Source organism: Cervus canadensis, chromosome 3 (assembly GCF_019320065.1).
Source record: "Cervus canadensis isolate Bull #8, Minnesota chromosome 3, ASM1932006v1, whole genome shotgun sequence".
Taxonomy (NCBI): domain Eukaryota; kingdom Metazoa; phylum Chordata; class Mammalia; order Artiodactyla; family Cervidae; genus Cervus; species Cervus canadensis.
In genome coordinates, this window is record NC_057388.1 from 57,425,561 (window position 1) to 57,713,918 (window position 288,358).

Genomic DNA, 288,358 nt, shown 5'->3' on the forward strand with positions numbered 1-288,358 from the left:
CTTGTAAATTTACCGCGGAGTTAAACCCTCTATAACAGCTCACAAACGTCTACAGAGACGAGGAGTCAAAATGCGTGTATCCCAGCAGGCGGGGACACGAGCCTCTCCCAAGGCCCAGCCCACGAGCCCCCCGAGGCGTGGGCGAGCGCTGTGCACGCGGGGAGTTGTAGTTCCTCCTCTCCTCTGCGAGTCGGGCCACCGTAGCTCGAGCGCCTCCTACGGCGCGCAGGCTCTGAGACGCTTGGCGCACGCGGACAGCGAGAAGCGTTTCCTAGCAACGGGGGAGCGGCAACGTCACGGCAGCGGGTACTCAGAGCTGCTGCCTACCGTTGGGCGGCCTTGAGTACCTTCCAGCTACCTGCGGGCTGGAAGGAACGCTGTGCGCAGCTCTCTGTCCGCACGTCTTTGCTTGTCCTTTCCCACCTTATCGTACCCCAGGTCGCCGAGAGCAACCTCCCGCTGCGACCCCGCGTGCGAGGCACGGCCGGAGGCTAGAGGCGGCTCGCCAGGTTCCTATCTGGCCCTCGCCCCCAGCGCCCGCGGAGCCCACCGCCCGCGGCCTCAGCGGGACGATGCTGGAGTCTATTCGAGTGACAGGTGAGTGCTGGGAAGCTTGGTGGTCCCTGCGCTGGCGGGAGCGGCCAGCGTCCTCCCGGCCGCTTGCGGCGAGTATGGGGTTGGTCCCCCCGGAGGCCGAGGTAACGGTAGGGTTTGGGCTCCGGTGCCCAGCGCGACGCCCAGAACAGTGCGGAGTCCACGGAAGGTGCTCAGGCAAAAGGTGCGCAGGAAAGAGAAAACGGTACCGATACGTTGTCAGTTATCAATAAGCGCGTGCTGTGGTTTGTGATGGGGTAAATTATACTGGCTTACCGGCCCTACAATCTAAATATTGTTAAATTCTATTTCAAAGCTTATTAAATGTGTAATCAGGCATTATAGTGCACTGGAATCTAGTTTTCTAGAATGTTCAGAAAAATAAGAGCTAAGCAAATGAGCACGTCTCTGTATGTCAGTAATTGTACTGGTTTGTATGTATGCTTTTATTCTTAAGTCAGAACGTTTTGAGTTGATACTAATAGGTCACTGTATAATATGTGTTATACCAAGCACAAAAAATGGATGTTTAGACCCCAGGTCAGAAAGTTATTTGCTTTTTGTTATTAAAAAAAATTGTGGATACTATTTAAAAATGATCTTGCATAACATTAGAATAATTTCCTAGGCCATTTTCCTGTCATTTGATTCTGTTTAACATTACTGCAAGACAGAGTTCTTGACGGTCTAATATCATGACCAAAAACATCTAAGAACAGCAAAGGAAATTCTCTAAACTTGAAACTAACATCAGAATAAGGCCAGGTTTTTTGTTTTTTGTTTTTACTTTAAGGCATTGTAATACCTAATAGACCATTTTTCTGCAAAATCTTTAATTGTGTAACGAAATCAAGTTTTAATGAAAATATTTATGGTCTTAATTATTCTATATTTCATGTTCCATGTTATAAAATAGGGAACTGATTTTGTGCAGTCCTGACATTGCTATGATTTGTCTCATCGTTGTTTATGTTGATAGGAAGCATCGACAATTACAAGATTTAAGATTTCAGAGGCATTAGATTTTTTTAAAAAGTGATTTGATGTTGGTGCTGTTCTTTCATCTAAAATATAATGAAAATGTTGAAAGTTACTTTAAAATACTGTACCTTCTTTTTGCCTTGGAGCAGCAGGGTCTCTTAACCTTGGCACTGTTAACACTGAATTAGTGGATAATTTTTTGTTGTGGGGGGCTGTCCTGTGCATTGTAGAATCTTTAGCAGATCCCCAGCCTCTCCTGCTAGATGTTAGTAATTCTCTCACCCCCAACTCCCCCACGCACACACACAGTTGTGACAACCAAAATTATCTCCAGACCTTATCAAATGTCTCCTGGAGGGCAAAATTACCACCTCCCCTGCTCCATTTGAGAACCACTGCCCTGGAGAAAAATATTCTAGTTAGATTTTGTAAAAGGAGGGTTATTAGATAACAATTTATAAATAATATCAAACAAAATTATTTTCCCAAAGCACAAAAATAATGGTAGAGAGAATATAATTATGATAGTTTTAGAAAGTGAGTATTCTGACCAGTCAGCTATACAACGTGGACCTTCCTGTTTTTCAATATACACAGTTGGAAGCTTTAGGAGAAATACTTTATGAAATAGTAGACCTACTTCTCTTGTCTGAATCCCCATTCCATAATTTAGTGGTAATACACTTATCAGTCCAACTCTGTTTGCTATCCCAAGATAAGATAATTTGGCAGTGGATTACTGTAGTTCAATAAAAATGAATAGTCATTTCAGACAATTCAAGCCCCAAATTAAAACAACTGATCATTTTTCAGATTAGTTTCTCCATTTCTTTTGTAAGTTTCTTGACTAGTTAAAAGGAACCCCCCATGTTCTAGAACCCCACACCTAGCATTTTGCTGACATATTAGAAAACCCACTTTCAATGGCCAGAAACCTTACGAAGAGAGTTTAGCCAAAAGTATACCCTCCTTTCCCCTCACTATCCCTGTCTATCCCCTCACTATTCATTGGTATCTTAGAAGCCCATGTTCTTCTGATTAGCATTAAGATTGCGCTTGTTTGTGGTGAGAGTACTGATGGAAGTACTCTGTTCATTTCTTTTCAGCTTTAAGATAGCTATAAATGTAGAGCTAACTTCTTTTTAATTTCAGGACTGAAGCACAGTTACTTGTTTCTGAAATTACTTCCTATATAATATCTCACTTTTGACGTATTAGTCATGATTTAATATCTAAATATGACATCCCAGTGAACTGCCAGTTGAAAGAGCAAAATAAGATTTGATTCCAAATACTGGAGTATTTACAGTGTTGCATGGAGTATTTCTATAGGAGCTGAATATAATATTGATACTGATAGTTAACACCCACTTCTTAGTACAAGCCGGCATTGTTCTCAGCACTACATGTATATTAACTTTTTTGATCCTCCCACTAATACTGTGAGGTATGTAGTATTTTTATTCCATTTTCCAGATAAGGAAGCTTCGGCATAAAGATGTCAAGTAGTTTGATCAAGATTACACACAGCTGCTAATAAATAGCCAAGATTCAAATCGGAGAAACTCCCTTCCAAAGCCCATTTTCTCAACCACTAGGGAAGTCAAACACTTGTTAAAAGATATGCTGGGTTAAGCCACAAAATTCAACATGAAAATCTCATTTAACATCAGTGCTATCTTAGCTGATAGTTTACTCCAGGTGTTTTTAAGTTTTATCACAGGCAAGTCTATTATAATTTTTGCCTGGAAAGATGACATTTTACCTGACTATAAAATTGTTTTTGAAATAGAGAAGACGACATCTATCTCATTAGGTGAGTAACAAAATGCTGTCAGAAGCCATATAAGATTATGTTCATTTGTGAATTCCTGCTGCCTGTATTTTGTATGTGATGAGAAGTGATTAATTAATCACCTGGAAATGAAGCTCCTTTGTAACAAAAGTGAATGTTTAAAAATACATTTTTAAACAGACATTTTTAATACATTTTAAATGGACAGAAGTCCTAAGAGCAGTGTCTGGCCGTTTGGAATGAATACACTTAGGCATATAGCTCCTGTTTGTTCTACAGCAGTAGGCACCTGCCATTAAAACTTATCTTCAACATCACTCATTGTTTCATTTTTTATGCATCCAAATATGACTTTTTCCTCAACTTTCAGGCATTTAAATCCTATGTCCTTTTTCTCCTCTCAAATATTCTTTCCTTGGTTATCTCTCAGCAGTGAGTGAGCAAAAACAAACATAGGTTTATGCCATAATGGAACTTAAAATTTCAGTGATGGGGAAGGCTATCATACAAGCAAATGTAAAACTGCAACAATGACAAGTGAGTCAAAAGAACATTCTAGGGAAGTTTTCCTGAACAAGTTTGAACTGAAGGATGAATAGGGATTAATCTAACAGAGGAGAGCTCTTCATATATAGGGAATGGAATATGAAGTGTTGTGTCTGGAGAGAGGTGAGTGTGAGAGATTGACAAAATGAAGAGAGGCTAGAATGGACTGATTAAGGGGCGGGGTGTGTGTCTGTGTGTGGACATTGTGCACCATGAGTCCAGAGAGGCAGAGCAATGATCGTCAGAGACTTCATGTGCCGTAATTAGGAATTTTGTCTTCACCCTATGTGGAATACCTGGGGAAGTTTGTTTTCTTGCATGTTCATTGTTGTTTTAGATAGTTTAATGTGTTTACTTTTACCACAACCATCATTCCTGACATTATAGAATACTCTTCGTGCTTGTAAATGCATATAGAACTCAGCAGTTTCTGGCCAAAAAACAATAGTATCACATTATAAGAATCCTTGCTATTAATAGAGTAACACTGAAATGCTCTTAACTGGGAATCGGTGACATGTTTAAGAATCCTGAAATACAGTTGGGTTTCTCAGTTCTTAAATTATACTACCTTTTCATCTCTTCTTACAGTTGAGAAACTATATTGGATAATGTTGAATTCAGATTGTAATTAAAAGATTATTATAATGCAGACAAATCGGGCAATAAATGTTTTCAAAAATACTGATTTTTAACATACCATGTAAAAAATTATGGTCTAACTTATGAGTTCACAAGTCTTAAAGGAGCAGCCTGTTGAATCTGTACATATGTAACCACTGTCCAGAACAAAATACAGAGCATTTTTAGCCCCTAAAACTTTAGTACCTCCTCCCAAATTATAACCCCTCCCCCAAAGGTGTAATCACTGTTCTGTCTTCTAATACCATAAATTAGTTTTGTCTGTTTTTGAGCCATATACAAATGAAATTATACAGTATAAACTCTCGTGATCTGGCTCTGTTTGCTCAGTATTGTCTGAGAGTCATCTGTACTGTTGTAACCTAATTGGTTGTTTTTCATTGCAATATAATAGTATATAAATATATCACAATTTATTCATCCTTTCTACTATTGACAAGTAATGAATAACAACTTGGTGAAATTAAAGTGTTTATCTTGTTTGGGGATCATTTTGTTTTGTCTTCTGTTTGTAACTAAACAGCCTATTGTTTTGTGGTATAAAATTATCCCAGCTTCTCAGGTTTCATAAGTATTAGTGAAATATGTGAGATTGTCATTTTATGGGTCAAAATTAGTTGAATGGTGTTTTCCACCAGGCTGTGTTTCTGACCATCTGATCTTTCCTTCGGCCAGAGACCTTATAATTACTGTGAAAGCTCACCTGTTCAGTTGTGAAACACTTTCAAGAGTTGAGTGAACAGTGTTCCTCCCCTCTTCTCTTTCTTTAGATGAGGAACAGGAGGCACCGATGAGTTTAGTGATTAGGCTGCTATTACAGAGAGGTTATTGAAAGAGTTGGGAATGGAAACCAGGAATCCTGGTATTCTTTTCCCCTGTTCTAGATACAAATTCAGCTTTCATTGTGTTGGTAATTTCAGTATATATGTGACTATACTGACCACCGATTTTAATGTAATATTATTTAGCAATTTTCCCTCAGTACGGGTAATCAGTTTGGGGTGAATGGCTTCTTTGATCAACAAGTTTTCATTTCCTCCAAGGCTATAGTGAAGCAAATTGCTGGTGGCTAAAACGTTACATTAAATAGTGACTTAATATGAGAGTATGAGTTTTATTACTTTTAGGAGAGGAAGTGAGTTGCACTTTCCTCCAAAGCCTGCTTATGCTTTAAGAAGTCCCAATTTTTCGGTAAAAATTGAGTCAGGCGAATGAAAAAGATTTCATTGAAATCTTTTTGTCCTTTTATGTTCTTAAGCCTGTTTTAAAAGTCATTTTTTCTTAAAGTAAGCAATAGTATTTAAAATTACAAAAACAATCTTTTAGGTTCTCTACTGCTTAATACAACTAAAATAAGATTTGTTTGAGCATTCCTTGGACAGCAAGATCAAACCAGTCAATTGTAAAGGAAATCAACCCTAAATATTCTTGGAAGGATTGATGCTGAAGCTCCAGTACTTTGGCCACATGATGCAAAGAACTGACTCACTGGAAAAGACCCTGAGGAAAAACTGAGGGCAGGAGGAAAAGGGGGCAATAGAGAGTGAGATGGTTGGATGGCATCATTGACTCAATGGACATGAGTTTGAGCAAACTCCTAGAGATAGTGAAGAACGAGGAAGCCTGGTGTGCTGCAGTTCGTGAGGTCACAAAGGGTTGGACACAACTGAGCGACTAAACAGTGACAACAAAATAAGATTAGTATGATTCTTGAAATTAATTTATATCTATCTTGTAAGAATTCTTTGAAGGCCCACCTGCCCTGCTTTTATGAACTTCATGGGATATCAGCATTTGGCAGGATTCACATTTATTGAAATAGATACACCGTTGGTACTCCCAGCTTACTTAATAGCAGGTGGAGCTTAAAAAGGACTAATGCTAAATCTCTCAGGTAGATAATTCACAAGTGAACTGAAACTCCTGGGAGGGAGTGTTTTAGCAGATAGTTTAGAACTTAACTATCTTGAAGTTTATAGCTTGTTTGCAACGGGACAAAAGTATGAATTTTGGTCACTGATGCTTTATGACAAAACAACAGAAAACTCTATGAGCACAGCTCTTTAATCAATATTTGGTTCCTAAGTTTTAGGAACCAAATCACTTTTACATTGAATATTCATTTAAAAAAACCTGTAATAAACCACCCAAGTTAGGAATTCTTCAGAGCAGTTTATTCAGTGATTTTAATTTGAGGTAACTCCCCTCCTTTTTATTATGAAGAGCAAATGAAAAAAACCTGATTACCTCGCTTTACCTTCCTGGCTGTGCTTAGTCCTTATCTGACTTTTCTAGGTTTATGACACTCTTGTTCTTATCTCAGTTCTCTCTTTTCCCTTCCAGTGTCCATTTCAGTCTTTGTTTGATTATCACCTCTTCTAACTTTGTCTTATTAGGGAAACGACACTGTTCATGGGCATTTGGACTGCAGCTTGTGTTCCTTAGCCCATGTTTGCCCAGCCTACCCAGTTTTGACTATCAGTTGGCAACACTTAAGTATTAAACCTTTGAGGATCTGGGACCTACCAGCCATTGATGAAAGTTTTATTTGTTCTGTTTACTTGGCACTGTTTTTTTATGTTACTGAACAGCCCCTTTGTATAGTCAGCCTTCAGCGTGTCCTTGTGCAATCTAGTTCCTACCTCTCAGCTTGTCCATGTAGTAGACATTTTATTTAGCTCCTACTAGTTTAGAGACGTGGGTTCGATCCCTGGGTTGGGATGATCCCCTGGAGGAGGTCATGGCAATCACTCCAGTATTCTTGCCTGGAGAATCCCATGGACAGAGGAGCCTGGAGGGCTATAGTCCATGGGGTCACAAAGAGTTGGACACCACTGAAGTGACTTCACACACACACAATTTATACTTTCATGTTCTCTTTAGACAGTAGAATTCAGATTTCATATGTTGGCCTAGAAAATGTTAACTAGAAGGACTTCTGAGTACCTTACGTATTTGGATTGTTTATCATCCACTTTTAACCTCATACTGTTTCTTTACCTTAAATCCTATGATTTCTGGGTTTTAAAGCTTAACATTTAGTGCACAGTTTCTCTACCTTAGCACTATTTTAGGATGAATACTTTTATTGAAGAGGTTGTCATATGCATTGAAGGATATTTAGCCTCATCCCTGGCCTCTTAACAATAAGATGCTGGTAGCATCACTCCCTGGTTGTGATAGCCAAATGTGCCCTAGAGGGCACAGTTGCTCTCAGTTGAGAACCACTGGTTCAAGGTCTTCCAGGTTATTTTTCCACTTCTGCAATGATCTCCTCATAGATATATAGAATGGTTCTAGAATTACAAATACATGTTTATCTACAGTGGTTAGAGAGTGGCAGCTTAAGGATCATGCCATTCATTAATTTATTCAGTGTACATTTATTGAATGTCTACCAGATACGTTGCTAGATGTTGGAAAGAGAAAGATGAATAGAACATGGTTGTGGTACCTATCTTGGTACATCAGTGATTCAGATTACTATGTCTTAATAGGGTGCTGTGTCTTGTGCAGAGGAAGAAAGGTGTAGTGCTGTGTGTGTAGCAGATTTAATACTGAATGTCTGTTGATAATTGAATGACTGTCCTTATATAATAGAATGAGCACGGACTCTGTAATCCGACACATTTGGATCATAATTTGTTCTTTACTACTTTGTCATATAACCTTGAGCAAATTATTTAACATTTCTGAAGGTTAAATGATAAAACATTATAGTCTTTGGTGAAATCCCAAACTCACACGAAATGTGTCAACAAATAGTGGATGCTATTATTATTTATTCAGTTCAGTTCAGTTGCTTAGTTATGTCTGACTCTTTGCGACCCCGTGGACTGCAGCACGCCAGGCTTCCCTGTCCATCACCAACTCCCAAAGCTTGCTCAAACTCAAATCCATCAAGTCAGTGATGCCATCCAGCCATCTCATCCTCTGTCGTCCCCCTCTCCTCCCGCTTTCAATCTTTCCCAGCATCAGGGTCTTTTCCAGTGAGTCACTTCTTCACATCAGGTGGCCAAAATATTGGAACTTCAGCTTCAACATCAGTCCTTCCAATGAATATTCAGGACTGATCTCCTTTAGAATTGAAAGGTTTGATCTCCTTGCAGTCCAAGGGACTCTCAAGAGTCTTCTCCAACACCACAGTTCAAAAGCATCAATTCTTCAGTGCTCAGTTTTTTTTATGAGAGAAAAGCTCTCGCATCCATACATGACTACTGGAAAAACCATAGCTTTGACTAGATGGACCTTTGTCAGAAAAGTAATGTCTCTGCTTTTTAATATTCTGTCTAGGTTGCTGATAGCTTTTCTCCCAAGGAGTAAGTGCCTTTTAATTTCATGGCTGTAGTCACCACCTGCAGTGATTTTGGAGCTCAAGAAAATAGTCAGTCACTATTTCCATTGTTTCCCCATCTATTTGCCATGAAGTAATGGGACCAGATGCCACGATCTTAGTTTTTTGAATGTTTTAATGAGTTTTAAGCCAGCTTTTTCACTCTCCTCTTTCACTTTCATCAAGAGGCCCTTCAGTTCCTCTTTGTTCTGCCATAAGGGTAGTGTCATCTGCATATCTGAGGTTATTGATATTTCTCCCAGCAGTCTTGATTCCAACTGTGCTTCAGCCAGCCCGGCATTTCGCATAATGTACTCTGCATAGAAGTTAAATAAGCAGGGTGACAATATACAGCCTTGACGTACTCCTTTCCCAATTTGGAACCAGTCTGTTGTTCCATGTCTGGTTCTGTTGCTTCCTGACCTGCATACAGATTTCTCAGGGGGCCGGTAAGGAGGTTTGGTATTCCCATCTCTTTCAGAATTTTCCACAGTTTGTTGTGATCCACACAGTCAAAGGCTTTGGTGTAGTCAAAGTAGAAGTAGATGTTTTTCTGGAACTCTCTTTTTCTGTGATCCAGAGGATGTTGGCAATTTGATCTCTGGTTCCTCTCCCTTTTCTAAATTATTACTACTTATTATAGAAAGGATCCCTGAATGTCTAATCTTGAATGAATGAGTGACAGATTGATGTAGATAAAGTTTTTTTAAAAAATGGAATTAATGGATTGTCTTTCTTGGCAAGGAAGGCAGCTGTCCAAGTCAGCTAGTATTGAAATTGCCTCCATACTAGGAGCCAGAGAGTTGAGGACTAGAGGTGTAAGGATCCATGAGACTTGCAAAAGAGCTGGTTGAGAGAATCATGTATCACATTTGCAGAAAGGATTTAGAAAAGGTTTTATAGGCAGACGTGGTCAGATAGGAATTCAAATAAGAGAATTTAAGACAAACTGGAACACTTGGTCAGTTAATTGAATGTGAAAGCTCTTAAAGGGTTCAGCTGAATTCTCCTCGTGTTTCTCTTCACATTGGTCTCTTCCTTCTCTGAATTCTAGATTATTGTCTGTATCTTTTGTTTTTCATATTTAAGCTTATACTACCTCGTATTAGTACTCAAATCTTCATAGAACTGCCTTACCTTCAGAGCCATATTAGAGGCTAGGTGAAGACAAGAATGTGAAGTCTTTATACAGATGTTTTTCAGATTCATGTACCTGTTAGCAGTACTCCTGTATTTGTGGAATGAAAGAGTGCACTCTGCTCTCCTCTTTCACCTTCCTCAGAAAGTGAAAGTGAAGTGAAGTCGACTATTAGCGACCCTGTGGACTGTAGCCTACCAGGCTCCTCTGACCATGGGATTCTCCAGACAGGAGTACTGGAGTGGGTTGCCATTTCCTTCTCCACCTTCATCAACAGGCTCTTTAATTCCTCTTTGCTTTCTGCCATTAGGATGGTGTAATCTGCATATCTGAGGTTGTTGATATTTCTCCCTGCAGTCTATATTCCAGCCTGTGATTCATCCAGCCCACCATTTTGCATGATATACTTTGCATACAAGTTAAATAAGCAGGGAGACAATACATAGCCTTATTGTACTCCTTTCCCATATTGGAACCAGTCAGTTGGTCCATGTAAGATTCTAACTGTTGTTTCTTGACCCCCATATAGGTTTCTCAGGAAACAGGTAAGGTTGTCTGGTATTCCAGTCTCTGGAATTTTCCTGTTTGTTGTGATCTACGCAGTCAAAGGTTTTAGTGTAGTCAGTGAAGGAGATGTTTTTCTGGAATTCCCTTGGTTTCTCCATGATCCAACGAATGATGGCAATTTGATCTCTCGTTCCTCTGCCTCTTTGAAACCCAGCATGTACATCTGGAAGCTTTTGGTATAAGTACTGCTTAAGGCTTCCCTAGTGACTCAGTCGGTAAAGAATCCTCCTGCAATGTGGGAGACCTGGGTTTGATCCCTGGGTTGGGAAGATCCCCTGGAGAAGGGCATGGCAACCCACTCCAGTATTCTTGCCTGGAGAATCCCCATGGACAGAGGTGCCTGGTGGGCTGCAGTCTGGGGGTCACAAAGAGTCAGATACAATTGACTAAGCACACAACACAAGCCTAGCTTGAAGGATTTTGAGCATAACCTTACTAGTATGTGAAATGAGTGCAATTGTATGGTAGTTTGAACATTCTTTGGCATTGCCCTTCTTTGGGATTGGAATGAAAACTGACCTTTTCCAGTCCTGTGGCCACTACTGAGTTTTTTGAATTTGCTGATATATTGAGTATAGCACTTTAACATCATCATCTTTTAGGGTTTAAATAACTCAGCTGAAATTCTATCATCTTTGGTAGTAGTAATGCTTCCTAAAGCTCACTTGACTTCATACTCCAGGATGTCTGGCTCTAGGTGAGTGACCATAACCTTGTGGTTATCTGGGTCATTAAAACCCTATAGTTCTTCCATGTATTCTTGCTGCCTCTTCTTAAGCTCTAATGATAGGGGCTCACTGTTTATGTCCTTTATCATGCCTGTCCTTGATTGAAACATTCCCTTGATATCACCAATTTTCTTCAGGTTTCTAGTCTTTTCCATTCTATTGTTTTCCTCTATTTCTTTGCATTTTTCATTTAAGAAGTCCTTCTTATCACACCTTGCTATTCTCTGGAACTCCACATTGAGTTGGATATATCTTTTCCTTTCTCCCTTGCCTTTCACGTCCCTTTTCTCCTCAGCTGTTTGTAAAGCCTCTTCAGACAGTCACCTTGCCTTCTTTCATCACTTTGTCTTCAGGATGGTTTTGGTCACCACCTCCTGTCCAGTGTTAACGAACCTCCGGCCATAGTTCCTCAGGCACTCTGTCCACCACATCTAATCCCTTGAATCTATTTGTCATATCCACTGCTTAATCATAAGGGATTTGATTAGGTCATAACCTGAATGGCCTAGTGGGTTTCCTTACTTTCTTCAATATAAGCCTGAATTTTGCAATAAGGAGCTCATGATCTGAGCCACAGTCAGCTTGTTTTTGCTGACTGTGTAGAGCATCTCCATCTTTGGCTGCAAAGAATATAATCAGTCTGATTTCAGTATTTCCCATTTGGTGATTTCCATGTGTAGAGTCATCTCTTGGGTTGTTGGAAAAGAATATTTGCTATGACCAGTGTGTTCTCTTGACAAAACTGTTAGCCTTTGCCCTGTTTCATTTTGTACTCCCAAGTCCAATAATTTGCCTGTTATTCCAAATATCTTTTGACGTCCTACTTTTGCATTCCAATCCCCTGTGGTGAAAATGATACCGTTTTTGGTGTTAACTCTATAAGGTTTGTAGGTCTTCATAGAAGTAGTCAACTTCAGCTTCTTTGGCATTAGTGGTTGGGGCATAGACTTGGATTACTGTGATGTTGAATGGTTTGCCTAGGAAATGAACTGAGATCATGCTGTCATTTTTGAGATTGCACCCAAGTACTACATTTTGAACTCTTATTGACTTTGAGAGCTACTCCATTTCTTCTAAGGGATTCTTGCCCACAGTAGTAAATATAATAGTCACCTGAATTAAATTCTCCCATCATCCATTTTAGTTCTCTGATTCCTAAGATGTCAGTGTTCAGTCTTGCCATCTCCTGCTTGATCATGTCCAATTTACCTTAATTCAGGGATGTAACATTTCATATTCCTATGCAGTATTATTTATAGTGTTGGACATTATTTTCACCATGAGACACAACTACAGCTGAGTATTGTTCCTGCTTTGGCCCAGCCACTACATCCTTACTGGAGCTATTAGTAATTGCCTTCAGCTCTTCCCTAGTAGCATATTGAACACCTTCCAACCTGGGGTGCTCATCTTCCAGTATTATAATCTTTTTGCCTTTTTGTACTGTCCATGAAGTTCTCCAGGCAAAAATCCTGGCGTGGGTTGCCGTTTTCCCCTCCAGTGGACCACATTTCGTCAAAACTCTTCACTGTGACTTGTCTGTCCTAGGTGGCCCTGCCCAGCATGGCTCATAGCTTCAGTGAGCCGTGATCCTGGGAGGAGAAAGGCAAAACTGACCTCTCATCATACAATGTATCGTACATAGTGGGCTTCCCTGGTGGCGCTAGTGATAAAGAATCCTCTGCCAATACAGGTGAGACGTAAGCGACATGGGTTCAATTCCTGGGTCGGGAAGGTCCCCTGAAGGAGGGCGTGGCCACCCACTCCAGGATTCTTGCCTGGAAAATCCCTGGACAGAGGAGCCTGGCGGGCTGCAGTCCAGGTGGCTCCACAGAGTCGGACATGACTGAGCGACTTACCTTGTATGCACGTCCTATGTAGTCATTATGTTTTTAAAAGACGTGGCAAGAAAAAGCTTGATTTTCTTTAACGTTAACCTGTGGTGTTTAGTTGCTAAGTCATGTCCATCTCTTTGCAACCCCATGGATTGTAGCCTGCCAGACTTCTCTGTGCATGGGATTTCCCAGGCAAGAGCACTGGAGTGGATTGCCATTTCCTTCTTCTGGGGTTCTTCCAGATGGCAGGGATCGAACCCACGCCTCCTGCATTGCAGATGGATTCTTTACTGCTGAGCCACAAGGGAAGTCCTATCTTAACCTATAGCCTAAAATTAAGAAAATCAACTAATTAATATTCAGTGATATTACTAAAACGTGCTTGAATGTATACTTATCATTTAATTTAAAATGTTTTTGATATAGATAAGAGTGTTGTCCTTCTTTTACTGTGGCTATCTTTATATATAGTGTCAGATTTCAGGAATCTGTTGGCTTTGAAAGTGTCTTGGATTTTGCTTTGATATTGATAATACCATTAAAGTATATCCTTTCTATGAAATCTACATGCTTTGGTAGAGTTGAATATTCAGATTATTTGTATATTATTTGTATATTGTATTTTATTGTATATGCAATAATACATATATTACAATTATTATATTGCATTACAATATATACAATTACAATATATATACATTATTATATATATGTATATTGTATATTATTTCTCATATCTGTAATAAACTTTGATCATCTAAATGATTTGAAGCTAAGGATTTTTACAGCTAATTTGGTGTATATACATTCTTATAGAAGTGACTATGTCTAGCCTGACCAAAATTTAATAATATTTTAATATTTAAAATGTGTTTTCCAAAGATTGTTGCAAAATTATAAAAGTTTAAAGACTCTTCAGAATGCTTTTTATATTATAAGCAATTTGCTTCATCTGGCATCTTTGTTATTTCTTTTGTTTTGATTTTATTAACACAGAAAAGCTTCACTGGCCTGAGCAAGAGCTTGCTAAGAAGTCCGTTCTAAATGCAGAAGCGTCCTTGATCATTGACAGCAAAAGAAGCATTTCACATTTATCTCCTGGAATACTGAAGGACATTTTCACAACTGGAACCAGTAGTTACAATGTCCTACTACAGAGCAAAGAGGAGAAAAAGCATCATTCACAAAAACAGCCTTCCTCTGCTGGCTCCAAAAGATGTAGAAAACCCAGCAAATCTCCTAGCTCTTCACGTAGTAAAGATCTTCGCAAGATGAAAGCCCCAGTGCCTGTGATGAGCAGTAGTACTTGGTACTGCCTAGAAAGGCAGCCTGCTGTGTTTGTCACTAGTTCAGTGTCAAGTCCTGTAAAGTTTACACATGATATCTCTGTTACAGGAAGCACCATAGTACTGCCACCTAAACCCAAAAATGAAAGAAAGGTGAAGCGACACCTTTTCTCCACACTTCCAAAGCCAAAGTCAAAGCCTGTGCTGTCGAGAAGTTTTGAAAAAGGAGATGATTTTTCTGGAAAGAAATTTTGTATACTGACTGCTATAAAGCCCACCAACTTGGAGAAAGAAAAACTGAGGTTCTTCAAGTCCGACTACACGTACAATCCTCAGTTTGAGTACGCTAATCCCTCTCTGCCAAGCGTATTGGCCAAGCACAGCAATGCATCTGACCGATTTCTTAAGCAGGTAAAATGCTACTTGGGTTGTGTGATTTCACTTTATGTAGTGAAAACAATTATTTGCCATCTTATAGAAAGCCAAAAGAGTTCTAAAATACTCCAATTATTTATAGTTATCTCCCATCTAGGATACATAAATATGTGACAAGAAATCTCTAGGTGAGTGTCAACCCATATTTAAATTACTTTGCTCTAATCAAAATAAAGAATCTACTATGTAAACATTGTGTCAGGAAGCAACTATATTAGGAAAAAGCTTCAGATTCTGGCTCAAAGGTTTCATTTGGGATTTAGACTTGTGGCCCTTTCATAAATCCACATACAAGTGTTTGTGTTTTCTTTTTGATTTTGAATGCATTAAATGGAGCATGCATATCTCTGGTTCTCCCTGTTGTATTAAATTCACAGCTTGCCTAGGCCCTAAACAGCATTTTGGGGACTGAGGCTTGAAACTTGCCAAAGAACTTTTTAATGCTTTACTGACATTTTTAACAATCATCAAATAACTGTTTCAGTATTCACTTACAGAAGAAAATAATGGAATTTTTAAAATTACCTTCAGGGTTTGCAAATCATGATGCAGATGATAAAAGCATCTCTTTCCAATTGCTCAATTTAGATATTTAGCACATAGTTTTGTGTGTTAAGGTCTTATGAACTTCAAAATCTGCTTAAGTTTTTGAGGAGAAATTGGCTGATATTTACCTTCAGGGCATAGAGCTAAGATCTTAAAAACAGACTACATTTAGCTAAATTAACTTTGTGTAGGGTTTTTGTAATGCATTAGGTTCAACTTGGCTTCATCACTGGTTGAAAATCTGTAGGCTCCATGAAGCCGCATGATTCCATTTGTCTTTAGCAGATACCCTGTTTTTGTGGACAGCAAATTTTTTTTATTGTTTGTTATAGATTATATGAAATCTGACCAGTCTTTTAAAGCCTTTTCTTTCTTTCTTTTAGTCGCTCAGGCAAAGTGCATCCCCCTCCCCCCCCCGTTTTTAATTAGAGTATAGTTGATTTACAGTATTGTTTCAGGTGTACGGAAAAGTATATCTGTTATACATGAATCCACTCTCTTTTAGATTCTTTTCCCATATAGGTTATTATAGAGTATTGAGCAGAGATCCCTGTGCTATCCATAGGTCTTTATTATCTGTTTTATATACAGTAGTGTGTATTACATTCCCTTAAAATTGACAGTATTATAAAAACACTATTTGTGTTTTTCCCCCTTAATGCTAAAAGAGGTGACTGAGATTTCTTTATCAGTATTCTTTAATTTGGAGTCTTACTACAAGCCCTACCAGTTGGTAAAGGGATTTCCCACCATTAGGTCAAAATGAATGCTCTTTCATGTCCTTGGATGGGAGTTAGGAAGCATCAGCAGCTCCAGAGATTGAGAATTGACAGTGCTTGGTTTCTGGCCCTACAATCTTTATTTTAGCCCAATTCCAACTTCTTATGCTTGGGTCTTTTGAGACTTCTAAATAGGACCAGCAATCCTAGCTGGCTGTTATTAAATACTTCAAATGCCACCATTTGGGAGAATGATCGCAACAAAAGCCAAATGTACTTCAAACCACTTTAATCAAATAAAGGAGATTCATCAGAACAGGGCCCCCATAAAATACACTTAAGTTCCTACTTAGCATCTGAATGAATTCTGACATGATACATCCTTCCTCTTCCCAGCTGTGAAGTTAAAGCGGCAGCTTCGGGGCTAGTTTCAGGACTTAGAATTGTGCTCCTCAGAGGGGTCAGGATGGCCAACTAGCCCACTGGTCTCTGGCCTCCACTCTTGAGGCCTTGCCAAGCCCTTTCTGGTAGTCTTGTAAGTTTCATGATCTGGATCTTTCTAAGGCAGGCAATCTGTATTGTTGTTGGACAGTGAGTGTGATCCTCTTTAGTGCACAGATTGGCAGAACAATGGTAAATCCAGGCCAGATAAGTCTACCATAGTGGAACCAAGGTAGTGCCCAGGTTCTGTTCATTCCTAATTGGTTGCGCTATCAATGCCAAGGAGTTCCAGGACTCAGTTTTTTCCCAGTCTCGGCAGTAGTTTCCTCAGGAGATACCTGGGCCCTTTAGGTGGTTCAGAGCATCTGGCATGGGCTGCAGGACTTGAAAATAACTCCACGTGGAGCCTGCTGAACCCTGCTTAGCCTCTTGCTAGCAGCCATTGTGAGTCTCAGCTCCTCTCAGCTCCTCAACCCTTGAGGGTCAGAAACAGGATGTCTGTTTTCTGAGGTTGTGGACCTTTGCAGGAAAGAGCACAGTACTTCCTGGTGCTGAAGAAGGGATCTGGGATGAGAAAATGCTGAAAGCTGTGCAGGGTCAGGTGCCTCCTCACCAATGAGTCAGAAGTAAAGCCTTAGTGGCACATTTGAGCAGTGACCTGGCAGCCAGTACATTCTACCTTACTTCTTTGTGGCTGACCATCCTGGAAAACCTAGGTATCAAATCCATAATGGCTTCAGACCCAGCACGTTGTTGAACAAGATGGGAAGTGAGAGATGAGAAGGGTCTTCGGGGCAGTGATAAGAATCTTTGGCAGTATTTCCAGCAGTCAAATGAAAATTATATGTTTATATGATAAAGCCACTGGGTAGCTTACGTCACTGATTTTCCGCTCTAACTGGAATCCTATCTCATTGTAGATCATGGCTAGTATCCTGCTAGCTGGAAGCCCTGATTGGTCGAGTGATAGTTAATAACATAGGCAAAATAAGTTAACTTTTACTTGGCTTATAAATTAAAGTTTGAATGATGTTCTTGTTAGTAAAGCTGGAGCAGTGGGGATCATCAGTGATTGGAAAATGGGAGAAGGAAGGCCTTTGGGGTGTTGGGTAAAGACCCTGGGCTGAGGCTACCCCGCTGGCTGTCAAGGAAGAAATGGTAAAGATATGTAAGAGGAGTTAAGAGACCAGGCCTGAGACTACCATCCTTAGAAAGCCTTGGTTGCAAGATTAACTGGAGCCTAGTTTCTGGGAACTTCACTGTTGAACAGTTTCCTACACTGAAATAAACTTTCCCTAAGTGATAAGAGGAGCTTGCCATGCTCATTGTACAAACAGTATGTTTTATTGAATACCTCTTTTCCTTTCGGGAGCCTGGAATTTTAGATTTGCTAGGCATAGGGGTGCTTATGTGACTAGCCTATGATAAAAAATCTTGGGCATTGCTTGTGTAATCAGTTTCATTAGTAGATCAGTCTTTACACGTTCTTTACAACTCAGTTGCTGGAGAAGTTAATTGCATCCTGTGACTTCATTGTGGAAAGATTCTTTTGAGGCTACCTCTGGTTTCCTGCAGACTTTACAGGATATAAGAAATGGGGAATAGTGAGCTTAGGTTATTTTTTTTTTTTTTTAGGGCATTTACATTCAGATTTTAGAAAAAATACAAAACTCAAAAAAAAATATTGTATTGCTCAAGTAAAACATCTCTGTGGGCTATAGTCATTATCAGTTTGAGACTCCTGGTGAGTTATAAGGTCTGACTTCTTACAGCTTTGTAAAGGACCATTGTGTGGCACAATTTAGGGGGATGCTATTTACAAACTAAGCTTGGGCCAACCTGTGAAAGAGTGATTATTAGTTGCTGAGTTTTGGAAGCCTTAAGATGAGTGTTTACCTTCTGCTGTTTCGGCACCCATCCCCATCTTCCAGCTACAACTGCAGTCTCAACTCCATAATATATTATCATTTAGTGCCTTGGAAAGAATAGCAAGGTTAGACCTGGGTGCCTAGACTGTAAACTGAGTAAATTGAAAGAAGCAAGTGCAGAGTGCCCCAGAGGCTGTCATCACACTGTAGATGACTGACTTCTCTCCCCATGCCCCTTTGACTCTGCCAGGGAAAAAGGAGAAACATCCATTACATCTCCCACATGTGTGCGTGCTAAGTCGCTTCAGTTGTGTCTGGCTCTTCGTGTCCCTAAGGACTGTAGCCCGCCAGGCTCCTCTCTCCACGGGATTCTGCAGCTCCCACAATGTATACCTTTTCTCTGTTAACCACTGTCCTCATTGCATTTCTTCTGTTTCCTTTCTATTTCATGTGAAGTATACACAACTGAGAATTGACAAGAGGGTTAAAATAAAATTTGTTATTTTTAACTGAAACAAAATAATTGAACTTTCAAAATGTCTTCAGTGAAGTAGTATATCCATTGTTTTCCTATTCCTAAGGCATTACATTTTTCAAAATAATTGTTATTTGCAAATACAATCAGTTTTTGATTATCCATATTAATGGAAGGAAACATTGGTATGGATTGGCTAAAATGACAAGATTATTCCCTGCTCCCTCCTTCTCGAATAGTTTTCATGAAGGCAGTCATCTTAGCTTTCCTGCTGTGATGGTACTACACTAGCCATAGTAAGTAGAAAACACAGCAACAGAAAAAGCCACAAACAGTTGCATGAAGTGGAGGTTGTAGAAGGAAGTGATGTTTAACATCCACCATCTAAGTGAAAAAAATCCACTGAAGTGATTTATAAAGAAGAAAACTTTTTGAAACCTTCGATTTGGTTCCAGGCATCTTATATTTTAACCTCTGGAGGAGAAGATGCAGTTAGGAAAGATGGGATGGGGGATTAAGTATTGAAGAATGTTAGTATGAATGAAGAACAGAGATGATAAGGACTTGTAATTACTAGAAGAAATGTGTAGATATATTTGCAAAAAAATGATGTAAAAAACATATAGTAAAATGTCTTTTTCATCTTTACATCTTAGCATATCAGAGCACTCCATAAAAAATGTTAATCTTTTCAGTATTTTGAAACATAACCCTCTTAGCCAATAGTGAAATGGATCTTATAGCTATTTATAAGAATTACCGTCTTAAGAGGTTTGTTAGACATATAAATGTAATTAAGAAATGGAAGAATTGCCTTCTTTAAAAAAATATTCTTTGACTTATGATTTTTTAGGACTCTTGCTTTATAGGAGAGAGGTAGACCTGATTCTGAAGTTTTTCTTGTACACTGTGGTGTAGAATGTTTCTGTTTTTAATTTTTGCACCGTACTATATACTCATGTAAACATTGCAGTGTCTGCTTCATTTTCCTCAGATGTATATTGAGGGGAATAGACTCAATGATCCTTGAGAGCCTTTTCTAGGACCACACACCTAAGTTCCAGCCCACAAAATACTATGGCTAATCACTTAAAGATTCCATTTCATGTCATTATGTATTCAGTTGTGTCATGTGTTTTGTTAAAATGTTTAGCTATTTTTCCACATCATGTGTTAATCACAGAAAAGCTCAGAGTTTCTGCCAGCTGTGTTAACTGAAAATCCTTTTACTTCAGATATCAGTGCTTTATTAACTCAACCCATAATTGGCAACTATTTTGGTTTGTTAAAGTTAACTTGACAAGCAAGTGAGATTTGTTTCTCTAAGCACAAAGCCTAGTGGAAAAAACCGTTTCAATGCAGTTCTTTCTACAATGTGTGCTCAATTTGACAATTCAAAAGAATGCTTTTTAAACTAAGGTTACTGAGAAGGTAGCCTAACAGCAGAAATAGGAAGAGAATAACCAAGGAAATCAGGGTGTGTGCAAATCTACATTTTATATTAAGTTCGTGTGAATTTTACATTAAACTTCACAATGTATCTTTAATATAGGAAAATGTAAATTCCTTGCTGACTCTCTGGCAACCATATTTACATGAGTATGTAGTATGGGGCAAAAATTTAAAATGTGAGAACCCGAACCTTAGTACGAAGGTATTACACTTAACATTATTGGGTTGTAAAGTTAGCTCCTGCCACCAGAAGTCCAGCGGCATCTTGCGGGGAAAGCACAGGCCAGGCGCCTTCTGGGAAGGAGAGTAGTCATCGGGAAGGGCAGTGTATACCTCAGAGCGGACAGGGGTTCCAGCAGCTTGGAGACCGAGTACAAAGTCAGTGTTATCAAGCACAGGCATATTGTCTTAGTAGTAATAAAACATTAAGAGTGACATAAACTTGACTTATAAAAAGCTATGTCCGTGAGTGAAACAGTACCAGTTGAGAAAGCAAACTGCAAGAAACAGTTGATTTTTTAAAGGTATTTGATGTCTCTCAAAAAGATCACTTCCATCATAACAATATTTAAGAGTTAGAGTATTACTTGGTATTAATATATTCTACATCTGCCTAACGGTGGGGGCGGGGGGGGGGGGCTGGTGGAACTGTTCTGCTTATGTAATTAGAGTATCCTAAATGTATTTCTTGAAGTAAATGGAAGTTTATGGTCCATGCTATCAAAGGTAGCTTGATAGAGTTCATACAATCTCAGAGGTATTTAGAGAAAAGAATTCTGACTAACTTTTTTCCTGAATTGGAATAACATAATGCTTAACATTCTGTGGCATAGCATTGTATTTTCATTTATAGAGTTCAAATATTCAAAGTAAGTATCTCGATGGACCAACTTCATTATGAAGTGAAGTGAAAGTTGCTCAGTCGTGTCCAACTCTTTGCGACCCACCCCATGGACTATACAGTCCATGGAATTCTCTAGGCCAGAATACTGGAGTGGGTAGCCTTTCCCTTCTCCGGGGGATCTTCCCAACCCAGAGAGCAAACCAAGGTCTCCTGCATTGCAGGCAGATTCTTTGCCAGCTGAGCCACAAGGGAAGCCCAAGAATACTGGGGTAGGTAGCCTATCCATTCTCCAGCGGATCTTCCCAACCCAGAAATCGAACTGGAGTCTCCTGCATTGCAGGCAGATCCTTTACCAACTGAGCTATCAGTGAAGCCCAACTTCACTATGCTGGGAAATAAATTCCGATTTTTTTTTTCTTCCTGGTTAGCAGACTTTGTACAGTTAGGGTCACATGCCTGTAAGATCTGAGCAGGGATCATAAATGATTGCAGGGAGTTGTCTGGGCACTGTAGGAACCTGGAAACCAGATAGCAGTTGGGCTGCAGTTTGCATCTAGTGTATCATATCCTCAGAAATTGTAAGAGAAGATAGATAACTTGAATTTTAGACAAAGTCTTCTAATTTATAAAAGTTGACAACTAACTCAAAGAAAAAAAAAGGTTGTTCAAACCAATGAAAGCGTGTTTGTGGGCCACAGTCATCCCTTGGGTTGCCAGTTTGCCACCTCTGATTGACCAGATCTATTACACGTAAGCTCTGTTTTGAGGCCAGTGATAGTGTAACATAAAGATTTTTAAATATGGTCCTCAGAAAATGTCTTGCTTTTGGAGTTTATAGTGAAAATGGGATAGGTAATTTATTGTTAGATTAAAATGCATGCATAATAAATACATAAAATCACGTTGTGTTCTAAAACAAGACAAGTGTTCATTTTCCTTTTTTGGTAGAAATAACACCATTGGAAATTAAATACCTTCACTGATAATAATATGTCTTGATATAAAATTTCTTTGAGGCCATGTTTTAATTGTACTAGTATTAAGGTATTTTGTGTTAGTAGACCTCAAGTTGTCCAGACAATAAAGGGGGAGGGAAAAGCAAGTCTTCTTTAAACTATACTTCTCCTTAGGTGACATAATTTTTTGTTGAGCAAATCACAAGCCTTTTTCCAGATTCATTAGTTATAAGATTATTTTGAGTTTAGTAACTCTCATAGTAGTTTTGTGTATTAGATTGGAGACGTAAGGTCATTTCTTAACCTAATATCAAGGAAGATTTTCTTACAGAGATGGAAACACCCCAGTCAGATTGTGTGTCCTTGGAAGAAGGTATGACCTTGATGACTCATTGAAACACTTCATTGATGTGCCTTTGAAAACTTGCCTAACCTGCAATCTCAGGTTCTTATCTTAACAAATTCTTTTCTCCAAAACAGCTTGAATATCTACTTCTTCCTTGTAGGTAGTGAAGAGTTTGCAGTACTAGTATGTACTGTTTACAAAGATCTTCTCTTCGTAGCATATACCCTCTCACTCTCCCACTTAACATTGTACACATCCAAACCACCCCAGCCCTGATGAGAGGGGGCAGAAGGGGACTGAGGGGACGGCTGTAGGTGACGATTTTCTTTGTCCTGCTGTGTTCTTTCACTTGTCCTTCATTGAAGGCAGACTCAGTGTCTTGGATCTGTTTCCTGGGTTCTGCATATGTAGAATATAATTTATTGAAGCATTTTTCTTTTTATTACAATCTGGTCACAGTTTAACAGTCTATCTTACAGAAAACTGAATTATAGGCAAATGCAGTTTCTCCTGCTCTCCACACTACTGCCAGTGTCTAAGGTACAAATCTGATTATGTCACTTTCCTTCCTGCAAAACTTTAGAGCTCCTCATAATTCAGGATAAAGTCCAAAATTTTTATCATGGCCTACAGGTCTTTCACGTTTCCTGATCTAGCGCATGCTAAGGTTTCCGAAGTCAACTCTGTACTCCCACAGCATCTTGGGCAGATTATCTGTCGTGACATGTATCACTCTGTTATCATCCTTAAGTTTCTTTTTTTGCCTTTACCACAAGACTAACCTTGTTTATAAAAGTGTATTTTATTTATTTCAACTGTTCCCAGAATCTCACGGGGTTCCTAGCACTAAATAACTTAGTTCCTGGTGCCTGTCTACGCTAAAAGCTCTGTATTTCACTTTCTTTGCTTTGTGTATGCTTTTGACAATATTATCCCCCTTTACCTGGAATATCATCTGTTTCCTCTAGAGCCCCACTTTAGTTTACCTTTCTGTGTTTTCACAACATTTTATTCATACATCCAACCGAGTATTATTAAACTATGTAAATTTCAGTGTAATCTCTGTCAGTCTAATGGCCAGGTTTGGAATTAGATTCTAAAAGATTCTAAAATAGAAACGTAAAAGCAGGGATTGGCAGAAAGAAAGTAACCATAAAGATGAATGAATGAAAGATGTTATTAATGGTATGCTAGAAATTCAATGAAATACTCTACAGACAGTAGATCCAAATTTGTGACTCAGGGTCAAGTTCATTGGGCATGTATGTTTCTTTGGGGGACAGCTCAGTGTTTTTAAAAACATTGGTATATAAGGATGCTCTTCTATTTCCTCTGTTGTTTAGTCTCTAAGCTGTGTCCTATTCTTTTGGGACCTCATTGATTGTAGCTTGCCAGGCCCTTCTGTCCATGGAATTTCCCAGGCAAGAACACTGGAGTGGGTTGCCGTTTCCTCCTCCAGGAAGTCTTCTAGACCCAGGGATCAAACCCCTGCCGGCAGACAGATTCTTGACCACTTAACCACCTGGGAACCCCACAGTCATTTGGGGAATAGACTACAAAACAAATTCTCTTTCTCTTTCTCTCCCTCCCCTCTTTTACTCTCGGTGTCTATCTCTAATTTCATCCTCACACCAACCCTATTAGCTAAGTAGGGCAAAGATTTTCATCTCCATTTTGCTATTGAAGAAACTAAACCTGAAAGGTAAAATGACAGACCTAAGGTCACACAGTCAGTAAAAGGTAGGGCACCAACATAAAACCAGATCTTTTGACTTCTAGTCTTTCCACAGTGTCATCAAGGCTTATATTGTATCAGTGTCCCTATTGTATGTAGTTTTTCATTGAATGAAAGCTGCATTTGAAGAGGGAAATAGGTTTTTAGCACATGACTGTTCAAGTGGCTTTTGACTGATGGTGAGATTTCCAAGTTGCTAAACAGCAAACAGAATCAGCAAGTAAACCAAAATTAGATCATTCAACAGTGTTGAAATTTTTCAGAAAGTTTGCTATATCATACAAGATAGTGCTGTAAGTTTTCTACAGAGATTTTTTGTTTTCTGAATTAGTGGTTTAAATATTATACTGTGCTGTTTGATTACTATTCATTTTTTAAATGATGGCTATATGAGGATATAATTCACATGCCATGTAGTTAATCTATCTAAAGTGTGCAGTTAAGTGATTGTCAATATGCTTAGGATTATGTAGTGATTATCACTATCAAATTTGAGAACATTTTATCACCTGAAAAAGGAAACCCTGTACTCATTAGAAGTGACTCACCATTTCTCACCAGCACTCCCACCCCAACCCAGCCTTAGACAACCATCAATTTATTTTTCTTTTTATGGATTTAACTGTTCCAGACCTTTCAGATAAATGGAGTCATACAATATGTGGTTCATTGTGGGCTTCATTTACTTAGCATGTTTTCAAGATTAATCCATATCATAGCATGTTTCAGTACTTTTTATTATTGGATAATATTCCATATATATATTGCATTGTATTAGTCCATTCATCAGTTGATAGCTATTTAGATTGTTTCCACTTTTTGGCTGTTACGAACAACGCTGCTATGAACATTTGTGTCCAGACTTTTGTGTGAACATGTTCTTGGTTATCTTGGGTATATACCTAGTATTAATAGTAGATTATATGGTAGTTGGTCATATGGTAGGAGATCAGAGATTGTATATAATGGGTCATATGGGAACTGTGTAATCTTTTAAGGAAAACTTTTCCAAAATGACTGCATCATTTTACATTCCCACCAACAGTGTATGAGTTTCAGTTTCTCCACATCATTGTCAACTCTCTTCTTCTTTTTTTGTCAACTCGTTTTTGTTTTTATAGCTATTCTACTGGGTATGAACTGATATATCATTGTGGTTTTAATTTGTATTTCTCTGATGACTAATGATATTGAGCATCTTCTTATGAGATTATTGGTCATTTGTATATCTTCTTTGGAGAACTGTGTTTGGATCTTTTGCCCATTTTTTAATTGGATTATTTGTATTTTTATTATTGAGTTATAGGAATTCTTAATATATTTTAGATATGTCACTTTTCCGATACGAAATTTGTAAACTTTTCTCCCATTCTGTGGGTTGTCTTTCTGCTTTCTTGATGGTGACCTTTGAAGCATAAAAGCTTTTAATTTGAATGAAGTCCAACTTACCTATTTTGTTATTTGATGTTTTGGTGTCATATCTAAGAAACCAGTGCCTAATACAGGGTCATGAAACGTGTGCCTATGCTTTCTTCTAAGAGTTTTGTGTGTAGCTCTAACATTTATGTGTTTGATACATTTTGAGTTAATTTTTGTATATGATATGTGGTAGGGGTCTGATTTTCTTTTATTTATATCTAATTATCCCAGCACCATTTCTTTTTGTTTGTTTGTTTGTTTATTTTTATTAGTTGGAGGCTAATTACTTTACAATATTGTAGTGGATTTTGTCATACATTGACATGAATCAGCCATGGATTTACATGTATTCCCCATCCCGATCCCCCCTCCCGCCTCCCTCTCTACCCAATCCCTCTGGGTCTTCCCAGTGCACCAGGCCCGAGCACTTGTCTCATGCATCCAACCTGGGCTGGTGATCTGTTTCACTATAGATAATATACATGTTTCGATGCTGTTCTCTCGAAACATCCCACCCTCGCCTTCTCCCACAGAGTCCAAAAGTCTGTTCTGTACATCTGTGTCTCTTTTTTCCGTTTTGCATATAGGGTTATCATTACCATCTTTCTAAATTCCATATATATGTGTTAGTATGCTGTAATGTTCTTTATCTTTCTGGCTTACTTCACTCTGTATAATGGGCTCCAGTTTCATCCATCTCACTAGAACTGATTCAAATGAATTCTTTTTAATGGCTGAGTAATATTCCATGGTGTATATGTACCACAGCTTCCTTATCCATTCGTCTCCAGCACCATTTCTTGAAACTCTTGGTCCTTCCCTCTTTCTCCCCTCTTTCCCCTTGGCAAGCCCAAGTCTGTTCTCTGTGAGTCTGTTTCTGTTTTATGGATAGGTTCATTTATGCTACATTTTAGATTCCACATATAAGTGATATCATATGCTATATGGGGCTTTCCACATGGCTCAGTGCTAAAGAACCTGTGACTGCCTGCAGTGCAGGAGACGTGGGTTCAGTCTCTGGGTCAGGAAGATCCCCTGGAAAAGGAAATGGCAACCCACTCCAGTATTCTTGCCTGAGAAATCCCATGGACAGAGGAGCCTGGCGGGCTATACCATGGGGCCACAGAGAGTCAGACATGACTTAGCGACTAAACCACTACCACCATATGCTATTTGTCTTTCTCTTTCTGACTTACTTCACTTAGTATGATAATTTCTAGTTGTTTCCGTGTTGCTACAAATGACATTATTCTTTGTTATGCCTCAGTAGTATTCCATCGTATATATGTACCACACCGTCTTTATCCACTCATCTGTTGATGGACATTTAGGCTGTTTCCATAGTTTGGCTATTGTGAGCCATGCTGCTGTGAACATAGGGGGGTGTGTATCTTTTTGTATTATAGTTTTGTCCAGTTATATTCCCAGGAGTGGGATTGCTGGGTCATGTGGTAATTCTGTTTCTAGTTTTCTGAGGAGCCTCCATACTTCTTTCCTTGGTGGCTGAACCAACATACATTCCCACCAACAGCATAGGAGGGTTCCCTCACACCCTCTCCAACATTTGTTGTTTGTAGACTTTTAAATGATGACCATTCTGACCAGTGTGAGGTGGTACCTCATTGTAGTTTTTATTTTACTTTTCTCTAATAATTAGTGATGTTGAGCATCTTTTTATGTGCCTGCTGGCCATCTGTATGTCTTCTCTGGAGAAATGTCTATTAAGGTCACCTGCCCATTTTTCGATTGGGTTTTTTGTTATTGAGTTGTATGAGATATTTATATATTTTAAGATTACAACCTTGTCTGTTGCATCATTTGCAAATTTTCTTTCATAAGTTATCTTTTCAGTTTTAAAAAAATGGTTTTCTTTACTGTGCAAAAGCTAAAGTTTGACTATGTCCCATTTGTTTATTTTTGCTTTTGTTTCAATTTCCTTGGGAGACTAACCTAAGAAAATATCAGTATGATTTATGTCAGTATGATTTATGTTTTGCCTAGCTTTTGTGTAATTAAAAGACGCTTACTCCTTGGAAAGAAAGTTATGACCAACCTAGACAGCATATTAAAAAGCAGAGACATTACTTTGTCAACAAGGTCCGTCTAGTCAAGGCTATGGTTTTTCCAGTGGTCATGTAGGGTTGTGAGAGTTGGATTATAAAGAAGGCTGAGCGCCGAAGAATTGATGCTTTTGAACTGTGGTGTTGGAGAAGACTCTTGAGAGTCCCTTGGAGTGCAAGGAGATCCAACCAATCCATCCTAAAGGAGATCAGTCCTGGGTGTTCATTGGAAGGACTGATGCTAAAGCTGAAACTCCAATACTTTGGCCACCTGATGCGAAGAGCTGACTCCTTTGAAAAGACCTGAAGGCAGGAGGAGAAGGGGATGACAGAGGATGAGATGGTTGGATGGCATCACCGACTTAGTGGACATGGGTTTGGGTGGACTCCGGGAGTTGGTGATGGACAGAGAGGCCTGGCGTGATGTGGTTCATGGGGTCACAAAGAGTCAGACACGACTGAGCAACTGAACTGAACTGTGTGAAGTCCTTTCTATTTATGGTATCATATCATCTGCATATAGTGACAATTTTATCTTTTCCTTTCCAATTTGGATACCTTTCCTTCATTTTCTTGTCTGATTGTTGCTAGGACCTCCAATACAATGTTGAAGAGAAGTGGTGAGAGTGAGCATCCTTAACTTGTTCCAGATTTTAGTGAGAAGGCTTCTAACTTTTCACTGTTGAGTATTATATTATCTGTGGGTTTGTCATAAATGTCTTTTATTATGTTGAGATATGTTCCCTCTGTTCCTGCTTTGGTAAGAGTTTTTATTTTTATCATGGATGGATGTTGAATTTTGTTAAGTGCTTTTTCTACATCTGTTGAGATAGATGTGGTTTTTGACTTTTGTTAATGTGTGTAATGTGGTTGATTTTGTGTATGCTGAACCGTCCTTGTGAATTGAGGATGAATCTCACTTGGTCATGGTGTGTGATCTTTTCTTATATGTTGTTCGGATTTGGTTTGCTAATATTTTGTAGAGAAGTTTTGCATCTATATTCATTGAAGATACTGGCTTGTAATTTTCTTTTATGATGGTGTCTTTGTCTGGTCTTGGTTCAGGGTGATGGTAGCCTCATAGAACATCTTTGGGAATGTTCCCTCCACTTCATTCTTTTAAGAGTTTGAGAAGAACTGGTATTAGTTCTTCTTTGTATGATTGGTGGACTTCACCTGTGAAGTCATCGGGTCCTGGACTTTGATTTGTAGGAAGTTTTCTTTATGATTACAGATTCTATTTCACTTCTAGTGATCCATCTCTTCAAATTATCTTTTTCTTGATTCAGTTTTGGCAGGCTGTATGTTTCTGGAAAGTTGTCCATTTCTTCTAGGTTGTCAAATTTGTTGACATGTAATTGTTCATAGTATTCTTTTATGTTTTTTTTTTCTATTTCTGTAGTATCACTCAAGATTTCTCCTTTTTCATTTCTTATTTTGTTTGGGTACTCTCTCATTTCTTTTTGGTGAACCTGGCTAGAGGTTAATTTTGTCTACCTTTTTAAAGAACCAGCTCTTGTTTCTGTTGATTTTTTCTGTTGTTTTTAATATCTATTTTATTTCCTCCCTAATCTTTATTTTTTTTAATTTTATGTATTTTGGCTGTGCTGGGTCTTCATTGGCACTCAGGCTTTTCTCTGGTTATGGCAAGTGGGGCCTGCACTGTGCGTGGGCTTCTCGCTGTGGCTTCTTTTGTTGCAGAGCGCAGGCTTTGCAGACTATGGGCTTCAGGGGTTGAGGCGTGTGGGCTCAGCAGTTGCAGCTCCCAGGTTCTGGAGCACAGGCTCAATAGTTCTGATGCATGGGCTTAGCTCCAAGGCATGTGGGATCTTCTCAGACTAGGCATTGAACTCGCATCTCCTACACTGGCAGGAAGACTCTTCACCACTGAGCCACCAGGGAGTGTGAAGAAAGTGAAAGTGTCAGTTGCTCAGTCCTGTCAAGTTGCCCTGGTTTTCCAGTGCAAGGGCTATCTGAATGATAAGGATTTTCTAGGAAGGAGGGATTATCATCATCATCATTGTTATTAAAAGCTCATTATCCCCTCCCTTTAGAATTTTGAAAGAATGTGTTAGTCACTCAGTCGTGTCCAACTCTTTGTGACCTCATGGACTGTAGCCCACCAGGCTCCTCTGTCCATGAGATTCTCCAGGCAAGAATACTGGAGTGGGTTGCCATTCCTTTCTCCAGGGGATCTTCCTGACCCAGGGGACGAGCTGGGTATCCCGCATTGCAGACAGATTCTTTACTATCTGAGCCACCAGGGAAGCCCTCCCTAATCTTTATTATTTCCTTCCTTCTGCTGAATTTACGTTTTGTATGTTTGTCTTTTTCTTTTACGTGCCAGGTTAGGTTGTTTCCTTGAGAATTTTTCTTGTTTTTTGATGAAGGTCGGTTGTGCTTTTAAATTTTGTAAAAGTTGTTTTGATGGTGGTCCGCTTCAGGGGGGCTTCTTGCATAGATTCTGTTGGAAGGAGGTTGGTCAGTGAGCTGTGCAGTGGAGGCACCTTCTGTAAGAGGCCTGCAATAGCATTCCAGTCAAGGGAGAAGGACCGCAGCGGAACCGGTTACACAGGGATTGTTCACTCCTCCTTCCTATAGTGAGTATACTGAGTACACAGACGAGAAACACAGTCACTCAGTCATGTCCGACTCTCTGTGACCCCACGGACTGTAGTCCACCAGGCTCCTCTGTCCAGGGCACTTTCCAGGCAAGAATACTGGAGTGGGTTGCCATTTCCTACTTCAGGGGGATCTTCCCAACCCAGGGATCAAACCCACATCTCCAGTGTCACCTACATTTGCAGGCAGATTCTTTACCTGCTGAGCCACAGAATATATTAAAAGTACTGAATATTCAATATACTGAAGGGAAATGGGGGAGAAATGAGGAGGACTCAAATCACTGATTATGCCTTCCTTTCCCAGTGTAAGTTCTTTAGGCCCCAGACCAGGCCCTGCCTAGGGGAGGTGAAAGATCTTTAATTAGATATGTGATTTATGTTTTAAATTGGTTAAATTAACTTGAACCTTTTTTCTTTTAATACTTGAATGTTATTGGAAGTTAAAGAAATGGTGGAGATATATTTGAAGATAGGAAAGGGATATTCTGAATGGCAAATTGAAAGTGATGATTGGGGAATTCCCTGATGCTTGTTAGAATCTCCCACCAAATAATATTGGGAGATGTAGTTTTCTGATTGACTTAAATGATATTAATGGAGAAGAGAGATTTGACATGAAATTTATTGCCTCTTAAACGTATTAACCATGTGAAGGTGTGTGAAAGTTTGATTCTCAAAGTGGTATAGATATTGATTCTCTGAGCTCTAGGGGGAAAGGATGAACATTGTTTTTCCTGTTTTAAAAAATAAAAACTTGTGGTGAGGTGTGGATCAGAGGGTACCAAAATTCAGTTATAAACTTGGAATAAATCCTGGGTGTCTAAAATACAGCATAATAATTATAGGTAATAATAATATATTTTATACTTGAAATTTGCTAAGATCTTAGATGTTCCCACTGCATATGGGAGGTGATGGATTTGTAAATTAATTTGATTGTAGTATTCATTCCACAGTGTATGTGTGTGTATATATATATATTGTCATCACATTATATACCTTAAATACATCATCGTGCAATTTTTATTTGTCACTCATACCTCAGGGAAGCTAGAAGAAATGATTTTTTCCTTTGCATATTGTAAACAATTTAAAAAAACTCCTGTAAAGTGCAAATAAACATCAGTGTAGCACATTACCCTTTCCCAAAGATGAACATCATATCAAGTAGCATTTGGGTGTATCCTTCCAGGCTTCTTTGTGCCTTTTAAAATTGCTTATTGCCTTTTCTTTTTTCCAAAGTTATCATACTTGTAAAATCTCTGTGGCCTGTAGGAGGTTGCATAATGAAGCAAAAGTTGTTGTCACACAAAAATACTCACTGATGAAGTAACTGATGAACACTGCTGACTTGTCTCTTAAAACTTGAATTTATTCACCTGTCCAACCACTGTCTCTCTATGTTGGAGTCTAATGCAAATGGATTGAGAAGCCAGTGAAGGATATTAGAAATCTGTGTGATCACTGACAAATGTGTCTAGGTTGGACCAGTTGAAAACTAATTAAAAAAAAAACTAGAGATGACAACAGGATGGGCACTTCAGTGAAGAAGGATTGAATATGACATATTAAGCTAAGCTTTTGGGACCATCTGTGTAGCTCCCGTGTAGGGTTGGTGCCATGCTGGTGCATGTAAGTCATGCAGCGAAAGAAATGATGTGCTGTTGTATGTCATTTTGATAGAAAAAGTACATCCCTTCTCCAAAAAAGCTCCCACTATTTTTATTCTTTCTTTGATGTATGTAATAGTTGATAGGAATAAGGTTTCCCCAGTGTTGTTAAACTGCCAATGTAATTTTTAAATCTTATATTTGTTAGGGTACTTTTTCAGGATAAATTTTCAATCAAATCTTTGTTCCCTATTATGAATATAAATGCATACTTACTATGAATGTGAATTCTTAGTAGCCTTCTATTAAGTTCCGTTTGTTGGTGATAACTAGGATCACCAGTATTTAAGTTTTTCTAAATTCTCTAGACTGGTTTATATCTGCTATAATAGTAACCAGATAATAACATTTTCCTACTGAGTAAGCATATGCTAGAAAAGCTAGTTTTTCCTAAATTAAGTAGATACTTTTTAAAACTTATAAGCACAAGTTATAATAAAAAATTTCTTTAGCTTTTTTTAGGTCTAAATGTAAGTCCAAAATAGAAGTACCACTTCTGTCTCTTATGGAATAAGGCAAAATTTCTCACTTTCTTCTAACTCTGGTATATTGATGACTAGTGACCTTTAGACCACTGTATGCAAATACCTTAGCTAATCTGCTAAAATGGGCTTTTAATTATGTGCTAATTTGTTCTTTTAATTATCCTGGTTATCAGATAAGTAAATTAGCCTCTGGGTTATTTGCTGTGTTCCCATTCTCTGAGACCCTTCTAGCTTTCTACTGTGCTCTTGAATCACCTGGGGAATGTTGTTGAAACGCAGATTCTGATTCAGTATGCGTGCATCTTGGAGGCAGGCAAAATTCTGAAGTTGAAACCAGTTTCCAGGACAATTCCAATGCTTCTGGCTTTTGGACCAAGGTTTTACCAGGTGGCACAGTGGTAAAGAATTCTGCCTGCTAGTGCAGGAGAAGTGGGTTCAATCCCTGGGTCTGGAAGATCCCCTGGAGTAGGAAATGGCAAGCCACTCTAGTATTCTTGCCTAGAAAATTCCAGGGACAGATGAGTTTGGCGGGCTTCAGTCCATGAGTTGCAAAGAGTCTGACACTACTGAGCATGCATGCTATAATATGAAATGCAAGGCTTTTCATAATAACAACTCTGGGAATAGAAGCCAGGCAGACCTGTTGAAGCCATTTCTTGTTATGATAACTTGATGATTCATGCCTAGTTTATTAGTAATATGTATTTTCCAGTGGGGATATATATGTTTACTTATAACTTGTAGTGCCTGAACTTTACTGTAGTTTTTGTGTTAAGCCTGTCATCTACAGTGGTGATATTTATAAAGAATGATGATATACTGGTGATGATTACAATGATGATGTAATAATTGACATGTATTGACTACTTGTATCTGCCACTGTGCTTTACAGAGGTTGATAGTTTTTCTCAACAGGACCATGAAGTAGACATTATTGTAGTTATCCTCATTTACTAATGAGGAGGCTTAGGAATAAGTAACTTGCTCAGGGTCACACAGCCAGAAGGTGGCAGAGCCAGGATGTCAGCTCAGGTAGTGTGACTCTAGAGGCTGTACTTTTCATCTCTTTACTAGTCTGATGACAGCTAGAAATTTTAGACTTAATATAACAGATACCTGAATTTTCTAGCTTCTGTCACCATCCATATAAGATATATATGTGAATTTTCTAGATGTTTTTTCCAGAAGATCTTTCAATAGCATTTTCCATTCTTATGTTTACTTTTTTGGTGGCTTTCCCGTAGATGCTGATCATCTGTGATTTTTTACCAGTTTTCTTAGTTTTAGTCTGTCTTTCTGTATATTTCTGTTTAGAGAAAAAGATCTCAACATTCATATTCTTTTCATGTGAAAGTTTATGAAGAATGAAAAGTAGATAGTACCCTGCCCTGAATGAAAGATAAAAAGTATTTTTAGTAATGCTGAGAATGTGTTTTCTGCCAAAGGAAAACATCAAGTTCTATAGGATCATCACAGAAGAATGGTTGATTCTTTTGTATGTTCTTAAAAATTGGAAATATTTTTTTTCTATCCAAGTGGTAATTACATACTAGCAATTAGTCTGGAGACATACCTTCTGAGTTCTGCAAAACCACCAGATGGTCTTAGAGAAGCCTAAGAGAAACGGAGAACTCAGCCTGTTAGATGTTGACATGTGCAGTGCTTGAGCCCCTTTATCCCATGCTAAGAAGTATGTACATAAGTGTTTTGTAAAAACGTGTGAATATGAGTGAAAATTCTTTAGGATTACAAAAATGTGTTACCTTAGCTACAATTTAATTTGTAAATCAGTAAACACAGAACAGGTCATGACAAGCATATAGCTCATTACTCACATCAGAGTAATTAGAGACAATTTACTTTCTTTATCTCTGTTTCTTTTATAGTCCATCAATATTATGGAACTGACTTTACAAAAGTATGGAAGTTATGAAAAATTTGAACAGGCCACTGGTGGTAGCCTGCTATCTAAAACGCGAATCTGGAGTCATGTTAGGAAGTACATGGTGAAAGAAGGCTGCATGGGTGAGGTATGAAATCATGAGTGAATATGATGAGTTGACTGAACATTGTGACTTTCAGTGAGTGCTACGTGGTTTTTTTTTTCTGCGGGTTTTGTTTTCCCAACATTATTTTACTCATTAAATAAGTCATCCAGATTTCTACTTAAATACAAGTTTAAGTTTTTGTTGCATTGAATTGTGTGTTCAGTTTTTTCTATTTTTCCTCTTATTACCATTTTTGTGTAGCTTGTGGGAGTATATGAATTGGTTTATGAAACTTATTAAGGAAGATATTTGCCACAGTGGCTTTTCTTATTAATGGCCAGTCCCTAGTGTTCAGTCTCAAAATAAGCTTTGACCTAGCAGTGACAAGGACTCTGGCTCCTGCACCTTCCTTTGCATCATTTCATCCCAGGGACTATATTTAAGAGCAGAGCAGAGGCACAATTTCAATTCTCTGTGCCTTCCTCTGCATAGCTGTCTACTTTTCTTTCAATCTAGTAAAGGTTCTTGAGTTCCCAAAAGCTCAAAATTCAAGGGTCAAAGTGATTGATTCTGCATTTCAGCTTCTTGGTTTCTTGGTATAAACAAAAGAAAAAGGTCTTAATTTATGGGTCTGTTATTGTCTGTGAAAACTTTCTCCCCCTGCCTTCTTTGTTTCGTCTTTGTGTGTGTGTGTATTTTAACTTGTGCTTCTTAGATTGTAGTTCATCTCACTGAGGACCTGCTTTCCCGAGCTTCCATGACAGTAGTAAATGGATGTCCGACGCTGACCATCAATGTTTCCACTGCACGAGAGCACTGGCTGGAAGGAATGCTGAGGCATGAAATAGGTAGGTGACCGCCCTTCTCCATTTATTCAGCTGTAATAACAAATTACCTCAAGCACCTGTTTTTTTATAAATTTTTTTTCTTACTAATATTTGGCAACAAGTGATGAAATTGTTAGGTGTCACTTGAACTGAAAGTGAAAATATTAGTGTCTCATTTCAAATTAAATTTTTTAGGGTATTATGTAAATGGAGAGTCATTTAACTCCTCTGGATTTCAGTTCAGGCTTCCCTGGTGGCTCAGACGGTAACGCATCTGCCAGTTCACCCACCTTCAACTGAGGGAATGGAATTAAGTGACCTCTGAGATTCTTTAAAATATCAAGTCTATAATTCTTCTCTTAGAAAGAAAATAAATTGCCTTAAAAGTTATACCTCTTCTAATGAGAAATACAATCCTTCTGAAGGCAGTATACTCGGTTAAACCCAAAGGCATTAGGGTCAGGCCATTTTCTGCTTTGATTTGTTAGGTACACATCAATTTGGTTTTAGAACTGTTGGTAGAATTTTTTCTTGGAGACAAATTAAAATGAGAATGCACTTCTTGCTTTTCATGTGCCTTTTCTTCTCCATAGGCACACATTATTTTCGAGGTATTAACAACCTTCAGCAGCCATGGAACAGTTGGACTGGCCGTAAAAAGCTTGAACTAAAGCCAAACAACCCCACAGAGGAAGGATTGGCAAGTATTCACAGTGTCCTGTTTAGAAAAGACCCCTTTTTATGGAGGGCTGCCCTCCTCTACTACACTGTTTATCGCGCCAGCCAGATGTCTTTTTGTGAACTATTCAGAGATATTGGAAAGTTTGTCAAGGACCCCAATACGAGATGGGATTATTGTGTACGAGCAAAGAGGGGATGGACTGATACCTCTCAACCAGGTGAGTTTGCCTTAACTGTAGATTTTGTGATTTATTGGGTAACTGTCTATTAATTTTGGTCACATCCTGCTCTTCCCATCATTGAATCCACTCACCTTTGAAAAATTAAACCTTTGTTACTTGAGGTCAGTGCTGATTTTCCCAAACCACATTTTGTTAGCATTATTTTGCTCATCTCTTAAGAAAAATTTCAAACCTACAGAAATTGGGAAATAATGATGGACTGAACACTTACAATACCCTTCCTCTGGATTCACTAGTTGTTAACGTTTTTCCATTTTTGCTTTTTAGTATTATTGAGATACATAGTTTATCCATTTTAAATATACAGTTCAGTGGTGTTTGTAATGTTCATAGAGTTGTGCAGACAATACCACTGTCTAATTCCAGAACATTTCATCACCCCAAAAGAAACTTACCCTATTAGCAGGCATTCCCTATTCTCTTTCCCCATTGTTCCCAGTGATAAATAACCATTAATCTACTTCTATTAGTTTTGCCTGTTTTGGATGTTTCATGTAAGTGGAATCACATGTGATCCTTTGTGGCTGGTTTCTTTCACTTCGCGTATTTTTAAAGTTCATTCATATTGTAGCATGTATCACCAGTCCTTTTTATTGCTGAATAATGTCCCAGTGCATGCATATGCTGCATTTTATTTATTCTTTCACCAGTTAATGGGCATTTTGGTTGTTTCCACTTTTTGACTATTATGAATATTTGTGTACAAGCTTATATTGCTAATTCTCCTGAGTGTATACTTAGGAGTGGAATTTGGGGCTTATAGGTAGCTCTGTGCCCAACCTTTTGAGGAACTGCCGGTGTTTCCAAAGTGCACCATTTTACTGTCCCACCACAGTGCATGAGGATTTCTATTACATCATGTCCTCCAAAATACCTACCATCTTCATGTTTTAATTACTATTATAGCCATCCTAGTGGGTATAAAGTGGTTAACTCGTGGTTTTTCTGGTGGCTAATGATACTCAGTATTTTGTCATGTGATTATCAACTATTCGTGTATTTTCTTTGGAGAACTGTTTAGATCATTTGCCCAGTTTTAATTGCTTTGTTTGTCTTTATTATTGAGGTAAGAGGTTTTTTGTATAGTATAGATACAAATCTCTTACCAAATAATGAAATATTTTCTCCTGTAGTATGTCTTTTCACTTTCTTGATGCTATTCTCTCTGACTTTGTTTTTAAAGTTGTTTTATTTTTTTAATGTGGGCCATTTTTTAAGTCTTTATTTAATTTGTTACAATATTGCATCTGTTTTTTTGTTTTTGGAGTTTTGGCAAGAGACACATGAGGGGTCTTAGCTACCTGCCCACGGATTGGGCCCACACTCCCTTCATTGAAAGATGAAGTCTTAACCACTGGACAAAAAGGGAAGTCCCCTCTTTGTGACTTTTTAAAAAATTATTTATTCATTGGTTTGTTTTGGCTACAACACCGGGTCATCCTTGTGGCTTTTCTCTAGTTGCAGCGAGTGAGGGCCCCTCTCTAGTTGTGGTGTGTGGGCTTCTCACTGGGGTGGCCTCTCTTGTTGTGGCACACAGGCTCTATGCACACTGGCTTCAGTAGTTGTGGCTCATGGGGATAGTTGTTCCATGGCATGTGGGATCTCCCCTGGACCAAGGATCGAATCCATGTTCTCTGCATTGGCAGGAAAATTCTTAACCACTGGACCACCAAGAGAAGTCCTCTCTATAAATTTTTAAAAGCAGATTGTACACTTGACATTTCATTCCTTAAGAACTTAAGTATGCATCTCCTGAGACTAAAAACATTCTCTTCTACTTAAAACAGTATCATTATCACACTTAAGAAAGTGAATTTTAATTCAGCAGTATCAACTCTTCCATATACCGTATTTAAATATTCCCAACTCTTCCAAAAATGTCTTTACAGGTGTTGAAAAAAATCTAGATCTAATCACTGTTCATGCATTACGTTTGGCAGCAGTGTCTCTTTAACCTCTTATAATAGGGAGACATCTTGGACACTTTGCTTTTTGTTTCTTGTCATACTAATGTTTTTGGTTTTTTCTAATTTATTTTTTAAGATTTATTTTATATTGGAGTATACAGAGGAGCCTGGTGGGCTACAGCGCATTAGGGTCACAAAGAGCTGGATGTGACTGAATACCTGAGCACATACACGCACACAGTTGATGAACAGTGTTGTGATGAACAGTGTTGTGTTAGTTGAATGTGTACAGTGAAGTTGTTCAGTTACACATATACATATATTTATTCTTTTCCAAGTGCATCACCCATTTAGGTTACTACAGAATTTTACCACAGTTCCCTTTTCTATACAGCAGGTCCTTACTGGTTATCTGTTTCAAATATAGCAGTGTGGACATGTTAATCCCAAACAACCAGTTTTTCCTTGCCCTCTACCGTTCTCCTTTGGTGACCATAAGTTTGTATCCTAAGTCTGTGATTGTTTCTGTTTTGCAAACAGATGCAAACTTGATTCGTATCATTTTTTTGATGTACTATATAAGCGATATCAGATCTTTGTCTTTCTCTGTCTTCACTAAGGATGATAATCTCCTGATCTATCCATATTGCTGCAGTTGGCTTCTTTTTAATGGCTGAGTGATATATACCATTGTATACATGTACATCTGCTTTATTCATTCCTCTGTCAGTAGACATATTGGTTTCTTCCATTATTATAAATAGCACTGCAGTGAACATTGGGGTACATGTATACTTTACCCATAGTTTCACCAGATATATGCCCCGGAGTGGCATTGCTGGATCATATGGTAGCTCTAGTTTTAATTTTTTTGAGGCATTTCCATAATGTCCTCCATAATTTACTTTTTGCTGTCAATTTACTTTTCTCAACATCCTCTTCAGTATTTATTGTTTATAGATTTTTTTAGTTCAGTTCAGCTCTTTTATTTTTTATATACGGGAAATCGCTCTAGATCCCATGTCTAGTAGATTTTTTATCATGACCATTTGCATTGGTGTGAGGTGATACCTGATGTAGTTTTGATTTGCATTTCTCTGATGATTAGCAGTATGGAGTGCCTTGTGGCCATCTGTGTGTTTTCTTTGGGGAAACGTCTGTTAAGGTCTTCTGCCCATTCTTAGATTGTGTTGTTTGTTTTGTTTTATATTGAACTGCGTGAACTCTTTGTATATTTTCAAGATTAATCTTCGCAAATATTTTCTCCTGTTGTGTGGGTTGTCTTTTGTTCATGGTTTCCTTACCTGTGCAAAAGCCTTTGAGAATAATTAGATCTTATTTGTTTCTTTCAATTTTCATTTTAATTTGGAGTAGATTTAACAATGTTCTGTTAGTTCAGATAGACAGTAAATTGATTCAGTTACATGTATCTCTTCTTTCTCAAATTCTCCCATTTCAGCTTTTAGAGACTATTGAGCGGAGTTCACAGTGCTATAGAGCAGGTCCTTCTTGGCTATCTGTTGTCAGTATCATAATGTATTATAAGTCTCTAACTCCCAATTTGTCCCTGCCCTCCATCTTTCCCCTTTGGTAATAACCCTAAGTTTGTTTTCTAAGTTTGTGAGTCTGTTTTTGTTTTGTAAATAATTTCATTTGTATCATTTTTTTTACAGTCTGCATGTTAGCAATTTCCGGTGATATTCGTCTTTCCCTGTTCGACTGACTTCACTTAGTATGAGAATCTCCAGGTCCATTCATATTGCTGCCAATGGCCTTCTTTCATTCTTTTCTATGGCTGAGTACTATTCCATTTGGCGTGTGTATCAGGTCTTCTTTACCCCTTATTCTATTGATGGAAAAATAGGTTTCTTCCATGTCAGTTACTGTAAACAGTGCTGAAAACACATTGGGCTGCCTGTATGTTCTGAACGGTGGCTTGAGGCAGACGTGCCAGGAGAGGGATTGCTGGAGCATGTGGTGTTTCCGGTTTTAGTTCTTAAGGAGCCTGCATGGTGTTCTCTTTTCTGGCTGTACCAGTTTACATGCCCAGCAATAGTTAGGGTTCAGTTTTTTCCATACCCACTCCAGCTTTTATTGTTCATAGATGTTTTGATGATAGCAGTTGTGACTGATGAGAGATGACATCTCATTGTAGTTTTGATTTGCATTCCTCTGGTAATTAGTGATGTTGAGCATATCCACATGCCTCTTAGTTCTGCATGTGTTCTCTGGAGAAATGTCTGTTGAGGTCTTCTGCCTGTGATTTGAATGCATTGTTTGCTTTTATTGATCCTGAACTGCACGAACTCTTTGTATATTTTAAAGATTAATCTCTTTTTGGTTGATCCTTTGCAGATCTTTTCTCCCATTGGGTAGGTGATCTTTCCTTTTGTTTTGGTTTCTTCAGGAGTGCAGAAGGTTTCATTTTATTTAGGTCCTATTTGTTTCTTTTAATTTTTATTTGAAGTATGGTTGATAAACAATGTTGTTAGTTCTAGATATGAAACAAAATGGTTCCTTTATACATATGCATGTATCCATAGTTTCTCAGGTTTTCTCCCCCAGATTATTAGAGAATATTGGCACAATCGCTGTGCTATACAGGAGGTCCATCTTGGTTATCTGTTTTTAATAATGTAGGTTATATATGTCAATCCCAAACTCCTAATTTATCCTTGCCCTCCACCTTTACAATTCAGTAACCATATGTGGGTTTTCTAAGTCTGTGAATCTCTTTCTACTTCAATGAATTATGTCATCTCTATCAATCTTACTTAGATTCTGCATGTAAGCAACTTCAGATGATAGTTCTCTTTCTCTGTTTGACTTACTTCACTTAGTATGACAATCTTCACGTCCATTCAAGTTGGTGCCAGTGGTATTATTTCATCCTTTTCAATGCCTGAATAAGATTCCTTTGGAAATATGTACAGCATCTTCCTTATACCTTCTCTGTCAGTGGATATTTAGGTTACTTCCATGTAAGGCATGGATCATAAGAGTTGGACACGACTTAGGAACTAAACAACAATGAAAACTTAACGCTTGTCATTGTAAAGAGCACTATGATCAACACTTGGCTACCATTATCATTTTAGACCAGGGTTTCTGCCAGATATTTGCCAAGGAGTGAGATTGATGGATCATAGGGTGCCCCTATTTTTAGTATTCAAGTAACCTCCATTTGTTTCTGCAGAGTGGCTGCTTCAGGATTCCATTGCTTTTAACAGGGTAGGAGGGTTCCTTTTTCTCAGTGTCCCTCTCCAGCTTTTATTCTTTGAAGACTCTATGGTGGTGGCCATTCTGAGTACTGCCAAGGGATATATCTAGTTGTCCTTTTGATCTACAATTCTCCAATAGCAACCCAAATAGAGCATATTATCTTCTGCCAATTTTGTGTTTAAAACTGCGAGATGAACATATACCTCTTGAAATTGGCTATGTAAGTCTGCTTTCTTATAAATTACATTTCTCAACTACCCCAGCACATGTGTTGAGGGCAGGTATCTTTCACCAGCTCCCAATCTTTCTGAATATGACGTGCTCTTTTGTGCCTTTTTAAAGGTGTAGTTATAAGAAACAGCCACATGGCGTCAGGCTTTATTGATGCCCAAGTCTGTGACTCAAGAAACTAGAGCCTTCTGAAACTTACTTTTCCTGGGTCATAAGTGAGAGTAGAGATACCCTGGAGAAGGGCAGTGTAACCCGCTCCAGTATGCTTGCCTGGAGAATCCCAAGGACAGAGGAGCTTAGCGGGCTAGAGTCCATGAGGTCGCAAGGACTCGGACGCTGCTGAGGCCACATAGAACCCAACCGAATGAGGATGCAGTGTGACGCCACACAGCCCAGGCGTCCTCTGCCTGCCTTCCCTTTAACTTCTTCAGCCGTAGCACATCCAAACTGCTCCAGGAGCTCTGCGCGCGATGCTGTGGTGCATACCTGGGGTGGCTCTAAGGAAGGAGGCTAGAGATAGAGAAGCCACCTCCAGGAGACGTGGGACAAGGGGACTTTTCAAAGCTTTTCCAGTCCACAGAGTCTACCTTGCTTGCGGCACTAGGCACCTTTGGCTGTGGGACGTGCCTGCTGGATCTGGAGATTGTGCTCCCATCCAAAGGGAACAGGCACTACACGTCCAAGGCAAGCTCACTTGCTGGCACAGCCTTCCCAGATCCTTCAGCCCTCTGCCAGCCCTGGCTTGGGACAAAGGCCTGCTCTCACCGTGTGGATGCCGTGGAAGAGGGCAGGCAGTGTCTTTTTAATCTTAAGTTTTTGTTGATACTGTAGTATAAATGATTCACAGTGTCGCACTGCTTTTAACTGTGCACACACGTGGCTCAGTATCAGAAAGATAGAGATCAGCTCTTCCTAGGCTTCTTATCCCCTCGAGTTGGCAGTGTTTTTCCATCCTGTTCCCTGTGCTGTACACAGGGTCCTTTGTATTGATCTGTTTCAAATGTGTAAACAGGTACCTGTTAATTCCAGTGACTTAATGGAATCCCTTGCTCCTGCACCTTCTCTTTTTGGGCATCACATGGGATTTTTTTCTTTGTGAGCCTCTTATGTACTCTCAAGCTCTTTTTTTTTTTTTTTTGGCTAAATCTTAGTTTTCACCTGTAAGTGTTATCATAGAATATGTCTTTCTCTGATTTGTTCACACAGTATATGTTCTGCAGGTCCAGCCATATGTCCCCAAATGGAATTATTCCATTGTTTTTTCAGGAGTAGTAGTATTCCTTTGTGTGTTTGTACCTAAGCTTCTATATCCCTGCCTCTAGTGATTAACATTTTTGTTGCTTTTCCATCCGGGCTGTTTTAAACTGTGCGGCAGTCAAGGGTGGGGCACATGTATCTTTATGCATGGTGGTTTTGTCCCTTACCATCCAGGAGTACAATTGCTCAATTATCAGGTGACTATATTTCTTTCCCTGAGAAACCTCCATCCTGTTCTGCTGATGTCTGTTAGCAGTCTCCATTTCCTGACACATTGTATGAGCGTTCTTTTTTGTGCAGGCCCCTCTCCATCACCTATCATATGTAGTCGTTCAGTGATGGGAATTTTGTTGACAGTAAGGGAATACACTTCTTTTGATTTGCAGTTTTCTGGTAAGGAGCAATATGGTGTGTGTTTTCCTGGGAAACTTTTTTTGTGTATAAGAGGGTGTGATGAAAATACACCTCTTGAAATTGGCTTCTTGGAAGCCTGCCCTCCTATGAATTCCGTTCTCATACCTGCGCCGGGACATTTCTGGATGGCAGGTGTGCTTTCCTGCCTCACGGTCCTTGCATACATGGTGTACTCCTCAGTGCCTGTTTTACGGGTGCAGTTATGAGAAGTGGCCACCGGGGCAGGCTTTCCTCAGACGCAGGCATCCAGAGTCATTCTGCAAGGTGTCACCCCGGGTTGTGAACGAGTGGAATATGGGGCAAAACGCAGAGCCCAGGGCTTCTCTTGTGTGTCTTTCTTCTCCCTTCTGCTGCCCCGGGTGAAGCCAAACCCGCGAAGATGCCCGAGCATGTTGGTGCGAGCCGCACTTGGGGCAGCTCTAAGGAAGGAGGCTAGAGATAGGGAAGCCGTCAGCAGAAGAGGAGGAGACCGGGCGGATTTTCAGAGCTCTTCCAGTCCGCGGAGTCCACCTGCCTTGGTGGGCACTGGGCAGAAATAAGCTGTGGGATGTGCCTGCTGGATCTGGAGATTGTGGTCCCATTCAAAGAGGACCAGGAACTACAGCTCCAAGCAAGGTCATTTGCTGGCACAGCCTTCCCATCTCCTTCAGCCCTCTGCCAGCCCTGCCTTCAGACACAAGCCTGTTCTGACCAAGTTGGCTGTGTATCCACCGGGACCATGAACATCCTGTGGAAGAGGGTAGGCATGGTTTTTTTATTATTTAATTTTTAGTTTATATTGAAGTATAGCTGATTTACAGTGTCATGTTTATTTTCTCTGTGCACCCACGTGATTCAGATAGATAGAGATCTACTCTTTTTAGGCTTCTTTTCCACAGATTTGTTAGGCTTTAGTTCCCTGTGCCGTGTACTAGGTCCTCTTTGAGGATATATTTCACATCTGTGACTGGGTACCTGTTAATCCCAATGACCTAATGGAATGCCCTGCTCCTGCATCTTCTCCTTTGGGGCACCATATGGTGTTTTTTTTCCTCTGTAGTATCTCTTGTTTTCAAAGCTGCTCTTGTCTTCATAAATCTGAATTTTCACCTGTAAGTGTTACCTTACAGTATCTTTTCCTCATCTGGTTGCGTTCACACAGTATAATGTTCTGCTGGTCCAGCCATGTGTCCCCAAATGGCATTATTCCATTTCTTATTTGGGAGGAGTAATATTCCTTTGTGTGTTTGTACCTAAGCTTCTATGTCCCTGCCTCTCATGATGGACATTTCTGTTGCTTTTCTGTTCTGGCTGCTGTAAACTGTGCCGCAGTCAAGAGTGTGGTGTGTGCGTCTTTATACACTGGGATTTTGTCCTTTTACTAGCCAGGGGTGCAGTTGATTGATTATCAGGTGACTCTATATTTCTTTCCCTGAGAAACCTCCGTCCTGTTCTGCTGATGTCTGTTAGCAGTATCCATTCCCCACCACATCGTAGGAGGGGCCTGTTTGTCCAGGTCCCTCTCTGGCATCAATCATGTGTAATCATCTGGTGACGGCCATTCTGTTGACTGCCAGGGGATCCAGGTCTTTGTCCTTTTGATTTGCAGTCCTCCACTAAGGAGTGACACGTGTGTATTTTGGTGGGACAGTTTTTATGTATAAGAGGGTGTGTTGAAAATTGACCTCTTGAAATTGGCTTCTGGGAAGTCTGCCCTTCTATGAATTCCATTTCTCATACCTTCGCCTGGACGTCTCTGGATTGCAGGTGTGCTTGCCCATCTCACAGTCCTTGTATGCATACATGGTGTACTCCTCAGTGCCTGTATTAATGGTGTAGTTACGAGAAACAGGCGGCAGGCTTTCTTCATGCCTGAGTCTGTGACCCAGTCTGTGACTCAGTCATTAAGAAACAGTCATTATGAAAGTTTGTGTTTTTTCCCCTGGGTTGTGAATGAGCGTGGAATGTGGCAGAACACACAACTCAGGGCTTGTGTTTCTTTCCTCTCCCTTCACCTACTGGCCCTAGTGAATGCCAAGTCCTCGAAGATCTCTGTGCAGGGTCGTGTTAACCATACTTGAGGCAACTCTAAGGAGGCTAGAGATAGGGAAGCCATCAGCAGAAGAGGAGGAGGACCGGGTGACTTTTCAGAGCTCTTCGGGTCTACAGGGTCCACCTGCCTTGGTGGGCACTGGGCAGAAATAGGCTATGGGATGTGCCTGCTGGATCTGGAGATTGTGGTCCCATTCAAAGAGGACCAGGCCCTACAGCTCCAAGCAAGTTCATTTTCTGGCACAGCCTTCGCATCTCCTACAGCCCTCTGCCAGCCCTGCCTTCGGATACAAGCCTGTTCTGACCATGTGGATGTGTATTCACCTGGACCCCGAGGATCCCATGGAAGAGGGTAGGCTCTTTTTTAAAAATTTTAGCTTATACTGAAGTATAGTTAATTTACAGTGTCATGTTTATCTCCCTGTGCACCCACATGGTTCAGTTTCAGGTAAAGATCTACCCTTTAAAGGCTTCTTTTCCACAGATTTGTTAGGGTTTGGAGTCTGGTTCCCTGTGCCATGCACTAGGTCCTCTTTGAGGATATATTTCAAATCTGTAACTGGGAACCTGTTCATCCTAATAACCTGATGGAATTCCCTGCTCCTGCACCTTCTCTTTTGGGGCATCATATGTTTTTTTTTTTCCTCTGTAAGTCTCTTTTGTATGGTAAAGCTGCTCTTGATAAATCTGAATTTTCACCTCTTAAGTGTTATCATACATTATTATTATTGTTTTCATCTGGTTGTGTTCACGCAGTATAATGTTCTGCTGGTCCAGCCATGTGTCCCCCAAATGGCATTATTCTGTTTCTTTCTTGGGAGGAGTAATACTCCCTTGTGTGTTTGTACCTGAGCTTCTATATCCCAGCTGCTCGTGACGGACATTTCTGTTGCTTTTCTGTCCTGGCTGCCATAAACGGTGCCGTAGTCAAGGGTGGGGCATGCGGGTCTTCACGCATCGCGCTTTTGTCCCTTTCCCAACCAGGAGTGCAGCTGCTCCATTATCAGGTGACTCTGTATTTCTTTCCCTAAGAAGCCTCCATTCTGTTCTGCTGATGTCTGTTAGCAGTGTCCATTCCCCGCCACATCGTAGGAGGGGCCTGTTTGTCAGGGTCCCTTTCCGGCATCAATCGTGTGTAATCATCCAGTGATGGCCATCCTGTTGACCTCCAGAGGATCCGGGTCTTTGTTCTTTATATGTGCAGTTCTCCACTAAGGAGTGACACATGTGTATTTTGGTGGGACAGTTTTTATGTATAAGAGGGTGTGATGAAAATTGACCTTGAAATTGGCTTCTGGGAAGTCTGCCCTCCTATGAATTCCGTCTCTCATACCTTTGCTGGGACGTCTCTGGATGGCAGGTGTGCTTGCCCGTCTCACAGTCCTTGCATGCATACATGGTGTACTCCTCAGCGCCTGTATTAACGGTGTAGTTACGAGAAACAGCCACCAGGCAGCAGGCTTTCTTCATGTCTGAGTCTCGGCATCCAGTCATTCTGCAAGTCTGTTTCCGCCCTGGGTTGTGAATGTGGAATGTGGCCAAATACACAGCCCGGGGCTTGTGTGTGTGTCCTTCCTCTCCCTTCTCCTTTTGGCCCAGGGGCAAGCCAAGCCCTCGAAGGTCTCTGTGCAGGGTGGGGTGTCCATACTTTGGGCATCTCTAATGAAGGAGGCTAGAGATAGGGAAGCCATCAGCAGAGGCGGCGGCCAGGTGCCTCTCAGTGCTCATCTGGCCCACAGAGTCCACCTCTCTCGGTGGGCATAGCCAACAGTTGGCTGTGGGATGTGCCCACTGGATCTGGAGATGGTGGTCTCATCTCAGCAGGATCAGGCACTGCAGCTCCAAGCAAGGTCATTTTCTGGCACAGCCTTCGCCTCTCCTTCAGCCCTCTGCCAGCCCTGGCACACAGGCCTGCTCTGACCTTGGGGATGTGTAATCACCAGACTGCAAGGAACCCCTGGACGAGGGTAGGCCTTTTAAGTTTTAGTTGATACTGAAATACAGCTTATTTACAGTGGTGTTTTATTTTACTGTGCACCCACATGGTTCAGTTTCAGATAGATAGAGATCTACTCTTTTTAGGCTTCTTTCCCCATAGTTAAGATTTTGGGTCTAGTTTTCTGTGCTATACACTGCTTACTCGCTCAGTCTTGCCCGACTCTTTGTGACCCCATGGATTGTAGCCCGCCAGGTTCCTCTATCCATGGGATTCTCCAGGCAAGAATACTGGAGTGGGTTGCCATGTCCTCCTCCAGGGGATCTTCCTGAACCAGGCATCGAACCCAGGTCTCCTGCATTTCAGGCAGATTCTTTACTGTCTGAGCCACCAAGAAAGCCTGTGCTATACACTAGGTCCTTTTTGATGATCTATTCAAATGTATAAATGGGTCCCTGTTAAATCCTAATGACCTAATGAAATTCCCTGCTCATGTACCTTCTCTCGGGGGCACTATATGGTTTTGTTTTTTCTCTGAGTCTCTTCTGTGAATCTCTCAAACTGGTTTTTTGTTTTGTTTTTTTTTTGCTAAATTTTAGTTTCCACCTCTAAGTGTTATCATAGAACATGTGTCTTTCTCTGATTTTGGTCATGCAGTATAATGTTCTGCAGGTCCAGTCGTGTGGTCTTATTCCATTTCTTGTTCATGAGAAGTATACGCTTGTATGTTTGTACCTAAGCTTCTATATGCCTGCCTCTTTTGCTGGACAGTTTTGTGGCTTTTCTGTCCTGGCTGCTGTAAGCCGTGCGGCAGTCAGGGGTGGGCTGCGTGCGCCTTTAAGCTTTGCGAAGCACGGGGTTTTGTCCCTGTACTGGCCAGGAGTGCTGCTGCTTGACTATCAGGTGACTCTGTCTTTCCCTGAGATAACCTCATCCTGTTCTGCAGTGTCTGTTACCAGTTTCCATTCCCTGCCACTCCAAGGATGCCCCTCTCTAGCATTTATCCTGTGCAGATATTTGGTGATGTCCATTCTGCTACTGCTAGGGGGACACACTTTGTCGTTTCGATTTGCAGTTCTCCAGTAAGGAGCGTTATCGTCTGCATTTTCTGGAACACGTTGTTGTGTATAAGAAGGTGTGATGAAAATTGACCCCTTGATCCTGGCTTCTGGGAAATCTCCCCTGTTCTGTATTCCATTTCTCATACCTACTCTGGGACACTTGTGGACACCAGGTATCCTTTAACTCCTAAGTGCTTGTGAATATAGTCAATTTACATTTCACTGTGCATCTACTTGTTTATTTATATGCAGATGTAAGTTTACTCCTTTTTGGTTTTTTCTAATTTAATGTGTGGCTAGTAGTATGCAGAATTGTTTATTTAGTTCCTGGAATTTCTGAGCTTTGTCAGATTGCTGAGCCAGCAATGTGGGTGGGTTCCTGACACAGTTGGGTATGATGTTGGAGCTGAAACTCCCAGTGGGTTCACTGGTCTTTGACACAGTTGGGAGTTGGTCTGTTGCGTGTCCTGACGCTTTTGTGGGCTCGCTGGTAAGTGGGACCTGATCTGCAAAGCTGGCTAAGATGCCCAAAGTGTCTCAGGCTGCTGTTGTCCTGCTGGTGGCTGAGGTCCAGCAGGTGTTAGGACTAGTCTCACCTGCTGCTGGCTGGGCTGAGTCTTGGTATAGGAAAATGCCATTGTCCTGGGGCTTGTATATGTCTGCCTGTGACTGGGATTTATTTCTACCTGGCTTGTCGCTTGGTCCGAGATGACCCAGCATTGGTGCCTTCAGGCTGGTGAGTGGGGTGGGCCAGACCTGGTCACAAGGCTATAAGCTGCAGGGAGGATTCCAAACCCGTGCTTCACAGCACCAGTTCTGAGATGGTAGAACCAACTCCCCAAAGTGGCCGTACCAGTGTCTGGGTCCCTAGGCTGACCTCTGCCTTTCTGGGAGATTTTTTAGGATTGACAGTAGTTCTGACCAGGCTCCTTTCAAATTATTGCTCCTTCTCTAGCTCTCAGAGCATGTGAAATTTTGTGGGCACCTTTTCATTTAAGAGTGGAGTCTTTCTTTTCCACAGTGTCTGGATCTCTCCAGAGTAAGTCCCCTCTGACCTTCAAAGCCAAACATTCTGGGGCCTTGTCTTCCCCACACAGGACGCCGGGGCTGGGGAGGGTGATGTCTGGCTTATTCTCCTGCTCCTTGTAAAGGGTCTCTATACCTGCCATTAGTCTTCCATTCTTAGGTCTCCCACCTGTACTGTGATTTCTCTCCGCCTGCCCATCTAGCTGTGGTTCCTCATTGTATCTTTTGTTGTAGAAATATTTTCTGGTAGGTTGGTCTCTCTCATTGATACTTGGTCTGTAAATTGTGTAATTTTGGTATGCCTCTGAGAGGAGGTCTGCTTAGGGTCTTCCTAGTCCATCATCTTGGGAACTCTTGAACAATAATTTCCTAATATATGATTCTCCATTTGGTAGAATTCTAGTTCCTTCTAGTCCATTTAAACCTAGAGCAAAATTTTTAAAAATTTATACAAGTTATGTCATGATGGGAGAAAGGTTTTCCTTGTAAGTAGAATACCACTTTTTATCTAGGCTCAGATCTCATTCCTGATTTTCATATTACCTATTTCATATTCTCGACAAATTCAGTTCTAGTTTTTTGTTTCATTGGGGGGAGGAGTAGTATCAAAATCATCTACAGTTAATTTTAACAGAGTAAAGGGTACTATTTTTTTTTTAAAAAACAAAGGGATTTCTGAAATCCCATGTCTCCAGAGTGTCTCCTTGAGACTTAACTGTTCTACAGCTTACCTTACCCAGCCTTCCCCACCCAGATGCCTTCAGTGTATCATGGGAGTTAAGTTTATGATCAGATGGTGGGTGGCGTAATTATGAATCGTGTATTTTAAATTACTAGTGTTTCTTTAGGGGAAAATGCTGTTTTGATGATGGGGAGTCAGGGAAAAGGAATTCTTAAAGGGAAGCTACTCAGCTGCACTTAATTGTGGTAGTTCTCAAGACCTTACACAGGACTGATTCCTCTAGTAAAGTGAGTGGGCTGGTATCTAGTTACTTAACTTCTTTAAACAGCAGAAAGTGAACACTGCTTTGGTTCCTCCAGGGTGTTTCAGTAAAGACCAGGTGTACTTGGACGGCATCCTGCAGATCCTCCGCTACAGAGAGACCATTGACTTCCATCTCCTGACCACCCTGGGGAAGGTGAGAGAGCAGCGGCACACAGCTCCCGGACACGCCAGATCGGCATTTCCTCCAGCTCAGTTCATGAGGAACCAGGTCTCAGGCTGAAACTCCTTAGCAATAAAATCATATTCCTTATGTGATAACAAGAAGGAAGAAATGGGGTTCTGTCACAGAACCAAGATACAATATTTCTTTGTGGACAGTAAGAAAAAGAAGGAAATTTGGAACCATTAATTTTTATATGCATATTTTTCTAAAATATTTTAAAGTGAGCTGCAGGTATAACTCTACTCCCCTTCATGCGTTGGCATGATCCCCCAAGAACAAGGATATTCTCTGACATGACCATATGGTTTTCTAAAGAAATTTATCATTGATTCCATATAATGCCTGAAGAAAGTCCACTTCATATTCTCCAGATCATCTCCAAAATGCCCCTTGTAGCTTTTTCATGACCCCAAATCCAGTCAAAATTTATGTCTTGCATTTAGTTGTTCTCTTTAAACTGTTAATTTATAAAGTCCCCCTCACCCTAGTCTTTTTTATGACATTTTTAAGAATTTAGGACAGTTTCCTTGAGAATTCCTAGAATCTGGACTATCAGATTGTTCTCTTGTAACTAGCTTCAGGTTACACATTTTCGCCAGGAAATACTGCTGAAACGAATCACGTGTCTGTCTCTCACTGTGTCACACTAGACAGCAGGTAGATTAGTCCCGTTATTAGTGACGCTGTGCTTAGTCACCAGGGTAAGTTAGTTACTGCCAGATCTCTCCACTGCAAAGGTACCTTTTCACCACTGCATTAATAAGTGATTTGTGGGATGATACCTTTAAATGTACTATTCTCTAACCTTTCTAGAAATGGTTTTAACATCTCTTGATGATTTTTTGCCCAAATTAGTTTACACTGGTAGTAGCAGTAGCAAAATAGAGATCTTTGAATTCTGTTATATTTCGCTCTTCCAATGACTGCTCCTGTGTTTTTAAAAACTTGTCTACATGTTTCCCAGCAAAGTAAAATATTCTGGGCTCACCTTGGATATTTCTTCAAGGAAGTCTTGATTCCTCTTAGTGGGAAATGGTATTTAGGAAACAACATCCTAGCACAAGGTGTGTACATCACTTCTGGGGTGCTGATACTTCTGGATCTTTTCAATGAGCAAACTGTATATTTGTTTTAAATCATAAGGACATTCTAATTCAAATCAGACACCACAAGGTGCTTTTACAACCCTTTCCATTCCATGTGTGTATCTCCTTTTTCTTAAAATGAGAACCTTATTTCCCAGCATTAGTCTCATTAAACTCAGAATGGTTGAAGATAAAACTACCTCAGTATCAACACCAAACCTATTTCCTATCACCTACTACACTTAGTGACATAAATATTCAGTAAAATAATTGAGTGCTGATCAGAGGATAATAGTACTTAAAATTTTCACCCCTAAGCTTAATATAGTACCTGTGAAAGACTGGCTTCAAAGAGATGTGAAATTTTAAAAAATACTTAAAAATTTCAAAGCAAAAGAATTTAACAAAACACAAATTGTATTTCTCAAACTAAAAGAATTTAATATACAATTGTGCTGATTTTTCTAATGTATTAACACAGCATTTACATTCTATTTTCTCAATTCTTTTAGATTTAGGCAGGAGATTTGTTTAGTTGTTTAATTTCTAGACAAACTATAGCCACAAGAGATTGTTAAATCACATACTTTTTAAAATGTGGTGAGGGTATGCATTGAACACAGTAAAGTTTTATTTTCCAGGTATTAATTTGAAAAACAGGTTACCTACTTCAGACTTCATTAAGACCAAAGGAAGAAATTGCCCTTCAAAATCTAACTAGTAGTCACATTTAAAAATTAACCAATCTTCCTTTTTTCAGGTCTCTTATGAAGATGTGGATCGCTTAAAAGGATTGGCAGTTACTGAAAACATGAGGATTCCTCACTTTTTGCAGGACCATAGCCGATATATGGAGCACTTGGAGAAGATCATGGAAGTGAATGAACTGACTGACAGGGAGCTGAAAGACCTTATATGTTAAATAGTATCTTTGCGAACATAGCTAGGTTATGCCTCCATGTACATTACCAGTTAGGTGCAGTTGGCACCAGCAGCTTTATAAAAGAAGAATGGCTATTTACATGAGTTTTCTGAAGAACGATCTGCAGTATTCAGCTAAATATTTAAGTTGAGAACAAATGTTAAACTGTTTCCCTAAAATGTTTCTGTAGGCTCCAGGGGACAGTTACTCCTGTTCTTACCTGAATCTCGGAGTCACATGAAAATACTGCCGACAGGTGTCTTTGAGGAATCCTGGTCAAACGGAGTGGTCAGTGTCTTCCTGAGCCGTAAGCGCTGGTCTCAGTGCCCCTGTCTGAGCACCAGGGCCGGCTCTGCCTAGAGATCGAAGTCCAGTGTGGTTCAGACTCCAGGGGTCTGTCTAATGTAATAAAGGACAGTAATTCTTCTCTGTATTATAGCCCCAAAAGCTAGAAAAGAAGAAATTTAAGACTTATTTTCTTACATGTTAAGTAATGTTAAAGGGAAGGGAAAAGCAATTTTTAAAGTTATTAGTTCATTTTTGTCCAGTTATCCCTTAGCTAAACTTGGTTTTCATTTGCTGAAATATAGTGTACCTCTTCAAAATTTTAATCAAGTTTTAGGGTCTTTTCTCCCCATTCCTCTCTATTCCTTTATGTAAATGAAAATACAAGTCTCAGAGAGGTTTTTCTACCTAAATAGTTGGGCAAGAGAGAAGCCACTTAACATTTTTTTTTTTTTTAATTAAATGGAGCAAGGAGTGGATGTTGACTGGGTAGTATCTACAGTAAGCTTAACTATACTCTGAGAAACAATTTCTGGGCATTCCATTTGATAAACCAGCTCTGTGATATTGGTTCAGAGTATTTAATCAAAATCTTTGACTTCATCAAGCCAAAAATGATATAGTTTGAATTTCAAAAATGAGTTGTTTCACTACACTTATACCTAGCTTTGTCATTTATCAATTTCAGTATATACTTGTGTGTGTTTTATATATATATATATATACACACACACACACACACATACTTGGGATCAAGTGGTTTTTCAAACAGCTTTTTTAGTAATCAGAAAGAATACTGCTGTAAATACCCCATTGAAAATTGCTGTTGTAATTTCTACCCAGAGTGTGTGAGTGTATCTTTACCTCAATTCAGGCTTAACTATGGTGCTAACACTGGGAGATGTACTCTGCAAAGCCTGGTTCACATTCATGCTAGGAAAGGATTTTAGAAACTCTCTTGCAGACTAGGTTATGTGATTTCTAGAAGGGCTCACCTCAGAGAATGATACGCTTCAAACCGGCACCTGGCAGTTCTTGCAAAGCCGTTTCACCTAATTAAGCAGGCCAGGCCCTTTGGAGCACTGAAGGCGTCGGACCTGTGTCATGGGGGCTGGAGTGCGCCCTGCCCGTCTCTGCGGGGCTGGGGGCACAGTGCAGCAGTACCAGCCAGACACCAGAATACCACTCTTGTCCCTTCAGGCATTGTTTACCTGTAGCACAGTCACCCAGTTTCAGCTTTTGTGTAGTGTTTTTCTGACTTCATCTTCAAACTTATCAAAGGTAATTGTGAAAACAATGTTTTATTAACTGAAATTGAAACACAGAAATGGCAATATTGATGTCCTGTGACTTAAGCCTAAATGCTAAATTCAACATTTGTAGGCAATAACACTGCTAATCTTATTTTATGGTTTAAATATAAAGGAAAACCATAGCAGCCTTAATTTTCTATTGGTAGGATTGTTTGTAGTGGTTTCGGTCCCTGAATTTTAAAATGGACAGATATTATATGATCTGAAAAAGGAAAACCTTTCTTGCCTTACTGCTTTGGTATAGAGACAAAAAACATGAGTACTATCTGGACAAAAAGAAAAAAAAGACCTTAAATCACACTGATGAAGATATTTCAAAAGTTAGCACTGAACCAAAAGTAGATTAGCAGAAATACTTAAAGAGCTCTAAGCTTTAAAAGTTGAGATTGAAGATTTAATGTTTATTCTCTTTCTCAAAATAGCATTAAGGTCAGTTTTGTTCTCCCAAAATAAAAGTTTTTAGAAATAGAAATTTGTAGCAGTGGTACTTAGACTAGTTGAAGGTCATACTAGTTTTAATTAGAGTAATCAGTTGCTATAGGCTACTGATTAGGATTTCACCAATTTTGTCCACTGTAATTCTAACATAGCTGTGTCAAAGTCTGATAAACTGTTAGGTTTTCACAGATTTGAAGTAAAATTGTTTGCAAACATGAATCCATAGTCGCCTTTATATTTTCACCTTTGTAAAAGTGTTTAAAGTGTGTACCATTTGTTTTATATCTGAGCATTTGGTGTCTAGCTGCAATAGAAATAAATAGCACTGAGGTTCTCAAATGAATTATGTCGATATATATGCATGCAAACTTCTGTTCTTTTAAAACTTATGTTTTTATTGTTGTATTTCTGGGTATTTATTATGGTAAGTATTTCAATACCATCAGTAACATCTGTCTTCTAGTATTTTTATTTATAGAGAAATACTGCATTTGCCACACTCTGCCTTTCCTCTGATTAGCTCACTGTATCTCCCCCTGGGGCATAGGAAAAAGGAGAGAGGGAAAAAGTCTGTCTTAGTTTACTATCCTGTTTGTTTAGTTATGCATAACCTCCTGAGGAGCAGGCTCTGTGCTGGGCATTAGAGGTCCTCTGATGAGAAAGACAAGAAACTTCACACTCCAGTGAGGAAGAGGCACAGACCCAGGTTACAGCAGTGCCAGTACCATACCCAAAAGTATTCCCAAAAGAATGAAAACCAGAGTAAACAGGTCTGCTCATGTGTTTGAAGCATAGAGAGAAAGATCACTTGCAAAGTAGTAAGTATTCACAACATTTTACCACCATTCTTTGCAAGGCTTGTTTGGAGCCTGAACAACTTTAGCCTGGGGCTAAAGAATACAGCTGTTTGGGTCATCAGAGGCCCTGAGGCAATCCCCTGAGCAGGTGCCCAAGGGAGTCAACACATTGGCCTTGTCAGTTGGCTGTAATTACATTTTTGTTCACTCTAATTCCAGTGGCTAAAGAAATTAATATCTTGAAACTGCCAGGATAAGGAATACCAATGTTTTTAGCTAGCTTTAAGAATATGTGGAATTTCAAGTACTTGGAAAGCATATGGAGAGGAAGTGAGAGGGCAGCCATCTCTAAGTCAAAGAGAGAGGCCCAGAACAGAGCCTTCCCCTGTGGTTCTCAGGAAAAACCAAACTTTCCAACACCTTGATCTTGAACTTCTAGCCTTCAGAATGGAGAACTGTGCCTGAAGAACAGGGACAAAGCTGAGAGAGAGAAAATCTGACCACTGAGAAGAGACTACTGAAAACTCATTTCTTCTAGTTGCCTTCACAAAAGACAGCCAACTTCAGAAGTGATATCAACCTGGCTGAGTAAGTTTTCCCTTGTGTGTGTCACCCACCCCAGACAATTTGGCATCTGTCTGCAGACACAGCTGACTTCGTGAGAGCTTTGGGAGCCAGCACTACACGCCAGGCCACCTGGTAGGACTCTCTCCTGCCCATGCATTGGCTGATAGGCACGCAGACCTAGGTTCTGGCTTGGCCCCTGCAGTGGCTGTGAGCCCGCTGCAGTGTGGAAGCCCCTGGAAAGTACTGTCTTAGACAGTCACCCACAGACAAGAGCGCCTTTGTGGAAGTCTACGTTTCCAGTGGAGCATTTTCAGCACACTTTTGGAGCAGTGAGTGAGTATAGGTTTTGAAGAGGAAGAGTTTGATTTTAACCTCATTACGCTTCCCCCAAGGTGGCACAGTTCAGGGCCAAGAGAGACCTCCTCAGCCTGTGGTTTCTCCTGGATAGGAAAACGTGAGTGAGTTCGTTCCCAGCTTCTCCAACTGTGTGGGAAGCTGCCAAAAGGATCCATTTCTCTCCTGCCTCCTCCAGATGACAGATTCATGAGCTGCATGGCAGGGAAGTAAAAAGTTGGTTTGAGAACAGCAGAGAGGCTCTCTGACCCTTTAAAGCCCTCCAAGGGTCCTCCTGGGGCCTCCCAGGTAGCACAGTGGTAAAGAACCTGCCTGCCAATGCAGGAGTTGCAGGTTCAGTCCCTGGGTCAGGAAGATCCCCTGGGGTAGGAAATGGCAACTGCCTACCCCAGTATTCTTGCCTGGAAAATTCCATGAACAGAGGAGCCTGGCGGGCTGCAGTCCATGGGGTCGCAAAGAGTCAGACACGACAGCATGCATGCAAGCACACACACGAGTCCTAACTGATGGTCCCATCAAGAAGCTGGCCCACAGGGGACGCCTTACCCACAGATCTCCCGACTGGCCCATGGGAACCAGCAGTGCACCAGTGCCTCACACACACACCATCCTAGGGCCGGCTCCCTGTCTGCACTCCTGAGAGCAACAGACTGCTAGTGAACATGAAGAAAAAATGCCAGCCTGAATCTGCAGGCCAGAGACCACAAACATGAGCTTTAGCCCCACTCTTGGGAAAGCAGAAGGGAGTTGTCAGCATCTAGCCTTCTGCATTGCAGAATCAAGAGAAGACGTACAAGCTTAAGAATTCTGCCATAAGAGAGCAAAGACTGTGGAGCAGACTTACCCATGGCTAATCAGAGGAAGCCTCAGAATCTCTAGCAGGGATGACTAAAGTTATTTCTCTCCTGAAGCAGTTTGTGAAGACTAAAGGAAGTGACTGCTTCTTCAACTACAAAGACAACAAAGCAAAACTTGAAGAAAATATGACACTACTAAAGGATTATGATAATCTTCAATTGATCCCAAAGACATGGAGATCTGTAATTTACATGAGAAAGAGTTAAAAATAACTGTTGTAAGGAGGCTCAGCGAGCTAAAAACAATGTTGATGAAACAAGAAAACATGAATAAAATGAGCACTTTAACAAAGAGATAGAAGTCATAAAGGACCAAATGAATTCTGAAGTAGAAAAATACAATGAATGAAATGAAAAATAGCATATCAGAATGTGTCAAGCAGAAGAAAGAATCTGTGAGATAGATGATGGGAACTTTGAGATTATTCAGAGGAAAACGAAGAAAGAGTGAAAAAGAATAGTGAAACCCTACATGATCTATGGGATAAAATCAGAAGAAAACATTTGTAAATTAATGATGTTCCAGAGGAAGAAAGGGGTATAAAGCTTATTAAGGAAATAATAGCTGGGAATTTCCCAAATCTGAGGGAAAATTTGGAAATTCATTGGTCAAACTCGGAGATCGTCTTCAAGACATGCCATAATAAAACTACAGGAGACAATCTTTAAAAAGGCAAGAGAAAAGAAGCTTGTAACTTACACGGGAACCTCCATACTATAATTAAGCAGATTTCTCAGTGAAAACCTTACAGGCCAAGAAAGAGTGGAATGATGTATTCAAAGTGCTGAGAGGAAACTGCCAACCAAGAACACTGTCTGTGGTAAAAAGTTGTTCATCAGAAATGGAGAGAGAAAGACTTTCTCAGGCAAACTAAAGTTGAAGAAGATCATTATCACTAGATATGCCTTCCAGGAAGTACTTCCAAGCACAATCTCAAGAGGATATTTTTTGATAAGTTGATTCTAGAGCTCTATTAGACAATACATAAAAATGCTAAGAACATGTATATCCTTAATGCAACAATTCCACAATAAGTACACACATACTATCACACGCTTATTCATCACAAATACATTGTATATACATGTGCAAAAATAATATATGTAATGTATCTTTGTGCAAAGATATGGGTCTTTGTACTGCAACAAAGAGAGTAGAAACAACCTTAAAATTCATTAGCAAGGAACTAGTTAGATGATACTTACAGGTTAAAACTATACAGCCTATTTAAAAACAAAGTAGACCTGTATGTATTGATGTAGATTCTACATCATTGTAGAACAATCTCCAAAATTTATTAAGTAGAAAAGCATATTTCAAAACAGTGTTTGAAGTCAGTTCATATTTGATTTTTAAAAAGGGATGGTATGTATATGTACATGTACACACACTTGTATAGCCACAGAACATCTCTGGTAAGCTACACAAGACACTGGTGATATTGAAGGACTAGAAGTCAGAAGTAAGAGACTCATTTTACTCCATACTATTTTTATTTGACTTTACTATATGCACATACTGTCTTTCAAATTTTCTTGCATTTTTGAGTCCATGTTTATTGCTTTACTCAGTATGGATGTGAGCCAAATTCTAGGTTTAATAACTGCATTTTGAAATTTAAAATTTCATATTAGAAAATGAGATGAAGTGTCCTTTCAACCTGTGACTCCCATTGCTGCAGCTCTCCCCCACCAGAGAGCATTATTTTCAGTTTCTTATAAAACTTACCACTTCTTATGTACACAAACATAATATATATATATATATAGGAGAAGGGAATGGCAACTCACTCCAGAATTTTTGCCTGGAGAGTCCCATGGACAGGGAGCCTGGCAGGTTATAGTCCGTGGGTTGCAAAGAGTCAGACACGACTGAACAACTAACATGTGTGCACACATACATATATAATACTTTTCATCCTTCATCCTTTTTTACAGAGAGATTACTATCATATAAATAATTCTGCATGTGTTGCTCTTTCCACTTAATTACATACCTTAGACCAAAGTCACAAGTCAAAAAAGAAAAATAGACTGGACATTTTTAAAGTTAAATATTCTTAGAGGAGGCAACAAGATGGCAGAGTAAAAGGAGCTCACCTTCTCTCACAAACACACCAAAATCACAACTAACTGATGAATAACCATCAGAAAGAGAGACTGGAACCTACCAGAGAAGATACTCTACTTCTGAAGACAAAGAAGCCACAGTGAGATGGTAGGAGGGGCACTTTCGTATCATAATCAAATCCCGTACCTGCCAGGGGCTCTTCCACATGACTCAGAGTTCTGAGTCCCATGTCAGGCTCCCCAGCCTGCGGGTCTGGCATTGGAAAGATGAGCTCCCAGAGCATTTGGCTTTTGAAGGCAAGTGGGGCTTGAGAGCAGGAATTCCACAGGACTAGGGGAAATAGAGACTCTGCTCTGGAGGATGCATACAAGGTTTCATAAGCACTGGGAACCAGGGCAAAGCAATGACTCCATGGGCACCTGGAACAGTTTGCCTGAAGGTCTCAGTGGTGTCTTCCTGGGGAGGTAGGAGTCAGCTGTAGCTCGCTGTGGGGGAAGGACACTGGTGGTAGAGGCCCAGGGCGTAATCATCAGTGTCAGCTCTCCTAGAGGTTGCTGTTTCAGCCCTGAGACCCGGCCCCACACAGCAGCGGTTAGGCTCCAGTGCTGGATTGCCCCAGGCCAGACCACCAACAGGGTGGGAACTCAGCACCACCTCTCACAGACAGCTTGCCTAAAGTCCCGAGCCCACAACCGCCTCTAAGCACATCCCTGCCCACCAGAGGTACATGACTTCGCTTCACCCACCAGGAACAGACACCAATCCCTCCCATCAAAGCCTGCGTGAGGCCATGGAACAGCCTCATCCACGAGGGGGCAGACACCAAAAGCAAGAGGAACTACAAAACTGCAGCCTGAGAAATGGAAACCATAAACAGAAAATTAGACAAAATGAGGCAGCAAGGAAATATGGTCCAGATGGAAAAAAACAAGATAAAATTCCCCAAAAAACTAAGTGAAGTAGAGACAGGAAATCTGTCTGAGTAAGAATCTGGAGTAATGATAGTAAAGATGATTCAAGATCTCAGAAAAAGAATTATTATAGCACAGGCTGAGAAGATACAGGAAATGGTTAACAAAGAGCCAGAGAATTAAAGAATAGAGATGAACAATACAATAACTGAAGTGAAAAATACACTAACTAGAAGGAGTCAACAGCAGAATAAATGAGGCAGAAGAATGAATAAGCAGGCGTTAAAACATTGATGGAAATCACAGCTATGGAACAGAATAAAGACAAAAGGAGAAAAAGACATCCTAAGAGACTACTGGGACAACATTAAACACCAACATTTGCATTATAAGGGGCCCAGAAAGAGAAAACAGAGAAAGGGCCTGAGAAAACATTTGAAGAGAGAATAGCTGAAAACGTCCCTAAAACTAGAAAGGAAATACTCAAGTCCAGGAAGTGCAGAGAGTCCCATATAGGATAAATCCAAGGAGGAATATATTAACCAGACTGACAAAAATTGATTGCAAATGGCAAAGAGAAAATATTAAAAGCAACAAGGAGGGAAAGCAACAAAAATATACAAGGGAATCCTCATATGGTTATCATCTGATTTTTCAGCAGAAACTTTGCACGTGAGAAGAGAATAGCAGGATATATTTAAAGTGATGAAAGGGGAAAACCTACAAGAATACTCAGCAAGGCTCTAGTTCAGATTTGATAGAGAAATCAAAAGCTTTACAAACAAACAAAAATTAAGAGAATTCAGCACCACCAAACCAGCTTTACAACACATGCTAAAAGCACTTCTCTGGGCAGAAAAGGCCACAACCAGAAAGAGGAAAATTAGGAATGGGAAAGCTCACTGATAAAGGCAAACATACATATTTGTCCACACACAAATATGGTATCAAAACCAGCAATCATGAGGATGAAAATGTAGGATATTGGAAGTGCATTTGAAATTAAAAGACTAGCAACTTAAAACAAATCTTGTGTGTGTGTATATATATATAGAGAGAGAGATGCATACACACACACACACACATATAGATTGTTATAGCAAAACCTTATGGTAACCACAAACCAAAAATCAACAATAGATACACACACACAAAAGAAAAAGCAGTCCAAACACAACAGTAAAAATAATCATCAAACCACACGGGAACAAGAGAGGAAGGGAAGAAAAAAAGACTTTGAAGAACAAATCCAAGACAATTTTTAAAATTGCAATTAAAGCATACATATCAATAATTACCTTAAATGTAAACAGATTAAATGCTCCAACCAAAACATATAAACTGGCTGAATGGATACATAAACAAGACTTGTATATATGCTGTCTATAATAGACCCACTTCAGATCTAGGAAAACACTGAGATAGAAGCAAAGGGATGGGTAAAATTATTCAAATGAAAATCAGAAGATCTGGAGTAGCAATATTCTTATTAGACAAAATAGACTTTAAAGACTTAAAAGAGACAAAGAAGGACACTACGTATCAAGGGGTCCATCCAAGGAGAAGATTTAACAATTGTAAATATATATGCAGGCAACACAGGAGCACCTCTGTACATAAGGGAAATGGTAACAGTTGGAAAAAATCAACAGTTAGACAAAAACAGTGAGGAACTTTATCACCCCACTAACATCAAGGGACAGATCATCCAGACAGAAAATCCATATGGAAACAAAGGCCTTAAATGAGTCTTTAGACCAGATGAGTGCAATTGTTATTTATAGAATGTTCCATCTGAAAGCAGAATATACATTCTTCACGAGTGCACATGGGCATTCTGTCGGATATCACATGCTGGGATCCAAAAAGCAAGCGTGGTCAATTTAAGAAAACTAAAGTCATATCACGCATCTTTTCTGACTACAACACTATGAGATTAGAAATCAAAAGATGAAATTAAAAAAATACTGACACACAAATGAAAGGTACAACAGTTCAAAACCTATGGGATGCAGCAAAAGCACTTTTAAGAAGTTTATAGCAATACAACCATAACTCACAAAACAAAAATCTAAAACAACAGAAACTTATGCCTAAAGCAACTAGAGAAAGAAAGAAAACCCAAAGTTAGAAGAAGGAAAGAAATCATAAATATCAGAGCAGAAATAAAGAGAAATGAAGAAAACAGAAAAGATGAAACAGAGCTGGCTCTTTGAGAAGATAAAATTGATAAACTCTTAATCATACTGATCAAAGGAGAGAGGGCTCAAATCAATTAAATATGAAATGAAAAAGAAGTTACAGTGGACACCACAGAAGTGTAAAGGATCATAAGAGATTACTGTATGCCAATAAAATGGACAACTAGAAGAAATCAAATTCTTAGAAAAGTAAAATCTTTTAAGACTGAACTAGAAATAGAATATATGAACAGAACATTCCAAGTACTGAAATTGAAACTGTGATTTTAAAACTCAACAAACAAATGTCCAGGACCAGATGGCCTCACAGGTAATTTCTATCAAACATTTAGAGAAGTGTTAACACCTGTCCTTCTGAAACTGTTCCAAAAAATTGCAGATGAAAGAATACTCCCAAATTCATTCCAGAGCCACCATCACGCTGATACCAAAACCAGAAAAAGATATGAGGAAAAAAAGACCAATATCACTGATGAACATAGATGTAAAAATCCTTGACCAAATACTAAGAGATTGAATCCAACAATACATTGAAAGGATCATACAACATGATCACCTGGGATTTATCTCAGGGTTGCAAGGATTTTTCAATATCTGCATCAATCAGTATGATATACCACATTGAGTAAAAAGCATATGATCATCTCAATTGAGGCAGAAATGCTTTTTGACAAAATTCAACACCCATTTATGACAAAATCTCTCCAGAGAGGGGGCATAGAGGGAATCTACCTCAACATGATAAAGGCCATATATGACAAACCCACAGTTAACATCATACATAATGGTGAAAAGCTGAAAGCATTTCCTCTAAGATCAGACACAAGACAAGGATGTCCACTCTTATGTTTTTTTCCCAACAATTTTGGAAGTCCTAGCCACAGCAATCAGAAAACAAAAAGGAATCAAAATTGGAAAGGAAGGGAAACTGTCACTGTTTGCAGATGACATACTATACATAAAAAGTCCTAAAGATGCTACCAGAAAACTACTTGAGTTGATCAATGAATTTGGTAAGGTTGCAGGATAAAAAAATTAATAAAGAAATCCCTCACATTTCTTTACACTAACCACAAAAGATCAGAAAGAGAAATTAAGGAAACAATCCCATTTATAATTGCATCACAAAGAACACAACATCTAGAAATACATCTAAGGAGGTAAAAGAAAACTATTGGAAAAGTATAAGACACTGATGAAAGAAATGGAAGATGACAAATGGGTTAGAAGAATTACTATTGTTAAAATGATTATACTACCCAAGTATACTAACCAATTCAGTGTAATCCTTATCAGAACACCAGTGACATTTTTCACAGAACTAGATCAAGTAATTCTAAATTTTGTATGGAAACACAAAGACCCCAAATAGTAAAACAATCTTGAGAAAGAAGAGCAAAACTGGAAACATCACACTCCCTGATTTCCAGTTATACTACAAAGCTATAGTAATAGCATGGTTCTGGCAGGAAAAATCACAGATCAGTGGAGCTGAGAAACAAACACGAGGTTACATGGCCAACTGATCTGTGACAAAGGAGGCAAGGATATACAATGGGGAAAAGCCTCTTCAATAAATGATGTTGGGAAAACTGGACATCTGCATGCAAAAGAATGAAACTGGACTATTCACACTATATAAAAAAAAAACTCAAAATAGATTAAAGAATATATGTAAGACCTGAAACCATAAAACTACTTGTAGAAAACACAGGCAGTAGGCTCTTTGACAACTGTCTTACCAATAATTTTTTTGGATCTGTCTCCATCAATAGAAACAAAAGCAAAAATAAATGAGACTACATCAAACTAAAAAGCTTTTGTACAGCATACTATCAATAAAACAAAAAGGCAACTTATTAACTGGGAGAAGATATTTGCAAACCAATATATCTGATAAATTAATATCCAAAATATACAAAGAAATCATACAACTCAACACAAAAAGACAACCCAATTAAAAAGCTGGATAGAGGAATAGATTTTTTCCCCAAAGACAACATGCTGATGGCCACAGACACATGAAAAAATGTTCAACGCCACTAATCAGGGAAATGCAAATCAAAACCACAATGAGATAACACCTCACACCTGTCAGAATGGCTATTATGAAAAAGACAACAAAGAACAGGCTATACAAAAGATGTACAGAAAAAGGAACCCTCATGTATTGTTGTGGGACTGAAATTGAGTCCACCATGGAAAATAGTATGGAGTTCTCAAAAAAATTAAAAACAGAACTGCCATATGATCCAGCAATATCACTTTTGGGTATTTACCCAAAGAAAATAAAAGTACTAATTTGAAAAGATACATGTACTCAATGTTCATTGCAGCATTACTTAAAATAGCCAAGATATGGAAGCAATGTATGTGTCCATTGATAAATGAATGGATGAAGAAATGTGGTAAATATATGCAATGGAATGTTGTTGTTGTTTAGTCCCTAAGTCCTGTCCAGCTCTTATGCGACCCCATGGACTGTAGCCTGCCAGGCTCTGCTGTCCATGGGACTTCCCAGGCAAGAATACTGGAGTGGGTTGCCATTTCCTTCTCCAGCGGATCTTCCCAACCCAGGGATTGAACGTATGGCTCCTACACTGGCAGGTGGATTCTTTACCACTGAGCCACCAGAGAAGCCCCACAATGGAATGTTATTCAGCCTTGAAAAAAGAAATTTTACCACTTACAGCAACATGGATGGAACTAGAGGGTATTCTGTTAAGTGATATAAGTCAGACAGACAAAGACAGATATACTGTATGATTTCACCAACAGGTAGAATCTAAAAAGCAAAGCAAATAAAATAGAATGAAAACAGACTCATATAGAGAAGAAATGGGTGGTGCCAGACGAGAGGACATTGTTGGGGTCGGGGGCGGTAAAATAAGTGTGGGGATTAAGAGGTACAAACCTCCAGTTAAAAATAAGCCATGGGGATATAATATGCAGCATAAGGAAAATGGTCAGTAATACTGTAATAACTTTGTATGGGGACAGAGGTACTAAACTTACTGAGGTGACCATTTCATAATGTATGCAAGTGTCAAATTGCTATGCAGCACATCTGAAATGCAGTAAACCTTGAGAATCCCATGAACAGTATGAAAAGGCAAGAAGATATGACACGGAAAGATGAACCTGCCAGGTTGGGAGGTGTCCAGTATGCTACTGGAGAAGAGCAGATAAATAGCTCCAGAAGGAATGAAGAGGCTGCGCCAAAGCAGGAATGATGCCCAGTTGTGGATGTGACTGGGGGTGAAAGTAATGTCCAATGCTGTAAAGAACAAGATTGCATAGGAACCTGGAATATTAGGCCCATGACTCAAGGTAAATTGGAAGTGGTCAAACAGGAGATGGCAAGAGTGAACATTGACATTTTAGCAATCAGTGAACGAAAAGGGGACGGGAATGGGTGAGAATTTAATTCAGATGACCATTATATCTATTGCTGTAGGCACGGATCCCTTAAAAGAAATGGAGTAGCCCTCATAGCCAACAAGACAGTGTTAAATGCAGAACTTAGGTGCAATCTCAAAAACAACAAATCTCTCTTCCTTTCCAAGGCAAATCATTCAATATCACAGTAATCCACATCTATACCCCAACCATTGATGCTGAAGAAGCTGAAGTTGAATGGTTCTGTGAAGACCTACAAGACTTTCTAGAACTAACACCAAAAAAAGTTTTCCTTTTCATCATAGGGGATTGGAATGCAAAAATAGGAAGTCAAGAGATACTTGAAGTAACAGGCAAGTTTGGCCTTGGAGTACAAAATGAAACAGGGCAAAGGCTAACAGAGTTTTGTCCAGAGAACACACTGGTCCCAGCAAACACCCTCTTCCAATAACAGAAGAAACAAGTCTACACATGGACATCACCAGAAAGTCAATACCAAAATACTGACTATATTCTTTGCAGCTGAAGATGGAGAAGCTGTATACAGCCAGTAAAAATAAGACTGGGAGCTGAGTGGGACTCAGATCATGAACTACTTATTGCAAAATTCAAACTTAAAGTGAAGAACGTAGGGAAAACCACCAGGCAATTCAGGTATGACCTAAATCAAATCCCTTATGATTATACAGTGGAAGTGACAAATAGATTCAAGGGATTAGATCTGATAGACAAAGCACCTGAAAAACTATGGACGGAGATTCATAACATTTTACAGGAGGCAGTGATCAAAACAATCCCCAAGAAAAAGAAATGCAAAGAGGCAAAATGGTTGTCAAGGAGGCCTTACAAATAGCTGAGAAAAGAAGAGAAATGAAAGACAAGAGATAAGAAAGCCTTCTTAAGTGAACAATGCAAAGAAATAGAGGAAAATAATAGAATGGGAAAGACTAGAAATCTCTTCAAGAAAATCAAAGACACCAAGGGAACATTTCCTGTAAAGAGGTTCACAATAAAGGACAGAAATGATATGGACCTAACAGAAGCAGAAGATATTAAGAAGAGGTGGCAAGAATACACAGAAGAACTATACCCAAAAAAGGTCTTAATGACCTGGACAACCACAATGGTATGATCACTCACCTAGAGCCAGACATGCTGGAGTCTGAAGTCAAGTGGGTCTTAGGAAACATTAATACAAACAAAGCTAGTGGAGGTGATGGAATTCCAGCTGAGCTATTTCAAATCCTTAAAGATGATGCTGTTAAAGTGCTATACTCAGTATGTCAGCAAATTTGGAAAACTCAGCAGTGGCCGGAGGACTGGAAGAGGTCAGTTTTCATTCCAGTCTCAAAGAAGGGCAATGCTAAAGAATGTTCAAACTACCACACAATTGAACTTATTTCACAGGCTAGCAAGGTAATGCTCAAAATCCTCCAAGTTGTAAAATCCAAAATCAAGCTCAAAATCCATTCACAAGTATATGAACCAAGAACTTCCAGTGGTACAAGCTGGATTTAGAAAAGGCAAAGGAACCAGAGATCAAATTGCCAGTATCCATTGGATCACAGAAAAAGCAAAGGAATTCCAGAAAAAACTTCTGCTTCACTGACTACACTAAAGCCTTTGACTATGTGGATTACAACAAACTGGAAAATTCTTAAAAATATGGGAGTACCAGACCACCTTACCTGCCTCCTGAAAAATCTGTATGCAGGTCAAGAAGCAACAGTGAGAACCAGACATGGAACAACAGACTGGTTCAAAATTGGGAAAGGAACATGTCAAAGCTGTATATTGTCTCCCTGCTTGTTTAATTTTATGCAGAGTACATCATGTGAAATGCTGGGCAGGATGAAGCACAAGCTGTAATCAAGATTGCTGGGAGAAATATCAATAACCTTAGATATGCAGATGACACCCACCTCAGTTATGACAGAAAGCAAAGAGGAACTAAAGAGCCTCTTGATGAAGGTAAGAGGAGAGTGAAAAATCTGGCTTAAAACTCAACATTAAAAAAACTAAGATCATGGCATCTGGTCCCATCACTCCATGGCAAATAAATGGGGAAATAATGGAAACAGTGACAGGCTTTATTTTCTTGGGTTCCAAGATCACTGCGGACAGTGACTGCAGCCACGAAACTAAAAGATGCTTCCTCCTTGGAAGGAAAGCTATGACAAACCTAGTCAGTGTATTCAAAAGCAGAGACATCACTTTGCCGACAAGGGCCCATACAGTCAAATTTATGGCCTTTCCAGGAGTCATGTACAGATGTGAGAGCTGGACTATAAAGAAGGATGAGTGCTGAGGAATTGATGCTTTCGAACTGTCATGCTGAAGAAGACTCAAGAGTCCCTTGGACACCTAGGAGATCAAACCGGTCAATCCTAAAGGATATCAACCCTGAATACTCATTGGAAGGACTGATGCTGAGGCTCCAATACTTTGGCTACCTGATGCAAGAAGCTGACTCACTGAAAATGACCCTGATTCCAGGAAAGATTGAGGGCAGGAGGAGAAGGGGGAAACACTGGATGAGATGGTTGGATGGCATCATTGACTCAATGGACATGAGTCTGAGCAAACTCTGGGAGATAGTGAAGGACATGAAAGGGTTAACAGCTAGGCAGGTGGCACCAGGGAGGGTAGAGGTCCCCAAGCCACAGGAGGAGACAAATGGCAAGCGGTGGATCTTTTTTTTCCCCTCCTGCATTCCTTTGCTCCTGCTTTAACCATGAAGGAGGCGCCTTTAATTCTGTGTTGCTATGACGACAATGGGTTCTGCCTGAAAGTTAACTTTTTTCCAACCTTGCTGCTGCTGCTAAGTCGCTTTAGTCGAGTCCTACTGTGCGACCCCATAGACTGCAGCCCACCAGGCTCCACCGTCCCTGGGATTCTCCAGGCAAGAACACTGGAGTGGGTTTCCATTTCCTTCTCCAATGCATGAAAGTGAAAAGTCCCCCTTGAGCTGCTGCTAATTCCCCAACAAAACAATACATTTTACTCACAGAAATGTTTTTCTTAAGCCACATTAATGAAACTATGTATCTTGTTTGGAAGTCTGTTTTCCTTCAAGACTTATACAATATATCTCTCCCAGAGAGGACTCCCCTTGTGCAGATAGTATGTTGTGGGAGAGTTGCACCTGATCCAAGTGTCTCAGCCTTGAGGTGTTTCTTATATCTATGATCAACAGCTTACTAAGGAGTATAAGATGCCTTGCAAAAACTGGCAAGGGGGATACTCTCCTGCCCCCTTCTAGTGCATATTGCTGAAAGCTTTCTCTATCTCTGTTGCTTTAATAAAATCCACACAAAGCTCTACGTGACTGAGACTGTCTTTGGTCCTGGAGTTAAATCTTCAGAGGCCACGAATCTGGCGGCACCAGTCACTGTAAGCTATCAGACAGGGGAGCCTGGCGTGCTGCAGTCCACGGGGTCACAAAGAGTTGGATACGACTGATCGACTGAACAACAACAGCAGCTGAAATAAACACAATATTTTATGTCAACTATATTTCACTTTTTTAAAAAGTGGAATTTCAGTACATGGCAACCATTAAGAAACTGGGAATGAGCTAAATGTGAAAAAAATCATAACACCATATATTTCAAAGTCCTTAAGAGCAACAAACATGTGATGACCTAAGGAGTAAACATCTAAAATTTAGATAAGCCAGGTATTTGGTTTTCTTGCCTTTTACAAATAACCTTTATCATAATTATAGTATTTTCCTAGTTTATCACTGTACTTTGTCGTTTAGATTTTACATGTAAACTGATCTTCTTGAGTTCAGTGGAACAGGAGCTCTTTTTTGTATTGGAAGATAGAGTTCTTTCAATGGTAAGCTATTTGAGCACTGGAGGTTCTATGAGCCCCCCAAGTCAGAAAGTGTCCAATACTGGGGAACAGTGGAGGGCAATTACTAATAGCTCCAGAAAGAATGAAGTGGCTGGGCCAAAGTGGAAATGACACGCAGTTGTTGGTGTGTCTGGTGGTGAAAATAATGTCCAATGCTGTAGAGAACAATATTGCACAATAACCTGGAATGTTAGGTCCATGAATCAAGGTAAATTGGATGTGGTCAAGCAGGAGATGGCAAGAGTGAACATCAACATCTTAGGAATCAGTGAACTAAAATGGACAGGAATGGGCAAATTCAATTCAGATGACCATTATATCTACTACTGTGGGCAAAAATCCCTTAGAAGAAATGGAGCAGCTCTCAGAGTCAACAAGAGAGTCTGAAGTGCAGTACTTGGGTGCAATCTCAAAAATGGCAGAATGATCTAGATTTGTTTCCAAGGCAAATCATTCAATATCACAGTAATCCACATCTATACCCCAACCATTGATGCTGAAGAAGCTGAAGTTGAATGGTTCTGTGAAGACCTACAAGACCTCCTAGAACTAACACCGAAAAAAAAGTTGTCCTTTTATTCACAGGGGATTGGAATGCAAAAGTAGGAAGTCAAGAGATACGTGGAATAACAGGCAAGTTTGGCCTTAAATACAAAATGAAGCAAGGCAAAGGCTAACAGAGTTTTGTCCAGAGAACACACTGCTCATAGCAAACACCCTCTTCCAACAACACAAGAGACAACTCTACACAGGGACTTCACCAAATGGTCAATACCAAAATCAGACTGATTATATTCTTTGCAGCCAAAAATAGAGAGGCTCTATACATTCATCAAAACAAGACTGGGAGCTGGATGTGGCTCAGATCATGAACTCCTTATTGCAAAATTCAGGCTTAAATTGAAGAAAGTAAGGAAAAGCACTAGGCCATTCAGGTATGACCTAAATAAAATCCCTTGTGATTATGCAGTGGCAGTGGCAAATAGATTCAAGGGATTAGATCTAGTAAACTATGAACTATGCATGGAGATTTGTAACACTGTACAGGAGGCAGTGACCAAAACCATTCCAAAGAAAAAGAAATGCAAGAAGGCAAACTGGTTGTCTGAGAAGGCTTTACAAATAGCTAAAGAAAGAAGAGAAGTAAAAAGCAAGGGAGAAAAGGCAAGATACACAGAACTGAATGCAGAGCTCCAGAGAATAACAAAGAGAGATAAGAAGGCTTCTTTAATGAACAGTGCAAAGAAATAGAGTAAAACAATAGAATGGGAAAAACTAGAGATCTCTTCGAGAAAATTGGAGATATCAAAGGAATATTTCATGCAAGGATGGGCATGATAAAGGACAGAAATGGTAAAGACATAACACAGGCAGAAGAGATTAAGAAGAGGTGGCAAGAATACACAAAAGAACTGTACAAGAAAGGTCTTGATGACCCAGATACCCAAAATGGTGTGGTCATTCACCTAGAACCAGACGTCCTGGAATGTGAAGTCAAGTGGACCTTAGGAAGTATTACTATGAACAAAGCTAGTAGACATGATGGAATTCCAGCTAAGCTATTTAAAAATCCTAGAAGATGTTGTCTTATCAAGCATCTTTTCTGATAACAATGCTATGAGATTGGAAATATACTAGAAGAAAAAACTCTAAGAAACACAAATATGTGGCAGCTAAGCAATATGCTACTAAACAGCCATTGGATCACTGAAAAAATCAAAGAGGAAATAAATACCTAAAGACAAATGAGAATGAAAACAATGTTCCAAAACTTATGGGATGCAGCAAAAGCTGTTCTAAGAGGGACGTTTATAGCAATACAATCTTACCTCAAGAAATAAGAAAAATCTCAAATAATCTAACCTTACACCTAAAACAGCTAGATAAAAAACAAAACCTTTTAAAGTTAGCAGAAGGAAGGAAATCATAAAGATCAGAGAATAAATAAATGAGATAGAGACAAAACAATCACAAAGATCAATGAAACTAAAAGCTAGTTCTTTGAAATGATAAAATTGATAAGTCTTTAGCTAGACTCAAAGAGAAAAAGTAGAGGACTCAAATCAGTAAAATTAGAAATGTAAAGAGTTACAACTGACTCCACAGAAATACCAAGGATCATAAGAGACTACTATGAACAACTGTATGCCAATAAAACGGACAACCTGGAGGAAATGGACAAATTCTTAGAAAGGTACAAGTCTCCCTAGAACCAGAAAAAAATATAAAACATGAACAGACCAATCACAAGCACTGAAATTGAAACTGTGATTAAAAACCCAACAAACAAAAGTCCAGGATCTGACAGCTTCACAGGTGAACTTAATCAAAATTTAGAAAAGCGTTAACACCTATCCTGAAACTGTTCTAAAAGATCACAAAGAAAATTTCCCAACTCATTTTATGAGGCTACCATCACCATGATACCAAAATCAGACAAAGATACCACACACACACACACACACACAAAACCTACAGTCCAATATCACTGATAAACATAGATGCAAAAATCCGCAACAAAATACTAGCAACCCATATCCAACAATATATTAAAAAGATCATATTCGATCAAGTTGGATTCACCCCAGGGATGCAAGGATTTTTCATCATCTGAAAATCAATGTGATACCATATCAGCAAATTGAAGAATAAAAACCATATGATCACCTCAATGGATGCAGAAAAAACCTTTATCAAAATTCAGAATACATTTATGATAAAAACTCTCCAGAAAGTGAGCATAGAGGGTACATATCTCAACATAATAGAGGCCATATATGACAAACCTACAGCTGGCATCATACTCAATGGTGAAAAGCTGAAAGCATTCCCTCTAACATCAGGAACAAGAAAAGGATGTCCACTCTCACCACTTTTATTCAACATAGTTTTGGAAGTCCCACCTACAGCAATCAAAGAAGAAAAAGAAGTAAAGGGAATTCAAATTGGAAAAGAAGAAGCTAGACTGTCACTGTTTGCAGATGATGTGGTACTATACATAGAATATCCTAAAGATGATGCCAGAATACTACCAGGACTAATCAATGAATTTGGTAAAGTTGCAGGTTACAAAATTAATACACAGAAGTCTGTTGCATATCTATACAATAACAATGAAAGATCAGAAAGCCAAGTTCAAGAAGCAGTTGCATTGCATCAAAAAGAATAAAATACCTAGGAATAAACCTACCTAAGACAAAAGACCTGTACACCAAAAACTATAAGATGCTGATTGGAAAAATATACCATGTTCGTGAATTGGGAGAATCAATATTGTCAAAATGAGTATACTGCCAAGGCAATCTACAGATTCTATGTAATCCCTATCAAATTACCAATGGCATTTCTCACAGAATGAGAACAAAAAATTTCAAAATTTGTGTGGAGACACAAAAGACCCTGAATAGCCAAAGCAGTCTTGAAAAAGAAAAATGGAGCTGGAGGAATCAAGCTCCTGACTTCAGACTATACTACAAAGCTACAGTCATCAAAACAGTATGGTATTGGCACAAAATAGAAATACAGATTCATGGAACAGGATGGAAAACCCAGAAATAAGCCCATGCACCTATGGCCAATTAATCTATGACAAAGGAGGCAGGATTACACAATGCAGGAAAGACAATTTCTTCAGCAAATGGTGCTGGGAAAACTGGACAGCCACATGTAAAAAAAAAAGAAAAGAAAAAGAAATAATATCATTCTTTAACTCCATAAACAAAAATAAGCTCAAAATGGATTAAAGACCTAAATGTGAGACTAGAAACTATAAAACTCCTAGAGGAAAACACAGGCAGAATGCTGTTTGACATAAATCACAGCAACATCTTTTTTGATCCATGTCCCAGAATAATGGAAATAAAAGCAAATATAAACAAATGGGACCTACTTAAACTCAAAAGCTTTTGCAAAGGAGAGGAAACAATAAACAAAATGGAAAGACAGCTCACAGATTGGGAGAAAACATTTGCAAATGATCTGACCAATAAGGGATTATTTTCCCAAATTTACAGTTTATGATTCTTAGTAGCAGCAAAAACAAACTCAAAAAGTAGGCAGAAGACCTGAATAGACTTTTCTCTAAAAAGTACATACAGAAGGCCAATAGGCACAGGAAAAGATGTTTAATATCATTAGTTATTAGAGAAATGCAAATCAAAATTACAATGAGACTATCATCTCACACAGTTCAGAATAGCTATCATCAAAAAATCCACAAACAATAAATGCTGGAAAGGGTGTGGAGAGAAGGGAATCCTCCTGCACTCCTGGTGGGAATGTAAATTGGTTCAGTCACTATGGAGAACAGCATGGAGGTTCCTTAAAAAACTAAAAATAGAGCTACCATGTGACCCTGCAGTCCCACTCCTGGGCATATATCCAGAGAAAAGCATGGCCTGAAAAGATACATGCACCCAGCGTTCATTGCAGCACTGTTTACAATAGCCAAGACATGGAAGCAACCTAAATGTCCATCGACAGAAAAACAAAGAAAATGTGGTGCATATATACAGTGGAATATTACTCAGCCATTAAAAAGGATGAAATAATGCCATTTGCAGCAACATGGATGGACCTAGAGAGTGTCATACTGAATGAAGCAAGTCAGACACAGGAGAAATATATGACATCCCTTATATGTGGAATCTAAAAAGAAATGATACAAATGAACTTACTTACAAAATAGAGACTCACAGACTTAAATAAATTTATAGTTGCCGGGGGAAGGGACAGTTAGGGACTTTGGGAAGTTCATGTACACACTGCTGTATTTAAAATGGATAACCAACAAAGACCGTATAGCACATGGAATTCTGCTCAATGTTATGTGCCAGCCTGTATTAGAGGGGGGCTTGGGGAAGAATGGATACGTGTGTATGTATGGGTATGGCTGAGTCCCTTTCCTGTTCACCTGAAATTACCACAACATTGTTAATTGGCTGTAACTCAATACAAAATGTTTTTGATGTTAAATACTAAAAGATGATGCCATTAAAGTGTTGCATTCAACATGTCAGCAAATTTGGAAAATTCAGCAGTGGTCACAGGACTAGAAAAGGTCAGTTTTCATTTCAGTCCCAAAGAAGGGCAATGCCAAAGAATGTTCAAATTACCACATAATTGCACTCATTTCACAAGCTAGCAAGATTATGCTCAAAATCCATCAAGCTAGGCTTCAGCAGTATGTGAACCAAGAACTTCCAGATGTACAAGTTGGGTTTAGAAAAGGCAGAGTAACCAGAGATCAAACTGCCAACATTTGTTGGATCATGGAGAAAGAAAGGGAATTCCAGAAAACATCTACTTCTGCTTCTTTGACCACATTAAAGCCTGTGACTGTGTGGATCACAACAAACTGTGGAAAATTCTTAAATAGATGGGAGTACTGTACCACCTTACCTGTCTCCTGGAAAGCTGTATACAGGTCAAGAAGCAACAGTCAAAATTGGACATGGAACAACTGATTGGTTCCAAACTGGGAAAGGAATATGACAAGGTTGTATATTGTCACCCTGCTTATTTAACTTATCTGCAGAGTACATCATGGGAAATGCTGAGCTGGATGAATCACAAGCGGCGATCAAGATTGCTGGAAGAAATATCAACAACCTCAGATATGCAGATGATACCACACTAATGGCAGATAGCACAGAGAAACTAAAGTGTCTCTTGATGAAAGTGAAATAGGGGAGTGAAGAAGCTGGCTTAAAACTCAACATTCAAAAAACAAAGATCATAACATCCGTTCCCATCACTTCATGGCAAATAGAAGGGGAAAAAGTGGAAGTGCTGACAGATTTTATTTTCCTGGGTTCTGGAAAGTCACTTCAAACAGTGACAGCAGCCATGAAATTAAAAGATGCTTGCTCCTTGGAAGGAAAGCTATGACAAACCTAGACAGCGTTTTCAAAAGCAGAGATATCAGTTTACCAACAAAGTCCATATAGTCAAAGCTATTGTTTTTCCAGTAGTTGTGTTCAGAAGTGAGAGTTGGACCGTAAAGATCATGTAGGAATGTGAGAGTTGGCCCATAAAGAAGACTGAGCACCAAAGAATCAATGCTTTTAAACTGTGGTGCTGGAGAAGATTCTTGAGGGTCTCTTGAACAGCAAGGAGATCAAACCAGCCAATTGTAAAGGAAATCAACCCTTAACATCCATTGAAAGGACTGATGCTGAAGCTCCAATACTTTGGCCACCTGATGCAAATAGCTGATTCTTTGGAAATGACCCTAATACTAGGAAAGACTGAAGGCAATAGAAGGGGGCAGCAGAGGACAAGATAGTTAGATAGCATCACTGACTCAATGGACATGAATCTGAGTAAACTCCAGGAGATGGTGAAGGAGAGATGAGCCTGGCATGCTGCAGCCCACGAGTTTGCAAAGAGTTGGACAGGACTTAGTGACTGAACAACAACAAAGAGGTCTTGAGTGAATTTCTGGCTGCCACTCCACAACTGTCCACTAGAGGGACCACAAACTCTTTGTTCCCACTCTCTTTTAGCTCTTTTTCCTTTTCAGTATTTTATGTCAGACCCAGGCCCGCTAGGGCTTCCCTGGTGGCTCAGATGGTAAAGAGTCTGCCTGCAGTGTGGGAGACCCAGGTTTGATCCCTGTGTTGGGAAGATCCCCTGGAGAAGGGAATGGCAACTCACTCCAGTATTCTTGGCTGAGAAATTCCACAGACAGAAGAGCCTGGCGAGCTACAGTCCATGGGGTTTGCAAAGAGTCAGACATGACTGAGCTACTAACACACACATACAGAGGCCCTCTGGGCTTCGCAGGTGGCACTAGGGGTAAAGAACCCTGCTGCCAATGCAGGAGACATAAGATACATGGGTTTGATCCCTGGGTCTGGAAGATCCCCTGGAGAAGGGAATGGCAACCCACTCCATTATTCTTGCCTGGAGAATCCCAGGGACAGAGGAGCCTGACCGGTTACAACTCACAGGGTTGCACAGAGTCTGACGTGACTGAAGCGACTTAGTACACACACCACGTTTCCAGGGAAGATTCGTGTACCACTTTAAAGAGCTCTGGAGGAGGAGTTACTGACGTGTCTGCAGGTCCTCCAAAATCTGTTTCCTCCCTTCAATTTAAACCTCTTCTTGGCCAGTTTGTCATAAAATTCCTTGAGATGATCTATACTGAAAAGCAATATATATACTCTGTATATAAATATACAGAGTCTAGTCTATGCTAAAGGATATACTATTTACAGTCTTGAGAGATATCTTTAATAACATTTTAATGTCTGTTTGAAATAGACAATACATGGAATGTGAGCAATTTGAGATTCAGATGGTATTTTATCTTAACACAGCTTCCTAACATACTTACCTAAGACATTTCTCAGGAAAACCAGTATTTTGCTTTTAGAGAAATGAGAGAGATGCTCTGACTGAAGAGATTTCTTAGCTCAGCAACTAACAGTGACCCACAACCTGGGGTCCCCCTTGTTTCTGGATCTCACACAGGTGAGCCTAGGAAGTGATGATTTCTCATCTTGTTTTGATATATTAATACAATAGCTCTGTGGTCTTTAGGTCTTATGTCACAAACCAGCTGCATGTCACAATGCAGCTGTCAGACTTTGTAAGCTGGGTTATATTAAAATACTGGGAACCACAGCAAGTTCAAGCCATCTCTCACCGCACTCCCCAAGTAAACAGATCTATAAATTGGGATTCCTGAGGGCCTTTGGGAAACACTGGAGGTGTCTTGGGGTTGGATGTGTGACTAGATTTGTCAGGGATAATTTCGGGCTTTGAGAACTGTATGCTGCAGATGAGAACTGAGGCCAGAAGTTGCCTGTGAAGGTGGATGCGTCTGATCCTGCCAGGCATCCATTGTACCCTGATGACCTCAGCACCGAAACCACTCAGTCTGACTGCTGCTTGCCAGCAAGCAGGCCCATAAACCCCTCTGTGAGTTAAATGTGAAAATACTGGACTTCTAAAAATTTCTCTGGTAATTTAAGACTTGGATAAATAAACGATGAAGAATATGTTCAGAAAAATTCAGAAGAAAAGTTCAAAAAAATTCCTAGAGCGCCAGTTGCTTAGCAGTTTTCTGAATATTAATAGTAAGGATTTACCCAACACAAATCTTTGAAAACTGGCCCTGTGTTTGGTTACTGAAGTAATGAAAGATCCTCTCTGCCAGTTGTACTGGGACAGCAAGCCAAGAACTCAGACTCTTAATAAAACACGTTTGTCACCTTTGACCCTTCATGTGTTGAGCACCTTGTTGATCTCCTTCACAGGTAGTTACTGCCCCTGGTGAAGGAATCCCTTACCTAGGCAGTGAGAGCCACACTACAATTCTTATAAACTCGTGCATGTCTTCATGTTTCAGTCACCTCATCTCTATCTTGGGTGGTATTTATAGTGGATTCAGCCAGTTGTCTCCACACTCTGTTTAAACGAATTCCCCTCAAGTCTCTCAATGTGTGTCTCAGGGTACCATCACTGACCCACCCAGACCACACGCAGACCTAACCAGCATCCTAGCATGGACGCTTGGGGTCAGGGCTGCAGGCCAGCGAGCTCCTAGGGAGACCCTTCAATGCACTGATGCGGGAGCCCCACTGCCTAGGAAAGAAACGCTCCTTGTTTGAAATCTCAGTCAGAGGTAACACTGTGGAGCAGGATGGAACCTGAGGGCCTGGGAAATGCTGGCCACAGGTGGCCCACCAGCTGGGCCTCATCCTGGCACTTCGTGACTCCCTGTCTTTAGGCTTTTAAAGTCAGTGAATGGGATTTCTACAGCCTAGAAAATTCATAGGATTCCTTGAAGCATAGAGCAGTGAGGGTGCCCCCTTAGCTGAGAGGTAAAACCATCTCAGTAGCCTCTTTTAAAAATGCCACTTTACAGTTTCAATGTGATTAAAGACCTAAATGTTAAGTAAGACCTGATACTATAAAATTCCTAGAGGAGACCATAGGCAGAACATTCTTTGGCATTAATCACAGGAATATAATTTTTAATCCATCTCCTAGAGTAATGAGAGTAAAAAAAAAAATAAACAAATGGGACCTACTTAAACTCAAAAGCTTTTACACAGCAAAGAAAAACCATAAACAAAACAAAAAGACAACCCACAGAATGGGAGAAAATATTTGCAAACAATGTCAATTTTGGAGATTAACCCCTTGTCAGTTGCAAACAGTTCATGAAGCTCAGTATCAAAAACAAATAACCCAATCCTCCAAAGAACACAGATGGCCAAAGGCACATGAAAAGATACTCAACATTGCTAATTACTAGAAAAATACAAAACTACCATGAGATTTCACTCTACACCAGTCAGAATGACCATCATCAAAAATTCTATAAACAAGCAAGGACCTACTATATAGCACATGGAACTCTGCTCAATGTTATGTGGCAGCCTGGATGGCAGAAGAGCTTGGGGGAGAATGGATACATGTATGGCTGAGTCCTTTACTGAAACTATCACAACATAGTTAATCTGCTATACCCTAATATAAAATAAGTTTTAGTTTTAAAAAAGTCTATAAACAATAAATGCTGGAGAGGATGTGGAACCTGTGTACACTGCTGGTGGAAATGTTAACTGATCCAGCCACTGTGGAGAACAGTATGGAGGTTCCTTGAAAAGCTAAACAATAGATCTACCACGCGATCCAGCAGTCCCACTCCTGGGGATGTTTCTGGAGAAAAACATGGTTCAAAATGATACATGCACCCTGATGTTCATGGCAGCACTGTATAAAACAGCTAGGACATGGAAGCAATTAAAATGTCCATTGACAGAAGAATGAATAAAAAGACGTGGTACACATATACAATGGAATATTACTCAACCATCAGAAAGAAAGAATGGCATTTGCAGCAACATGGATGAACCCAGAGATTATCATACTAAGTGTCAGAGAAAGACAAATGTCACATGACATCACTTGTATGTGAAATCTAAAAATATCATGCAAATGACCTTGTTTACAGAACAGAAACAGACTCACAGACTTTGAAAACAAACTTATGGTTACCAAGGGGAAAAGTATAGGGGGTGAAGGGCTGAATTAGGAGTTTGGGATTGACATACACACTACATGTATAAAGTAAATCAACAAGGACCTACTGTACAGCACAGGGAACACTACTCAATATTCTGTAATAACCTAAATGGAAAAAGAATTTGAAAAAAATATATGTATTGAATCACTTTGTTGTACACCTGAAATTGACGCAACATTGTAAAACAATTATAAAAATTTTGAATAGAAAACCAAATTAGTAAATAAAAATGCCCCTCAGGACATCTCTGAACTCAGAGGAAGACACCATCCCAGGATACAGAGTGGGCCTGGGTCTGGAGGCCTGACACGCTCCTCCAGCTTGCAGACTTGGGTTCAGCCCAAAGCAGGCAGTTCTGATGCAATCACACAGTGCCAGCCAATTGTCCTCATTCACCATCACAGTAAAACCTGAGTCCTTAAAGCTCCCCACCAGCAACAAATCACTGAATTATTATTTAATCACTGAGTTAAATAATCCATCATGACGGAGGCAGCAGGGCACTTAGGAGCACCCATCTTTCACCACAGACTACTGATGGGACCTCAGTTGCTCAGCACACACTAGGAGGCGCCCCAGAGCCACAGGCACCTACTACAGGCTGCCTTGTGCAGTTTGACCCCCAGATGCAGGAACACGCCGGCAGGTGGGACACCTCCTCTGGGGCCTTTTCTCTCTCCTGTCCCCCTCCCGCCCAGGCCCCCTGGCACCCACTGTGCACAAGGACCAGGCTCTTGGGGGACGGGGCAGTGCCCTCTTTCCTGCTCCTCTTCAGCCTGTGGGTGTCACTGCTCTCACTGGCCTGCGTTTCCTGTGTTACCAGGCCCAACCTGGCCCCCTGGGTACCCAGATCTGAGGAAAAAGAACGTCTCCCCTCCAGCCCCCAGCCCTGAGGTGAAGAGAGAATGGTGACGCCAGGGTGCCCCAGACCACACCTTGCCCCTGTCTTTGAAGCGCGAAGCTTGTCCTCCCTGCTCCAGGCTGCAAGTATCTGGGGCCTGGCCACCCCGGCCCTCTGCCACCTGCTTTTCTGTGTGCTGCTGCGGCAACCCCAGCTCAGCCTTGGCCACTCGGCCTCCCAGTTTCCGGAGGGCAGGAGACCACAGAAAGTGCACCTGGGCCTGTGGCCTTATTCCCCCCTCCCTCCTCCATGCCCCCTGCCTTTGTCACGGCCACTTGTTTTCCACAAGCCTCCTTATCTGCTTGACACGTTCCAGGCCAACTGCATTCCTTATCACAGCAAAACCTGAGTCCCCAGTGCTCCCCACCCACAACAAGAATCATTTAATTAAATAATTCATCACGATAGAGACAGCAGGGTGCTTAGGACAGCCCATCTCCCACCACTGACTATTGATGGGAGCTCGGCTTCTAAGCAGACACCCTTAAGTGTCTCAGAATCCAACGTGCCAAGTGAAACATGCATTGTGTGGTCTGACCCTGAAAGTGAGGGTCATCCCCCCATCCCCATGAGTGATCCGTTTCATGTTCAGCAGACTCCTCGCCAGTGCAGGGTCCTCCTGCCTCCACTTTCAGGCAGTGGCCTGCTTCTCAGTGGTGGTCAGGTCTCCCCGCACCCCCACTCTTAATCAGACCCCGGCATCTGATCTTGTGTCCCTCTTTATGGTGTTGTTCACACAAAGGAGCCTCATCGTGCTTGGCTGGGGGCCGTGTCTGGGCACAGAGCAGCAGTCTGGGGACTCCCCAAACACTTCCACCTCCCAGAAAGGCTTGGCCACCACAGAAACTGCTGGTGATGAGGAAGGGAATTGCCACACACACCCAATAGTTCATTTCTTATTACAAGGAGGTAGAAACATGTCCATTTTTCAGCTATGGAAACAGGCTTACAGAAGGTCAAGTAACTTGGCCAGAGTCACAATAAGTTCCAGGTGGGTTTAAACAGGAGTCTGGGTCTGTAACACTCACTACAGTTGAGTTCTCAGTACCTCCTAGAGCTGTCCCCCCTCCACCTTGCTGGGCCTCTAGCTCATCCTGTAAAAGTTCCAGGGCCTTGCTCCTCGGGGGTGAGGGGGACCACTGTCCTGGCCCCTCCATGCCCACCGCTGCTCTACTCCAGCCTCATCCCTTGCTCAGCACGTTTCTTGCCGGGCTCTGCAGAACTCCAACGCTGCAGCCTCTTTCTCTACTTTGCACAAGGCCTGCAGAGCAGCCTACCAGCTCCCAGGCCTGCTGCCTTTTAACTCTGGCCTTGGGTTCTGTTTAGTCTTCTCCCCACAACCCTTTATAAACTTGCCAGAGTGACTTAGACGGAGCCCTTCCCTCCTCCACACCCTTGTCCTCAGGAGCCCCTGCCCAGAATACCGTCTTCTGCCTGCCTGCACCACCCGCACCAGTCTTGCCCATTAAAGCCCCAGCTCAGAAAACTTTCCCAGGAAGACTACTCAGATTTGCCGCCAGGTGAAAACATACCCTCTTCCTCTGATTTGCACAGCACTTTATATCTCTGCTTGACAAGTTATTTTGTTTATTCTTAAGTATGAGCCTCCCCGCGCCCCCCCCACCCCCCCCAAGAACTTTAAAAACAAGGCCTTTGCATTCAGAGCTGAGTCAGGAATCCCAACTTTGTGACTTACCAAATAATGGGGGCGGTGGAGTCGGCCTCAAGTCCTCGGAGAATGTCCTCAGGTTAGCTATGTAAGTCACCTGGCCAGCCGTGGAACACTCAGGAGGCAGATAGTGCCCGCTCCACTCCAGACCCCTTCTTCCCAGTTTCAGCAAAGCTACCCACCTCCACTCCTCTGAGCCTGCCTGGCTTCAGCAGCAATCAGGCTAAGCAGGCACTCCTGCGGTGGGCGGGGCTCTCGCCGTGGAGGCAGACATCCCAGGGGGCCAATCAACCCGGAAAGGGTGCCTCAGATGGGCAGACCTCATGCTGCCACTCTCCTCACTCTGGACTTCCTGAAGGGAGTCCAGACCCACCCAAAAGTCCTCTCAAGGGGCAGGAGTTGCTGGCCTCCAGGTGGGGTTAGGCAGGGAGACTCCCGTCTGCCCCCACAAGCTGAAGATGAGGAAGCCCGTTCATGATTCCCTGGCTTGTTTCTTTGCCCCCTTGGGGAAAGTCGGTCAATTGTGTCTGACTCTTTGTGACCCCATAGACTGTAGCCCATGAGGCTCTTCTGTCCATGGAATTCTCCAGACCAGAATACTGGAGTGGGTAGCCATGGGTTCCCCTCTCCAGGGGATCTTCCCAACCCAGGGACTGAACCCAGGTCTCCTGCATTGCAGGCAGATTCTTTACCGACTGAGCCACCAGGGAAGCCCCTTTGCCCACTTAGGTCTGTACCAAAGCTCATCTGTGCTGTGGGTGGGGCATGCCAGCAGTGCCTTGAGGTCAGGGTCCACAGCATGGAGACCGGGCAGAGAGCTGGGCTGGAAGGAACTGGCCCTCCCCATGGAGCACCCACAGTCTGGGGGCTCAGGGTTCTGTTTTATGAAAGGGCCAATGGTTTTCTTATGAAATGGAAGATGCAGTAATGAATCACTTTGTCTGGCTCCTGCATGAGGATTCCCAGCTTCCTAAGGCCTAGCACTCAGATTCCTGCTGGCTGCTCCTTCAGGGGAAACCCCTCCACCTCTTCCAGGCTCACCAAGGGGAGAATGGAGAATACAGGGGATTCTGCGACCAGGCCCTTGCAGCAGCAGGAGCACCCTGCTGGAGACACGCACAGACCAACCTCATGGGTGCACCATGAGTGATGAATGAAAAGCAACCTAAGGCTTTTAAATATCCCTTTCTTCTCTTCATTCCAAATACCTATATTTTAATTTTACCTCCAAATATGTATATTTTATTTCACCATTCCAGAATTAACACTTGATCACTTGGGTGACTCCTTCCTAGCAAAATGCCCCTTCAGGGAGTGGCATAAGAAGAAAGAGTTATAATGCCCTCAACATGTTTCCACATCTGCTGTGAGGACTTCAGCCTACCTGGCCTACAGGAAAATGGAGTATTTTTCTGTTTAAAAAGTATAAAACTTTGAACATTGTCATTTTGGGGCATATTATGTATGTACGTATTTCATTGTGACTACGAAACATCTAAAAGAGACAAAAGTAGAAGATTGTCATGAATCCCTATGTTCCTATCACCCAGCTTCAACAACTATCCATAATTTGTAAATTTAAGTATCGTTTGGATTTTAAGCTCTACTCAATTCTCTCATACTTACTGTGCAGGGGGAGAGAGAAGAGATGAGCCATTTTATTATTAATTAATCTTAACACTTCTAGAAAACTTGAGCTTTGAATTCTGTAAGTTTTAATGAAAATCCTGCCTCTGGGCTAAAGGCTCGCAGGGCAGGGAGGAGCCTAGGGAGGCACTCTCTGCTGGGGGTAACCTCCATTATCCCACAGCCTGGCTGGGAACTGCGACTTTCAAAGGCTAAGTGTGCCCACCGTTAGACCAGCGACGATACCACTTGAGATTCCGCGTCTGAGTTCAGCTGCTACTCCTTCTGGGAGACAGTTGGCCATATCCTGTCAACTCAAGCAGAAAAAAGCATAGGTTCTGTTTCTGGATGATTTACTGGGTGTCCTACAAGGTTTCTTCGCCAGGGGGAGCTGTGAAGGGCAGTCTTGGACGCTTCCAGAGCCTTTGCGTCTTTCTCAGTGGAATGTGGGGCGGGATGATCAGTGACAGGCTCCACTGGGTGCGATCGATACTTTTGAGAGCTCAGTTGGACCAGTGGACAGTCCAGGATAGCATACTGTTGGGAAACCACGAAGCATCTGTTCCAGTTGAGGGTACCAGAAACTCCGGGGATAAAATGAAGACAGCAAAAAATAGAATTATTTTTAAATGCTGCTGCTTGTTGAGTTCTCACCATGTGCCAGGGGGAATGGCTGCCCCCCCTGGAGTTGAGCATGCTGGGAATTTTATAGATGTTATTTATTCTCTGCAGCCCTGAGGAGTTCTATCCTCACTTAATAGATAAGAAACCTGGGACTCAGCCAGACAAGCAGAACCTGCAGGGGCCACAGCTTGGACACAAAAGATCTGGGACTCGGCAGCCACGTCTGCTGCCTTCAAACCCTGGGCCTGTGGCTACCAAGCAATGCCTTCACTTCTGGGGTCCTCAGGTAACAAGCACCCCCCCCCCCGCCCCGCCATTCTGTGTCTGGGGTGCGAGGGTGCATCCAGCCAATGCTAAGAAGAGGCACTGAGCCAACTCCAGTGTATGAGCTACCATTCAGCTCCCCAGCCTCTGGGGAGAGGGACTTTCACAAAGGTCGTTTAACTGGATTTTTCTCCCCTCTTCTCACCTAAGAAGCCCTTTTCTTTCCACAGTTTTGTGCAAAAATCTGGCTAAAAGAACTTGGAGCATCTGAATGGTGAATGCAGGTGGAAGTTTTAACTGCAGATAAATTACCAAAAAAGGTCAGCTCAGCTGAGAAGCACCCCTTCCTACCCACCACAATTTTTCATTCTAATGCGACTGCTTTCAGTCAAGACAGCTATCACAGGCTCCAGGTCTCCAGGCGCTGCTCACCCACCCACTGGAGAGACAGCTCCTGGGAGCAGTGATGGGTGATAACCAGGTACCCAAAAAGCCCCCGGAAAGGGGCTTCCTTCCTGTGCTCACAACCAGTGGTGCTCCTGGGAGCCCGATGCCCCAGGTGTCCATCCTTTGATGGACAGGACCCCTCTCACTGCCCATCCAGTCCTGGGCCCAACAAGTCACTAGATTCCCACTGGTGGTGACGGTGGTCCACACATTCACTGCCATTGTTAACTCTCTCACACGTCAGTGTCAGCAGCTTAGGGCTGACACGTGTGCATGGGCTTTGGACTGAGTGTGGATCCTGTCTATGTACTTACTGGCTGTGTGACCTTCAGGAGGTGAAACTCTGTAAGCCTGTTTCTTTGGCTGTGAAATGGGCATTATAATCCCAGCCTCATGAGGACCCAGAGGAGACCCCAACCTGGGAAGGAAAGAGTACTTGGTGGCAGTTAACCCACACTTCCCCCCCCCCTCCGCCCCCAACTCCCACCCTCAAAGGCGGGCCCTCCCTCTCTTGATGCTCCCAGGCTTAGCTTCCTGGGGATCCAGAATCAACAGCTATTCCTCAGGGTCAGCAGATGGAGGCTCTGGGTGGGGAATGCCTGGGGAACTGAAAGTGAACTGAACTGAGCGGGGAAGGAGGAAAGATCATTCAAATGGTTCTTCAAAGTGATAGATGGTCCGGCAAAGGGGTCAGAGGATGAAGCACTGGATGGGAGGGAGGAGACAATCTAAAGATTGGACAGAGGTCTCCGGGGGTCAGTGAGGGTGTGACGGGTACCTCTGCATGATCTCAAGGTGAGGATGCAAAAGGAACTCCCAGGGTTAGGGGTGCCGTGTGCAGGACCCTGCAGGCCACAGCCTCTGCCCTTCCCCACCCCGCCCAAGACATCAGAACAGGCACGAAACCCACCCAGGACCGGGGACCGCCCCCAGGCTCTCACTGCAGCCAGGCAGGCTCATCTCTGTTTATTTTTTTCAAAACAAAACTAAAAATCATCACTCAAAATATTTGAGGAGAGTGCTCAAGTTAAAAGCTTTTCACAGGATTTGCAGTCAGAACATCGCAGACTGGTGGTCAGGAACGAGAGCTCGGCCTCCAGCCTCCACTGCTGTTCCCCGTGAGCTGCAGTCCAGGCACTGGGGTGATGACCCCCGGTGGCTGAGGCTGGCAGCATCCACAGATCAGAGACGTTCCAGTTCTGGTCAGACCATCCAGCACCTCGAGGGCCTGCTGGGCTCCCTCCCCCATGAGAGTCCAGAAACTCTGTGAGGAAGGCAGCCAGGTCACAGCCCAAGCACTGTCTGCTGTCAGGGCAGGCGGTTCCGGCTCTGCATCTTCACGGGGAAGGGCGAACTCCCCGGGGGCAAGGGGTGGAACGCCTATTCAGTGTCATCATCGCTCGTGTTTAATGATGGCTTCACTCCGCTCCAGGGTGAGCCCGTTGCCGTTCCGAGTGCCCTCCTTCCTGCTCCAGTCCTTCTCCGTGTAGAACTCCGCAAGCACGGGGCAGTGTTCAGAAGCCACTCCGCCCCAAGACCAGTTATCTGGAATCCAAGGGTTCGTGAGGCCTTCTCTCACTACAGCCCAGTGGCCTGGAGGCAGAGGGAAGACAGACCCAGAAGTCAGGATGGGGGGTGGGTGGAGGCCAACACTGTACATAGTCTGCAAGCCTGGGCTCCCTGAAGAGACCCCTCAGTCACCTGGCTTGCCTGTGCAAATCAGCTGTCTCAGCCCATTGGATTTCCCAGACAAGTGAGGGTTTGCCAAGGAGGCGCGGAAACTACCCTGGGTCCAGGTCTCCTGCCCATTCACACACCTCCTGGCCCCCACGCCGTCCTTACTTTGAAACACTTGCAATCTGACCAGCGAGGATAAGTGTTCAACACAGGGACACAGGTCCCACAAAGGTGTCCAAAGTGAAGGTCCTATTTCACAAAGCAAAGCTGCAAAGGCAGGTGGGAAAGGAGAAAGTTCTACAAAAAGGGTAAAGAAGAGAAAGTTACAGAAGTTTATGATAGTAAAGGTATTTTTAAAGTCAAGATTTAGAAACATGTGAAACTCAAGGTGTGTTTAAGAAACAGTGGAAGAGTCACAGAAGGAAGGATGGAGCAGTTAGAAGCATGGCCGTGGCCCTCAGGGAGAACTGTCCCAGATAATCAAACGGACCCAGGCCTGAACTCTGGTGGCTTCCCTAGTGGCTGAGAGGGTGAAGAATCTATCTGCCTGTAATCAGGAGACCTGGGTTCAATCCCTGGGTTGGGAAGATCCCCTGGAGAAGGGAATGGCAACCCACTCCAGTATTCTTGCCTAGAGAATTCCATGGACAGAGGAGTCTGGCAGGCTACAGTCCACGGGCTTGCAAAGAGTTGGACATGACTAAGCAACTAACTGTGGAAAATTCTTAAAGATGGGGGCATACCAGACCACCTGACCTGCCTCCTGAAAAATCTGTATGCAGGTCAGGAAGCAACAATTAGAACAGGACATGGAACAACAGACTGGTTCCAAACTCCCAGAGTTTACTCAAACTCATGCCCATCGAGTTGGTGATGCCATTCAGCCATCTCATCCTCTGTCGTCCCCTTCTCCTCCTGCCCCCAATCCCTCCCAGCATCAGGGTCTTTTCCAATGAGTCAACTCTTTGCATGAGGTGGCCAAAGTACTGGAGTTTCAGCTTCAGCATCAGTCCTTCCAGTGAATACCCAGGACTGATCTCCTTTAGGATGAACTGGTTGGATCTTCTTGCAGTCCAAGGGACTCTCAAGAGTCTTCTCCAACACCACAGTTCAAAAGCATCAATTTTTCAGCATTCAGCTTTCTTCACAGTCCAACTCTCACATCCACAGAGTACATCATGAGAAATGCTGGGCTGGAGGAAGCACAAGCTGGAATCAAGATTTCTGGGAGAAATATCAATAACCTCAGATATGCAGATGACACCACCCTTATGGCAGAAAGCTAAGAACAACTAAAGACCCTCTTGATGAAAGTGAAAGAGGAGAGTGAAAAAATTGACTTAAAAGTCAACATCCAGAAAACTAAGATCATGGCATCCAGTCCCATCACTTCATGGCAAATAGATGGGGAAGCAATGGAAACAGTGACAGACTTTATTTTTGGGGCTCCAAAATCACTGCAGATGGTGATTGCAGCCATGAAATTAAAAGATGCTTGCTCCTTGGAAGAAAAGTTATGACCAACCTAGACAGCATATTAAAAAGCAGAGAAATTACTTTGTCATCAAAGGTCTGTATAGTCAAACTATGGTTTTTCCAGTATTCATGTATGGATGTGAGAGTTGGACCATAAAGAATTGATGCTTTTGAAGTGTGGTGTTGGAGAAGACTCTTGAGAGCCCCTTGGACTGCAAGGAGATCCAACCAGTCCATCCTAAAGGAAATCAGTTCTGAATATTCATTGGAAGGACTGATGCTGAAGCTGAAACTCCAATACTTTGGCCACCTGATTCAAAGAACTGACTCATCTGAAAAGACCTCGATGCTGGGAAATATTAAAGGCAGGAGGAGAAGAGGATGACGGAGGATGAGATGGTTGGATGGCATTTCTGACTCAATGGACATGAGTTTGAGCAAACTCTGGGAGTTGGTGATGGGCAGGGAGGCCTGGCGTGCTGCGATTCATGGAGTCGCAAAGAGTCGGACATGACTGAGCAACTGAACTGACCTGAACTGAGCAACTAACACCTTCACTTTCAGGCCTGGGTTCTGTTGTGAGTTCTGCTGCCCAGGCAACAGTCCCACAATGGGGGCCACTGCTCCCTGCACCTCGCTTTCTACAGCTGAAGAGCAAGGGGCAGATGCAATGGTTTCTAACTTTCCTCCAGCCCCGTCTGCTCAAGCACTCCAGCACCACCTCCCACTGCCACCGACCTCTGTCTGGCCAGTGGTGCATTTCTGCAAACTGCGTCTTGCCCAGTCTCATGACTGACACTCCCTCTGAGACCCACTTTCTTCATCCTTTGGATTTTCCTATGACACAGTCCAACAGCACACTGGTGCCCAGGACTGGAAACTCTAGTCCTGAGGATCCAAGTCTTGGCTGCACGTCCTGGTCTCACAGTGGGACTCCACCATTGGTACTTAAATTTTTTTTTTTTTAACGTTTCTCTGAAGTATAATCTGCAACTATTTGTGTTTAGTAAGGGCTTCTCTGGTGACTCAGACGGTAAAGAATCTGCCTGCAGTGCAGGAGACAGGTTCGAACCCTGGGTCAGGAAGATTCCTTGGAGAAGGGAATGGCTACCCACTCCAGTATTCTTGCCTGGAAAATCACATGGACAGAGGAGCCTGGTGGGCTACAGTCCCTGGGGTCACAAAGATCGGACACGACTACAACTGATCAACTGACACTTTTCAAACTTATGGTGCTTATCTTACTCTTCTTATCTTACATCCAAAGACCCCACTGCCGCTTCTGTATTTTTATGAATGTTTCATGACCCAAGGTCTGCTCAGCAAGTGACTGGTTTTGGGGGAGTGCTTTTCAGTGCTGAGGTTACCCACCACACCCTGGCCTGGCAGAGTCCTGCCTAAAGCCCTTCCACATCCTAGAGTGATGCCAGGTGACATGTCAGCTCACCCCCAGCTCCTGCTCTTCGGGGTGCTGATGGCATTGGTAAATCTCAGGCCACAACACACTGCCTGAGCATGACAGGGCTCGAGAAGTGTTTGCTGAAGGACTAAGTATCCTTAAAATGAGGCTAAGTTGGGGCTTCCCGGGTGGCCAGTGGATAAGAATCCACCTGCCAATGCAAGTGACATGGGTTTGAATTCCTGTCAAGTCATGGGGCAGCTAAGCCCATGCACTACAACTATCGAGCCCACGCTCTAGCACCCGTGAACCGCACCACTGAAGCCCACGTGCCCTGGAACCCGTGCTCTACAAGAGAAATCACTACAATGAGAAGCCCACGCACCACAACTAGAGAGTGGCCCCGGCTCAGTGCAACTAGAGAAAGTTCGCAGCAAGGACCCAGTGCTGCCAGTCGATAACCAGGTCTGGCCGGGACGCATTTGCTTTGTCCCTGATGTAGGTCAGTGAATGCCTTTTAATTAGTTTTCAGAACCCCTTCACTCTCAAAAGTGGCTCTGTGTGAATGATAATTATACAGCCACCTGAATGGTAACCTGGTAAATGCCCGCAGAGGAGGGAGGGTCACTCCTGCCTCTCGCTCAAACCAGACAATCGTGAACTGCCAGCTCAGACAGGTGACTCGCTCTCTGTTTCTGAACAGCACACGTGCTTTACCTGTGAAAACCTTCTTTAAGCTTTTACTGATCCAGATGTTGTCCAGAGTCTTCGAGCCTTGAGGATTCTTGGTGCTGATGTTGGTAAAGGTGTGTGCGGGGATCAGGTGGTGGAATTTTTCTTTCCTCAAGATATCATAGTCACTGCTGTCCGGCCCCTGGCCAAAATCCCCTAAAACTATCACGTCTTTTTCTCCTAGAAGTAGAAGAAAGAAATTCAGAAGTGTAAGAGGTGGTGGGGAGTTAGCCCAACACTGACCACCACTCATTTAAGTAGGATCGTGACTGTCTGATCTGACTCACCAGGGTTAGGACTGTGGCATGGTTCTTATTCTCCCAATTTTCCCAAGTGCTCTGTGCAATACCTCCTCACCGCACCCCCGGCCCCGCAAGCTTTCAGAGTAGTTCAGTGACACATTTGGTTGGTGTCATGTCAACATCACCTCTGTTCTGGATCATGGGTTCTGAATCTCATAGCACAAAAAGGCCCTAAGGGTCTTGCCCAGATTGTTAACAAAAGCTCAACAAACATTTATTGAGCACAGAAGGAAGCCCAAGTGAAGACACAGGAAGAAGACAGTCATCTACAAGCCGAGGAGAGGCCTCAGAAGAAACCGCCCCTGCCAACACCTTGATCATGGACTTTCCAGCCTTCAGGACAATAAGAAAACAAATGCCTGTTGTTTAAGCCATCCGGTCTGTGGTATTTTGTTATGGAACCCCAGCACACTAATATAGGGCAAAACACTTTAAAGTATTTTCAACATTTCTCTCAAACTCAAGTTCGATTTACAAGAGTAAGTGGGATAGTTATGAAGTATTTTCCAAAGTGAGGAGACATTCAGAAAGGACAGTGGGCCCCAGCTTGGCTCCCTGGGATTCCCGTCCACTGCCTGACCATCACTTCCTGTCTCGAAGTTCCCCTCAGGGGAGCCACGTTACCACAGGGAGAAACATTGCAAGAAAAGCTTTAAGGAAAGCAGTTCATAACCAAGGGCCAAATGCACCTGAGACACTCAGCAAATCTTCCAGGACACGAATATGCGTCAATAACAATGACTAGAGATGAAGAAATCTAAAGTGAAATGACACAAGCCACCAGCAGAGGGCACTCATGTTCTGCACATGACACCCTCTTCCGGGGGGTCCTGAGGGAGGGAAGGGGATGGAAGGAAGTCTTTCCTGCAGCCATTGTGTGACCAACAAGAGAGGCAACTGTGACCCTCATGCTAGATCCTAACAACCCTGGCACCCAAAGCGGGGCGAGCCCAACGAAGCTGGTCATGAGAAATCAGTGAGAACTTCCAACAGGAAAGTCAATTTATGAATAATACTAATAACAACTCCTACATGGCCAGTGTTAATGACCCTCCGCTGAGTCGTCACCGTGTGCCGGGGACCTCTTGCAGGTGAGAAGCTGAGGCTCTGACCAAAGCCACCAAACCAGCCCTCAAATCCAGGACTCTTTACACAGAGCTAGGATGGAAAAGCCCCACACGCTTGGAACAGAGTCTGCTGCCTGGCAGACGTAAGATAAACACGCCCGGAAGAAATGGTGAGCAAAGCACGAGGAAAACTGCAGAATTAAGGTGCAACGTATTTTTTTAAAAGGAATGAATAGAAAGATGCTACCTTTGTTAAATTTCAAGGAAAACAGGAAAGACTGAGACAGAAGGTTTCCATATAATGAGAGGTTTTCATTAGGATACAAACATGAAACATTTGAACCAGAAAAAGACAGCTCTGGGGGTTTTCCTGGCGGCTCAGTGGTAAAGAATCCACTGACCAATGCAAGAAACATGGGTTCAATCCCTGGTCTGGGATGATCCCACGTGCCACAGGACAACTAAGCCCGTGTACCACAGCCATTAAGCCTATGCTCTAGAGCCCAAAAGCCACAGCTGATGAAGACTGCACATCCTACAGCCTGTGCTCCACAACAAGAGAAGCCACCGCAAAGAGAAGCCTTTGTACTGCAACTAGAGAGTAGCCCCCGCTCACTGCAACTAGAGAAAGCCCATGTGCCACAATGAAGACTCAGCACTGAAAAAAAAATATATATATATATATATATTTTTTTTAAGAAAAGAAAATTCTAAACCCAGGAGAGATGCTGGTGTCAGGTGTCAATAAACCAAGCTCTGTGTAACTTCAGGAATGAAAATAATGGCTCATTTTGAATTGGACTGTCCAGGTTTCTTACAACTGAGCTACTTTGGTTAAAGCAGTTTGGTGATGACATGGAGACACTCCCTGCCTCTGACAACCCACAGACGTGCAGGGCCCTAAATTCTCCTAGGAAGCTGTCCACCAGGGTGGGCTCCACAGTTATCCTCTGAGTTTCTAGGAGTTAGGGCTTCCCAGGTGGCCCTAGTGGTAAATAACCTGCCTGCCAATGCAGGAGACCCAGAAGACGCGGGTTTGATCCCTGGGTCAGGAAGATCCCCTGGAGGAGGGCATGGCAATCCACTCCAGTATTCTTGCCTGGAGAATCCCATGGCCAGAGGAGCCGCCTGGCAGGCTACAGTCCCTGGGGCTGCAAAGAATCAGACACTACTGAGCACACACATTTTCCAGGAGTGAAGGGAGAATGTTTGGGGCTGACTTCCTCAGAGTCCTAGATTTATAAAATGCCGGTGACAACAGCAGGAGCCAGGCCCCACTGGGGGTGTCTTACTCTGATGCCAAGCATGACCCTGCCTTGTTTGACTCTTGCTGAGTTCACAGAGCAGGCCCTGGTGGGGGTGGGCAGTCTGAATGAAGAAAATTCTATCAGTGGATGGGCACCCCACCCTCAGCCCTCACTGACGTCAATCAATCTGGGTGCACATTCCAGACAAAGGTGGAAAGGCCCAGAGTTTGCTAATCAAATCGACTCTGTTTGCTCTGATAGAAAGAAGCCTGTGGAATAAAGATTCAGTCTTTGTTTGAGCCAAACCACCTCTGCTCATTGATTTACCCAAGCTGCCCCTTGGGCAGGTTGCAGCACTTCCTGATTCCTTGGCTCTGCCGTGTCACTAGTTAACAACAGGTTGGATGTTAGTTACACGCAGGGGGACACGGGGACATGAGTCACTGTCCTTACCTGGGCATGTCAAGGCTGAGCCAGGCTGTGGCTCAATAGTCCCTGGCAGCTTGAAACAATACCCTGCCCAGGTGTTCTGACAAATACCTGATCCCTACCTGAACATCAGAAAAGACAGCAAGGGCCTAAAAGACAGCAATGGTTATCAGAGAAGTAAGAGACTGGCATATTCCCTTCCTCCTCTGTATAAAGGAAAAGCTTGAAATCAAGAACAACAGAAATATCCACAGATTTAAAAGCTATCAAGTCATCCTTCATAATGGGTTAGAGACTAGCCGTGGGTGAACAATCTCCCACATAGTTGCCCCTTGGATGAAGTATCTTGACTTAAACATCTTTCTGACTTTTTTTTTTTTAGCCCAAAGGCTCATAATCTAAGGAAAACGCTGGTCACAGCACATCCTGGTTTGAAATGTAAGCTGTACATCAATGTTCATAAGAGCATTATCCATAACAGCCAAAAGATGAAAATAAGTGTCCAAGTGTCCGTTGACTGACAAATGGAATAGTATTTGGCCATAAAAATGAAAGGAAATTCTGATGTATACTACAAGCCATAAAGACATAATGTAAGTGAAATAAACTGGCCAAAAAGGGACAAATATTGTAAGGTTCCACTTAGATGAGATGCCTAGAGTGGCCAAGTTCATAGAAACAAAGTAGAAAGGTGACTGTCAGAGTCTGGAAGGGAAGGGAATTTGTGTTTAATGGGCACAGAGTTTTAGTTTGGGAAGATGAAAAAGTTCTAGAGATGGCTGGTGGTAATGGTTATAAAGTAATGTAAATACACTTAAAACCACTGACCTGTAACTTTAAAATGGTTAAGATGGTAAGTCTCATGTCATGATACAACTCTTCAACTCTTCAAAATGAACTATCTTTGAACTATCTTTGTAGCCAAATCTTCATAAGTCACCTTGTAGGGGGCCAATTTAACAAGGGAAAAAAGGCTTAGCAAGCTAGGAATATGGATTAAGACTCTAGAATACAGAAGAGAACTGCAGGCCTCCAGCTGTGAAACCTCACCTGGAGATGCTCAGTGCTCTGAAAAACCAAGCCAAGCTGAACACACCCCAGTCTTTATAGCTGTGTCAACTTTCAACTCTTCCTCCTTGAAAACCACACACGGAAAATGTTTGGTATTATTGGGGGCAGAGCTGGAAAGCACAGAGCCCACCTGTCTTCTGAAGTCCCGCTCTTTTCAGTGTTCTCTTCATCCCCCTGGCATGTTTTTGAGTCAATTCATGTCTGCTGAGCCCCTGCTATATGCTGGGTCCTTCATCAGATGTCCACCTAGCCCTGGGCACCCTGTGAGCCCCGGAAGAGTGGTGACCTCCCAGACATCCTACAGCCATTTGAAGGAGCTAAGATTCAAGTCCAAGGTTTCCGTCAGTGTCAGGGCTCTGCCAGCAAGATCTGCAATCCACCAGGAATGAAAGGACTCATCAGGACTCCCCCACTCCCCCAGTCACCAACTCTCTTTCACAAGAAAAGCAGGCGCACATCTTCAGGGGACACCATCACCGGAGCACACGGGGTCAGTGAAGCCCATGATGAGGGTCACAGGGGAGGGTATCATCACTCAGTTTCTCCTTCTCCCAATGCTGTCCATCCAAGACAGGCTGGAGAGCCAAAAAAACCCCACCGTGGAACCCACATGCCAGACCCACAGAGACAGCTGTGAGCATGCCCGGGGCACTGGGCTTCCCAGGATGCAGGCGGTATGGCCTGTTTCCTGTGCATTGCTCAGTATGCATCACTGCCCACGGGACAGCCAGCCTAAGGGAGGGGAGAGACGCCGGGAAGGGGCACCCCTCACCTATCCTGCAGAAGTGGGAGCTGCTAGCCCAGCCGCACAGAAAGATGGTTCCTACCTTTCAGGGTTTCCTGCAAGGTCTGTGTGAAGCTAGCCCAGCGATGGCTGTCACCGTGATTCTTGCTCAGGTTCTCACCCCCTGGGAGGGTCAGGGTCGCCAGGTGAAGGTTCACCAGCGTCAAGTCATGACTTCCTACCTGGGCAAGATGAAACAAGGCACCAGAGACAGGTTGAGATGCTCTCATTGTCTGCGTCCATTACCTCCAACCCCCAAGCAGCTTCGCAAACAACCCTGACGATAGGAAATGCACACGAGGCAGCTCACCCTGGTGGAAGGGGAGGCAGCTATCCTAAGAGCTTCCTGCGGCCCTTGCAGGACCGAGGCCTCTCTTGTCCTGTCACGGGGACCCCCTACATTGCACCCCTTTACTCCTCCTTAGGGCCTGGAAAATCAGGCACATCTAGAAATGTCAACTTTTTGTTGTTTTTTTTTCCTTCTGAGCAACTATAAAGGGGACATCATCTTTATATGATGTTAGCAGCTGGTTGTTAATGAAGACCTGGGGCTCTCCCTACAGGGCCAGCCTGTCACCCCCCACCCCTGCCAGGATTTGCAGCTGGGCCCCGCCTCCTTCCCCACTTCCCCACATCCCACCCACCCCTATGCGCTCCCTTCCGCCCTAGAGATCACGGTGCCTGATGCTCAGTGATTTCAAACATGAAGAATGAAAGCTGGCTGAGCCCTGGTAGCACAGGCTATGCCCCGCCTGCATCCCCAGAGCAGGGGCAGAATCGTGACATCAGAGTCAGTCTCCTGGGCACCAAAGCACTGCTCAGTGGCTCTGGGTTTGGCAACCCCACCCTTCTGTTTGTCATGGCAACAAACACTAACATCTGCCAGGAAGCGGGGGTGTGCAGAGGGCACCCCCAAGTGGGGGCTGCCAGTTTCCTCTGACAGAGGTGACCCCAGTTTGCCATCACCACCGCCCCGCCAGGAGAGCTCTCTCTGCAGCCGTGGCTCTGACCTCAAGGGAGACACCTTCTGGCCATGGGCAAGGAAACCCTGCCTGGGGAGAGGAGCCACGTCTCTGTCCCCACAACCTGCCTGGCCTAGGATGTGACACGAAGCACAGTGGCCTCATACCTGTCCAGGGGATCACTTCCTTCAAAGGATTTGAGCCAATAATTCACAATCTGAGAGCATTTCTTAATGATCTTTAAAACCAGCCCACCTCTGAGAGACACTAGCTGGTTCTGCCTGTTGCCTTGCTTGGCCAAAGCCAGTGCAGCCACTTCACATAGAAAAGGGACCTGGGGAGGAGGGTTCAGGGGTGATACCTGGCTGACTGACACATCAGTACCAAAGCACAACCCACAGACACCCCGGGTTGTGTGCATGCACATGGAACGCCAGCATCTCTGCAGCTTTGCGAGTGAGGAGAGGGGGAGTGTGGGCTAGACCCCCAACCACAGTCAGCACAGCCGCCAGCTCACAGGCAGCCCCAGCCCGGAGCTGCCAGAGAGAAACTGCTGAGGTCTGCGGCAACCCTCTGGCTCCAGAACTGCTCTGGAGCATATAGGAGGGGGTGTCCCAGACGCCCGGCAGCTAGCTTGCTGGGCTCTGGGACAAGGGACCACTCTCGCCCAACCCTGTGACTTCTGAGGGGAAAGGCCAACTGCTGACTTGGTGATCTGTTTTGGCTGCTGCCTTTTCCTCCTTCCTGATGCCCAGTTTCTGACTGTTTGCTGTGCATGAATATTTCCCAGGGCATCCAGGGGAATCGGAGAGACAGCTCAGGTCGGTCTGCTTGCTGCTCCCAAATTCTGGAGAGAGAGAGCTCATCTGGAGGTGTCAGTGGCCCCACCACCCAGAAGCTCCTTCTGGGCCCCTGCCAAGCCCCAATGACCCCTGGAGGGCTCCCTAGTAAGAGAATGGTGTCCTCAGAGCAGTTCAGCTGTCCTCTAATCCAGAGATTCCCAAACACCCGGCTTCCCCAGCGCTGTGAGCACTGATGAAGTGCAGGAGGTGATTCTGGAAACCAGGCATTGTGTGTGTCTGGAGCAGGGTCCAGGAAACCCTGATTTTAAGAAAATCTCTCTAGGTGATTCTGCTGCTTATCAGGTTTGGGAAGCGGCCATTTGACCTCCTTCCCGCCCAGAGGTCCAAGTTACCAGAGCTATGATCTCCCCCAAATTCCTCTCCTTCCTGCTATGGACAAGTTCCCAGTTGAGGGAACCCCGACTGTGTGTGCTGACCCAGCCCTGAGAGAGAATCAAACCCAGGCAAAAAGCTGAGCTCCTCTGGCTCACAGTTCAAAGTAGGCTTTTCTCCTTTTCAGAAGGAGTGGCCCCGCACAGCAATAGGAGCGATACCTTGAACCTCGCAAGGTACGGGCTGGGGCACGCCGGCTTTCCATGCCCGTTGCTGGGCGAACTCTCCTGCCAGGCGGCATCTCTCAGCTCCACCCCAGCCGCCGTGTCCCACAGGAACCCTGCAAACCCGGCACCCTGCGGGAGAAGACGAGGTGTTAGTGTGCAGAGAGGTCTGTCTGGTGGGGTGCTCAGCCCCGAGCTGGGAGCAGCAGGCAAGGCCAGGAGGAGACAGAGGGAAAGCTGCAGACTCTACACTGGGTCTGGGGGTGACCTGCGGGGTCACTGGGTGACCAGGGGCTGTTTCTGAGACAAAAGCATATCCCTAAACCACAGCATGGTCCTCCTTGTCCCCCGAACAAATTTCCTAGACCAGCACTTTCAGAGGAGTTCACACAGCTGGGGTGCCTGGGCTCTTCTTTAGAAGGGGCATGTTGCAGGGAAGATCCCAGATGAGGCACAGGATTATCTTTTTAATCATCACATCCCATAGGATGGCCACTCACATGCCCATCTGTCATGTGAAGACTCAGCTGCTCAGAGAGGTTAAGTAACTTCCCTGAAACCCAACAGTTGGTAAATGGCAATGCTGAGGATCAAATACAAGACTCCAAGAGGTGGCTTTGGTTACTGAGCAGCTGCCAGCTTCCAGCTCAGCACCGCCTGCTGCCTCATGGGTACCCTGCCAGGCACTGGCCCATGTCTGCTAAATAAGCATTCAATGCACAGTGGCCTTTAAAATTCTATAGCCACTCTGGGAGTTGAGGGAGGAGCTGTTGATCCCATTTTACAGATGAAGGAGTTGAGGCTGAGCAATTTGAGAGGCAGCCACACACTGTTACCCAGTGGCCTTGACACCCGACCTGGAGTAGGTTTACCTGACTTGAAAATCTCCAACAGGCTCCGTCAGGCTCAGTCAAGGTCCTGGGCTTGCAAAGAGTGAAAGAGGCCAGGTTTCTGGGTCTAGTTTTCTCACCATGAACATCTAGTATGTAGCACAGTGCCTGACACACAGTAACTTTTCTAATAATTTGCTGAACAGATAAACAGTGTTAAATGGACTGTAAGTGTCCTGTGAACCTATATATATACGTGTGTAAAGTGCCTTTTAAAAAAAGGTGTGAAAGTGTTAGTTGCTCAGTTGTGTTTGACTCTTTTTGACCCCAAGGACTATAACTCACCAGGCTCCTCTGTCCATGGAATTCTCCAGGCAAGAATACTGGAGTGGGTAGCCACGCCCTTCTCTAGGGGATCTTCCCGACCCAGGGATTGAACCTGGGTCTCCCGCATTGTAGGCAGATTCTTTACCATCTGAGCCATTAAAAACATTTTTTAAAATGACTTTTATATATTTATTTATGGCTCTGCTGGGTCTTCATTGCTACACCAGCTTTTCTCCAGTTGTGGCAAGTGGGGGCTAGTTGCAGTGCGTGCATTTCTCACTGCAGTGGCTTCTCTTGTTGCAGAGCAAGGGCTCTAGAGGGCTTCAGTCATTGCTGCATGTGGGATCAGTAGTTGTGTTTCCTGGGCTCTAGAGCACAGACTCAATAGTCATGGTGTGGGCTGAGTTGCTCCGCAGCATGTGGGATCTTATCGGACCAGGGATGGCACCCCTGTCTCCTGCCCTGGCAGGCAGATTCTTTACCAATGGGCCACCAGGGAAGCCCCCCAGCCCTGTTTTTTAAGTTTATTTTTATTTTACTTTTGGCTGCACCATGCAGCCTGTGGGAACACAGTTCTCTGACCAGGATTGAACCCGGGCTCCTGGCAGGGAGAGTGTAGAGTCCTAACCACTGGACCACTAGGGAAGTCCCCTGTTAGTATTATTTCTATGATGACTGAGAAGGGACAGTCATGGGCTGGAGTGGTAAAGGCCAGATACCTTCCAATTATCCTGTATTTCCAGCCTCCTGGCTACCACCTGCAGTAATCACTTACACCCCAAACCCGGAGAAATAAGATTTACAGCACACTTTAAAGTAGGAGCTAAAAAGAAAGCTTATTGTCAATAAGTGACTGGATACTTTTAATCCAGTAAACATTACAATTTTAAAGTCCCAGATCTCCAAATCACTCAGATAAGTATTTATATCATGTGTGTTTATAAGCATATTAGGTATACTGGAGATACAAACGGGCTTCTCACATGGCTCAGTGGTAAAGAATCTGCCTGCCAATGCAAAGCCACAGGAGATGTGGGTTTGATCCCTGGGTTGGGAAGATCCCTTGGAGAAGGGAATGGCAACCCACTCCACTATTCTTGCCAGGATGATCCCATGGACAGAGGAGCCTGGTGGGCTACAGTCCAAGGGTCACAAAGAGTCAGACAGAATTGACATGCACACAGCACCAACACCTAGAGATAAAAATATAACATCTGCATTTATAGGAAAATTTTGTAATCCACTCATAATCAACTATCAGGAGCCTTTTTTTAAAATCTAAAACTCTACCGATGTTGAATATTTCAAGTGAGTAAAAACTGGTCTTGAATATATGTAGGAGTGAAAATATATACATAGAGATATTTACCTAAACCTATATGGGCAATACTAGTGAGAGAAAATTCAAAATTAAAATCTGCTGAACGTTTCCACAGACCATTTCCATATGCACAATTCTTACCACTAAAGTGAATATTTCATGTATGAATTAAGTGAATCTGAAGTTCTCAGTCAATGAACAATGGGCTCTCTACAAACTTGGCAGAGGCTGGAACCGTGGAGAAGGGATTAGAACGACAAAGGACAGAAATACCCCGTTTGCTGCCTTGGCTCCAGACAGGATTTCTCCTCTCCTCCCAACACCCAAGTTCCCATTTCTGTCTGGGCAGCAGGCCATTCCTGATCCAAACAGGAAATAAGAACCAGGGCATTTTGCAACAAATGGCAAAGAGCTAAAAAATGGGCAGAAATACAACATTACATCAAGGATGTTGGCAAAGGAAAGGTTTTAAACGTCTGTGATTGGAAAAAAGAAAATGGAAAGAAAATTCCCGTTCTGCAGATGAGGGTACCTTTTGGAGCTGAGTCGAGGGTGCCTCTGAAACAACGGCCTTCCAGCATCCCCGGGGCCCTTTCCACTTGCGGATGTTGGGCAGGATTGGCTGGTTTAGCTCCGTACAGAACTGTGAAGACAGAGAACGCGTCGGTGTGTGTTCCTGCCTAAAGCAGTTCCTGCTGCAGGCAGCCTGAGAAGCCAGAAAATGCGGGATCCTGACTCCTCAGCCTGGTTCAGACACTTGTCAGACCTCGTCCTTGTGTTCTCAGAAGCCAGGGTTTATGAAGACCAGGATGACAAAACAAGTCTCGAAAATTAAAAAACAAACTGTCCACCGGTGAAATATACAATTATCACCTAGAGAATTTTAGCTTAGAGCAAACCATTCTCTTTGTAGCAATCTACCACAAATAGCTCAAAAGCAGTTGTCAGAATCTTTTTAATCCTTGAAAATATCAGTGGTTAAGGTCCCAGGAGAGTCTAGAACAGTATCAAGTGCAGAGGGAAGAACAGGGATACATGGTCCTTTTCCACCCCTGTTAGAGGCACAAAAATAGACCTCCAGAAAGTAGTCAATAATTGTGAAATAACTTTGAATAGTGACAGGTGGTCACTAGACTTAATGTCGCGGTCATTTCATAATGTATAAAATTACCAGATCACTATGTTGTACATCTGAGACTAATACAATATTGTAAATCAATTATACTTCAATTTAAAAAAAAGTACCAACTGACCCTCCCTTCACCATGCACCACCATATTGTTCACCTTGATTTTCCTCTGAGAAGAAAGACCCCTCATGGGTGGTTACTAAGCCTCATGTATGTTTTCAGGGTGAGCTCCTTTTCCTATATGTGTGTTTCACCAATATTTAACTGTAAGGTGACTTTATCATCAAGGCAAAATGAAATCATACAGACAAAGTATTAATAAAATGAGGAATTGAAAAAATTACAGGTTTCAGAATCCATGGGCCAGTTCCTCTAAGTCGTGCCTCAAACACAACCCCATCTCTTGGGGCTGGTTCTTTTAAGGGGTCTCTGGAATTTGTCAGATTTGGGCTGTTGGAGATGCTTTGATACCTGGTGCTGCCCCTTCCGGGTGATACCTCCGGTCCCTTCACTTCATGCACCTTGGGCACCTTACTCAGCCCTTCCTCTGCCCGGCCCTATCAGCCAGTCTCTGGGCTTCCTTTCGGAGGCATCATTGCCATCTCCTCAAAGAGCCACCCTTAAGTAACCTCAGCCCCGCAGCTTCAGCTTACACTTCTACCCCAAACGCCCCCAAATCTGTACCAGCAGCTCAGATTTCTCTCTTGAGTTTTGAATTGTATTTTTTACTTCCTTTTTAACATTTCCATCAGAAGATTTCCACAGAAGCACAAACCCAGCAGGTCCCAAAGGAACATGCCGTTCCCCTCCCCCAAGTGCATCTCAATTCCTGGCATAAGCATCCTTGCAGCTACTCTGACTCTGCCCTCTCCTCCCACGGCTAGCGCTCCCCAGACCACACGCAGCATCACGTCTGTCGGAAGCGCCCTCTTTCTATTCTCCAATCCCACTGTTATGGTCCATTTCAGAGCTCCATATTCTCCCACCTGGCTCACTGGCATAGCTTGTTAGAGGTCTCTCTGCCTCTTGTCATTCAATCCCCTCCCATCTGTCCACTGGGTAAGCTGTGATGGCTATACTGACACACCATCCCTGTGGTTCTCAAAGTGTGGTCCAGGGCCCAGGAACATCAGCATCCCCTGGGAACTTGTAGGAAACTCTCTGGCCCCACCCTAGACCTGCCAGATCAGAAACTCTAGGGTGAGGCCCAGTAAATGTGTTTTAACAAGCCCGTTGGTGATTTGGATGCCAGCTAAGATCTGAGAACCACGACAACCGACACTCTTCCCTAAGCATCCGCCTCAGATCCGGGTGGTGTTGCGGGCTGGCAGCAAGTGGTCTGCAGGCAGCCTCCTCCAGGGGTGCCTCGGCTGCAGAGAGTTGCTCTCATGCCCTTCCTGGGCCGTTCACATCCAGCGGCTGCGAGAGGCCAGGGCCTGATGGCCTGGTCTTTGCCCTCCTGTTGCTCGAGCTCTGAGAGAGAAGACGAATCATTTCTCTAGTGACAAGCACTGTGCAGGAAACAAATTCGGCCAAGGATGGAGCCTCCGGGGAGGGTCACCTGCTTTTACAGTTACATGATTATGTGTCTGCCTCTTCCCAGTAGTGGATGCCAAAAGAGCAGGGGCTCTCCCCAAGTCGACTTTAGAAAGCCCACCTGGCAGAGCATGGTGCCCAGTGAAGCTCTACAAGCATCAGCTGGTGAAGCAGGAAATTTCAGGGAAGATCACCATCCCCAAATCCAGGTATGAGAGACAAAAGGAGCAATTTCTTCTTGAGGCTATTTAAGTAACTGCTTCAATCTTAATCTGACTTTGAGTTTGCCTGGGAAGGGTTCTCTCTGGGATCTGGTCCTCGGTGACTTTTATCCATTCCCTTTTAAACACTGCCACGGATGGTGTTATTCCCAATGGGGGGACTTCGCCCCGGATGAATCCCCATAGCCAGATGGTCCTGGCTGGTAGCCACCCTTGGGTAGGAAATGAAGCACTCCAGAAAATGCATGCAGAATTTATCGACTCTAACTTTAGGAATCCAGCAAGGAAATGTACTTCCAGAGGGTCCAATTTCCTGCCGGGGAATCATTCACTTGTGGAGTGATCATTAGAGTTGAATCCAAGAGTCATTAAAAGGAGCATAGCTCTCCAGTGTCCATCTGGTGCCTCACTGCTCTCCACATAGGCAGGCCTGAACCTGGCTGCTTGCCTGCATCTCTGAGGATGCACCCCAGGAACCTCTGGCTTTTAAAAAGCCCCTGAGGTGATTAGCCAACCAGCTACACTGGAGAGCTCCAGCCTCTGAGGCCGTGCTGTGCTGGGAAGAGCAATCTGCAGGCAGCCAGAAAGCTCATCTCTCCTGACCTGTGGGTCAGGAGAGACACTGTTTTTCATGCACACCTCTCTCAAAGATGGGCTCTGGGGACAAAGCTTTGTGCTGGTTCAAGCGTGAGCATCAGTATCACCTGGGAACTTAAAATGCTATCAAAATTAGAGTGTCTGAGTGAGACCTGGCAAGCTGCATTTTAACATCCCTCCCAGGTGACTCTGATTCAAGTTTAAAGCTGGCATTATGGAATGAAGGAAATATATTTTCCTTTTCTTTGTTTTATATTTAAAAGTCTTTCCCTCACAGGTAAACTCTGGAAGACAAGGAACCATGATTCCTGAACCTTAAGGGTAGCCTGTAATTAGTAGATCTGAAGCTTTGCCCTTGATGCTTCTCTCAGCCCACGGAGTAGGTTATCCTCTCTGCCTCCTTTTTCAGTATTTCTTATGTTACTGGGGACAATTAATAATATAAGGGGGGCTTCCCTGGTGGCTCAGAGGTAAAGAAATCTGCCTGCAAGGCAGGAGATGCAGGAGACCTAGGTTAGATTCCTGGGTTGGGAAGATCCCCTACAGGAAGAAATGGCAACCCACTTCAGTATTCTTGACTAAAAAATTCCATGGACAGAGGCAGAGGAGCCTGGCAGGCTACAGTCCACCGGGCTGCAAAGAGTCGGACGTGACTGATCAACTGAACATGCATACACAATATAAGGGACCAAAGAGAACAGTGTTTATGGCTGAAAGCATTCTATGCCTTAATTTTCATGATCAGCATTAGGTAACAGGTATTTTCTCCTATTTCTAGAACTGAAAAAAGAATTGCCACAATTAAAAATGAAATTTAAAAAAAGAGCCAGAAAAAAATTGCCAGCTTGATAACTTAGCTGACCACTTGCACTAACAGTTCACAGCAAATCTAAGGAGGAGAGCACCTTTAAATCCTTGCTACTCAGTGTGTGGTCCACGGACCAGTAGCATCACCTGGGGGTCTGTTAGAAATGCAAGCTCTCCGGCCCACCCACACCAGTGCCCTGGAATCTGCACTGTCACAGGATCCCAGGGCACAAGTTCGGCAAGCTTTGAGAAGCCTACTCCAACAGCCCCCTTATTTGGTCCACACCATTCCTACTAACCACCAACAGATCACACTACCAGTTATTCAGGAGGAAAGTGCAGTTCAGAAATGTTAGACCCAAACATAAGTGAGTTGAATGCAAGATTCCACAGCAGACAGGGTTTAGAGGGAGGTGTGAACTGAGGTCTGTCTCCTAATGCACCACCTCCTGGCCAGAACAGGTGGACCACGTGGGGCTAGACACGCTGCCAGGGGTGGGGCCAGCCGGCCTTTACCAGTCCTCAGATTCTTTCTCCCAAACACTTCAAAGGGAAACAAAAGCATCCTCTGAGAGCCCTCAACCTGAACTCTGCCTGAAGTTGAATTTTTTTTTTTTAAAGAACAGCTGGTTCTCAAATTTTCTGCTTCACCCACACACCAGAAGGAAGAAAATATACTTTAAGCAAAAGTGGTTCCCAAGGGCAGAATGGGTGGAAATGGAAGGGGCAAGGTGGGTATGATTGGAAAAAAGCCTCCCAGGTAACTGTGATCTGCACAATCTCAACACAGGGCCCTTGCCTGTCACCTGTGTTTCTAAAGTCCCAGGGGCTAACCCATCACCTGTATTCAGCAGAATTACACCAGCTCTCATTTTAAACCACAGGTTTGCCCATCCCACCCTGACTGAGTCGGAATCTGAGGTTAGGGTCAAGCTGTGCACTCTCAAGTTCCCCAATTTTAGACTAAAGCTTGAGAAGTTCAGAGGAATATAGACAATAGTTGCTTTCAAACTTGGTCTTTGCATTTTTAATACCTGTAGTCAGGAAAGACAATTTGCATTGTTCAAAACAAATAAATACCATTTCAGCTCTCCCACTCTGCCCCGTGTAAGTATCTGACTGAGGTCCTTTGCAGATCACTCTGTGAGATAAAGGCATGGAGGGAGCCCAGCCACCGTATACACACAGGCCTCCAACCGACGTTTGTTGAATGAATGAGTAAAGGCATGTCTCCTGGGGATCCCACCTTAGGCTATTCTGTCCCAGGATAAATTACAAGAACCCCCCAAATGGGCTGGACTTGTTTCTTGAGCTTCAGACCAAGTAGGGGGTAATATCAGTCTTTAGTATGTGCCCCACAGTCAGCTACTCAGATGCAGAACTTGATTGTCAAGGCCAAATTCACCCCTCTTTCCACTTCGGCTTCTCAACAGGGAGCCTAAGTCAGACCTTTAAACTCCAATCTACAAGATGCCCAAGTTGCTGGCATCCAGAAATGTCAAGTCCTAAAAGACAGGACTCCTTTGGCTGTGCTTAGGATGTGCTGCACACATCAGGCCTGTCTGGACCAGCTGACTGTTCATCTCTGCAGAGACAAGAGGTTCCAAGGCTTGACACCAAACTCTTTCTTGGTTGGTGGACTTTTTGGACTTTGTTTATCCCTTCTATCCCTCTCCTTTCCTGAAATGAATACTCCTTGGTTCATCTGGTCCTGACCAGTAAATAACAATGGGAAAGATGTCCAACCTCACTCTGTGGCTTGTGCAACTACCAACAAGCTCCACAGTCCCTTCATCTTCCCTGTCCAGTTAAGGTGAAATGAGACCTGGGGCTCTGGGAGCTAGTTACAAAGATGCACTGCTAGTGCTGACCATACAGTCAGCTGGGGACAGAATGTCAGGAGAACAGACAGGTCTTCAAAGCAAACTCCACAAGGTCACCATTCTCCTGCTTCCTGGATGGGAAGTAGGGGTATGTGTTCATTTGGAATCCTCAGGGCCAAAGTTCCAGATGAAGCTGCCTCACTGAGTTGGCTATTTCGCTTGCTCTCCTAATTCTCGAGGTGACGTCTCTTTGACCACAAGCTTTCCACTTGTTACCCACCCGTTCCCTCTGGGTACTCAGCAGCAGCTCTTGGAAACACAATCACTGTGGTGGACGGAGAGGCACAGGTGCCTTAAGAGGATGAATGGCTATCATAGATGAAAGCAGCCCTTTTTTGTTTTTTAATTGCAAAAAAATGTTTTTGGTTGCACCACTTGGCATGTGGGGCCCTAGTTCCCCCAAACAAGACTGAACCATGCCCCCTTACATTGGGATCTTAACCACTGGACCACCAGGGAAGTCCCAGAAGCCCTGTCTTAAGCCTGATGAGGTCAAGAGACTCAATTTTCTTTCATTTGAGTACCACGGGAAACAGAACAAAGGACACAGACATCGTTTGTTTTTGAAATGTTAATAGTAAGCAAGGGCTTAGCCTTGCCGGGATCACCAAGCACATGGGCAACATTAGAAGCCAGCAGATCTCTGGGTGTCTGTCAGTGATCACGTGGAGAGTGAAACCATGGAATGGTTAGGGTCCTTAAAAATGTTAATATACTCTCAAGGAACACTGAGCTGTGCAAAAGCTGACTAACGTCTGCATGCATGTTAAATTGCTTCAATCACGTCCAACTCTTTGTGACCCCATGGACTGTAGCCCGCCAAGCTCCTCTGTCCATGGGATTCTCCAGGCAAGAATACTGGAGTGGGTTGCCATTTCCTCCTCTAGGGGATCTTCCAGACCCAGGGATCAAACCTGTGTCTGTCTCCTGCATTGGCAGGCATATTCTTTACCACTAGCACCACCTGGGAAGTAATAATCATGCTTGGACTTCTAACGATAAGCCAATTACAAAGTTTTCTGGGCATATTTAGACTTTCAGATGTTGATACTTTGTAAGGCCATACTGCCTATGGAGCAGCAATACACTCATTTATTGCTCTGTCCTACTAAGTGCTAAGTGCCTTAACCATTCTTAACCTTCTTAAAGGCCCTGGCCTCCTCTCCCCAGAGTAAAGCACACACGCAAAATGTAACACGGACACAGAGCCAGGGCAAAGAGTCTTTCGCTCCCCCTCTTTCCCAATCTGTATCGAAAGGAAAGAGATCATTCCCACAGAGCCGTGACAAGGTGTAGTCACCTCTGCTCAAATGCAAACACAGGCATGCATGCCAGAGGGGAGACAGGTGCAAGGTAGACCAGACAGCCATGAGTTTGGGGCCCTCAGGATTGCTCAGAGCCCCTCACCCAACACTGCTGCCGCAATGGGTATGTCTGGGAGCCTTTCCCAAGGGCCCAGGTGTCTGTGGAGGGAGACAGCGTGGCCATTTCTCTGCCCCCGGGGGCTCACGGAACAACTACCATGTTCTAAAATTGAAAGAAAGAAGTAGGCTCATTTCCTTGTAGCTTTGGAAGGGCACTTCAAGTTCTAACACTGCATGGTTCCAGAACACTAGGAGAGAGGCAAAGAGGAAGGTGCAGGAAGAGAAGTACAAGACTGAAAGAGAAAACAGTGTTCTCAGAAACAGTAAAACGCCTTTCTCTCTCTTTCTCTGTGGTAATCGCCCCGTGAACTCCATAAAGGAGCTGACTGCTCTGATGGCACATCAGGTTAACTTTCTGAAGGCTTTCTCCCAAACATGGAGAACGGAGTCCACTCTTTTGAAAAAGAGCATCAGCCCTCCTTAATGTGCCCTGAGTCCCACCTGGAGATCCCTTGCTGAGCTGCCTAACTAAGAGCTTACGTTTCCTAGGCAGTCATTCTAATAGGTTTAAGTTTAGACACATCCATCAATTGTAAGAAAACATAGGTGGCCAGTAATTCCCGACCAGTTAGCTCTGAGTCCTGTGAGAAAGAGAGCCAGAGGCTGAGGAAGGGCGGGCAAGAGACGGGGACCAGCATTCATGAAGCGCAGCGATTAGGCGCTGTTCACACATTATCACATCTGATCCCAATGACAATCCTGCGAGGCAGTTAATGATGCTCTCATCTGACACGTGAGGAAAGCCGGGCTTAGAGAGGGACCACAGCAAGGTCACCCACGCCGGTGAGTGGGATAAAGTCCAGCGTAGCCAACTCGAAGGCTCAATTGCACTTCACTTAGGAGAGAAGTCTCAGAAAACACGGATTAGACCCACTGTCCTGTAAGATGATGTGTATGTGTGCTGCATCACATGTGTTCCAAATTTGGGATTCTCTGGGGCTAAAAGCCACACCACCACCACACTGCGACTGCCTGCTTCCTCACCGATGCTCCAGGTTACCTGGGTCCTGGGGACACCGTCCTCCCAAGGGAGGTCAGCACATCAGAATTATGGCCTTCCTCCTGGTAGGGGTCAGGGACCAGCGGGACACACAGCCAAGCTTTCAGAGCTTCGTGGGGCAGCCCCTGCCCTAAAGGCTCAGGCCCGTCCTTCTCCATCCATCCAGAGAAGCAGTGAGCTTTCTGCCCTTGCATCACCCGGCCCGCGAGGCCCTGCTCTGTCAGCTCCATGAACATGCTCTTCCTAGGGACCCGGAAGGATTCTGAAGGACTGTTCATCCTTGTTTAAACACCCCTATCATGCTGAGGAAGACATAAAGCAAACAAGGACGCCTTCTCTCTGCCTCCATAACCAGCTTATCATCAGCTGCTTCTTCAGAGTCAAGGGGAGGGATACCCATGCACTCCTGTTGCAGAGTGGCTTCCGGTTCTAGTAACCTCTCCTCCATGCTCCCAGGAGCTCCTCAGCATATGTTTCCTGAACAAGATGGTTAAAAATAAGCAAGGGGGAGGGAGGGTACTTTGCAAGGCAGTTATTATATTTTTTTTTGCAAGGGCAATTATAAAATGGAGAGTATGAGAAAGCTGAAGATTCCTGGAGATGAAGGCAGGTTAGGATGGGGAGTGAGGGGCACGGGGCCTGGGGCCCTCCTATGAGGATTTTATGCTCCTATGTTGCTGCCTCCATGCTTGTCATCACCTCATCACCCCTTGCTTCCACCCTTCAGGGACGCTTTCAAAGATTCTTTTCTTCTCTAAAGCTCTTTGGATGCTAAGACTCTTAATCTGAGATGGGAGTTAAGATTGTACTAGTAATTCTGTGGCTTTTCCCCCTCCTCCTCTTTAAATTGAGGCTTATGCTCTGGTTTCAGTAAACACAAGCTCATTATAGGACAATTTGTAAATTAGAGAAACAAAGAAAAATTTAAGCAGAATATCACTGTGCAAAGACAACCACTGCTAACATTTTTGGTGGATTTCCTTCTAGGATGTTTCCTATGCATTTAATTAATATGTGTATAGTTGATTATTCATAAAGACACACATGGTTTTCTCTAATGGTGCCACAGTATTACAAACTCTTCCAAACTCTCTTCATGCACCATCTAACACACCATCATATGGACACGGCATGCTATCCCACTAGTGGTGGATGCTTCATGGGCTGGGAGGAATTTCTGCTATTTAGGGGCTCGTTTCATTTCATTATAAACATCCTAAAATCACCTACTATGGTAGCAAAAACACCTCACTATTCTACCCTGTGCTATACTTAGTCGCTCAGTAGTGTCTGACTCTTTGCAACCCCATGGACTGTAGCCCTCCAGGCTCTTCTTCTGTCCATGGGGACTTTCCAGGCAAGAATACTAGATTGGGTAACCATGCCCTCCTCCAGGGATTGAACCCAGGTCTCCGCATTGCAGGCAGATTCTTTACCATCTGAGCCACGTGCTCACAGTGCTTATATCCACATGTCTAAAAAAGATCCCAAATAAGTTAGTTTAAAATCATAATGTCTTTGTTTTTGAAAGTAAACAGGAGGCTTTAATTTTTTTCATGTACATACTTGTGATAAACAGGTGGCAGCTCAGGGGCCTAGAGAGTGAAGGACCAGAGACATCGAGCCCCTGAACTGTGAGATCAGAAAGGAAGCAATAGACTGTTTCTTCCATCTCTGACTGACAGAAGAGGTGGGAGTTTTCCTAAATAGTTTCGTTCATCTGCAGATAAACCATTCTCACCTTTATTTTTTTCCCCTCTAGCTTTGTTTTTAATGTCTCTTTAGAGAATTTGTCCTGACATCAACCTGTCAGGACCCTCAGGTTTAAAGGGCCAGCAGATCACAAGCCAGAATTCAGTGGGAATGTCACTGTGGGAAACTGTCCAGGATCGGGACAGCACCCCCAACGCCTTCAGTGGAGGAGTCCTTCCCACATGCTCAGTGCTTAAGTGGGTCACATTCCATTAGTTAAGGGTGAGAGTCTGAAGAACACAGGCTCTGGAGAAAGGCTGGCAGGACCTAAACGTTGGCTCTGCCACTTACCAAGAGTTTTGACTTTGGGCAGATGGCTCCCTTGCTCAGGCCTCAGTTTCCTCGTCTATAACAAGGGGACAGAAATCATTCCGGCCTCATGAGTCAGATATTTCTAAAGCGGGGTGCCCAGGGCTTGGCACACAGCAAGTCCCCTCTGTTCCTGCGGTGGTCACACAGACTGGGCCCTCCCCAGTACAGGGCCACAGACAGGGGATCCTCACCCTTGACTCCCCACGCCTGGCAGCACCATTCCCCAAACACACCAGCCGGGCACGTGGGCGGGAGGAGGGGTTGTGGCCAAGCGCCACCACACTGCATGCCAGAAGCTAGAGCCACCCAAACTCAGATACAGAAGGAGAGACGGGACACCGTAGTGTTAGTATTCTTCTCGGGTGAAGAAGAGAATGGATTCATCCCATCATTCAATAAAAATGCAACTAGAACTAAGCACGTGGGTATCCTGAGGTAGGCTCTGGAGCCACAATGGGAGCAAAAGAGTTGTGTTTCCCTGCCCCTCTGAGCTTACAGTCTGGAGATGAGGGGTGTGGGGATAGCAGTGTAGATACAGTTATTTATTTTTTCAATTAAAAATTTTTTTAATTATTTTTAAAAGTTATACTGATTATACTTTTACTGAGATTATTTCAGGGCCATGTATGTAACACATATGAATTTATTTCATTCTTGCAACAGCCTTCTAAGGTAGGTATTATTATGATCCCTGTTTGACGGATGAGAAAACACGGGCACAGAGAGGTTAACCAACTTGCCCAAGATCACACAGCCAATAGGGACAGAGCCAGCGTGTGAACCCAGGCAGCCTGGCTCCAGAACCCAAGTTCTGCATGTATAGCTGCCTTCTGTCTCTGTAGGCAGTCATGAATCAAATAATCATCCAAATGTAAAAACGCAGCTAGAACTTGTGCTGCAAAGAAATGGTTAGGAGCCTGTGGGCCTCCATGATGGTAGCACTGGGGGTGGAGGTGAATTTGACTGAGTCAGGGAAGGTTTCTCTGAAGAGGTGAGGCTTGCGCTGGCAATTCCAGGATGAGAAGGCATTAATTCGGCAAAGAGGAGAGGCTAGCATTCCAGGCAACAGCGATAGCATGTGCCAAGGGCCTGTGGTGGGGCAGAGCAGGGAGAGTTTATAGGACAGAAAGATCAGTGTGTCTGCAGCCCAGATGGGGAGGGGCAGAATAAGGAATCGTTAGACACCTGGCCATGGCAGGACCCCGCGGGCCTGCAAGGAGTTTTCTCCCTACCCTCTGAGGAATCCTAAAATCAATGAAGGGCATGAAGAGCAGATCTGCATTTGAAAAGGACATAGGGCTGCGGTGTAGAGTCAGGCTGGAGAAGGGCCAGACCAGGTAAGTAGTGCAGTAAGAGACCAAGGTGGCCTGATAACAGGAGAAAAGTGAAAGTGAAAGGGGGCTCAGTCGTGTCTGACTCTTTGCGACCCCATGGATGCATGGACCCCATGGACTGTAGCCTGCCAGGCTCCTCTGTCCATGGAATTCTCCAGGCCAGAATACTGGAGTGGGTAACTGTTCCCTTTTCCAGGGGATCTTCCCAACCCAGGTCTTCTGCACTGCAGGCGGATTCTTTACCAGCTGAACCACCAGGGAAGCCCAAGAATACTGGAGTGGGTAGCCTATCCCTTCTTCAGAGGACCTTCCCAACCCAGGAATCGAACCAGGGTCTCCTGAATTATAGGCAGATTCTTTACCAGCTGAGCTACCAGAGAAGCCCAGCTAACAGGAGAGCAGTGGACAAATCAAAGAGATAACTAGAAGATAGCACAACTAGGATCAAAAGAAGGAAAACAAATACTGGTATGTGAATCTTCACTGCAGCACTACTCACAAGAGCTAAAAGACAGAAACGACTCAAGTGCCCATCACTTGAAGAACAGATAAACAAATGTGCTATATCCATATGTTGAAACAGTACTGAACTACCCCATAAATGATACCCGCTACCTCGTGATTAAGCCTCCAAAACAGACGAGTGAAAATAAACAAATTCAAAGGCCTAATACAGTATGAAATGTTCAGAACAGGCAAACTCATAGAGACACAAGGCAGAGTGGTGGTCACCAGGCGCCCAGGGGAGGGAGGGAGGTGGGCTGACCTCTCAATAGGTACCAGTCTTTTTTTTCTGGATGATGAAAATGTCTTGGAACTACACCGAGGTGGCAGCCACACAGAGTTGTGAAGCTACTAAATACCAGTGAATTGTTCACTTTCAAGTGGACTCTTGATTAATTTTATGGTTTATGTCAATAATTAAAAAAGTGACTTGGGCAATGGACTAGATGTTTAAGATAAAGCAGAGGAACCTTTCTCTCATTCAACAAATGCCACGTGCTAGTCTAGGTACAGCTGTGACGCTGGGCTGTCCCTGGATCAGGTGGGGAGCAGGGGAGCAGGAACACTGCACTGGGGAGGCTGCCTCTAGACAGGGTTACCCCAGCCTTCTCTCCACGTGGTTATAATGCACGTGAGAGAGACCTGCACAGCCTGGTAATTCTTGGACTATAGACGCCTCACTGAAAAAAAAAAAAAAAAGACAGTTTTAGGGCAAATAAAATAAGTCCTCTGTCCCAAATTAGAGACCACACTTGTGAGTAATGATTAAAACTAATTATTCTAAGTGGAAGCAGTTCTGAAAATAGCAGCATTTTGGAGGATTTTTGCAGCTATTTTAGAAGCATACAAGAGAATTGCTGGCAGAGTTACGTACCCCAAGTCACAGCAGAAACCCTGAGATGGTCCTGCCATGGCTTGGACCAAATATGCCATTCCACAGACCCTAATGTTTTTACATGGCTGGAGAAACACGCCAACAATGAAGGTGGATGGCATAGAGTTTCAGTTGGTACTTCCTACTGATACACTGAACCAAAAATTCAACAGGAAATGTCAACCATATATATTACAACATTTTCCTTGTAAAGCAAAAAGGCATCTCCATCAAGCAGATGTTAACATATCCTAAGACAAACCGTGATGACTTAGCCAACCACGGTTCTTTCTTTTCTCAAGTCTTCTTTCCTCTTTGACATTTTCAAGTGAACAGGCTCAAAGAATAAGATGGGTATAGATGGAGCAAGGACTGTCTCTAAGCACCAACAAACCATCCCACAGCACAACTGATTACTAACAGCATTTTTACTCATTAGCAGGAGAAAGGGTAGGGGCAGAGGGGGAGCAAGACAACATAAAAGGGTGGGAAACAACCAGGTAGGTATTTAAATCCGAAGAAAATCATGGAGGAGCAGAACAAAGCTGGCAGTTTACATTAGTACCCCATCCCTAATCTCCCACACGAACACTTACATATTTTTTAAAACCCCAAGGACACATTTTCTCAATCCATAAACACTAAAGACTAGATCTCTCTTAGACTCACTCTACGGCAAGGCTCCAGCACTTCCTATATGAGTTTCTGTGAAGAATGCAGAGTTATTTAGGAACTGTCACATTAAACAGAATTAGTACTTATGGACCCTCAGGGAGACTGCTATGGTGGCCATTTTTCTTATAAAATGCCAGCCTCCAGCTATATTCTAAATGGTGTTTATGCAGCCTCCCGTTCTCAAGAGCAATAATCTTAAGACTTCAAAGCTGTGGGTGAAAGTATTACAGATTCATGACTTACTTTATTTTGATTTGCATTATGCCAAATCCTAGTCTCCAAAGCCTGCATATTTCCTATTTTATTTCAGGGCAAACCACATAGATTTGATTGTTCTTTTCTGTGTGGGCAGCCAGGGATAGAAAGACCTACAATTTTTCATTCCCAGACACTTTATGGCAGCAAGAACTATAGGCGGAAGTTCATGAAACAGCGCTCTATCTTGGAGAATGTTCTGAGACTCCCTGGTTCTCAATTTTCTGTGCTAACGGGAGGAATGGAGAGGCAGACCCCCAAACTATCTTCCAGTCAACTCCTTTCTCATCACGTTTTTGGCCAAAGGAAATTAAAATTGGCCAAACTGATGTTACTTTTACAGGCTTTTCAGGCTCCCTTCAAATTACTGGAAGTGGGTGGAGTGAAAGCTAACGGGACAGAGGGGAGTGTCACTGAGGTCAAGCTGCAGCCAGATGGGGACCACACGGATGCCAGGACCGTGCCCTGCAGGCATGACGACGGATGCCTTTACTGGCATGCTTGCCACATGCCAAGCACCACTGCTGGCTCTTCACACACATCACGGGATGCGACCATACCATGGCTCTGCAAGGGAGGAGTATCCTTGCTCAAGAAAGGAGGAATATAGGGCTAGAGGGGTTAAGATCACCCATAGGGCAAATGGCTGAGCCAGGACCCAAGCCCACGTGCATGAATGGATTTGGAAGCTACTCGGCTTCCAGATGAAGCAACTACAAGGAGGGCAGTAAAAGGGTCAAACTTGCATTTCAGGAGGGTTACTCTGGTAACCATACAAATGAAGAATTGAAACAAAAATTATAGAGACCAAGCAGTAATTGCATATGTTTTAACTTTTCTCTCTGCATTCACTTTTTTTTAGAAATTTCACTTTTCTAGAAAGTCATACTACAAATATCAATTAAAATTGGCTTGAACTTTATCCATACAGCACATGTGTAAGTGCACACACACACATACACTTTTCTCTTCTTCATAAATAAAAGGTGATTAAGTGCTGTTACTAAATAAATTAAGCATCAAAACAACATTTAAAAATGTCCCTGTCATATCTTAACATGAAGGCTAAAAATAAGTGTTACTTCTTCCTCTCTTGTTCACAAATACAGCCGAGCAAGCTAAGTGCATAATAAGGATGTCTGGGTGATGAGGAACAAAATGAACAATCAATATACAGCAATTTATTTTCTAACTAGAGGTTTCAGCCAGATGGAGAGAGGGAGTGAGACAAAGCATGTCTGATAGAGAAGATCAGCAGTAATGTAAAACTACTGTCTCATGACTTCATAATAAAAAAAAAAGCAGGGAAGGCTCTAGCACCCCCACCCCCACTCAACCTCAGAGCTGGTGCAAATTTGGAAACTCAGGCAAAACCCCAGAAATTGCTACCTTCCCTTCCAGGTTCAGCCCTTCAGCTTATAAACGGTGGGGACTTTTAGTCCTGAGTGCTTCTGGTCCCTCTGGATCCCTAGAGCTGGACATATCAGGAAGATGCTCAGTGACCCAATAGTGTTTCTACAGAACATTGAAATCTGGTGGCTGATCACTTGTGTAGGAAGCCACTAACCACCAACTAGGAGGGCAGGTAATTTTAGAGTAACTCATACATAGGGTGTTGCCTTGTTTTCCCTGGCTGTCTTCTTCCAACCTAGTTAATTCTGCATAGGAAATAAGCCTGCATTTCATGGACAAGGGTGAGTGGGGACAGACCTAGGGCTAGAGAAGAAATGGGGTGGCAATACTGAGTGTGGTGAGGAAACGAGTCTAGAATCTAGAAAGGGGTCTTGGATTATTCTCATAAGGGATATCTGCATGTTGTTCTGAATTTCTACAAAGACAGATCTACATCTCTAAAGGTGGGTTGGATGCTTTCGCAGAAGTTTGGAGTCTTGTTAAGGTTCAAACTCACCATTTCAATGTCTCCCAAAGATTCACAAAAAATATTTTATCAACTGTAGGAATTCCTCATTCTAAGTGGGTAGTTAACAATTGGATAGATCTCGCCACTGAATTAATTCTGGCAAAGCCGGTCTTAATGACCAACTCAATCAGGATAATTTTACCTACTGAGAACATGCAGCATAAATCTTTTTAGCAACTGAACCAAAGAGTTTCACTTGCCTGCCCTTCTGTTTCATCTAAAATTCCCAACTGGCCTATACTTTGCTGAATCAAAGTCATGCTCTCAAGAAATGAATGAATGAATCATTCACAAAAAGTCTCAGAATTCTCTAAAACAGTGAATTGAAAGTTCTCTCAGTACCAACTCATTGTTAGCATTTCCTGATAACAGAAGCATTTGAGGGTGGGCCAAATAAAATAGGAAATTGTATATAACTTCTGTCATCATGGTTGTGTGAGTGTTTGTATAAGATGATGACTACATGCAACAATTTTGAGGGGGATGCAATGAGTTGGGCATATTTTCTTACTGTTGAAAAGCAAAAAAGAGTTAAGAGACTAATAAAGCAGGCGGGAAAAGTGCTTAGGATATACCCGAGAGTAAGCAGAAACTTTCCAGTGCTGGAAAAAAATCCTAGAACAGGCTGTCTTCCCCTCTTTCAAGCCAAAAAAAATGGTCTAGAATAGCAGTTTTCAAGCCTTTCTGACCATGACTCATAGCAATAAATAAAATTTTATATGGCAATCCAATATATGCTGTCTTCCTGCCAACTATGTATGTATACCTGTATCTATCTATCCATACATCCTTCTGTCTATCCATTTATTCATCCATCTACCCATCCATATACAACAGTGAAACAAATGATGACTATAACTTACTCAGTTGATTTCATAACCTATAATTTGAGAATCAAGCTCAGATATTTCTTACTACGAAGTCTCTGGTCATACTAGAATATCATAATGCTCTGTACTTTCATTTCTATCTTTGCCCAAACCAAGTGAAATGTTTTGCTGGACTTTATATCGATAATGCCTTAGAAGTCTCCTCAAACAAATGAAATTGTATCACTAAAGTTGAATGAGATTCAGGACACTGAGTAAGTATGAGCCACTTGTAACCCCATCCCAAATAAAATGGGGCATGTATGGGCTCAGAATCAGTTCTCTGTGACCCCATGGACTATAATCTGCCCGGCTCCTCTGTCCATGAGATTTTCCAGGCAAGAATACTGGAACGGGGTGCCATTTCCTTCTCTAGGGGATCTTCCTGACCACAGATTGAACCCGTGACTCCTGCATCTTCTGAAACGGCAGGTGGATTCTTTACCACTTGTGCCACCTGGGAAGCCCCTTCATTAAAACATGGTGCCCAGGAATACAGTCGCTTTCAAAATCCACCTGTTTCTAACAAGATTAGCAGCTAAATTTCCATCAGAAACAATGAAGGTCAGAAGGCAGCAGAATGACATATTCAAAGTGCTGACAATGAAGAATTTCATATCTAAAAAAAAAAAAAAAAAACCTTTCAAAAATGAAGATGAAATACACTCCCTGACTAAAAACAAACAAACAAAAAAAAAACTATGAGAATTTGTTCCTGGCAGACCTTTCTTATAAGAAATACCAAAAACACTTTGTCAGGCTGAAAGCAAGTGACACCACAGATGAGGCCAGCAAAATTCTCTCTAGTTGATGATAAACTGATTCTCAGCAAAGCATGGACAGGGTTGATTTTTCAAGGCCCCCTTGACTTCCAAGCATGAATGAAATGATCCTTCTGCTCTTGTTATAGGCCTTATTTTGGCCCCTGCCTAAGTTTGTATTCCACATGGCTATTATAAGACTTCTCTTCTTTTGCTCTATAAATCCAGAATCAATTAGGAGGCTAAGAAGTAATGCAGATGTTAGTATGAAGACAAAGAAATAGAACCATCAAGGAGAGTGTCCCTAAGGACAACCATCGCAGGTAGTTGATTCAGGCTCCCCAGGGCATGCAACTCACCTAGATAAGACAAGCTCTAGGAATGATTTCCTTCCCTTTTCCATTCCTAAATTCACAGCACTGTATCTAAATGGCTGCAAAATTTTAAAAAATATTTTTAACACAAAAGCATTATTCATGCATTATAAAAACAGAACCGACTCATTGGAAAAGACCCTGATGCTGGGAAAGATTGAAGGTAGGAGGAGAAGGGGACAACAGAGGATAAGATGGTTGGATGGCATCACTGACTCGATGGACATGAGTCTGAGCAAGCTCTGGGAGTTGGTGATGGACAGAGGAGCCTGGTGTGCTGCAGTCCATGGGGTCACAAAGAGTCATACACAACTGAGCAACTGAACTGATAGAAACAGAAATAGGTACATATGCCACAAAAAAAGGATAATTGCATATATAATTTTTAAGTACAATATAAAATTGTTTCACAATAATTTTTAATAGGAAGCAAAAAACATTTTTAGTAAAAATGCTGGGGTTAGAAGTTGGTAAGAGTAAACTATGATTTATTAGATTAACTGGGATAGGGGCTAGGCTCCTAAGGGTTAAGGACACCTGAAAGGGGATTGAGGCTGGTTGTGTAGGGTGGGAATTTACATTCAGGGTAACTATGAGTACGGAACTTCCCTGGAGGCCCAGTGGTTAAGACTGCGCTTCCAATGCAAGGAGCATAGGTTCAATCCCTGGTTGGGGAATTAAGATCCCACATTATGCAGGGTGCAGCCAAAAAAAAAAAAAAGATAACTATGAGTACATGAAAGAAGAGAAATAGGACAGCAATGGAGAGGAAAGTAGGACAAGTAGCAACACACTTCAGATTTCAGGAGACCTAAAAATGTCTCAAGTTACCAGGGAAGAAAATGATGCTAGAAAGAAAGGGGAGAAGAATGGGGTCACGGGTATTCTATGAACCAGATAATCTCCTTAGAATAACCAATATGGGATCAAGCCATAAATCACAGAAAGGTAACCCAAAGGATGCTGTTCCTGTGCCAATGGGATGGCTCATCTAAAATCTGACTGACCTCTTACCACGTGAAGGACCCTCCCTGCAGACCTTGAACACTGTGCCTTCCTGGGAAGGGTTAGCCATCCACTCTGACACATTTCCTCACTAGGCTACCATGTTGCAATGAGAGAAGATATTTCAGCATTTCTGAGGTAGAGAAATGAGTCCTACCTTCATCAAGGACCGGAAGTATGAACCTGAGGGACTTCATGGAGAAGCCTCAAGAATATGTACATTGAACTACATGTATAGGTTCATATGTGCATTTTCTGGATGGCGTCACACAGCTCTCACCTGATACTTATGGGGTCAGAAGCCAAGAACCACTGATCTAGGAGCTGGCAAACTTTCTGCAAAGACCCAAGCAGTGAATAACTGGGGTTGTGTGGGTTATATGCCTTTCCTGTAGCAACTACTTAATGCTGACATTGGAGTGTGATGCAGCCACAGATAGCAGGTAAATGAATGGGTGTATCAGCATTTTAATAAAACTTTACGTATGAAAACTAGCTATTGCCAGCTTTGACTCGAGGGCCCATGATCATTTGCCTTGATGGAGAGAGACCCTCCCATGCAGGATTCCAGGGCACTCAGAGAGCACTTCTGCCTTGGTGCACAGCCCCATCCTCCAGGTTACCTGTCGTCCACCTTGTTCCTTCCCCCTGGCTCCTCCAGCCATCATTGGAGGTCTTATGGGATCTTAAAAATTTGATTCCAGGAGTACTAAATGAATGATAAAGGAAATTTTAAAGGAAAAAAGAATTACCTAATTCTGTTGCTTTTTTTTTTTTTTTTTCATATTTCCTTGATGCTATGACAGCATTAAGTGCCCCCCACCAACCATGACTTAATTTTGTTTTGGTGGTTTTTTTTTGGGGGGGGGCAGTATTTATCACTATTGTGTTTAAGTGCACATTTGTGTATTTGCTAATGTTTTCCTCAATACTGATGTGAGTCACAGGTAGATAGGAAAGATAATAGTCTTGGTAACAGCTGTATAGGTCTCCTAGCCCAGCACAAAGCCTGACACAAGTACTTAATAAAAATTGGTTGGAAGGATGAATATGTGTACTTTTACATAGTCGTAATTAAAGCAGGCACGACTGCTTATCCTTCTTTTTGTAAACATTATATAAAATTTATACAAAGCTTAATGATTATCAGTTTTAATGGCCACCACACACCTGTCCATGGGCAGACCTACCATAGACTGTTTAAACTCACCCTTCCCACTGAGCAGTGAGCTGCCTGCAATGACTCGTAATTATAAAGCATGCTGTCAAATGCTTTTCCACACTTTTATGGATCATTTCCTCTAGATACACTCCTAGGAATCTACCTTGGTCATAGCGTAGGGACATCTCAAAGGCAATGAAATACACTGCCCCAGAGCTTACAAAAGGACAGTGCCTTATCACCGCCCTCCTCAATGAATGGGGAGGCTGGTGTTATCACAACTTCAGTATTACATATTATTGTTTAAAAACCTTTACCAATGTGATAGTACATTTAAAATGATCCCTCATTGCTTACTTTAATTATCTTTGAAAGCTAATAAAGCTGAAAGCAATTTAAAAGTGCTATTTGTGAACTTTACTTTTTGCTCACTTCAAACAAAAGCTTTTCATAATAAGAGAAAGGTAGTGGGAGCCCCTAAATATACATGGTATAGTGTGATGGTTTTAAAAGAATAGGAGAAAATTTAAAAGAGCATGAATAAAGAAAATAAGGAGTTCAATGAGCTGTGAAGCCTGGCCCGTAATTCACCAAGATGCTCCATTTTCTGGCAGCTGAGGGGCCTGCAGGGGATTCCAGCCAAAAGCCCTTTCCCAAATGGGGTCAGGACCCAAGTGTGCAGTCTGCAAAGTGGAGCCGGTGAGCAGCTGGTTGCGGTGGCCCCTGCAGGCCTGAGCTAGACTCCAAGCAGTGAACAGCGGGAGGCTGAGCTCCACAGGGGCCCCCATTTCTGCTCATTAGCCCTTCAAGGAAGTAGCAAGCTGTCTGCTGGAAGGGATTTAGCCAGGAACATGAGTACAAAGAGTTTAACCATAATTAGGCACTGATTGGCTCAACCCACTTAAAGAATCTAACAGATACATGAATACTGATTATTCAAGATGGCATTCAAATTAAGCTCTGACTATGGGCTTCTCTAGGCTTCCCTGCTGGCTCAGTGATAAAGAATCCACCTGCAATGCAAGAGACACAGGTTCAATCCCTGGGTTGGGAAGATCCCCTAGAGGGCATGGCAACCCACCAGTATTCTTGCCTGAAAAACCCCATGGTCAAAGGAATCTGGTAGACTAAAGTCCATGGGGTTGCAAAGAGTCAGACACAACTGAAGCGACTGAGTATGCATGCATGCATGGGCTTCCTGGGTGGTTTATCCATAAAGAATCCTCTTGCAGTACAGGACATTTGGGTTTGATCCCTGGGTCAGGAAGATCCCGTGGAGAAGGAAATAGCAACCCATTCCAGTATTCTTGTCTGGGAAATCACACGGACAGAGGATCCTGGAAGGCTACAGTCCATGGGGTGGTAAAGGAGTTGGAGATGACTTAGTGATTAAACAACAACAATGTGAAGGACTAGGCATGGGACAAAAACAAATCCAGGTTGCTGAAGAATCTCACTCTGATATTTTTAAATCTGCACAGAGTACTGTTTTGTAAAAGGCACATTTTATGTTAAGATTCTCGAAGCAATTCATTTCGACACTGACCCTACAGAGGGCATGTTTGGAGCATGTTCTCTGTCCTCTTCCATGTTCCTCATGGCCATCCTTTGCAGTCGTCCCTGACTCTCTGCAGCCCTCACACCACTGAGAGTTCCTCTGTTCTCAGATGCTCCCCCAAAAGTGTCCAAATCCTGAGCCCTGAATCTCCGATTTCCTTCTCCTCCAACCTGCAGCCCATGTTCTCTGTCTTCCCTGCTGGACCAAGGAGTGCCCATGGAGACAAACAGCACAAGTCCATGTCTGTTTTGCCACATGGATTAGAAGACCTGGGTTTAAATTCTTCATCACCTGGACCAGGGACCAACTGTCTGGATCTGCTCCCAGTCCTGGAATATGCAGAGACAGAAGCCCCCATAAAGTCCACTGAAGCTGAAGACCAGGATAAATGAGACGAGAGAACACAGGTGGTGGTCACGCTGAAGAGAGCACTGGACGAGAACCGAGTCCACTGGGGCAGGTCCTGATTCTACAACACAACTGCCATGGGCCCCGGCAAGAAGGACGCTTCAACACCTCTGTGTGCTGTCTGCACAGTGACGGATGACAGGGCTGGACTCAGTGGATTAAACAGCCTCCCTCAGCTCTGGCATTCTGGGATTCCATATATGCCATTCAAGTGTATTTTTATAATTTTATCTCCCTTGGCATGTAGTACAATTTAGGCACAGCATGAGCACTCAACTGCTGCACAAACTAAATTAACAGGAAGTCTAAATCACAGATAAAAACACCCCAAAAGAGCATAATAACAGAGTTAGAGCTTATATTTGTGCCTACAATGAGGGAGACCTGGGTTTGATCCCTGGGTTGGAAAGATCCCCTGGGCAAGAGCATGGAAACCCACACCAGTATTCTTGCCTGGAGAATCCCCATGGACAGAGGAGCCTGGCAGGCTACAGTCCATGCAGTCACAAAGAGTCAGACATGACTGAGCGACTAAACACACACACATATGCATGTGTGTATGTTTATAACATACCACCACCATCAATTAGAGATACAAGCACTTGGCATCCTTAGTTTATTCATACAAATCTATGTGATAATCATTTACCTCTTATTTCCTTCTGAAAATCTCCAGGAAGCTACTAACTACTTAAAAATTTTTTTAAAATTTTGATTTGGGGTACAGCCAATTAACAATGTTGTGATAATTTCAGGGGAACAGTGAAGGGGACTTAGCCATACACATACATGTACCCATTCTCCCCCCAAATCCCCTCCCCTTCAGGCTGCCACATAACATTGAGCAGAGTTTCATGCAGGAAGCTACTAACTTCTAATTCCCACATTACTGACCACTAGGGTTCAGTTGGAAAAGTCCCTGCTTCGCCACCGTATGCAAACACCACGTTCAATTTTTCTAGTCTGAGGCTTGTTGGTGAAATATATATGCTTCATCTCACATGGAAAGCATGAGGCCACAGAGGTCATCTGCTCTACCTGCAGGAAAACTGGACTAAGAGTGAGACTTCACAATGGAAATTCTAGGAAAAATGTCTAGCCGCAGCAGCAGGCATGGTGACTGGCAGGCATTTTGTCCTAGACAATTTTGCAAATGAGGTGGCGGCCGAGGTGGGATAGGATAGGCGATGACTATGAGTTGAGCATCCTGAACCCCCAGGAGACCTGGCTCTCACAGACAGCTCTTCAGGCAGACTTGGGTCTCGGTTAGGGTCAGCTGGTGCCCTGCCCTCTGGCCCTTCCAGGGAGAGGGTGACCTCCAGCTGGAGGGAACGGCCAAAGTATTATTTGCAGCTTTGCAGGAAGCTATTTGAAAGGGTCATTGAAAAGTGATCTTACTAAATCAAGCTGTACTAATATTTTTGTTTCCTTTCATGCAATGCCACGTTTAAAGGCGTTAGATGGGGCCTATCTATAAAGCCTGGGAAACAAGTCTGTGTGACTTAAGTTCAGAAAAACAAAAGCATCCTGCTCTTAAAGCACAGAAAACAGAGAAGGTGGGAAGACCTACATCTGTCTCAGAGCAAGTCCTTGCTCTTGGCACCTAATAGACATTTGACAAAAAAAAAAAAAAAAAACCCGAACACTTTTTCAAAGAAAGGTCACATATCCTGACAGTTATGCTCAAACAATAAAGAATCTGCCTGCCAATGTAGGAGACACAAGTTTGATCCCTGGGTCAGGAAGATCCCCTGAAGAAGGAAATGGCAACCCACTCCAGTATTCTTGCCTGGGAAGTCCCACGGACAGAGGAGCCTGGCATGCTGCAGTCCATGGGGTCACGAAGAGTCAGACACAACTGAACAACTATCACTTCTCAAAGTTCTAACAGATCTTTAGAACAAGAAGCAATTATTAATTGTATGGTCTATAACTTATTTTTTAAATAAATGGCAAATAACTGTCACTTGTCTGGGAAATGGCTTTGTGTAACATTGATAGAGAAGAGAAATTCAGAGACTTGACCTCCCAGATATTCCCAGTCTCCATACCAAATGATGACACCTGAATTCAGACAAAGTGTTTGAAGAGGTAAAAACTGGGAACCTGCTGCTCTGTGTATGGTGATCACTGGGCAGGTGTTCACCATTCTCTTCTCCATTCAGATGAAACACGGAAGCCCCTCAAACCAGTTAAGAATTACTGGATCAAGGAGCAGAGAAAGAATTAACAGAGCATGAAAAGGAGAACTTTCCTCTCTTCACGATGTGATCAAGGATCATCTGTGAAACCCGACTTTTAATGACTTTTAGAGGAAAGATCCACAGGAGGAACAGAAAGCAGTTACGTGGATAAGGAAAGAGGCCAGGGCCTCTGAGGAAGGCAGTCTGCCAGGTCTAATGGCTAAACAGCCGGGGCTGGGAGGGGACCCCCGCTCTCCTACAACAGTCTCCCCATAGTGCACAGAGGAACTATAGAAACCCACAAAGCCTTGGTACTTCCTAAAATGGACAAGCTCTCCACCTAAAGCCAGGGAAAGTACAAGTCAGACAAATGGCTGCTAGTTTTGAACTAAAATGCTAATATCACAACACTGTCTAACATTAGCAAGAAAAAGCACTAAAAGTCTTATTCTTGTAGCTGTAGCAGCAGCTACAAACCTGCTCCTGCTGGTTTGTAGCCTTTTATGTTTTACATAATTTAAATATTTTGCTAGTGAAATTTAACCTACAAATAGCTGTGAGGGAAATGACTCCTTCAGAAAGGCCTCCATCTTATAAGTGAAAGGCATGTGTAAGTCCCCACTGTTGGGACTGTCTGGAAGGGACCAGCCCTGTTGTGGCAGGATCTAAGGAGTTCAGTAATTGCAAAACCCTAAAGCAGGTTGCCACATGAAGCCCAACTGCAAAGATAGTTAAAGAGGTGCAAGGTTTGTAGGATGTGTATCTGAGGTCATTCTTGCTGGCTCCACTTATTAAATTAACTAACCCTATTTTATCAATGAAAGGAAAAAGCAGGCAAACTAGAGATAAAAACTAAGTGCTTACAAATAGACTTCTGGTGTTTTACTTCTCTTTTGACACAAGAAAGCAAGCCTGATTGCCCACTAAGGCAAAAAGCTGACACCTTAGAGGTTCTCTATGAAACTGGACTAGTCAACAGCAGTGATCATGATAATAACTGATACTCTCAGGAGAACTTCTTGGACTTTGGTATACGTGAACCACCTGGGGTCTTGTCAGAATGAAAACTGAATCAGGCAATGGGGCCCGAGAGTCTGCATTTCTAACATGCTTACAATGCTGTCAGTCTGCAGAGCACACTCTGAGTAGCAAAGCTGTTGCTATAGTTTACTGAGAACTTTCCTTGGTGATTCTTTAATTTGTCTGCGTAGGTGAGAATCTGTAATTCATAGGCTCTTTAGGGAATGTATCTTATTCTAACATGAACTGAACCAATCTTATTGCAAAAAATAGCACTAAGCCAGGTATAAGCCACGTGTCACTCAAAATACAACTGGCTGCCAAGCTCAAGTCTACTGATCACTTCTGGGCTTTTCTAGAAATGTTTGCTACTTGCCTGCATATTGAAAGCTCAACAAAAGCCTGTAGTGTGAATGAATGAATGAACACACAAATGAAAGAGGGAAGAAGGAAACTGAGTGACCTTGACTTCTAGCTGGCCCCTGTGCATATTTAAACTACTTTATTGGTTTTTCTACTGTTCATTTATGGAGATAGGGCAACAGTACAAAATCATCATCAGACATGGTGAGAAAGAGGGAGGGAGGGAGGAGGAAGAGGAAGGGAAAAAAACACAGGCAGTAGCTGACTCTGCAGGACCACTGAGTGCCAGGTATGGTGTTAAGTCCTTTACATAGGCTGTCTACTTAATCTTCTCAAATCTTCTGTGAATTTTGGGTTAAAAAGAGTCCCACTTTACAGACTAGGAAAGTAAACCACAGAGAAGGCTGATAACTCAAGATAACCCGCTTAAGAAGGACGAGGTGGCTCTGGGCCCTGCTGTCTGAACCCCACACTATTGCTTGTGTGTGCTCTTGTCCAAGCTTGTAGATGCTAAAATTGAGGCAGTGAGGTTAAGGAAATTGCTCTAATTAGGAAAATTAGCTAAGTGGCAGAGTAAGGATGCCCACTCCACGGGGAGCCCACTCCATGGTAGCTCCCTTTCTGCTGGACTCCACAAGCTGTTAGTATCCCACAGCGGCTTGGCTGTGGAGCCTCTCCACAAAGGGTATTAACACAACTCTAAAGAGCTATAGGTATTTTTTGGTGCCTGTGTTTCTATTGTGCTGATACCCCTTAGCACATGGTCGCCATGTGTTTACCAGTTTTGTCTAATTTTTTTTAATTGAAGAGTAAACAAATACCTGTAGTGAATACTGAGAAGAAAATTGTTTATGGAGGGGTAACTTTTTTAAAGTTTCAAGAACATACGAAGAATCTTCATGTACACCTAGTATGTTTTAAAGGCTGGATTAAGAATTGATAGGAGTAGTTAAGAATTCATGAGTTGAGAACTTTGGCACTTAGGAAGCCCTTCCGCCGCACTAACTCATTTGGTTCTCATGTCATCTCTCTGAGGTCAGGCAGGCAGCACCACCCTTGTTCCATCTGTGATACAAATAAGGCTGGAGGGACATGAAATTCAGAGCCAGAGTTCAGATAGATACCTCCCTCCCCACACATCACTTCCTGGTGCTTAAAGACTTTGCTTTAATGACAACCAGGACTGACCACTACTCAAATATTTTAAATTATATGAATAATATCGTTTGGGTGCTTATCTCGCTAACCATTTTCTTTTTCATTACCCTTAGAGAGTCTAATTAGTGACCACGGCCACATACTCGGCAAGAGCCCTGAGCCACCCAGGGGAACTGCGTGGGAGGCCAATGGGGTGCCACCTGGGCCACCCAGCACACGGATTGAACCCACAACTGGCAAAAGGTCCCCAGCTGAGGGCCTGACTTGAACGTGGAGAACTAAGACACTGACTAGCTCCTTGCAGGGCACGTGTAGGATGGAGTTTCCCAAACCGCAGAAGTAACCCCCAAAGGAGTTCCAACTCATGAACTTGACTATTCAACAGAAGAAAAACACTGGTTTTAGAAATAAAACTATGGGGCTCAAATCCTTACTCTGCCACTTAGCTAATTTTCCTAATTAGAGCAAGTTCCCTAACCTCACTGCCTCAATTTTAGCATTCACAAGCTCGGACAAGAACACACACAAGCAGAGATGGAGGGAGGTACAGAATCTGGCATGCCGGCAGCATCGGGTGTGTGGTGTTTCCAGGCACAGAAAGCCTGCTCCAGAGCCTGGCCCACAGCAAGGCGAGCCTCTGCTTTCACTCAACTCTGAAAAAGCCAAGCAAGAGAGAGTTTGCAAGCGTTAATGGCCTATGAGCAATATGGGGGCATTCTTATTAAAAATCTGCATGGTTCACTGACTGTTACGAATACAAAATAACAGACCAACTTTGTTGCAAATGCTGTCTCTGGCAATAGAGAGTTGATTTTTTCCTGTGTGTGGCACTCTGCTCTAAGTTTGTGAATCTGGGGTAGGAAGAATAAAATATTTACCTTTTCCAGGGCCTCTCTGTCAAGTAGTTCTTGCACAGCTAGCAGCTTGATGCTGTAAGAAAAAAATTAAAACCACACTTGAAAACAAAACATTTCATGTCACCAAGCATGAGACAAGTCATGAAAACAAAGGTCTGAAATTTCAGCCTGCATTTCTATACCACCCCCAGTCTGAAGGTGACCTTTCGTTTGAGCTGAAATGACCATTTCAGAACGATCTAAAATGTTTCTAAATTGCAAAAATGATTTTACCATATAATCCAGCAATTCCACTTCTTTCCTTCACAAGAGTTGAAAACAAGGACTCAGATATTTGCACACCCACATTCACAGTAGCATGATTCACAATAGCCAAAAGGTGAAAACAGCTTAAATGTACATCAGTGGATAAATGGATAAACAAAATACAGTACATACATATGACAAAATATTATTCAGCCTTAAGAGAAGGAAATTCTGGCACTTGCTACAACATAGAGGAAACTTGAAGACATCATGCTCAGTGAAATAAGCCAGACACAAGAGGACAAATACTGTATGATTCTTCTTACATGAAGTCCCCAGACTTGTCACACCCAAAGAGACTGAAAGTAGATTGGTGGTTGCCAAGGGCTGGGGGAGGGAGGAATGGGGAGTTATTACTTATTGGGTATGGAGTTTCTGTTTGGGAACATGTTCTGGAGATGCTGGTGACGGTTGCACACAAACTGAATGCGCTTAATGTCAGTGAAATGTACACTTATTAATGGCTGAAATAATAAATTTTATGTTGCATACATTTCCCCACAAAAATTTCTAAAAGTAATTGATAGTTGCTTATGTAAGCAACTTCAATAAATTCAGAGGAATATAAAGAAGAAAACAGTTACCCACGTTCAGCACTAATCTTCCCTTGATGTCCCTCTGGTGAGAACAAATAGCTAAAATCACTCCTTATGAAGACGGCCTGCTCAGCCGCTCATTTGTTACTGCATATGGATGGAGCCCTACTGGGTGCAGGAAGCCAAGATGATGACTATGACCTGCTCCCTGCCCACAAGGAGTTCACAGCCTCCCAGAGGCCACACTGAGGGAAAGGACCAGCGGGGTGCCAAGTGGACTGGCTGGAGAGCTGAGAGGAGCCCAGCCCGGCTGAGGGCAGAGGTGGCTTCCTCTAGGAGGGATCAGGTTAGCCTTGCCAGGGGAGGGGACTGGGGAGAAAGGCAACCAAGGACAGAGGCACCAAGGAGGAGAGAAAGGGCTTGGAGTGTATACAACTCACCAGTTTCCAGTTTAGGGGCCAGAGCCCAGACTTCAGCCAGCAGCTGAGATGAGGGAGTTCAGATGTGTGGGAGCAGGTCCCTTCTGTGATAAGTTGCTTTTAAAGTGTCCTGGGACACAATGAGCAGGCAGCCAGGGCAGGACTGCCCAGCACACAGGAGGAAGTGGGAGCTTGGCGAGATTGTTTAGGGGGCAGGTCAGCTCTCCATGGTGTTGTTCTGCTCCCTCCCCACCTAGCTAATCTGCTTGTGGTCACTGGTCACTGCACCCCTACCAACCTGCACAAGCTCCCCGGAGCAGAAATGGGCCCCACCTGTACCACACACCTCCTTCAAAGGAAGTTATTCCCGTAACAAGTTTCACCTCAATCTACAGAATTCTTAATAGTCTCTCTATACAGAGAGGCAGGCACTGCCCAACCAAATGCAAAGGTTTACTTAAAATCAATTTCAGCAAGTGCAATAAAAGTGTTAAAGGCCTACAAGAAACCACCACCACCACCACCACCAACCTAGCAGACATCAGGGCTAATGGACAAGATCCTGTGCATCCCCTCTACTCCAGTCACTGAGTTTCCTTCATCTCTTGGATGTGTTTGCTTTTGCTATTTCTCTGGCATGGAAAAGTCTTCCCCAAGACCTTGACAACACCAGTTACATCTAATTACATCATTCCAGGCTAAGTGCAAATGTTAACTTCTCCAAGCAGCATTCCTGGTCACCTTGGATTTTTTTTTTTTTTTTTTATGTGTGCTTACTGGTTGTTGTTGTTTAGTCCCTAAATCATGTCTGACTCTTTTGTGACCCTATGGGTTGTAGCCCACCAGGTTCCTCTGTACAAGGGATTTCCCAGGCAAGAATACTGGAGCAGGTTGCCACTTCCTCCTCAAGGGGATCTTCCCAACTCAACAATCCAACCCGAGTCTCCTGCATTGGCAGGCGGGTTTTTATCCCTGAGCCGTCTGGGAAGCCTAAAGCATTTATTTGTCAGGTTGCTTTTGTCTGTTTCCTCTCACTAGCAGGAAAGGTCTTTGAGGCCGGGGGCTCAAGGGTCTTCTCACTACATCTGCGGTGTCTATAACTGACATGAAGGACACCCAGGAATATTTATTTACTGGCCGCCTATGAGGGCCCAGGGGCTTACAGACCAAGTCGCTATTGGTATGGATAGCTAAAATCACTGGTCAAGCCTCAGTTTCCCCATCTGAAAAGGAAGGCCTCCAATGAGATGGCTCTGTGTGTTCTGTGTTTTCCTCAGGGTGGACAGTGCTACACACATTTGTAGAAATGCCTGCTCTGTCTGGTGGCAGGTCAAAGCTACCAGCCACTCCTCAGCACCCTCTAATTCCCAATGCACACCTCTAGATTCCAGGTTATCAACATGGACAGCAAGTTACAGGCTAAGGAGAGTCCAGCTGTAACTCAAGTTTCAGAAGCTTAAATTGCTTCTGAAATAACCGCTGGAAAATATTTATTTTGGAGGAACTTCTAAAACAGTCTCTTGTTGCTGCCCTTCTCTACAGTCATGAAGTCCAATTTAGGATCCGATATCAACAGGTTAGAGAAAAAGATGTAAACACTGTTAATATACTCAACTCTGTTTTTCTCCCTATTCATAAAGATACTATATTCAAACCACTGTAGAACATGATCTGAAAACCAACAGTCTCAGGCTTTGAGTGAAGATGAAATTAAAACAATTTCTGTTGACTCTTTTCAGAGTCAAAATCCGAAGGATGCTATTCCCTGCTTTCACCAGGTTACTTTCCTCTTGAACAGGGATAGCAAACACTTGGCATGTACACTCTCCAACCCTCTTCACCTCTTTGCATGGAACTTCCCCCTCTAGCTTATATACAGCTTCCGAACCCTTCTGAATGCTCCAGTAAGCCACAGCCAATCCAGTGAAGTTGGCATGTGAGATGAAACCAATTTAACTTCTGCTCTAAAATCAATACCAAATAGGATTTGCGTATTGAATGGGAGCAGAAAAAAATAAAGACCTTTTCACACTACTAAAACCCAGCAACACAAACGAGCTTGCTTTAGGGGCAGGTGGAGAAAAGATAACAGGACACTCAAATCTAGATGGTTTGAGGTTCATAATGGAAACAATACATGTTAATCAGAAGTTACTGCTACAGCTGCTCATAACAGTGGATTTCTTCAGAAAGCTCGGGTTTTTTCCTCATTAGAGTTGTAATCTTCAGGAGTTTCAAGATTTTTCCCATTACATAACTATCCTACTGTTAGTTCTCACCTTACTGGAAACTCTCCAGGTTTGGAGTATTTGTTTCAGGGTTTATGGTATCAGATTCTTCCAGCACATCAGATACTCCCTGGGAGGAAATTTCACACACACGAAGCAGCAATGGACCAGTTGACCAAATCCTCCATTTGACACCTCTAACATCTTACCCTGGAAGAAATCTCATCTCTCAATTTCAGTTTCACCCCCCTTCTCTCCCTCCCTTTCTCCATGTCTCTCTCCTTCCTGCCCTATTTCCATCCTTTTGCTAATTCCACAAACATACACCGGCACCAGGAAACCAAAGATGAACGCATTATTGTTTCTGACCTCAAAGGGGCTAGGATGCTGCTGGGGCACAAGCTATGGGAAGCATGTCTCTTTGAGGCTCTCCAGGTTCCAACGTGGACCAGCAGAGCTGGGCTAAACAGGGCATGACTGTGGGGTGACCTGGTGCTGGGTCAGCATCCTCTGAAAACAGCAGAGCTCCCACCAGATAGAAGCTGCAATTTTCTTTTTCACACATGACTTTGAGAAGAGAGGCAAGTCACACAAAAGCAGCTGACAGCCATGATTTATTTGGAAAACTGGCCATTTCAAGGACATGTTCTGAAGTCAAGATGGGCAACACTTAAAAGGACCTAGAATGCATGCAATTAATGTTTGCTAAGTAAGCAACAAGGAAGCGAAGCACTTGAGGGCAGATGTCTTATTCAGCTCATTAGTGGCTGGCACAGTGAGGTCTGTAATGGAATTTGAAGTGGTGAAGGGAAACGAGTCAGGTAGACACTGACAGCAAGGAAAAGAAGAAGCAAAGTTAAAGAGAAGATGGAGGCACCCTGTTGCTTAGGGTGGCAGGCTGGATGAACCTCAGCGACCCCTGTAAAGGCAGACAAAAGGTAACTATGTGGATGCACAAAAGCACTTAAAAGAATAAACTCCCAGCTATACAAAAACTCTCGCTTCCAGAACAGATTATGACTCATGTGGCACCAGAGTCAAGAATTCACTCTAGCCCGCTTTCTCTGAGGATTCTGACACTTTGAGTTCCCACTGCATTTATTAAGTGCCATAACTTAGTCCATGAGATATAGTAGGTTTCAATAAATGCAGAAAGGGTGTAATACAATGGAGCCAGCATTCACTGCCCAGATAAAGTATTTAAGTGGTAAGTATCATATACCAGGCACTACTGGATGCAGAGGAAACAATGATGTACAATGATACAACGTAGCCTTTGCCTTCAAACTTCTAAGTTTAACAGAGGAACCAGGTAAATGTATCAGCCAGGTGAAGAGCGCTCTCTAGAGGCACACTCAGCTGCTATGAAGCCCTTTGGAAGAACGTAGTAACACACAGCTGGGAGGCTTCCTGGGAAGTGACTCCTAGGCTGACACTTGCGGGCTTGCAAGGCAGACAGGTGGGGTGGCAGGAATAGCACAAGCTGGGAGGTCAGGCACCGCCCCCCCCCCCCGGGACCGCAGAATGACCAGGGGACATGGGGTGTCCGGGGTGTGGCACACGTGCTCAGAGTCTTCTGCAGAAACAAGCAGGGCCAGGCCTCTGAGAGGGCCTGTTAAGCCACACTAAGGAGCTTGGCCTGTACTTGGGGGGCAAGGAGTGGCCAGACCACTTAGGGCTGTGGTGTGGCAGAGGACCCAGGACACAGGAGATGCCCAATAAATGTATAAAATGGCTCTGATGTGGAGAACCCATGGGGGTGAAGTGGGATGGAGGACAAGACTGGAGGCAGCGAGACCTAGGAAGAGATGACAGAGGCTGGTGTGGGGAAAAGGCACTGGGCTATTTCCAAACAGATCGGCAGCTGACAGGACCTGATGAAGAAGCAGCTGTGAGGGGTGTGAGACAGAAACATCCCCTTGGGTCCCAGCCTGTGAAAATGGGGGCTGGAAGGACCAGCTATGTGGCCTGAAGACAGTGAGTCAGGTCCTGGACACGCTGACGCTGGGGCCTGTGGGAACTCTCAGTGGGGTATGAGCAGCAGCTGACTGTCCCCCCGCAAGTTCCGGGCTCTGCAGGGACACCAGGCGCATGAGGATGGTGACTGAGGAGTCAGGTCACCCGGGGGCTGTGCAGAGGGACAGAGCCCAAGGACCATCACCACATAAGAGGCAGGCAGAGGAGCAGGGCCTGTTGGGGGGACAGAGAAGGAACTGCCAAGAAGGTGAAGGAAAACCCAGAGCACGAGGCCCAAGAGCCAACGGGACAGCGCTACACACAAAGGTGGGGGGCGCTGGCTCTGATTCTGAGGAAGCCAGGGAAGCTGGCTGGCGCTCTGGAAGAGAGAGCGTTCAGGAAGTGGTACAGACAACCAGGTTTCACGGGGTGAAGAATGGATGGATGGGAGGCAAAGAAGGGGAAACAGTGAGATTAAATTCCAGGTAGAAGAGGTAGGGTGGTAGGTCCCCAGCACAATTTGCCGCAGGGGCAGAAGGTAAGCCAAGAATTCCTCACCTTATTAAGTGCACATAATTATTATAATAATAAATAAATATCAGTTTAGTTCAGTTGCTCAGTTGTGTCCAACTCTTTGAGACCCCATGGACTGCAGCATGCCAGGACTCCCTGTCCATCACCAACTTCTGGAGCTTGCTCAAACTCATGTCCATTGAGTCGGTGATGCCTTCCAACCATCTCATCCTCTGTCATCCCCTTCTCCTCCCACATTCAATATTTCCCTGTATCAGGATCTTTTCAAATGAGTCAGTTCTTTGGCTTCAGGTGGCCAAAGTATTGGAGTTTCAGCTTCAGTATCAGTCCTTCCAATGAATATTCAGAACTGATTTCCTTTAGGATGGACTGGTTGGATCTCGTTGCAATCCAAGGGACTCTCAAGAGTCTTCTCCAACACCACAGTTCAAAAGCATCAGTTTTTTGGTGCTCAGCTTTCTTTATAGTCCAACTCTCACACCCATACATGACTACTGGAAAAACCATAACTTTGACTATACGGACCTTTGTTGGCAAAGTAATGTCTCTGCTTTTTAATATGCTGTCTAGGTTGGTCATAACTTTTCTTCCAAGGAGCAAGCATCTTTAAATTTCATGGCTGCAGTCACCATCTGCAGTGATTTTGGAGCCAAAAAAAAAAGTAGTCTGCCGCTGTTTCCCCATCTATTTGCTATGAGTGATGGGACCAGCTGCCATGATCTTAGTTTTATAATTATATATAAATATAAATATGGGGAAAAAAGTGATAGTCACTCAATCATGTCTGACTCTTTGCAACCCATGGACTGTAGCCCACTAGGCTTCTCTGCCCATGGAATTCTCCAGGCAAGAATACTGGACTGGGTTTCCATGTCCTTCTCTAGAGGATCTTCCAGACCCAGGGATCAAACTCAGGACTCCTGCACTGCAGGCAGATTCTTTACCATCTGAGCCATCTAAATATATATATAAATATATAATAAAGTGCAGACATGACCCCTCTCACGGCTTCTTCCCTTCTCTCCCTCTCCCTCCTTCTCTCTTGCTTTCACCACCCCTCCCCTGTGGTATCATAATCCCCCTCCACCATTGGTATCATCACAAGGCTCAGATTTTCTTTCAGAGCATAATCACCATTTGTATAATTCGGGGGAATCGTAAAGGTCAGAAAGGGGCTTCCCTGGTGGCCCAGATGATAAAGAATCTGCCTGCAATACAGGAGACCCTGGTTCGATCCCTGGGTCAGGAAGATCCCCTGGAGAAGAGAATGGCTACCCACTCCAGTATTCTTGCCTGGAGAGTTCCATGGACAGAGGAGCCTGCTAGGCTCGCAAAGAGTCAGACACAACTGAATGACTAACACACTAAATATCAAAAGAGTCCTAAACAATGCCAGGGTGGTTTTGTTTTGTTTTTTGGTAGTACAATATTTCCACAACCTCTTGGGCATGAAAAAAGGGAAGGAGTGTGCAATTCCTGGGAATGCAAGTTCTGTGCCACTGCAGCAGCCCAAACTGTCCCCGGGCCTGGCAGCCAGGCCACTAAGGACAGCAGGGTTTCCATGCACACCTTCAGCAGGAAGCCAGAGTCTTGGCCACAGCAGAATAAACTAGTGGGGTGGAGACAGGCAGCCTTCCAGCAAGGAAGAGGAGTCCCAGGAGGAGAGGATGGAGAGAAGGGCAGAACTGTAAGCAGGGCCGTTGGTCCCAGGAACTGGCTGCTCTCTACTGATGTGTCCCATGTAGGATGGGGTGGGGCACTTATGAAACTTCACAAAAGTCAAATTCAGAAAGCATATCAATCCAGTTGTCTGAACACTTTCCTTTCAAGGAAAGCTCCCCATTATCTTCCCCTGAGCAAAGTAAGGAACAGTTCCCTCTTTTGATCACCAAATTTTAGAAGTTGCTGTGGGTGTTAGGTTCAGACTCATTTTCCCTAATGCTTTATTATTTTCCACCAACTGGCTGAGGGTTGAGAACACAATGGTCATCAGCCTCTGGATGCAAGTGGGCATGTACTTGGGAAGAGAGAACCAGCTCCCAGGGACGGCGGGGTTCTTCTCACATGGGACCTTTCAACCCCATCACAGCCAAACATGCTTGCATCCCACCCTTCCCCTCCAAAGTCAAGTCCTGAATCGGCACATTAGGACGAGAACAGTCTATGTGGAATTTAGCTTGGGTAACTCTTCTTGGCAAGTTTGCAAGAACTAGTCTGTAAAACAGTGGGCAGGAAACTTCTCTGATGATCTTCCTGTGGTTTTTGTTCTATTCAGGTTTTCAACTGCTTGTATCAATTACAATAAGTTCCATTTCTTGGAAGACTGTCTAATCCATTTCTTGGAAGACTGTCTAATCCATTTCTTGGAAGACTGTCTAATCCATTTCAAATTTTAAGCCCAGAATTGCACTAGTAATCATTTTTAACTTAAAAACAACTTCTGATTCTGTGGTCAGGCCTCCTTCCTCATTAACGTGTCTAGATATTTTTTCTCAATTAAAAAATTAAGATTTCTGAGAAATCAGTCTATTTTGTTGGTCTTCTGAGAAAATCAGCAACAGGATTTATCAAGCTTAACAATCTCTTTCTAATTAATTAAGGTCAATATTTATCTTTATTGATTTCTTTCTCTGACTTCCATTGTTTTCTTTAGTTTCTCTATTTGCCTTCTTGAGTTAAATATTCATTGATCTAGATCTTGTATATATAAAGCCATGAATTTTTCTACAGGTAAATATTTGTCCTTGTTTCAAATCGGGTTATGGAGCCTTCTTGTTACTTTCTGTCTAGTCTGCTTTGGTCTCTTATGTACTCCATAGTGCTTGGATTATGCTTTTTTTTTTAATCTCTTAAGTATTTGGGTTTTAAAGTTTATAATTTTGTGTTTTCTATAATTCTAGTGCTCTGTGGTTGAAGAAAGTACTCTGTGCCTTTTCTGCTTTTAAGTGCTTATCAGTGCTCTTTTTGGTCTACTTTATGATGAGTTCTGTTTCTCTGTCTCCAGTGTTTGAGATGTCCCAGTTGTTTCTGAATCTTCCAGGATTTACCTGTAAGTTTTTCATCTTAGCACAGGGACTGAGAAGAGCTCTGGGATCAGCCAGCCTGGGGTTCAAGCGGCACCACCTACTGGTTCAGGATCTTAGGAACCTTAAGAACGGTGGGTGGGAGGGAAAGGGCCTGGCAACCACAGCTGTGGCCTTGAGCAGAGATGATGAAGGCAGAGTTGTTAGCATGCTGCTTAGCTCAGAGCAAACGCCCTTGTACTAGTAAAAGGTAAAGACCTGGTAAAAATCTCCTTTTACCAGAGTAAATGGCAGTTACTGGTACCAATACTATTCAGAATCTTTCTTTAGCCATTAACAATTCTCTAAAGATTAAAATAATACAGGAAATAACTTTTTTTTTTTTTGGTACAAACTTATTTCACATAAATAACACAACAAACCTTTACCTCCTCTTCCCTTGTTTATTTCTGTTAACAACACTCTAGGGTTTAGACACAGAACACAGGCACAATGTTGACTTTCCATTCTACAGTTTATCTTAAGAACAATTTCTGACATTTGTATTTGCTGGATAACCAGACTTAAAATAATAATTTAAACTGCTCTGTAGGTTTACTGATTACCGTGCCTATGCGACCTATTCTTGAGCTCTATTCTTCCTTACCACTTCAGCTTCTGCAACATATCTTTAAAATTTAAAAGAAAGGAACATGTTTATTTTCCTAAGCCCTTGCATGTCTGAGAATGTCTTTCTGATGGGCTACATACACAGACGACACCTCAGCAAGTATAAAGTAGTTGGGCTACAACATAACCCCCTCTCCCCCTCCAAAAAACTTTACAGATGGTTCACAAACTTACTTGATAAGCAGAAGAGCTTTTACTGTTTCAGATTCCCAACCCAGATAGGTGTGAATATATCTAAACTTAAAAAAACAAAACACCAAAACTCCCTGGTATTCTAATCTGACAGGTTCGGTATGGAGAACAGATCTAAAGTCATCTTGATTTTTATGATACTTCTGTTTGGGCACTTCTGAGATGTGTTTTTTCCTCCTCTTTATTCTTGTATTCTGTATGTGCCCCAGGGTATGCCCAGATATGGGCCTCTTTCACCTGAGTTTGTTTAGAATGTGGTTAGTGAGCTCTTTACATTTATACACAGTCTCTCATTAGCTCAGGGAAGTATCTGATCAGTTCAGTTCAGTCGCTCAGTCATGTCTGACTCTTTGTGATCCCATGGACTGCAGCACACCAGGCTTCCCTGTCCATCATCAACCCTTGGAGCTTGCTCAAACTCATATCTATCGAGTCTGTGATGCCATCCAACCATCTCATCCTCTGTCATCCCCTTCTCCTCCCACTTCAATATTTCCCTATATCAGGGTCTTTTCAAATGAGTCAGTTCTTTGGCATCAGGTGGCCAAAGTATTGGAGCTTCAGCTTCAGCATCAGTCCTTCCAATGAATATTAAGGACTGATTTCCTTTAAGATGGACTGGTTGGATCTCGTTGCAATCCAAGGGACTCTCAAGAGTCTTCTCCAACACCACAGTTCAAAAGCATCAATTCTTTGGTGCTCAGCTTTCTTTATGGTCCAACTCTCACATCCATATATGACTACTGGAAAAACCATAGCTTTAACTATATGGACCTTTGATGGCAAAGTAATGTCTCTGCTTTTTAATATGTTGTCTAGGTTTGTCCAGGGCACTAACCCCAATAATCACCAATACCAATAAGCCGAATGTGGGCTGTCAGTTCCATCTTCTGTATCTAAACCTTGTCTCTTGTTCTCTAGCCTCTATTTTCCAGAATAGTTTCTCAAGTTTCTTTTCCCTTCACCCACATCACTGATTTGATATTCCATAGTATTTGTATTAGTTTTCCCTGCCCGCCCTAGCAAATTATCACAAACTCGTTGACTTGCCATGACAGACATTTATTCTCTCTCAGTTCTGGAGGCCTGAATGCTAAGATCAGTGTCATCGGACCAAATGAAGTTGTCAGAACAGCCGTACCATACTCCCTTGGGAGGCTCCAGGGGAGAATTTGTTCTCTGCCTCTTCCAGCTTCTGGTGGCAGCTGATATTCCTTGGCTTGTGGTCACACGGTCCCAATCTCTGCCTCCTTGGTCACACTGCCTTCTCTTCTATCATCAAATTTCTCTCTGCCTATCTTTCATAAGAACACTTGTGACTGCATTTAGGATCTATGTGGATAATGCAGGATAACCTCTCCATCTCTCAAGATCCTCACCTTAAACACATCAGCAAAGTCGGTTTTTGCATATAGTGTTCACAGATTTCCAGATTAAGATATGGACATCTTTGGGGGGGCATTATTCAGCCTCTCACATATTAATATTCCTGCAAATTTGGATCTCAGTTCTGCAGCTGGATTTTTGTTTCCTCAAAACCTTTCTTCATTTAATCTGTATCTTTTTTTTTTCCTTTTTGTTGCCTTTTCATATCAACCCATCTTTGCCTTACATTTTTCTGCTCCTACTACAGGGAGGCCATGTCTTTTTGTAGATACTGAGAATGCTACACATTTCCCCCAAATGCTCTTCTTGAGCCTGCTGTAGGTGATTTTTCCAAAAACAGACCTGCTTCTGGGCCTTTAGAAGCTATTACCTTTACCTTATCCTGGAGGACTTTTCCCCACAGTCTTTTTTGTCTTTGCATGCGTGTTCAGTTGTTCAATTTTGTCTGACTTTTTGTGATCCCATGGACTGTAGGCCACCAGGCTCCTCTGTCCATGGGACCTCCCAGGCAAGAATACTAGAGTGGAGATTACCATTTCCTCCTCCTGGAGATGTTCCTGAACCAGAAAATCAAACCTGTGTCTCCTGCATTGCCTGCATTGGCAGGTGGATTCTTCACTCCTGAGCCACCAGAGAAGCCCTTTTTTTTGTCTTCATTAATCCTTGAATAAGGAAAAGTTTGTCCAGACTAGTGATGAAATTTCAACAGATGTTATGAGTAGACTGGCAGCGGTTCCATTTTCTGCCCACCTGCATAAAGAATGGATCTCCTTCTTGTTTCCGCTGTGGGAGAGGACAGGGCAAAGACATGGCTTCCAGTGATTCAGAACCCTTGCTCTAACAAAGTTCATTTCCTTCCCTGAGACTTAACTCAAGACAGAAAGCTTTCTATTTTCCCACATGCACAGCTCCCAGGGCACCCTCCTTACAGCACTTTGCTTTGGGGAAACATACTTACTAGAATGCACTGAAATCCTGCCAGTTCCCCTATTCCCCATCTGGTTTTATTCCCATGCTTTCTTTCTCTACTTGGATACGGGGGTAAAAAAAGAAAGAGAAAGAGAGATGAATTTACAAAAGACCACATCTGAGGCCTGCAGCTGAGAGGGGGGAAAATAAAGTGTGTGGGGAGGGGGGTGGGGGGAACCAGTTAGAATTTACTTCAAGTACATCAGTCAGGAACTAAACAAAAGAGAAGGTATAAAGTACTTTCTGACTTTTCTTGGGGCAGGGGGGTTGGGGGTTCCTTTCCATGAGTCTTCACACCATCAACTACACCTTGGACAGAGCCCCATGACCCAGCTCTGTCTTCTTGACATTATCAGTTGACGCTTCCAAGATCCTGGCATTTGTCAGTCCTTTTTTTTTTTTTTTTTTCTGACTTGTGAGTTTTGTTATTTTTCTGTGTCATCATGGGTATATCAGGGAGAAATCAGGAGGAGCTGCAAGCCACAGGGCACCTGGAACCAGGGTGGAGCCTGTGTCTTTCTGATGAATAGGAAGATGGTTTCGGCAACAGCCAAATGCTTCCAGAGATAGCATCTCTGAAGGGCAAGACAATGTCTGGTCTCCTGTTTTTAGCAACTGGATTGTTCAGCAGATGGGAAGACAGGCTCCCCCTCAAACTGCAGGGCTCTGGATCCTCCACATGAGGAGACGTTCCGCAAAGGGAACCCATTTTCCTGAGGCAGGTTCAGTCAAGCTTCGGGGGTTTCACGCCTTCAGACTATTGAGTACTTGGCAGGCATCCCAGATCCTGACTCTCAGGAAGCCCCTCTGTGTGGAATCAGGCCAGGGCCCTCTGGAAATCACCTCAAGCACAAACCACGGGAATTGCCAAAGGCGAATGACTTTAACTGAAAATGGCTGAAGATGAGCAGGCCTAACGGCGGACATTGGAGGAGAAGGTAGCTCCTGGTGGAGACTGAGAAAGGCTTTTCCAACCTACACTTCTCCTCTGCAGCAGCAAATTACCCACTTCATTCCACCTTCTAAAAAGGTTAAAACATTTGGCCTAATCTAAGGTCTGAGGCCCCACAAGGAAGCCCATTAGGAAGTTAATGGCATGGTTTAACGGCGAGAGAGAAAACTACAGTAGACTGGGCAGTTTTATCCCTGGGAAGTTTGGAAGAAAAGACACAAGAACAGACTGAAATGTGGACAGAACCAATGAAGGGGAGAAAGAAGATGCTTTTAATTGAGTGTTTTCCAGATGTCAGGTTCTCTGCTAAGGCTTTATTCTTCTATTTCACTCATACCTCAAAATTTCTCCTCAATGACACAGTGGTAACAAACTGCAGATCACAAAACTGAAGAGCACTTAGGGAGTGGCTATTTGATTTGGATGCTACAAAATTAGTTTCTCTTATTCTTGGCTTTGGGATATTTTATTCTCAACTGAAGAGGCAGGAATTTCTACTCCTATTTTGCAGCTTCAAAGTGATTTGTGCAAGGTCCACACAAGAGCTAGAAATGGAGGGAATTGAGCCCAGGTCCGTATGACTTAAAAGGACTCACTTTTTTTCTAATTCATTCAACAAATATTTACTGAGCACTCACTACATGCCAGGCATGACTCTGGGCACCAGAGAGAGAGCAATGAACAAAACAAAATCTTTACTCTCACTACTCAAAAGCAAAGTGGTCATTCAAACTTGGCTCAGGGCCCTAACTGGTACCTCCTGATTTCATCCTAAACTTCCTCCCCAGTGTCATATTTAACTGTTAAGAGATGAAGCCTTAGACCTTGGATGAGGTTCTTATTGATCATTCTTAATCCAAGTGGTTATGATAACACAGGTCCAGACATCCCTAAGTCAAGGAGGCTTTCAAGTTGTTACCATTCATCTCTCTGATCCAAGTGAATTGGGGAAGTCTTGGAACTTGAGGCTTCCTCTTCAATTTTTTTCAACACAGGTTTACACAAGAAGGAGACATCTGGCTAATACAATCAGAAGATGCTACAAATATCATTTGAAGATAGTTTTTCCTGGATGAAGAAACCCTTTTCACCACCTTCCCCCAACTGTTTTTCCTGAACCCTTTTTGTTTATTCCTTGGCTTTCATGGTGGCAGTGGGATCAGGGGTGTGGTATATGAACCAACCAGATCAAACACACCAGATCAAATATCTACAGTGGGGACTGTGTCCCCATCCTGCATGGCCTAACCTGGCAAAAGGTGGGCTGTAGCTGAGCCTGTTCCCTCTGTACTTCCACTTTCCTGTTGTCTTCTCTTAGCTACTGGTCCAGAACCATGTGAGGTGTCTCCAGGGTGATCTTGTCATGTTTTCCTATCTTCCCTTTCCATTCATTAGGCTTCCTTCTGGCATTTTCATCTTTTGCACTGTAGGATCTCTCTGAGGACCAAATCCTACGAGTATGGAGGTCACACATATACACACACATTTTAAATGTGTGCTGGCCAACTAACTCTTGGGTCAATAACTAAGGGTTTGGGGCTCTTTTAGATCCCAGGTTTTTGTATTTGGGGATTCCTATGGGAATTCCATGTTACCTATCTTTTCTATAAATGTCATGAGTTTAGGTTTTGCCATCTAGTTGCTCTTTCTGGTCCCAATATTTTAATTAAGTTTTTTTTTTTTTTTTTAAACCTTCAGTGAAGCTGGGAGGAGCCAAGATGGAGGAGGAGTAGGACGGGGAGACCACTTTCTCTCCTACAAATTCATCAAAAGAATAACTGAACGCAGAGCAAACTTCGCAAAACAACTTCTGATCGCTAGCTGAGGTCATCAGGCGCCCAGAAAAGCAGCCCATTGTCTTCGAAAGGAGGTAGGACAAAATATAAAAGATAAAAAGTGAGACAAAAGAGCTAAGGACAGAGGTCCCGGGAAGGGAGTCTTAGGCGGCATTGCTTGGGGTAGGGTCCGGGCCTGAGTGCCCTGAGGACACTCGGAGGGAGCTTCTGTGAGTTGCCAACTTGAACTGTGGGAGACCAAAAGAGAGAGAGTAAATTAACCTGCCCGAACACACTGCCGGCCGTTCGCAGAACAAAGAGACCGAGAAAATCCAGAGAAGAGCTCGCAGGCTGCGGACCGGCCCAGCCCCGCCGGAGGCAGGAGGCAGGGGGGAGGGGAAGGTCACGGCGAGACACAGGGCGCAGGCACCCGACCGGCGCGGGCGGGGACTGGGGCTGGGGACGCGGAGGGCAGAAGGCGCACGCACCCGACTGGCACCAGAGGAAACTGAAACTGGGTCCGTGGAAGGGAGTGGGCACGCCACACCTGGGGAGAGTGCGCCCACCAAGCCCCTGGCTGCCTGGACCGCTCTGACGGGGAAGGCACAGAGAGCAGGCGCAGCTTTTCGCTCCGCGCTTTTGTGGAACACCCGAGGGCTGGAACCTCGCGCAGCGCGGGGCGCGCTCCATATAGAACAGCGGAAGCCTGAGCAGCGCAGACGGAGAAAGCAGCGTCAGCCCCTCCCGGCAGCGCCAGCCTGTCCCCGCGGCGCAAGCCCGTCCCCACAGCGCCAGCCCCTCCCGGCAGCGCCAGCCCCTCCCCGCAGAGCGACGGAACTAGCTACCTGAATAAAAGTCCACTTCCGCCCGCCTGTGTCAGGGCAGAAATGAGGCTCTGAAGAGACCTGCAAACAGAAGCCAAATAAACAAAGGGAACCGCTTCAGAAGGGACTGGTGCAACAGATTAAAATCCCTCTAGAAAACACCGACTACACTGGAAGGGGCCTGTAGATACCGAGAAGTGTAAGCTGGAACGAGGAGCTATCTGAAACTGAGCCGAACCCACACTGACCACAACAGCTCCAGAGAAACTCCTAGATATAATTTTACTTTTTTCTTTTTTATTATTTTTTCTTTTTTATTTTTTCTCTTTTATTTTCCTTTAAAATCCCCTATTACTCCCCCATTACTCCTTAACTTTCATTTCCATAGACTTTTATGATTTTTTAATTAGGGGAAAAAAATTTTTTCTTTCTTTCTTTCTTTTTTCTTTTTTCTTCTTTTTTTCTTTCCTTTTTCTCTTCTATTTTCTATTTTTCTTTTTCTCTTATTTCTTTTAAAGTCCTCTAGTACTCCTCTACTACTCCTTAATTTTCATTTTCAATACACTATAACCTTACAAAAAAAAGAAGAGAAGCCCTATTTTTAAACCAAAGATTATTCTCTCCAAATCTTGACTCTCTGTTTTCTACCTCAGAACACCTCTATTTCCTCCTTTCCCCTTCTCTTCCCAATCCAATTCTGTGAATCCTTGTAGGTGACTGGGCTAGGAGAACACTCTGGGAACAGACAGCTGGCTTAGATCTGTCTCTCTCCTTCTTGAGTCCCCCTTTTTCTCCTCCTGCTCATCTCCATCTCCCTCCTCCCTCTCCTCTTCTTCATGTAACTCTGTGAACCTCTCTGGGTGTCCCTAACGGGGGAGAATCTTTTCGCCATTAACCTAGAAGTTTTCTTATCAGTGCTGTATAGTTGGAGAAGTCCTGAGACTACAGGAAGAATAAGACTGAAATCCAGAGGCAGGAGACTTAAGCCCCAAACCTGAGAACACCAGAAAACTCCTGACTACATGGAACTTTAAGTAATAAGAGACCGTCCAAAAGCCTCCATACCTACACTGAAACCAACCACCACCAAGAGCCAATAAGCTCTAGAGCAAGACATACCACGCAAATTCTCCAGCAACGCAGAACATTAGCCCTGAACATCAACTACAGGCTGCCCAAGGCAACACTACCACATAGACCCATCTCAAAACTTTCATTACTGGGACTCCATTGCTCTCTCAAAGAGAAGAATGCAATTGTTCACGCACCAGACACTGACGCAGCTTCCCCTAACCAGGAAACCTTGAGAAGCCAATCATCTAACCCCACCCAATGGGTAAATCCTCCACAATAAAAAGGAACCACAGACCTCCAGAACACAGAAAGCCCACTCCAGACACAGCAATCTAAACAAGATGAAAAGGCAAAGAAATACCCAACAGGTAAAGGAACATGAAAAATGCCCACCAAGTCAAAAAAAAGAGGAGGAGATAGGGAATCTACCTGAAAAAGAATTTAGAATAATGATAATAAAAATGATCCAAAATCTTGAAAACAAAATGGAGATACAGATAAAATGTTGGCCTGGCAAACAAAGATTGGAAAAAATACAACGAAATGTTAATAAAGACCTTAGAAGAAATAAAAAGAGTCCAATTAAAAATGAATATGCAAAAATGAAATGAGATCAAAAACACTATGGAGGGACCAAGAGAATAGAATAACGGAGGCAGAAAGATAGGATAAGTGATGGTAGAGATTAATAATGGTGAAATAAATGAAGCATGATAGGAAAAAAGTAAAAAGGATCACGAAATGAGGACCAACCTCAGGCACCTCTGGGACATGTGAAACGCCACCCAAACATTCAAATCATTAGGAGTTCCAGAAGAAGAAGACAAAAAGAAAGGCCATGAGAAAAATACTCGAGGAGATAATAGCTGAAAACTTCCCTAAAATGGGGAAGGAAATAGCCACCCAAGTCCAAGAAACCCAGAGAGTCCCAAACAGGATAAACCCAAGGCGAAACACCCCAAGACACATATTAATCAAATTAACAAAGATCAAACACAAAGAACAAATATTAAACCTTCAGTGAAGTTTATAGAACTGTACAGTGAACACCCACACACCTACCACCCACATTCCACAACTGTTAGCATTTTACCATATTTGTTTTCTCACATATTTGTCCTTCTAACCATCTACCAATCCATACATGCATATATATAAATACAGCTATAAAATATTATTGATACATTTCATAGTAATGCTACCACCCAATGATTTGATTTCTGATATTTCACACAAAGGCTGGCCTAAAAATAATTCTTCTTCTCACTTTCAACTGACCCACTCCCTGCAGACCCCAGGTTCCAATGTGAAACCCCAGCCTCCAACTCCACTGCAGACCTGATTAATGCTTCTCCTTCAGGGCCTTTTCTGGGGCTTTCTCTGATGCTTTTGTCAGCCCTTCCTAACCAAAATCACTGCAGATGGTGATTGCAGCCATATGACCAACCTAGACAGCATATTAAAAAGCAGAGACATTACTTTGCTAACAATGGTCCATCTGGTCAAGGCTATGGTCTTTCCAGTGGTCATGTATGGATGTGAGAGTTGGGACTGTGAAGAAAGCTGAGCGCTGAAAAATTGATGCTTTTGAACTATGGTATTGGAGAAGACTCTTGAGAGTCCCTTGGACTGCAAGAAGATCCAACCAGTCCATCCTAAAGGAGATCAGTCCTGGGTGTTCATTGGAAGGACTGATGCTGAAGCTGAAACTCCAGTATTTTGGCCACCTCATGCGAAGAGTTGACTCATTGGAAAAGACCCTGATGCTGGGAGGGATTGGGGGCAGGAGGAGAAGGGGACGACAGAGGATGAGATGGTTGGATGGCATCACTGACTCGATGGACATGTGTTTGGTTGGACTCCGGGAGTTGGTGATGGACAGGGAGGCCTGGCGTGCTGCGATTCATGGGGTCGCAGAGAGTCAGACACGACTGAGCGACTGAACTGAACTGAACCTGGATGAAACCACCATTCACTCTCACCCTCTCCTCTTCAACCATCTAATGTTTCCATTCTAAGCCTGTCAAGCTACCATGAAATGAATATTTCTAAAGCCCAACTTTACACTTGATCACATACTTTCAGCCGAGAAGAGTGATATTTTCACACAATTCTCAGTATAAATGATCCCTCCAGCTGTTCCTCCCAAGGAAATGTGACTGGCTCTGCTCTTGGCCCCTCCCCCATCACCCGACCCTTAGAACAAGCAGCATCACTTGTGCCCAGTGAGACTGAACTACTGCTGCTTTCAACTGTCACTGCCACTGTCTCAAGAATTCAGTTACTCGTTTCATTTTTCTGGGAGAGAGTAAGAGCCATTAACTGAATGTGCGAGAGAAAAAAATTTCCACTTTCAGAACACACTGGAAATCAGAAAGTTATCTAACACAATACAGGGTCTGTGATTCCAGCTTAACGCGCCAGCCAAAATTCTTCATCTGGCTTTCAGTGCTGAACTTTCACCTCTTACCAAGGCCTCCCTTCCTTTTAGGCCAGATGAAATTCACCTCTGCGTTTTGTCAGAGGCAACGGTCTCCTTCCCCATTAATCAGTAAAAAGCAAACGTTTATTCCTTCTTGTAATGCAAACCAGCCAGTTAGATGCTCTGGGCAGGAAGTTGTTTAAAGCAGCAATTATGAGGGCATATTTCATAGGAATCTTTTCTTTATTTTTTAAAAGAAATAATTTACTAAGCCCATATTTATTGCAGAAATTTTAGAAAATTTTAAAAAAAAAGGAAAGAGAGAGAAAGGAAACATTAACCATAGTTCTGCAACCTAGGAATTACCATTAACATTTTTATACAAATCCTTTTAGACTTTAAAAAAAATTAAAAACATATAATTTATAAAACTGGAATCATGTTATTTCTATTATTTTTAAACTGTTAAGTTATAAATTATTGTCATTTTTATTAATTGACATGATTCCATGTTATTAAGTACTGGCTGATGTAACTGTAATGAAGATATACATTTAGATACAGATATAAATATAGATATATGCTATAATTTAATAATCCTTGTTGGACATCAAGGCTGTTCCTAATTTTTTACTGTTCTAATTATCGTTTTGGTGAAAAACTTGGAACATACTACTTTCTGCATAACTTTGTTTCAAACAAAAAATTTCCAGGAGGTCAAGGGCTATATGCATTTTTAAGATTTTAAATAAGTTTTGCAAAATCGCTTGGCAGATTTAGACTTCCACCAGTAGTTCTACAACCCACTCCCCTGTCCTGGGTAGTTTCTGCACATCCTCCCTCATCCCATAGGTGGGAAAGGTGCTGTTATGCTACTAAAATTTACATTTATTTGACCACCATTTTAACGGCCATTTTCAACTCTTCTTTCATCAGAACTAGTGAATGACAGGGGGGCGTGTGTCAGTCCTGGGAAATGTCTTCCAGCACCTATGAGTGACACTGGAAGGCCTACAAGAGCTTTAGCAGCCCTGTACAATGAGCACTCAGACCTCTGTCACTTAACTGAAGTTCTGGAATCATCTCTCTCCTTCCTCTCCTTTGTTAACTGGACATTTTCCTCTGGAGACACTAGAGCAGTCGGTACAGGAATTTTAGGTTTCCAAATACTCTTGATAAATAATTATTTTCAATATTTTGCCCCCAATATTTTACATAGAGGCCCACTGGTGGGAAAAAAGTACAACTAAAGCCCACTCAGAGAAAAAAGAAAGTATTTGGATGTAGTCACTTTCTCAAAATTATACGAATAAACTAGAACCAGAACCAAGTGCTCCCATCTTTCCTGTGATTTTGGCAGCAGAGGAAGATTTACCTTTACAAGTGTGCAAAATGAGAAAGAACTCAGGCTGGACACAAGTCTGTGCTCTGCAGGGAGGCCCAGAGTTCTTCCCGGAGGGGAAAGGGAGGTCCCAGGGACAGTGGAGGTACTTACCTGCTCTCGCCTCCCTCCATGAATAGTCCCAGCAGGGGACAGGGTAGGTTCCAGCTCCTCAGAATCTACCCATGACACGGTGCTCAACAATGCAGAACAGACTGGAACACAAATCCCAGGCAGCAAAGCCTCCAAAACATCGTGTCCACAGGCTTTCAGAATGCCAGTAGGCACCCCACTGCAGGGGCAAATGGGCACTTACTCTTTGCTGAGAGGCTTGGTCATCTGGGAAATCTCAACCCCTGGTTTGTGGGGTCACCTTCAAATGTGTGGGAATCTGGCTGGTGTCTGGATATCTGTCCCTCTGAGTTACAAAGAGGAAAAAATCCACTCTACACCTCCAGCAATTAACATTTGCTGCTGAGCACCCACACAGCAAGCTGCAGCTAAGTCAAGCCTCTTGAAAGTAACAGCAGTAATCAGGGCTGCCTAGCTTTCATTTCTGGGGAATCCCAAAGTGCAGCAGGAGCTTGGTGACCCAGAATGGTGCTGAGTCCTGGCGAGGATAGAGGCCAGTGGGCCGAGGCTGGGTTTTGTTAAGCAACAGCATCTCACCAAGTTTTCAAAGCTACAGGTCCCAGACATTGTGGCTATGAACTCCAGCTGCTTGGTGTGAAACCTTATCCTCTAGTCTGTAACCCCTGGGGTCCTTCACTGTCTTCAATTTAAAATAGCAAATTCAGGGAGGCCCAGGAGGCTCCCCTTCCCCACCCCCACTTCTCTAACTGGCTGGCTCAGAAACTCGTGCTCAGAGTCAGGCCAGGAAAGCTGCCTGGAATCCCAGCAAAAACTGCTGATCACGCAACAGGGAAGAAGCCTCTGCAAGACAGGGGCCTCTATCTTATCAGCCTAATTCCCCAACCTCTGGGAATTCCAAAGCAAGTTTTGAGTTGACAACTTCAAAAATTCTTCCAGAAAGCAGGCAGTAAGAAAACAGACATCCCTGCTCTTGGAGTTGTTTTGTTGCTGGCTCCTGCATAAATGTCAGGGGAGCAAGTTAATTTCCAACAACCACTTGCTTGTAGTTTTGGGGTTAGGGCAGTGGTTCTCGAGCTTTAGTGAGCATCATCTGGAGGGCTGTTTAAATGGATTGCTGAGCGCTACCCCAGGGTCTTCTACTTAAATATGAATTTGCCTTTCTAACAAGTTCCCAGGAGAGGTAGTTGCCAGACTGGGACCCATACTTTGAGAACTCCTGAATTAGCGTATAATAGCTAAGAATGCCACTTTCATGAAGATTTCAACACAGCCAACTTCACATGGTTCACATCTAAGATCTCCAGACCAGACTTGAGAAGGAGTGCTCTGAGAGAATCCCAGTATCTGTGGATACGATGGCCAACTGTAGCCATTGTGCTAGGCCATTTAATATAAGAGATTTGAGCATCCTTGAATTTTGAAATCCACGGGGGTTCCTGGAACCAATGTCCCATGGATGCTAAGGGACAAACTGTATTTGTCCCTCCCTCCTTACTATCCTTCCACTCAGATCTTCCAGTCCTCTTTTCCAAGACCAAACAGTCCACCTTTGCTCGAATGACTGATCACATTCCCTTCCCCCAGGACCTGACTGCACCCCGACTCGAACACTGCTTTCTCCATTGATTTCTTTTTCCATCTCTTACCATCACGGGCACCTGGTGTCTGCTCTCTCCTTGAAACTTTTCTCCTGAAACTCTCCTGGGCCCCCTGTACCTTCTCTGAATCTTTCTTATCCATTATCTCTTTGGGTTGCTTGCTGTTTTCATTCACTCATCCTCCTGGAAAACCTATGTCAGGCAACCCTGATTAACAACAGTGGACATGACAGACCCTGCCTCGCCCTCATGCAGCTGACAATCCAGTGGGGGCATCTACACTGATCAGTTAATTACACAAGTGGTCACTTAATTACAAACAAGTCGAGTGCTCCAAAAGAGAAGAACAGAGTGCTGAGACCTCAGCCGATGGGGGTGGGATGGGGTTATTCAGCCTGGGGCAGGAAAGGATAAGGAAGAAGTGTCATAGGTTAGAATTGGTCTGGCACTGCTTTTGCCAAGTCCTTAAATATTAGTGAGCTCAAGAATTCAATCATATTTTCTCTCTCACAGTGATGACCAGTAATTCAAACAGACATTCCTTTCTCCAGCCCCCACACTTCTCTTCTGAACTCCAGTTCTATATTTCCATTATCCTCTGGACTCTTAACTACAATGCCACAGAGGGACCTCAAATTCAACTTCTTAGAAGAGATTTCCCCCCACAAAGGATATCATAACAAAGATATCCTACATCCCTTCCTCAAACTTGGACACCATCCAATCAAGGCCTGAGCTATATTATTCTTGAACCCACCTACTCTCAGCCTCATCCATCATCTAAAATGTCACCAACACCAGTTAATTCTATTCATCCAATAATTCTCCTGAATCTGCCCTTTATCATATATTAATATCTCCAAACCCACAGCCATTCTTTTAAAATTAACATATATTTTTTACTTATGACAATAAAATATATACTCATTAGGGGAAATTTTGAAAATATACAGAATAAGATATTAGAGAATAACCACTGATAACATTCTGTCATATTTCCATATGTGCATGTGTCTCTAAGTGTCTCATGTTTACGAACTGCAATCATGAATATATGTGGTAGATGGTTATGCCAGTGGTTATCAGTAGTCACCTCTCGTGTGGTCTGCTTTCCCTGAGTCAATGGCTTGGTCATATGACTTGCTTTGGCCAATGGGTCATTAATGAGCATGATGAAAAAAGGTCCTGGTTAAGAATGTATATATAAATAACCTTGGAAAAAATATTTTTAAAGTCTGGATGATATTTCCTGTGTATATGTATCATAACTCACTATTCCCTCTATTGTTGGATATGTAGATCTTTTCCATATTTTTATTATTTATGAAAAATGACTATCTTTATTATTACATATATCAGATGCATTTCTACTTATTTCCTTAGGTTAGATTTCTAGAGTTGACTTTACCAGGTCAAAAGGTATATATATAGTTAAGCCTCTTCAAACTTTGTGCCAGAGAAGTTTTACCCAGGTATACTCTTACCAGCAATTTAGAAAAGTACCTTTCTCAACACAACCCCTGCTGGGTAACCTGAGTGGAAAAAAATGCTATCTCACTTTACTTTGCATTTATTTGATTATCAATAAGTTAAATATCCACCCCCCGCCCATGCCTGCATGTACTTCTGTGCATGATCTATGTCTTCTCTTCGGATAATTTTTCTACTGAGATATTAATGTTTTTCCCCTACAGATTTACATAAGCAACAATTCATATAGTAAAGGACTTTTTTCTGTTATATATGGCAATTTTTCTACATTGACTATAAACTTTTTTTTTTAATACTTATGATACACAGAAGTTGATTTGTAGAAACAGTCCAAGCCACTTGTCTATTTTCCCCAGTGCTTTGTCTTAGAAAACCAACTCTTACCTAGAAAATAAGATAATCTCATATATTCTCTTATTTTTCTATGGTTTAACTCGAAACATCAGATTGGAATTTATTCTGGTGTATGCTGCGGGAGAGGATGTAATCATTTGCATTAGTAAGTAATCACTTACTAAATAATCCATCCTTACTCCCCTCTGACTTGTGATGTTCCATCATCCCATTTTAAATTCTCATAAACACTAGGATTGGCTTTGAGATATTATTGTATTCCTTTATCTTTGTATTCCTTTAATCTTTGTCTCTACTCATACACCAAACTGTTTTAATTACTGTGCATTTATAATAGTTTTACCATCATGCTTTCATGTATTCACTCAACAAACATTTATCAAGCCCCTACTGTGTGCCAAGCACATTTCTGGGCAACAAATACACACCAGTGAACCAGGCAAAGCGGGCCTCTGCTTCCCCTTTCTATTGGGGGAATCTACATTGAATAAGTAATAATAACATTTGCTGAATACTTACTCTGTGTGCCAGCCAGAGAGTACTTGGCTGTTGGGCACTTTATGTGTCAAATCTAATCCTCCCAATAGTACCTGACATAGGCAGTGTCATTCCCATTTTACAGATGAGGAAAACTGACACCCAGGTGGCCACATAGCAATAAGGGGCAAAGCTGGACGATAATGCAAGCAGTGTGGATTAGAGCCCACCTCGCTGTAAATAAAGTGCATAATCCAGGTAAAAGCAGAGGAGAGTGAATGATAGGAGAGAGAGTGGTTTAGACAGGGTGATCAGGGAAGGCTCCCCAGAAGGGGAGGTGCTTTTTGAGCATAAACCTGAGTTGAAAGAAAGAGTGAGGCAGGAGACAGTCCAGACCAGAAAGAAACAGTTCTGTGTGCAGGCAGCAGTGAACCTGAAGGTGGGGTGTTCTCCAGGACAAGGAGGAAGCCAGTGTGACTGGAGCTTTAGTGAGCGAGAAGGTGGCGGGAGGCAAGGTTCGGGAAGCCAGTCATTGAGGGCCCGCAGGTCCCAGTACAGAGGGAGATTCCACTCTGTGTGACTGCATGACACCATCAGATGGGACCTGACTCATGTTTTAAAAAGATCACTCTGGGCAGTGTGCAGGCAACAAACTAGAAGGGATATCATTACCCCCCCCTTCATGAAAAAAATGTCTTGACTATTCTCAGCTGTTTATCCTTTCAAAAGAATCTTAGGCTCATTCTGTCATCTTCCCAAAAGCCCACTGGGATTTAATTGGAATCATTAAACACTCTAGGCACTGACTTTGGCAGAAATATCATCTTTGCAAAATGCTATAGTCTCAGGAAACTAGGAAACTAGTTTATCTTTCCTCATATTCAAGTCATTCAAAAATCTATCAGTAAAAATGCTGACATTTTCTTCAAGATCCAACCTATTTCTGAACCCTCACGGTCACTTGCCTGCACTGTTACAACCAATCACCTCCTGAAACTGGGGCCCTCCCTTCCCTCCATGCCCCCACCCCCTGGCCAGCCCTCCAACTACCCCTCTGCTTGGAAAACCCTCACTGTCCACATGATGCCTCAGCCCCTCCCTTCCTCCCTCCTCTTTGTCCTCAGTGAACTCAGTCACCTCAGGGCCAACCTGTCATGGCATTCCCTCTTCTGAAAGACCCACGTGGATATCTGAGGCCAGGTGTCATGGCCAGGTGTTGAATAGTATCCCACCCCACCCAAATCCATATGCCAAAGTCCTAATCCCTAGGACTTCAGAATGTGACTGTAATCAAGAATGGTCTTTAAAGAGGTAAAGTTAAAATGAAGCCAATAGAGTGGCCCTAATAAAATACAACTTCAGCCTGCCAGGCACCTCATCCATAGGATTTCCCAGGCAAGAATACTGGAATGAGTTGTCATTTCCTTCTCCATGAGATCTTCCTAACCCAGGAATCGAACCTGCATCTCTTGCATCTCCTGCATTGGCAGGTGGATTCTTTACCACTGCGCCACTTGGGAAGCCTAATAAAATATGACAGGTGTCCTTAAAAAAAAAAAAGAGGAAATTTAGACTCAGCTGAGTATAGAGGAAAGACCATGTGAAGACACAATAGTCATCTACAAGCCTCAGAGAGGAGTCTCAGAAGTCAACTTTGCTGACACTTTGATCTCAGATTTTTACTTCTCAGAACCATGAGGAAACAGATTCTGTTGTTTAATTTGCGCATTCTATGGTACTTCGTTATGGCAGTCCTTTCCATAGCTGCAAAATGGGACTAAAACCTCCTATTAATCATGATAAAATGGAAAGATATGTGGCCAAGATTCAGAAAATACTGATTCTCAACCAGCCCTTTCCCGTGGCTACCGCCACCCACATTTCCCAAAAGCAACAGCACCAGACCAATTCCTGGGCCAGGCAAGGCTCACAAACCCCACGCAGCCTCCTGCCGACCCACCCTGAACATGTACAGCCCACACAACTCCTCCGGCTTGCCACATTAAGCAGTCCCTCTTAACAGCCTTCCTTTAAAGCCCAGTAACAGGAACAGCTCAGAAATTCACACTAAGTTGCCTGATAACCGGCAACAGCAAGAGGAAAGAACCCCTCGTATATCATACACACTAATCAATAAAGGCAGCCACATGCTAAACTCGGCCTTGGTCTTAAAATCTTTCTCTCCCTGGTCAAGCAGCTCCTACTAAGGAACTAGAGCTGGCAGGGAGAGAGGAGACCCGCCCGGCCAGCAGGCCTACAGAGCAGCCTACAGTGTTTGAGACATGGTGACGGCTAATTGAATTTGATTTCTAAGGGACGGCTGGTCCCATAAAATGAGTAGATGGCTTTGAGGTCCAGCAGACCTGGGATCAAAGTGGCCGACTCCGAGTGAAGGAGACCAAATACTTAGGGTGTGCTCACCACGCGCCAGCACTGCCCTAGTTTCACCATATACTCCTTAATGTAATCCGCACAGCCCTGTGAGGTGGGTGCTATTCACACCTCCAATCTACAGGTGAGAACACCAAAGCAGAGTGGTTGCCCGACTTGCCAAAAGCCACATGCCTGAGGTTTGAGCCCAGATTAGCTCTGGGCCTGTGTTTTTAACCCCTGGAGTAGAGGCGTCCAAGCTTTAGAGTGCATCGGGCTTGCCTGGAGGGCTTGTTAAAACACAGACGCCTTGGCCCCTCTCCAGAGTCCTCATTCTGAAAAGCATGAGTAGGGCCTGAGAACCTGCATTTCTAACAAGTTCCCAGGTGATGCTGCTGGTCCAATTACCAGGAAGCAAAACTACCTCTATAATGATAAGCCCACAGAACAGCTGTGCGGGACTCATGCACCCACAGAGGAAAAGCACTTAACACAGGGGGGGGGGGGGGGGGGGGGGGGGGGGGGGAGGGGGGGGGGGTGTGTGTGTGTGTGTGTGTGTGTGTGTGGGTGTGTGTGTGTGGTGTGTGTGTGTGTGTTGTGTGTGTGTGTGTGTGTGTGTGTGTGTGTGTGTGTGTGTGGTGTGTGTGTGTTGTGTGGTGTGTGTGTGTGTGTGTGCACAACCAGAGGAAAAGCACTTAACACAGGTGTGTGTGTGTGTGTGTGTGTGTGTCTACAGAGGAAAAGCACTTAACACAGGTGTGTGTGTGTGTGTGTGTGTGTGTCTACAGAGGAAAAGCACTTAACACAGGGGTGTGTGTGTGTGTGTGTGTGTGTGTGTGTGTGTGTGTGTGTGTGTGTGTGTACACACCACAGAGGAAAAGCACTTAACACAGGGGTGTGTGTGTGTGTGTCTACAGAGGAAAAGCACTTAACACAGTGTGTGTGTGTGTGTGTGTGTGTCTACAGAGGAAAAGCACTTAACACAGGGGTGTGTGTGTGTGTGTGTGTGTGTGTGTGTGTGTGTGTGTGTGTGTGTGTGTACACACCACAGAGGAAAAGCACTTAACACAGGGGTGTGTGTGTGTGTGTGTGTGTGTGTGTGTCAAGAGGAAAGCACTTAACACAGGGGGTGTGTGTGTGTGTCTACAGAGGAAAAGCACTTAACACAGGGGTGTGTGTGTGTGTGTGTCTACAGAGGAAAAGCACTTAACACGGGTGGGTGTGTGTGTGTGTGTGTGTGTGTGTCTACAGAGGAAAAGCACTTAACACTCTACAGGGAAAACTTAACACAGGGGTGTGTGTGTGTGTGTCTACAGAGGAAAAGCACTTAACACAGGGGTGTGTGTGTGTGTGTGTCTACAGAGGAAAAGCACTTAACACAGGGGTGTGTGTGTGTGTGTCTACAGAGGAAAAGCACTTAACACAGGGGTGTGTGTGTGTGTGTCTACAGAGGAAAAGCCTTAACACAGGTGTGTGTGTGTGTGTGTGTCTACAGAGGAAAAGCACTTAACACAGGGGTGTGTGTGTGTGTGTGTGTGTGTCTACAGAGGAAAAGCACTTAACACAGGGGTGTGTGTGTGTGTGTGTGTGTCTCTACAGAGGAAAAGCACTTAACACAGGTCCTGGTACAGCGTGTGTGTGTGTGTTAGTCACTCAGTTGTGTCCGACTCTTTGCAACCCCATGGACTGTAGCCCGCCAGGCTCCTCTGGCCATAGGATTTCCCAGGCAAGAATACTGGAGTGGGTTGCCATTTCCTTCTCCATGGTATAGCATAGGGGGCCCACAAATATTACATTTCTTCCCTCTGACTCATGCCAGCTTCATGAGCCAGCAGTGGGGTGGGGCAGGCCTTCTGTCTTCCTGTTTCTAAAACTCTACCACATCCTGACCTGTGAGCCTGGGGCAGCCGTCACTCAATTCCAGGGAAAGAGCAACCCCCCAACTCCTGTGCCCAACCTCTAAGTATGAAATCATGCTGTTCTGATGCATCAGCATGGATGAAATCTCAGCAGAGCCTCATGTGTGGATGCCAGAGGCAACAGGCCTGAAATCCACCCACAACCAAACTGGAAGAGGTATGCCTACTTGATTTTGTGTTTCTAAATATTAACATCGGAATTTTGCAAACTTTGCTTGTTCTTTTAAAAGGGCTGTTACGAAGGGGATGAGGGAGGGGGAATACAGGGTCTGGTTTACTTCAAGATTAACCTTCTCCTAGTTTGAAAACTTGTCCGTCTGTCAGGCCACTTTGGCTCCCTGCCCCGCCCCATGCAGTCACACTGGGAACCCCCATCCCTGCCACCCCAGACCAGGGCCGCCTCTGAACTGGAGTAACCTAGGCCTGCTGGCCCAGGCCCAGACAGACAGCTCATTCGGGTCACTAGGATTCACACTTTAAAAGGAGGAACACGCTGATGAGATAAAAATAAAAACTGCTGAGTGCAGAGGAGGCTCACCATTCCTGGAGGGCAGCAGGCCCCAGGCAGGCCTGTGGGTGCTCTGTCTTGCCTTAGTGGTGGCCAACGGCCTTGTATGGACAAAAGGCAAGAACCCAGCTCCTTGTGTATTAAAATCCTTGCACTGAAATTCCAGATGGGTGGTCGGTTCACTTGGGAATGGAAACATCCAGAAATGGTGCTGTCTCCCCCAGGACTCCCCAGTAACTACAACAGAAATACTGCAAACAGCTCTTAAAGCATGAACTTTAACAGAGGGAAGGGATTCCCTGGTGGCTCAGACAGTAAAGAGTCTGCCTGCAATGTGGGACACCCAGGTTCCATCCCTGGGTCAGGAAGATCCCCTGGAGAAGGAAATAGCAACCCGCTCCAGTATTCTTGCTGAAAAATCCCATGGACGGAGGAGCCTGGCAGTCTACAGTCCAAAGAGTTGGACACAACTGAGCGACTTCACTTTTTAACAGAGCGATCTTAGAGAATTGTATACAAAATGTTCTCGTACCAAAAAAAAAAAAAAAAAAAAGGTAGCTGAAGGCAGAAAAGGACAATGGAATGGAGGTCAGCTGATCATTAAGTTTCAGGGCAGGGCTCTTCCCACCACTTCCTTCCTTCCTAAAGACCATATCCAGGGACACATTTTAGATGAAAAGCTGCTCCAGAACTAGCTAATCAGAACTCTCCCAGAATCTATCGCCTATGGACATCTAGTAGGATTTCAAGCAGGTGACCTAACCTGCCACCTGTCTGGGCTGTAAAATGGACATTCCAGGTTCAGAAGTTCTAACCCAAATGGATGACATTCAGAATGCATCTCCCTTTCACTCCAGTTTATCTTCCTAGCAAAGATATCATTCCATCTTTCTGCTCAAATCTCTCGCCTCTCAAGTGCTCCCCTGACATCTTGGGCAGAATTAGAAGTGTTTCTCTTGTGTTTCCATAGCCCCTCCTCATACCCACGACAGTTCTAACTACAGCGATGCATGATGCTTTTTCTCTCCACTGGAATCTGAGCTCCAAGAAGGCAGGAGTTGTCTGCCAATCAGCACCCAGCCCCCAGCATACCCTTAATAAACATGTGCCAAAGGAATGGTTCCTGCCTGGCCTCTCTCACAGTTTTAGGAGAGCATACTAAAGTATCCTGTAATGGAAAAGCCCTATGAAAATGGAAAGTATTACAATCTACAGTTTAAGTTATTAAGGTTGAAAGCTTTTTTTTTCCCCAGTGGCAGGAGAATGCTATGAAAGACTCGACACCAAATGCTACAGTGATCGTTACAGGCCCAGACCACATCCTAGCGGCCTTTTAGCCTCACTCATAAGATGCTGAGTGATACAGGTTCTAGACCTGCACTGTCCAAGACAGCAGTCATGAGCCACACACTGCTCCTGGGCACTTGAAATGTGATGGTTATGAAGTGAGATGTGCCGCTAAGGATAAAACACACTGGATTTTGAAGAGCACACGAATAGAAGGTAAACTATTTCATTGGTAATTTTTATGTTGATTATGTACATAAAAGTTGAATGTTACTATTTTGGATCTACTGGGCTAAATTAAAATTAATGCCACCTGTTCTGTCTTACTTTTTTTAAACTGTGCTTGCAGAAAACTAAACGCCACGGTCCCACATGCGGCACTGTATTTTGACTCTGTGCTGTTTCCTGGATAGTCCACCAAGAACAGTTCTCTCCGACCCAGCCTTGGAGTCTGACGAGGTCTGCTCATTTCCTGGGATTCTTATGATAAAATTCTGTTCCTTAGTGTCTCTATCCAGGGACACAGCCTTGTTATCACCCAGCCTTCAGCCAGGGTCCTGGAGCCAGAAACCCTCTCTGGGAGGGTCTGGGGCAGCCTGGCTGTCTCTAGACAGCAGCATGCTTGTCGTCTGGGGCTTGAATGCACATGGGACCGGCGTGTGAGTGGAGGATGTCACGGCCTCAATTCAGCCCATCTTGGCAGTGTGAGCTCATTGTACTGGAGGATTCCTGCTCTTATTTAGGTCAGTGGCCCCATTACCCCAGAGTCTGAGAAAGAGTTTCTATGGAATTTTGTCTTTACACTCTTTGCTATCCTTGTCGCATCTTTGCAGAAAATGCCACTTTGCAGGTGTTAAACCTGTAAAAAATAGCTGGAAAACTGGTTTCCAAGAGCTATATACTCTGCCATCCTGATAAAATCACCTGATAAATTCACTTCGGGAATTTGTTAACCATTTTCAAAAGTAAAACATGTGAAAGTCACATCATTTGGGGGAAAAGAGTCACATCACATGCTTTCCACCTGCAGCTCAGTTTTCTAAATCAAATGAGACAAATGCCTTCACACTTCCCCACACAGCACTAGAACCCAGAATCGAAGGGCCACATTGCCCATGAAACTTGAACCCCCTTGCAAAACTCAAGAGAGGCCAGAAATATTCTGCAGGCCACTCCCTGCCTCCCATGTGAAATATGGGACATGTCTTCTTCATTGCAAGATAATCATGGGGCAGTGACTTACATACGATATAGTTTTCAAAGGAGAGCAGTCTTTGGAGTCCAAGACTGTTAATTTTTTCCCATTGTTTATCTCCCAAGAGCACAGAACTGAATGATAGAAGCTCACACCATTACCACCCTGTTCTCGGCTTTAGTTCCTAATGAAACGTGATGTCTGTGTGTCATGTTCAGTTGCCATCCCTCTCCCCTACCCACCTTGCACTGCCTTGAGGGCCAGGCCACCAGGCACAGCTAACCCTTTCCCTGCTGAGAATCAGCATAGTTGAGAGACAGAGAGGTAACCTGTGTATAAGACCATTGGTGGGAACAGAAATGAGCTTGAACCACTGTTCCTGGCTCTATGTACAGCTAACCTAAAAAGCTGAGCGCCGAAAAATTGATGCTTTTGAACTACGGTGTTGGAGAAGGCTCTTGGGAGTCCCTTGGACTGCAAGAAGATCCAACCAGTCCATCCTAAAGGAGATCAGTCCTAGGTGTTCATTGGAAGGACTGATGCTGAAGCTGAAACTCCAGTATTTTGGCCACCTCATGCGAAGAGTTGACTCATTGGAAAAGACCCTGATGCTGGGAGGGATTGGGGGCAGGAGGAGAAGGGGACAACAGAGGATGAGATGGCTGGATGGCATCACCGACTCGATGGGCATGAGTTTTGAGTAAACTCCAGGACCTGGTGATGGACAGGAAGGCCTGGCGTGCTGCGATTCATGGGGTCGCAAAGAGTCGGACACGACTGAGCGACTGAACTGAACTGAACTGAACCGTTCACCCAGTCAATAACCATTCCAAGATGGTCTTCCCACCAGTTCCTGAGATTAAAGAGTCATGATTCATTCATCGGTACACCTACAGTGTCCAGCACGGGTTCTGGTGCCCAGGGAGGTATCAATAGACATTTGCTGATGCTGAAACTCCATTACTTTGGCCACCTGATGTGAAGAGCCAACTCGTTGGCTCCAGACCAAACGAGTGGGAAGAGGAGATGGGACAGAGAGTGGAGACTCATTCTAGGATGATGGGCAACAGGCATCAGAGCTTTAAAATATGCAGACTCTTTGACCCAGCAGCAACCTACAGGTAACCAAGAGTGTGCTTAAATATGTATGCTTAGTACAGAGTTGTTTAAAACATATATTTTTAAAAGGAAAAGCTTAAACGCCAAACAACAAAGGTTAAATGGAAATAACGAGAGTACCTACCTCACAGCACTGTGTGATGGTAAAGTGAATTAACAGAACAGAGCTCAGAATAGTGGCCAGCACAAAGCAAGTTCTATACACATCCTACTCAGGGTCATCCTTATCCTGGTTGCTGCTATCCTTAGATGAATTATGATGCCTTTACCTAATACAGCCATTTCACTACTAAAAAGAGCATTTAATAACATGAGGGGAAGACTAAAACAGTACTGAGGGGGAAAAAAGTGCTTCATAACACTGCACATCAGCATGATCCCAATTCCGTACAAATAAACATTCATTCATGAACAAAAGGAACGGAGATCGGAGGTGTATTTGCCAAAATGCTCAGAACAGTTCATCCAAATGGTGGTATTAAGGGTGATTTTTCTTTATTATTTGTGCTTTTCTGACTCCTCTAAATTTTCATAGTAAAATGTGCTCATTTTGTGAGATTTTTTTCAAATTAAAAAGTGAGAGAGTGGTGAGTTTTGGCCCACTGCCTAATTTTCCTTAAACCAATAGGCTGGTTTTCTCAGCTCCTGCAGAGGAGGGTCCACAGTCTATTTTTATTGCTATGTTCCCATCCCACTACAGATAATGGCTACTCCCACAAGGCAGCTTTTTAAGGTGATGATACAGTCTTTCTAGAACAGCTAATTACCTCTGAGCCTTTCAGTTGCATCTGAAAGAGAACCAGATTTTTAAAAACACCAGCTTCTATCCCTCACTGGAGTCTTGGAGCAAGGATGAGCCAAACTGGCTGGGTATTAATTTAGAATTTCTGATGGTTTTCCGCTTTCCTCTGCTCATCTGTTAGAAAGGGGGAAGAAACAGAAGGAAACTGACTGCAGAACGGGAACGGCGACTGCACAGCACAGCCCCGACCCGTGGTGCTTCCCTGAGCTGCTCCCTGCCCCGGTGCAGCCCAGCCTCTGACTGCCCCAGACCTTGTTGAAGTGGCCACATTTAAAGCCACTGTGCGGAGCCTGGACGCTGGCCCAGCCCTGCCTCCAGGAGCCGAGCACTGACTGCCCTACATTCTGCCTGGTCCTCCAGCCCGCCACTCTTCCTTCTCTGGGAATTGCAGTTGTATAACCAAAACCCAATATCTGTCCCGTGTGCCAAGAGTGACCGTCAGCATGTCCAGCCCCACTGGACATGTGGTCCTGACAAGCGGTCCACCCAGGGCAAGCACAAAAAGACAGGAAAGACACTGCAGGATCACCACCTCCACGCCGTGTATGAGAGGGCACTCAGATGGCCGTCCTGCTTTAGGCACTGAAGGGAACATGGGCCAGTACAACACAAGGTTCAAGAACTGGGCTTGAAGGAAGCTCTGGGTTCAAATATCAGCTCCACTTACACACCACATGATCTTAGGCTCCTATTAGCCTTTCTAAGTCCCAGAGTCCAAGGCTGCAAATGGGGCTGGTGGTGGTCTCACCTCGTAGAGCCTAGTGGTGGTTAAACTTAAAGGCATTTAAAGCTGGATCATCCAACAAAGGCTAACTTCATTTAAAAGACAGCCTGCACGGCACCTGAGTCCAGCGGAAAGGAATCCTGTCTGCCACAAAGCCTCCGTCACTTAGAAGCAGCCTGTGCTGTGTCCATTTCCTGTGGGCACCCTCTGCAGCTGGATGCCACCAGCCTCTGTGTGGAGGCTCCAGGCTTGTTTGGCACAGGCGAGTAAACAGAACAAGAAACCCAAGTCCCACAGAAAACAAACAATCCCTTCCAGGCAAGACCCTGGCCAGGCAATCCCATGTAGAGGCCCCAGTTGGAATCCCAGGCTGTTGGCAGGGCCTCAGGCCTCTAAAATCTTTAGGGGAGAGAATTCCACACAAGGATGGGCCTGGAATGATGTATTTTGAAGATTTTTCTACTCTGAGCTCACATTTCTCAGCTCTCACATCAACTCTCATCTAGCTCCCTCTGTAGATACAGACAAGGAGACATTGCTCTCCTGCAAGTCAAGTCCTTTTATGTCAAGTCCTCGAGCAGAGGATTTTTTGAATCTCAAATCACCTGGTAAAATGCAAGATTCTGAGTCCCTGGGTCTGGGGTGGGGCCTCAGACTCTGCATTCATGACAAACTCTCAGGTGATGCCAATGCTGCTGGCCTAAGGTCTAGAAGGCTTTGATAGAATCCTAAAGGATGCCTGAGATGGCAAAAGGGCTGCTGAAGCAGAATGGACCAGGACTCAATCCTGCCTCAGGCTTCATACAGCAAGAGCCAGTCAGAGAGTTTCTCATCTCAACAACCTGGGAATTGATGCTTTTGAGCTGTGGTGCTGGAGAAGACTCTTGAGAGTCCCTTGGACTACAAGAAGATCAAACTAGTCAATCCTAAAGGAAATCAACCCTGAATATTCATTGGAGGGACTGATGCTGAAGCTGAAGCTCCAATACTTTGGCCACCTGATGGAAAAGACCCTGATGCTGGGAAAGACTGAGGCAGGAGGAGAAGGAGGTGACAGAGGATGAGATGGATGGATGGTAACGTTGACTTCGATGGACATGAGTTTCAGCAAACCCCGGAGACTGGCATGCTGCAGTCCACAGGGTTGAAAACAGTTGGATACAACATAGCGACTGAACAACAACAATAAACTGCTTTCTAGACTTTGGGTGTAAATGCATGTGTAGGTTTCTGAAAATACCACATCAGAAGGTGCACGGTGGAGGACGACAAGAGATAAAGGGCAGGTCAGGGAAAGGCTGGAAGGCAGGAAAGAAGAAAAATCCCTTCTTTATCACTAGGGAAGGGAATGTTACACACTGTGGATTGCACATGCATTTATCCTCAGAGAAACTCCAGTGGGGGGGCAGATGAGGAAACAGAGGCTCACACAGGACATGCAACCTGCCTTGTGTCGCTCAGCTAATAGTTATCAGACGCAAGATCTGAACCCAGACCAGGCCTTTCCAGCTCCAAACTGCAAGCACTTTACTCCACACCCTGTTGTGAAAAAGATGCCAGGACCTTTCATGCAGCTTCTCCCAAAGTTAATACCTTACGAAACACAGTGTAATTATCTAAATCAGGGCCTTAAGTGACCCAATACTATTAACTTTTAATTATAGTACTTTACAGACCATATTCACATTTTGCCAAGTGTCCACTAAGGTTCCTTCCTGCTCCAGTTCAGGAGCCCACAATGCATCATGCTCCTTGGGTCCACTCCAACCTATGACAGTCTTTGAGAGATTTAAGAGTACTGGCTGGTTATCTGTAGAAAGTCTCTCAATTTGGGTTTGTTCATTGTCTCCTTGTGATTAAATTCAGATCATGCATTTTGGCAAAAATGCCACAGAACTGAGGTTGTACCCTTCTGGGGGGACGTCATAGCAGAAGATACTTGAGGCTGCTATGTCCCACATGATGCTGTCTGCACGTGTTTCCACTGCAAAGTTACCGCTTTCCCCTTTGCTATGAATAGCCACCCCAAGAGGAGTTACCTGGAGACAGCCCAAATGTCTGAACAGGTGATTCTGGGGCAGGCTCATGATCAAGGACTGCGGGGCTGGAGGAGCTGTGAGGAGAGCCAGACAGAACTCAAGAGACTGAGTACATGTTTGGCCAGCAGCTGGCACAACAGACAAGTGACAGAAGACTCCCGCAAATCTCCAACCACAGCCTCAGGCATGAATCCAGCTTGGGAAATTTGGTAATCTCAGTAACAAAACAACAATCCAAAAACATAAACCAAAAACACCCTCAGTGTCAACCTCCCAGCAGGACTGTTCTGAAGGGCAAAGCCAACACTCATGGCATCTGACCTAGAAAAGGCAATGTGCAGGCAATGATTCCCAAAAGTGAGCATTTCTTTCTAGAACTGAGCTCTTACTCTGGAACAAAACTGGGCTTACTTAGAGAAATATGATGCTGGGGGAAGAAAAAAAAAACACAAATCGTATAAAACAGCACTAAGAACTCAAGATTTACAAGGTGATAAACAATGGCTGTCATTTATAAACACCTGCGAAGGGCCAGGTGCTCCATGTGTCATGTGTCGGGGCTGGTCCCGTGACAACCCTGTACAGGTGAGGGGGAGTTCACCGCAGTCCCCTGGGTTCCAATCCTTCTGATGCTCACAGCTCCCTTCCCCAGGGGAAGTTTCCCCTCCTTTCTGGGTTCTGGGAGCACCACGGCTTCGAGACAGAGGTTATAAGTCCCAGTCTAGGGAAGAAGCAGCTGGGACTCAGAGAGGATGCCATCACCCAACCAGGAGAGGGAGAATGGGGATCTGAACCAGGCCTATCCAATGACAGGCTACCTCTCCACCTCTGTTTCTTCCCCATAGTCTCTGCAAAACTGGTCCAGAGACCTGGAAGTTTCAGAAGTCATGGAGTTATTAATCCCAAACATTACTACTAATTACTGCTTACTATTAATCCCAAGCATGAGGCCTCCCTTCCTATAACCCAAATGTCCCCCCATCTCTCAGCAAGTCCCCGTCCTCCCTGCTTCCTTCCAAGGGCCATGCCAGTAATCAGAAAAGCTTAGGGGCTTCCCTGGTAGCTCAGATGATAAAGAATCTGCCTGCAATGCAGGAGCCCCAGGTTCTAACCCTGGATCGGGAAGATCCCCTGGAGAAGGGAATGGCAACCCATTCCAGTATTCTTGCCTGGAGAATCCAATGGACAGAGGAGCCTGGTGGGCTACAGTCCATGAGGTCACAAAGAGTCAGACTGAGTAACACTTTCTTTCAAAATTCTAAAGGGAGGGGATGATGAGCTTTTAATAACAATGATAATAATGATAACCCCTCCTTCCTAGAAAATCTTTATCATTCAGATAGCCCTTGCACTGGAAAACCAGGGCAACTCAGTTTCCTGATACCCAATGAAAAATGGCTGGTGAGGCACAGTACCTAGATAAATGGGTCTGAGGCAGAATGTGCTGCATATGGGCAACACACTACACCTTTTGGAGAAGTTTCTTAAAGATTTCTCAGAGAAATCAGAGAGCTCCCATCCTCCGAGAACAAGCCTGCATTTCTGGGCAGGAATGTCAGTCAAAGATACCATACAAAGCTGTGTGTCCTGAGATTCTCATTGATGTATAAGGTGCTCCTCTGCTTTGCAGCAACAGCAAGGAGGCTCCCTGCCCAACCGCGCCCCCCCTCCCGCACCGCAGTCCTGTGGTCCTTCCCCTCATAGAGAGAGCTCCCAGCACAGCCAGCAGGGCACTCTCATTCTACCAGCCTCCCTCTCAGACCACAAAGCAATAGGAAGTCAGTGGAAGGGGGGTGCTGGGCTCCACCCAAGTGACCATGAGCATGCACTTAGGAAAATGTGTCTGACTGGGGCCTCTGGGAAAGAGACAATCATGACCAGAGCACTCATCAATTTTATAGCCATGCCTTAATGAAACACAGCATCCAGCGTGCTCCCACACAGAAGGGATGCAGGATGTCTAATCTTGTAAAGCCTCCTTTTTATCTTCAGGGAAGAAGGTCCTTGACATCACAGCATTCAAGTGCTCTACACTTTGTGGGCAGACCCAGAGAGTTCCCTGCTCACCATTGTACATTTTGTCAGAGGTCTTTAACTAAAATTGGAAAAGACATCACAAACTCAGTTCGTTAAGGCATCAGGACTTAGAGGATGGCTTTCTCAGCTTCTTTTGTGAGTCATTAAGAGGGGAAGCATTTTTCAGATCCACCCCTAATCTCACGGTGAGGAGCAGGTAACAGTATCCCATCAGGGAAGCTGGTCACCAGGCCTGGCTCTGACCCGGGTGCCATGGGTCAGGGCAGCTCTGGGTCACCTCTTCTCTCTCATGAGCAAATCACATGTTTCCCCCTGCCCTCCTCTTGCCTCAAAGTCTGTCAGGCCTCAGTGTTCCTCCAACAAGCCAGCCCTGTTAGCCCTCCCATCTCACTGCACACAAATACAGTGACTGCTTAGAGTACTTGCAAAGGGGGCCCTGCCCCTTGAGCTTCACTGTATCACCAGGAGTGGTCAGGTTCCTGCAGAACAGGCACTCAATAATACCCGATCACTGAAGGAATATAGCCATGGGCAAAAGAAGAAATGAGTCAGCAAGACACTGTATCAGGAGTCCCAGTTGGGGCATTAGGAAGGATTAGCTTCAAAAAGAAAGTTTAGCTGTCTCCGGGGACAGGAGTATTCATGTTGAGTAACTGGAGACCAGGTAAAGATACACCCAAATCACCGATGGAATCAACTAACAAATCCCGGCACACACAGGGATACATGGATTTCTGATAATGTGCCCACATTTTTAAAATGTGTACTTCTAAGCTACAGAGTTAGGTGAGCTAGGACGAGGAGGGCTGATCTAGGACCCAATGCAACCTCTCATTCACTTCTCTCATGGTTGTCATTGTGATCATTCAGTCGCTAAGTTGTGTCCAACTCTTTGCGACCCCGTGAACTACAGCACGCCAGGCTTCCCTGTCCTTCACTATCTCCTGGAGTTTGCTCAAACTCATGTCCACTGAGTCAGTGATGCCATCCAACCATTTCATCCTCTGTCACCCCCTTCTCCTCCTGCCCTCAGTCTTTCCCAGCATTCTTCCCAGGCCAGTCCAGATGGAGCCAGGGACCCCACCACCCAGAACTACGTGCATTGTTCACCCTGCTGTTCGTTTGACCCAGAAACACCTAGGATTCTGTTAGGGATGATGACCACTGGCTGGCATCCCATGCTCAGTCAGACTCACTCATACTGGGGCTAGGGAATCTGCATCTATGCCCAGGTGGCCCTTCAGTAGAGGGTCACTGAGGACGGCAGCTCTGGCAAGAATTAACAATCACGTAGAGGCTGTCCCATTTTCCATCCCTGGGCTAGAATAGTATCCCTGGAAAGCCACATAGGGGCTCTTCCCATGAAAATAAGATCTTAACTGAGTCTTCACAAGCTCTGGGGGCTGTGATTCAGACTTATGTTTTGATGCAAGGGAAATGCAGAGGTAACAAGCTGCAGAAAGAAGGTGGCAGCAGGAGGGGCCAGGCCTGCAGAAGTCCCGTCAGGTGTCCCTGCCCCAGGGGATACTCACCTTGGAGGCGGCCACAAGGAATGGACAGACAGGGAGGTCGAAAGAACTACTGGGGTGAAAATCGTCAACTTGAAAATTGTACCTCAGGTTGGAACTGGCATTCATTCAATGATGCATTCACTCTTTCCTTCATCATTCCAGGATTTCTTCCTTCAACATGTAATTAACATGCCTGGACCTGGATCGGACCCTAAAGAATGAATCTGGTTCTACATATACCCAAGTTGTTGCCAAGGAGGACCTCAGGGCCTGGAAATCATGCCCAATCAAGGACGTCCACTGTAGACATCCTCATCTTCCTACATGGAACCAGAAACCTGAAGGTCCCTCATATATGAACTCAGATCTTTTCTTGACCTCACAACAGAAATAGCCACAGTTCTTCTGGAATGAAAAGGACTCAAAACATGAAGTTCAAAGGCCACTCAAAATAAATCCAGGACTAGGGAGTCTCACAACTGGTGGGGGCTGCTTGGCCCAAAGGACTCAGGTGGAGCCAGAGTCTCTAGGCAAAACTCTCCAACCCCCTCATGCTGTGTCCAAGGCTTAATTTTGCTGTCAGCTCTTGCCAGTGCTGTGATATGGCCCTAAAGGGCACCTTAGAGGAAGATGATGATTATTTGGGGGAAAAAAACCTTAAGAACAGTGTACCGGGATGAGCGAAGCTGCTCTGCTACTGGGTCATCCACTCAGTGTTGGCCTGGATTCCTAACTTCCTCCTAGAAAACACAGCCCTATGCGCATGTTAACAAGACTGCTCCTTATGGAACATGAAACAATATCTCACAATGTCCTAAGGCAGGGCTTTCTAGAAGTTGCAGCCCCTGAAGCATTTCCAGACACTCTCTACTAGGAGAGGGAACCTGCCATCTCAGGATGGGGCTCCATCAACACATGAAAAATCCAGAGCTTCATTTGGTCTTCTGGCCCCTCCTGTTATTCCCTCTGCCCTTGGCATAACCTCTGGGTGGCCTCTTAAGGCCTGCTTGAAGGGGTCCCTTTCTTCCTGCCCAGACTTATTGCTCATTTCCCCTGAAACTTTCTCTCTGTACTCCATCCATACTTTGCCTTCTTACTCTACACCCCTGCACTCTCCTCCTCTTAGGAGCTCTGTTCTCTGGGCCTCCTCTTCGTCTAACTTCTCCTGGTGGGCACTTTGGATCTTGGCATTTATCATCAGCTCTTCCGGGAGCCTTTCTTGACACCCAATTCACCCCAAGACTCATTAGCATCCCTGCTGCTAACTTCAAACTCTGTGTCCTGCTTGCCTCCTGCACTGGACCAGGAGTTTCTTCGGAGAATGGATGGGGTCAGGGCCGGGCAGAGCCAGGCTGCGACTATCTGGAGAGGGAGAGGGAAGGGCCCGGGTCCCGCAGTCCCTCCCCAGGTGCCCTCCCTCCAGCGACCTGAGCCCCATGAGGGAAACTGAGGGACAGAAGGGATTCTGGGCCACAGCCTTCCGTTCCCACCCAGAGCATCAGGGCATCACTCATCCTCAGGGAGAATGTGCAGACCAACCAGCCCTGACCTCTGAACAGAGAAGTAATTCCCCCCACACATGTTTTTCGTTTCTTGATCCAGAAGGTCTCAAATTTCATTCATGGAAACACAACATAGTCCTACTAGTGGCCCAAGGAGTATCATTTCTACTCTTAGATTTTAATAGCAATTTTTTTTTTTTATATAAGGGGAGTTGGGTTATATGACAGTCTCTGACTTTAGTAAACCAGGCCTGCCTAGTATCACCTAGTGCTGAGATGCAAGCCCGGTAAGATTCTCCCACTCAAGTCCCATGTTTGTTCCCTTTGTGATGCTACTGCAAGCTCTATACTCCTGATTTTTTTCTCTCAGCAGGTACAAGCCAATTATTGCACCTCATTTTAATGAAAGAGCAATAAGGAATACATACACACAGAGATGGACATCATCAGTACCCTGAAAATCAGAGACAAAGGATGGTGTCAGTTACCCCAGAGAAGACAAGTGGACAGAATCTGCTGCCTGTTCGTTCCAGTCACATGGGTCTTCCCTCTGCTGCTGCTCAGAAATGCCTCTTGCAGAGTTTTTCCCTCCAGTCACATGACACGAGGGGTTCACTGCATCTGTTCTTTGACTTTCTTCCCTTTTAACAATAATTTGTGGTTTGTGTGCTTTTACACAACACAGATTAGCTGGCAGGGGATGCGTCACTGCTCGCACACAGCGTTTAAAAATAAGTATCACATCTGCAATGCAAAACTCACGCGCTCTGCTTTTAGAAAAGGGTTGAAGATTGAAGACAGGAGGAGAAGGGGACGACACAGGATGAGATGGTTGGATGGCATCACTGACTCAATGGACATGAGTTTGAGTAAACTCCCGGAGTTGGTGATGGACAGGGAGGCCTGGCGTGCTGCAGTCCATGGGGTCGCAAAGAGTCAGACACGACGGAGTGACTGAACTGAACTGAGAGACTTGGGTGCCCAGCGCCTTCTTGCCCATGCAACTCAGCCCCACGTGCCTGTGCAGAGCAGGTAGAGACGAGGCATTTTAACCTGCAGGCTTCTGATAACCTGGAAGAGTCTCAGTGCCCCAAACTTTGACCTCCCCAACCCGCCCGTGTATCCTCAAGGGTGTGGGGCAGGGGTCACAAATAGCCTCAGGATCCTGGATTCCCAAGGCAGAAAAGGCTGTGGTCTCTGGCCACAAACTGTCCCTAGGATAAGCCCCATCAGACTAACAAAAAAGTGCAACCTTGAGTCACAAAATGAAGCACATCTGGTTAGAGACCCAGCATTGCATCTGGGATGGTTTTAAGTGCCCAGATCTACACCTCCTGGGATGGTGCACACTAGACCAGGCAACTGAACACGTCACTAGTCATTCCCAGTCTGAGTGCTTGCCGCTATCCTTCAGGGTGGGCTCAAGTCTCAATGTGGAAAGTGAATGATAGCCAGCCCCCACTAGGGCCACCTTTGTCTTGGCATAACAGGAGGGGGACTCAGCAGGCCAGGTGACAGCTGCCTCCGGGCTCCTCCACCCCCATCTCTCCAGTGAGCAGTACACACCCTCGCCCACGCTCACCTACAGCTGTGCCAGGAAAGTTCCACCCGCAGCAGGGGCTCTAGGCTGAAACAGTGGGTTTATTTTTTATTTTTTTTAAACAGTGGGTTTTAGATTCTCAATCAGACCCATCTCAGCCTAGCTGACTTTGGGGCCCCGACTCCTTATCCTATTAACTCACTCTTGTCGGTCCAACCACGCACTTAATTTGAGGACCAACAACCCAGCTGCCCCGGGTAATGAGCTCTGGCGCACACCAACTCTTCTCAGAGACTGTTTCCCCGACAAGCCACCGGCACTTCGTGACTTGGTGCTGCCAGGGTCATTTCCCCACGCAGCCCAAACAAGGGAACGAGCTCCTGTGTAAAAGCAAATGTGGAAATTGTTTCAAGTTCAGAGACCTCTCGAGCATTCTTCTGGGGAAGAGGTCAATGACCGGTAATGACTTCAGGGAAGACGGCTGGCAAAAGACCAAAATGAGGAAGCCGGAGCACTGGCGGGGGACTGGGGGGCGGGGGGTGTGAGTTCAGGTCATGCTCCCGGCTGGCCTCGATCAACCCCAGGGGGCAGGGACCAGGCAGGACGGGTGGGCACCTGAGGGTGGGCTTCTCTCTAAAAATAATGGGGAGGATCAGGCCACAGGCTTCATCCCCGACGCTCTCACTTTCAAAGAGCGAGCTGTTTTACAACTGTACTCGGATGAGAGTTATTTTTACGTGCCAGGCTTCCATTAGGTATCAGACTCAGAGGACTAAAATAAACCTCAAAGAACAAAGGAGGCTGGTGGAAGGGGCCAGGTGCTTTCCCGCCTGCCAGAGTGTGAAGGCCACCCTGTGTGCTGGTCGCTGTTCCCATCATGTCACCTTCAAAAGTAATCCTGGGCTTAAGGATGAAATCATGCGCAGCCTTTGAAAAACCAAGCAAGGATCATTTCTCGGCCAGCATCAGACTGATATTTTCTTTTAACTTTTTATTTTACATTGGGGTATAGCCCGATTAGCAATGCTGTGACAGTTTCAGGTAGAGAGCAAAGGGACTCAGCCGCATACATCCATTCTCGCCTAAACACCCCGTCCATCCAGTCTGCCACACAACAGTGAGCAGAGTTGCATGTGCTATATAGTAGGTCCTGGTTGTTTGTCCATTTAAAATAATAACATAGCAGTGTGTACATGTCCACTCCAAACTCTCTAACTATCCCTTTCCCCCATCCTCCTCCCCAGCAACCATAAATTCATTCTCTCAGAGTCTCTTCCTGTTTTGTAAGTTCATTTGTATCATTTCTTAGATTCCACATATAAGGGATGTCATGCGGTATTTCTTCTTCTCTGATTTTTGTCTGAGTATGTCACAGGAATGGAGAGTGGAAGATGGTCACCAAAGCTACACCAACAGTCACCCGAGCTAAAAATAGTGGTCGGCATGGACTGCAGGTTTCCTGTGTGCACCTCTTACCGCTCACCCTGTCGTCAAAACCCAAGGGTTGCCTGCTGCTTTCATTTTATGGATGGGGAAACTGAGGCACAGAAAGGTTATGAATTTTCCCAAACTGTCAGACACAGCTAGCCTGGGGTACAGGACATGAACCAAGTCTAATCGCAGACCTCTACTCCTATCCAGGGTTAAATAACCTCAGGAAGGAAACATGGGTAGGTTGTTTTGCAGAAGCCTTCTCTCTCGGTCATTTTGGGGAGCGCACATTTTTTTTTTAATCCCTAAAGCACCTATGTTGACTGGAGCTCTTAACGCAGGGCAGGTACTCAGTAAAGACTGACTGGCTAGATTTCAAGACTCAAGATTCTCACATTTTCACATTAACCTCTGAAAGTTAATACAACCAAATAACTCCAAAAAGATTTAGGGAAATTAATGTCTGCTGATAACATAATTTATCTGCACATTTAATAAGAACATGAGTCTTAATATTTCAAGACTAAATAAAACTATTCATGGATTTTATTTTTGCTAGGATTTGATATTTAAAACAACAACAACAACATATTTTTCAACCAGAGAAACGATCCAGGCTTCACAATTTAGATTACCACTCATCTTGAAATTTCTATAAACTGGGTTAAGGAATTGGCAAATATAGGTTGGAGAAGCACAGTGTGGCAGGCACTGGGCTAGGTCCCCCCTCACAACCCTGCAGTGTGCTGTTCACTGAAACCTCACATGCTGGCGCTGGGTGATGGGAATGGTCAGAAACCCACCACTGCTGCAGCGGAGTGAAGGGCAGGAATGTCTCAATGGCCCTGGTCACTTACATCAGACTATTCAAGATGCCTGACATCTGCCAAATCAAATCCACTTCATGATGCACAATTTGTCATGCCTTAAACACATACTCTTATAATGTGGAAGTCAATATCGGATAATGAGTTGCTGTGAAGCATTTCTAAGTATGAAATTACTTAAATCCTTGATAACCTTTGGCATTTTCATAGTAAAACATCAGAACTAACTAATGGGCCTCATAAGCATTCATCTACTCGTTTTTCAACACATTTAAAAATAAATGTCTATAAATAGCCATCCATCTACACATTTCAGAGCTCAGGTTTTCAAATGCAAACTACTTATTTCAGCAGATGACTAGGAACCAGGACACGAAGAAAGAGATGCAGAATTAACTTTCAACTATTGACTGGAGAACTCATCTGAGCAAAGGCAAGGTCCTGATGGGAATTTTGCTTTTTTTTTTTTTTTAATTGAAGCTGATTATTGATCTGCAAGGAGGTCAAGGCAGTAAATCTTAAAAGAAATCAATCCTTAATATTCACGGGAAGGACTGATGTTGAAGCTTCAATACTTTGGCCACCTGATGCGAAGAGCCAACTCACTGGAAACGACCCTGATGCTGGGAAAGATTGAAGGCAGGAGGAGAAGGGGATGACAGAGGATGAGATGGTTGGATGGCATCACTGACTGGATAGACATGAATTTGACAAGCTCTGGGAGATGGTGAAGGATAGGGAAGCCTGGCATGCTGTAGGTCATGGGGTCGCAAAGAGTTGGATACAATTGAGTGACTGAACAACAAACTGATACACAGCCCATGGGATCATAGGGCCATTCCGGATGACAGTCACCCAGCCTGTCTCAGTTGCAGTCAAAAAGCTGCTGGTTGTGGCATCCTACTTCTCAACAAAGTGTGGTGGGAATCGAAAGCCATTACCACACCATCCAGACTGACACCAGCACAGTGCGGCAGATGTCAGACACATGAGAAGACTGATAAAATGCCATCATTATAACTGACAGATGGCGGGGAGAACAGGAAGTGCCGCCTCTTACTCATTTCTAGCCTCATCCTCAAATACAATCATTTTTCCTATGTGCGTGTATACTTAGTTGCTAACTCATGTCTGACTTTTTGTGACCCCATGGACTATAGCCTACCAGGCTCCTCTGTCCATGGGATTTCCCAAGCAAGAATACTGGAGTGGGTTGCAATTTCCTTCTCAAGGGGATCTTTCTGACCCAGGGATTGAACCCATGTCTCTTGTGTCTCCTGCACTGGCAGGTGGATTCTTTACCAGAGTCACCTGGGAAGCCCTATTTTTTTTTTTTTTTTTTCTATATTGACTATCAGAAAAAAAAAAATACATGTTCTAAAAATCCTGTAGTAAAAATAACAGGGCTGACAAAAATAAAAAGATACAGACCGTTCAAGACTGATGCAAATTTGTACCCAGAAAATTAACAAAGCAAGTAACAATTACAAGTTAAAAATTAGCAGCACAGTTAGAAACAAGTAAAATTATGAATAAGTAGAGACCTGGGGCTAGCAGATAGATATTTGTACATCCATGTTCCTACAGGCATTATTCATATAGTAGCCAAAAGGTGGAAATGACCCAAGTGTCTATAGATAGATTAATGGATAAACAAAATGTGGTATATACATAGAGAGAAATATTACTCAGTCACAAAAAGAAAGGAAATTGGACATTTGCTACAGCACAAATGAACCTTAAGGACATGATGTTAAGTCAAACAAGCCGGCCACAAACGGACAGGTACTGTATAATTCCACTTATATGAGGTACTTAAGAGGAGTCAGATTCACAGAGACAGAAAGGATCACAGTTGTTGCCAGGAGCTGGGGAGAAAAGGGAATGAGGAGTTAGTGTTTGATGAGTTTGTAGTTTCAATCTGGGCAGACAAAAAGCTTCTAGAGAGGCATGGTGGTGACAGCTGGACAATGACGTGAATGTTCTTAATGCCAATATACTTAAAAATGATTAAAGTGGTAACTTTTATGTTATGTATATTTTACCACAATTTTAAAAATTTTTTTAAAAAAGGAAAATCCACTTAAAATTCTTAATGGTAAAGGTGGCTTGACTGAAGAGGAGGCACAGAGGAATTGAGGCTGCTGAGTTGTAGTGACAAGAGCAAAATTCAGACGGCTCAGAGAGAGCCATGCAAAATCAGAACATGCAGCCAAAAGGAACCAAGAACAAGGGGAATGGGTTCTGTGTTCTTCATCACCTTGCAGAGTTCTTCTGGATTTGTGCACTGCTGCAAAATATTAATACTCTGGGAACAACTGACTTCCACATTATACTGACATCATTCCCATATATATAATCATAATAGCATATGAGCTAACTGTGTTATAGAAATACACATTGCAGCTAAAATGTTCAGTATTTAACACTGCCAATAATGGTTCCTAAGACTACTTAAAGAATGGTTAGTGTACTAAATTTTAACCAGTCCAAATTTGGCATTTACTCCAGCCATGACAATGACCTTGCCTATACTTCCACCCACACAAGTACGTACTCATTCATCCTTATTTGTACATTTATCTGGATTTTTTTTAATTGAACATCTTCAATTTTTTTCTATATTTTTATTTTATCTTTAGCTATTTTTAATTGCTCACCTTGAATCATTTTACTTCCCTCAGATCAATGCAGGCATCTTAATTTAGTCATAAAGGGGAAAACAGATAATTATTGAGTCCTTCCAGTAGGCTGCTGCTATTTCAAAATTCAATAGGAGGATGTGGTAATGCACCTTTGTTGTCTTTTTTTTTTCCCCCAGCATGGTATGCAGAACTTTCCTGACCAGGAATGAAACCCATACCCCCTGCACTGGAAGCATGGAGTCTTAACCACTGGACTGCCAGGGAAGTCCTTGTTATCTCTAAATAAGGCTGCAGAACCCTCTCTGGAACCCAGCAGATTCCAGTTGAAGGTCTAGAGTTGGTGCCAGAGGTGAGAAGGCACTGCTTCTCCTCCTGGGAATCACACTTGGAATTTCAGAGTGATCCCACCTGGGATACACTTTCTGGGGGTCAGAGAGCCAACATGCCACAAAGCACTTTCCCCAATGGCTGTTATCAACCTTCACTGTGAACCCAAAAGAAATAAGAGACTAGACTTTTGAGGAACAGGAGGGCAAAAGACAGAAAGAAGGAAAGTGGTAGAGAAGGGGAGGGCCCTGCGAGGTGCTGGGGTGAGGTCCAGGTGCTAAAAAGTCTCGGTCGCTTGGCCTCTGGGTCCCTGGGGTATGCAGAGCTAGGATTCCACGCTGCTGGTTTTCTGCATCCACCAGGAAGGAACCAACCTACCACGCAACATAAATACATCCCTCGAAGGAAAAAGTGAAGGTAAACGCACTTCAAGTGTCTGTAACAGTCAGTTATACTTGTTCCAGTTGGTAAAGGAATATTCTAATTTATGTTATACACGTCTGTGCCAAGATAAAGGTTGTCTATGGAGCTTAAAAGAAACTTGATATAGAATACATGATCCCTGCAAAACTTAATGACACACCAAACAAACACACTGCCATCAATACAAAGGGCACAAAGTGAAACATCAAGGCTGCTTAGGAACTATGAGCAGTCAGAAAGGCACGATTTTATTTCCCTGACAGGAGCCATCCCCAACTCATGATGCTGGTATCCGACCTGTGACCTTCACCAGCTGGAGATAGCAGCACTTTCTAGGGTAGCAGTGTGATGGACCACAGCCCATGGGAGTTAGGGCAAGGGATCTGGGGATCCACACTCTTGCCACTGGTACATCATGTCCGGCACAGGGCTGCTTGGTGATGGTGTGATCAAAGAAATAATTCTTCAATCAGACAGCAAAAGCTGGCCACTCTTCCTCTAGCCTATTCCTGAGAGAAATTCTCGCTCACATGCACCAAGAGATGCAGCAGCGGTACTGTTGCGATAACCCAAAGCTGGAAACAACCTGAATGTCCATCAGTGGTAGAACGGATAAGTCACTTGTGGTACCTACCACCCACACAGTGGAATGTACAGTGGTGGAATGGATAGACCACAGGTATGCATTTCTGCCCGGATGATGGGAGCATGAGACTGAGTAAACAAAAAGAGGTGCAGAGAAACACATGGCCTGTTACTCCACTTACATGAAGCTCAACTATGTGTCTGTTTAGGGATACAAACATGTGTGTTAAAACTCTCCAGAAAAGCAAAGAAATGATGAACAATGATGAAATTTCTAGCAAGTAGTGATTTCTGTGTGGGTAGGGCACAAAGGAACTTCAAAATAACAGTGTTCTCTTTCTTAAGTTGAATGGTAGGCATATGAGTTTTCCTGGAATCACTTATTCTCTATATCTTATAGATATGTTGTGAAAGTCTTAGTAACTCATTTTACAAAACTACTATTTTTAAAAGCTGCCTGATTATGAGAGAGAACTTCATATAGAATCATTCATGCCTCAAACTGAAGGGACTGAAAATCTTCAATGGAAGGAAGAACCAAAGGGTTATGGTTCCAGAGCTTTTTCCTGTCCTCACACAGTCCCAGGTTTGATATTTCCAGGGTACACTTGACTCTTGACTCTGCTACTGTCTCTCACCTAAGATGGATTCTGGGTTAAAGATGGTCTGGGGGCTGCTGAGTGTACTTAACACCTCCCCTTTCTTAGAAGTGACCAAAACACAGCAGTGGTTTGGGACAAGCATCAGCCAACTGCAAGCCCAGGTGCCACACCCAGCCTGAAAAACATTTCTGTACTGCCAATAAACTCAGAACAGTTTTGACTTTAATTGTTAAAACATATCAAAATGATTAATATTTTATAACATCAGAAAGTTAAACGGAATTCAAATGTTACTCTCCATAAATCTTTACTGGACCATTACCACATTCATTTACCTGTGGTTGCTCTCATGACACAGCAGAAAATGGGAGTAACTGGCTCAAGTACTACTACTTGACACTTCGCAGAAAAAGCTTGCCACTCTTGTCCTAAAGAAAAATTTAAAGACTAAATTGGGTCAGGTACAGAGCCTAAGACACAAAATTTGCTTCTGTGCTTATATCTGACCTCATTTCATATGGAATATACGTTGGCTTATGAGAATATGCAAGAAATTATAATATTTTAATTATTAAATTATATAATAATGATAATAAATTATATTATATATTTATGTAATATAAATTATAATAAACATAAAATAATTATAATTATTAAAATTAATAAATTTACAAAACAAGGAAAAATCTGGCTAGAATGGGGAGAGGAGCCCAGAGGGAAAGACCATCCAGGACATGAGACCTACACAACTATCAACACTGGAATATCAATCTGTGTTATGAGCAGCCAAAGCAGAAAGGTAGGCCATTGCAGAAAAAGTCACATAGTTTGAGGAAAACAAACAAAAACATAAGCTATTCTGAGCAAAGCTGTTCTTTGATCCGGTGTGAAGTCGTAGCACTGACTGGTGATGTCCTGACAACATCCCCACAGTGACAGCTTCCTGTGACCTGAGCCGCCTGTACCACCAGACCGCACAATAGCAAAGTGGCAATTCTGTGGAGCTCTCGGTCAGGTGGGCCTACTAAGGAGATGTGACTGGATTTTATCACAAAGAGACCACACTCAGACTTACTGCGTCTCCGTTACCTTCTTCCTCTCCCAGGACCACAGCTAGACTGTGTGTTTGCCAAGTACAAAACTTGCGCCAAGCACGCCAGGTTTTGGCACCCGTGGAGAACAAGATGAAATGTGCAAACCATCTGCACATCCTAAGATACTCAGAACAGCCCACGGTCAGCTGGCATGTGAGCTGGCTCAGGAGCGGGGCTTAGAAACAGGGACTACCACCCTTCAGGGCCTCATCTCTGAGGACTGCCTGGCTCCATCCACCTGGAAGCCCTGACTCACCCCCAAAGGAGCTTTAGGGTTGCTATGGTAACCTAAACTGTCCACTGAGGAAGGAAGAGGCAAGAGGTGAAAGATCAACATGACATAAAGAGTAGAGACTAACTGGGTGTGGACACCCAAAAGAGCATCTAGAGACATGAAGCGAACCTTTAAAAGGGTGGACAGGTACAAGACGCTGGGTTTAACTTCAAGGGCCTGTTTTAGGGCCTGCCCCTGTGAGCTGGTCCTGCAACCAACTGCTGAAGGACAGGAGCCTATTTGCTTCTGTTGTACAATGGCACAGAAGGAGCCCCAGGTTGGAGGTTCAGGAGTTCTAATCCTGCCCTGAAAGCTTGGTGGGAACTTAGGGTAAAAGCTGCTGAAACCAGTTTGGTTTTACAGTCATCTCTAGGTACCCATGGGGGGGCGATTGGTTTCAGGATGCCCTTAGCTATCATAATTCAGGGGTGCTCAAGTTCCTTATATAAATTAGCATAGAATACTATGCATATTACCTAAGCATATCCTCCTTTATAAAGTCATCTCTAGATTATAATAATTTATAAGACCTAATAGAATGCAAATGCTATGTAAATAGCTACTGGCACCCAGTATATTCAAATTTTATATTTTTGGAATTTTCCTCTCAAAGATTTTTGATCCAAAGTTGGTTGAATCCATGGATGTGGAACCCATGGATACAAGGAGACAAATGTAATTACAAAAGACTAATCAGTTCATTTATATAACATATTTTAAATATTACAGCTATTTTGTTTCTATATAATTTTGGAAGGTGATGCACACAGTTCAAAAAATCAAAATGCTATGGACAGACACACTGAGAAATCTGGCTCCCATCCCCTGTCCCCCAGGCATCGCCCACCATAGATGATCATTTTATTGGATTTTTGGTGTTCATCCAACTTCTCTTGGGGCTTCCCTGACAGCTCAGTTGGTAAGGAATCCGTGTGCAATACAGGAGGCCCCAATTTGATTCCTGGGTTGGGAAGATCCACTGGAGAAAGAATAGGCTACCCACTACAGTATTCTTGGGCTTCCCTTATGGCTCAACTGGTAAAGAATCCACCTGCAATGCAGGTGACCTGGGTTCGATCCCTGGGTTGGAAAGATCCCCTGAAGAAAAGGGAAAGGCTACCCACTCCAGTATTCTGGCCTATAGAATTCCATGGGGTTGCAAAGAATAGGACATAACTGAGAGACTTTGACTTTCAACTTCTCTTAATGCATTTACAAGTAAATATGAATACCCAGCCTTATTTTTCTCTCCCTTTCTTACACACAAATATATATGCTATTCTCTACCTTACTCCTTCCCCTGACGATATAGAAGGGAGATCTTTCCACGTGGGCCCTCTCTCCCCTCTGTTACAGTTGCAGAGTGTCCCCCTGCGTGGCTGGCCCCCATGTACTGCAGTAGACACACGGGCTGTTTCCAGGCCCTGTGTGTTGCATGTCACAGACAACATGCAACCTTATCCGGACTTCACTCTCTGCGCGCAGGTTTGTTTGTAAGATAAATTCCAGAAGCATATCAGAGATTTTAATTCCCATTCCCTCCAGGCTACTATTTTATAAATTATGTTTATTGTTTATTTTTGTCAATCAGTTCAGTTCAGTCACTCAGTCGTGTCTGACTCTTTGTGACCCAATGAACCACAGCACATCAGGCCTCCCTGTCCATCACCAACTCCTGGAGCTCACCCAGACTCATGTCCATTGAGTCAGCAATGCCATCCAACCATCTCATTCTCTGTTGTCCCCTTCTCCTCCTGCCCTCAAACTTTCCCAGCATCAGGGTCTTTTCAAATGAGTCAGCTCTTCGCATCAGGTGGCAAAAGTACTGCAGTTTCAGATTCAACATCAGTCCTTCCAATGAACACCCAGGACTGACCTCCTTTAGGATGGACTGGTTGGATCTCCTTGCAGTCCAAGGGACTCTCAAGAGTCTTCTCCAACACCACAGTTCAAAAGCATCAATTCTTCGGTGCTCAGCTTTCTTTAGAGTCTAACTCTCACATCCATACATGACTACTGGAAAAACCATAGCCTTGACTAGATGGACCTTTGTTAACAAAGTAATGTCTCTGCTTTTTAATATGCTGTCTAGGTTGATCATAACCTTTCCTTTCAAGGAGTAAGCGTCTTTTAATTTCATAGCTGCAATCACCATCTGCAGTGATCTTGGAGCCCCGAAAAATAAAGTCAGCCACTGTTTCCCCATCTATTTGCCATGAAGTGATGGGATCGGATGCCATGATCTTAGTTTTCTGAATGTTGAGCTTTAAGCCAACTTTTTCACTCTCCTCTTTCACTTTCATCAAGAGGCTCTTTAGTTCTTCTTCACTCTCTGCCATAAAGGTGGCATCATCTGCATATCTGAGGTTATTGATATTTCTCCCAGCAATCTTGATTCCAGCTTGTTCTTCTTCCAGACCAGTGTTTCTCATGATGTACTCTCCATATAAGTTAAATAAGCAGGGTGACAATATACAGCCTTGACGTACTCCTTTTCCTATTTGGAACCAGTCTGTTGTTCCATGTCCAGTTGCTTCCTGACCTGCATACAGGTTTCTCAAGAGGCAGGTCAGGTGGTCTGGTATTCCCATCTCTTTCAGAATTTTCCAGTTTATTGTGATCCACATAGTCAAAGGCTTCGGCTTAGTCAATAAAGCAGAAATAGATGCTTTTCTGGAACTCTCTCGCTTTTTCGATGATCCAGCGGATGTTGGCAATTTGCTCTCCGGTTCCTCTGCCTTTTCTAAATCCAGCTTGAACATCTGGAAGTTCATGGTTCATGTATTGCTGAAGCCTGGCTTGGAGAATTTTGAGCATTACTTTACTAGCATGTTAGATGAGTGCAATTGTGCAGTAGTTTGAACATTCTTTGGGATTGCCTTTCTTTGGGATTGGAATGAAAACTGACCTTTTCCAGTCCTGTGGCCACTGCTGAGTTTTCTAAATTTGCTGGCATATTGAGTGTAGTACTTTCACAGCATCATCTTTTAGGATTTGAAATAGCTCAACCGGAATTCCATCACCTCCACTAGCTTTGTTCATAGTGATGCTTCCTAAGGCCCACTTGACTTCACATTCCAGGATGTCTGGCTCTAAGTGAGTGATCACACCATCATGATTATCTGGGTCATGAAGATCTTTCTTATACAGTTCTTCTGTGTATTCTTGCCACCTCTTCTTAATATCTTCTGCTTCTGTTAGGTCCATAACATTTCTGTCCTTCATTGAGCCCATCTTTGCATGAAATGTTCCCTTGGTATCTCTAATTTTCTTGAAGAGATCTCTAGTCTTTCCCATTCTACTGTTTTTCCCCTATTTCTTTGTATTGATCACTGAGGAAGGCTTTCTCATCTCTCCTTGCTATTCTTTGGAACTCTGCATTCAGATACTTATATCTTTCCTTTTCTCCTTTGCTTTTCACAATGGCTTTAGTCAATAATGAGAAACACAAGAGATGGGAACTGGGGTAGCAAAAGTCTTGGAATCTTTTTTTTTTTTTTTTGCTGGCAATGATAGAGAGAGAATTTTGTGTGGCAAGACTGTCTTGTGCCTTCTCCTCCCTCTCCTCATTAACACTGACAAATGAGGAGCTGAAGAAAGAAAAAACTGGGATATATCATAGAGGATACAGCAATAAAGACTCCTAACAAATCTATGCAAATTGAGCCCTACTTCCCTGCTGATCTGTGGTACTGAGGTCAAGTGGGCACCAAGAGAAACTTCAGGTGTTTCCCAACTCTGCTGTTACATTTATTTATCTCCTACACCAATGTATTTCCACATATACCCACATTTCCCTCTGAAATGAGGAAAGGTGGCTGCAGGCTAGGAGCATGAAGGATCCATGAGATCCTTCAGGCCAGACTCAAAGTGCTTCTTACCCTGGCCACCCTCAACTAGCAAATTCAACTCAAAATTTCTTTTTTATTCCTTCCATGTCAGGTTGTGTGAGATGTCAGAAGTGGAAAGATATGATTGCTCATCTTTTTTTTTTTTTGGCTGTGCCATGTGGCATGTGGGATCTTAGTTCCCCGACCAGGGATTGAACCCATGGCCTCTGCAGTGGAAGTGCCGCATCTTAACCACTGGGCTGCTAGGGAAGCTCCATGATCTCTCATCTCGAGAAACCTACAAAAAGTCAACCCTAGGATGGGTAGTTCAATTTCACACAAGTAGAGAGCTTCAGTGAGGAGAGGCTACCTGACCTACTTGTGTGGCACTGACTAAAGAGTTTCCAGGTGAGGAAGGAAATTAGGGCAGCAGAATGTGGCCGTGGAATGTAGAGGGTGAAGTAGGGTCACAAAATGAAGAAGGCATGTGGACAGGTAACTGCTGACCACCTGGTGGACCCTACTCAGTGGTCCTCAGCTGCCTGCACCAGCATCACCAGAGAGCTTGTCAAATGCCCATTTCCCAGGGAACCACCCAAGGAGGTCAGATCTCATAGGTATTAAGTGGGCTCTGGAATCCACACCAAAAAATTGCTCTGAGTAAATTCTGAAGATTATCCAACCTGACTTTAGGAAACTCTATTGCTGAAGGCAATGGAGGTGTGCAATGACAGGAATGGCAGGCAGGCCTTAACGATCCAGGTCACTCTGGAGCTAGAAAGATATGAGGAGATGGAAGGCAGGGAGACCAGTAAGGGGGATGGTGCTACATGAGGCCAGTACACAATAATGGGGCTGAGGGTATGGGGCTTGTAAAGCAAAAGAGAGAGTCAGAGGAGAACTGACTTATGACTGGTGCCCACTGTCCCAACAGGTAGAGAGCCAGGAAGGAGACTGATCTGCCCAGGGTGGGGCCGGCTTCCCAGAGGAAGGGATTTTAAGTTGGGATCTGAGGTTGAGCTGGCATTCGTGAGATACCCAGGTAGATGCATGCAGGCTCCTGAAATTCAGAGCCAGGGTTCTATAGCTATATGCCCAAACTTCCTGGGGCTGCCACAAAGCCACACTGTGTGTGCCCTATGTCTACTAAGCTTTCTCCTGCCCACTGCCCTGGTCTGGGACAAGCTACAGCTATAGATAGAGTCACAGAATCCCCAGTATCCCAACAGCTGTGCCGGAGAAGGGCACTATAGCCCTGGTTTTTGGAATGGGATAGAAGGGGAGACCCTGCAACCTTTCTGGACACTTTTCCTCCAACCCCGCACATACTCAGAAAAGGGAGTGAGCAAGTGGCTGGGACAGGAAGGAGAAAAGGGAGAGAAGAATTGCTGCCCTCCAACCTCTCCTGTCAACCCCAAACAGAAAAGGGTGCAATGAAATGTGACACCCGGTGGTGACAAAGCCTAGGCACAGGTGGAGCATGACCCAGAAGCACTTCCTCCAAGCGTTGCAGAATTGTCCTAAGCCTCCTGTGCCCTGCCAGCTACCTGATTCCTGCATCTATAAATGTATTTTTGGTGGGACAGAGTCTCCGTGGAGTCCCCCCGTGGCGCTACAGTGCTAGTATTCAGGTGGCTTGGCCTAGAGTCTCCAGAGGAGCCAATGCTCACCAGGCTGGGGAGAAGCTTCTTGTGCTCCCCACACTGGGGAGAACCCCCTGTGCTCAGCATCTGTGGGGAGCTCTGAGGAGCACAGCCATGCCCTGCCTCCTGAAGCCAGCAGGGGGGCATCTTGGTGGCAGCAGGCACGGGAAATAAGTGGCGGGTTGAGCATCACTGCCTGGGGAAGTGAAGTAGGTGAGACCCCCAGTCCCAGCCTACCGCACTTCCGTCTGTGAGTCTATGGCTAGATTCTGGAGTTTACCTACTATTTCCTTTGAGGAAACTTCTGCTGATTTTTAAAGCCTGAAAACTACTGCATACAGATAATTTTCTATGTAATCATAATTCTGTTCTTAATTTTAAAATAAGGCACCACTATCTCAACCATCTTAGCAGCACTCTCAGTAATTTTGAGCATACGGCCTATTCATATATTACTTAAATATTGCTTTTATATCTATAAACCATATAGAAGTACTAATGTAACAGTATGTACATTATAAAATACAGCTAAAATGGAAATATTAAATAGATGAGATAATACAAGTTCAGGGAATAGCCAGCCCCCTTTGGCCCAGCAGTGGTGGGGGAAGGAAAGGCTGATGAGCAGGGTGGGAGGTAAACCACGGACTCTCTCAGATTAAAACCCCGGAACATTGCTTCACTTAGATATATTTTAAAGACACACATGTGGGAAAAATAAAGACGATCTCCACAGGAAAAAGTTGATTTGCAGGTGAACAGATGGTTAATGGGTGAGCTCTTTTATTTCATGCAAAGAAGGCATTTCTAATTTAGGGCTTTAAGATCCCAGGAGATCAGATGGAAAACAGATCTTCCCCTTAGAAAAGTACCATCAGGCAAAATGCCAAGCCTATAATCTCTTTTCCAGTTTAAGTTAAACCTCTGGAAGACAAAAAGGAGTTTTCTCTTGAGCAAAGACACAAAGAGAGAAAGGGTTCTAGACCTAAGGCTTCCTGAGAGGAACAGAACACCTGGGATCATGTTACTTCCCTGGGGAGATTGAGCAGGAAGGCAAGTCAGCACTCCAGAGAGATGGTTGATGTTCAAGGGCTATTGACCAAGTGCCAGGCACTGTGCAGGAAGCTATTAATATGACCGGCAAGGAGCAGGGCACGCCCTACTTCAGGGGGCTCACAGTGGATACATGACTAATTACAGTAATTTCGAATCCTCCGGAATTGTAATTTTAATAATTACTCATGTACCCACCATGAGCCAAAAGTTGGGGCCCAAGATTAAGAGGGCCTTACGGGGCTCTGGGCTATCACTGACAGGAAGAGAAAGGGAGGAAAGATGATTCCAGGCAGAGCCCAGGTGGGGACTGGAAGAATTCCTTACTGCAGGAGCCTCAAGGACTGAGGGACGGCTAAAGAACTTGAGATGAGACAGGAGACAGACAGGAGGGGACTGTGTGTGTGGTGGCGGGGCTCGCTGTTAGCTTGGAGAGTGTGGAATCTATGTAAAGCCCTGTGGGGAGCCACCATGGCAGCATTTTCAGAAAGGTTAGATCTTTCTTTTAGAAGTCATCCTCTGACTGCAGGATGTGGGGCAGAGCCGGTGGGAGGCTCTGCAGGAGGCCTGGACCAGAGCAAGGCCTCGGCCAGAGAGAGAGAGAGAAAACAACCACAGCCACAAATGATGGTGCAGATGACGGTCATGGTGATGAGGAGACTAGGAACCAGCAGCTGGTCAGTGCTTTACAATTGTTAATTCAATTACTTGTCCCAACTATCTCTGGGTAGGTCCACCATCTCTCCTTTTCCAGGACAAAATGAGGTATGGGGAGCTCATGTGACACTCTAAGTCAGGCATTTCCTGAAAAGACCAGTGAAACAAAGAGACATGGGAACAGTTGAGAAGTCTAATAGCATGTCATCCTAAAGCCTAGGGCAAAAACTCTGTGAAGTCTTTAGTGAGGTAAAATTTATATACCATAAGATCCACTAAGTGTACAATTCGATGATTTTCAGAAAATCTATAGCTGTGCACTCATCACCACAGTACTGATTTAGAACACTTCGATCCTCCCCAAATTTCCTTCAGCCCATTTGCAGTCAGTCCCCATTCCACCCCCAGCCCAGACCACCAATCCACTTTCTGTCTCTAAAAATGTGTGCAGTGACATTTTAAGTCAAAATACATTGAATCATTTGGGGATTTATTATTTTTCCTTCCACCAAAGACATTCAAAGCTCCTAAGAGCTACTTGAGGAGAATCAGGCAGCTTTATTTTTAGGCTGTACAATTTTACACCATATGCTATGTCCCTCCCACCTCTTTGTTCCTCACTGAAAATGATTTATTCTGCTTTCTGGCATTAGCGGTTTATTTAGTACTATATTTATAATAGAGTCAAGCACATATCAAGCTAGCATGATCTAGAGTTAAACACAGCTATTTATTAACTTGAGATGTTTCTCTACACAAAAAAACAACGTTTTATTTCAACTAGGCTTTCATTTTTATCTTAAGGGTGGTGGTGGTGGTGTTTAGTCACCAAGTTGAGTCCAACTCTTTGCAACCCTGTGGACCGTAGACTGCCAGTCTCCTCTGTCCATAGGATTTCCCAGGCAAGAATACTGGAGTGGGTTACCACTTCCTTCTCCCAACCCAGGGACTGAACCCACATCTCCTGTATTGCAGGTGGATTCTTTACCACTGAGCCACTTGGGAAGCCATTACTAAGGCAATATTATAACGTCTCCCACAGAAATAAAAACATTAATACTTGAGTATCTCAAGCTCTGCTAATGTTTTTCCTATATGTTCACAACTGTAACAGTGGTACCTCCCAGCATCTGAACGGAAATATTAATATTTTTTCTATTCTGTAATTTGAATAAATTTTATTCAAATAGCTACTGCATAAGAAAACTTGCTGCATTTACTGGGCTCCCATGAGACCTGATTTTTCTAACATGAAACAAGGCTTAGGGATAAGGGGCCCTACCTCTTCTCTCCTTCTTCCAAATTTCTGCTCTGTTCTGGGCTGTGTGAGGGAGGGAGGCTTCTCCAGGCCATTCTTGAAATAATTTGCCATCAAGCAAGCGCACTGACCTATGCTGAAAAGGCTTGGCTTGATCCTCTTTGGGAAACTTCCTTCCGTGGGGTCTTTGCTCAGCTTCCCTGCCCTTCTCACAGCCCCAACCTCACCCCGTGCTGGACTCACCCTCATCACCAGGGAGGTGGGTCCATTTGTGATTTCTGAGTTTCCCCTTTACTCAGAAGCCCAACAAGGGGCATGGGTACAGAGCAGTCCCTGGGCCTCACCTCCTCAGCCTCACCTTCTATTCCTCAGCCTACATCTTCTTCTGTTTCAACTTCATCCATACTACCTGCTCCACAGCTAAAACTCTACACGCCCCACAGCTAAAACTGTACATGCCCAGCCTCCATCCCCCCAGCCCTCCAGCTAAAAGAAGTCACCCACACTTCTTCAACCTTGCTGGGACAGGATAGTCTGCCTCTCAGCCCCTGTGACTTCCCCTTTTCCCTGTTTAGCCTGGGCCCCAGGATCCAGCACTTCTATGAAGTCACGGAAAAGCCATCAGGCTGGGCCCTAATCCCCAGAGTGGTCACATTTGCTGTTGGTGTCTCCTTTATGAATGCCTCTAGAGCAGTGACTCTTAACCAGGGACAAGTTTGTCTCCCAGGGGATATTCATCTGGAGACAGTTTTGGTTGTCATACGTGGGGCAGGGGGTGCTCCTGGTATCTAGTGACTAGAGGCCAGGGATGTCGATAAACACCTTGTAGGCCAGCCCTCACAGCTAAGAATCACCTGGCTCAAAATGTCATTAGAACATGAATTTATGATAACCTCAAAACAAAAAAAAATTGTAAATTCAGAACTTTCAAGGTTGAGAGACCCTCCTATAAAACACATCCTTCTTTACAAGTGAGGGTGAATTTCAGCCCTTCCTGATTAGTCAGTTGTTAAGTTTTTAAAAATCTTATAAATGAATTTGTGTTTTGAAGACGGCTCTCAAGAGGGACATATAATAAATGTCCTTTGATCCAGATGTCCACACGTGTGCGAGGTTTGGGTCCAGGAATAGGCCAGGTGTGTCACCATTCACCTGGTGAGAACAACAAGAAGGCAGAGAAGCCCAGGGTCTTAGAATGGGCAGCACACAAAGAGCCTGAAATTACAGACCATGAAGAACCAGTAGCAAATGCCATCCTCTGTTTGTCCAGGGGTCTCCTGGCAGAGAATAGGGCCTGGGTAACACAGGCAGGGAGGTAGTGACTGATCCCGGATCACGACATGTCCAGAGCAGTGGATTTCAACATGTCCAGGACTTTGTGTAGTGGAGACCCCTTCTGGGCCCCTAACCGTGAGCAGACCCCATTTAACTGAGTTTATAGGTTATACTTCCATATGAGACTACTGGTGGCTCAGCTGGTAAAGAATCTGCCTGCAATGTGAGAGACCTGGGCTCGATCCCTGGGTTGGGAAGATCCCCTGGAGAAGGGAAAGGCTACTCACTCCAGTACTCTAGCCTAGAGAATTCCACAGACTGTATAGTCCGTGGGGGTCACAGAGTCAGACACGACTGAGCAACTTTCATTGGCTAAATTGTTTTAAAACCACTGGGTCCAGGAGTTACATATCCCAACACTGGCTGAATTAGGAAGAATAGTAGTTCATTAAAAAAGGATATTATGGAGAAGGAAATGGCAACCCACTCCAGTATTCTTGCCTGGAGAATCCCATGGATGGAGGAGCCTGGTGGGCTACAGTCCACGGGGTCGCAAAGAGTCGGATATGACTGAGCGACTTCACTTTCACTTTCACTTTCAACCCTCAGCTGAGAAGACTTTCAGCTCTAGTGTTTGCTATTGATTGTTTTCTTGAGTTCTCAAAGACCTGTGACCATATTTTTTTAAGTTGCCTGTTTTCTAATTGCATCACTTTACACACTGTTGTCTAATAAAATGCGGTATTTAGAATGCCTTCTTAATTATTTTGAGCAGCCATTGCCTGTATTTTCTTAGCACCTCCTTGGTTTTCTTATGTGAACTCATCTGACAGGGAAATGCAGCTTTTTTATTTGCCCTCTCTGCATACTGGACCGTCTGAGTCAGTGTTCTAACTAATCCCTGATGGTCTCTGAGCTACTGTTCTACCAGACTCAGTAGTTTTGTGCTTCAGGAATTGTTCGGTAGAATTGGTCCTATTAGGAGACTCTTGGTTTCACCTTTGTTATTTCAAAAGCTGGTCCCTTCGCTGAGGCTCTTAATTTTTTGAAAACTTGATTCTATTTCAGCTGAAAATTGGCAAGGCTATTTAAAAAATTGATGGAAGCCATTTAAGAAATTGAAAAGTAATCGCAAACAACATTGGGTAGTTGTGACTTTCAGTTCTGTATCAGTTGAATTTTTGTTCTCTTTTCCCTGTGTACGTGGTGGTTCTATTTTTCTCCAATAAAACTTTTTATTTAAAAAAAAAAAAAGGATATTAAAGAGCTAGAACTGTAATATCAGGAACAAGAAGCAAACCCGACCCAGAACTAAGGTAGTAAGGACCCCACTATTGTAATGCCAAATCCTTGACAAAGCAGCCAGTGCAGTGGACAGCACCAGCCCTGGATATCACTCCCTGCCACTAGCGACACTCTCTCAGCTGTTCCAGAGACACAATCCTGAGCAAATTGTCCCCATGGCCAGAGGGAGCTCATTTTTTTTAATTGCAATTTTTTTTTCTCTTTCTCTCCTTCCCCCTGCTCCCTGGCCCCCAGCATTGGAAGCATGGAGTCTTAACCACTGGACTTCCAAGGAACTCCCCTCTTCCTTCTTTATATAAAAAAACATAGGAATTTATCTGAAGTTTAGATGTGAATAGATGTTTAATTTTTTAAACTGAAGTATAGTTTTGGGCTTCCCTGGTAGCTCAGCTGGTAAAGAATCTGCCTGCAATGCAGGAAACCCTGGTTCAATTCCTGGTCAGGAAGTTTCCCTGGAGAAGGGATAGGCTACCCACTCCAGTATTCTTGGACTTCCTGGTGGCTCAGACGGTAAAGAATCCACCTGCAATGCAGGAGACCTGGGCTCAATCCCTGGGTTGGGAAGATCCCCTGGAGAAGTGCATGGCTACCCACTCCAGTATTCTTGCCTGGAGAATCCCCACAGACAGAGGAGCCTGGAGGGCTCGAGTCCATGGGGATTCTCTCAAAGAGTCGGACACAACTGAGCGACTAAGCACAGCACAGCATAGTTGATTTACAACATCACATTGGTTTCCGATGTACAACATAGAGACATTTTTATAGATTACAAAGTGACCTCTTCATAGTTCCTGAACTCTTAGTGCCACTGGCTCCCAACGCAGAGATTAGACACATTGACCTGCTGAGTCCAGGTCCTAACTGCAAAGCAGGCTAGGAAAGCAAGCCTTTATATTTCCAGCTTTCCCCATGGGTGGTGTACTCTGCTGCCCACCAAGTCCATAAGGAAGTAAATTTTCCAAGCACAGAAGGTGTGAGGTGTGAGAGATCTAAAAGAACGACATCAAGATATAAGTGCTCTGAGTCCTCAAGAAAGCAAAGTTCATTGACAAGAGGGGGTAAAGGGCCCAAGTATTATTTATATTTTTTGTATGTTTCATATCAAAACTGTGGTGTCCCTATTTGGACACCAAAAACCAAACTTCACAGTTAGGCCTAGAACCATGCAAAAGACCAAGGTCATGGGGGCAGCCACCAGGCTATTTGGAAACCTGGGAAAAAAGAAAATTTCTAACTTCCACCTGGGTTGTTTTTAGGTGAAATCAGATGCCACTATCACTCAGCTTGGCTGATATTAACCTTAAAGGAGAGCTTGCAAATAATTAGAAGGCAGTGTGTAGCCAACTGCATACAGATCTTCCCAACCATACTTACTCAGTGAGAAAGTGGAAGAAGCAAAGATACAATTAACATTAAAGATAAAGATCTATTTAAAAGATAGGTATATTTATAACTCTTGCATACCCAGACACTCTGTGGGTGGAGGCATGTACAGACATTTGTCTGTGGTCAGACAAGCAGGAATCTATGGACACGTGAGAAGCAAAAAAGATTTGCAAAAATAAGACTCAATAAATGATATTTGAACTGTAAAAGATAATTCCGAGTCCTTTGATTTCAAATTTGACATAAAGTCTGACTCACTTCAAGGGTTGCTCTGCACAAAGAAAACTAATTTTAAACTTAGACATTTTATAATTTATGGCCACTACTTTTGGGAACTTTTGTTTGTTTTTTTGTATAAACCAGCAGCTGTGTTTTGGTTCTTACACCAGGCATGCTCATATTTGTATATCTACTTATATAAGGACAACCTGTGATTTAAAACCAGAGAATTGATTTATGCTTGAAAAATATAAATCATGGAGAAAGGCAAAACGAACTAAAATTATTCAGGGTGAGAATATAAGGTGGAAGGAGATTGAACTGAGGTCTCCAAACATACAGAGAGAGCCTCAGAGAGGTTCTGACAGGCTGTTTTTTACCTTCTACTAGTAAAGACTTAGAAAAATTGATATAAATTACAAATAAGGGATGTAGGTAAAGGAAGAGTATTGTGATAATAAGAGCAGTTAAAAACTGGAATGACTAACAAAGAAAACTAGAACTTTATTCTCTGGAAATTTTAAAAACAGGAAATCAAAAGAGCTAACCTCACAAAGAATGCACAGAACCTTCATGGAGAAATGTTAAGCTTTATTAAAAATTCCAAAAGAAAATGTAACTAAATGAAGAAAATATAGATGTTCTAGGAAAGGTTGACGTATCATTGCAATGATATCAGATTTTCTGAAATTTCATCTGTAAAGTCAATGCAATTCCAATCAAAATTCCAAAAGGATATTTGAGAAACTTAAACTGATTCTAAAACTTAAATGTTTAGGGTTTGTTTGGGTTTTTTTTTTTCCAGCATGTACTAGCTCCCTGTTTCTAGGCTTTGCTCCTCCCAGTCCCTCTGTGTGGAATGCCCTTCTATCTTTATTTCCTCAGCTATTAATAACTTCAGTCACCTTTCAAGACTCAGTTCGGCTTCTTCTCCTCTAGAAAGCCTCCTGAGGACCTCCAGGTTGGGCTAAAAGATGTATCCTCCATAGCTGGAGTTTACACCCTGATCTCAGCATTAGTCAGCTATTGTCTGCTTGTAATTATCTCACTGCTGAACTGTGAGCTCATCAAAGGGCGCGGCTAGGTCATTTATTCATCTCTGCCTGAATGCCTGGTACAACCTGGCAGAAGACATGCTTAATGAACTGGAGAGCTTTCCTGTGAGATAAGCCCCAGATGACAACTCCCACTTACTGAGCACCTACCATGTGCAGCCCAGGGGCTATATATACACCTCTTACCCTCTTCACTGACCAGCCAGTCTGCCCTGTTACAGGCCCTATCAAAGAGGCAAAGTTCAGTTGATTAAGCAGCCTGCCCCAGGCCGCAAGGCTAATAATGGGCGGGATTCCCAGTGGAGTTGGTTCCAAAGCCCTTCCCAGACTCTGCCTGCTTCCCTTTTCTTCTCAATGTTGCTGGTGAGCGCCTGTCGCTTGTGGGTGTGCAGGATGGTGCAAACCAAACAGACACAACCCTGGCCCTGTGCCTGTACTGTGTGAGAAGAGGGTTGAAGCCTACAGCTGGTGCAGGAGATGACAGGAGCCTGCACAAAAAGGGGACTCTTCACTGCCCCTCTGATCAGAGCCTGACACGGGGAGCAGCCCTGTGGATGCTCCCGCCCCTTCCACAGGACCCACCCACACACCACATCCATCCGTCCTCACCCCCGGACAGGATCAGGCACTGGCACAACCCCTCCTAAGTGACCCAACTGCTTCTCAGAGCCTGGGCCCGACCCAGGGAAAGTGGTCCCAGTGAGACCACGGTCCCCATGGCCCGACCCATCTGCCCAATGCCTGCTTCCTCACTGGCACCACCCTTGGAGCCCATATCCCCTGCCAGGCTCAGTGGCCAGGCTCTCATCTCACAGCCGCCTGCAGTCGGGATCAGATACCCACCGCCCCAGGAATCTAGAGCTGAGGCAGCCACTCCTGTTCTCTACAGTTAGGGAATTTTTTAAGCCGAAAAACACAAGGAGAGTTACCTGACCAGATGCCACAATATTAACAACAATGTGTCAACAACACCCAAGCATGGGAGTTGCCACACATCAAATGTGATACACACATATGACAAAGGATAACAAAGGTCCCGGACAAATCAGTGGGCAAAGAACAAGTTGCTGGTGGCTGGGACTAGAAAAAAACAACAACTGTATCTGTACCTCACACCTACTTAAAGATAGACTCCAGACACAGTGAAAATCTAAATGTGAAGGATAAAACTACACAACTGAGAAGCTAAGAGGAAAATATAAGAGTGAAACTGGGGTAAGATGGATTTGTTAGATAGCATCCAAAAGGGAACTGATAGATTTGTGCTGTGCTTAGGTGATCAGTAGTGTCCAACTCTTTGGGACCCAATGGACTATAGTCCACCAGACTCCTCTGACCATGGAGATTCTCCAGGCAAGAATACTAGAGTGGGTTGCCATGCCCTCCTCCAGGGGATCTTCCCCACCCAGGGATTGAACCCAGGTCTCCCGCGTTGCAGGCAGATTCTTTACTGTGTGAGCTACCAGGGGAGCCCAGGAATACTGGAGTGGGTAGCCTGACGCTTCTCCAGCGGATCTTCCTAACCCAGGAATCAAACTGGGGCCTCCTGCATTGCAGGCAGATTCTTTACCAGCTGAGCTACCAGGGAAGCCCTTGATAGATTTAACTACAGCAAAATTAAGAATTTCTGTTGTGTGTAGGGCACCACAATGTTAACAGAAGATGATAAAGTGTGAGAAGAGCTTTGCAATCTCTGAGACCAAAACAGGGACTGCCATCTAGAAGGTGCATGAACATTTCAAAACAACTGGGGGGTGGGGAAGCAACTTCAAATTTTATAATATGGGCAAAAGCTGTCCCCCAAAGAGGGAATCCAAATGGCCGGAAAAGTATGTGAAGGCCATAGTGGCCTCATTGGTAGCAGGAAGCGCAAGGCAGCCTGGTTTCCATCAACTGGTGATAGACAGGTACATGGAGCACCTACCCGTCCACATGGCCAATGATTAAGCAGCAGTCAGGAGCAAAGAACTAGCTTGAAACCATAAAAACACAGGTTTTTTTTGTAGATGAAACTGTTACATTTTTCAAAGATATGTCTAAGGACATATATTTAACACTTTGCATTGAATCTATGGGAGGGGAATGAATGAGGATAGAGATGAAAAAGGAAAGAAAAATTTTAAATAAAACCAAATAGAAGTGGAACCTAGCACTGAAGGAGGATAGGGTGCCATAAACTGAAGAGTCTAATGATTCAACACTCTACAGCTTGGTTCAAAAGAATAAGGAAATAAACATTATACATATCATTTCATTTGTCTGGGGGGACTCAGTTCTGTGGGAGGTGCTCCTCCAAGGTTCTTTCCTGACCCAGCATTCTGGAATTTGCAGATATTGTCATGAACTAGGCTTCAATAGTATGTGACCCAAGAACTTCCAGATGAACAAGCTGCATTTAGAAAAGGCAGAGGAATCAGAGATCAAACTGCTAACATCTGTGGGATCATAGAAAAAGCAAGGGAATTCCAGAAAACACCTACTTTGGCTTCACTGACTACACTAAAGCCTTTGACTGTGTAAATCACAACAAACTGTGGAAAATTCTTCAAGAGATGGGAATACCAGACCATGTTACCTGCCTCTTGAGAAATCTGTATGCAGGTCAAGGAGCAACAGTCAGAACTGGACATATAACAACCGACTGGTTCCAAATTGGGAAAGGAGAATGTTAAGACTGTATACTGTCACTCTGCTTATCCAACTTATATGCAGAGTACATTATGCAAAATGCAGGGCTGGATGAAGCTCAAACTGGAATCAAGATTGCCGGGAGAAATATCAATAACCTCAGATATGCAGATGACACCACCCTTATGGCAGAAAGCAAAGAGGAACTGAAGAGCCTCTTGATGAAGGTGAAAGAGGAGAGTGAAAACATTGGCTTCAAGCTCAACATTCAAAGAGCAAAGATCATGGCATCTGCTCCCATCACTTCATGGCAAATGTGTGTGCTAAGTTGCTTCAGTTGTGTCTAACTCTCTGTGACCCCATGGACTGTAGCCGCCCACCAGGCTCCTCTGTCCATGAGATTCTCCAGGCAAGAAAACTGGGGTGGGTTGCCTTTTCCTTCTCCAGGGGATCTTCCCAACCCAAGGATCAAACCTTGGGTCTTCTGTTTTGGCAGGTGGATTCTTTACCACTAGCACCACCTGGGAAGCCCTCATGGCAAACAGATGGGGAAACAATGGAAACAGTGACAGGCTTTATTTTTGGGGACTCCAAAATCACTGCAGATGGTGACTGCAGCATGAAATTAAAAGACGCTTGCTCCTTGGAAGAAAAACTTACATGAATCTTAGCAAACTCCAGGAGATAGTAAAGGACAGGGAAGCCTGGCATGTTGCAGTCCATGGGTTGCAAAAAGTTGGACACAAAGGAGTGACTGAACAGCAACAATCTCCAAATTGGCTTCCCAGGTGGCTCAGTGGTAAAGAATTTGCCTGCCAATGCAGGAGATGCGGGTGCGATCCCTGGGTCGGGAAGATCCCCTGGAGTAGGAAACAACAACCCATTCCAGTATTCTTGCCTGGAAAATTCCATGGACAGAGGAGCCAGGCGGGCTACAGCCCATGGGGTTGAAAAGAGTCAGACACAAGTGAGCACTCAGGTACGCACGCACGCATATCCAGATCACGTTTCACAGCAAATCTTGGCATACATTACTTTTGACTTTGGGAAAAAGTAAAACAAGCACTAAAGTTCCATCCAAAACACGTAACTTGAACGGGAAAATCAAAGGACACCAAGTACTTCTCAAGGACAGTGTTACAACTGCAGTGGAGCCAGACTGCTCCAAGTAGAATATGTAACGAAGCACGCCAAATGGAATTCTCCAGGTTCCTTCTTCAATAGGGGGACTGTTTCTGTAGGATGACAGGCAGTTTTTCTGTTACAAAACAATTATTCCCGGTTAGGCTCTGGTATAATGATCCTGTGACTAAGAAGCAAGGAAGAGGGGAAATATGGAATGAAAAGGGAGTCAGCACCAAGGTATCTTATATTTTATCAGCTTGGAAACAAGTGTTGAGAACAGGTGTCCCAGCTCTAAATAGACAGTTCTCCAAAGATGATGTATAAATGGCCGATAAACACATGAGAAGATGCCAAAAATCACAAGTCATTAGAGAAATGCAGCTAAAACCCCTAACAAGATACCACTTCATGTCAATTAATATGATTATAATAAAAAAGAAGGAATAACAAGTGTTGGGGAGGATATGCAGAAAAGAGGAGCTCTCAGATATTGCTGGTGGGGGTGTAAAAGGGTTCAGTCATTCTGGAAAACAGTCTAGAAGTTCCTCAAAGTGTTAAACATTGAATTACCATGTGACTCAGCAACTCCACTCTTAGGTATATACCCAAGCGAAATTAAAACATATGTCATACATAAACTTGTCCATAAGAGTTCCTGGCAGCATTATTTACAATAGCTAAAAAGTAAAAAGAATCTAAATGTCCATCAGCTGATGACTGAGTAAAGAAAATGAAAGTATTAGTCGCTCAGTCATGTCTGACTCTTTGCGACCCCATGTACCGTAGCCTGTCAGGCTCCTCTCTCCATGGAATTTTCTAGGCAAGAATACTGGAGTGGGTTGGCATTCCCTTCTCCAGGGAATCTTCCTGATCCAAGGACTGAACCCAGGTTTCCTACATTGCAGGCATAAATGAGGTACATCCCTATAATGGAATATTATTCAGCCATAAAAAAGAAATACACATGCTACAACATGCATGAATCTAAGTAAAAAAAAAATCCAGATACAAAAGACCATATATTATATAATTCCATTTATATAAAATGAACTGGACAGGCAAATCCACAAAGACAGAAACTAGATAAGTGCTTGCCTCGGGCTGGGAGGAGGGGTGTGACTACCGGTATGGAGTTTCCTTGTGGGTGATACAAATGTTCAGAAACAGTACTGAGGGCTGCACAACTTTGTGAATATACTAAAAACCAAACTGTACATTTTAAAAGGGTGAATTGCATTGTATGGAAATTATATCTCAATTTTTAAAAGATCTTGTGTCCCCAAGCCCCACACCCTGACCTCACTGGATGATGGAATTGGATGACTTCCTCAAGTGCCAGCTGGGCCCCATTCCAGAAAGTACCCCCTTTGAAACTTGTCTCTCACACTTTCTAGATACAAAATGTTTAGGAAAGAAATGTCCCCTTCCTTAACCCCCTGGTGCCATCTCCAGGTTTATGGATTCTCTGCATCTGAATGTAAAAGAGTTTGGGCTCTGAGTAATTCTGCCCAGCTTTGAATTTCTGCTCTACACCCACCAACTATGTGGCTCAGGCAAGTTTACTTAAATTATTTGAGGCTCCTTATGTGTAAGGTGGGAATACTTTGCCAGCCTCACTGGGATGGTGCAAAGATTAAATTAGTTAATGAATATAAAAGGCTAAGCAACAGTACATGGTGCAAAGTAAATAGTAGATGCCAGGGGTCATTTCTCCTTTCCACAAATTCCGAAGTGTTATTGTGCTGAAACTAGGTTGTATGTACAGTCTGGGAGTGCAGAAGGTATCATGCAGGCAATGACAACAGAGACTGTAATGGGAGGGGAAACACAGGCCAACAGGGGACCCCATGACTGGGATGCTTAACAGTAAGTCCGGGACAGCTGAAGGTGAGTAGGCTTCAGAGGTCCCTCTGAATCACGCCTCTCCACAGCAATGCTAAAGGGCACTAAAATTCTGAAGGGCAGACCAACTCATGTGTCACCATTACTTATAGCCAAGGGCAAGCAAAGAACTTGGCAAACTGGAGCTGCTGCCTTGGTGGGGGTAGGTAGAAGGTTCGGTCACTGCTGGCATTTTAGGAGGAAACCGAGGACTGGCAAGTTGGAAGGAGAGAAGTTCAAAGCAAAGAAATCCTAGTCCCTAACTGCTGGTGCATACCTGCTATTACCTGGCCAGAAAGCCATTTCTCTTGTCCAGTAGACTGTCACTCCAGTAACTCCAAGGCAGCTTTCTCCAGCTTTAAAGTCTTTGTTAAACAAGTACTTGAAATCACCATTGCCCCAGGAAAAACCAAGAGGAACAGGTTTCCTCACAAGTAGCCAAAGAGGAAGTTCCTGGGCAATTTTTCTTACCCACTTCTTGTTACGGGCTGAATCAGGTCTTCCAAAAGTCATATGTTGGAGTCCTAATCCCCAGAACTCTAGCATGTGACTGCATTTGGATGCCATTATAGTAGCCCCAATCCAATAAGACTGATGTCCTTTTAAGAAGATGAAATTTGGGGACTTACTTGGTAGTCCAGTGGCTAAGACTCTGCGCTTCTAATGCAGGGGGGCCCCGAGTTCAATTCCTGATCAGGGAACTAGATCCCACATGCCACAACTAAAGCTCCCAAATGCCGCAATGAAGATCAAAGATCATGCATGCCCCAACTAAGACCTGATGCAGCCAAATAAATAAATATTAGGGGGAAGAAAGAGGAAATTTGAACACAGGCAGGTGCCCAGGGAAGACAAGACGCAGGGAGATGACAGCTATCTACAAGCCAAGGAGAAACCAACCCTGTTGACACCTTGGACTTCCAGGCTCCAGAATTGTGAGAAAATAAATTTCTTTTGTTTAAGCTGCCCAATCTGTGCTCCTTTGATATGACAGCCCTAGCAAACTAATACAATCTTACCTGCAAAAACAACTACTTTTCCTGTTCTGAATTGAAGGACATTTGGTAGAAATAGTGACCATTTTCCCTCTCTGTACAAAAACCCTCAGAGTTGGAAGGGACTTTCGTGACTCAGAAGAACTGAGTACATTTCAGTATATAGCCTTTACCAATATAATCAGTCAAGAAAAATGCCACAGTTGCTTTGATACACAGATACTGTATGTGAAATCAGGGGTATGGTGATCACACATTCTTATCTTTCACTCATTATCTGGTTTATTTTTACATCTTGCTTTGGTAGATCAAGAAATTCCTGGTCTTCATAGGTTAGATAAATGGTTGCAAATAGTAACATTTTAATTATATTTTTAATTGATTGGTGATTGGTTTACAATATTGGTTTGATTTCTGTCATACATCAACATGAATTAGCCAGAGGTGTACATATGTCTCCTTCCTCTTGAATCTCCCTCCCACTTCCCACCCTTTCCCACTCCTCTAGGTTGTTACAGAACCCCAGCTTGAGTCCCTGGAGTCTGATGAACCTATTCACAGGGCAGCAATGGAGATGTAGACATAGAGAACAGACTTATGGACAAGGGCCAGGGAGAGGAAGGAGAGAGTGAGATGAATGGAAAGTAGTATGGAAGCATATACACTAACATATGTAAAATAGTAACATTTTAAACAACCGTCTTAGAGTTTCAGATGCTCTTCAATTACTGAAAAGTTGAACGTACAGAAACAACTTGTATTTCCAAGTTGAAACTCCAACAATATTTAAGTTGAAACTGCTGCTGCTACTGCTACTAAGTCGCTTCAGCCGTGTCTGACTCTGTATGACCCCATAGACGGCAGCCCACCAGGCTCCACCGTCCCTGGGATCCTCCAGGCAAGAACACTGGAGTGGGTTGCCACTTCCTTCTCCAATGCATGAAAGTGAAAAGTGAAAGTGAAGTCGCTCAGCCGTGTCTGACTCTTCAAGACCCCATGGACTGCATCCTACCAGGCTCCTCTGTCCATGGGATTTTCCAGGTGAGAGGACTGGAGTGGGTTGCCATTGCCTTCTCTGTAAGTTGAAACTAACGCTATCCAAATATTACTTGCACTGTTGCTGTCAATATTGGAAGCAACCAAACTAAAACAATTCAAGATTACAAATCCATTCCAAACAGCCCTGCCTGGCATTTAACAGAGCCCAGCATGTGAGTACTGTGACACCACAGTGTCTGACACAGTTTCACATGTATGAACATGAATTTAAAAATCGAACTTGAACATAAAATCTAGAACAGTTTAAAAAGATGGTGCAGAGTTACAAACTCGGGAAGATGTTTTATATACCACTGACTCCAGTCTACCTGCTTATTAAATCCCTCCCAGCTCACATTAGTGAGTTTCATAAGCAGGCTCTCTACCGCACTGAAGAAAAGGCTGACTACTCCAGGTCTTAAGTAAAAAAATTTTTTAAAAGCTAATTACCCCTTCACCTTGTATTTCTGAAAGTGGCAAAAAAAAAATTGGGGAAAGAAATTGGAGCAATGAACTCTTGGCCTTATATTTTTGAGTCAATCTAGAAAAAATAACAGTCTATCAGTAACAACCCTCAGTTACCGCCAGGGGTCTATAATATGTTGGGATGGCCAAAAAAATTCATTAACCTGAATGAATTTTTTGGCCAACCCAATATATCCACAGCAAATACAGTCTCTAGACTACAGAAGTAATGTAACTTGGGCCAGGTACTAGTGTCCTTAAAAACACAAAAGAGATTCTCCTAACCAGCCCCTACCCAAGGGACCCGCTCAGCAGACTGTCCTCATTCCCTTCATCAAACACGCTGAGAGCTGGGCACCATGCCACACTGCGTTCTCCCAGGTGATGAGTTCCCCTTTCTCACGTGCTCACCCAGGTTCAGCTGGGTCTGTCCCCAGACTTGTTCATGCCCATTGTGCATATTGCCATGGTCTCCTAACTGTGACATCGGCTGTCGAAAGAGGAGTCTGAGCAGAAAGAGAAGTTGCTTCTAAGAAAAGGAAGATGAATGTTTGGAAAGCTTCTATTAAGGCAAATTGTTTGAAGAAACTGTTGTAAAAACAGGTGTGGGCAAGCTGATTGTAAAAGGCTGAAAAGTTGTAAAAATATAGTATTCCACACTCAGACTGCTTTGCAAATATCCTTGCTCCACTTTGAACAAAGAAATACTGGATATACACACACGATGATAACGTTGTTAGCATACTTATGAAAGTTCATGACTATGAAACTCGAACCAAGTTGGTTAGAGAGCACTTAGTCTAGTAAAAAGGCTGGGGTGATGAATAAAACACAAAGTTGTGGAAAAGCATTAGTGAACTAAGTACTTTATCATCACACCTTGGAACCTAATTGCTTAGGTTATAATCCAAGCTCCGTCACCTAAAAGTTTTGTGACCCTGGGGAAAATTACTCAACCTCCCTGAGCCGTCACTTCTGCATGTGTAGGAAGACTGATGATGATACCCAAAGGAAAGCTACTTAGCTCTGGACATCAACCACAATAACTATCAGTGTTACTATCATTGTTTTTGTTCTTATACAACTATTGCTTCCACAGTTGTGGACACTGAACACAACTACCATTATGTGGAGGAGGGACATACAGTATTTTGATGTTTAAAATGAGTCCTCAAGTTAAAAATGACTTTACAACTTTGCAAAGAACTCACCAGTAAAATGACACAATGAACTGCAGTTACAGAGGCGACCCAGCAAACACAGAAAGACGAAGCCCCAAGTCTACTGGCAGTCGTGTCTGACTCTCCACGACCCTGTGGACTGTAGCCCACCAAGCTCTTTTGTCCATAGGATTTTTCCAGGCAAGAGTACCGGAGTGGGTTGCCATTTCCTCCTCCAGGGGATCCTCCCAGCTCAGGGATCGAACTTGAGTCTCTTAAATCTCCTGCAGGTGATTTTTTTTTTTTTACCACTGAGCCACATGGGAAGCCCAATCACTGGTACTGAGAGGCCACTAAAACATTTACTTTTTCCTCATATAAGAAAAGAGAGAATGCAAAAATATTTAAGTCAGACTCAATTTGCTTAATCAAAACACATTCTAGAGAATTTTTTTTGGTAACAGATAACTGGATCAGTATTTTTAAAAACAGCAATTTTACCTGACATCTCCCATTTTAAAAGACACCAAGATTTCTGCATTAGCTGAGAAAGACCAAGTACTGATTTCATTCTTTAGCTTTGGGGTGAGCAAATAGGATTCAGACGCCTGCAGCACAATAAAACCACACCCCAAACACACACAGCCTTCAAAGTGGCCACGTAACAACATTCTCTTGGCTTCGGCATCGCATTTCAGGAGTTTACAGCAGTCTCTAGATAAAGTAATTGAAGTCCCAGATTAACAGCTTAATCAGGTAATGGCTGAATCAAAATAGAACTCACTAGAAACGAGGGTTTGTTGGAAACAAACAACAAAGCAATAGAGGTAGAGGGCTGTACTCAGTAAAGAAAACTCAGGGTTTCTCTCCCCAGTAGTTTAGTAGAAGGAGTTAAGGCTTCTCAATAAAGAACTGCTTACTCTGAGCACATCTCCTCAGGGTTCCTATCCACTGGAGTCCAATTGTTTGGCAGTTGTCAATCAAAACATTACAATAAGAACTGCTGTCCAGATGAGGCCTGTGTACAGTCATCAGGAATAGGATAGGCAAGTTTCTAGGTTCCTAAGTCTCTGTTGAGAACTACAAGCCTGCAAGGAGAGCAGGGCATTTCTGCATAATATCCTGGATGTTTTGAAAAGAGTCACAGGTGTGGAATTTCCACTCAGCCGTACATGACAGCACAAAGACCAGCGTGTCCATGAGGAACACGTCACATATCAGTGAAATGCATGATCTTGTTACTGGCAGAGACTGTTAAGAACTCTGGGATAAAATCTTTTGTAAGATTAGGTCATTTTGAAATAAAAATAACACAAACCGCAATGCTATTCTCTACCATGGAGCTCCTCGTCTGAACGATTCACATCTTGAGTCTGTGCAAGTCAGGAACTGACTGACTTCCTACTCCTCACCTGATGGCTGCATGGGGAGCTGCTGATATTCACCTTCACCCTGATGGCCACCCCTCCCGCTGCTCAGATCCTGGCCTCCCCTCCAGACTAATTCCTTTCCAACCACCTTGATCCTGTCCCCACATCCTTTCCCTATGCTGAGTTCTCCATCCATCTCCAGAGCCAGGCAGACAGGTACCAGACCCCTGAGCTTAAGCTTGACCTCTTTCTTCAAAATGGACATGGACCCGGTAAGTCCCTGGGAATGTGTCTCCTTGTGAGACTGTGAGCTCCCTGACGTCACCCTGTGCCTCTGACCTCACTAGGTAAGTGCACTTAAATTCAATCCACATTGAATTTAACTTCTGTAAATGTCTTTTGGGGTTTCCCAGGTGGTACAATGGTAAAGAATCTGGCTGCCAATGCAGGAGACATGAGAGACGTGGGATCAATCCCTGGTTCAGGAAGATCCTCTGGGAGGAGGAAATAGCAACCCACTCCAGGATTCTTGCGAACAGAGTATTCCATGAACAGAGGAGCCTCGCGGGCTACAGTCCATGGGGTTGCAAAGAGTTGGACATGACTCAGCACAGCACAGCACAAATATGTGGTTGGGCCATTTGATATAACTGTTCTCTTGCTCTGTATGTCCCAGCTCGACCAATCTGTTTCACTCACATGTCTACCCAATCCTCTTAATTATGGGACTTAACTAGTCCCTGGTAACTGATGAGCCCACCTGACTTCAATTCTTACCTATAACGGTAGCCTCCTTCTCCCCTAAGTACCAGAGATTGCTCTCGTCTTGCCCCGCAGTCTGCCACACCAGGTGGTGTGTTGCTCCAGGACCCTTTGTGTTAGATCCTTGTCCAATAATCCACTGATGTCTCTCACTGTCCCTGGGCTCTTTCTTGGCCCATGGGGTGCAGTCCAACACCTGGTCTACACAGAGGACCTCATGGCCTCTTTCTCCATCTACTATGGACCAAGATCCCACACTTGTCCAGAGTGAGGCAACAGCAGACGGAGGGGTAAGGTCACCAAGCTGCATCATGCCGACATAACGCAGAGGCATGTGAGTCAGCCTCCAGATTTCCTAAATGCCTCTGAGACTGTCTTCTAGGAATCTACCCAGTTAATCTCCACAATATCCAAAACACAGGCAAGTCTTTTCAGTTTTTGTCTCTAAAAGATCCTCTTATCGCCACCCACTTCTGCTCTCCTGTCACCGTCCTGTTCAGCCTGTATTCTATAATAGCCTCACTTAGTCAACTCCTAGGACACACTCCAAGAGACCCCCCCAGCAGACAGAACACTCTGATAACAGCTAATTCATCAATTTCTGCTTCTAATCCTCTGCGGCCCCACCCACCTGGCCCTGCCTCCCCGCTGCAACCATAGCCACCTTCCCAGCCCGGAGCTCCAGCTCTCTGTCTGAAGCAAGCTCTCTCAGGGCCTTTGCACCTGCTGGTTCCTCTAGTGAAGCAGAGGAACTCCAACTTTTTCCATGCCTGGCTCCTTAGCTTCTCAGGTGAGGCTTCCTTGACCCCCATCTACTCAGCAAGCCTCCATCACCCTCAGCTTTCACCACTATCTGTAGGTATTTATATGTGTACTGACTTGTCTGTCTTCCTGCCTAAAATGCAAACTCCATGACAGCACTGGCTTTGTCTTATCCTACACTTTATTACCAGAGCCTGGTACTTAGTGAGAGCTCAAAAAAAATTCTGTTGAATGAATAAATAATAAAGGAATGAATATCTTCTGGAAGAATCAATACTTTCAACACATACCGCCCCCCCCTCCCCCACTACTAATCAGATCCCAATGGGCCCAGCTTTCTGGAATGACCAAAGGAAGAGCTGTTCCTTTGGTGAAATAAGCCCTGTGTCTGCCCACCCCAGGCCTTCCCTTCATTCACACCCTCTTCTCTCATTAATCCTCAGCAGTCTTACTACTGACCACCTTTCTCTCTGGAAACCCAGAGCTCCCTGGCTCAGAAAACCGGAACTCGGCCTTGGAGTGGAGCCAAGGTCACAGGCTCACATTTGAGGGTCCCAGTGCGGGGGGCGGGGGGACCTGGCACCCTCTGGAGTGCTCCACCTCTGGCCCAAAGCCCTGTCCTTCAGAGGAACAAAAACAGGAAGGGAGCAGAGGTCTCCAGAGGCCTGAGAGTTTAGGTAAAGTTCTGATGCCTGGCCAGCCTGAGGCCCAAGAGAGGGAGGAAAGAGCAGGTGGGTGAGGGTCAGTCAAGGCCATGGAATTTGGGAAAAGATACCTCCGTTCCCTGCTCTGAAATCAAACAAATGCCTGCCTTCAAAACCTGATTCCAACATCTTCGTTTCTGAAGGCCACACGGATGCTATTTAATCTTTCTGAGCCTCCGTTTCCACAGCTGTCAAAATAGTTTTCACAATTTCTACTTTAAGGCAACTGCTGGGCACTTTGCCCCCAGATGGTATGTCTGGCTGCATCCACCAACTTCAGTCCCTTAGGATGAGCCCATTACTCTTATTAAAAATTCAACCCAGTATCAGTCCTACTCAGTCACTTCTGATAAAATGGATGGATTTTTCCAAATGTTTTGAGGCTGAGCCATAAAAGGTGATTCACATTTGCTTAACTTGGTTTAAAAACAGGGCCAGTCTGACTCCCAAACTTAGCATATACATATACATAGCAGCCATTCAATACATGTTTTTCCATGAATGAATCAAACAACAAGATGGGCTGTGTCTATACTGAGCCTATTAATCAAGTCTGACAAACTAAAATCCCTTTTTTCACAAGGAGTGCATGCTGTCATGCACTAATTCACCTTGTGTTTTGATACCACAAACAAACATGAGGCAAGAAAACAGATTCAGACCATTACAAGGCTCAAGACTTTGACACGCACATTACCTTCTGATGGAGACCCTGGGGAAATGTGCAAGTGGGATGCTAAACTCCTTATTTCTTCTGGAGATTATCTGTCAGCTCCTACAGTGCTTATGCTTTCAGAAACCAAAAGGACTGTTCAAAACTGAACAATTCCTCAGCAAAACAAAAAGTAAAATTCAAACAACCTTCTCAAGCTCACTAATTATCAGCAGATGCAAGTTAAAATCACAATGAGATATTTCCTTACACCTGTCAGAATGGCTATCATCAAAAAGACACAAATAACAAATGTTGACAAGGATGTGAGAAAAAGGAACACTTGTGCACTGTTGGTGGGAATGTAAATTGGCATAGCCACTATGGAAAACAGTATGAAAGTTCCTCAAAAAAACTACAACTAGAACTACTATGTGATCCAGCAATTCCACTCCAGGGTACAGATCCAAAGAAAAAGATATATGCACCTGTATGTTCATTGGAGCGATGTTTACAATAACCAAGATATGGAAGCAACCTAAGTTCCCACTGATAAATGAATGGATAAAGATGTTGTATATACATATAGACGTGCACACATATAATGGAACTTTACTCAACCATAAAAAGAATGAAATTTTGCCATCTGCAACAACATGGATGGACTTGGAGGATATTATGCTAAGTGAAATAAGTCAGACAGAAAAAGACAAAGACTATATGTGGAATATCCCTGGAGAAGGAAATGGCAGCCCACTCCAGTATTCTTGCCTGAAGAATCCCAAGGATAGAGGAGGCTGGCAGGCTACTGTCCATGGGGTCGCAAGAGTAGGACATGACTTAGCGACTAAACTACTACTACTATATGTGGAATTTAGAAAACAAAGCAAATTAACAAACATAGCTAAACACAGAGTCACAGATACAGAGAACAGTTGCCAGAGGGGAAGGGGGGTAGAAGAGAAATAAGTGAGGGAGATTAACAGGTAGAAAGTTCAAATTACAAAAGAAGTGAGTCACAAGTACAGTGTTCAGTGTGGAGAATACAATCAATAATCATATAGTATCTTTGCACAGTGATAGATCATAACTAGACTTATCATGGTGATCATTTTGAAATGTATAGAAATATTGAATCATTATGTGATACATCAGGAACTAACCTAGTGCTATAAGTCAAGTTTACTTCAAAAAAACAAACTCCTAGGAAGAGAGATCAGATTTGTGGTTACCAGAGGTGAGGCATAGAGGGAGGGGAAGTTGGATGAAGGTAGTCAAAAAGTACAAATTTCCAGTTAAAAGGTGAAAAAGTACTAGGGAGACAATGTATAACATGATTAACATAATTAGCACTTCTGCAAGTAATCCATGAAAGTTGTTAGGAGAGTAAATCCTAAGAGTTCTCATCACAAGGAAAAAAATTTTTTTTTCTATTTCTTTGATTTTGTACCTATATGAGATGACAGATTTTCACTAAACATATTGTGGTCATCATTGCATGACATCTGTAAGTCAAATCATTATGCTGTATACTTTAAACTTCTACAGTGCTACATGTCAACTATATCTCAATAAAACTGGAAGAGAAAAAAATAAACAATCTTCATTTCATATGTGGGCTACCATCAATTTTGCAAGAGTATTTAGCAGAAGCATTCCTCTTTTAGTCTTGCTCCATAAATCCTGAAAACAAGGAAAAACATTGCCTAAGATTGACACTTGGCAAAGGAATCTGATGAAACCTGTCAGTTCTGTGCCACAGCATGACATCCTTAAAGGTTCCTGGTAATCGTGTGATTATTGAGCTTTCTGCTCTATCTCAGGCTGCATGTGCAAAACATGATTTCTTGTAGCTCACACACACTTGTCCACCAAGGCAGCAGCATCTCAGGGCCAGAAAAGACTCTATCCTGTTAGAGTCTCAGCAAGGCAAGTTTTAGTCTAAGAAAACACACACACACCCACAGAGAGGAAAACAAGAGCCAGCTATTCCCTCTGCAAAAAATGTGCCCAAGGGTTTGTGTTTCTCTCTGCGTATGTGTATGTTTTACATTAGCTACATTTATCATATGGAAAAACTGAGACGTTGAGAAGTTAAGGAATTTCACCAATTTAACACATGAAAAGGTGGAGCTGGGGGTTTTATTTTTTCCTTTACAATGAATTTAATGTATGAAAATAGGACTAGTACACAATCTGGCAAATGCCCCTGGTTAGGCAGAGTGTGGAATGTCTGAAAAAGAGGCAGGATAAAAGTAAGGTGCTTATAAAACAGCACACTTGCAAAGAGCACAGGTCTAAAGTCAGAAGGTTCTGGGTCCTAGTTCCAGCTGACATGCTAATGAGCTGTGGGATAGAGGCAAGTCACTTAACCTTTTTGGTTTTAGTTTCCTTACTCAAAGATGGAGACTCAATAATAAAAGCATGCATTACCTACTTCCCAGAGTTACTGAGAAAACTGTGAAAATACAAAGGCACATTCAAAAGTCACATAACTCTTATAATATATGTATTATATATGTGTGTGTATATATATATGAAAGTGAAAGTGAAGTCGTTCAGTCGTGTCTGACTCTTTGCGACCCCATGGACTGTAGCCCACCAGGCTTCTCCATCCATGGAATTTTCTAGGCAAGAGTACTGGAGTGGGTTGCCATTTCCTTCTCCAGGGGATCTTCCCGACCCAGGGATCGAACCCGGTCTCCCTCATTGTGGGCAGACGCTTTACCGTCTGAGCCACCAAGGAATCCCATATATATATTATATAAAGAGCATCCCCAAAATTACCTGCATTCATTCTTGCTCAAATTAAATTTCTTTCCTCTTGCTAATAAAAGGATCAACTGGAATGTGAGATAATTTTGTGAATCAGGATGAACACAGCTCTTGGAGAATGTGCACAGCTGTTTCGAGGACATGTGATCCACTCTGTCACAGCCAGGCATCTTTCAGTGCCCTAAACCAATGGACCCATTCCAGTTCTGCAGGGAGTCAGGCCCTAGGCCAATTACTTCAGGTTTACCAAACACTAACAAGGTGTTTAGAGTGCCCAGAACACTGAACACATCATGAATAGGCAAAAAGAAACACCAACCCACAGGACAACAGATGTGGCCACGTGTGAGAAATATGATGGCGACATGGGTCACATTTAAAGTGGCTCCCAGATGCTCTCTTCTACACCCTTCTGGGTAAGCTCACCCTTTTGGGTAAGCTCTTCCTGAACTCTCACCTGAGGAAAGCAGTCAACTGTCTTCAACAAATCATCACCCCTCTAGGAAATCTAAAGAAGAGACACCTGGACAAATCCCTCACTGGGCGTTACCACTCTGTCTCGGTGCTCCTGGTTGATGCGGTCCACACTGCAGACTGGAGCTCGCTCTGAAGTCGGCTGTTTCCTGCTCACTCTCCCATTTTCCACCCTTCACATTCATCTGTTCTAGAACCTGAGTAAGCCCTTCAAACTCTGTCCAGAAGGACCATCACATGGTTGAATAACTACAAGGATGATTGGAACCATCAAAGAAAATATACCTAGAAAGCGCTGCCTGGACTCACCGGACTTGTCAGAAAAGACACTTCAGGGAAAATGTTCACAGAGCAGCCCACAGGACTGGGGCTGGTGACTGCCAACACACAGTACAACAGGATGCAAACTTTATTGTGTATCAGAACCACCCAGAGGTTGTGGAAAACCCAAGGTTCCCATGGCAGTTGCTGATGCTGGTTTCCAGAGACCACACTTGAAAAATCTCTGTCATGGTAAGTGGGCAAGGGCTACCCAGTTGGTCATCCCCATGGGGGCAACTTCAGTTCCTGATTCATCCTCTTCCATCCCCAAACTAAGCCTTAAGAAAACTCATAATAGGAATTAAACAGTCAGCCCTCCTCCTCCCTTCTCCTTGCCCAGACATACAGCCATGCAGCCACGGATGAAAAGAACAATTGTCCACTCATTCCCCACAAGTATCTCCTGGGTTGAGTCCTGTCCTCCCCTGTGTACTACATGATTTTGCAAAAGGAGTGAGTTATGATGCCAAATAGAGGATGTGGAGTTGCAGGAAGTGCATTCGGGTTCCCCAGGTCCCGTTCCCTGAGTGGTGCATGTTCCTAATGCTCAGTGACGGAGCACGCCAGTGGAACAGTGCCAGGGAAATGCTCTGACCTGGTTCTCTCCTCACTCGTTTTTCCTGATGCTCTGCCACAATGCACTGTGATTTCCCGCTGAGAACTCACTTCATGTCACCAACAACCCAGTACAAAAAAACCAGTGCATGGTCCCAAGCACACTGCATCTCAAGGCAGGAGTGGGCGTGGGGTAGGGGGTGGGGGTGGTGTGGAATGGTGGCAGGGCCAATTCCCTTCAGAGCAGGATCAGAGGGGTTTTGCCCTGGAAGGGACTATTAGAAATATTTCTTTCCTTCCCAAAGTTGATTGTGTTATATAATGCACTATTTCACTAACAGGGGGAGTTGCTGCTACAATAATATTGTTTTGTTTTAGGGAGTGTTAACGGAAGTTCCCACAGAGAGTCGCGTTGTGAATAAGGTAAACACTCAGTGATAAGAGAGCATCATACAACTCTCTTCTTCTATGGTTCAAATGTGGAAATCCGGCCAATGTTCACCATACAATCAGCTTGGCCTTTTCTGGCCCTCAGACAGGGGAGGTTTACATATATTTGGGGCTGTAACTGTGGGCCTAAAAACCACCTTCAGGCTAAATAAGGAAAAAGAATGAAGGGTGATTCATTTGCAACATTTTGGTAAATATATTTACATAGCGTGTGTGTTTGCAAATACCTGGTCTTTGCAAAGATTTTTCTGGACACAAATAAGCATATTTGGTAGAACAAATGTGACTTTGCGCCCCAAGAAAAAAAAACTCTGACTAGCTCTTTCACACACGCAGAAGGGCAACAGTTCCCAGGCTCTGAGAGCCTCATCTGGTGTAAACCCCATGAAGTCTTGGGAGTCAAACATTTTCCAAAGCAGTAACACTAATACAGTCTCCACTGACCCCAAATTTAGGAATTAATCTCAGATATACCATGTTCAAGACACAGACCTCAAGGCCAGAAAGCTCTATTTAGAAAATTCTGGAGTAGGAGAGCTCAGCCACTCAGAATACTGCACCATATTGGCAGCGGCCTCAAGCCCACTAATTTAAAAATCTTACCTTCTCCCTACCCTCCCCCAAATCCACTTATTTGCATGCACAGATGAAGCCATGCAAGAGCTGCCTTCATACCCAATGCCCTTGCTGGTTCTTATCCTCACCTGTTTTCCAGGAGCGTCATGCACACCACCTCTCGCACCCCGGGGTTGTTGGCCTTCTCCACCGAACAGCCCTGCAGGTTCCAGGTGGCCAGCCTCAGCACAGGCCGCCCGTCCCTCGTGCCTCCAAAGGCCTCCACCGAGGGCCTCGTGGAGATGATCTGAGTGGGACCCCCAGGCGGCAGGTCCAGGTCTTCACTCTGCAAGCTTAGTGAGGTGGGACTGGGGTGAGGCTTGGCGGTAAAGGTCAGACCGCCATTGGTGTGGGTGGACGGGGGCCTGGACCTCTCGGCAAACACCTGGTGCCGTATCCTGTCCAGGAAGGCGGCATTGATCCCGCCCATCCTCACCAGGTCCTCGACACTGCGGAAGGGCCCATGCTCACGGCGGTAGTCCACGATGCTGACGGCCATCTTCTCCGTGAGGCCCCGCACGCTCATGAGCTGAGCCGGGGTGGCTGTGTTGATGTTGACACGCGGGGTGAGAGGCACAGCGGCGGCGGTGGCCAGGTGGTGAGGCTGCTGCTCTGCCATCAAGTCCCTCCGCAGGGAGCTGGGGGAGTGCTGCGCCGAGCTGCCCTTGCTGCTCACGCAGATCTCAAACTTGACCTGCTCCAGCTTGGTGGCACCCACGCCACTGACAAGGGCCAGGTCCTCCACTTTCTTGAAGCCACCGATGTACTCGCGGTACTCCACAATGCTCCTTGCCACCGCGCGCGTCACCCCAGGCAGGGTCATCAGCTCCTCCTCCGTGGCGGTGTTGATGTTAAGTCTCTCCTGGTTGACCAGGATGTTGCTGAAGTTGCAGGCTGCGCTGAACTTGCGACTATGGGACAGGTCCGAGGGGTCCCGGGGGATGGAGCGGTGGCAGCCCAGGGTGCTCCCCATGGCTGGCCAGGATCAGGAGTCCAGGAAGCCTTTTGGCTAGGGAGGAAGCCCAGTAGACCTCACAGGCACAGAAGAAGGGAAGGTGCAGGATTCAGGGCATGAAATGGTTACCTAGACAAACATTAAATAACCATGCCCCAAGTGTCCAAAACTACCTTTCACTTGGCCACCTGGAAAACAAATAAACACAAATCGATTGAATGAGTTAATCAGTTTGCATTAGCACTCCCTACCTACAGCTGGGATTCTTAGCCAGGAGTCCATGGCTAATGTCTGTCCGTGAACGTCAGAAAACACACACAAGGGGGCTGTCCCATGAGGATTTTCCTCTAGTGAAGCCCAATTTTTATCACGTTAGGGTCAAAAAACGCTATAAGCAGCTTCTCCTGGAAGGAGACCTATCCCCACCAGCCTACACCTCTCCTTGCCTCTCAACTCTCCCAGCACTGGGGCCATCTCCCCGCCTCCAGTCGCTCCCATTTAAACTCTCAGGGAAAAGGGAGTAGGCATCCCCACGCCCCCTGCTCCTGACACTCAGCACCACCAGCAACTTTGGAATTCCATCCTCACTAGTGCGGGCTCAGAGAAAGGGTTTATCATCCTCTACCAGATTCGGCGCCGTTCCTGGCGCCCCACCTCTCAGCTGCTCCTCCGGGGCGTCCTCCTTCCACCTGCGGCTCAGAAGCCTGAGCCCAGCCCGGGACAGCGCCGGCGCAGGTGCTGATCAGTGGCTGGCCGCGGGATCCCTCCCACGCCACCTCTGGCTGCGCGTCCCAGCTGTTTCTGCTGGAGAAAACTCTTGAGTGGCTCTCCCAGAACCGGCAGGAGCTGCAGGGCTTCGCAGAGGCGGCAGCGGCGGTAAAATCCGGCCGCTGCGGCTGCACCAAGTCTTGCAGCCGCACCAGGACTGGCGGCGCTGCCGCAGTTGCGTTGATCCAAACGAAAAGTCCTTCCTCCGACTCGGAAGCGGGATCCGCAAGAATCGGGTCCAGAGCCCAGCACCAAAGGCACAGCCGCCGATCGCCGTCTGTGTCAAAGCCAAAGTCCCGGCCGCCAGGCCCGCGCCTCCTCCCGCACTACGGCCACACCTCCTCGCGAGCGCCAACCCCTCCCCCGGACTCCGAGGGCACGTGGGGGCGGGGCCGGAGCTCTAGGCCGGGACACCAGGGCTTCAAACCCGAGAGCGCGGGGCGGGCCCTGATGTTCAGGAGGCGGGGCCGCGGGGCGCGGGGGCGGGGCCAGGACTCGAGGTGGTGGAATGCAAGGCCCGAGTGTGAGAGGCGGGGCTATGCTGCGAGAGGGCTGGCCCCAGCGCGAAGAGGTGGTGATGGAACCCTGAAAGCAGAAGTAGGGCCCGGGCGGAAGGGGGCGGGCCCCGCGAGCGTGGAGGCGGGACTTAGAGGCTGAAGAGGCGGGGTCGACGCCACAGCGGCGGGTCACCCACAGGCTGTCCTGCGGTCCGCTCCCCCTGAGCTCGGGTTGCTACCGGGGACCAAAGGCTGGCTGTACGGGATAGAGGATTTTTAGTCTCGCCCGAGCCGAGACTCTCCCGACAGCTTTTCGGTGGGCTGCAGCTAGGGGTGCGGCGAAGGCTACCGGGCCGTCAGCGCAAATTTAGTCCGTCTTTGGGGCGTGGGGACAGGGAGAAGACACTCCCTGTGTGGGAGGCACACCTACGGGTCGGGAGTCTAGCCTGCGTTCTGAGAACATTCGAGGGCTGAATGGGAACTTTTTGTCTTCCGCCGCCCTCTTTCGTCGTCCTCTTTTCTTCCTCTTGTGTATTACCTTTACCCTGCTTACTTACAACCCTAGCAACTCTATGCTACTAGGAGAGGGCGCGCACCGCCGGTTAGAGCTGTGTTCGCGTAGGTCACTTTCTGCGTTGCTCATTTGCACGTTTAGCGCTCTGAGTAAATATGGATATTTTCTGTAAGTATTAAATCGAGTTATTAAGGAGGAAGAACATGCCAGTTGGAAATGGAAGCTGGCTTCCCAAAATTCAGAAGGGTTTTTGAATCATGCCAATAAATGGCAGTTTAAAAATTAAAGAGTCGGCTGTATTACAGCAGATACATGGAGCTAAAGTATTCAATTAAACAAACCGTGAGGTGATACCACTGAACATTTTGATCCTGGGTGTTCAGTGACCTCTGAAGTTTCATCCCCAATCAATGTGACCGATGTTTCTGTTTTAAATCCCCCAGGCTAGGTCAGCAAAAACCAACTCTCAGGGACGGCAGAGGTACTTCAGATGTGAAATGTGAGCCAACCAAGATTTGGCAAAATGCTATCGCCTTTCTGTGTATACTAGTTGGGACTCTTAATTGCAGATGACAGAAATCCAAGTCAAACTAGCTAGACAAAAAAGGGGCATTTCCTGGTTTTTGTGGGGGAAAGTTAGGGAATAGATCTTATCTATGTTCCTCATGACTGCATGCAGCCCAAAAGTCAACAGGATCTTGTTTGACCCCCTTTATCTCCTCTACTTGCTTCCTTGCCCTAGCACTGGGCTACATTATGCCACTTCTTTCCTCCTGTAATCCTGTTGTGATAAAGAAAAAAGAAATTTAACCGGAAATATCTTAGGAGGAGGGAGAAATCTTTGTTGATCAGAATGCCTTAATGGGCCTTTGTGGCTGTGGATGGACAGCCTAGGGGCATTGCTAGTTGGGCTGGAACATTTTTATTGTTTAATCTAGAACACTTTGGAGGGTAAGAGGGAAACTGTTAACTTCACTGGCACAGCAGACATAATCTGGTTTTGTTTCCTATAAACAGAAGTGTATGTTCTACCTTTTAGAAATGAAGCCAGGGACTTTCCTGGTGGTCCAGTAGCTAAGACTCTGCGCTCCCAGTGCAGGGGCCCTGGGTTTGATCTCTCCTTAGGGAACTAGATCCCACATGCTGAAACTAAGAATTCACTTGCCACAACTAAGAGTTTGCAAGCCACAACTAAAGATTCTGCATGCCACAACTAAGACCTGTCACAGCCACATAAATAAAAGTACTAAAGAAGAAAGAAAGAAAAGAAATGAAGCCATAATGTAGCTAAACTACTGTGCATCGAAACAAGCAAAAATCACAACAGGATGGCTAAATTTTAAATGATTGACCATACCAAATGTTGATGGGAATGTGGAGCAATTGACACTCGCATACATTGCTGGTGGCAGTGTGAGAAGAAGATACAACCATTTTGGAAATCAGTTTGGCAATTTCTTAAAAAGCTCAACATACATCTAGCATGAAAAGTTAAATATCAGTTGCTCATGCCTGACTCTTTGAGACCCCATGGACTATACCCTGCTAGGCTCCTCTGCCCGTGGGATTCTCCAGGCAAGAATACTAGAGTGGGTAGCCATTTCCTTCTCCAGAGGACCATCCCAACCCAGGGATCAAGCCTAGGTCTCCTGCATTGCAGGCAGATTCTTTAGCGTCTGAACCACCAGGGAAAAACCCAACAATTCCATTCCTAAGTATTTACCAAGGAGAAATGAAAACATAAACCCAGTCTTGCACATGAATTTTAATAGGAACTTTCTTATATAGCAAAAACTGAGAAACAATTTAAATCCACCAGTAGAGAATGGATAAACAAATTGTGGTATATCATCCATACAGTAGAATACTACTCAGTAATAAAGAAAAAACTATTAATATCCACAATATTGAAGAATCTCAAAACCATACTGAAAGAAAGCCATGCCCCCCCCAAACCTAAATATTTTATGATTCCATGGAAAAATACAAACTAAATACAGAGAAAGTAGATCAGCAGTTTCTTGGAGATAGGATTTATAGGTTTAAAAAGGACACAAGGAAACTTTGGGGGATGCTAGAAATGTTTGGGGTTCATGGTTGTATGTATTAGTATGTCAAAATGGATAAAATTGTACTCTTTAAATATGTGCAGTTTAGTGTGCTTCAGTCAGACCTCAACAAAGACTGGGAGGAAATCTTAAAAAAATAAAAATAAAAAGGAGTGCTCTTTGAACTCAAAGGGAAAACAGAAAGGACAGTATAATTTTAGGGAAGAGGGATATGTGACCCAGGGTGGAGAAGAGGAAGTTGAAGGTGAACAAGGATCCAAGAAGGCGAGTCTGGAGCTAATAGAAGAGACCCGTGAACATCCCCAAGTTAGGATCGGGGACCCAGAAGGCCAGGTGTCATGAGACAGAATATAAATGCCTTGTTTTAAGCTTATAAATACTGAAGTGGTTGCCTCACAGCGAAGTATATCATATAGATGTGATCCTCAGGTCTTGTTTCTCCAGCAAGAAAAGCCAGTGTCATGGCTCCACATGTTGTCCCCTTTACAACTCATTGACCTTTATCTCATTCTTAGGAAAGTTTCACCAGGCTTTGATTTCCTCCAAGAAAAGTGGTTTTTGTTTTTATTCAGTTGGGTCATGAGAAAATTTTGGCAAGGGCCTATCTCTTGCCCAGTGGTTGATGAGTGTCTTGTGACACTTTATTACTGTAGCAATAAAGCAGGGTAGTTTTTTAAAATGATAATGTTTAAACAAAATGTTTCATATATATATATAGGCTGTACTGGGTCTTGGTTGCTTCGTGGGATTTTCTCTAGTTGTGGACAACAGGGGTTACTCTCTAGTTGTGGTGCTCGGGCTTCTCGTTGTGGTGGCTTCTTTTGTGGAGCATGGGTTCTAGAGTACATGGATTTCAGTAGTTGCAGCTCCCAGGCTCAAGAGCACAGGCTCAATAGTTGTGGTGCACAGGCTTAGTTGCTCTGTAGCATGTGTGATCTTCCTGGATCAGGGATCTAACCCATGTCTCCTGTGTTTACCCAGGGAAGCCCCCCAAATAAGCTTTTTTATTGCATTTATTTCTACTAAGCTGTTTCCCCTCCTCCACAAACACAGAAGACAGGATGGAGAAGAGCAGGGAAGAGGGGAAATGCCCAGGGTAACAGTCTAGCCTCAGAAGTTCAGCCAGGCTCAGGGCACGGGCTGGCCTGGGGCTCCAGCCAGGGTCCTCTCCTCATCTCCTTAGTGCCTCATGGCAGTCCTTTGAACTGCCAGTTATCTTGGATACTATGCTTTTGAAGGCCATAGAGATGGTGAATATCTCCTTATCTGAACTCCTAAGTGAAGACCGGACAGATTGCACGCCTGCATCCTCCACCACGCAAAGTCCTGTCCAGGAGGGGCCCTGTACCCACAGCAGCTCAGCTCCCACCCACAAATGTTTTCTTCCAGTATCTGATCTCCTGAACCACCTCTTTGAGCTCCATGGATCTTGTGATCGTCATGCTCCGTGTAAAGTGCAGGGACCCCACTTGACCTCCTGATGTGCTTTCTGGTTTATATTACTGCCTGGACTACTTGAGGTTTCCTCTTGGCTCGGCTTTCAACTTCAAGCTGGTTCTTTCTGATTGACCTGAAACACAGGTACAGATGAAGGTAAAGGGCTTTTACCTTCCCATTGGCCCCTGGCTGCTGCTGGGGGAGAGGCTGGGGCCACATTGTCAGGCAAACTCTGGTGGTCAGACCCTGTCTAAGCTGCCCAGTGTGGATGGAGTTTTCTTTGGAGGATACCCTCTGGGGAGTTTGGTTCCATCTGGGGGTTCCACCAGTGCTGCTGGTGATGTGTGGGTTCAGGGGGAGACCACAGAGCCACACCAAGGGTGGTACTGGGGTGGTCTTCTCCAGCCAGGGAGGGGCTTGGCAGCACTTTGACTGCTGCTGGGCTTCCATCGTAACTACTGATCCCTGCTGTCAGGCCACTGATGTTCATGTGCTGCTTCTCTGACTGTTCTCAGAGTAGGAATGAAGCTCTGCTGCTTTGGGTGAGCTATACTTTGCAGGATAGATAAGGAGGGCAGCTGTTGGTTAGATTAGTCAAAGGAGCCAGTTTCAGGGTAATGATACAGCCCTCCAGCTCAGATATCTTGTTGTCTAGGAGCACATAGGTGACCATCACTTCAGTTCATCATACTTCTGGCCCATTTACAAGTCATGGATCCCTTCCCATGTGTAGCCCATGGACACCATCAGCTCAGTCTACCTGGGATCCTTGTGGTCAGGTAATGGCTCTATGTAAGGTATTGGTCCCTCCCATGGCCCATGTTGATCCATGAGTCCTGTATGATTTCTTCTCAAGAGCCTCCCTTGATGAGGTTGAGGATGATGGATTTTTTGAGCAGTTTTTCATACTCCATGGACATGTTGAAGGGAATATTATGTATTCTGCTCAGTGCCCACCCCCATAATAAAGAAAAAGGTGAGAAAAAATAAAGAAAAATGAGGGAAATTGAAAAGAAGAAAAATGTGAGAAAAAAATGAAATGAAAAATAAAAAGTAAAACACAATAAAGACAAAATAAAAGTGGGATGAAAATTTTTAAATTAGAAAAATTAAAAGGATAGAGAAAAAGGGGGCAAGGGGAATAGTAAGCAAAATAGACACAAAGCTAAAAAAGAAAAAATATAACTTTGATTAAAATCCCTCAGATGACCAAAAGCTAGCTTCCAGGGCTAGACTGACCAAAAACCTTGGCCCAGCCAGGGACCTACATAGGTGTCTGGAATTCTGTAACAATGGCTCCTTATGAGGTCAGAGCAAGAAATGAACCATCATCACAGCTAGAGATAACAGAGTGATATTCTCTTTTCTGATTCAAGAATCATTTACTGCTTTTTTTTTTTAAGGTGCTTTTTGTTTATGTGGATTATAGCAATTGATGTTTACCTTCTTTGAAATTAAAACCTGTAGGGTGATTCAGTGCCCTTTTCCTTTCTAGTTTGAAAATCTATAATAATTTTTGACTTTTAAAAAGTTCATAATGTCTACACTTAAAATTTTAATTCTTTTTTTTTTCTTTAAACTCTGAATGACTGGTCTCAAAATGGTGCCACAACTCCACTAACATCATAATACTATACAGAAATGTTCCTTTGCATGAACTAATGCAATGTTTTTGTCTGATTTTGGTATTAGTGTAGTACTGGTCTCATAGAACAAGTTAAGAAAGTATTCCTTCTGCTTCTGTCTTTGGGAAGGAATCATTGAGAACTGGTATCATTTCTTCCACATTTGTTTGGCAGAATTCACTGGTGAACACATCTGGGCCTGGCGCTTTCTGTTTTGGAAGGTTATTGATTCAGTTTTCTTAATAGAAATAGACCTATTCAGATTGTCTATTGAGGAAACCTTCCCCCCTCCTCACCAAATCCTGTTTTTTAAGAGAATTAATCAAAACATTTCTATGACAATAAAGTAAACAGAAAGGATTGTAAACAAAAAATTTCCCATTGGCAATCCATTTTTCTGTTTGTAAATGTGCCAGTTTATCTGCCAAAGGGTCACTGCTGTTAGAAGAACCTATTTCTCTGTTGAGATACATGGAAGAAACAGCTCTCATTCTTGTAAGCAAGGCTGCATCTGTTTTGCTTTTACTAAATGGCTTAGCCTGAGCCCCCACAACTGAACTCAAGAGCAGTTATAAACAGGCACCTCAATTTACACCTTCTAGGGAACCCAGAAGTGTTATTTTTCCTTCCTTCAGTGGACTTGGCCTTCCTCCAGGAAAGTGGATTGAAAGGCATGAAAGAAATTTTGACAGTACCAGTTTGGATTTCTTTGTATCAAATTCCTCCTTACAAAACTCATCTTCAGAGTTTATCAATGAATATAGTAAAGTTGCAGGATATAAAATTAACACAGAAATCTGTTGCATTCCTATACACTAACAATGAGAAAACAGAAAGAAATTAAGGAAACAATTCCATTCACCATTGCAATGAAACGAATAAAGTACTTAGGAATATATCTACCTAGGGAAACAAAAGACCTATTTATAGAAAACTATAAAACACTGGTGAAAGAAATCAAAGAGGACACAAATAGATGGAGAAATATACCATGTTCATGGATTGAAAAAATCAATATAGTGAAAATGAGTATACTATCTAAAGCAATCTATAGATTCAATGCAATCCCTATCAAGCTGCCAACAGTATTTTTCATAGAACTAGAACAAACAATTTCACAATTTGTATGGAAATACAAAAAACCTCGAATCGCCAAAGCAATCTTGAGAAAGAAGACTGGAACTGGAGGAATCAACCTGCCTGACTTCAGGCTCTACTACAAAGCCACAGTCATCAAGACAGTTTGGTACTGGCACAAAGACAGAAATATAGATCAATGGAACAAAATAGAAAGCCCAGAGATAAATCCACGCACCTATGGACACCTTATCTTCAACAAAGGAGGCAAGAATATACAATGGAGAGAAGACAATCTCTTTAACAAGTGGTGCTGGGAAAACTGGTCAACCACTTGTAAAAGAATGAAACTAAAACACTTTCTAACACCATACACAAAAGTAAATTCAAAATGGATTAAAGATCTAAATGTAAGACCAGAGACTATAAAACTCCTAGAGGAAAACATAGGCAAAACAGGATTCTCTATGACCCACCTCCCAGAATATTGGAAATAAAAGCAGAAATAAACAAATGGGACCTAATTAAACTTAAAAACTTTTGCACAACAAAGGAAACTATAAGCAAGGTGAAAAAGCCCCCTTCAGAATGGAGAAAATAATAGCAAGTGAAGCAACTGACAAAGAATTAATCTCAAAAATATACAAGCAACTCCTGTAGTTCAATTCCAGAAAAATAAACAACCCAATCAAAGAATGGGCCAAAGAACTAAACAGACATTTCTCCAAAGAAGACATACAGATGGCTAAAAAACACATGAAAAGATGCTCAACATCACTCATTATCAGAGAAATGCAAATCAAAACCACAATAAGGTGCCATTTCACACCAGTCAGAATGGCTGCTATCCAAAAGTCTACAAGCAATCAATGCTGGAGAAGGTGTGGAGAAAAGGGAACCCTTTTACACTGTTGGTGGAAATGCAAACTAGTACAGCCACTATGGAGAACAGTCTGGAGATTCCTTTAAAAAACTGGAAATAGAACTGCCACATGATCCAGCAATCCCACTACTGGGAATACACACCAAAGAAACCAGAATTGAAAGAGACACGTGTACCCCAATGTTCATCACAGCACTGTTTATAATAACCAGGACATGGAAGCAACCTAGATGTCCATCAGCAGACGAATGGCTAAGAAAGCTCTGGTGCATATACACAGTGGAATATTACTCAGCCATTAAAAAGAATACATTTGAATCAATTCTAATGAGGTGGATGAAACTGGAGCCCATCATACAGAGTGAAGTAAGCCAGAAAGAAAAACACCAATACAGTATACTAGCACATATATATGGAATTTAGAAAGATGGTAACAATAACCCTATATGCAAGACAGCAAAAGAGACACAGATGTATAGAACAGTCTTTTGGACTCTGTGGGAGAGGATGAGAGTGGGATGATTTGGGAGAATGGCATTGAAACATGTATATTATCATATGTGAAACAAATCACCAGTCCAGGTTTGATGCATGAGACAGGGTGCTCGGGGCTGGTGCACTGGAATGACCCAGAGGAATGGGATGGGAAGGGAGGTGGGAGGGGGATACAGGATGGGGAACACATGTACACCTGTGGTGGAGTCATGTCAATGTATGGCAAAACCACTACAATATTGTAAAGTAATTAGCCTCCTATTAAAATAAATAAATTTATATTTAAAAAATAAAGTCTCAGAAAAGATTCTCAAAAAAAAAAAAACCAAAAAACAACTCATCTTCTATTGACTCATAAATTGCTTCATTTCATGTCTGACAGTTGAAGGCTTTTGTCATTTCCCCCAACATCTTAAATGCCTCTCTTGAGTGGTATTTTATTTCTTATGGAGCATTTGGCTGGAGATTATTATAGCAAAGTCCCAACAGAACAAGGTGGCTTCATTTACAGTACCAGAATGGAGAACATTTACCATCAGAGGCTCTATGTTGCCTCTGGTGGTAGTGCCCAGAGTTATTATTACTACAGAAAATAATATTCATTAATATTTAAAGGCAATGTGATTATCACCATCACACTTAGGAACTCTAGCTCCCATTTGCTTTATTCATTTCCTCTTAAAAGCAACATGTGCAGTTAGTTTCAGACTTCTGCTTTCTCAAAGTATAGCTGATTCCTTATTGTTGATTAAATTGGAGGGTTTCTGAAACACACTTCTTGGTAAAGCTTAGCACTTTGATTTCTGGGTGCCTAATTAGGAGACTTTGCTTAGCTCAGAATGCTCCAGAGGCAGAGGAGGGAATCAGGTAATGCCCTTGGGCCCCGCACTTCTGTGAGTGGGGTGAGGAGCTTCCTTCAAGCAGCCCATGGGCCAGGGGAGGAAGTTCCTCTGGCTGCAGTTAGGGGAAACAGCTCTCATACATACACAGGCAACAGGTGGACCTCCTCTGCTCTGCCTCCCATTTTAGGCTCACTTGGCAACATTGGTCCCAATGTCAACACCATGCCAAGTTCAACTTATGATGCACTTTTCTGGTTCTCACCTTCTCTTCCCTTTCACCATTGCCATTGCCATTATTTTTAAGCTACATTTCTCCTAAATATTGGAAAAGTAAGGCCTGATAATCTGGTAGTCATAGTCCTAACCTCATAGTCCTACTTCCAGGAATGACTTCCTTAAGAAATAAACTTGAAGGATTTAAACAGCTTCCCCCAAAGTGTGATCCAGTGGTGGTAAGGAAGAGACAGTTAAGAAGACACAGAGCTAAAAACAATTGAACCCCTCAATGGGGAATCTCTCCCTTTTCATTTATCTGGCCATCACTAAGGGGAAAGTCTCAGGTCAGGGCTGCTGTGACCATAACATGTTCTCAGATCTGGTAATCTCTTTCCATATCCAATCAGTGATCTCATCAAATCAGTGATCTCATCCAATTAGTGATCTCAGGTCCAGAATCTTGACAGGCAACAGTATTAAGGTAAAATTTAATTATATTGTTTTCCTTTGGGGGTTTGATGTAGCTGTCCCATATACAGTCATATATCTCCAGGTCCAGATGGTGCTCAGATATGGCAAAAAAAAAACCCGAAATGTATTCAAGAAAGACTGCAGTATAAATACCATGTTTTATAGACAGTGGTTCTTCCCTTGGCGCCACATGGGAATGCCAGGGGCACTTGTGAAAATCTCAATACACAGGCTCCTCTCCCCCAGACCAATTCCATTAGAAGCTCTGGGTATTTGTTAAACCTCCAGATGACTGTGATTCATAGCTTGAGAACAAGTGTTTTAAACTAATCTTAGGTTAGAATATAAATGAGATAGAGACCGTTTAAATTTAATGTGATGATTAATCTGATTGTTTAAATTGACCATCTTGATGTTTATATTCTCTTTGTTCCACTTAATACTTTTTCCCTCTCTTTCTGCCTACTTTTGGATTGATTACTTTTTTGTAACAGTTTTTTTTTTTGAGATACAATTCACCAATTTAAAAAGTATGTAATTCAGTGATTACTAGTATATACACAGAATTGTGTGGCCATCACCATATTTATAGAACATCACTCCAAAAAGAAACCTCATACCTTTAGCTATCACCCCCAAATCCTCCCATTCCTACCCTGCCCCCAGCCCTAAGCAAATACGAATCTACTTTCTGCCTTTTTAGATTTGCCTAATCTGGACATTTTATACAAATGGAATCATATAACATGGGCCTATTGTGACTGGTTTCTTTCACTTAGTAGAATGTCTTCACAGTTCACCCATGTTGCAGTACATATCCATACTTCATTCCTTTTTATAAATGAATTTCACTGTATGGATATACCACATTTGTTTATCCATTCATCAGTTAATGGACATTTCATGGATAACACTGCCACAACTATTCATGTTTTGTGTGGACATATGTTTCATTTCTCCTGTGTATATTCCTAGGAGTAGAATTGCTCGGTCATATGATAATTCCCAGTCCTAAAGGAAATCAACCCTGAATATTCACTGAAAGGACTGATGCTGAGCCTGAAGCTCCAATACTTTGGCCACCTAATGCGAAGAGCCAACTCGTTGGAAAAGACCCTGATGCTGGGAAAGATTAAGGGCAGGAGGAGAAAGAGGTGACAGAGGATGAGATGGTTGGATGGCATCACCAACTCAGTAGACATGAGTTTGAGCAAACTCCAGGAGATAGTGAAGGACCGGGAAGCCTGGAATGCTGCAGCTCATGCATTTGCAAAGAGTTGGACATGACTTAGTGACTGAAAAACAACAACAAATGACAACTCTGTATTTGAATTGCTGCCAGTCTGTTACAAAGTGACTGCCCCATTTTACATTCCTACTAGCAGTATATGAGGTTTCTAAATTCTCCACATTATCTCCAAAATTTGTTCATATCTGTCTTTACATTTATAGCCATCCTAGTTGGTATAAAGCAGTATCTCACTATGGTGTTGATTTGCATTTCCCTGACAACTAATAAGGTTGAGCATCTTTTCAAGTGCTTACTGGCCATTTGTTTATCTTCTTTGGTGAACTGTTCCATTTTATCTCCTTTGTGACTCATTAGATGTAAATCTTTGAATCATTATTTTAGTGGTTGTCTTAGCGTTTATATTATAGTGTATATCTTTAATTTATCACTGTCTTCATGTGATATCATACCACTTCACATATATTCAAAAATTGTACACAAGTACACTTCCATTTTTTTACCCCCAACTTTTGTGCTATTGTTGTTACATCTCTGGTTAGAATAGATGCTCTCTTCTTTGTAGAATGCTGGTGCTCTGTGACCCTGAGGGAATAGGATTTGTCATGGGAAACTAATGGGTAGCAAATGGGTTCATTTTTTAGCATATTTATTGTTCCTCAAGGGCAGGCCAGGTTCAGCTGTCAGAGTCACCAGACAGAACACCAAGAAGGGCCTGGATTGAAAGGCAGGGAAGAAAAGAGGAGATCTTAGAGTAGTAGAAACCTTTTGAAATCTTTGAGGCACCTTCAACGGGTTCCTTATTCTCCTGAGGACCTCCCTGGCTGCATTCCTCAGCATTCACACTGCTGGGTTCATGACTAATAAGTTTGTCTGTTGCAATGATTACATATGAGTCAGGGCAGGGCAACAGAGAGTCATGGCTTTGTAACAGAGAAACTTGGATTCAAATACCAACATTACCACTTATGATACGTAACCCAGGGATAGGATCTTAACTCTTATGAGCCTCAATTTCTTCACCTATAAATTTGGAATAAAGATTCATACCTCCTAATGTAGCTAAAAGGATTAAATGAGGTGGTACAGGAAAAGAGGCCTGTACCTCACATATGTCACAACATATGTGACATAACAAGCACACCACTAATATTTTTATCCCTTCTATATGACTCATTACCTGCATTAGACAATTGTATTTTTCCCATTCCTTATGTTTCTTGGGAATTCATAATTCAGGGACAACACTGAGTTTGAGAGCCTTTTTCCTATTCCTACCCTGAAAATTCTAAGGAGTTCACATACTTTTATGAGATTGTCACAAACTCTCTACTTTTCAACATGTAGACCTACCATTTGTTGGACTGACACAATGCCAGGCATGTAATGGGCAACTTGCCTGCCTTATTTTCAAAGATTATTACCAACCCCATATGATGGACAGGGTTTCTCCACCTCCCAACTATTGACATTTGAAGCCAGATAATTCTTGGCTGTGGGGGCTGTCCTGTGTGTTGCAGAATGTTTAGCAGCATCCCTGGCCTCTCTAGATGCCAGCAACATTCCTCAACTGTGACAATCAAAAATATCTGCAGGTATTGCCACATAGCTCCCAAGGGGCAAAATCTTCCTCAGATGAGAACCATTGGTATCAATCCCATCTCCCTGTGAGGAAGCCACAGTTCAGAGTAGTAGAGAGCTATGCTCAGAGTCATGCAGGTACCAACTGGTGGACATAAGATTCGAACCAGAGCCCAGCTGGCTCCTAAGCCCCGCATTACATTGACTTGAGATATACCCTCATCTGCAAAAATGGTCTCAAGTACTCTGGACATACTTGGCCCTAAATGCTACCTTTCATGCTGAAGGTGCCTAGACTCTGGATTCTCCCCTCTCAAAACCAAAACCAGGCCCCAAAGAAGAGACAAGATAGTCATTGTTTACCGGTAGGGCTCAGAGGGACAAGTGCAACATACCAAATGCAGCTGGCAGCCAAACATGCTTTTTTCCTTTGGCTGCACCACACAGCTTACAGGGTCTCAGTTTCTTGACCAGGGTTTGAACTCAGGCTACCGCAGTGAAAACCTGGAGTCCTAATAACTAGGCCACCAGGGAATTCCCTAAACATGCTTATTGTTTGGACTTCCCTGGTGATCCAGTGGCTAAGACTCCATGCTCCCAATGCAGGGGGCCCAGATTCTATTCCTGGTCAGGGAAGTAGATTCCCCAAGCCACAATGAAGAGTCAACACAGTCAAATAAATAAATAAAATTTTAAAATATTTTTTTAAAGGCAACACAACTTTCACAAAAGACCAAAGCATGCTTTTTCTTAAAATGAAGGGTGTTATGTTTTGAATTATATCCCCCAAGAGATATGCTGGAGTCTTAATCTCTGGTTCCTGTGACTGTGACCTTGTTTGGAGAAAGGGTTATTGTCAATATACTCAAGATGAAGTCATGAGGGTGGCCCCCAATCCAATATGACTGGTGTCCTTTTAAGAAGAAGAAAATTTGGACACAGATCTAGAAGGAAGAAGGCCATCTGAAGATGGAGGCAGAGATTGGAGCTATGCTGGCAAGAGCTGGAAAACATCTAGGGCTATCAGAAGCTGGAAGAGCCAAGGAAGGATCCTTCGCAAGGAGCTTTGTAGGAATATGGTATTGTTGACAAGTTGACTTCAGACTTCTGGCCTGAAGAGAATGCTGTTGTTTTAAGGCACCCAGTTTTCAGGTACTTTCTGAGAACAGCCCTAGAAACTACTACAGGAGAGCACTTCCCAGCTCTGGCAGCCCCGGCACCCCATATTTTGATTTCACAGTGCATCTTGTTCTCCAGTCAGTTATACTATCTGGCCATTAACCAAAGTCATGAAAACTAAAGTGCAAGTAAGTCAAGTGAAAAGTCGCTCAGTTGTGTCTGCCTCTTTGGGACCTCATGGACTGTCCATGGAATTCTCCAGGCCAGAATACTGGAGTGGGTAGCCTTTCCCTTCTCCAGGGGATCTTCCCAACCCAGGGACTGAACCCAGGTCTCCCGCATTGCAGGTGGATTCTTTACCAGCTGAGCCCTAAGGGAAGCCCGAAAGCTACTTAACTTTCCTACAATAAACCCACAAGTTAGATTATGCCTCCCACTAATTACATGGCCGAGATACTGATCTGGCAGTGATATGAAAACTCAGGGGACTTCCTCGGTCACGGCTGCCCTCTCAGATGCCTTCACATGGTGTTTCTGCCGCAGTGACCTGGTGTGCCAGTGCCTTATCTTTCTTGGAAATACGAGGTACCACGTCACCCCGAGATAAGGGGAAACAACTTCATAGAATCTGACTCAGTGGCCTTGGTTACCTTCAGTTCATGGGTAAACAGAGGAAAACGAACCTCAGACAACCATGAATGAGCAATATATACAGGAAACAACTAAAGGTAGCCAATCTAAAACCCAAAGCAATTTCTCCTGGGTGAATAGACACGAGGCGGTGAATGGATTTATATGTAGTCAAAATTCTTGGAGGCTAAATCAGCCCTTAGAATTATGTGCATCCCAAACAGATGTTTCATCTTCCCTGCCCATGCCACATAGGATGTCCAATTTAAAGGACTATTGGGACAAAGGCATCTGGGAAGTGTTCTCTCTCTGGAAAGTTTGTAAGGTCCATTATCATGTGAAAGACTTAAAGGAATTCTGCTGGAAAGACACTCATTCAACTACTCTGGGGAGATGGAATGGAACACATTTTGGACCACTGGTGGATTTTAGCCCATTTATGCTGCAGAATTTGAGGCCAAAGCCCAGAGAAATTAGATGCTTTTTCAAAGGTCACAAAGGTTAACCTTGGGTGCCTCAACTGGGGTCTTCAGATTCCAAATCCATGTTTCTGGGACTTCCCTGGTGGTCCAGTGGCTGATACTTCATGCTCCCAATGCAGGGGCTTGGGTTTGATCCCTGGTCAGGGAACTAGATTCCATATGCCACAGCTAAGAGTTCACATGTCACAGCTAACGATCCTGCATGTCACAAAGAAGATCAAAGATCCCAAGTGCTGCAGCTAAGACCTGGTGCAGCCAAATCAAAATAATTGTTAAAAAAGAAAAACAAATCCATAACTCTCTGTTTTCATCTGCCCATTAATTAGTTTATTAGCAAACTTTTGACTGCTATCATATGGTGATTTGGGTATATAAAAGTGAATAAGGCAGGCCTTGTCTTATGTATAACTTATTGTTTCCAGAGTGTATGAGCAACAGAATAACAAATAATGGTGTGCAGTTCTGGGGACAGTGAGGGGAGGAAGAGATGGCTGACTTTGGGATGGATAGAGAACCAGTAAGTTCTCTGAAGGGTTCCGATTAGGTCACTACTGTTCCAGTGAATCCCATCCTCAGGACTCCCCATTCCTGCTGCCCATTGAGGGTTGGGTGGCCAGAGCCCTGTTGACTGGACTGCCCAGGAGGCTGTCTACTAACCTGGCAAAGCTGACTGGGGCAAGGGTACCAGCCCATAAACTTGCCAGACACTTATAATGTGCATGTGTCCCCCAGGTGGGATGACCAATCTGATTTCTTGAAAATGTGAACTGGGGGCTAAAGGGAAGAGGAAGTGAGAAGGAAAGCTGAAGATGAAAGAACCTCTCTGGAGAGTGAGGTAGGGAGTGCCCTGTGAGTTCATGTGCAAGCCAGGAAATTGAGAAAGTGAGCCAGCTTCTAGAGCAGAAGCTCTGAGGCTGGGGGACAGCACAGCAGAGAAGGAGAACCACAACTATTGAGCCCACGTGCTGCAACTTCTGAAGTTCACACATACTAGAGCCCGTGCTCCACAACAGGAGAAGCCATGGCAATGAGAAGCCCACATGCTGCAATGGGAGAGTAGCCCCCTCTCACCGCAGCTAGAGTAAGCCCAAACCTAAATGAAGAGCCAACACAGCCAAAAGTTAACTAATTAATTATAAAAAGTGTCTAACTCCCTTTCATAAAATTGTGGTAAATTACACCTAACATAAAATTTACCATTTCAAGCATACAGTTCAGAATTTGAGTATTAATACATTCACACTGTTATGCAACCATCACCACTATTTAGCACTACAACTTTTTTTTTTAATTTTCCCAAACTGAAACCGTATACCCATTCAACAACAGCTCCCCATTCCCTCCCTCCTTCTATATCCTGGTAATCTACCTTCTGTTTCAAGGAATTTAACTCCCCATCTAGATACCTCATACAAGAACTGCCCTTTTATGTGCAACCAGGGATTATCATACTAAGTCAGAAACAGAAAGGCAAATACCATATGATATCACTTATATGTGGAATCTAAAATATGACACAAATGAACTTATCTATGAAACGGAAACAGACTCATGGACATGGATACCAGACTTGAGTTTGCCGAGAGGGAGAAGGGTGGGGAAGGGAAGGATTGGGAGTCTGAGATTAGCAGATGTAAGCTATTACATATAGGATGGATAAACAGCAAAATCCTACTGTATAGCACAGGGAATTATATTCAATATCCTGTGATAAATCATAAAGGAAAAGATTATAAAAAAGGATGTCTGCATGTGTACATTGACTCCCTTTGCTGTAGAGCAGGGATGGGCACAACACTGTAAATCAATTATACTTCAACAAAAAAGTTTTTTTAATTAAAAAAGAGAATTTTTTAATTCTCTTTTTAATTTGTTAAATAACTAACATTTTGTTGAGAATAATTGTCCTTTTATGACTGACTTTTCAGGAATACATATATGTATAACTGAGTCACTTTGTTGTACAGAAAAAAATGAATACAATATCACAAATAAACTATGCTTCAATAAATTTTTTTTAAAATATGGCTGATATTTCATTTAGCATAATGTCCTTAAGATTCACTCATGTTGTACTGTGTGTCAGAACTTCCCGTCTAAAGCTGAATAATATTCCACTGTATGTACGTATCACATTTTGCTTATCCATCCATCCATTGGTGGACACTTGGGCTGCTTTCATTTTTGGCTTTTTGAATAATGCTTCTGTAAACAGGGCTTCCCTGGTGGCTCAGATGGTAAAGCATCTGCCTGCAATGCGGGAGACCTGGGTTCGATCCCTGGGTCGGAAAGATTCCCTGGAGAAGGAAACGGCAACCCACTCCAGTACTCTTGCCTGGAAAATTCCATGGAAGGAGGACCCTGGTAGGCTACAGTCCATGGGGTTGCAAAGAGTCAGACATGACTGAGCAACTTCACTTTCTTTTTGTAAACATAGGTGTCAAATACCCCTTTGCAATCCCATTTTCAATTCTTTTGAATGTCAGGACATCTGTTGAGGGGAGAGGAGTGGGCAGGAAGAAACAGGGGCTGCCTAGGGCTGAGGGGGTAAGCATTCCACTGAGGCCCAAGGAGGCGGGATGATGACAGAGCGTCTCTTTGGGATCTTATCCTGGCACAGAGCTTTGGGTGTGCTACCCTCCTACCCTACGCCACAGGGAACCTCTCTCTAGGCAGAGACAGAAGATCAGTCTGAGGCACAAATTCCAGGCACTCTTGCTTTCCCCTCCTGTCTCTATGCTTTTCAAACAGGCTTTCTAGAATATAAGCTCCAGAAGGGTTGTGATTGCCCCAATCTATTCACTTACTCTACTTCTAGCACCTGCTGATCCCCTGGCACAAAAGGTAGGCTCCTATGTTTTGTCTGTCCTCCCCATAAATTTTCACCCCGTTAGTTTTGCTTTTTATCAACCAGAGTCAATAGTTTACATTAGGGTTTACTCGTGGTATTGTATATTCTATGGGTTTTGACAAATATACACCGGCATGTATTCACCACTACAGTATCACACAGTGTAGTTTCACTGCCGTAGATTTACCCTGTTCTCCGAGTATTTATCCCTCCTGTCAACCCCTGGCAACCACTGACCTTTTTTATTCTCACTATAGTTTTGTCTTTTCCAGAAGGTCATATGGTTAGAATCATACAGTACATTGCCTTTTCAGATTGACTTCTTTAACAATGTAATATGCATTTGAGATTCCTCTATACCTTTTCACAGCTTGATAGCTCATTTTAGCACTGAATAACATTCCATTGTCTAGATATATCACAATTTATTTATTCCATTCACCTACTGAAGAACATCTTGCTTTCTTCAATTTTTTTGTAATTATGAACAAAGCTAATATAAGCATTTGTGTGCAGATATTTGTACAGACATTAGTTTTCAACACCTTTGAGTAAATACCAAGGAGTGTGACTGTTGGATGGTATGGTAAATGTGTTTACTTTTGCAAGAAACTACCTAAGTCTCTTCCCAAGTGGCTGTACTGTTTTGCATTCATTCCAGCAATGAATGAGAGTTCCTTATGCTCCACACCCTCACCAGCATTTGGTGTTGTCCAGTGTTTTGGATTTTGGCCTGTCTAATAGGTATGTGATGGTAGCTTACTGTTGCTTTAATTTGCAATTTCCTAACGACATATGATGTTGAACATCTTTTTGTATGTTCATTTGCCATCTGTATATATTCTTTGGTGAGGTACTTATTCAAGTATTTGCTCATTTTTTAATTGGATTGTTTGTCTTCTTATTGTTGAGTTTTAAGAATTCTTTGTATATTTTGGATAAAAATCCTTTATCAAATATGTCTTCTGCAAACAGTTTTTCCCAAGCTAAGATTGTAGCTTGTCTTCTCATTGTTTTGACTCACTTAGTTTTAAAGCAGCAATAAAACCAACAGAAAGCCCCTTGTATGTGGGAAATCTTATGCAGTGGTATTCATTACAATCACCTGATGCAGATTTTGAACATTTTTCTAGCTTTGGACCCCACTTCTGGGATTCATGTTCTATAGATTTGAAGTGAGACCCAGGTATCTGTATCTTTAAAAATCCCACCTGGTGGTTGGGAAGATCCCGTGGAGAAGGGAAAGGCTACCCACTCCAGTATTCTGGCCTGGAGAATTTCTTGGACTATACAGTCCATGGCGTTGCAAAGAGTTGGACACGACTGAGCAACTTTTGCTTTCACTTTCCACTTTCACTTTCCTGGTGATTATGACAGATAGCTCCATTAGGAACCATGACATTAAAGACAGAATTCCAAACACCCTAAGAGACAAAAGGATGGTCTCATCAGAACACTGTGCAGGGTGCTGCCTATCTGGCCTTCCTACTTGCCCCATCCCACAGCTTCATCTGAAGGCCAGGTGAGACCCAGGCCTCTATAATTCCCTGCTAGTTGAACAGTATCTCTTGCCATCTCAAACCCGCTTCCCTAAGTAATCCCATGATTGTCCTCCTCCCCACTTGGAAACCAGCTCCACATCTGATCTTCTGACCTTGGAAGATGGCATTTCCAATCTTGTAGCTGCTCAGGTCAAAACTCTCAAAGTCACCTTGACTTCTCTCCCTCAGACACATCTACTCTATCAGCAACGTCTGGGGTTTGGCCTTTAAAATAAAGCCAGGATCTGATGATTTTCACCACCTCTGCTGCCCCAGCTAAAGGAGGTCTCCTTGCTTCCGCCCTTGCCCCTTCCTGTCTATTCTCTACCCTAAACCAGAGTCAATTATAGCAACCGAGGTCTGAGCACATCCCCCTCTGCCTGCTCACAACCCTCCACTAGTTCCCATCTCACTCAGAGTAAAAGGCAAAGTTCTTACAACAGTCTGTAAATTTCCTCACAGTCCTTCTTGCCCTCACCTCACCCTGCAGCTTTCTTATCTCATCTGCTATTCTCCTTCCTGGTCCTTCCAGCTACACAGGCACTTTGAAGCTCCTGGAACAAGCCAGACATACTCTGCTCCAGGGCCTTTGCATTGCTGTTCACTCCGCCTGGAATGCTTTTCCCCAAAGAGCCACTGGGCTGGTTTCCTCAGGTCCTGCAGGCCTTCACAAGCCACTTGTCTAAAATTTCAAGCAGCCCATCCTGTTTATCAGGACTGCTATCTTTTTTTTTTTTTCTTTTGGCCTTGCTTCAGGATCCCCTGACCAGGGCCAGAACCCATGCCCCCTGCAGTAGAAGTACAGAGTCCTAACTGCTGGACCACCGGGGAATTCCTTGCTATCTTTATTGTCCTCCAGCTCTGGTTTATTACCTACAGACTTGCTTATTACTGTTTGGCTCCTCTTATGAGATGCCAGAGCCATCAGGTGGGGCTGTCATTCTGTTCTGTCCACTATGGAGCCCAGGCGCCTAGAACAAGGCCTGGTGCACGGTGGTTCTCATCCTTCACGCTCCTCTTCATCACATCCCCTCTGTCTCCCATAGCCTGAGGCCACTCTCTTTTTACTCTCTCCCATCTCCACCTCCCCTCCTTGGTTCTCCACTCCCTGGAATTATTGCTAAGAACTGGGGGTTTCCTCCCATCTGATGCAACTTTTTTTTTTCCACCCTACTATGTGGCTTGTGTGATCCTAGTTCCTCGACCAGGGATTGAACCTGCGCCACATCAGTGAAAGCACTGTGGTCCTAACCACTGGACCTCCAGGGAATTCCCTGATACATCTTCACAGCTGCCAAAGGCTTCTTTCTAAGAGTCAGGTCTATGGCAATCCTTCCACGACAGCCCTTACCTTTAAGAACAGGGTTCAGACTCCCGGGTTTCAAACCCAAGATCTCTAGTGATAGTGATAGGGTTCCTATAGTGATAGGTTCCTTCAATCTGGCAAGGCCATCCTTGCTCCCTGAGCCCCAGACCCTCCTATTCTACACCCAGCAAGACCCTATTGGCCATCATATTCTAGCTGTTGAAACCACCTTCAGAAAGCCTTCTAGGAACCTCAGTCACATTGACAACCCCTTTAACAGGTTCCCTAACTCCCGAGTGTACTTCGGGAGCCCTGCTCCATATAGCAGCTAGTTGTGAGTCTGTTTCCGTCATTAGTCCATTCAGGTTTTCTGCGTGCTTGCTTCCTTACTCTGGGCCTGGCACTAAATAGTGTCACTAATAGTGCTGTGTGTATGCATGTGTGTACTAAGTCGCTTCAGTCATGTCTGACTCTGTGTGACCCTATGGACTGCAACCCACCAGCTTCCTTTGTCCATGGGATTCCCTAGGCAAGAATACTGGAATGGGTTGCCATGCCCTCCTCCAGGGGATCTTTCAGATCTTCCGGGGCCAGGGGATTGAACCTGCATCTCTTATGTCTAACCTGCATTGGCAAGCAGGTTCTTCACCACTAGCACCATCTGGGAAGCCCCAGATAGTGTTATACATACTATATCTTTCCTAGGTGATTAACTCTCCAGAAATACAAAAATATGACCCAAACCTGTAAGACTGTTTCAAATGTCCATGGCACTTTTTCCAGATAATGAAATCACTATTTAATAGTACCAAGAATGTTCCAGAATGCATCATTGCAAGTGTGCCTAAAAGATAGGACAGCTGACCTCTTGGGGGTGCCTGTATAGCTCAAACTGAATTAGTTAAACAGTCTCCCCATATTTTATTATTCCCTTGTGTATACATACATAAACATACAAAAAATATATGCATTTACATATAAAAATGTTACATATACATGTATCAGTGTATAATGGAAGATTCTGGAAATATTCTCTGGGGTATGGCTGGCTGGCTGGCTCCCCTGTAATAGCCTCCCACATCTGGTTGAGCTTCCTGTATTCAGGTCAGTAATGGAATAAACTGTTAAAACTAACAGTCATTTTCCCCTGAAGTCTCTAGAACTAAAGTCTTTACTCAGATGTATGTTTCTAATTGGTAGGACCTCACTACAAAATTTCTCTTATATTAATTTTGGTCCATTTTATCCTGTAATCGTGGAAGCCCCCAGTCTAATATTCTCATGGAAAATTCCAGTATGTTAAAGATAGTAATTATGTAGAGGATCATGTCATCTGCAAACAGTGAGAGTTTCACTTCTTCTTTTCCTATCTGGATTCCTTTTACTTCTTTTTCTGCTCTGATTGCTGTGGCCAAAACTTCCAACACTATGTTGAATAGTAGTGGTGAGAGTGGGCACCCTTGTCTTGTTCCTGATTTCAGGGGAAATGCTTTCAATTTTTCACCATTGAGGGTGATGCTTGCTGTGGGTTTGTCATATATAGCTTTTATTATGTTGAGGTATGTTCCTTCTATTCCTGCTTTCTGGAGAGTTTTAATCATAAATGAGTGTTGAATTTTGTCAAAGGCTTTCTCTGCATCTATTGAGATAATCATATGGTTTTTATCTTTCAATTTGTTAATGTGGTGTATTACATTGATTGATTTGCGGATATTAAAGAATTCTTGCATTCCTGGGATAAAGCCCACTTGGTCATGGTGTATGATTTTTTTAATATGTTGTTGGATTCTGTTTGCTAGAATTTTGTTAAGGATTTTTGCATCTATGTTCATCAGTGATATTGGCCTGTAGTTTTCTTTTTTTGTGGCATCTTTGTCTGGTTTTGGAATTAGGGTGATGGTGGCCTCATAGAATGAGTTTGGAAGCTTACCTTCATCTGCAATTTTCTGGAAGAGTTTGAGTAAGATAGGTGTTAGCTCTTCTCTAAATTTTTGGTAGAATTCAGCTGTGAAGCCATCTGGTCCTGGGCTTTTGTTTGCTGGAAGATTTTTGATTACAGTTTCGATTTCCTTGCTTGTGATGGGTCTGTTAAGATCTTCTATTTCTTCCTGGTTCAGTTTTGGAAAGTTATACTTTTCTAAGAATTTGTCCCAAAGAACTAAACAGACATTTCTCCAAAGAAGACTTACAGATGGCTAACAAACACATGAAAAGATGCTCAACATCACTCATTATTAGAGAAATGCAAATCAAAACCACAATGAGGTACCATTACATGCCAGTCAGGATGGCTGCTATCCAAAAGTCTACAAGCAATAAATGCTGGAGAGGGTGTGGAGAAAAGGGAACCCTCTTACACTGTTGGTGGGAATGCAAACTAGTACAGCCACTATGGAAAACAGTGTGGAGATTTCTTAAAAAACTGGAAATAGAACTGCCATATGACCCAGCAATCCCACTTCTGGGCATACACACTGAGGAAACCAGATCTGAAAGAGACATGTGCACCCCAATGTTCATCGCAGCACTGTTTATAATAGCCAGGACATGGAAGCAACCTAGATGCCCATCAGCAGATGAATGGATAAGGAAGCTGTGGTACATATACACCATGGAATATTACTCAGCCGTTAAAAAGAATTCATTTGAATCAGTCCTAATGAGATGGATGAAACTGGAGCCCATTATACAGAGTGAAGTAAGCCAGAAAGATAAAGAACATTACAGCATACTAACACATATATATGGAATCTAGAAAGATGGTAACGATAACCCTATATGCAAAACAGAAAAAGAGACACAGAAATACAGAACAGACTTTTGAACTCTGTGGGAGAAGGTGAGGGTGGGATGTTTCGAAAGAACAGCATATATACTATCTATGGTGAAACAGATCACCAGCCCAGGTGGGATGCATGAGACAAGTGCTTGGGCCTGGTGCACTGGGAAGACCCAGAGGAATCGAGTGGAGAGGGAGGTGGGAGGGGGGGATCGGGATGGGGAATACGTGTAAATCTATGGCTGATTCATATCAATGTATGACAAAACCCACTGAAATGTGAAGTAATTAGCCTCCAACTAATAAAAAAAAAAAAGATAGTAATTACATCTATTACATTAACTATTTTTAACTTTTCCAAAATGGTTCATGGGATGTCAACTAGTGATTTAGCATCTATGAGTATGTTGTTCATTCATTCATCTTCATTTAGAGGCTCTGCCAGTCATTCAGCAAATGAATGCTCACTGGGTATTTACTAGGTCAGGGAAACATATGATGTCCAAGTGAACAGGTAAATGAAATGTTTAATGATAGATGCTGTGAGCAAAATAAAACATGTCAGTATGAAAGAGCGCTGGGAGGAGGGGCTGCTGCAAATCAGATGGACCGGAGCATCTTTTTGCAGAGGTTAACATTTCAAATGGAACCTGATGGCAAGAGGAGCCAGCCATGCAGGGAATGGAGGGAGGACATGAGAGCAACACAGTGGGGACACACGGTGGGACAAGGTCCTTGCTAACCTGGAGGAAGCAGGCCCCATCGCCACTCCCCCCTCTTCCTCCAGAAGCCTGGCCAGGTGCCCTTCCCCCTCCACCTCCCTCTGCCCTGCAGGCCTTTGTTGGTGCAGCTGTCTCCATGTCACCCAAGACACAGCTCCCAGGGCTGGCTCAGAGGTGGTTCACCTTTTTACCCTTGTAACAATTTACAATGTTTGGCAAACAGATGGAGGTCAATAAATGCCCATGGCATTGTTGAATAACAATGTGTGCATGCTCAGTTGTTTCAGTCGTGTCCAACTCTTTGTGACTCCATGGACTATAGCCCACCAGGCTCCTCTGTTCATGGAATTCTCCAGGCAAGAACACTGGAGTGGGTTGCAAAGCCTCTCCAGAAGATCTTCCTGACCCAGGGATCAAACCTGAGTCTCCTGTGGCTCCTGCATTGCAGACAGATTCTTTACCATTGAGCTACTGGGGAAGCCCTGAATAACAATGACTTGTCTTCAAAGCAGATATGATAAAGGTTCACAGGGCTGTGATGTAAAGATGAATTTCCAGAACCAGAAGAAATGTGTCTTTTAATCTGGGAATTATCTATAAGTGATTCTCAGGGCAGGGGAGAAACACATGTAGTAACTATCAAGAAGGATTTAGACTGTAAAATCACAAAGGGGGAAAGTGGGAGTGATTTGGAGCTTTGCTGAAATGGAATTTTATGTCTTTGCTGCAAATTCCATCAGCCTCAGCTCTAGAAAGCATCACCAGCCCCAGCTAGAAGGGTTCCCGGCACTGGGCACAGTGAGGGTTCGGAGCTTTCTCCACTTTTGAGCACAGCCAGAGCTTCCCTGATAGCTCAGTTGGTAAAGAATCCACCTGCAATGCAGAAAAACCTGGTTCAATTCCTGGATCGGGAAGATCCCCTGGAGAGGGGAAAGGCTACCCACTCCAGGATTCTGGCCTGGAGAAGTCAATGGACTATATAGTTCATGGGGTGGCAAAGAGTCAGACACGACTGAGCGACTTTCACTTTCAGAGCCAATCACGGCGCTCCTGTTGGCAGATGAGATGGAAATGCTGAATGTGTGACTCAGCCAGTGGGGGCCCCCATGTGTCTGCTGGTGCAGCCAGTGTCCAAGGAGCAGACACACCCCAAACACTGGCCAGCTGTGGGATTTGTCTCTGATGACCCAGCACCTAGAGAAAGTACTAGAAATATAATTCAACAACTTCTGATCTAAAATCCCACAAACTAGCTCATCTAGGGTGCTATTTTTGTGGCATTTGTAGAAGGTTGGGCCTGAGGGGTGTAACTCAGACTGGTTACTGAAAATCTTTGGTTTAAATTAATAATATGTAACAGTTAGGGAGTGCTAACTATGTGGCAGGTGGGGGTGGGAGAGTTACCTTAGTTAATTCTCACAGCAAACCTATGAGGCAGGCATTGTTACTAATCTCATTTTACAGAACAGGCAAAATAAAGCTCAAAGAGGCTAAAAAGCTGGCCAAGGTCTCTCAGCATGGGGGGACATTTGTTCTCTGGCCAAGAAGGTGCTATGACTATTGCAAGGGTCCATTCTGTTACTAGGATTCGTACTATTCCAATCTATTTGCAAGAGAGGAACAACATGGCATATATTTACACAGCAATAATATTAACATATAGAGCTCCTTGCTAAAATTGAGGCACTGGTTTGAATCCTATGGTGGGAGATTCCAGATATTGCCCTTTAGAAATAAAATCAAACAAGTCTGTATTGAGTACCTGCTGTGCTAATACCAACAACAGCTCATACTGAGCACTTACTAGGTGGCAGAAATGGGATTCAAATCCAGGCAATTTGACACCTCTAAACAAGTTATTGAATGAATATTTAAGAACATTTTGTGTTTTGACTTACGGATAAAACCCAGGAAAGCTCTTTAGGGTCTTCAATCCTTTTAATGATATCAAAGAGCCCTGGGAGCAGGAGATTTGAGACTGGCTGCACTAGGCAGGTGGAGAAGGCAATGGCACCCGACTCCAGTACTCTTGCCTGGCAAATCCCGTGGATGGAGGAGCCTTGTAGGCTGCAGTCCATGAGGTCGCAAAGAGTCGGACACGACTGAGCGACTTCACTTTCACTTTTCACTTTCATGCATTGGAGAAGGAAATGGCAACCCACTCCAGTGTTCTTGCCTGGAGAATCCCAGGGATGGGGGAGCCTGGTGGGCTGCCGTCTATGGGGTTGCACAGAGTCGGACACGACTGAAGCGAGTTAGCAGCAGCAGCACTAGGCAGGACCATCTGCCTGATGGACTCGGTCCTGTGCCCACTCATAGTCCAGGCTTCTTCCTGCCGTGGATGTGCTGAAACAAGTGCTACACTCTGCCAAGCCTTGTCTCACCCCCATCCTAGGCTCCTTCTGCGGCATCTTGGCTCCACATGGCAAGCAGGCTGAGAGGGATCCGGCTCTGCTCAACAATAGGCAGCACGATCTGTTCTTAAAAAACCCTTCCCTCCCAGTGCCTGTTCCTCTGAACACAAGGGCACAGCCTCAGATTTATGAGCCTTACTCCAATGATGAGGCCACAATCTCTTTTTCAAGGTCTCTCTGTGGAAGGCAGCATGTGGAAATCAGCAAGTTCACTGTCACTGGAGATTCTCAGAGGCAGGACAAGAGTTCATTGGGTGTGGGGTGGTTGTGGAGTGGATTCAGCAACAAGAAAAACATCCCTGTCCTCTGGGAACCCTCTCGTATGAAAGCTGACTGCTCACAGGGGTCCATCACTGTTGATGAAACCAACTAGCTGGTACTGCTTTTAGACCTGGAGAAGCCTAGGGAGCAGTATTCATGAAGGGGCTTGCAGGAAGCCCAAATCATGAAGCTTCTGCAGGCGGCTGCCTTGTCTGTGGGGATATTGCAGAGACCAGGACACGAACCACAAGAAGTTAAGCCCCAGCCTTTTTAAAGCAGAGCCAGGCAAGTGGAGGGAGCATGACACTGTCAGATAAGGAAAGCAGGTGATGGTACAGCTTTGCAGGGCCGCGCCCCGTTCTAGCTGTGCTGGTCCTTTCTCTGTGCTCTCACTCCTCATTATTATTCATGAGGTCCTGTGTTTACATAGCCCTTGTGCGTACACTGCCTACATAAGATCACTAAGAGCTTTGTGACGGGAAAGTGGAATCTCCATTGTGCTAAGTGACTTGCACAGTGGTAGAGCGAGTTTCCAGCAGAAGCTAAATTCAAACCATGCTCTTCTGGCCATGAATTCAGTCCACTACACACCAGCCAACAATGACCCTACAGGGGCAAAGAGGGTGCAACCCCCTGTGAACCCACTGAGTAGCCCCATTAAGGGGACAGATGTTCTCTTGGCCTTGGCCCACAGAAATATCCTAGGTACCTCCCCCTCATCCCAGGTCTCAGACTGTGGACATCCCATTATGACCCAGCTATCCCTGACCCCAGACCCTGTGACACCATTGGAAGGCCAATGCCTGGACAGGTGAAACCAGTGAGGATCATTCAGACACTTGCAGGCTGGCAAAGGAAAGAGAGGGAAGGAATGGACTCACACTGCTGAGTCCTCTGTATCAGCAGACACTGTCCTAGGTATTTATTTTAAAGGTAAACTTTCGATTCAAGTAAAACACATATGGAAATTGTACAGATTGTAAGTGTATATAGCTTGATGAATTTTCATAAAGAAAACACACCCATGTAACCAGCACTGCGATCAAGAAGCAGAATCCTGCCAGCACCCCCAGAAGTCTCCCTGGTGCCCTCTTCTAGGTGACTGCTACTCTGACCTTCAGCAGGATGCATTGGCTTTGAGTATTTTGAAATTTAAATATATGGACACACAACATGAGGGCTTCCCTGGTGGCGCAAACAGTAAGGAATCTGCCTGCAATGTGGGTTCAGTCCCTGGGTGGGAAGATCCCCAGAGAAAGGAATGGCAACCCACTCCAGTGTTATTGCTTGGAGAATTTCATGCATAAAGGATCCTGGTGAGCTACTAGTCCACGGGGTTGCCAAGAAGCAAGGACATGACTGATCAACTAATGCTTTCACTTCACTTCATACACTGTGTACTTTCTGTGGTCAGGCTTCTTTCTGTCAGAACTGGTGGTGAGATTGATCCTTAGTATTGTATGCAGTTTGTTTATTCTCGTTGCTATACAGTAAGTCCTCCACTGGATGAACGTACCATGATTTATTGTTGGGGACATTTAGGTGATTTCCAGTGTTCGGCTATGGTGAATAGTGCTGTGAACATGTGGACATTCTTGTATGTGTCTTTTGGTACCTATATGTACTCATTTCTCCTGGGTTTATAACTAGAAGTGGAGTTGCTATTATGTGACTTTTATCCGTTTAACTTTATAAGACCCCAGCATGGATGTACTGATTTCCACTCCTACCCGCAATGTATGGGTGTCCCGGTTGCACCAAACACTTTGAATGTATCATTTTGAGGCAATCTGGGTGGTTATTAAAAGTATGGACTCTGGAGTCAGACAACCTGGGTTCTTAACCTGACTCTATGACTCTACCCTTGTACTCACTGTGTGACTTTGGCTGACTTCCCTAACCACTCTGTCTCTCAGCTTTCTCATCTGTTAAATGGGAAAAATAACAATGGTCTCATCCTCTTTGGGTAGGTATGTATTTATCATAATGCCTGTTACATAGTTGTCACTCTGCAAATGTAGGTCTTACAGTAATTTCAAGTGGGCACCAAGAGGTCTTCACAGTGGTCTTTAGGGGGTCCCTGGAGAACCCCTTCCCCTCAGCCTCCTTCCTGGCCCATAGCCATGGTCCCCACGATGCTTGTGTCTGTGCTAGATACCCTGGGAGGGCGATCCCCACACCTGAGGAGTGAACCAGCTATGAATCAACTGAAAAAGAATGGGGAAGGGCAAACGAAGGGCCAGGGAGGTAGAGGGTGGGTAGGGAATAGGTCTGTTATCTCAAAATGCTTCCAAAGGGATTATCTGGCTTGCACTGACAGTTGTCTTTTGGCCTCTCTTCTCATAGCTTTGGAAGCACTCATGGCTAGTTAGAAGGCAGAAAGAGGGGAAGCATTTAAAACATTCAGAATATTTTTTAAAAATTCAGAATAATGTGGAGAAATGTAATTGGAACAACAACTGGTCTGCTAGGCTACACTTTTAAGTAAATGAAAGTCTAACCAATATTTATTTTTATTTATTTTTTAGAAATGATTGTTTCCTACCCTCATTTACTTTTGTCTTATAATTCCTGCCAGAATAGAAGCCCTTCTATTTTTAGCCCAAGCATGGCTGAGAATCATGCTACATTAAAAATGAAAGTTTGCACACATGGCAACTGATGGTGCTGGGAAACAGAAACATCTTCCTCTATTAGAACTGTGTGAGACTAACAGTGTCCCTGAAGAACGCTTTTTAAAGAAAACTAGTCCTGCCATTTCTTCAGGCCAAAATACACACTGAAGTTTCCCTTCTCGGAGTCATGACTAACTGAAATAGAAGTGGCTTCCGTGGAAGGGACGTGGTGTGACAGGAATTACCAACTTCAGGGTGGGGAGACCTGAGCAAATTCCTCAGGCCCTTGGAGTCACCATTTGCTCATCTAGGTTGCACTAGATTTGACCAGCAGTTCTCAAACGATTGCTTCTAGCTCCACCATTTGGAGATTGTAAAAGCAACTTGGCAGGAAAGAATATCTGCCTAATTTTCTCTTCTAATTTTCTTTTAACACTATCCTCCTTGGCCCATTTTCCCTTGAATCTTAGCATCAGAAGACCCCACTGCTTCACAAAACTCTTGCCTCCTTGCTGTTCTACCACTAGAGAGGTTACTCCTAAAATGCTTAGGGACTCTCTGGCAGATCCCAGGAGGACAATGACAGGGGCTTTAGCCTTACCCCATCCCCAAATTCATCCCTAAAAACCTGATGCCCTTCTCTTGAGACTCTTTCAACACTAAAACTAAAATTCCTAGGAGGAAAACACTTCTCTTCAAAATTTTAATAGTAAAATAAAATCCGTCTAGAAACCAGCCTTTCTGCACCTCTTATTTCCAAGGAAGAAACCTTATATCTAGACGGGCAGAGCGATGTCCCACAGGCTCGCACAACTGTTCATGACAGAGCTAGGACTATATTCCAGGCTTCCCTGTCAACACCATGGGGTTTCTATTAACCAGGGAAGGGAAAGAAGTGAACATTTGTGAGGACCTATTACATGCCATGAATCCTGAGTAACCTGGGAAGACTGATAGATATCACTGCACCCATTCTACAGATGAGGAAAACAAGGCTCAGAATAACTTCACCAAATTATTTTTTGTGGCAGGAGAAAGCAAAACTTTCTTACATCCAACATCTTGCTTTACCCCCCTTTGATGTTACTTTTAATTCAAAAGAAGACTTTTTCCTCTAGAACTTTTCTTAGTAAGAAAACAGATATCAAAAATAATGGATCTTGGGCTAGAAGATGAGATCTTAAGGGGGCCTGAATGTGATGTAAACCACTTGGTGTCAGACGAGATTAATAATTTGTTGTTTGAGGGACAGGAGGGTGGAAACAGAGAGCTGACAAAAAGTCACGTGTGGGCCTCAATGTGACCCCTCTTTAGACCCCAGAAACCTCAACATATCTCTTCAGCTCATGAAGTGCTTGAGTGTGAGGAGATTTCTTAGTAGAAAATGGTGAAAGATGGACGGAACCGAAGTGAGTCATGTGGGAATGTGAGACTAATGAGAAAACCCCAGAGAAATGACAGGGAAGGCCATGCTGCCCCAAAGCCAGGGCATTAGTTAGGCTTCAGGTCAAATCTTCCAGAAAGTTGGGGCAGGAAGTGGGCAACCATCTGACACCCATGGTTTGAGGCTGGTGACCCCATTGAAAACTTACCTAGGAAAACTCCTACCTCAAACCTTGATTCTTAGAGGGGACCTTGTCTCTTGCTTAGTAAGTTACAACCTCATCGCAGGAGGCCTCACAGATCCCCATGAACACACATGCACACATACATATACAGTATCGTGTATACCCCAAGGGGCACGTCCACTGAGTTTCCCTGTCAGCGGTAGGGTTTCTGCAGGACGGCACATATGTGTTAGCCTTAGATTTTATTTAAAGCACCAACTCTGACTCAATATTTATTGGGTGCAACTACGTGAAATGCAGAGACGAGTGTGTCTGATGGCTGCTGAGGGGGGCATCATTATATGGTGCGGCAGGAGATCCAAGGACGAAGTGCAATCTAATGGCTGCAGAGCATCCTGCCCTGGGCAGGTAGAGAGCACTAGGGTGTGGGGATACTCGTGCTTGGGGGCATCAAGGAAGGCCCCTCGGAGGCCATGACTGGAGGGAAGGACAAGGAATCATGTTCCAGGAGCAGCAGCAGAAAACGCAGGGGTCATCCAGGTGGGGGAAATCGAGTCTCTGATTTAAAGGCAAATGTGATTTTAAGGGCAGAATCCACTAGGGAAACAGAAAGACATTCAGCCTGGGTCAGAAAAGGGCATAACCCATTCTCAAGATAATTGGCGCAAGGGCTGCTTCTTCCCGCAGAAACATCATTTTTATTAGTGTTGTTTTAACTTATCCCTATGGTTAATGGCTTACAGTCACCCACTCCCCAGGCAGCTTCCTGGCAACCCCAGATCTCTAATCTAATTTTATCCCTGAGAAATTTGGATTTAGAAGAAAATGTGCAGAAGCCTTGCTTGGGAGAAGGAGGTTGGAGGAAAACAGTAACTCCAGACCCCTGGGGAGCACATAGGCTGAAAGAAAGAGACTCGGGGGAGCGTTTCCAGTGGGTGAGACCCGCAGAAGGCCACTGTGTGTCTGAGTGACAACGTTTTATGCCACCGCCCAACCACTGTATTTACCCAGCTCTGGGGAGGGTGACACAAGTCTCTGGAATGTGTGTCTTATTTTTGTCCCGCCTGCCTTTATGGCCATAAAACGAGGTCTCTCCCTTCACAGCAGAAGGACTAATTAGTCCAGTTGATCTGGGCAGGAACATTGCCTGTATTTTCCTTGGGCTGGCACCTCTTTAGGCCATAAAAGGGTGCATCCCGGGAAGCCTCCACAGGTGTCTGCAGCTATGGGCCACAGTGTGTGAGTGTGTCTGTGCAGAGGTGTGTTCTCAGCTGTACCGAGGGTACACTGGGAAAGGTACAACCGTGACGCTATGACTCAGGCCTGAGGGTGGGCGGAAAAGGAGACGGCACCTATTAATATAAAATTCAGCCCTTCCTCCTGGGCTAGCAGTATGCCAGCCTTCACCACTCCCTGCTGATGCTGGGCTGTCCTGATGCTTGGCAATTTCTCCTCGGTAATCTATTGTCAGCACAAATTGACCTACGGGTTCAATGCAATCTCAATCAAAATCCCAGCAGAATTAAAAATGTCTGCTCTGTGACAGACACCGATGCCATTAAGACAAGCCACAGACTGGGAGAAACTATCTGCAAAAGATGAATCTGATAGAAGACTGTTATCCAAAACATACAAAGAACACTTACAGTTCAACAATAGAAAAGCAAACAACCCATTTTAATAATGTGCAAAAGGCCTGAACAAACACCTCACCAAAGAAGATATACAAAGGCAAATAAGCATACAAAAAGATGTTAAACATAATATACAAATTACAAAGACCATCAGATACACTAAATATCTATTAAATGGCCAAAGTCTAAAACACCAAATGCTGGTGAAAATGCAACATGGCATAGCCATTTTGGAAGACAGTTTGGTAGTTTCTTACAAAACCAAACACACGCTTACCATATGATCAAGTAATTATGCTCCTTGATATTTATCCAAAGGAGTTGAAAATATATCAACACAAAAAGTACCCACAGATGTTTTGAGTAGCTTTATTTTTGATTGCCAAAACTTGGAAGCAACCAAGATGTCCTTCAGTAGCTGAATAGATAAATAAACTGTGGTTTACATCCAGGAATACAATTCAGTGTTAAAAAGAAACGAGCTATCAAGTCATGAAAAGGCAGAGAGGAACCTTAAATGCATATTACTAAGTGAAAGATGGCCACTCTGAAAAGGTGACATACTGTGTGATTCTAACTATATGACATTCTGGAAAAAGCAAAACTGTGCAGGCAGTGAAAAGATCAGTGGTTGACAGGGGTTGTGGGACAGAAGGATGAATAGTTGGAGCACAGAGGATTTTGAGGGCAGTGAAACTACTCTGTATGATACTATAATGATGAGTATGTGTCATTATACACTCACCCAAACTCATAGAATGTACAATACAAAGAATGAAGGGTTGTCATATAAACTATGGCCTTTGGGTAATAATGGTGTGTCAGTGTAGATTCATCATTTGCAACTAATGTACCAGTCTGGTGGGATGATGTTGGGGGAGGCTGTGCCTGTATGGGGGCAGGGGATAGTGGGAAATCTCTGCTTCTTCTACTGTTTTTCTATAGACCTAAATTGCTCTTAAAAATGTCTATTACTTGAGTCAGTTCTAATGAGGTGGATGAACCTAGAGCTTATTATACAGAGTGAAGTAAGTCAGAAAGAGATAAATATCGTATATTAATGCATATATATGGAATCTAGAAAGATGGTACAGAAGAATTTATTTGCAGGACAGCAATGGAGAAACAGACATATAGAACCAACTTATGGACATGGGGTCGGGGGAGGAAGAAGAGGGTAGATGTGTGGAGAGAGTAACATGGAAACTTATATTACCATATATAAAATAGAGAGCCAGTGGGAATTTGCTGCAGACTCAGGGAACTCAAACAGGGGCTCTGTAACAACCTAGAGGGGTGGGATGGGGAGGGAGATTGGAGGGAGGGGACATATGTATACCTATGGCTGATTCATATTGATATTTGGCAGAAAACAACGAAATTCTGGAAAGCAATTAAACTTCAATTGATAAATAAATTTTTTAAATGTCTATTAAGTACTCCAAAAAATAAAGAATTCTTGCTCTGTTGACTTACAGATGCATCCATTACATCTAAAGCTACCCTGATGAACATAAAGAGTTCTCTGGCTTGTATAAGGGAGGAATCTGCTCAAAAACTGCAAATAAGAAGTATAGTGAAAGCTATCACCCCCTCAACTTTAGAAGTGTTAATAATGTATTTTATCATGTCTTATCCAATGGAACATCTTCATATCGTACCACAATGCCAATTAAGTTGTGGCATCATTTTGAGACCAATCATTGAGAGTTTAAAGAAAAGGAAATTTAATAGTTGAGGTGTCAACGTTATGAGATCTTTAAAGGTCAAAAATTATTATAGTTTTGTGAACTAGAAATAAAAAGGTCACTGAAGCATCCTACAGGGTGTAATTTCTAAAAGATCACTACAATCCAGATGAATGAGAAGCTCTTTGGGGTTGTAAGAGTAAAAGGATTTTGAGTCCAAAAATAAGAAAGCTACTTTGGCTTATCCATAGCAGTGACAGGTCCATTTCTTGCTCTGACTTTATAAGGAGCCATTGTTATGGAATTCCAGGTACCTAATAAGTCTTTGGCTGGGCCTAGGGTTTTGCTCCTTCTAGCTCAGGCGTCTGGCTCTTGGTCACCTAAGGGAGTTTCACCAACCTTAGCTTCTTTTTCTTCTTGAATTTTGTTTCTGTCACAATACTTCTGACACCTAATGTGTAGGTTTTCCACATCAGGCAATTCTCTAGTTATCTGCGGACACCAAGTGGGTGCCCTATATATTTTTTTTTAATTGGGGTATAGCTGCTTTATAATATTGTGTTAGTTTCTGCTGTACAACAAAGTCGATCAGTCACTTGTGCACATATATCCCCTCCCACTCGTACCTCCTCTCACCTCTATGATTTTATTCAATTCTGACTCTAACTGCCCCATATCGGTGCTGACCCCATAGGTTAAGGGCTCAGTTCCACAAGACTGCCCTCCATTCAGATGTCAACTACATGTAGTAAACCCCTAGGCTTTTCCCAACCTCTGTTTGACTTAGCTACAAACTGGGGGTTCCCATGCTCTCAGGGCCAGTAATTTTCTGTAATGACTCACAGAACTCAGGGAAACACTTAGTATTACTGATTTACTGTGGAGGATGTTATAGAGGACAGGCAAATGAAGAGCTACATATGGCAAGATGAGAAGGTTCCCAAGCACAGGAGCTTCTTTCCGCATGGAGTTTGGGAGTGTATCACCCTCCTGGCAACTGAATGCATTCACCAACCCAGAAGATCTAGCCCCTTCATTTTATGGAGGGTTTTTTTTTTACAAGCAAGATAGATTAGATCATTAACCACTGGTGATTATCCCCAGCCCCTTTTCCCTCCCTGGAAGTTGATGGTGAGATGGGGCTGAAAGTTCCAACCCACTAATCACATGATTAGTTACCATGGCAACCTCCTCATCCTAGGATGTCAGCTACCTAGGATGCTATCTAGGGGCTGCCTAGGGGCTCTTAGCTACCAGTCACCTAATTAGCATAAAATTTGGTCTGCTTGGAAAGGGTTTATTATGAATAAAAAATTATATTCCTTTCACCACACCACTCTGGAATTCTACTAAGATTTTAGAAATTAGAAACTCTGTGCCAAGAACAGGGGATAAAGACCATATATATACATATATATATCTTCATACATCACAGTCTGTTTTGCTTGTTATTTTTTTCCTCTTCCTCTACTTTCCCCTCTTTCCCCATTTTTTCTTATTTTTTCTATTTTTCTTTTCATTTTAATTTTCTTTCTTTGTTCTTTTAATCTTTCCCTAATTTTTCTTTTTCACTTTATTCTTTTATTTTTGTCACCTTATGCTTTTTCTCATTTTTTCATTACTTTTTTTCTCATTTTTCTTTATTTCTTTTTTAATTTAGTAAGTTAGTATTGTTAGCAATAAGTCCAAAACACTGCAGGGTTGCATGGCCACCTCTGCTGAAGAAGAGGTCCATATACAGAAACACAGATTTCTCAAGGTCATTGGCAAGTACAGTCACACCCCTCAAAGTATCTGTACTGCCAGCATCATGGATATTGAAACTGAAAACTGAAAAACACTTTCACTTCTTACCTTCTACCACCTCTCCGTTTGCCTGAACTACCATTTACTTTTGACTGCTGACAGAGAAGCAGAAGGCCAGCGACCTTTGTCTCTCTGACGGGGTCCCAGGTGAGAACTCTGCTGTAAGAAGCAGGGGCTACCGGATGTGGCACTCAGCTGGAATGATGTGACCCCTGCCCTTTGATACACTCATGTAACACAGATGTCAGCAGGCCTTAAATTTTCCTGTCCTTTGTGAGTTCATTCCCTGTGTAATTTCCAGCCAAGTTCCCAATTTCAGTGGGGATTCTTGAAAGTCAGACATTTTACCAGGTCACCTTAGACTGTGATTTTCTGCTTCCAATGAATCTCAGATCTTTCTCCCAACTTGCATGAATTAGTTGTCCCCTTCTTACTGTCCTAAATCCAACCAGAGAGACTCAGTTCCTTTATTTCCCCCAAGCAACACCCTTCCAAGTCTATAACATTTCCAGTTAGAGATTCAGGGGATAGCACGGCAGATAAGAGTGACTGTCAGACATCATTGGTCTTAAAGTCTTTTGGTACCCTCTCCTGGGGCCCTCACCCTAACTGGGGAATGATCCCTGGTTTTCTCTTCTGTTAGCTCCAGATTCAACTTCTTGACCTCCTGTCCTCCCCCTCAATCTTATTCTCCACCTTTGCTCACCTACTGCAATGACCTGTTCCCTCATGTAAACACCACCCCCCTCCAATCTATCATTTCTTAAAGCTTTTTAAGAGCATTGGTTTCTATTTTACTTTTTATTTTTATAAAGTTTTCCAGCTTTACTGAGGTATAATTGAAGTACACTAAACTGTACATATTTAAAGAGTAAAATTCTATCAGTTTTGAAATCACACATAAAACCATGAATAATCAGGGTTGACTTCCTTTAGGACTGATTGGTTTGATCTCTTTCCAGTCCAAGGGACTCTCAAGAGTCTTCTCCAGCAATACAGTTCAAAAGCATCAATTCTTTAGCACTCAGCTTTCTTTATGGTATAACCCTCACATCTGAACATGACTAGAAAAACCATAGCTTTGACTGTACAGACCTTTGTGGGCAAAGCGATGTCTCTGCATTTTAATATACTGTCTGGGTTTGTTGTAGCTTTTCTTCCAAGGAGTAAATGTCTTTTAATTTCACAGCTGCAGTCACTGTCTGCAGTGATTTTTGGAGCCCAGGAAAATAAAATCTATGACTGTTTTCACTGTTACCCCATCTATTTGCCATGAAGTGATGTGACCAGATGCCGTAATCTTAGTTTTTTGAATATTGAGTTTCAAGCCACCTTTGTTCCTCTTTACTTTCTGCCATTAGAGTGGTATTATTTGCATATCTGAGATTGTTGATATTTTTCCTGGCAATCTTGATTCCAGCTTGTGATTCATTCAGCTTGGCATTTCACATGATGTACTCTGCATATAAGTTAAATAAGCAGGGTGACAATATACAGCTTTGTTGTACTCCTTTTCCTATTTGGAACCAGCCTGTTGTTTCATGTCCAGTTGCTTCTTGACCTGCATACAGCTTCCTCAGGATACAGGTAATGTGGTCTAGTATTCCCATCTCTTTGAGAATTTCCCACAGTTTGTTATGATCCACACAAAGGATTTAGTGTAGTCAATGAAGCAGAAGTAGACATTTTTCTGGAACTCTCTTCCTTTCTCCACAATCCAACAAATGTTGGCAATTTGATTTCTAACTCCTCTGCCTTTTCTAAATTCAACTTGTACATCTGGAAGTTCTCGATTGACATACTACCAAAGCCTAGCTTGAAGGATTTTGAGCATCATGTTCCTAGCATGTGAAATGAGCTCAATTGTACAGTAGTTTGAACATTCTTTGGCATTGCTCTTCTTTGGGATTAGAATGAAAACTGACCTTTCCAGTCCTATGGTCACTGCTGAGTTTTCCAAATTTGCTGACGTATTGAGTTCAGCACTTTAAACAGCATCATCTTTTAGGATTTGAAATAGCTCAGCTAGAATTCTATCACCTCCACTAGCTTTGTTCTTAATAATGCTTCCTATGGCCCACTTTCAGAGAAGGCAATGGCAACCCACTCCAGTACTCTTGCCTGGAAAATCCCATGGACAGAGGAGCCTGGTAGGATGCAGTCCATGGGGCTTGAAGAGTCAGACACGACTGAGCGACTTCACTTTCACTTTTCACTTTCATACATTGGAGAAGGAAATGGCAACCCACTCCAGTGTTCTTGCCTGGAGAATCCCAGGGATGGCGGAGCCTGGGGGCTGCCGTCTATGGGGTCGCACAGAGTCAGACATGACTGAAGCAACTTAGAAGCAGCAGCACCATGGCCCACTTGACTTCACACTCCAGAATGTCGGCTCTACATGAGTGACCACACAATTGTGGTAATCTGAGTCATTAAGACCTTTTTTGTACAGTTCTTCTGCGTATTCTTGCCACTTCTTCTTAATCTCTTCTGCTTCTGTTAGATCCTTACCATTTCTGTTCTTTATCATGCCCATCCTTGCATGAAGTATTCCCTTGATAAGTCCAATTTTTTTGAGGGATCTCTAGTCTTTCCCATTCTATTGTGATTTTATTCAGCAATAAAATAAAATGAGATTTTGAGCCACTGAAAAATTGGAGGATACAGCAGAAACTAACACAACATTGTAAAGCAATTCTACTCCAATTAAAAAAAAAAAACATGGGGGAAACAAATGTACAATGCTAAGCTAAAGAAACCAACCTGAAAAGGTTGTATATGATTCCAATTATCTGACATTCTAGAAAAGGCATAACAATAGAGGTCATAAAATGATCAGTGATTGCCAGTGGTTGGGGATGGGGAGGGATGAATAAGAGGAGTATGCAGAATTTTTAGGGTAATGAAACTATTGTGCATGATTCTCTTAATGGTGGATACATGATACTAGGCCTTTGTCAAGATGCATGGACTACAGAACACAAAGAGTGAACTCTATGTAAACTATGAACTTTAATTACAGTGTATTAATATTGTTTTTGTTGCTCAGTCATGTCCAACTCTTTGTGACTCCATGAACTATACTCTTTGTGACCCCATGGACTGTAGCCTGCCAGGTTCCTCTGTCCATGGACAAGAATACCGGAGTGGGCTGCCATTCCCTTCTCCAGGGGATCTTCCTTACCTAGGAATTGAGTCCAGATCTCCTGCACTGCAGGTAGATTCTTTACTGTCTGAGCCACCAGGAAAGCCATTATTGATTCACCAGCTTTAACAGGTGTACACATTACTGCTACATGTTATTCAAAGGGGAAACTGGATGATGGAGGATATATGGGGACTCTACTTTCTGTTCATTTTCTATGTTAACTTAAAGTTGTTTTAAAAAAGCAAGTCTAGTATTAAAGAAAAATTCCAGAAGATTTTGTGTAGAAATTGACATGCAGTTTCAAAAATTTATGTAGAAATACAAAGAACCTAGATTTGTCAAGGCATTGAAAAGAAAACTAGAAAAACGGTACAGATAAACCTATTTACAAAGCAGAAATACAGACATAGACATACAGAACAAATGTATGTACACCAAGAAGGAAAGGTAGGGGGAGACAAGCTGGGAGATCAAAATTGACAAGTATACACTACTATGTATAGTAAAGTCAGGTTACTCAGTCGTGTCCGACTCTTTGCAACCCCATGGACTGTAACCTACAAGGTTCCTCCATCCATGGAATTTTCCAGGCAAGAGTACTGGAGTGGGTTGCCATTTCCTTCTCCAGGGGATCTTCCCAACCCAGGGATCGAACCCAGGTCTCCCGCATTGCAGGCAGATGCTTTAACCTCTGAGCCACCAGGGAAGCCCAAGAATACTGGAGTGGGTTGCTATTTCCTACTCCAGGAGATCTTCCCGACCCAGTGATCAAACCTGTGTCTCTTGCACCTTCTGCATTGGCAGGTGGATTCTTTACCACTCCACCACCTGAGAAACCCATGCATACATGCACACGTGTGTGCACATACAGATACATGTGTGTATGTGTGTATACATATGTGTACACATGTGAAAAAATACAGTATGCAAAGAACTCAGTCCATAATAATAGCAAGTTCCCACAAAGTGGTGATAAAATGACAAATAGCAAAAGGCACTTATTGCTAGAAGGGACCATCTTTGTGGTTTGCTTTGACTTTTTTCTCAGGCATGTCCAGGCCACCCCTGCCCACTGGTGCCCACCCTGTCTATCCATCACTGGGGTGGCCGTTGTCCCCTTCCTTAGTCACAGTAACTGTTGGTGGGCAATTCATACATGTTTACAGAAGTCCAGTGACATCCCTGATCTTAGGGGACACAGCTGAGCTTTCAAGGGACCCTGTGGCCTGGGACAAGTCACTGTGTCCACCTCCTGTCTGAAAGTGAGGTGGTCAGGCCACTGATATTTATGGATCCTTTCTGCTCTGACCACTCAGTAACCCCATGGCAGAGGACTCCACTGTCCTGCACAATGACAGGATAGGGGTGGGGTTTTCTTCCCATCAATTACTTCCACCCCAGGGCTGTGCATCCTGCTTGCTCCAATGGCTTGCTTAATTCAATTCCCAGAATTAACCTTTGCCTAGATTCCAAATTACATGACTTAATAATAACAAAAATAACTACCGTAATGAAACATTCTTGGCTGACCTTATCTCAGCTCTGAACAGCATGTGTGATTAGTATTTTATGGTTTAGAAAAATGAGGCACAGAGAATTTAAGCCACTTGCCCATGGTCACACAGCAAATATGGGCATAGCCAGCCTTCAACCCAGCTTTTCTGATCCCAGGAGCTTTCGACACTCCTCAGGACATGATTTTAAAGGGTTCTATTCAGTTAATGAAGAGGCTGCCTTAGCAGGCAATCTCCAGTTCCTTGATACGTGGGAAAAGAGCACAAAGTCAGCAGGGTGGTAGGGGAGGCATTCCTCAGTGCTCAGGGGAGTTTACTGAAGCTTGAAGCAACTCTAAATACAGTTCTGAAACTACTAATAGTTAGAGTACCTAACATTTAGTGATCATATACCATGTTCAAGAAGTACACTGATCCCATGGAATAGACATTACTTTGCGGAATTCTCACACCCTCAGGTGTAGCTACCATCATTACCCAAACTTTACAGATGAGGTCACCAAGGCATGGCACAGTTAGATCTTTGCCCACAGCAGCCCCCTACTAAGTGGAGAGTGGACGTGTTCCAGAACCCCATTGCATCACTCCATTTTAGTCTCTGTTTAGTTTCATCACCGTCTGATTTATGTGCTTATTTTCTATGCTCTGCTGCCTATCCTCTTAGACATTAGTTCTTAAAGGTTGGGAGCTAACCTCTGTTATTCACATCTGTACCCTGGCTACTGGATACACAGTAGATGCTCCAGGACTCATTTTTGAAAAAATGAATAGGAGACTTGCATTGCTTGCTCTTAGCATCTGGGTTCATCTCTTGTAATAAGAAAAGGAAGAGCCTAATTCATGGGAATTCAAGGGCAGGGTTTTCATGGGAGGTTGAGGTGTCTTCAGAACTTTGGTGGATGGATTTGAATGAGTTTCATGGAGGTGAGAGGAAGCTTCAGTTCATTTTCCTTTTGTCTCTCCTAGTCCCACCCCAGTTCTTTTTCCAGGTTCCTGTTCTTTTTACTTTCTCATGTAACAGTTCTGAATTTTCCCATATATATAGTTTCATGCAATCACCGCAACAGGATATAGAAAATCTGTCATCCCCCAAACTCCTTGTGTTTCTCCTTTGCAACCACATACCCCCAACCCTAATCTCTGGCAACCACAGTTTATTCCTCCTCACTATAATTTTTTTTCGAGAACATCCTTGTCTTGTTCCCAGTCTCAGGGGGAAATCATTCCCTTATTATTTATTTTAAAACATCTCTCAGTTTTCCTTCACTGAGACTATTTGGGAAAACAACGTTTTTTACCAGACAAAGAATTTTGGTTGATAGTTTTTCTGCCAGCATTTTAGAAATGTTGTTCCATTTCCTCTGGCCTCCACTGTTTTCTATGAAAAATTCACAAAGACTCAAGTCAGTCTTTCTCTATAGTGCAAAATGAAGCACTGTTTTTCTCTAGTTGTTTTTAAGAGTTTTTTCTTTGTCTTAGTTTTTAGTCGCTTGATTACGATGTGTCTGAGCATAGATTCCTTTGGGTTTGTCTTACTCAAAGTTCACTGAGCTTTTTGAATCAGTAAGTTTATGTCTGTCACCAAATCTGAGAAGTATTTACCCATTATTTCTTCAAATAAAATTTAAAACAATTTTTTTTTTTTTTGGATGCACCACACAGTATCCTAGTTCCCTGGCCAGGGATCAAATCTGTGCCGTCTACTCAGAGTCTTAACCATTGGACCACCAGGGAAGTTGCCCCTTCAAATAAAATGTTCACACCATACTCTTTTCTCTCTCCTTCTGAAACTCTGATAATGCGAATGTTAGACTTTTTGGTATTGTTCCACATGTACCCAGGACTCTGTTCATTGTTTTTTTTTTTTTTTTCAATTTTTTTCTCTTTGTTCAGATTGGATAATTCTTACTGATCTATCATCACGTGACTCCTCTCTATTTTGCTATTGATTCTTTCAGGAATGTTTTATTTCAGTTATTGCATTTTTAAGTTTCCCCCAAATTTCTATTTAGTTCTTCATTATATCTTCACTCTCTTTGCTTAAATTTTTTTTATCTTTCCAGTCATTTGAAGAGAATTCACTCTTACTTGGAGTTTAAATACAATAGCTGCTTTAGCATCTTTATCCAGTAATAGTAATTTCAATGTTTGTGTCATCTCTTGATTCTCCTTTCCCTTATAAGTTGATATTTTTCTGGCTCTGCATATGCTGAGTAGTTTCAAATTATATCCTAGACATTTGAATATTACATTCTGAGAATCTATGCTCTACTTAAATCCTAAAGAGAATGATAAATTCTGTTTTGTTTTATTTTAGCAGGTTATCCATCTAGAAGGTAAGCTCCAGCCTCAAGTCCTAACCCTTCTCTATAGGCTGTGGTTTCAATTTCAGTTCAGTTTTCAAAGACTTTGCAAGTGCTACTTGGATCTGTGTGCTACCCAGTGGCCATTTGGGAGTCTGGGTGATTCTGTAATCCACAGTCCAGTCCTCAAAACTCACAGAGCTTAGAAATAAGCCCAGAAACTCTTCTCTCTTAAGCTCTTGCCTTTCTGAGATCTGAAACATTTAGCTCCCTTGTGGCCCTCTGGTCTGAAAACTGGGGATTTCGTTTCTCTGAGCATCTGTGCACCTCCTCTGAGTGTGTCTGAGTATGAGCCAAGCAGTGGAAGGACACACAGGAAAAAAAGCAGTCAAATTTTGTCCTACATTCACTGCTACTACCACAGGATCAGCTGAAGGTCAAGGTGGGAGATTGGAGAAAAACAACCAGGGGCTTTCCTCACTTTCTATGACACTTAGGAACCCCTCTTTCCCCTCCTCAGGCCAGATAACAAGTGTTCCTTTTGCAGTCCTTTCTGTTTGCATCTGGTGCTTACTTCCAGTTTTCAGGCTGCATGTGAGTTGAGGTCAGATGATGCCCAAGGGAGAAATATAGGGACTCACAGTGGTATCGGTGGTATTTGAAATTCTGATCTCCTTCCCCAACCCACCGGCTCCTGTTTCCTTTTCATTGTCCTCCAGTAGCTGCTCCATGAATTCTGTCTGAGAATTATTGTCACATTCAGTGGGAGAGGCATGTTTAATTGTGCTTATTGCATCTTGCCTAAAATGAGAACTCAAATATATATTTTGTATCCAATGCTATAAACAGTAAGGAAGCCTTGCTTTCAACAGTAGGCACAGGACTTCTGTGGTGGCCCAGTGGTTAAGAATCTCTCTGCTAATGTGGGGGACACAGGTTCAATCTTTGTTCCAGGAACTAAGATTCCACACGCTTCAGGGCAACTAAGCCCATGAGCCACAACTACTGAAGCTTGCATGTCCTAGAGTCTGTGCTCCACAAGAGAAGCCACCACAATAAGCATGCACATCGCAGTGAGACAGTAGTCCAACTAGAGAAAAGCCCGTGTGCTGCAAGGAAGACCCACTGTAGCCGTAAATAAATAAAATATTTTTTAAAAACGCAGCAGGCACAATGTCCAACACTAAATCCCAAGATTGCTTCACCTAGCCCCCAGTGGCTGTATTCTTCCTGCTGGACTGGCCCTTCCAGCCATATCGGGGATTGGCCCGGATATGCACTGTGCTAATGTGTGCATGCTCAGTCGTCTTGGACTCTTTGTGACCCCGTGGACTATAGCCCTCCAGGTTCCATCGTCCATGGGATTCTCCAGGCAAGAATACTGGACTGGGTTGCCATTTCCTTCGCCAGAGGATCTTCCTGACCCAGGGATCGAACCCACATCTCTTAAAAGTCTCCTGCATTGGCAGGCGGGTTCTTTACTACTAACACCACCTGGGGCTAGGCTAATAGAGCACTCCAGAGGCTGGACTACTCAAAGCAGTCCTGTCTTCACCTCCCCAACGTCCCTCTTACAGTCTATGTGCCGAGTAAGGTGGCCTCCGAGCTTCCTGAGCCACGACAGAAACATCAGGAAGTGACATCTGGAATGCCTGGCTGAGACAGCTGGCTGTGACTTAGTACATAACATAACAGGAAGAAGCTGAAGATTCTCCGGGAGCAACATCATGTAATCATCATCATGAAAATAGTAACAGCTAACATCATTAAACCCTTACAATGTGCCATACACTATGCTATTAATATATATTTTTATATACATTATTGCATTTATTACTACATTTGATCCTCCCAGCAGGTTATGGGATAGATGCTATTTCTCCTCAGTGGCATATGAGGAAACCACTTCTACCCAGAAGGGACATGTGTTACCAACATTGAGGGGCTAGGAAAGTACAACCCTCCCTTATTTTGGGAAAAAGAACTGAATAACTGGATTGGGATTGTTTGTGAAGAGCCCTAAACATGACCCCCAACACTGATAAGCTGACGACCCTAGGCACTAATTTCCTCTCCTCTAACGTGAGGATAATAGTGGTGCCCACTTTGCCAAGCAGCTAGGACAAGATTATGGATGCAGTATGCTCTGCCTGGTGACTGGCACGTAAGAGGCACTCAGTAAAGAACCATTTTATTTGTCCCTCCTAGCTGTGTGGGGCTAGCTCTACCAGCAATGGAGCTCTCCTTGAATCTCCAAGCACAGGCAGGATACTGGGACCAGACTCCATTTTCAGTGATAATTGGATGCTTATTATCACTCAATAGCTGACTTGACAGCTATTTAACACTTGACCAAAAAAAACCAAGCGGCTGTGTCCTGGTGGCAGTCAGATGGTCAACACATTAAAATTAGTTGGCATGACTCAGCACTTTACCTACAGTCAAGTTTTGAAAGACCTCATCTATTTAAATAACTCTAGTAATATGTTCTCTCAATTTCTGTGAAGAGGCATGTATACAAACACACAAAATAATACATATTCACTGTTAGCATTTTCACTTAGTGAGAAGTCACACTTAAAAACAACTTCCAGGGCTTCCCTAGTATCTCAGTGGTAAAGAATCTGCCTGCGAATGCAGAAGACGCGGGTTCCATCCCTGGTCCGGGAAGATCCCACATGCTGTGGAGCAACTTAACCCCTATACCACAACTACTGAGCCATGCTCCGTAATAAGAGAAACCACCGCAATGAGAAGCCCATGCACTGCAGCTAGAGAATAGCCCCTGCTCTCTGCAGCTAGAGAAAACCCCATGCAGTAATGAAGACACAGCACAGCCAAAAATAAATTTAAAAATAAAATTTAAAAAAAAAACTGCTTCCACACACTTGGTGGATCATTCAGGGACAACCTGGGCAGCAGGGGGGATTAATGTCCCCACAGAAAAGGTGGGAGCAGGTGACTGGGTCAGTAGTACTCCACTGGCTTCCACAAGAAACCTAACAGGGAGAGGGGTGGGAGGGAAGGAAGAGGAGAAGCTGGGGGGAAGAAGAGCACAGCACCTGCCTTGTGGGGGCCTGGGGATTGTCAGCCAAACCCCTGGACTGGTCCATGTCCAGTGCTCTATTAGTTCTTATGATGAAACCTGGCACCAATGGGTCTAGAAATGGACCAAAGTGAAAGGACTATCACGGCCAGGCCAGGGGAGCCACAGAATCAGGAAGGGCTGTGACATCAGATAAATCTGTCATTAATAGTTGTTACTGCCCTCCGCCAAGTTGTTTAACCTGTCTGAGCTCTGAGTTCCTTATCTACAAAGGACGGACGGAGAAACTCTCTCTTATTGACTGAGGGAAGACTGTGTGAGACAATGTGTATGGCAGGCCCATGGGACTGGGTGCATGGGGGACTCAGCAGTGTGACTTCCCTTTCACAACAGCAGTGCCAGATGGGACCCGCCTGCCCTTCAGACCCAGAGATGATCTCATCTGCCCAACTGCCCAGAGCCAAGGTAGGATTTCCAGTAAAGCCCCAGGCATCAGATTTCTTGTTCCTACTCCATCATATTTTCCTCCATTAGGTTTTAATCTAATCCAGATGTGGAACTTAGCTTCATACACACGCACACACATGCGCACGTGTGCGCGTGTGTGCACGCACACACACACTCATACATACTCACACACTTTCTCATTCTCACACTCATCATCCTCTCAAGCCCATGTGTGTGGTCCAGCTTTACTGAAACCTTGGGCATGTGGAGATTTACATTGTAAAAACACAGTTGTACTGAACCTAGTACAGATAACCTTGCTGTTGTTTTTTTTTTAATATTTCTGACTTTTCTGCCTCCTCTTAGCTCTCCCTCCTCCTTTCTGGCCCCCGCAGTATACTGGTTCCAACCTAAAAAGCTGCAGTCACCTCTTCATAGTCCTTTTCCAACCCAAGCCCGCAGGCTCTCATCTTCTGCTTCCAAAGGCTTATTGAATTATTGTTCTAAACACACATGATTCCTTCCCTGAGGCCTTTAGGAACAGCCAGTAAAATACAGTATATCTGTTTTGCTCGGTGACCTTCTTTCCCACACCAGTGCTCAATGACCAGAAGTGCTGGTGGTAGTGGGATTCATTTTCTATTTGCCTCCTGGGGAGCAGGAGGCTCCATTACTGGAGCCCAGGCCCCTGCACTGCCCCAGCATAAAAAAAAATATGCCCTGGATAAACGTGAATGAATTGGCTGATGACATGGATCATTTTAGGATGCAGATGAGATAACCGGTCTTTCTGGAACAGTGGCAACTCCCCCTCTCCCCATCAGCACCACCATCAGAGGTTATTGGAAGCCACCCAGCTGGGTCACATGGAACTGATTTGGGTTATAATCCTAGTTAACTCATTTTTGCCTGGTGTTTGACCTTGGGTAAGTCACTTCACCAATCTGGGCCTCAATCTTGTGCCTTCTTTTAAAAAAACTCTTTTACTGGAGTATAGTTGATTTACAATGTTGTGTTAGTTTCTGAAGTACAGCAAAGTGAATCAGTTAATCACACACATATTTGTTGTTGCTTTAGTTGCTAAGTCGTGTCTGAATCTTTGTAACTCCATGGACTATAGCCTACCATGTTCCTCAGTCCATGGGATTGCCCAGGCAAGAATACTGAAGTGCGTTGCCATTTCTTTCTCCAGGGGATCTTCCTGACCCGGGGATCAAACCCAGGCCTCCTGCATAGGCAGGCAGAGTCTTTACTGCTGAACCACCAGGGAAGCCCAGTACATATACATATACCCACTCTTCTTTTCATGACCTTTAAAATGGGAGTGATGATCTCTATGCCCAGAGAACAAAGCTAAATAGCTATGTAGCCCTCACTTCTAGATAAATATCTGGTTTTGTTCCGGTATCTGCTTTTTGCATTAGTAAATTTATGTTCATTTTCCTTAAAGGTTCCCCAAGTTGTTTACTCTTTAGGCTCCACAAAACCTGGCTTCTGGTGGGGAGGAGATAATGAGGCGTCATAACTGCGTGTCTTGGAGTGCCCCAGGGGTGGATCCCTGTGAGGAATGGGTGGCAGGGAGGTCTGAACACGGTTTGCTGGCACCCCTCCCCCACTCCCTGGCCCTGCAAACCGGGGCTAATTTTCAAAGGGCCAGTCACATTGGCCTCTATGTCCATGTTCTCACTGGCAGAGGCTGACCCCCCATTTTCTGGGGGTGTTGAAAACAGGACCTGTTGACTCACACAGGTGCAGGTGGCAGTCTCTCACTAGACACAGTCAGCTCTGCTCAGCTTGACCTCCTGCCAGGCGCCCTCTGGGTGCCAGGGTATTCCAGAAGGAAGTGTTGCCGCCTGACTCCCCTCCCCTCAACAGAGGCCCTGCTGAGGCCACTGGAGATGTGATTTATTCCTGCATTCTATTTCCTGGATCTCAGGTACACAGAATTGGATTAGGGATTAATCACCGTCTTTCGTTCACACCACTCTGTTGTCATTGGTCCATGTCTGGCTTCCCATTACTTCCTTAGGCTTTTTGTTTTATTCTTTAATGAAATAAGGACTGGAAAAAGCATCATTCAAAACAAAAGCTAGGACTGGGACAGAAACCTGCAGCAAACTCCACATTCCCTCCTTAACCTGTATTTTCAAATTTTTGGTTTCTAATCCAGAAAGCTTTCAGTCAATCAGCCCCCGACTGCTGTGGGCTGCTAGCTCCTGCTTCGTTTCTTCTTTCCTTCTTGGCTACACATCTCTGGGGAAGAACAAGTCAATCATTTTAGCAACTCAATAGCACATTCGGAAAGAGTCTGGGGTTACAGAGCAAGAGAAAACCAATAATTAAATGAGGCTTTTTAATTTACATTCATTTTTTTCATTCATCAGACCTCCTTTGCTCTCTTCCTATCTTTTAGGCTTTGCAGGTTCATCAAGATGTCCTTGCGATTCTGAGGGAAACTGCACAGGGTCTCCTGATGAGCAGGTGTGGGCCCAGAGCAGGGCAGGAGCCTGGGAGCCTGGGCTGGGCCAGGGGCTGTGGTGGGAGGTGGTTGGGCATGAGTCTAGGTGTGTAAACATACTAAGTCACATCTTAAACCAGAAGAGGAAAGAAGCAAGCAAGCAGACACTTTAGCCAGGTCACCAATATGAAGGAGCAGGACAGGAAGCATAGTGGTAGGGCTGGGGATCTGAACTACATGAGGAGGGGCCCTGGCCTGGGTGATTCTCAATGGAGCCTCTGTCCCCTCAGTTGAGACAGGACACCTTTGCCTCCCCCCAGACTCTCTATGGCTATTCTGCATATAGATTTGCTTACTTTTAAAGCCTATTCCTCTCATGGGCAGGAAGTCTCTGGGCCTGTGATGGTAGATGGGAAGTTGGGTCATCTGTGGATGACATGAGAATGCAGAAAAAATAGGACATTGAGTGCCTACCTACTGGCTTTAGCTGGGTATTCCTGCCAGGAGCTTTGGACATACCACTGTCATTACTGCAGCTTCCAAGTAATCATGTGTGAAAGGGAGAAGTGGATTTTGAACCATGAATCATTTTCCAGGTTATCTTTGGGATGCCAGTAAATTCATCTCAGGGAACTTTTGCCCACAGCAGAGGAGTGGGGCTTACTGCAGGGGAGGGAGAATCCATGCTCTGCTTATAGAGAATTACCTTGTGGACAGCTGCCAGTCTGCATATGGGAAGGTTTATGGCACCTGCACTCCTGAACCCCCATTTCCATATGCATTCAAGAAAAGGATACTAATAGATGCTCAATTAAACTCCAGAGGTATTGAAAAGAGTACCAGGCTAAAGTTGAATAGGAAACTTCAGGTAAACAAGCCTTTTTGGTGCAGAACAGCAGCATTAGCAATCACAGAAAGGTGGGTAGTAGGGATTCAGATAGTGGAGAAAGAAATGGAGAGAATATTTTTGATTACAGCTGTATTTTCATGGGAAGAGTTTACGAAATGTGATACGGCAAAGTGAAGAGATTGTGACTAAAAAGCAAGCTGGTTGACGCAACAGCAACGTGATATATGCATCACTGAATCTCTTTGCTGTACAACTAAACGACATTGAAAATCAATTACACTTCAATAAAAATTAATTCATTAAAAATTTTAAATCAGTGTATTAGTCTCCATTGCTGCTATAATAAATTATACATAAATTTGCGTTAAGCCAACAACCAAACTTATTTCTTTACAGTTTTGGAAGTCAAAAGTCTGAAATAGTTCTTAAAAGCAAGGTGTCAGCAGGGCTAGACTGTTTCTGGAGGCTCTAGATAGAATCTGCTTCCTTACTTCTCTCGTTTCTATAAATGAGCTTATGAACCCTTTCTCCATCGTCAAAGCCAGCAGGGTAACATATTCAAGTCCCTCTCTCCCCCACCGTCCTTCTCACATCTGCTTCCATCATCATATCTCTGCCCCTTATAATGATTCTTGTGATTACAACAGGCCCACCCAGATGATTCTAAATAAACTTTCCACCTCAGGATGCTTACCTTACTCTAAGCATCTGCGAAGTCCCTTCTGTCACGGAAGGTAATAGATTCACAGGTTCAGGATGTGAACATCTGCGGGTAGGGACATTATGCTGATCCCCACGATGTTGTAAATTGTGAGTCTATTTTTAAAACTCATTTTGGCATAATGTTAGATCTACAGAAAACTTGTCAAGGCAGTACAGAATTGTGAGTCTTTTTTTAAAATCTCTGTTCAGGTTGTACAAATGATTTTACATTAAAAATTATTTGAAAACATATGAGCCATCTGTGAAAGCGCTTTGCATTCTTAGGAAGAAAAGTGCTGTCTAGTGCAAGGCATGTGTGATACCTGTCCTCCTCCAGAGAAATACTCTACAGGGTTCCTTGATGGGGGCTGCCAGCCTTTTCCAGCCCTGGGAAATTCCTGGGACTGATTCCTCAGAGGGCAGGACCCAGACCTCATGACGATTACTGCCCCAGGCAGACAGTTAAAATTAATATGATTTCTACCTGTTGAGAAACACATTCAGTTCAGTTCAGTCACTCAGTCGTGTCCAACTCTGCATAAAGTCCTCCTTTGTACAGCCTCCTTCCTGTTTCCCGAAGTTGTTGCCTTGGGCACACTAGGCATTTGCCATCTGTAACTGGCTGGGCAGGTGGCATCTGGAAACCTCTGCCAGGTAGCTTGCCTGAATCACCTGTCTTCTGTGGCGAGCCAGCCATCCTCAGGGATGCAGCCTGGGAGTCTTAAGGAACATTGAGCTTCCTTCACTAGCTTCTGCCCAAGAATATTCCTCTGTTGCTATGGATTCTGGCAATCAGAGCTAACCCTGTTGGTGATTTCAAGCTACTGATCAACATGATGGCTTCCAAAACCCAGATGTGCATCAGAATCACCTGTTGTGCTTTGTAAGAAATACACCACAAAATGGATCTGGAAAGTCTTGTACACAGGAAAGCAAGGAATTACTCCAAGAGTGATGAGGACATGTCAAGAGGACACAGGGGCCAGAAGGCTAAATCTGAAACAATTTGGCATAAAACTAGCAATAATAATGGGCTATAAGACATTGAATAAAAAAATACTTAACTATAACTAGTCGGTACTCAGAGAACTAGACAAGTAAGTAAATAAATGAATGCGCATGATATTCTCTCCCTGAAATGTTGTCTCAAGTAGGTCTGGAGTGGGGCCCAGGAATTTCTGGTTCTCAAAAAGACTATAGGGAATGGTGATATGCAGTAAAGGTTGAGAAATACTGGTTTAGCCTCTCTCAGTAGAGCCCAGACTCATAGAAGTTATAGAAGAAAGAGCTGAAGCATTTGCTGTCTCATCCATTACTGTCTCATTATCATGTACTGAAACCCACTATGTGTAAGGTGATGTACAGACTGGGATACAAGAGGGTAGAAACACTTCCTGTCCTCCTGGAACTCACGGTCAAGGGGCTAGTCAGCCCTGTGAACAGTCTCCTTTGGGGGTGGGCCCAGGTTTGGGAGCCTGGAAGAATGAAGAGGACTTTGCCAGTGGACTGGGGAAAAAAGGGCATTCCAGTTCAGTTCAGTTGCTCAGTCATGTCCGACTCTTTGCAACCCCATGGACTGCAGCATGCCAGGCCTCCCTGTCCATCACCAACTCCCGGAGTTTACTCAAACTCATGTCCATTGAGTCAGTGATGCCATCCAACCATCTCCTCCTCTGTTGGCCCCTTCTCTTCCTGCCCTCAATCTTTTCCAGCATCAGGGTCTTTCCAAATGAGTTAGCTCTTCACATCAGGTGGCCAAAGTATCGGAGTTTCAGCTTCAGCATCAGTCCTTACAATGAATATTCAGGACTGATCTCCTTTAGGATGGAATGGTAGAATCTTCTTGCAGTTCAAGGGACTCTTAAGAGTCTTCTCCAACATTACAGTTCAAAAGCATCAATTCTTCAGCGCTTAGCTTTCTTTATAGTCCAGCTCTCACATACATACAAGACTACTAGAAAAACCATAGCCTTGACTAGATGGACCTTTGTTGGCAAAGTAATGTCTCTGCTTTTTAATATGCTGTCTAGGTTGGTCATGACTTTTCTTCCAAGGAGTAAATGTCTTTTAATTTCATGGCTGCAATCACCATCTGCAGTGATTTTGGAGCCCCCCAAAAAATAAAGTCTGCCACTGTTTCCATTGTTTCCGCATCTATTTGCCAGAAGTGATGGGACCGGATGCCATGATCTTAGTTTTCTGAATGTTGAGCTTTAAGCCAACTTTTTCACTCTCCTCTTTCACTTTCATCAAGAGGTTCTTTAGTTCTTCTTCCTTTTCTGCCATAAGGGTGGTGTCATCTGCATATCTGAGGTTATTGATATTTCTCCCAGCAATCTTGATTCCAGCTTGTGCTTCCTCCAGCCCAGCATTTCTCATGATGTACTCTGCATATAAGTTAAATAAGCAGGGTGACAATATACAAACTTTATGTACTCCTTTCCCTGTTTGGAACCAGTCTGTTGTTCCATGTCCAGTTCTAACTCTTGTTTCCTGGCCTGCATAGATTTCTCAAGAGGCAGGTCAGGTGGTCTGGTATTCCCATCTCTTTCAGAATTTTCCACAGTTTGTTGTGATCCACATAGTCAAAGGCTTTGGCGTAGTCAACAAAGCAGAAGTAGATGTTTTCTGGGAACTCCCTTGCTTTTTCGATGATCCAATAGATGATGGCAATTTGACCTCTGGCTCCTCTGTCTTTTCTAAATCCAACTTGAACATCTGGAAGTTCACGGTTCACATATTGTTGAAGTCTGGCTTGGAGAATTTTGAGCATTACTTTACGAGCATGAAAGATGAGTGCAATTGTGTGGTAGTTTGAGCATTCTTTGGCATTGCCTTTCTTTGGGATTGGAATGAAAACTGACCTTTTCCAGTGCTGTGGCCACTGCTGAGGTTTCCAAATTTACTGGCATGTTGAGTGTAGCACTCTCACAGCATCATCTTTTAGGATTTGAAATAGCTCAACTGGAATTCCATCACCTCCACTAGCTTTGTTCATAGTGATGATTTCTAAGGCCCACTTGACTTTGCATTCCAGGATGTCTGGCTCTAGGTGAGTGATCATACTATCCTGATTATCTGGGTTGTGAAGATCTTTTTTGTATAGTTCTTCTGTGTATTCGTGCCACCTCTTCTTAATGTCTTCTGCTTCTGTTAGGTCCATACCATTTCTGTCCTTTATTGAGCCATCTTTGCATGAAATGTTCCTTCGGTATCTCTAATTTTCTTGAAGAGATCTCTAGTCTTTCCCATTCTATTGTTTTCCTCTATTTCTTTGTGCTGATCACTGAGGAAGGCTTTCTTGTCTCTCCTTGCTATTCTTTGGAACTCTGCATTCAAATGGGTATATCTTTCCATTTCTCCTTTGTCTTTTGCCTCTCTTCTTTTCACAGCTATTTGTAAGGCCTCCGCAGACAGTCTTTTTGCTTTTTTGCATTTCTTTTTCTTGGGGATGGTCTTGATCCCTGTCTCTTGTACAGTGTCACGAATCTCTGTCCATAGTTCTTCAGGAACTCTATCAGATCTAATCCCTTGAATCTATTTTTCATTTCCAGTGTATAATCGTAAAGGATTTGATTTAGGTCTTACCTGAATGGTCTAGTGGTTTCACCTGCTTTCTTCAATTTAAATCTGAATTTGACAATAAGGAGTTCATGATCTGAGCCACAATCAGCTCCTGGTCTTGTTTTTGCTGACTGTATAGAGCTTCTCATCTTTGTGTGCAAAGCATATAATCAATCTGATTTCGGTATTGATCATCTGGTGATGTCTATGTGTAGAGTCTTTTCTTGTGTTGTTGGAAAAGGGTGTTTGCTATGACCAGTGTGTTCTCTTGGCAAAACTCTATTAGCCTTTGCCCTGCTTCATTCTGTACTCCAAGGCCAAATCCGCCTGTTATTCCAGTGTTTCTTGACTTCCTACTTTTGCATTCCAGTCCCCTATAATGAAAAGGACATCTTTTTTGGGTGTTATTTCTAGAAGGTCTATTTCTTGTAGGTCTTCATAGAACCGTTCAACTTCAGCTTCTTTAGCATTACTGGTCAGGGCATAGACTTGGATTACTGTGATATTGAATGGTTTGCCTTGGAAATGAACAGAGATCATTCTGCCGTTTTTGAGATTGCATTCAAGTACTGCATTTTGGACTCTTTTGTATCTACTACTCCATTATATCTACTACTGTGGGCAAGAATCCCTTAGAAGGCCATTCCAGACACAGAGAAAAGCAAAGGTCTGGATGAGAACGGGGCGTGAGGCTGGCTGATCTGCAGGGGTGACAAAGAGGAGCGGCAAGCGGCAATAAGGGCCCACGCGCACACCCGCACTGCAACCAGACACTGGCCTCGGGGCGTTTCATCCACTGAGCCCTGTGATCTTCATCGCAGCCACATTCTACAGAGGAGATAGCAGAGCCAGACAGAGGGACATTCCAAAGGTCACATTGCCCGAGAGCACACATTTAACTCTTCTGCTGACCTTTAGGTACCTTTCAACTGCCCAGCAGCCTTGGCCTCCCTGTGCTTGGTAGACACACAGGGTCTGAGAGATCTGCATTTTAGTAATATAACATGATCCCCAGAACCTGTGGGGGCACTTTGGAGTTTGAGAAGTGCCGGTCCAGGCAGGTCCCTGATGGTGCAGGAAAGATGGATTGAGGGGCCACAGGGGGCACTAGCAGACCAAGCAGAGGCTGTAATGGTGGTCTCATGAGAGAGGGTGCTGTGCTGAACTGGTCTTCTCCCCCACATGGGCTCTCTCTCTTTGTGCCTTGAAACATTCCACAGTGCTCTCCCCTAGGGCCCCGGCAGACCTCTGCTGCAATGTTCACCTATCAGGGGTGAGTAGGTATGAGCTGATCCTGCTCTGTGGACAGATCTTTAACCCCAGACCTGGAGTCATGAGATTGCCCGCAGCCTCACATGCCTCCAGCAATCCCACTGGCCTTCATCTGAACATGGATCTCACAGCCTCAGGGATCTCATCCCTTCCTGAGGCCAGTCCAGCTAGCGCCTGGGCCCAGACTCCTCCTGCTGACTCAGCCGCTCTAGTGGCAGGTGGGGGCCATGTACATGATGTTGGCTGACAGATGGGAGGTAACTGCTGACACCCACACAGTGGCCAGAGCACCATTCCCTGCTGAGGGCTGGAACATCACTCATCATCAGAACAAAAAAACCCCATGGCCACTGTTGCTGCTCTCATTTTGAACAACAGCAACAAACGTATCCCAAGGTAGCAGTAACTACAACAGAACTGGGGATTTTTCTGTCCTGGGGAGTTTAGTACAACTGAGAAGGCTAGAATATGACTTTGTGTCAAGTGACAAGTGTAATTCCTCTTAACTTTCATTTGTTGTTGTTCAGTCACTAAGTTGTGTCCAACTCTTTGCAACTGCAGGGACTGCAGCACGCCAGGCCTCCCTGTCCATCACCAACTCCCGGAGTTTACTCAAACTCATGTCCATTGAGTCAGTGGTACCATCCAACCATCTCATCCTCTGTCATCCCCTTGTCCTCCTGCCCTCAATCTTTCCCAGTATCAGGGTCTTTTTCAATGAGTCAGCTTTTCACATCAGATGGCCAAAGTATTGGAGCTTCAGCATTAGTCCTTCCAATGAGTATTCAGGGTTGATTTCCTTTAGGATTGACTGGTTTGATCTCCTTGCAGTCCAAGGAACCCTCAAGAGTCCTATCGTTAAGGACTCAATCTCAGTCCACAAATGACCTGGGCTTACGTGGTTGGACATGGTGCTGCTGGTGTTTTGCCCTCCCTTTGCCCACATGGATGCCCCATGCATTTCTTCCCCCCAGTTAGGATCTTGACTGAGGATCTGGGGGCAAACTAGAAATGTGTTTCCATTAAAAGAATTTCTATTGCCATGGGGGAACTTCTCCCAAGTCATTCTGATAGTCCCATGACTCATTCATAATTAATAGTGATAATGATAAATAATATGCAGTGATGTTCTCTCCTTAAGAATTTCCACTGCCATTAAGTTGCTCCAGAATTCCCTGGGGAAAGGGAGAGACCTGGCTGTTTTCCCTCAGCCCCCCTTTGAGTGTCTTCTCTCTCTCTTTGAGAGCAGGGACCATGTTTTTCAGCCCATTGGCCAGTACAGAGCAGGTGAGGTCAGAGCAATGAATGGACATTCTGGCCAGTTTTGACCCCAGGAATCCTGCATCTAGGAAAGCTGAAAGTGTGGAGCTGGTGGAAAGCTCAGGGGTGGTGTGGCATCGATCACAGGTCCATCCACACACTCTTGTTATTATATGAATACAGAGCCAGTGGAAGGAAGGGAAATAGTCAAAATGATAACATTACAAAGCTCTCTGGGAACTGATGGATAGATGTAGTAATCATGGATGGTTAGGTTTCCCGGTAAGGTCCAGTCCCACCAAACCACTAAAGAGATGAGCATTGCCAATCAGGAGAGTCAAGAGACATTATGGTGACAGAGGATGGACAGGATTATGGGAGTTGGGGGGGGGGGGGCCACTGAAGGTGGCATCTAGACTCTCCTAGTGCCATCCTAGGTTAGTTCCTTGTTGCTGGGACGAGAGAGAGGTTGATGAGTCTAGGGGAGGAGGGTGCATGCTTGGAGAGCAGACAGTGGACGTATGTCTAGCCATGACCTGGCCTGATTGATATGCACCCTCTGGGGCCAGACAGAAAAACCCCGAGCCTCCATCCAGCCTCATCTGCTAGCGCTACCCTTCAGCCCTCTGCCCACCACGGCTGTGTGGGCCCTGCAGGGCTGCACCTCTGTGTCCCTCCCTTTCCCATGCCCCTGTTGAGTCCCTGCTCAATCATCCACGTCCATAAGCAAAATGGATCCTCAGTCTCCAGTGCCTGTTTCCCTCTAAGCAGCCCCATTGTAATTCCACCACCTTGGAGCCCAGAGAAGCCACTCTTGACCTCTCTGGGGCTCATTTTCCTCATCTGTAAAGTGGGGTAAGTGTCACCTGGGGGGATACTTTGAAGACATGTTGCTCAGAACCTCACAGACATCAAACAACCCTGTTGCCGTCATTTACACCCCGGTCACTCGGCACAGCTATGTGGAAGGACAAGAAGGGCAGTGTGACCTTCCTGTGTCATAAAGAGCCTGGCTCAGGAACACAGCCTGGGGGGCCCAGAGGATGGGTGGAGGGAACCAGCACTTGGACCTTTCTGGGTTAGGGTGTCCTGTGCTTTGGAAAAAACTGGTTTGGGGAGGATCCTCCAAAAACCAGCCTTCAAAACAAAAGACGGGGTGAGGGTGGGGCAGAGGAGGTGTGCAGGAGCAAAAGCCTGCTGGCTGAACTCCCTTCCACAGAGGAGTGGAAATGGGTTCCCAAGGTGTGAGGGGGCCAGTCAGCCCGCCAGCCCCTTCCTGTCCCACCACAGATGGCCAAAGCTCATGCCCCTGTGGGGTCTGTAGGTTTTCTGAGTTTCTGTGACAAAAGCTAAAACAAACTATGACATCCAAAAACTTATGGCTGGCAGTATTATTACTGAAGAGTTAAGTTATTTGCTCAAGAATTAAAATGCTGCGCCTGCCTGGTGCACAGACTAGGTACTCCAGCACCTCCCATAGGAACCGAAATCCTACCCTATGACATAAAACTCGCTCAGAAAAAGGCACATGTGTTCCAAGAGAACAAACAGGCCCTGGGAGCAGAATCAGTGACCCATCAGAACCATCCCACAGGGACAGAGCACGGCTTCTCAACCCACCTCAGAACAAGAAGAGAAGCCAGCTAGCGGTGCCACGGCTTTCCTCTATGGTCCCACACAGGGTTTAGAAGAACTGAGGCTGGTGCCTTGAAACCCATCCTGGACATTGTTTTGTTTTACAGCAACCTTATGAGAAACCTAGACAGTGTATTGAAAACCAAAGACATTACTTTGCCAACAAAGGTCTGTATAGTTGAGGCTATGGTTTTTCCAGTAGTCATGTATGGATGTGAGAGCTGGACCATAAAGAAGGCAGAGTTCTGAAGAATTGACGCTTTTGAACTGTCATGCTGGAAAAGACTCTTAAGAGTCCCTTGGATTGCAAGGAGATCAAACCATTCAATCCTAAAGGAAATCAACCCTGAGTGTTTACTGGAGGGACTAATACTAAAGCTGAAGCTCCAATACTTTGGCCACCTGATGCAAAGAGCCGACTCATGGGAAAAGACCCTGATGCTGGGAAAGATTGAGGGCAACAGGAGAAGGAGGTAGCAGAGGATGAGATGGTTGGATGGCATCACTGCTTCAGTGGACATGAACTTTGGCAAACTCTGGGAGATGGTGATGACAGGGAAGCCTGGCGTGCTGCAGTCCATGGGGTCGGAAAGAGTTGGACATGACTTGGCTACTGAACAACAACAACCTTGAGATGCAGTGGTAAAGAATCTGCCTGCCAATGAAGGAGATGCAGGAGACACAGGTTTGATCCCTGGGTGAGGAAGATCTCCTAGAGGAGGAAATGGCAATCCATTCGAGTATTCTTGCCTGGGAAATCCCATGGACAGAGGAGACCAGAGGACCGTAGCCCATGGGGCCACAAAGAGTCAGACACAACTGAGCATGCACAACAACCCTGAAATGCTCTTCAGGGTTTGAAATCCTCTCAAGCATTGGCAAGGCTTGAGGGTGTGGGTTGGGGTGGGTTCCACAGGATCGGCTCCCAGAGACCAGGAACTTGTCCCTGGAAACGTAGGCCTGGACCTTGCAGACCACTTGGCTGATCAAAGAAGACCTCTGACTGACAAAACTTCTGCCATGGCTGGCACTGTAGTGATCTAACCATGGGGACACAGGGGCCTTACTGCAGACTTTCAGCTTGGATTTACGAGAGGATTCTGGGCCCCAACCACATTCATGTTACCAGACAAAAGAACGTGGGGGCAAGGAAGGAAACTGTTTATGGATCACTTTATGGAGAGGACATCTTATGGAGCATTTAATGGACTTTACTCCTCACAAGAACACCTGGAGGTAGGGCTTATCATGTCCATTTCAGAGATAAGGAAACAGAGCCTCACTTTGGTGAAATGCAAAACTGCCCAGCATTTCAGGGCTTGATCTGCCAGACCCTGAAACCCATACCCTTTACACTCTCAGAGTGGCTCCTGTAGTGATGGTCCCTATAAGGGGACCCCTGTGGGGTCAACTGACAACCCGATAGCACATCTGGTGCTATCTTTACTACACTTTCAACCCTGTGAACTTAATATCTAGCCCTGTAGTGGGTTGATTTGTATTCCTTCCAGAAGAAACACACAAATCCTAACCACTAGAACCTATGAAAGTGATCTTATTCAGACATAGGGTCTTTGCAGATGCAAATAAAGGAAGGATCTCAAGACGAGATCATTCTGGATTAAGGGTGGGCCCTAAATCTGGTAATAAGTGTCCTTATAAGAGAAAAGATGGGAAGTTTTGACACACAGAGGCCATATGAAGATGGAGACAGATCAGAATGATGTGACCACAAGCCAAGGGATGCTGAGGATTGCCAGCAGCCACTGAAAGGTAAAGAAAGGCATGGAATAGATTCTCCTTCTGAACCTCCAGAGGGAATCCACCCTGCCTGCACCTTGGTTTCTAGCTTAGAGCCTCCAGAACTGTGAGAGACTCAATCCTGTTGTTTTAAACCACTAGGTTGTGGTCATTTGTTATGGTCATGGATACAGGTCCGATCTCCCTAGTGAGAGTAGTACGAGCTGTTTCTTATTTAGTGAGTGTCATGTGTGTTCCAGGCGCTGAGCTCAACATGCACTAGCTCCATGGAGCTTCTCGCTCATTCTATGCTGTGGGATCCATTGTTACTATGCTCATTACCCAGGTAAAGAAACTGGGGAGTCATCAGGTCCAAGCTAAGCTGGTGGTTGGTGGGGCAGACTCTGTTACAAAGCAGTTAAACCTCACACCCCCAAACCCACAGACCCGGACAGTGATGCCTGTGGTGGGGGAATGCCTGCCCAGGGGTGCAGAGACTTAGTCCTGGTCTGGAGGTCCGCAGAGCCTCACTGCAGCTTCAGAGCTGCACAGGGCCAACTGCCCCGAGAGAATCCAGAGCAGAGCTTCCCCTCTGCTCTCTCCTCACTTAGTAGACCAGAGAGGTTCAGCACTTTCCCTAAGGACACACAGCTCTCCATGGCAGTCAGTCAAAGAGCTCAGCAAGTCTGGCTCCCTGGTCTTTGTGTCCTGAAAATGCCCAAGGACTGGGATTTCCTCTTCAGGTACAGCTGAAAGAATTCCAGACCAAGCCACTTTCATGTGGAGTGTGCCTGCTGACCATACTCTTGCCCAGCAGACTCTTCTGGAGAGGATTTAGAGGAGAAGAAGGGCCCTTAAGCACCACCTGCTGATCTACCGTGACTTACAGTGACTCCCAAATCCCTAAGACTCTGAAAACCTGAAGTTTGGCATATCTAATTTGGTAGCAAAAACCTGACCTAAATTCCCATGTGGCTCTTTATAATCTTTATTATCCCACTGCTGTGAATATTCCATTGTAGAAATACTGATGTGATTCATTTCAGGGTGTGGTCCCAGACCTACCAGGTCTTATGTAAGACAAGACACATATACAATAATTCCTTTATAAAATCTGAAAAATCTCACATACTTTTTTTCTGATTTTAAAATGCATCTGGTCCAAGAATTTGGGGATAGATATTGGGGTCCTGTTCCAGTTTTCCTAAGACTGACCACTTAGGAAGGAACAGAGGGGTGGGTCACAGGCGACAAGCCAGTCTCTCACTTCCAGGTGTGTGGGAAGATGTTTAATTCTCAAAAAAACCCCCACAAAACTTCTATTTGAATTCAAGATAGCATATGTATATGAAAGTCACTCAGTCATGTCTGACTCTTTGTGATCCCACGGACTGTAGAGTCCATGGAATTCTGCAGGTCAGAATACTAGATTGGGTAGCCTTTCCTTTCTCCAGGGGATCTTCCCAACCCAGAGATTGAACCCAGGTCTCCCACATTGCAGGCAGGTTCTTTACCAGCTGAGCTATCAGGGAAGCCCCCAAGATAGCATGGAGGTAGGAAAATGGTATATTTCAAGTTAGGGAGATGGGTACGAATCCAAGTCTCAGAGGTTCAAGGCTCTGCTGCACCTAAGCCATAAATATCTGGGAAACATCTGTAAGACGGAAGCAGCCGCAGCTACTCTGCAGGCCTGTCTGGGTGTGAGGCTCGATGAGGCTTGGTGAGGAGAAACACGGTAACTCCACAAATAGAACCCCCAGCACCCACCCACAGTCCTTAATGAAATTCCTCCCCCAATGCCGGCCAAATTGCAAATTCTCAGAAAGAAAATAATATTCTTTCCAATTCTTAGCAACAGCTATTTGGTACCTGGAATGGAGATTATTCTGATGGTGTCACAATCACGCTTGGCATCTGCCAAGTGCCTCCCAGTGAATCACGCCAGGACTTTAAAGACTCTGGCAAACTCACCCAGCACAACTGGGGACAAAAATGGGAACAGAGACCAAGAGCAGCAAAGGCCAGCCCAGGGCTCACATCTGACCACTTCCAACAGCTGTTAAACGAGGGATCCTCTTTTAAATGTCCTTGTGCCCCCTGTGAGTCCCCAGCAGACTCTGGATGAAGTCATTTCCCTAGGACATTAGGCAGGAACTGTGAAATTTAAAGATCCTGGGGATTTGCAGGGCAAAATTTCACAGGAGACATGCTCTTGACTCAGAGAGGGGGCCTAGGAGATTACACTGGAGGGAGAAAAAACAATCTTGTCTCTTATTCAGCTGGTCTCCTTTTATTCTATTTGAGAATGTAGGACCTTTTCCTCAAGTCATATTATTGTCATTAAACTGATGGCCTCATCTACCTAATCAATAAAAAGACTTCGGGATCTTTCTTTGTTCAGGGAATGGTGGGAGGTGCAGGGGATTGGAGCCCCCCTCCCAGTCCAAGCCCCTGATGCCAGGCCCTCCCTCAGTAACCCATAAACTTCATACTTTTGTGGGATTTGTGAACCTGACCTTGAGGATGTTTGGTCTAGCAGAGGGGAGATTGTATTTTATTCAGAGGGCTATCTGCTGCCTGCAAGTCTCAAAGTGATTTTCAGACAAGGACAAACTATTCTGATCTCCCTGGTTTCAGATCAGAGAGGTGAAGCTTCCAGAAACTTCCCCAACTTCACAAGGCAATGCTGCAGCCAAGCTACAGGTTGGTCAGGTTCAGACAAGGATGGAAAAAGAACATCCACAGTGCTGATGCTCTACCTCACACCTGAGGGCAACAGGTGCTCTCATTGAAGGCTGCTGCATAGAAGGGTGGGTTAGAACCTCCTGCGGGGTCAGGAGGATGAGGAGATGATTAAGTAGTTTGGAGGAAAATCTATTTCCCAAAATGACTTTCAGCTCATCTCCTGTCCTCCTGAGAATAATCAAGTTTTGAGCCCATACATTCACTAATTTCCTCACTCTCTCATTCATCCAGCACCTTCTAGGCCCACAGACCTGGCTTTTTTTGTACTTTTCATGGCATTGCACATACTGCAGGATCAGGGTGGGGTGGGGTGGGGTGGGGTGGGGTGGGAGTGGGGATTTTGCCTGAAATGGAGCTCTTGCTGGCTTCCCTCCCCATTTACCATCCACCCACTGGCAGTTCCTTAACAAAGTAGGGTCTGCTTTGGGAGTGGGTGGGCTTTCTGTGCCTCAGCTTCCTCACTTGTAAGACGGACACTAGAAGAGTATCTGCTTTTGTTGTGAGGATTCCACCAAGTAACCCAAGTAAAGCCCAACAGAGCCTGGCACTTAGCAAGCACTTCAGTGACAGAATTCTCATGCTGTAGCTAGCACACTGGGCCTCCCGACACAATTGTCCAGTTTTCACCCCGTGTAGCTTGATGTGGCCGTGTGACCAGGTTCTGGTCAACAGATTTGAGCAGAAGGGATGAGGGCAGCTTGTAATGTCCCTTAAAAGTAGGGGGAGTGCTCCACTCCTGCTGGCTGGAATGTGGGCTGTGGTCATGGGAGATGGTGCAGCCAACCTTGACCATGAGGTGGAAGCTGCATGCCAAGATTGGAGAAGCAAAGTGGCCTGGGGTCTAGATACCACTGAATCACCCTGTGGGCCTGAGACAACCTAAACAGATCTGCTGTGACTCAGAAAGCAAAGGTATGTAAGTGAAAAACTTCTAACTTGTGTTAAACAATGGATGGGGGTGAGGATCTCTTTATAATGTAGCCATATCTGCACCTTCAATTCTGCAGTCTCCACGTGGCATGATTATTTTAGGAGAGAACTCTGAATGTCCATGGAAACAGCCAACTCCAGCACTGACAAGAAGAGAATCCTGCTTAAGTTTGTGGGGGATTTCTTTCCTTTCTCTCATTTGTTGGTCTGTCTCTCTTTGTGCGTGAAAATGGAGTAAGAATAAGGAGGTACATTGTAAAAAAAAAGAAAACCAAGAAATGACAAGTCTAAAAAGAAGGGACTATCACGTGGGCCTGGTGGAAATAATGTGAAGGCAGACAGGGGTGAGTAGGAAGACAAGGCCCAGAGGCAAACTGTTCATGAGTCTTAATTTTAGAATGCTCCTCTGCTGACCTTTTGCTCACTTCCAAAGCTCATCAACAGAAATGGGTTGAATTGACCACATTCCTCCCATAGCGCTTGTCTCTTTTGCAAGGCCACTGGAGACACTGTTACTGATGCTGCAACTCTGCCATTTTAGACAAAAGTCAGGCAGTGATTGCTGCAATTTTTCCAAAAACAATAGACTCAAGGCATTAGTTTATTTAATCAGTGAGCCAACATAAATAAGTACTTGGTGTCTCCTTTGTGTTGTTTACTTCGTCATTGCTACCGTCCAGGGGCGCGTTCTTGTCTTTGGAAGGGAACATAGAATTTGGACATTCTCCATATTTATCAGGGCCTGGGACAAAAGCAAGGAGGCATTTAGAAAAGGAGGAAAGGTGGCTTTCTGGCCTGGTCCCATCCTCTAGGGCCAAGTTTCTCAACCCTGGCACTGCTGACATGTGGGTATGGTTAATCCTTGTGTGGGGGATTGTTCCATGCATTGAAGGATTAATACCAGTTTCCCAGCCTCTATCCACTAGATGCCAGTAAGCACCACCGCCTCCCCAGTTGTGAGACTGAAAAGGTCTCCAATCATTACCGAATGTCCATTGAGGGTAGGGTTGTGTATGTGTTCAGAATCACGCCTCATTAAGAGCTACTCCCCTGAGGTCTGCCTCTATGAGGGGAAGCAGTGGAAGCAAGGCCTGCAGACAATAGCAGGGGGAACATGCAGTCTCTTTGGGGCCCCACTGACAGAGCAAAGCTCAAACATGCTTTACTCTCATGCTTTGTTTAAAAGAAACCCCAAGAATGTAGCATCACCAAGAGACTCTGAGGGTTGCCAGCAAGGGCAATGGACGTGCTGAGAAAGGAGAAGAGCAGACGAGGAAGAAAAGAGCAGATGCCAAGCAGAACCTGCTTTAAGTCACCAATGGCTGTCTCATTCCTTCTTGCCAGTGAGTGGACTATGCCAAAAAAGATGTTCTTCCCTGATAACAGAGAGGTAGCTGGGGAGGAAGACCCCTTTCTGCCCTCCTCTTCCTGCCCTAGCCTATGCCAGGATGGAATGTTTGGAGCTGCTGGCAACCACTTTGCAACCATGAGGCAAAAACCAAAGGTCAGAATCTATTGCTGACGCATGAGGAAAGTCTGCATTCTTGGTGATGTGGCTGAGCCAATAAACCAACCTCGTCATCTACTTTTAGTCTTTCTGTTAAGTAAATAATATATGTCCCTATGATTTAAGCCAGGGTTAGTTGGGTTTTCCGTCATTTACATTGCTAATTGATGGAAATGTTTTCAATGGCAACTAATAGAATACCCAACTAAAATAAACTTATAAAGGGAGGGGGTATTTTCTCACCTAACAAGAAGTTCTGAAGTAAGTGATTCTAACGTTGGTTTGGTGGCTGTTTAGTATCAGAGTTCTGAGTTGACTTACGATACTCTTGGGCTTCTTCATGTTCACAATATTGCTGCCACGGCTCCAAATGTCATGTTCACACTCAAGCTATGTTTAAGACAAGAAAGAAATAGTCAAACTTTTCTTGCCTATCCCTCTCTTTTTACCAGGAAAAAGACAATTTCCCCTCAAGCTCATAGGAAACTATCCCATGGTCTCATTGATCAAAACTGGACCACATACCATAAAATGAGAATTATCATATGATTCAGCACTCCCACTCTTGGGCATATATCCAGACAAAACTATAATTCAAGAAGATACATACACCCCCATACTCATAGAAGCACTATTCACAATAGTCAAGTCATGGAAACAATCTAAATGGTCATGACAGATGAATGGATGAAGAAAATATAGTACATATATACAGTGGAATATTGCTCAATCTTTAAAAAAATGAAATAATGCCATTTGCAGCAACATGGATGCAACTTGAGACTATCATACTAAGTGAAGTAAGTTAGAAGGAGAAAGACAAATACCATATATCACTTACATGTGGAATCTAAAATATGACACAAGCAGACATATCTACGGAACAGAATCAGGGACAGAGAAGAGACTGGTGATTGCCAAGGGGCAGGGGGATGGGAGAAGGTTGGATTGGAAATTTTGGATTAGCAGATGCTATAATTGTTGGCATATATAGAATGGATAAACAATAAGGTCCTACTGTATAGCACAGGGGACTACATTCAATATCCAGTGATAAACCATAATAGAAAAGCATATGAAAAATGTGTGTATATAACTGAGTCATTTTGCTGTACAGTAGTAATTAACACAACAATGTAACTCTACAATAAATAAAAGAAACTGGACCACATACCAAGACAGTTTGAGGGAGTGAGCATTTGGCATTTCAAGTCTCAGTCATGGGAGGTGAGTTCTTCCAGAAAGGGCTTTTCCAGAGGATTGTTGGGTTAGCGGACAACAGTTATTTGCCACAAAATAACTGTCCATCCCATATACTCTATTATCAGGAAACAAGGCTCTCCCTACTGAGGCCTCTCTTCCCCTGCAGCCCTAATTGTCCTTATGCCACTCAGAGTGGATTGGTCCAGCTTCTCACACCCACAGAAGAGCTAACTAGAGCTAGTCTGTTCAGTTCCAGTGGTTCTCCCGACACATGATGCTGTGCAGAAGACTGTTTCCTTGACAACAATGCTGCCCATCCCCTGCTGAGAAGACCTTTTGCTGGTTGGGAAGACTAAGCAGGGTGCAATGCTTTTTCTAGGGAAGACAAGCCCACCCCGAAGCCCTGAACCAACTAAGGATGCTTGAGTCCTGCCCCCACAGTGTCTCTCAAAGTGCTTCATCTCTTCCCAGGGCTCAAGCTGGTTCCAAGTGGTTGGGACCCAGAGCCACTGGTCCCCTTCCTCTAGGTGAGCTTTCCTTTCTCCCTGGATAGCCTCCCAGCTACAGCAGGCCATGGGCCGTGACTTCCAGGGGCCCCCTAATGCCCTTTCTGGAGGATGCTGTTATGCCCTTAAGACCATTTCCAGCATTCATTACTCCAGGACATGGCCCATATCTATTGTGCTGAAGAAAAGGAAATAAAACAAGTTCAGTCTCTAACAGGGCCTCCTCTCTGATATAACTTCCTGATACATAAACACATATGAGCCCTGAATTTAATCATGGTAGGAGGTGTCCCTTCCGCCAAAGCACCTGCTGCATCAGGTCACAACCCCTGGTGGATTCCCTGTAGGTCTGTCCTGCATCCTCCCATGTTGTTCTCTTTTCTGCCCTGCCTGGAGTCCAGTGCAGTCTTTCCCTCCATTCAAGATTGGCACTTGTGTAAAATGTGGCCTCCAGTGAGCTCTTACTCCCCTGATGGGACATTTGGAAGCTTCTGTTTGTTTTTAGAAACTGCTGCCTGAGAGCTTTTCATTGACAATGGGGAGCAACTTGACATCGTACATAACCCCGGATTACCAACGTGGTTAATATTTCATGATGTTTATAAGTCAGTTACATTTGTATAAATATGGGTCATAAAAAATTAAAGCTTTAATTGCTTTGGGTTTCCTTTTTTTTAAATTTGTTTTATGGTTGGGAGTTTTTCTCTTAGCGGAACAGTCTTCCAAATGTTGGGACCAGAATTACTCAAAAGAAGCAGAAAATGTGGAGATATAGTTTGAGGACAGATTGATAGACAGCAAAACAGTGAGGTATTTGAGATCATGAATACAATGCCTCAGCTCAGCAGGAAGGCTCTGGAATATAGGAAGGATCCAACACAGCTCTTTCTCTCTCAGTAAGGACAGCTTTTCACCAGGAAACAAAGATTGAATCTATAATTGCAGAACTTCAGGCACAAGAGCAGCCCAACATCAGAGATCATGAAAGACGACACCGGGACAGCCTGGTCTGTGCACTTGTGTCTGTGGTGACAACACTTTGGGTTCTCTGGCATTAATTAGGCACTTCAGATGTGTTTAAGGGCTTCCCAGGTGGTGCTAGTGGTAAAGAACTCATCTGCCAATGCAGGAGACAAAAGAAATGTGGGTTTGATCCCTGGGTAAAGATCCCCTGGAGGAAGGCATGGTATTCTTGCCTGGAGAATTCCATGGACAGAAAAGCCAGGTGGGCTACAGTCCATAGGGTCGCAGAAAGTCAGACACAACTGAAGCGACTTAACACGCACACACAGATGTGTCTAAACCACAAGCATCAAACATACAAGACATGAAATAGCTGGAATAGTAGCTGATAGGTTAGCCCCCACCCCTGAGGATCACCTGGGGAGCTAACCTGTTTAGTTAGGCTTCCCCAACCGACAGATCCATGGCTCTCTCAAGGCTGCAGAAGTCCTGAGGAATAAACATTTGGTCTTTGATGTTCTGCCCTGCTGTCATGTCACACCCCTCTTTATGTTAGATTTTGCTTGGTGATTTCAAACAAATGTCTGACTTCAGTCTCTTGGTTCAGTCTCCCTGGGGGTATAATGTTTATGTGAAGTTGGAGATTGTGAGGATTTGCAAAGTGGAGTCTTCAGTTTCCGTTTTCTAAAGCCCGCCTCCCCTCAACCCTGCAACAGAGAGGGTGGGAGGGTGGGCTGAAGATGTTCAGAGAAGAGGAGATTCATCTTGCCCTAGTGGAAAGCTCTGGAAATCAGCCTCAAAGGGTGAGTGACACAGAAAGCAAAGGTATGTGAGGCAGAAGGCATGTGTTTCTGTGCATGGCAGACAGATGTGTGAAATGTGACCTTCTATCCTGAATACTAGAACAACTTTCCCAGGGAAATCATCAAATCTCTATGCTAATTGCCAATTAGACAAAATGCAACATTTTCTAAAGCCTACTTGAATTATGGCTGTGATATAATACATTTTTAGATGAAAATTGTTTTATGTCACTTCAATTTAAACCCTTTCACCATGGAAATTACTTAATTGAAAAGTGAACATTTCTTTTTAACCTCTAAATTATGCAGAGCTTTATCAAACCAAATTTGCAGCAACATGATACTTTTAACTGTGTAATACATAACTTGTCATGGGTTGTCACAGATTTATGACACCAACCATGCAGTGCTGTGAAAGTTTCTACAATGAAGATACTGTATACTTAGAATAAATGAGCCAGATACTTTGTCTCAAGGATTAATTTCTCTCTAAGCTCCTCCAGATTTGCATGAACATGCTTAAATTAAATTGCTTTTCTATGATGTTTGTTTTCAGTATTCCATAAAATTCAAAAATATAGGCCATACCTATTACATATTTTAGCATGTTACCATAAGACATGGGGTTTCCCAGGTGGCACCAGTGGTAAAGAACCCTCCTGCCAATGCAGGAGACCTGGATTTGATCCCTGGGTTAGGAAAATCCCCTGGAGGAGGACATGGCAACCCACTCCAGTATTCTTGCCTAGAAAATCCCATGGATAGAGGAGCCTGGCGGGTTACAGTCCACAGGGTCGCAAAGAGTCAGACATAACTGAAGCGACTCAGCATGAATTCATACCATAAGATGATACTGTTATTTAATAATTTTTTGAATATATTTTCATAATATAGTACAATCTTTTAAAAAGAGGTGAAAGCATACCTTTAGAACATTACCATTTTATTTCTTGGTTAGTTCAAACTATTTCATCAACTGAATTCCTTGAGACATGTAAAGCAAGTTGACCCTCTAAATGGGCTGTGGTCAGGACCTTGCTGGACTTGTGGTGAAATGAATATTCCAAAGTAATTCATTACCAAAATGAAGAAAGCAAGTATATAGACAATGCATTTTAGAATTTTGAAGAATGGAATTTTATTATTATGCAGTATATCATTATACTGAATTCTGTTACTATCATGCAGATGAGGCTCTGAAACATTATTTTTATTTTATTTTTTTACAGAACATTGCCAGAGACAGTCTTTTTGCTGCTGTATAGCTGCTAGTTACTCCATCCTCTTGAAAGACCCCTTGAAGGTGAACAACACACTGCTATCATTCACTGCAATTCTGTGTGCTGCAGAAAAAGGCACATAGTCTGCCTGATACAACCACTGGGCTCCCATTATTACAATGGCACAGGAGAATTATCAAGAAAAATGAAGACACACAAAGACAGCAGTTGCAAAATAGACCCAGGACAGCTGCCCCTTATGTGCACTCAGGGCTGCCGTGAACACAGCTGTGAAAGGCTAGTTAGGCATGGGCCCAACCAGGAGTGAGGAGGCCTATCCCACCCATGACAACTCAGGCTATTAATGCAAACAGACATACGCACTATGTTAGCAGAAAGTGTAAAGCCCTCACATCTGGGATAATAAGGTAAAAAATAACAACAACAAATTTGGCCATTGTGCATGTGCTAAGTTGCTTCAGGCATGTCCGACTCTTTGTGATCTCATGGACTGTAGCCTGCCAGGCTTCTCTTTCCATGGGATTCTCCAGGGAAGAATACTGGAGTGGATTGTCATGCCCTCCTCCAGGGGATCTTCCCAACCCAGGGATCGAACCCAAGTCTCTTACATCTCCTGTGTTGGAGGTGGGTTCTTTACCACTAGCGCCACCTGGGCAGCTCTAAAACTGGTCATAGTGGGAAGTTTCAACGGATTCACAAAGCCAAAGGCCACTGATATGTCAACTTCCTCTGTCCACTTTTCTCTTAAAGCTCATGAACTTGGATTGACAAGAGGACAAATAGAACCAGAGTCTATTTCTTCTAGAGAATCTTCAGCCCTGACAGGATTCCCAAGATAGCGCTTCTAGTGCTTGAAACAAGAGCAAGCAGTTTGGAAGAGTGACTCTATCTCCACTAGTATTTGGGAACACTATAACAAAAATTAATATTATAGATGCACTACCATACACTCATACCCAAATTCATACAGAGAAGACAAAATTGAACTAGAACAGGGAGTCAGTTTCTAAGTACTTGTTAGCAGACTGTCAGAAGTATCACAAAGAAGAAAAAATGGTTTTTCGACTCAAGTTGGGGAAGTTTCCTTATCATTTTAGTTTGCAATATACAGACTCATGAGAAAGGTCATATTTCCATAATGTTACTGAACCTCACATAAGATATCTTAGAAATTCTTTTCTTCAGTATCAATGTTGTACTATCAGTTTGTTCACATGGAAGATCATAAAATTTTACAGGAACATGCAGAGGTTCACTCAGAGCAATATTTATAGTTTCTCTGTAGTACAAACAGCAAGATAATTTCAGCATCTGCCAAAAAGCAAAAACAAGGCAGCTTGTCTTCCACGGAATTCTCCTGGACACTGTGCCTCTGTGACTTCCAAAGAGGGAGGCAAAACAAACAGTTTGTCCAAAAGGACTGAGGGAAGCAGCACTGAGAAGCCCACCCGTGTCCTGTCAACAAGTGGGAGAGCCACACTAAGGGAGCTTCGCTGTGTCAAGGGACAATGTCACCCTCTGCAGGCAGTCTTAGTTGACCAGATGCTCCAGTAAGCTGAAACATCCCTGAAAACGTTGGTTTTCATGCAGCAGAAGAATCAGGGCCCAGCTCAGAGGCTGCATGCAAGTCCATGGCCTTATATACCCGTTCCCCAGGACTACTGCTTCAGGAATGTCCGCTTCCATATCTGGAGCCTGAGTGCATTAGCCTGCTGGGGCCGCCATAACCAAGAACTGCAGACTGGTGGCTGACACAACACTGCTACTGTGTCACAGTTCCAGAAGCCAGAAGTCTGAAATCAAAGTGTTGGCAAGGTTGGTTTCTTCTGAGACCTCCCTCCTTGGCTTGAAGAAGGTTGGCTCCTCTCTGTGTCTTCATACGGTCTTGTGTATGTCTGTGTCCTGATTTCTTACAAGGCCACCAGTGGATTAGAACCATCCTAGTAGCCATCCCACATCAACAACCTCAGATATGCAGCGGAGAAGGCACTGGCCCCCCACTCCAGTACTCTTGCCTGGAAAATCCCATGGATGGAGGAGCCTGGTAGGCTGCAGCCCATGGGGTCGCGAAGAGTCGGACATGACTGAGCGACTTCACTTTCACTTTTCACTTTCATGCATTGGAGAAGGAAATGACAACCCACTGCAGTGTTCTTGCCTGGAGAATCCCAGGGATGGCGGAGCCTGGTGGGCTGACGTCTATGGGGTCGCACAGAGTCGGACACAACTGAAGGAACTTAGCAGCAGCAGATATGCAGATGACACCACTCTAATGGCAGAAAGCGAAGAACTAAAAAACCTCTTGATGAGGGTAAAAGAGGAGAGTAAAAGAGCTGACTTAAAACTCAACATTCAAAAAACAAAGATCATGGCATCTGGTCCCATCACTTCATGGCAAATAGAATGGGAAAACATAGAGGCAGTGACAGATTTTCTTTCCTGGGCTCCAAGATCACTGTAGATGGTGACTGCAGTCATGAAATTAAAAGACATCTGCTCCTTGGAAGAAAAGCTATGACAAACCTAGATGACATATTAAAAAAGCAAAGACGGGGGCCCAAGTCCTTCTGATTGAGCTCCACCCCCAGAAAAAGTAAAGACATCACTATGTCAACAAAGGTCCATATAGTCGAAGCTATGATTGTTCCAGTAGTCATGTAGAGAATTGGACCATAAAAAAGCTGAGCACGGAAGAATTGATGCTTTTGAACTGTGGTGTTGGAGAAGACTCTTCAGAGTCCCTTGGACTGCAAGGAGATCAAACCAGTCAGTCCTAAAGGAAATCAGTCCTGAATATTCATTGGAAGGACTGATACTGAAGCTGAAGCTCCAACACTTTGGCCACTTGATGCAAAGAGCTGTCTCATTAGAAAAGACCCTGATGCTGGGAAACATTGAAGGTAAAAGGAGAAGAGGGCACCAGAAGCTGAGGTGATTAGACAGCATCACTGACTCAATGAATATGAATTTAAGCAAACTCCAGGAGATAGTGGAGGACGGGGAAGACTGGTGTGCTACAATCCATGGGGTCACAAAGAGTTGGACCAGACTTAGTGACTGAACAACAATAACAGTAACCTCATTTTAACTGAATTATTCCTTTAACTTAATTATTCCTTTAAAGGTCCTGTCCCCAAATTCAGTCATTTCTGAGGTACTGGGAGTTAGGACTTCAACCTATGAATTTTCGGAGGGGGACACAACTCAGCCCATAACTTTGGGGTGATAAACCTCAACTTTCTCTTCCACCTATCTTTTTCTTTAATGGTCATAATTTCTAGGTGAAAATAATGTGTCACATTTATGCATCCTCTGTTGACTTTTTACTATACAAGGTGAAAATGGAATTCTCTTACACTTTCTTCACACACTTTCACCCTCTTTCACAACTGAGACTAGTAGATCAATAGAGTCATTTCTTTTCTTGTACTTAAGAAAAATTTCCCTAGTATTAATAAATGCTTCTTTTTGTAATTTTAGGAGTGTCACTTGCAGCCCTCAGCGTCCTGTTCCTGTCCACACTGGTGGCTCTCATGCCTGCTAAGCAGCAGTCTCCCTGGGGAATCCTCACTTGCTGCCCTGCACTGGTACCTCTGTTTTCTGGAGCCCATGTCTTGTCTCTTCCTTGGTTTTCTCCTTTAGTCCTTTCCTAGCATCTCCTCAGCAATACTGAGGTCTGAATTTCTCTGTGCTATTGAAGCAATTTCCCCTCATCTGATCAACCCTTTAGCTTCCAAAACTTGGTTGATCTCATTTTTTCTGTTGTTCTTCTACTCTTCCACTTTTTTTGTTCTTTGGGTTTACCCTTAAAAAATTCTTTATTGTCATTTAAAAGGGTTTCCAAAAAAAAAGAAGAAGAGATAAATATACATATTTGATTTGCCTTGGTTAATTCACACCCTACCTCCTTAACCCTCAAATTAGAGACTTGGTTCATAATTCATGTCCTTTAGGAGATTTTGCCACTCACCTGATCAGTCTGTTTCCTCCGCATCTCTTTGTGAACTGCGTGTTAAATCTGATGGTGAGTTTACTGAGTTTACAATAGATATATGCCTACAAAGCTACCTAGACTCCAATTTCTCCTTTTTTAAAGTAAATTTTTTACTTTAGAAAAGTTTTAGATTTATGGGAAAATTGCAAAGATAGTACAAAGTGAAAGTCGTTCAGTTGTGTCCAACCCTTTGTGACCCCATAGACTATATACAGTCCATGGAATTCTCCAGGCCAGAAAACTGGAGTGGGTAGCCTTTCACTTCTCCAGGAGATGGATCTTCCCAACCAAGGGATCAAACCCAGATCTCCTGCACTGCAGGCTGATTCTTTACCAGCTGAGACACAAGGGAAGCCCAAGAATACTGGAGTGGGTAGCCTATCCCTTCTCCAGTGGATCTTCCTGACCCAGGAATCGAATCCGGGTCTCCTGTATTGCAGGCAGATTCTTTACCAACTGAGCTATGAGGGAAGCCCTAAGATAAT

General features: G+C 43.6%; 2 protein-coding genes and 1 long non-coding RNA gene across 4 annotated transcripts; 2 read left to right on the top strand and 1 right to left on the bottom strand.

Moving 5' to 3' along the window:
- Positions 1-267: 267 nt before the first annotated feature.
- On the top strand, positions 268-54,899 carry KIAA0895 (KIAA0895 ortholog). Its single transcript, XM_043463209.1, has 7 exons — positions 268-597; positions 14,156-14,856; positions 34,407-34,550; positions 35,224-35,356; positions 35,929-36,234; positions 50,385-50,482; positions 52,358-54,899. Exons 1-7 carry the CDS (start codon positions 573-575, stop codon positions 52,517-52,519), a joined length of 1,569 nt encoding a protein of 522 aa, XP_043319144.1. The 5' UTR covers positions 268-572; the 3' UTR covers positions 52,520-54,899.
- Positions 54,900-86,065: 31,166 nt separating this feature from the next.
- EEPD1 (endonuclease/exonuclease/phosphatase family domain containing 1) lies at positions 86,066-214,016 on the bottom strand. 2 transcript variants are annotated; one of them, XM_043463211.1, is made up of 8 exons: positions 213,557-214,016; positions 212,037-213,090; positions 128,136-128,187; positions 100,705-100,815; positions 97,692-97,826; positions 95,377-95,515; positions 90,419-90,613; positions 86,066-86,742 (listed from the first exon to the last, which is right to left on the bottom strand). In XM_043463211.1, the coding sequence occupies exons 2-8, from the start codon at positions 212,918-212,920 to the stop codon at positions 86,543-86,545; spliced, it is 1,716 nt and encodes a 571-aa protein (XP_043319146.1). In that variant the 5' UTR covers positions 212,921-213,090; positions 213,557-214,016; the 3' UTR covers positions 86,066-86,542. The 2 variants fall into 2 exon arrangements, with proteins under 2 accessions (XP_043319146.1, XP_043319145.1); XM_043463210.1 differs by having other exon boundaries at positions 213,528-214,016.
- Positions 157,063-160,555, top strand: LOC122438389. The gene is made up of 3 exons (XR_006268536.1): positions 157,063-157,219; positions 158,824-159,073; positions 159,207-160,555. It is a non-coding gene; the product is annotated as an uncharacterized LOC122438389 (long non-coding RNA).
- Positions 214,017-288,358: the final 74,342 nt, after the last annotated feature.

Coding starts and splice junctions, on each gene's coding strand:
- KIAA0895 (XM_043463209.1), top strand. CDS start 573: ATGCTGGAGTCTATTCGAGTGACAG. Junction 34,551..35,223: donor AAGAAGGCTGCATGGGTGAG/GTATGAAATCAT, acceptor TGTGCTTCTTAG/ATTGTAGTTCATCTCACTGA. Junction 36,235..50,384: donor GACTGATACCTCTCAACCAG/GTGAGTTTGCCT, acceptor TGGTTCCTCCAG/GGTGTTTCAGTAAAGACCAG.
- EEPD1 (XM_043463211.1), bottom strand. CDS start 212,920: ATGGGGAGCACCCTGGGCTGCCACCGCTCCATCCCCCGGGACCCCTCG. Junction 128,188..212,036: donor ATGACGCTCCTGGAAAACAG/GTGAGGATAAGA, acceptor TTTTTCTTACAG/CATCAAGCTGCTAGCTGTGC. Junction 95,516..97,691: donor CGTACCTTGCGAGGTTCAAG/GTATCGCTCCTA, acceptor CATCTTGCCCAG/GTAGGAAGTCATGACTTGAC.